This window comes from Eubalaena glacialis, chromosome X (genome assembly GCF_028564815.1).
Source record: "Eubalaena glacialis isolate mEubGla1 chromosome X, mEubGla1.1.hap2.+ XY, whole genome shotgun sequence".
NCBI classification, from domain to species: domain Eukaryota; kingdom Metazoa; phylum Chordata; class Mammalia; order Artiodactyla; family Balaenidae; genus Eubalaena; species Eubalaena glacialis.
The window spans coordinates 102,861,798-103,150,155 of NC_083736.1; the positions used below are offsets into that span (position 1 = coordinate 102,861,798).

The 288,358-nt window shown below is 39.5% G+C and overlaps 3 protein-coding genes and 1 pseudogene across 3 annotated transcripts; 3 read left to right on the plus strand and 1 right to left on the minus strand.

Annotated features, from left to right (window-relative positions):
- Positions 1 to 6,891: 6,891 nt before the first annotated feature.
- On the plus strand, positions 6,892 to 78,922 carry ALG13 (ALG13 UDP-N-acetylglucosaminyltransferase subunit). The gene is given in 29 exon segments (XM_061178556.1): positions 6,892 to 7,000; positions 7,992 to 8,154; positions 9,162 to 9,300; positions 25,937 to 25,970; positions 25,973 to 26,169; positions 26,171 to 26,312; positions 26,892 to 26,975; positions 29,032 to 29,082; positions 29,851 to 29,897; positions 31,302 to 31,374; positions 36,471 to 36,552; positions 36,753 to 36,915; positions 39,071 to 39,146; positions 40,453 to 40,561; positions 41,986 to 42,050; positions 42,368 to 42,468; positions 43,494 to 43,621; positions 44,391 to 44,637; positions 45,210 to 45,323; positions 45,517 to 45,673; positions 46,042 to 46,162; positions 48,660 to 48,692; positions 48,789 to 48,844; positions 52,327 to 52,398; positions 53,674 to 53,842; positions 61,814 to 61,996; positions 65,861 to 65,901; positions 67,678 to 67,861; positions 78,184 to 78,922. Coding segments are annotated over 29 exon segments (3,375 nt in total). The 5' UTR covers positions 6,892 to 6,919; the 3' UTR covers positions 78,447 to 78,922.
- Positions 78,923 to 95,716: 16,794 nt separating this feature from the next.
- TRPC5 (transient receptor potential cation channel subfamily C member 5) lies at positions 95,717 to 225,100 on the minus strand. Its single transcript, XM_061177891.1, has 10 exons — positions 224,723 to 225,100; positions 198,163 to 198,684; positions 146,975 to 147,311; positions 145,472 to 145,611; positions 140,384 to 140,706; positions 129,923 to 130,118; positions 99,262 to 99,465; positions 98,987 to 99,028; positions 98,064 to 98,153; positions 95,717 to 96,409 (listed from the first exon to the last, which is right to left on the minus strand). The coding sequence occupies exons 1-10, from the start codon at positions 225,098 to 225,100 to the stop codon at positions 95,717 to 95,719; spliced, it is 2,925 nt and encodes a 974-aa protein (XP_061033874.1).
- Positions 186,413 to 186,742, plus strand: TRPC5OS (TRPC5 opposite strand). Its single transcript, XM_061177892.1, has one exon. The coding sequence runs from the start codon at positions 186,413 to 186,415 to the stop codon at positions 186,740 to 186,742; it is 330 nt and encodes a 109-aa protein (XP_061033875.1).
- LOC133082643 (ubiquitin-like FUBI-ribosomal protein eS30 fusion protein) lies at positions 201,760 to 211,194 on the plus strand (annotated as a pseudogene).
- Positions 225,101 to 288,358: the final 63,258 nt, after the last annotated feature.

Sequence of the window (288,358 nt, forward strand, 5' to 3'; positions counted from 1 at the left end):
CAAATTGGGAGAAGGTAAATATATGGAGGAACTAATGGATCATAAGAGCTAGTTAGTAAAGTTTGTTATGTAGGTTCCTCTGATGCTGATTCCAGGCTGTAAGGGTCTAGAGCTGTCTCTGGTGGTTAACTTCTGTCCTTCCTGGTACAGAGGGGAGGTGCATACCCTTACAACTACTACTTTTAGGCAAATAAGGGTAGGGCAGAGAGTTTTTCTTGTATCTGCTTCTTCTCAATTGCCTTCAGCTCAAAATAATTCTTATGTCAAAGTGCCATATTTTGCAGTAGCATATTCTGCTATCTCTTTAAAATTAAACAATTTCCTTTATGGTTCTCCAAAAATTGACTCTATTATAGTAAAATTTTGATTTGACCAGTGTAGGCAAGAAATAATTATTTTTGTGTCCCTAACAGTAAGACAATTACCATCAATAATATTTGGAAGGGGGAGGAGGAAAGGGAGAGCCAAGTTCTGGTAACTCTTCAAGAACACAATGGATCCACAAAGCAGAGATTAAAAACAAATGTTTTATAATATGCAACTTCTCAGCTTTGATAAAAGACATTTACTTTAATAATAAAGGATATATAGAAACTTTTGATGAATGATGAAAAATTAAAGAAATAAATCTAAACACAATAGTTAGGCAGCTCAAGGATTCTATAACGTGCTGTGTTTAAAAGATTAAGAAGAAACATTTCTGGTTTATCAGACTTTAAAAGTCATATTGCTGTTATTACTTTATACTATAATATAGATACCAATACTGTAGGCTCATCATTAAAGGATAAGTCAGCATAGTATGCCTTGACAAGCATCTGGAGGGTTGGATTCAACCCTCTGCTATTATTATCTTGGGAAAAAAATCACAATCTATTTGAATCTCTGTTTCCTGTCCATAAAATAAAACCAATGAATTCCATGGTTTCTTAATTCTAAAAGTCCACAGGACTTCCCTCATGGTGCAGTGGTTAAGAATCCGTCTGCCAATGCAGGGGACACGGGTTCGATCCCTGGTCCAGGAAGATCCCACATGTCGCGGAGCAACTAAGCCCATGCGCCACAACTACCGAGCCTGCGCTCTAGAGCCCGCGAGCCACAACTACTGAGCCCGCGTGCCACAACTACTGAAGCCCCCACGCTTAGAGCCCGTGATCCGCAACAAGAGAAGCCACCGCAATGAGAAGCCCGCACACCGCAACGAAGAGTAGCCCCCGCTCGCCGCAACTAGAGAAAGCCCGTGCGCAACAATGAAGACCCAACACAGCCAAAAATAAATAAATAAATAAATAAAATTAATTAAAAAAAATAAAGTCCACAAAACTTTGATCAGCCTATGAACAAAACCATATATTCTTGAGATAGAAAAGGCACTATGTTTTATTTACCTTTGTATTCCCCACAGGGCCTAGCATGGTACCTAATAATGTAACTCTTTTTTAGTTCAATAAACATTTATTTTACGTCCCTAGGTTCCAGGGACAGCACTAAATTCTGGGAATTCAGAGGTGACTTAGACATGGTCTCCACTCTTTCAGGATTTTACCATCCAGAGGAAGAAAAAAGTATATAGGTAATTGAAACATCAAGAATTATGACAGAGGTAGGCAAAGAACAATATTTGCACATAATGCACATACCTTACAAGGGTCAGAGAAGGGCTTCCTGGAGGAACTTGCACCTCTGCTGAATCTTGAAGGATTAGCTAACCATATTGATGGGGAGGGAGAGGAAACAGCAAGAGCAGAAACAAAAAAATATAAAAAGAATATGAATAAATTAATATGGCATACATTCATCACAATTTCATTCTGAATTATTTAAAAAATAAAACAGATCCTCATTTACATAAAACCAATACGAAACCACCCTAATCATAAGGATAACTAGTGCTACTTTATTTTCCATATTTCCTTCAGATTCTCAGCAATAGCTCTGTGCTTATTTTATCTGGGCAAGTATATACGATATTTCTTCTAAAATGCATGTCAGAAAACCTGGGTTTCAAATGTCATGAAAAACTGAAAGATTTTGAAAGGGGGGGAAGGAAAGGATTACTGGGTAGCTTACGGAAGGCTGGGCATTGCCTAGTACATCCTTCCTGGTTATCTGACTCTGTAGTGTTCTGAGCCTTTCATTGGATTAGAAAGAGTCCTGGAAATCTTGCCTCAGTCCACTGGTGCTGTCTGAAAGTTATCTAAGTGATGTCAGCTCAGAAGTCTATTCTTTGAAGTGGCAATCATGTGAAGTACCTGGTACGGTCCTATTCCATGAGGCTCTGAGATTGTTCTTCTTTGTTGAAGATACAAATTCTAGCCTGTAGTAGAATCTTCGGGTAAGCTTTAGAGTAAAACAAGAACATTAAGAGATTTAATGGCTGTGGTTAATTTATTACTATTGCCAATTCTATCATAATAGAGGAGTAAAATTCTGTATTGGAGTCCAGTATGTAACTATTTCATAGGAGTTTTGATGAGGGTTATTCCTGAAGGTAAAACAGTATTATGGAGGGCACATCCGTCATGGAGGGCACTGACAAATTGCTGGGGACTTCCTGTAAAGCATGCAATTTCTGAAATTTTTATACTAATATTTTACCAAACAAACGTAATTTAGGAAAGGCTGAATGTCCCTTCTGATCTGACAACTTTTCCCATGCAACTTTACTATAGTAACAAATTAAACAAACCTAATTATTTCCAGTATCTTTTTTTATAAGGTGGCAGTGCAAATCTTTGTGATTCCAAAGGCCCTCTGAGAAGTCTTAAAGGTTTTATGCATAAAAGTTTTAGTTTTATGTATGTAATATATTCTGAAAATTTTATTTTATGTGTCCTAAATTTAGGAACTGATTTTGGGAAGACAAAATTAAGGGTTCTCAGAGGAGATTTGGTCACTTGATTAGATAGGATCATGAGTGACTGAGAAACAATGCTTCCCTTCCTATTTAATCCAAGTACAAATAATGCATTTAAAAAAAAAATGTAACACTATTGTAAATGAAGAGTCGCATTCTATGGGTATTTTCCCCTTAAATAATCAGGGACACAATAAAGACAACTTAAGCGATAGAAGATTATTCTTGTAAGACACAGAATCTTTGCTATTTAGGCAGATTACATGTAAGGTAAAGAATAATCTTTCAAATCGTAGGTGGAAGCATTAATTACTAAATAAAGGAAACAACCCCATCTAAACTGAGGGAGTACTCTAAACATTTTAACGTATTTCGTAGCTTCTTTTCAGACTCAGGTATTATAAATGAAGGCAAATAAAATTCACTTTCTAAGTTTTGTCATGTTTTTTTTTAATACTCTCATATTCCTTTACAGGATCTGTGAGGTCAAAATAATTTTCATAATAATATTAAGATGTTATGTGATTTTTTTTGACTCTCATCCTCTCAAATTCATGAAATTTGGTGTCAAGAAAGGGGTAGCAGTGTACCATGCCTCACATGAGTATAGAGTGGAGTTTTCCAGAGGTTTTGTGATGTGTGATAATGCAATGGATTAAATGCCAAAGCAGATACAAGCATCCAGCTTTCTTCTGTAAGGCAAGATAGTAAACAGATTTGCAAAAATGTGAAACATGCCATTCTTTTCATGAAAATTTTTGTTTCGTAAAATATAGTTATTTTTCAGAAAAAATAGGTCATTTATGTCAACATGCAACGTGCTAATCATTACTACTTTCCAATGAATCGATATTTTTAAATTTTCTCATATTTTAGTCTCTAATATGGTAAATTTCAATAGTTATAACTAACATTATAATCCACATAAACAAAAGCTCTTTGAGGTTCTCAATAATTTTTAAGCGTATAAAGGGTTCTGGAACCAAAAAAGCTGCTTCAGGAAGAAAAAAACTATTCTTTTTCCTTGAAAAACAAAAGCACATATACTGTTGTAATTCTCTGTCACTGTTACTCCTTGAAGAGCCTCAACCACCCATACTAATTATAACTTTTAACGAAAGTGACTAATTTCTAATTTAAAGAGAAAAGTGCAGGGTGGATATAATTGAGAACTGTCTGGCATATATAAGCATGTTAACAGACTAGCAGAGTTTAAGACTACACATGACAAAACTTTCTATAGCCACACAAATCCTTTTGATAACTTCCTAAAGTGGAAAAAAATGAACAAATTGATTACACAACTCCAAGATAGAGCTTCTCGATAGCATTTCAAATAAGAAACAAAAATATATAAACTTAGAATTAGGCTTAGTTTAAATCAATGTTGCAATATTCTATTTTACTTAAAAAGTATCCAGCTGTGCAACAATTATCCATTAATTAACTCAATTTAATGTCAGCACACACTTTTTTAAAAGGTGCTTAAAGATCTTGGAAATTATCTTCAAGCTGGCATACCAGGAAGCATAGTTACTGTTGAAATAAAGTTTGTCAGAATGCTGATTTAATGTAGTTGAAAAGAAATTTACATTTTTCATAATCATAAACATTTTTAGAAATAATGTTAATTTATTTGATAAGTAAGCCTGTGTAAGTTTAGGAAAAATACACCCAAGTAAAATAAAATGCATACTTAACACTGACAAAATAGAGAAAAGACTTAATTACCAAAATTTTATATTAATTATGTAATCTTGGGTTCTTAAAATGTTTCTGGATCAATTTCTGCAAGAAGATGTTTTATTAAAGTCTAGAACATTTAAAGTATTAATGTAACCAAGCAAAGGCTTGTGTGCCCATGCCACAGAAAGCCAAACTCTGACAGTGGGAGTTTGCAGCAAAGTAAGGGTTTATTTGCAGGTCACCAAGCAAGGGAGTGGGATACAAGTCTCAGATTCACTCCATCTTGGTCTCTGAGTTGGAGATGTTTTGAAGGGGAAGAACAAAGAAACTGGAATTAATCATTGTCTTGTGATATTTCTGTGACATTTCTTAAGCATGATTTCAGGAGTCAAGATGTCTCTGGTTTAGGATTCTCTGGCCATGTGGTCCATGGCTCAGGGGTCTGTGAGCTCATCTTGCCCTGGAGAAACAACCTGAGTTTTTACCGTAATGATGATATCTACAACAACAGCAATTTTAGTCACCTGACTCTGGTTGGTTAGTGGTCAGTTAGCCTAGGATTGAGGTCAGAGGGCACAAGAAAGGGAAAAAAGTTTTGAATAGAGAGATTAATCATTAACTCGGTAAGGAAACTGTTTTAGCGGGGCTCAGTTTCATTAGATATTCAATTTTCTTATTTTCTGGAAATTTAAGACTATTCAATTTCTGTATGTGCTTATTCTCTCTATGAGCTCATCAGAACAGTGCTCCTTTAATTTATATCTTCCAGATATAGGAAAAGATATCAAGGACACAAGATCTTTCTGAATTACAGAATATTTTGGAATATTTTTTGTCTTTATATTCCAATAAATATTCATACTTTATTCCTCTTATTGGGCAGAAAATATGCTTATATTTTATTATTTAGCCATGATCTTTCTACATTTATTGTTATTATGAAACTAGTTTTACTAATTCATGAAATTTGGTATCAAGAAAGGGGTAGAGCATACCACCCCTCAAAAAGACATGTACTCAAGCTACAAGATTTAGAGAAACAGTCTTGTTAGAAATAGACTTAATAGGTTTTTTTAGCCCATGTTCTAGGCTTAATTCACCTCCAATCCTTCTCGTGTTTAAGAGTTTCTTCTCACACCTTCCCTTCTGTATTTAACCAGGCAGAGCAAAACATCCATATTAGTTAAACTGAAATTTTAAGTAGGAAATACAGAAAACATTAGAATGAGATAAAGCAGGCAATGATCTTAGTAATGGTGGTAGGACAAAGAAGAGGAGTCTTGAGAAATCGCCTCTCCCGTACCTGATTGCCTAAGTATAATATATACGTGGTATTTATTCATGCTAATGTATAATTTTACATTTTATTATAATTTAAATTTATGGTAATTCTACGTTTTAAATGGTTCAATGGATGGGTTCAGTGACAGAGATGTAGGCTTCAGGCCTTAAAGCCTCTATTTTACACACAATGCTTGCTAATGGAGATTACTGTTTCTCTGCAGCTTCCAAGACTCTGTAGGGCTCTGGCTTCTTGAGAACCACAGTTGGAAGAAGAGCCCAGGCTAATGAGCGATTTTTTTTTTTAAAGATTGATTGATTGATTGATTGCTATGTTGGGTCTTCGTTTCTGTGCTAGGGCTCCCTCCAGCTGCGGCAAGTGGGGGCCACTCCTCATCGCGGTGCGCGGGCCTCTCACTATCGCGGCCTCTCTTGTTGCGGAGCACAGGCTCCAGACGCGCAGGCTCAGTAGCTGTGGCTCACGGGCCCAGTCGCTCCGCGGCATGTGGGATCTTCCCAGACCAGGGCTCGAACCCGTGTCCCCTGCATTGGCAGACTCAGGCAGACTCTCAACCACTGCGCCACCAGGGAAGCCCTAATGAGCGATTTTTAAAAGGCACTTTTTTTTCAGATGCCCTCAACAGACTTGAAGTAAAACCATCGCTCAAATGTATCTTGGCTAAAGAATCCCAAACTTCTATATCATTAAAAGATCTGTGGTACCCGAGCAAGGATGCAAACAAAAGGGTGTGAGGCTTCATGATTATTTTTTTTAAACCCCACTTTTGAAAAAAATAAATTTGTCAATCCCCACCTCCTTAACTGTGAGGGTCCCATGAGCTTCTACACGCAAAGGGCTTAAAACAGTGGCCCGCACATAGGCCAGGAGCACTCTTTGCTCCCTACCCATCACCGGCGACACAGATCAGGTGGCTGCTGCCCCCTGGCGGCCAAGGCCGACTTCCGCCTCCCGCACCTAGCGCGGTTGCGGCGTCCACGTGGTCTCGGCGGCGTCCACGTGGTCTCGGCGGCGTCCACGTGGTCTCCGCTACGTCACATCCGGCCCTTGATATTCGGGGTTGTGGCTCACGCGCGATGAAGTGCGTGTTTGTTACTGTAGGGACCACCAGCTTTGACGACCTTATTGCGTGTGTATCGGCGCACGACAGTTTGCAAGTGAGTAGGGAAGGCGAGCGGGAGGCGGCTGGACTCCCCGCGCTGAGCTCGCCGCTTGCCGCTCGCCGCCGCCAGCCTGACCGTTAACCTCGGTAACCTTGCCTGACTGTTGCATTCGGGAGGAATCCCCGGCAGCTCAACCTCTGGTGCCGCCGCCCCTCAGCCGGCTCCTCCCCGCGCCTGACTGGGCTCTCCTCCAGCTCCCCCGCTCCTTAGGGTCCTCCGCCTCCTCTTCCCGTTCCCCACAGCCTTGCGGGGCCGTTCCTCCCCGTCCTTTCTCCGGCTTCTCTTTTCTCCCGTATTTTCTCCACGGATTCTCCGCCTCCGCCTCTTCGTCCTCCGGCTTCGCCCCTCCTTCCAGCGGCTCCACCTCTCCGAGCCGGGGCTCCGGCCCGCCTCCTGGGCCCGGGCCTGCGCCTGTGCCCGCCTCGCTGGCCGCTCCTTGGGGCCGCGCGGTCGACGCGCTCCGTCGGGTTCTGCCCGGCCCGACACGGCCGGACCGCTCGGCGCCCTGCCCCGGCCCTGCCCCGGCCCTGCCCCGCCGCGCTCGGGCCGCGGCCTCCGTGCCTTACCTCCGGCTCAGGCACCCTAGCGGCCGGCGTCCCCGCGCGGCGCGGCGTCCCCCGAGCGCGCCCTCTCCTTAGGGCTCGTGGTTCGCGCAGCCCCAGCCGTGTGCTACGACGACGCTGTTCCTTGCCCTCCCTCCCTAGTTTGCGACGCCTTTTTCAGAGTCTTTGCGTTGGTCTCCTAGTTCTTGCTGGGCCATTTCTGTCACGACGGGATGACCTGGGGCGTTTAGATCCCTTAGGGCTAGCGAGGTGCCAAGTCGGGGCCCGGGACGGGGGAAAAAGGAGCCGTTTGAAAATCTAACGGGCTCCATCCAGTTCGACTGTTCGGCAGCTCGTGCTCCGATTGGGTGGTTTGTTGTCGATATTACTGTTTTTACAGTAGCCTGTTTAAAAGGCCCGCTTTTTCTTTTTTCCCGCTTCAGATAATCCGGAGCCTCGGTTACAACCGACTTGTTCTACAAGTAGGTAGAGGAAAGGTGGTACCTGAACCATTCAGTACGGAGTCATTTATTCTGGATGTTTACAGATACAAGGATTCATTGAAAGAAGACCTTCAGAAAGCAGATCTTGTTATTAGTCACGCCGGTAAAGTGCCGTAGAACCGTCCGGTTTGGTTTTTGATAGACAAGAAATAAGAACAGAAACTCGAATCTTTCTGATGTAAAATAAAATCACCAGGGTAACTCACCGGTAGCCCTTTTGAATAAAATACTGATTTCAGTATAGCAGTCGGGAACATTATTGGAGAGAATTTATAATTATGGGTGATAGAAAAATGGGAAATCAATCACTGAAGCCCAACTTTACAGTCAGAAATCCTAAACACAGGCAAAATAATTTATCCAGTGACATGTGTCAAGAGTTGTCAGTTGGAATTAGTATCTGGGCTTAGGTCTGCAGGAATGTTCAGCCAGCTAATTGGTCGGATTGGTCATTGGGAATTTGGCTTTGGAAGACTTTTTACATTTCTATTAAAAGGTTAAGTAATTTGTCCTGTCAGTAAGCGGCAGACAGATAACAGTCTGGTGCTGGCATCGTCTACCCAAAAAGGATTTGTCTGCTCGCTTAGCAGTCTCCTTGCTCCCGTTTAAACTATCTAAATGAGTTTAGAGTTAAAAGTTGAATTGACCCAAATATTGTATATATGCACGTTTGTGGAGATTTATCCTTGACTATTTTGACAAGCAGACTCCTAAGGAGTGGTCAAAGTTTTCCTTTATTGGTACTTGTCACTACTGAAGGCTTGCTTTTTTACTTGTGTTTGAATAGAAGTGCAGTATGGCTTCATGTACAGTATGTTGAACCTGAATCTTATTTGGATTCAAGGCCCATGCCCAGGGCATACTACTAGAGGGCAAGTTGCAAAGCACTGATATTGTTGGCAGTGATAAAGAACGTGTTTTTCAAGTCAGGTTTGTAACAACTAGAGACCACTCATAACTATTTTTTGTCATTTTGGATGTATAATTAAAAGGCTTGATTTGTAGTGTTGTCAACTAAATTTTTCATCTTTTGAGTTCTAGTTATAAGGCCTGGTGAAGCACCGTAACTTTTTTTTAAACTGTGTTAACAAATTTGGTATATTTTCGTAGGTGCAGGAAGCTGTTTGGAGACTCTGGAAAAAAGAAAGCCCCTCATAGTGGTTATAAATGAAAAGTTGATGAACAATCATCAGCTGGAATTGGCAAAGCAGCTACACAAAGACGGGCATCTCTTTTACTGTACCTGCAGGTATACTAGAGACTGATTATTTGATCTCTTGTCTTAATTCCTTCCTAGCTATTCTTACCCACCTGCCTAACCCACCTGTATCTTTGATCTCTTACCTTCTCCCACTTAGCAGACATTTTGATTTTCTCACCTGTAAAATCTGCTCATTTGTCTTCTACTTTGACTGTGATATCTGTGTTGTATTTCTTTCAGTGTTTATGCTTCTTTCATTGCATGTGAATATCTGAATGTGTGTGTGTGCACGTATCTGTGTGTGTTCATCTGGGTGTGCAGGTCTCTGAGAATATAAACTTTTGCGTTCATTATTTTTCATTATTCAAGGAAGGCATTTGCTTATTTTTAATGAAGGTTTTGCCTTCAGTAAATCCACTGGAATCCTTAAATTAAATTTACTCATTCATTCGTTCAACTATACCTAATACATGGCAGGCATTGTTTTTGGTGCTGTGGATAACAGTGGTAAACATGACATAAAGTCCCTGCTTTCATGGTGCTTACGTTCTAGTGGTGGGAGATAGACAGTAAACAGTTCATAAATAAGCAATCGAGACAATTTCGTATGGTGAAATGTGTTATGAAGAAAATAGGGCAGGGTGATGTGATAGCTGGGGTGAAGACTAATTAGAATGGTCAGGGAAGGCATAACTGGGTATATGACATTTGAGCTGAGACCTGAATAACCAGGAAGAGCCAGTCATGTGAAGCTCTAGAGGCAGAAGGAACAGCAGCAATTGCAAAGGCCCTAAGTTGGGAATGAGCTTGGAGTTTGGTGTGTTTGAGGAACAGAGGGTTAGTGTGGCAGGAGTACAGTAAGCAAGGGAGAGAATGTAGTATGAAGATGAAGCTGGGTGGGGATAGTTCACAGAAGAGTTCTGATTTTATTCTATGTTTAATAAGAAACCATGGGAGTATTTTAAGCAGAGGAATTGTTTTATGGTAAGGAGTATTATTTTCTAGAAGTATATTAGAATTCAGCAAGAACTGATCAACATCACAATAGAAGGATGAAGAAAATTGCTGGTTTTCTATTAATTCTTCTTCAGACACTAGAAGCTTGCCAAGGGGTCAGGTCAGTAATTCCCAATTGTTTGACTTTCAAAGCTATCCTAATTTGATGTTTTAAAAAGAAAAGACCTCATAGAAGTATTACAAAATGCATATTTCTTATGTTATAATAAATTGAAATTAATTTGAAAATAAACCTTAGAAAAAACTGATTAGAACATAAGCTTTTCTTTTAATTTTACTGCTTCTGTGTTTTAGGCACTCAGTAAATACTTGTTCATTCATTATTTATTGGGCACATACTGTGTGCCAGGCATTATTCTAGGCACTTGGCATCATCAGTGAACAAAAACAAAGTTTCCTATTCTCATTGAAAGGAGACAGATTCATTGATTGTTCCAGGAGCAATGGTTGGTGTCCTAATCCCTATAATGACGGAGGAGAGGGAATGTCAGGGTGGCTTTGTAATATAGAAGCCATTCTTAAAATATTGTGAGTCAGGGGAGAAGCTAGGTAATCAAAATTATGTGGGCTTCAGATAACGGGCATATCTGTTCTTAGGTAGTTGAGATTGTTAGGGGTTAATACCATTTATGAAGAGGAATCAATGTTCATCTTCCTTGGTTTATGCAAGTCAATTTTTCCAGACACTTTTGATGAGTATTTTCATTCTAAACATTAAATCAGCTTCGATTTTTATGTTAGTACATTAAAAAGGGGAAAGCATTGATTTCATAGACACATCCTGACTCTCAGGCTGAAAAAGGAGCTGTACAAATCTCCAATTTATTAATTATTTTCAGTTTTAGAATTCTTTTTTTCTTGTATTAATTTCAAGAAAGTCGCACACGTGGATGCCATAAGGAGAATCAATAATTGGTTGTATTTTTATTTTAGGTATATCATTTATTTGCCCCAAATGTAGGCTGGATGATTGTCTGTTCTAATTTAAGTGGCTGGTTTAATTAAATTTCTGAAGTAATAGTTTTATGTTGTGGGTCTGAACCTTATTTCCAACGTGCATGGCGACTGTATGTTGCTTAGTTATATATGGATTTATGGTAGTAAATTACTAGCAAAAATTATTTCACAATCTTTATGCATGGTCTAGTAGTCTCCCCAGCTTATTGTTCTTGTCTTGCAGCTGTTACTTTTGGTTTCATTTATTCTGTTTTCATAAATTGAGTTTGCTTCAAGTTATATCTGCCCAGTCCTGAGAAGTGTTCCAAAGCCATGTGACCACATCTTTCATGAAATAACATTTCTGAAATATTTCAGTTGATGTAAAAGATAAAATGTTGAATTGCTATTGACATGTAGTGGTCTTTGTATTATTTTATTATTGTTGTGTATACCTATAATATTAAAATACATTGAAATTCACATATACAGTTTGAGAACCATCACAATATTCTTGGAAGTTAGATTCAGTCATCAAGTGGGCAGCATTGAATTATGGAATTTTCTCCCATATTACCTAATATTTTTCTTCTTTTGTTTTAGCACGCTTCCTGGGCTGTTACAGTCAATGGACTTTTCAACACTGAAATGTTTTCCTCCTGGCCAGCCAGAAAAATTTTCTGCATTTTTGGATAAAGTTGTTGGATTACAAAAATAAACACTAAACTCTCAACGCTTTAAAAACACCCCTCAAATTCAATTTATGGAATGTGGTTAAATCAAATTAAATACAGAGTATATATTTGTAGAATAATATAAATTAATAAGTCTCCTACATCTGTAGAATGTATAGAAAATTTTATGGTGTGAATGTTAGCATTTGGCTCCAAATTCTAATTGCAATTTCACAAATTTATTAGATTTTTCCCTAATCTTCATGTTTTAGTAAAAGAAATATGTAGTGAGCATTCACACGTTTTATTCTAGAATCCCAAATGGATTTGGAATCATGAAAAAAATGAATTAAATATGAAAACTTTGACAAAAACCTCAAATGTAGTTAATTTGATATTAGAGTAAAAAATGAAACAGTAACAAACTTGTAAAAAAAATTTGAGTCAGAATCTTCAGCTTCATAATCCAAGGAACCAAATTAAAAAAAAAAGACCAACAAAAATGATGGATTGTGTTCTGTGAAATAAAAAGCTCAATAATTACCTTAAAAAGATTAACTAGCAAGTCAGTTGATCTATTGTACTTCGAGAAACTACTGTTATCCTGAAGAATAGAGTGGAGTGGATGTGTTCACTGTTTTCCTGTAAAATATGAATAGAAAGTGACAAAAATAATCTTGCCCAATGTCAAAGCTTTACTGGTTTGAGAAGAGTAAATCAAAAAGCACTTGTGCCAATAGGACTTGCTGTTATTTTTTAAGGACCCTCCCACCACAGTGGTATTGAAACATTTACTGTAGCATCATAGAGGAATTTATGCCCTTATAAAATTAGTTTTACAAATGAATAAATGATCTGATGTGTGTAATGGCCTAAATACGTGGTTTTAAAATTCACGTAACTCAAAATAGATACTTTATGAAATTCTGATTATGGTAAGTGGTTTCAAGACCTATAAAATAAACTAGATTATCCATAAGTATTGATAGTTTTCTGGTAGAAAGTTTAGATGTAATTCATCCATAAAAATAGAGCATTCACTATAAAGATTCATTTTTGATTGTATTATCCCAAAATGTTGAATATTCTAAACATTTTACTTGGGATGCATTATATAATGTTTCTGTAGATTTATTTTCCTGATTGTGTTTTACTTAGGCTAATATTAAAATAAATTCTTACTAATGGTAGAAGGTGGTGGCTGAGAAGTACTCTGGGCAGCAGGAGGATACCAACTTGGATTAAATTTTGCTGAGAATAATCTAAAAAGTGAGTAATCTACACAGTTGAGAATTCACAGCACCATAATCATAATTGTATATTAATGTTAACCTAATGCTGTAGGAAAGGCCCTATTCAAATCCATAGAGAGAATTTCACTTTTCTGGCCTCTCTTTTAAATATGTTTCTCTAGTTTGAGAAAAAAATGTGGCTTAAAATTTATGTTGATCACTCAGTCTTTAATTATCTTATGTCATGAAGGATTAACCATAGAGAATCAGAAACAAATGAAAGGGTCTACTCAAACATTAGACAACTAAAGAGCAACATAGGGCCCCAAATCCTCTGCTGCTTTCGCACAAGAGCACATAACCCAGATTCCATTATTTCATTTAGCAGAGGCTTAAGCCAGTGGTGTCAATTGTGTGTAGTGACATCTCTTGACTATACCTTTGTAAAATTTTACATCTGTTGTGGGGTTTAGAAATCAAAGGATATCTTAGAACCATTTTGATTTGGCAGGAATCCTCAAGATCATGTAGTCCAATCCCTTCATTTCACAGATGAGGAAGAAGCCCAGAGGTTACAACTTGTCTAAAACAACAGCCTTTGGCAGAGCTGCCACTAGAAGCAACTTCTTGACTCCCAGTCCTGTGCTCTTTCTACCATACCATAATATATGTTGTAAGCTTTTTGTTTCTTTATATTTGTTTGCCTAGTATTTACTTTAGTTACTTTAATCCCTTCCAAGGGAGATTTTCTTCATTTCCAGAAGTTTAATTATTTTAGTAGGAATTTCACAGTTCACTAAATTGGGTTTTCCTTTGGTGTATTGCAACCTTAGCTGGGACTTAGAAACCGGTGATTCCTGAGTTTTTGGAATCTAGCAAAATGCCACGGTATAGCATTGATACTAGATTGAACAAATAAAGACTTTAAGACAAAGAATTGTAGATTTTTGGAATTGGTAGAGAATTTTAAAAATACCTAGTGCAAACCATTCATTTTACAGATGAGGAAAGAGGCTAGGATAAATTAATTGCCCAATTAGAAGGGTATTTCTAATTGGTCCTTAAGAAAAAATTCATGGTAATCAAAATTCTATTTGAAATATTTACCCAATAAAATTTGTTTAGTTTCATTACCTGACAGGGCTTCAGATTTTTGAAATCAGTGTGTAAGTGCAATGCAGTTTATGTAGCAGTTTTCTGTTGAGAGGTATTTAGATATCCAGGGATGAGGAAGTGAAAGAGAAAGTTTAGTATTTTGAGAAATGCACATCATTGGTAGGTGCAGAGATGGACAGGTAATAGAAAGTTGATGGATGTTGGAGTAGGTGAAAAGTGATGTGAAGTTATAGTATGCTTGGGAAGTAAGGATTTTAGATGACTACGTGCTTATAATTTGGAAGGAAAGAGAGTTAAGGATTTGGTGTTAGGTAAGATAGTACAACTGATGAACTTGATGCAGGGTTCTGTAACATTGAAAAGTAGTCATCTCAAAGTATTATCAAGTGATTCTAGACACCAAGAACCTGTATTAGAGCACTGCTTTGTATGCTTTTAAAGGCAAATCATGTGGACACAAAGGGCAATATAAAAATGTATACCACTTTGATAATTTGAGGAAGTTTTCCAAGACTAAGGATGTCAGGAATGACTAACAGTAATATAGATATTTTTCTTAGTCCTTTATTATAGTATAAGTACTTAATCCCTGTGATTTATTAAAAATAGGAAATTATCAGAGATGACCAAAAATCTTCATGTGGTCTGAGAAATGGGATGTATGGCCAGATTACTTGAAATTGTTTTTTGGGGAAAGATTTGGACGGGGTGGTCCTGATAGCTGTGTGGTAATCAATTTTCTGCTGAACAATTAGTACCATATTTTTATGGGGGAGTGGGGAATGAAAAATAACAGTAACAGTTAACACCTGTTGCCTGCTTAGTATGTATCATGTACTGTTTGAAACATTTTACACAAATGAACTCATTTAATCTTTACAGTATAACTCTATGAAATAGTTACTATTGTTGCATTTTGCAAATGAGGAAACTGAGCTCAGAGCATAATGTGAAAAAGGAGTTATGCTACTTAAGTATCCAAAAGATGGTCTGGGAATTGTAATTGGAACACTGAATTCCAGTATATTTCCATCATTTATGGGGACAGGAGGACTGTATATTTGAAATCAGGGGACTATTCCAAAAAATTTAGATTGTGTGGTAGCCATGGGTATGTAACCTATTTCAGTTTTTACATTGCTATTTAAAAGCATACTGATCACTACTCATAAAATCCATGTGGAGAAACTCCCAGTCGGTTACCTGTTTGCAACTTACTTACCACCTCTTTTGTTCTCTCTGTAAATGTGCTTGGGGCTCCATTTTTGGTCCTCATATATTTTTTCTTGGTACTTTCATCACTCCCAGGGTTTCTACTATTGACTCCCCTATCTGTCCCCCAACTGTGATTTGAGCTTCTGCATGGTATTTCCAGTTGCTTATAGGTCATGTCACTCTGTTAATTCTCTTAAGCACCCTAAACTTGATATGCCCCAAACTAAAATCATATTTCTCCTTTTCATCCTTCTGAGATCCTTATCTCTGTTAATGGTGTCACCATTTAGTCAGTCTTCCAGGCTTTAACTCTTACATCTCCAACCCTTTATATATGATTGGTCACCGGGTACTCTCAGCTTTACTTCCTAAATGTCTCAAGCCCATTTATTTGTTCTCTTAGTTTTTTTTTTTTAAACATAAATGCATGATAAGAATCTACTTTTTGTATCAGCAGGACTCAAGACATGATTGCTGCTCTGGAGGAACTCTTAAGTATAGTTGAGGAGGAACTATATATATTCATGCGTCCTCTGCCTGAAAAACAGTTGGCTATCCGTAAATGATAAATGCACTTCTGTAACTTAGTATTCTTTTCTCATCTTGATTAGGTATTGGGTCTAGGAAACATTGTCATCTTGCACACATTCATTTCCTACTCTCCTTGACTTCAAAATATCTAGTATGTCTCTTGTTCAGGAGAAAGATGTGACCATCACATTATATGGTGAAGTTTGTAGGATCAAGCATTTATAGGAATGGCATCTAAAACATAGTAGTGCTGATCCTGTGTAATGCTCTAATGGTATTTAAGGGTCTGTCAAAGAATGGTACCTGTTGGGGATTTTCGGACAAACATGGTGTTAAAAATCAGAGGTTTATAAACAGCAGTAGCTATAGTGTTTTCCAGTAAAAGATTACATGGAGAAAGGTTTAGGATAACCACCAAATCACACTTAACTCCTTGTTAAATGTTTAATACCTTACATGAATATTGTAGCACAATCTTGTATAGTTCTTTGAATTCTTATGATTTTTGTTGGTGGCTAGATAAAAGGTGAGCAAAACAATCTAGCTTCAAATGGGAAAGTAAAACACATGTTTCTTGACGTTGATATTGATTCTTAAAAAATATTTTGAGGGGTTTTTATACCATCATGTCTCATCTATTTTAGTATTTCACTTCTAGATCCTTATTGTCTTTATGAATTTTTACTGTATCCTGGCTGAAATTATTTATTATGATTGACACTCTGTCATGAATTTTTCTTTTTTTATGTCCTCCCCGTGTGCCCTGCGGTGGAAGCGTGGAGTCTTAACCACTGGACTGCCAGGGAATTCCAATGTCATGATTTTATTTTGATGGCTACAGTCCTGCTTTCTAAGGCAGTAGTTCTTAAGCTTTTTGGGGGCCATGAAACCCTTCAAAATACTTAAAACTATTGCTTCTCTCTCTACTCACACATATACATATTTTGCTATGAATTTCAGGGAATTTACAGGTACCTTGAGGCCGCCCCAGGTTAAGAATCCCTAGACGGAGGCCAACTTCAGTAATTCCTTGGTCATTGTTTATTAATATTTGATGGTAACTATTAGACTCCTTTATAATTAAATCCTCTGATTAAATACACTTAAGTTTAGTAATTTCCAGTTTTTATAATATAACACAAATTATAAATTTTTCTCTTCGTTTAAAACATGCCAAACAACACATTTTGACACCTTAATACTTTAAGTCAGTATCTATAACCCATAATGTCTTGTGTAGTATTGTTTCTAATTGATAAAAGGAACTAAATGAAAATTATTTTTGTTTGTAGTAATTATTTTAGGATATATTACATTGGGCTGTCTGGTAAAGCAATACAGTGTTGTAATTTACTCATTTACTGTTAAGTGTGCTTCTAAAGTATTTGCTGAACTGATAGTCACTGTTAGAATGATGTCTGTGAGAGGCCATATATTGCATCTTTGTTACTGTTCATTTCCCCTTTTGTCCAGAACATAGTGGTTGTTTTTCCACTGCTGTATGAAGTGGGTGGATAATACACTCCCCAAATTTAGGAGTGAAAACCATTCCTAAATTTTCAGCCTAAGAAATTTTCTGGATTTCAGTTTTTCCATTTGTGAATTAGTAAAACTGGCTTTCCTCATAGGTGATTTCTAAGACATAAAAACAATTGTATAGCATGTTTGAAAATAAAAAATGTTGAAATAAGACATTTTCTCTTGGTTAGAGTTTTCGTTTTAAGAAGTAGGAATAGGCTTAGAGATATTTTCCTAGAATTCACAGTATATAGTCTTAAATGATACAGAAAGCAAAATCTTCATTGAATTTCATATTTAAATTCATATTCAGTCTCTAGTTGGGGTTGTAGTTAGAGAATTAAAGTTTACTTAGAGGTTTAAGTGCATGAGTCTTTTCAGTGCATCAAAACAAAGAAAATAATGTTCTGGTCTTTATTTTCCCTTTCTTCAATCCCCTGTCTGTCTGTAGAGTGGACACTGCAAGTAGCTTAAAAAAAACAACAGAAAGCAACCTTCAGTATTTCTGTGTCAATATGATATATTTTTAAAGAGTACTGTTTTCCTTTTTTTCTAATCTGTATTAGAATGCTTCAGGTGGAAGTAGGGAAGAGAGGGAAATGAAAGCAAGTGGCTCTTGGTAATGTTTCTTCTGTTTTGCACATCTGAGCAAGGATAACTGCTCTGGGAAATCAGTTCTTTATTGTCTCCTTCCTAAAACTTGAGGAGGTTGAATAGGGGTGTATTGGCCAAATTTTGTTTTGGAACCATTGTATTTCTTTTCCTCATTAACCTTGCTTTGCTAATTCTGTTTAAATGTTCACCATGAAAGGAAGTGACAGGTTCTAGTTTCAGAGTGCTGTTAAAACATGTTTTAAAAAAGACAGTTTACCATTGTATTTTTCAGTAATGAAAGACCTTAAAAAGGTTCTGTAGAGTTGCAGAGCAATTTCCCCCATTGCCCCCATGTTATTTGGTACTAAAAATAGTTAAATGATTTAGTATTAAGTTTTAAAAAAAATACTAATTGCCTTTTCAGCAGGTTGTTACAAGTCGTTATATACATGTATCTATTAATAATTTTTTCAGCTTTGTTGAGATATAATTGACATATAACATTGTTTAACTTGTGTAACATAATGATTTGATGTATGTATATAGTGGAAAATGGTTACCACAATAAGTTTAGTTAACATCCATCACCACTTATAGTTACAAATTTTGTTACCTTTAAAAACCTAGGTCTGTTTATTTCATTTGATAAGGTAAGATTTATCATTCATTTTTATGTGGGCCATTCAGCCTCACAATTTGCCAGGATGATATGTTAATCCCCCTATAAGCTATTTTTATGGTTAATGTTGATCACAAGTTTGATCATCTAAAGGGAGGGCAAATCTGTTACCCACCATTGAATCACAGAGACTCACAGTTCCTTAGACCTGAAAGAGAGCTTAGAGATCATACAGCCCATCTCCTTTATTTTACAGATAAGGAAACTGATGCAGAGATGAAAGTGGCATAACAAAGTTCATAATATTCTTTTCATGGTACCATATTGTCTCTCAGAAATTAAAATAATAACTCAGAAGCATCATTTTTATACATTTACAATTATACATTTGCAACTATACCATATATGTCACAGACAATGTATGCTTTAAAAAAAAAATTCCCGGCATATACCTCATTTAATTGGTTGAAACATGAAGGAGTGTTATCTTAGAATTAAAACTATCAGTATTTATATGTTGTACTTCAAAGAATTTCCCTACTTCATCAGTGAAAGAAGAAATAGGCAATTCCAGTTAAAACAACAAATCCCATTTTCAAGTTGAATTACAGTATAGAAAGTAGTTGTAAAATTAAAGCACGTCAATTTTATGACAGGTCAAATGATAATTATTTTAAGTTATTTTTATTTTCTTCCATTTGTTTTATTTTAATCTGTACCCACAGTACAGTGCTTAAAAGGTCTTTAAGGAAATTATTTTTCTTCCCATTATTTTCAAGAATTTAGGTGAAATTGTTCTGGTTCTTACCATTTTTTTTTTCTTTTTTTGACCAAAGAATAATTTCTTAGTGAACCACTTTATTTGGCAGGTAGCAGTTAACAGCAGTCAATACTTAAACACTTAAGTGCTACGCACTTGACATGCAGTATCTTATGTAATTATTCCAACAACCTTAGATTTAGATCACAGAAAAATTCTGGAGTAACATTTCTCAAACTTTGAAAATTTGAAAGCAGTAGCTGTAGCGCATTAAAAACCATTAGTAACTTGAATGCTAAAGTTACCTGTTTAACTTTGACTTGGCCTTTTCCTAAACCATTTTTCCTCTTATGGGAAAGACCAGGTCAAAGTTAAGCAGGTAACTTTAGCATTCCTTGACACCTTTAATATTGCTAATGGGCATATGAACCTCAAAGACAGGATAATAGTAGGTGGCCTTGAAACTCTCTTCTTAGGAATACTTAATAACTTGCGGAACACCTTGTTCTAGAGCACTGGTTCCCAAAGTGTGGTCCTGGGCTAGCAGCATCAGCATCGCTTGAGAACTTGTTAGAAATGCAAATTCTTGGGACCCACCCCAGACCTGGCTGAATCAGAATTTCTGGGCATGGGGCAATCTTTTTTCAAGCCCTTCACTTAAGAACCACTGTTCTAGAGGTTTGCAGGATTGGAGTAGTTTGCTGTGGAAAAATAGCCAGTTTGGATTTCAATGCAATAGATATTTCAAAGGACAGTATTAAATACTATGAAATTGCTTTCTATTATATACAGGATGAATTCTAGTATTGTCCCACAGGTCTTTTTTAAATAGTCCTATTGTACTAATTTGGGGAACATGACTTGTACTTAACCATCCCTGAGTCCTTGTTCATATCTTTTCTTCTTTAGTATGCAATTCCTCTTTATAATAATTATGCAAGAATCAGGAGACAATATATAGTTCTAGTCCTAGTACTATTGCCAATTGGATGTGAAAACTTGGGCAAGTCTTATAATTATTTGAAACCCATTTCTTCATCTGTAAAATAAGAGGTCCCTTTTAGCTGTAACATTCTACTTATTTATTTTCCCAGTTTATTATGCCAGTCTGTTTCTTGCTCACTTTATTGAATTTTTAATTTGGTTTATTATTTCTTAATACATGTAAATATATAAAATTTTAACTAGTTCTACAAGGCTTATAACAAGAAACAGCAGTTCTATGTCCCATTCCTCCCCATCTCTAATCCTGCTTCCCGTAGGTAAGCATATTACATTATTTTATATGTTTTATAAGTGATATTTTCAAACGTGTTTTTAAAATTTAAATATCATCTGTAGACTTCCTACTGTGGAAGAGAGGCTTTATCTCCCTCCTCCCTTTCTTCCACAGTGGGAAGTCTATAGGTGATATTTAAATTTAAAAAACAAAAACAAATTTAGTTTATCAGTTATGGTGAGATCTGTTTTCAGTGTTGACATTATTATGATTCTTTGAGTACAGTATTCACATATGAGCCATGTAGTAAGTGTTGATTCATTACATTTCTATAAAACTGTTTACCTCATTTCTGTTTTTTCATTTGCTCAGTTTTCTATAGAACTGTTCCCAAACTCTCCAACAGAGGTGGCCATCTTTCCTAGTATGATTAAATATGCTAAGTTATCTATGACTTTTATTATTATTTATTTTTTAATATGTCTGTGCTGGAGTTCTCTTTTCTTTTACCTGAACTGGTTGTTCTCTATCTAGTCCTGCTTAAAAGTCTGTCCTGGGATTTCCCCTTTATCCTTATCTTAAAAATTCCTTTTGCTTCTCTCTCGTGTTGAATCTTCTGTTTCTAGGATTCTATGTGCCCTACCCCATTTTGTGGTTTAACTTCTTTATTTTGGTTTCAGATATCCTCCACTAGCTTTCTGACAGGCGCATTTTGTTTTAATCTTTCAAGTTTGAAAATGCCGCCTTCTACTCTTGCATCTGATTGATAGCTTGGTATAGAGTTCAAGGTTGGAAATAATTTCCCCTCAAATATTGAACTTCATTGTTTTCTAGCTTCTAGTTCTTCTATTGAGAAGTTTATTGCTATTCATATGTGTGAACTTCTGTATAAGACCTGTTTTTACTCTCAGAAAGCTTTAGAATGTTGTTATATGCATTGCAGATCATCTTTTTTGCTTTCATTGTTCTGGCTACTTCATGGACCTTTTCAATCTAAATATAGACAGTCATATCCTGCAGTGCTAGAATTTTCATTACATCATCATCATCATTATTTCTTCCTCTCTGCTTTCTTCATCTCATTTTGGGACTCCTGTTAGTTAGATATTGGCTTTCCTGAATTGATCCTCTAATTTTCTTGTTTTTTCTCTCCAACCTTGTCTGTTTTGTGAGCTCCTCAACTGTAAATTCTATTCCTTCTACTATTTTTGTTTTATTTATTTTTAAATTTAAATACAGCAAAATTAGCATTTTTCATGTACAGTTCTATAAATTTTAAAAAATGCATAATCATGTAACCACCACTACAATCAAGATACAGAACTCTTCCACCACACCCATAAATCCGCTCCTGTCATCCCTTTGTAGTCAACCCTTTCCTACAATGCTAACTACTGGCAGCAACCAATCTGTTGTTCCTTCCTATAGTTTTGTCTTTTCCAGTATGTCATATAAATGCAGTCATACAGTATGTAGCCTTTTGAATCTCTCCTTTTGCTTAGCACAATGCATCTGCGATTCACACATGTTCTTGTATATATCCATAATTCATTATTTTTTATTGTTGAGGAGTGTTCTGTTGTATGGATGTACCACAGTTTGTCCATTCACCAGTTGAAGGATGTTTGGATTGTTTCCAGTTTGGGAGGAATCATGATTATGAATAAAGCTGCTATAAATATTCATGTACAGGTTTTTGTGTGAACTTAAGTTTTCATTTCTCTTGGATATTTACCCAGAAGTGGGGTTGCTGTGTCATATGGCAACTCTGTTTTATTTTATAAGAATCTGCTAAACTATTTTTCCAGAGTGGCTGTACTATTTTATATTCCTACCAGCAACATACGAGAGTTTCAGTTGCTCTGCATCTTTGTCAACACTTGGTATTGTCATTTTTAAAAAAAATTTATTTTAGTCAGTCTAAGATATATGTAGTAGTATCTCATTAAAGATATACAAGTGGCCAATAGGCACATGAAGAGATGCTCAACATTATTAGCCATCAGGGGAATGCAAAACAAAACCACAACAAGATACCACGTCATACCCACATAGGATGGCTGTAATCTAAGAGATGGACAGTAAGTGTTGATAGGATGTGAATCGGGAACCCTCATACACTACTGATGAGAATGAAAATAGTGCAGCTGCTGTGGAAAGTGGTGACAGTTCCTCAAATGGTTAAACATAGAGTTACCATATGATCCAGCAACTCCATTCCTGGGTATTACCCAAGAGAATAGAAATATCTAAACAAAAACTTGGACATGAATGTTTATAACAGCCTTAGTCGTGATAGTCAAAAAGTGGAAACAACCCAAATGTCTGTCAACTGATGAATGGATAAATAAAATCTGCCTTAACTATACAAAGGATTGAAATACTGATACATAGGTGCTCCTTGAAAACATCATGCTAAGTGAAAGAAGTCAGTTACACAGGACTGTATATTGTATTCCATTTATTTGAAGTGTGCAGAATAGGCAAATATGTAGAGACAGAAAGTAAATTGGTGGTTGCATGGAGTTGGTGGGGATAGGAGGATTGGAGGCTGATGGTTCTGGGATGTGGGGTTTCATTTTGGGGTAATGTAAAATTGTGGTGATGGATGTACAACTGTAAATATACTAAAAAACCATTGAAATGCACCTTTTAAGTGAGTGAATTGTATGGTATGTGAACTATGTTATAAAGCTATTAAAAAATCACCAGTTTTAAGTGTACAGTTCAATAATTCTTAGTGATTATGCAAAGTTGTGCAAACATCACAAGAGTTTTATAACATTTTTATCCATCAAAAAGATCCTTTGTGCCTATTTGCATTTAGTACCTATTCCCATCTCAACCCTAGGCAACCGCTAAGCTGCTTTCTTTCTCTGTAGATTTGTCTTTTTTGTATATTTCATATAGGTGGAATCATATCTTTTGGAATCATGCCCCTTTTGCATCTGGCTGCTTTTACTTAGGATCCAGTTTCTCCACGTCCTTGCTAACACTTGTTATTGTCTGTACTATTTATCATAGCCACCCTAGTAGGTGTGTAGTGATGTCTCGTTGTGGTCTTAATTTGCATTTTCCTAATGACGTTAAACACCTTCTTACGTGCTTATTAGGCGTTCCTATATCTTTGGTGAAATGTGTATTCAGATCTTTGCCCATTTTTAAATTGTATTGTTGTTTTCTTATTGTTGACTTTTGAGTTCTTTTATATATTTTTGATACAAAGTTTTTTTGTCAGATATGTATCTTCCAGTCTGTGGCTTGTGTTTTCACTCTCCTAATAGTGTCATTTGCAAAGCAAAAGTTCTTAATTTTGATAAAGTCCAATTAATCAATTTTTCTTTTATTATATCATATCTAAGTTCTCTTTTCCCAACTCAAGGTCTTGAAGATTTTCTCCGATGCTTTTGTCTAAAAGTTTTGAAGTTTTGTTCTACATTTAGGTCTTTGATCCATTTTGAGTTAATTATTGTAGAAGATGTGAGGTATAGGTTGAGGATCATTGTTCTCATTTTGCATATGGATGTCAAGTGTTCCAGCAGCATTTGATAAGAACACTGTCTTTTCTCTATTGAGCTGCTCTTGCACCTTTGTCAAAAATCAATTGACTGAATTTGTATGGGTCTCTTTCTGTGTGTTTTCTTTGTGTGTTTACTTCCCCTTTCCTCTATCTCTCTTTGTCTTCCTGCCTCTAATTTTTCTTCTCTTTGTTTCCTGCTCTTTCTCCTATTTTCTGATTCTCTCTCCCTCTCCCAGTTTTCCCTTCTTCTATTCCCTTTTTCAAAATGAAGTGTATGGGTTAATATTGATTGAAGCTTTATATACTGTATTTTTAGTATAAATAGCAATAAATATGAAGAATTTACATTTTTCTCTACAAGTGAAAAATGCCGAAAATGAATTAACTTTTTCACTATAATTCAGTTTTTCTCAGTGAATTTATGGTCTTAAAGATGGTGATCCCTCTTCCCAAACCATGTTTCAGAACTTTTGTGCCAGTGTTTTGGTTTCTTTGAAAAAGAAATTAGTCAAGGTAATTTCAAATTGGCATGCTAAAGAAAGTCAAGATTTTATTTTTTCTACCATGCTTTTATTTCATTCCTAAATTGTAAAATTGATTATTGATGCTTTTCCTGTTGGAGGCAGTCATGATTACTACTGGAGCCACAGATACCAGAAAAACAATTCTGAAAGCAGCTTAATTTTGCAGCTTCTCCAAAGCCAGCTTTAGATCTATTTATTTCTTAAAACACTTAGAAAAAGTAAGAACGGAATTGTATTTTGGCATTTAAATAACACTTGACAGTGGAATCAAGTAATACAAGTGACCAGTGCTGTTTTTGAACCTTACAAAAGTACAGTCGTATTTACTTTGGTTTTCTCAGACTTAAGAGCAGTTTTTCCAGAAAAGTGCCCTAAACATTGAAACATGCCTCTCATGTCCAACACCTCTAGTGTGGTGCCACAGCATTTTAAATGTAGCCTATTAGCAAGTTTGTGGGTAAGATATTTCTTCCATTAAGCTTCATTTTAAATTTTCATTGTTTGCATTTTCAGAGAAACACACTTTTTGCAATTTCTCTTTCTGTTAATGTTGTACGGTAGTTTGGAGACATTAGTCAAGAATTGTATCAGTGTTTTCTAGCATAACTAGTGGATTTAATTTCTGTGGTCCTAGCAGAGGGTTATTATTATTTAGAAGAACTAAATGAGATTACTTAAACATCATACCTGAAATATCCAGATAACTGCTTTGGCACTTTACTTTGCTTGAACTGTGACCTCTGCCCCTTTAGATCAAGGGAGTCCCCCTCTCCCCCCCATTTTCTTTGTTTCTTAAGATAGTCTTAACACAAAAGCTTACTTACTTAATTATGTTCAGATTTTTTTTTCCTCTCATCTACATGAAACTATGAAGGGAGCAGGGAACTTGGGCAGAGACTGGTTGAAAATTCGGGCAGAGATCTTAAAGCAATGTAATGTGGGCTGGGCTGCATCATACACACCTGAGCCTTATTGCAGTCCCTTTGCAACCTCGTGCAGCAGTTGCCTTGAGTTAAGCTGCAGACTCGGCTTCCTTTTGGTCCCAAAGCTCAGCTGCTTGTGCATACTTCTCTCAACCTTGGGCTGGTTGGGTTAATCCCACCCTTCCCCAACAAGGTAGCTCTGCAAGTTCCTTCTCGCTCCCACGTCTCCTTCTCAAGTCAAGTTCTCTATTCCTAGGAGCATCGGCTCTTCCTCTTCTTTTCACAGGGTCCCGACTTATCCTGGGCAAGCCAGCCCTTTGATTCTCCTGCTCCTGAGAAGTGCCAAGATTCTGCAGCGCTGACTCCAACTGCCTTCTCATGCCTAGACTTTGGGCTGCTTTCTGGATACCTGCATAAGCAAGCCCTGTCACTGCTACCCATTCCTACCTGCACCCTGCTTTTTCCTTCTTGCCACACCTGTGTTACTTTCTCCCCCTCCCCAACTCCACCCCCTGTGCACAATGCATAAAGGATGGAGAAAGTACTGCGGCCAGAAGTCTCTGAATGAGGCATCAATGGATGAATATTTAGGCAGCTTAGGGCTGTTTCGAAAGCTGACTGCCAAGGATGCCTCTTGCCTCTTTCGGGCTATTTCGGAGCAGGTAAAAGGAAAACAAATATATCTTCTCTATGCTGAGTTTTTGGAGTTTGAGACTTGGCACAGTACTGTAGCTAGAAGACCTGTAGCCCACCAAAACAAAACAAAACAAAACAAAAATTCCCTTTTCCCTATTTAAAACATCAGGGTCTCTCCACTTATTAGCTTGGTGCGTGCCTTTGCTGATTAGTTCAAATATGTTGCTGTGCCTTTGCTATCTTCTCTGTTTTCTAAATGCCACTTTGGAATGTAAGAGATAAAGTAATGGGGTTAAAGAAAACTTTGAAATGTATCTTGATCCTTTATAAGCAGCACCTTCTTCCTCTAAATTTTATGCCTAAGGAAAAATTTATAGGTTGTGCCCATAAGTAGTAGAAAGGGGGGGGGCATGACAGAATCATACCTCTTCCATATCGCTAAAGATGACAAAAACAGATTTTAGTAAGATCAGGACTTAATTTCCCAATTTCCTACATATGTTCTGAATAAGGGGAGGACTTGAGTGTCCAGTTCATAGTCTTAACTTAGAAGCTTCTGTTTCAAATAACTGCTGACAGTGAGCTGGTCTTTCTCTTCTTTTTAGTTGTTTTGCAGCCAGGTCCATCACTTGGAAATCAGGAAGGCTTGTGTCTCATATATGAGAGAAAATCAACAAACTTTTGAGTCTGTAAGTAGAATACATACCCAAGGGAGAGTTGTTCATAGAATATGTAGCAGGTAGGAAATGAATTTTGAGCACCTACGTGTGAATATTATATCCCGCAATCTCCTCTCAATAGCAAATATTTAATTTTCAGTTGGCTTCCTTCCTCCTAGCTAGCATGCTTCTGGATCTCCTCCCAGAATTAGATTGTTTTGTACTCTAATTAAAAATTAAGAAAGTTAATCTTTATCCTTCCCACTATTTATTCCCCCCCACACCCAAAAAGTCACATTGTGACTGTTACCCATATCACAGTTTTCTTAAACAAGTAATCAGTTTACGAGGGGTTTGGCTATGTTAGTATTTTTAAACGTGTATTTTTAAATTTGTATAAATGGGAACCCCTTGTGTTCTTTCTTAATTCTATGCACAGTGATCGTCAGCCAGTCAACTTGAAGAATCTTGTAAAACTTAACTCTAAGGAAACAAATTATTCCTGAACATGTCTTTTCATGTGACAAACTGTGGTAATTGGAGCTCTGCCACTAATGATTGACTTTAAAACAACTTTTAGAAGACATCTTCGTATACGTTGTATTATTTGAATTCTTGTTAACAAAATAAGGTTTTATCAAGGTCTGATTTGAAGTGTGCCCTTTCCTGTGGCTGTTGTTTTTTTGGTTGTTTGTTTGTTTTTTGTTTCTGTTTAAACATTCCTAGCCCTTCCAGTACTGTTTGTTCTCCTGACTATATTATGGGTATTTGCCTGCTGTTCGAGGTTTACTCTTAATTTTCTCAACAGGTTTCTGTGAATTTTAAAACTATATGAAGCCTTCTTGATTTTAAAGCTTATTACCTTGAAGTTAATTAACGGTCACCACACCTGGGGAAAGGATTATTCGTGAAATTACTTCAAATGCAAGACCATGGTGTAAAGCAGTGCATCTCAAGTATTTTTGTGCATACAAATCACCTGGGGATCTTGTTAAAAAAACAAATTCTGATTCACTAGATCAGAGCTGGGGCCCAAGATTTCCACAGTTAACAAATTCCTGAGGGATGCTTGCTGTTGTTCAAGGACCACATTTTGAGTAACAAAGATGTCTGTAAAATTTTAAAACCACATGGATGAATCTCAGATTAATTATGCAGAGTGAAAGAAGCCAGACCTCCCCAAAAAAGTACATACTGTATGATTTCCTTTATATAAAACTCTAGAAAATACAAACCAATCTGTAGTGACAGAAAGCAGATCAGTGGTTGCTTGGGGGTTAGTGAAGTTATAGAGGGGCACAAGGAAACTTCTGGGGGTGATGGATATATTCACTATCACGATTGTCATGGTTTCATGGGTGCATATGTAAGTCAACTTATTTGTGCCATTTAAATATGTGTGGTTATTGTATGTCAGTTATACCTCAAAACTGTTTAAAAAGGGAACTGAGAAAAATTAACATGATTTTTTAAGTCTTAGTGATATACATGCATGGAGCTAGATGTATATTATATTTCCTGAGTTTAATTTTTATTGAGGTATATTTTGCATATCATAAAACTCACCATTTTAAGTTTAGCGTTTTAAGTTTTGGCAATAATATAGTTATGCAACTGCCACTGCAGTCAAGATACAAAATATTTCCATCGCCCAAAAAGTTCCCTTGTTGCCTGTGCTTTTTTTGAAACTAGTGAAATTCCTTTTAAAGTTCCTCAGTTTAACTTTGTAAATGCATGTCTGCTGTCAAATTTGAAATCCTTATAATTATTGTGCTTGCTTGATTTATGAAAATTGTCGTTACTTAAGTTGGCATTTCAAAAGAAACTCGAAAGGCATACCGTTTGATGAAATGCACTGGTATGTGGATAAGCCAGGACCAATTCCTAAAATAGTTTTATAGTCCAGCTTTTCTCCACTCAACTTCTGTGTATGTACAAATGTTCTTGAGGTGCTGTGCAAAGTAGTCATTTAATACCATAATTGTTCAGCTGAACAAAAACTCATTGGAGGATAATATTGCAGAATATAATCAGATTTCAGTAATGCTATGTATTTGGTTAAGTCAAGTTTGTTTTATTTTTGAAGTATGTGGAGGGATCTTTTGAGAAATACCTGGAACGGTTGGGAGATCCCAAGGTAAGATCAAATATGGGGGTTTAATCTTTTCAGAGTATTTGGAATAGTAGTCTGAATATCATTCAGCTGTGTCACTTTAGCTAGGCCCAGTCTATTTTCTTAAGTAGCCAGCTGTGTTGAATCAAATAGTTCTTGCAAAAGTTTAGAGGCTGGGAATTGACCTGTTGTTTTGTGTTGAATATTGAAAATTGTGTGTTAACAATTTTATCATCTATAGACTAGTGAAAGAGTATACACTACTTGGGAACAGGACTAACCCAAGCCTTTTCACTTTAATGGGGGAGGGGGATGGCAATGAATGTTACTAGGAGGTCATTATTTTTTTTTATTAAACAATTCCCCTGATTTGTAGTTATCCTTCTTTTATGTGGGAGTAAGATTCATAAACATATTTAATTAAAAATAATTTTATGTGATTAAATTAATTGCATAGTTCTGGACTTAACGCATTTACTAAATACCCTGCTAACTTCGTATTCTTACACTAATTACATTTTTATTGTGTCTTTTAAATCTCCCACATTCCTGTCCTTGTTACTTAATAGCTAACTAAGAAGATCTTTAGGTCCAATTTTTTCTCAGAATAAGTTTATGTTAATAAGTAACTATCACAGTATCCCAAGCCTCAAAGCAAGTTATAGTGTGTTGTACAAATTCTTCATCTAAAACAGTGCTAAGCATCTAAAAAAACAATTGTTGAACTTGCAAAAACTTTTACCTCCTAGATACAGAATGTTTTTAAAAACTTTATGCATTGTTTATGTTTAGGAAAGTGCTGGCCATCTGGAAATAAGAGCTCTTTCTCTAATTTATAAGTAAGTTGGATCTCTTTTTTTTTTTTTTTTAAGAGAGAAAGCGTGTGTGTGTGTAAGGTTTCTAATAAAGTCCCTTTAGAATTGGGAATATTTGAGATTTGATGTATTGATGTCAAATGAAGTGGTCTAAGCAAAGTTAATGGCGTAATTTTGGGGTGGAGAACTTCTACATTTGTGTCCGTTTGAATGGAAGAATAAAGGGCTTTAAGAACTGCTAGTACTATTCCTGTAGAAAATCAGAATACTTATCTTAGAATTTTTGTGTATTTAACTTTGTGCCTTTTGTGCATGTGTGCTCAATGGAGCAATATCACTTCCAAGAGGGTAGAAATTGTTAACTGAGGACAACAAATATTAGATATTACATTGGTTTATGATCCTTCAAAGGGTCACGGTATGAAAACAGATATACAGTATATCTGTAGTAGTAAAATTTTATAGGGAAATTAAGAAAAGTATTTTTTTAAAAGGCTCTTTAGGGAGGCAGTAATGGTGGAAAAATTTGAAAAACACTGCTCTATTGCTTTGGAAGTTCTGTTTTGGTCTTTAAAACTGCGAAAGTGGCATTTCTGAAAGCTGTAGGTTATGTAATGTGGGTTAGAGGCTAGTGGGAATCTTGTTCATTTAAGGAGTTGGATCTGTATAAGACTCCTTCACAGTTCTTAGGATGGTGAGATGGCATATACCTTGATAGAATCAGAACCCTCTTGTATGGGGACTTGTTCAAGTTAGTGTTTTGCAGTCTGCTCATTCCTCACTAAATCCAGCAAGAAGTAGTACAGAAGAGGCATCGAGCAGGCAGCTAATCAGTTGTTGCTTTTAAATCAGGGACCACCTTTTAAATTGCCTGCTTTTTGTTTTTTTGTATGGCTCTTGGCTAAGAATGCTTTTTAAAAATTTTGAAATGGTTAAAAAAATCAAAATAATATTTCATGGCATATGAAAATTATATAAAATTCAATTTCAGTGTCCATAAAGCTTTATTGGAACATAATCACATACATTTGTTTATGCATTGTCTATGGCTGCTTTCAGGCTACAAAGTCAAAGTTGAGTAAATCATATGGCCTGCAAAAACCATGTTTGTTATCTGATCTTTTACCAAGAAAAATTTGCCAACACCTGCTTTAAATAAATGGGAGCCTCCAAAACTTACATTCATACAATTGGCAATTTATCTTCTTTATTCCTCCTTTCCTCAAATTAAGATACATTTTAAAAATGCATAGGACTTTAGGGACAGTTAGCTGTCTATGTTGAATTAATATTTATCCTCTTAAACTTTTAGGTTATATTAGATGAATAAGGTAGGCAGTTTAAAAGCATAAATATTTGTTCTTATAACTATTTCTTGCATATACTAAGTTATCTCTTCTCATCCATCTTTGTTTTCTACCCATGTAGTCGGGATTTCATTCTTTATCGCTCTCCTGGCAGGCCTCCAGCTCATGTCACAGATAATGGCTATGAAGACAAGGTAAGAAGATAAGTGAATGTTTACTAAAATAAAAAATTGAATGATGCTGCCAGTTTATCATTAAGAAATCATCCTTTTAAACCTAATTAATGAAAAAATAAGCACAGTCTAAAAGCCAAGCTTTTCTACAACTAGCCTTTTCCTCTCCAGTTAGTCAGCCTAAGTATTGTTAGCTATCTTTCTGAACAAACCTGATCTTGTCACTCCTCTGTAATAGGAAAAAAACACCCAAAACCCTAATTGACTAGAAGATAAGGATCAAACTCTGAAGCTAGACATTCAGTAACCTAAAGGGTCCCAAACCTTCTTTCCAGCTTCATTGTCCTTCAACCTTAGTGTATCATGCGTCCAGAGAGTCCGACTTTCATGCTATCTTTTCCTTTGTATCTCAATTCCTTTGAAACTTTACCAACTCCCCTGGAGTTATTTCCTCCCTTTTTGTTCCCCTAGCATCACCCAAGTAAGTATAGTGTTTATCACCTTGTATATGTTTTCATGTCTGTTTCTCTCATTAGTCTGAAAGTTTCTTAAGTGCAGGGACAATGTGCTACTACTGCCTAGTAAGGTGCTTGGAAAATAGTAGGAGGTTGCTTTGTTGGTTGAGAACTCTCAGCAGGTAAACAAATTGTTTTTTAGCATACAGTTTTTCTTCCAAAAAGTTTTTAAGAAAAACCTTCTATCCAGATGATTTGATTAGTGAATATAGATTGCACAGTATTTGAGTTTTGTCTTGTTTCATACCATGGAGCAAAATTCAGGCAGCATTTTGATGGTAAGATAAGACTAAATACTGGTAGAACTGTTAGAATGTTACAGTAATCTAGACAGAAGACCTGAACTAGGCAAGTGGCATTAGGAATAGAAAAGACTGAATAGGATGCAAGAGATAACTTAGAACATAAGTATAAATTGGGGCATGTTAATTATTTTACTGATGGTACTGCCAATTTGTTCAGTAAACATTAAGCCCCTGTAGTGTACCAGGCAGCTTACTGGGCTTTGGGGATACCACAATTAATACAGCAAAATTCTTGCCCTCTAAGGGCTTAAGAGGCTATGAAGACAGACATGTAAATAATTACAGTGAAGTGATATGTTTTATAATAGAACTATCTGCAAAGAGCATATAAGAAAAAGCCCTTCACTGTGCTTTAGGGAGTTTAGAAAGTTTCATGGTGGTTGTGACATTTAAGTGGAGTATTAAAAAAAAATGAGTCTAACAAGTAGAAAGGGCAGTCTCTTCAGAGGAAACACTATATGCAAAGGCATAGAAGCAAGAGACCCTTTGAGACCCAAGTAGCTGGATGGGGGGAAGACAGTGCTGAAAAGATAGGCTAGAGGGATGTAGTAGGTGATGCCAATAATTTGGCTTTTCATTGTACAGAATAGTCAGTTGAAGCTTTTTTCCAATATTTTATTATGAAGGTTTTTCAAACATACAGAAAAGCTAAAAGAATTTTACATTGAGCATCCATAAGCCCACCACTTAGTCCACTGCTAATATTTAATATCCTTGTTTTGTCACATATCTAACCACCCCTCTATCCATTCATCAATCCATCTTAAGTTTTGATGTATTTCAAAGTAAATTCAGACATTAGTATAATTGTCCCTAAACAATTCAGAGTTTTTAAGCAAAGGTGTGACATAATCAGACTTGTTTGAGGAAGAGGCGTTTTAGCTATTGTGTTTTAGCAACTGTACACAGCATTGTCTGAGATGAGATTTAGACAGTTAGATCTTTACCAGGAACCTTTAAACCTGCAGTTAATTTTTTTCTCCAACATTTTATTCTGAAAATTTTCATACAGAGAGAAATTATAAGACTTGTATAGTGAACATCCATATACCTACCACCTAGTTCCTATAATTATACAGCTCTGTTTTCAAATGAGTCTTATACATTTTACAGAGATATTTTTGAGCTAATTAAGGGGAAAACATCACCCATTGGGAACCATAAGAATACAAAAATGTAAGACCTTTTTAGTGTGTGCAGCCATGAGAATATCATGTGTAAGTCTCATCCATACATATATATAGAGCTAATACTTATCAGCAGTTGGGTATTTGCATTGCACAGGATACTGTATATATGTCTGATTTGGGAATGTACAAAGCGAATGTTAGTTTATATTGAAATTTAAGTATGGAAGAGCCAGGTGGCAGCAAGGTACTTTTGTTGTGTGACACCTTGCTTTGCCTAAAACTTAGTTGCTGTATCAGTTCAGGCTCCTAAGATTTATATTTGAATTGTTTGTATTTTCAAAAATGACTTTATTAAAAGCAGTGAACATTATTAATAAGCTTTGCATAAAATATATTTTAGAGCAAATTTTCGAAGAAATAAATACCTAATGTTCACCCTAGTACCTTTCACCTTTTTAGCTGACTTAACTCTGCATTTTACATAGTTATCCAGTGTCAAAGTGAATGCTACTGGAAACTAGCCATTTTCACTCAGCCAATTTGTTCTATCTAGAAAGAGTAGAAAAACACTATATTTAAAACAAAATGAAACCTGTATCTGGAAATGTAGAGTGAAAAGTCAAGTTTCTGTTCATGCTCTTCAATCTCATGTGCTTCAAAGTAACAGCTATTAAGTTTGGGTGGGTATCCCAATTTCATTCTCTTTGTATTTACTCATTTATTATTTTTCATGTAGATGGGCTCATGCTTAACATTCTGTCACTTGTTCTTTTCAGATATTTATCCCCATCAGTAATATAGATCTACCTCATTTTTAACTAGTTTACTGCCATTACATCCCACCTTCCCACCCCCAACAAACACACCACCTACAAGTATGTATGAGAAAACTATTATTTTATGTTGAGATACCACCAGGAACATAAAAGCCATCATGCTTAGTTTTGCCTCTTCCAATCAAAATAGAACTTCTTGCTACTTCAGTAGAGAAATTGTATACTCATCTTTGTTTTCTTTCCTGCTTATTTAGTCATCAGTTCTGGTTAGCTGGGTTCCTTTAACTAATCCTTACTAACTGCCTCTGGTTATTAACCTTTCTTTGTTGGAGTTCCCAGTTCTTCTAGTCCAAAGTACAAAAGGCTTCTCAGCTCAAAATCTGCTCACTGTTCTTTTAGATTAATAAACTCCTCTTAAATGCAAATACCCCTTGGGGGCGGGTGAAACTTTGCAACTTAAACTTTATCGTGGGTTACTTTAGCTTGATACTCCCTCTCAGTGCTTTGAAATGGATTATACTGATAGAGTTGTGATTGCAAAAAAAGACTAGGGAAGAATGATAGACCTGTGGTCAGAGAACTTGTTCATTGGGAGAAGTTAGCCCAGGGTAGTGTAGGAAAGTAGAAAAAAGAGTGCTTAGGATAATTTTCTGCCAAGGAAACTTGGTGGCACTATCCTCTCATAGATCACAGAGAATTGTCTTTGGTACCTCAGGTTGTTTCCAGAGTTGGCTTCAAAATGAAATAGACTTAATCACTAGGGATTACGTCCCTTACACAAGACAGAGGTTTTTGAAGAAAAATTTAAAAAGGTTTTGGACATTTTATATAAACAGATTTCATCACATGGAGCCAGGGAGCATTTTTACTGAAATAATTTGGTTAGTAAGCCTGGCCTTCGAATGTTGTTTGAAAAAACTAGAGATTGAAGGAATCAGCTAAGAAATTAACTCATTTTATAGCCATCTCAGTGCCTCAATTCTTTAAGGAAGTCTCCTATATAGCATATTGATATATTGCTATTCAATATAGTAGATAACATTTTGAATAAATTGAATGAAATTCCTCCCCCCATAGTCTAAGTTTGGGGTATTTGGGTATTTGACCTGTTTTCTCCATTTTTAGAAGTTAAGCTGGGTCGTTTGACTTCTGTTAGGCTTCCTATTCTATTTGCTCAATTTGTAAAAGTTCCCATCTTTTGCAAATTCGTAAATCAGGATTTGTTTGGTATATTATCAGGAATGTGATTGAGGCTCACAGTGTTGCCTTAGCATGATTTTAATCTTGACATTTAAAAGTCACTGTCTTACCTCCCTTAGCATGATAATCTCTAGGTCCATTCATGTTGCTGCAAATGGCATTATTTCATTCTTTTTTATGGCTGAGTAATATTCCATTGTATATATGTACCACATCTTTTTGGAAGTCAACCACATACAAAGATGGTAAGAAGGTTAAAAGACAAAAGTAGTAAAATATCTGTATCCACAATAAGCATTAAGGGATACACAAAAAAGATGTAAAATATGATGTCACAAACAGTAATCGTGAGGGAAGGAGAGTAAAAATGCAGGGTTGATAAAATGCATTTGAAATTAAGAGATCAGCAGTTTAAAATAATCACGTGTAAATATATATATATATATAGAGAGAGAGAGAGAGAGAGAGAGAGATTGCTATGTATAAATCTCATGCTAACCACAAACTAGAAATCTGTAATAGATACACACACATAATAGAGAAAAGAATCCAAATGTAACACTAAAGAAAGTCATCAACTCATAAGGGAAGAGAGCAGAAGAAGAAGAAAGGAACAAAAAAGAACTACAAAAACAACTCCAAACAATTAACAAAAATAAAAAAGGATGGAAAATTGTGTCAAGAACCTGGAGTAACTAAAACTAATATACTGCTAGTATGAATATAAATTGCACAACCACTTTGGAAAACTATCTTTTTTTTTAATTGAAGTGTGGTTGGTTTGCAGTGTTGTGTTAGTTGCAGGTGTGCAGCGGGGTAATTTAGTTGTACATATATTTTTTTTCAGATTCTTTTCACTTATTAAAAAAATTTAAAAAATAAATAAATAAAAGTCACTGTCAAGAAAATCTGTTTATGGCATACAGCTTTCATTTATCTGTATTTGGATTTTAAACTCACTTTTTCCCCAGCCTTATTGAGATTTGATTGACATGTATGCTAAGTGAAATAAGTCAAACAGAGAAAGACAAATACTGTATGATATCACATATGTAGAATCTGAAAGTCACTTTTTTTAAACAAATTCATTTAGTTTATCAATTTCTGATTAGCAACTTAATTTCAAGTATTTCATGGTTGTAAGATGTCTAACATTCACTTAATTGTTCTATGTGTTTTTCTTTTCTTCAGATTCTACTCTGCTATTCAAGTAATGGTCATTACGATTCAGTGTACTCAAAACAATTTCAGTCAAGTGCAGCTGTTTGTCAAGGCATGTGAAGGCTTTATAAATGTTTGGGTGTGCTTTCAGATGATTTGTTGCCGATCTTTAAATTGAGGGGCCCACCATAAATAGCTCTTTTAAAACTTTGTTGGTACCTATTGAATTTGTATACTGGGTTATAGCTATTTTCACATTGTTATAAAAATTCTTATTTTGACAATTGGAGTTTTGGTCATTTTTTCCTTTAGCTGTATTATATGAAATTCTCTATAAAGATGTGTTTGTTGTGGATGAAGAAGAGTTGAAGACTGCAGTTGAGTTGTTTCGAAGTAGTTCGAAGAAGAACAGGAACAATGCTGTGACTAGCAGTGGGGATGTCCATATTGACTACAAGAGTTCAACTCCGGATAGGTAATGAAGGGAAAGGGCATGTCAACTACAAGATCATCATGTTTCTGTGTATCATTTGAACGTGGAAGGGACTTGGCAAGCTTATGACTTAGACAATGTATTTATATACAGTCATCTCTTGACATTTGCGGAGGATTGGTGCCAGGACCCCTGCAAGCACCAAAATGCTTGATGCTCAAGTCCCTCATATAAAACAGTGTAGTATGTGCAGTTGGCCCTCTCCATATCCATGGGTTCTGCGTCCACAGATTCAACCAATTCCATCCGTGGCCAGTTGAATCTGTGGTTGTGGAACCTGCTGAAATGAAGGGGCCAACTGTATATACACACACATGTATGTATATATGTATGCTTGTATGTACAGGGATATACATTTTTTAATGGGGGAAGAGAAGTTTTACCAAAAGATATGTTGCATTGCGAAATGCTCAGACTTCGGGGGTTTGGTCCAAGTCAGAATCAGTTTTTTTTTTTTTCTCCTATTAACCTGTCTTCTGTCAACTTTATTATTAGTCCAGCCACAAGAACTCAAGAGGGGTAGGGGGGAAATTTCCCCCTCCTGACACATATCTCAAGTCTGACTCCAGAATCCGTTTTTTAATTGCTAGGAGAGACTTTGGAACTATAATCCCGTGATTCTCAAACTTATATATGAATTACTTAGGGCGCTTGTTAGAAAGGCAGATTTTGGGGCCTCCCTTCAAAATTGGAGGTCAGAGTAGGGCCAGGGATCTACTTTTTAAACAGGTACACCAAAGTATTCTGATAGAGGTAGGCCATGGACCACACTTTGAGGGAAAAAAACCTGATTCTAAACCAGCACCATCATTTTGTAGATGGTAACTGAGGTTCAAAGTGGTTACTTTACACATACATCCAGCTAGTAGAAGAGAATCTCTGAGGCTAAAGGGGAGTTTTAGGAGCTTTTAGTGTCTGCCTTTGGTACTCACTAGGAGTATACATTGTGACCTCTGAGGAAGCAGCTATTATTGAACAGATTTAGTCAAAAACTTTGAGATAATAAAGTAGGTGTTGTCTTATATTTCTCCCTGATTCTCCTGTCTGGAAATTCAGATAGGCTTGATGCTAGTCAGATATAACCTTGTCTTTTTGTTGTCTTGCAGTTCTATTTCTTGAATGTTTAATGCTTTTTTTTTTTTTTTTGATAAAGAGGGTTTTTTAAAAAAACTTAACAGTCGGCGCTCCCAATCCAGATGCAGAACCTGGGGTGGTGGAAGGCTGACCGTGAGGGACTTGAGAAACTTGAGGACTTTGATATCTGCCAGGGGTCCTGGACCCAATCCCTCATGGATACCAAGGGATGACTGTATTAGGGAATGTGGGGCGGGGGGGGGGGGGATGGCAACTATATATATCAGGGTAGAAGTTGCTTCATTCTTCACTGATTATTTGTCTTAAGAACTTGAGGCTTACAGAAACTAAAGTAGTAGGAAGGCAGGGTGTATTAGTTATCTGTTGCTGCGTAACAATATTTCCACAAACTTGGCAGCTTAAAACAACATTCTTACCTCATAATTTATGTGGGTTAGGAATCTGGGCACAGCTTATCTGGGTCTTCTGCTTAGGATCTCACAAAAATGTAATGAGGGTTTTAGCCAAGATTGAGTTCTCATCTGGAGCTTTGGGAAAGGATCCACATGGTTCTTGGTGTAGTATTCAATTCCTTGCAGCTGTAGGACTGAGAACTTCAGCTTTTTGCTGGCTGTCAGCCAGAATAACCCTCAGCTCCTTGCCGCATGGGGTTGGTGAACATGTCTGCTTGCTTCCTTATGGTCAGCAAGAGAGAGCGATCAGCAAGACAGGCACTACATTCTTATATAGTGTAATGATATACATCCTGTCTATTGGTTAGACGCAAACTTGGAGGGAAATCATACAAGAGTGTGAACACCAGGAGGTGGGGATCATAGTGACCATCTTAAGATTGTGTCCCCACAGGAGGTATGAAATATAGGAGGTATTTGTAGCACGTACTTAAAAAAGGGAAGCATAAATGTAAATGCTGGGATGAAAAAGTATTTGCCTCATATTTAGAACTGAGCTACTTTACCACTAGATGGTGGTATAGTCATTAGACTTAAGACTTAGCTACTGCATTTATATAAAGCTCTTTGTTCTAAATCTTTTCAATTAGGACTGAAGAGTGCGGTGCCCGCTGCAATGTTGAAAATATACCAGAGGGGTACAATCAAGGAACAGAAGAAGCAAAGGTTTGAGATCTTCTAGGGCAAAGAATTTTCATAATCTTGGCTTGCAGTATCATAACTTAAACTAGTTAAGGTCAGATGGTCCATTTTAGTTATGTGGGGTGGGGGAAGAGCTGATGTTTTCCTTCGTGTAAGTCTTGATCTGAAATGTAAAATGTGTGCTTAATGTTCTCTGAATTTTTGTTCCTATGGAATTGTAAATTTTTTTCAAAGCTAACTCTGAACACTTGAGAAATTTCAGAAGCTGCTGTTTTCAAGTTAAAGTAATATTAGAAACCCAATAGATATTTAGTTTGTAATCGATCTTCTGATGCTGAGGTTTCTTTTTGTCATTAAAGAGAGTAAGGTTTATTCCTATTTTACTCAGAAAATAGGTAGTAATCCTAGTTGGAGAAACAGGAGGAATTTTACCACCTGTATAGGTCTAAAATCAAGCAGACCTTCAGTTTGAGACTAGCTAAATAGGGCAAATACTACTAGAACAATCTCTGTGTATGTCCCCAAGTGCTGGTAATTTGGAAACAGTATGGAATACCATGAAATTCTAGGAAAGCAGAAGAAAAAGATAATTCTTTTGGAAATTGTAGCAGATTTTGACCAAAATGAAGTAACCTTTTCAGATTTGTCTAGGTGTCTAGGGTACAGAAACACTTGCACCTCTGTATGCATATCAAGATGAGACTTGTTGAATAGCCCTGACTGAATCTTTAATTCTGGTCTGTGTTGCATTGATATATGTATCTCCTGAGTTATTATTGGCTGCTTTAGACAATATTTCCCTTCTGCCATCTATAACCTTTTAGATTTCTGCATATTGCTTATTTAGACTCCTGATTTTAAAAAAACACAGTAAAATTTATTGCGGCTTTTATTTATTTATTTTTTGTAATGAAGGTTTATTTATTTATTTAGGCTGTGTTGGGTCTTCGTTGCTGTGCGCGGGCTTTCTCTAGTTGTGGTGAGCGGGGCTACTCTTTGTTGCGGTGCGCAGTCTTCTCATTGCTGGGGCTTCTCTTGTTGCGGAGCACGGGCTCCAGGTGTGCAGGCTTCAGTAGTTGTGGCACATGGGCTTAGCTGCTCCGATGCATGTGGGATCTTCCCGGACCAGGGCTCGAACCCATGTCCTCTGCATTGGCAGGTGGATTCTTAACCACTGCGCCACCAGGGAAGTCCTATTTCTTTTAATAAAGAAGGAAAGGCCTATATGTACATAGTTTTAAAAAAGGAAGAAAAGAACCTTATTTCTTCCTTCTTCATAGAAGGAAGACTTAAGGATGGTGAGTTTGTAGCATGATTATTTTTGTTTTAGTCTCCAGAAAATCCACCAAAGATGCTCTTCCCTTATAAGGTGCTCAAAGCCCTGGATCCAGCAATCTATCGTAATGTAGAATTTGATGTTTGGCTGGACAGCAAAAGAGGTAATGAAACATCAACAGGATATTTTTGAATCCTGACAGATCTAGGAGAATAATTTTGCAAATTTTTTTAATAAGAGGTGTTTTCAAACCACTGTTATAAAAAAAACACTTTTATATGTTTATATGGTACTTTTTAGCCTACTCAATACATGATTTACATCCAAAGGAGGAAACAAATAGGTTTACAACTGGGGAGGGATCTTTGAGAGTCTGATGTTCATCACGGACTTCAACTGTGCAAAGACTGTGTGTCTTTAGATAACTTTAAGAGTACCAGAAACTTGTAAGTGGAAATAAGTTCATCTTAAGTTTAATGTGTCAAGACTGCCCTCACTGATAGATGAATAGGTTAGGTGTTGGCAAACTATGGCCTGTGAATCAAATCCAATCTGCCACCTGTTTTTGTATGGTCTGTGAGCTAAGAATGGTTTTTATATTTTTAAGTGGCAGGGAAAAATTAAAAGAACAGTGTATTGTGATACATGAAAACTATATGAAATTCAATTTTAAGTGTCCATAAAGTTTTATGACAGACTTGAATAATTGCAAGAGTCTGTATGGCCCACAAACTTTAAAATATTTACTATATGGCTCTTTACAGAGAAAGTTTGCCAACCCTTGAAATAAGTAATTGTTTCTCTCCCCTTACAAGATAACTAAGTTGATCAAAGTAGGTCTTAAAGTTCTGCCATCAAGGTAGCCTTTAATGTTTCATATTCAACTCCTTGAACCTCGGTGGTGAACCTAGGTATCGTTAATAATCTAGAATGAGGTTAATACCTGTGGAACACAAATTGTGTTAATATCTTGAGGTTAATACCTTGTGGAACACAATAAAAACACAGTTGATCCTTGAACAATGCAGGGGTTAGGGCCGCTGACCTCCTAAGCAGTTGAAAATCCAGATATAATTTGTAGTCGGCCCTCAGTATTCCCAGTTCCTCTGTATCCTCAGTTCTACATCCTCGGATTCAACAACCTCGGTACTTGTAATACTATTGAAAAAAATCCGCATATGAGTGGATACATGCAGTTCAAACCCGTGTTGTTCAAGGGTAAACTGTATTGCTTTGAAGAAGCTACACAGTGGGGGTTTTTTTTCCTTTTTTAAAAAAATTGAAGTGTGTTACTTTCAAACTGTACCTTGTTGGTATATGACCAACTCTAAGATTACAACCTCCCAATTTCCACCTATTTGTGTTTTATAGCACAGAACTATTCTGGCAGGTCTCCTTAAATTGACCACAGAAATAACCCATCAAGAGTGATGGAATGACCCTTTAGGACATTTTCCCTCCAGATTTTAGCTTATAGTGGTAGCATTGTCAAAAACACTGTGGTAAAAATAAATTAGAAAATGAAATGATGTAAAACAGCAAAGGAACCAGTTCGGTTGAGCTTGAATCTTCATTTTCTTTTCATAGAACTTCAAAAATCTGATTATATGGAGTATTCTGGGAGACAGTACTATGTGGGAGACAAATGTCAGGTTAGTTCCTTCTTTAAAGAATCAGTAATTTGTTTTTCTGAGATTGTGGTTTTAGTCATTAATATGTGTTCAACAAAACTAATTTACAAAATGCTAGGAATTTTTTGGTTAAATTTTAATTACAAACTTGTGATTAGATGTAACGCTGTTTCAGCATGTGCTGCCTCCATTGAACTGAACTGGCAGTGTTGATTATCAACTGCTTTAATAAGTAGATACTGAACTCCATTTGGGAGGAGAAGTAGTGTTTTTGTTTGGCAAAAGCCAGATCTGACTTGAGACTAGATTTATTCTTACTGTCTCTTCCCCTCTTTCAGGTTCACTTGGAATCAGGTGGAAGATACTATAATGCTCATATTCAGGAAGTTGGAAATGAAAGAAATTCTGTAACGGTCTTCATTGAAGAATTGGCAGAAAAGTAAGAATATAATAATTTGTTGAATTACTAAAATCTTTGGCTTTTTGATGCCTTTTTGTAATATTGAGAATTACCAGGATGCTAGTAAGAGAACCAGAGTTATATCTGGTACTGGCCTAAGATGACTTATCGTGAGTTGTGAAAGCATATGGTGAAGTGTGAAATTTCAGTATATCTATGCATAAGTTTCAAAATCCTGGGTAATAGCCAACTTATTAGAAATACTAAGTACAACAGAATTCTGATATAAAACTATACTAACTGGAAAGCTAGTTTGCTAACTGAGCCTCTGCCAATATCAAGATAGGCTAGTCCATCTGTTCTCAAACTTTAACATACCCCAGAATTACCTGGAGAGCTTGTTAAAATACAGATTGATGAGCTCCATCCCCAAAGTTTGATTTAGTAAGTTTGTGGTGGGGCCCAAGAATTTGAACTTCTAACAAGTTTCCAGGTGATGCTAATGCTGTTGGTCCACTTTGAGAACCATTAAAGTAGGTTATGCTGCCCTAACAACCAAAGACTCTTGGCAACTTAAAGTTCATTTCTTGCTCATTTAGCATGTTCATAGTAGGTCAGCAAAGGGGACCCAGGTTGACAACGGCTCTATCCAGACGTATGCTACCATGATCACAGGCAGGGAAAAAATGAAAACATGACAAACCGTGTGCTGGTTTTTAAAGCATCTGCTCAAATTTTACTGGCCATAATAGGTTACATAACTAAGCCTAAAGTCAATGGGGTGAGAAAATATAATCCTTCTTCAAGGAGAGGCAACAAATATTTGTAAATTAGTCTACCACAGTCTTTCCTCCTGAGCATGATATGTGCTACAGACAGCTGTGAAATTGTACAAACTGCTCTTAGGTTTTCTAACATAAAAAGAAAACCTCAATGAGGAAGCTAGTGTTAACAGGTTTAAGTAGAAAACACTTGAAAATGAAGCAGGAGGGATCGGGTATATGTATCAAATGAGAATTAAGTCTGTGTTGCAATGGCTTAATGGTGGTATCTTTACCTTTAAGGCATGTTGTTCCACTGGCTAACTTAAAACCAGTTACCCAAGTGACACCTGTTCCTGCCTGGAATGTTACACCCAGTAGGAAAGGAAGAGGTTACCAGAAAATTTCCTGGGACTGTGTCCCAGAAATGGGTTTGTATGCTGAAGGTTTTATTATTTTCCTCTTGTATTTACCTACATTGCACTTTTTAAAAAAAAAAAAAAGCTGGAACGTTAAGTCTTATTCTGGGTTAGAGTTTCTCAACTTCAGCACTACTGACTTTTTAGGATGGATAATACTTCATTGTAGGGAGCTGTCCTGTGCATTGTAGGATGCTTAGCAGCATCCCTGGTCTCTATGTACTAGATGCCAGCAGCATCCTTCTCCAAGTTACGACAACCAAAAATGTCTCCAGACATTGCCAAATGTGCCTCAAGAAGGGGAGGGGCAAAATTGTCCCTGGCTGAGAACTACTGTTTAGGTGACTTTGTTTAAGCTTAAGGTGGAGTGGATTTTAAATTCTAAAACTTGAAGGGAAAAGATTTCTCAAAGAACTAGGAAAGCACCTCATGGAAGCAGCCAGAGAAGCTGGAAGCAGCCATATTAATATGTCTATGAATAGACATAATTTTTTGGATAACAGTAACATAGATGACTGGATGACTGACTCTATGTTTTGATGACCAAAGTTGCCTATACTAAAGGTAGTGCTGAGATGTCCATTGATACAGAAGTTACTTGCTGGTTTTGCCCTTCCACATGAAAGACCTAGTACATCCTTTGAAAATACAGAAGTTCCTTCCCTGTATTCATATGGTTTTCCTAAGTAAAACATCTGAGAGTCTTAGACATTTGTGGGAGACACTGGACCTTTTGCTTTGGTTTTGAAGCTTATTGCTTACTTCTTTGTTTGCTTGAAAGCTATGTCAGAGATGGACATGAAGCAACGGAGGAAGATGTTCAAGAAAATTAGAGGGAAAGAGGTTTATATGACTATGGCTTACAGCAGGGGAGACCCCCTCCTCCCACCCAGGCTTCAGCACAGTATGCGTTATGGGCATGACTCTCCAATGCACTACTCACAGACAGCTGACGGTGTTATGTCTAATGAACATTTTCATCCTCAACATTCATCTCAGGGACAAGGTCAGGGATATGGGATGCCCAGGTAGGTCTTAACTGACTTTGAAGATAATGTACATCTCTGTTTAGACATTGGAAATAATTCCTGGGCAGAATTACAGTAGAATTTAGAAATATCTTAATAGTTTAGATTTCTTTTATAATCTCTACCTGAAGGGAGCGTAGAGGATGGAACTGATGTATACTTAAATTCTTGTCAAATTTATTGAAGATTTGTATTCTCATAGTCTAGGAAAATATGATGGAGCAGTTGAAGAGATCCTAGAAGATAGAATGCCATCAAGCTGAGTGCCATGTATATGGCACTGTGTCTGTCAATAATGAATAGGCCAAACCGTACTGGGAAAGAATATAAAAAAAGAATATATGTATATGTATAACTGAATCACTTTGCTGTACAGCAGAAATTAACACAACATTGTAAAGCAACTATACTGCAATTTTAAAAAAATGAATAGGCCTAATGTCAGTAGTGAGGAAAGCAAAGCTCTTTCTATTTGGTCATTTTTAGAAGGATATGTTAATTTAACTATGAAGACTGACTACTCAAGCACTAGTAAATAAAGAGTTCTGTTTTTTTTCCCCCTGTATTCTTAGGGATTCACCTCGCTTTATAAACAGGCACAACATGGCAGGCCCTAAAGTTGGTTTTTACCCTGGCGCGGGTAAAAGGTGCTGCCAGAGCTATGATAACTTCTCCTATAGATCTCGGTAAGTGAATTTTAAGTGTTGAAAGTTAGAGAAAATGAGTGAGTCTGACTTTGTTGCTGTGCAGTAAATATATGGACTAAATTTTTTTTAAAGTGTCAACATTGAGATGTTTGAACTGTTATTTAGAAATTAGAAACAAGTTACTACCATATTTTATCTTTTTTTCCCCTTCTCATTCTGCAAACTACTTAAGTTCCTTTAGACGTAGTCACCGCCAGATGCATTGTATGAATAAGGAGTGCCAGTTTAGCTTTGTTCCAGAGAATGGACAGATGCCCAGGGGCTTGGAAGAAACCATTACTTTTTATGAAGTTGAAGAAGGGGATGAGACTGCTTATCCAACTTTACCTGTAAGTAGGTCAAAATTTTACTCAAGAAGCTATTTACTTTTTTACTGTACTTTTTTAAGTGAAGGTAATATGGATACATTTTAGCTGTTTTACAAATGACCAAATAAAGCCCCTCCTGGAAAACATGAGTTTTCATCTTAGAGCTTTTAAAAATTGGAGAGAATGTTTTTTTTAAGCTGTTCTTATAGAGGAAGAGTAGAGGTGGACAAATAATCTTGCGTATATAAGTATGGGTTAAAATTTTCTGTTTTCTTGATCGTTATTTCCTCACATATTTTTGATTCTAAAGTAAATTTAAAATATTTATAGCTTTTTCTCTGACTATATAGGGAGAACTGCATGTGTATGTGTGTATCTCTTTGGTACAGAATCATGGAGGGCCCTCTACAATGGTTCCTGATGCTTCGAGATACCATGTTGCAAGGCGAGGACATAGCTCAGGCAGACAGACTTTGAATTCAGAGGAAGGTGATGGCCAGAGTGACAATGGTGAGTCAGTTCCAGTTAAATATTTTTTTAAAAGATGATTCTTGTGGTATTAGCACAACAGGGCTAAAGTTTTGGTTTGCGGGGGGGGGGGGTCTCACTCTGTTCTGGCAACTCATTTTGAAAGAGTTATCAGTTCTTGTATCAGAGCTTGCTAGGTTTTTGAAGATGTCTTGGTATTTTTCAGAAAGATAGACTTCTATTTCTGTAGGCCACTACACTGTTAAAACTTTCAGCTCTCTGCATAGGTCTTCAGTGAGTTTTGATTTGGTGAGATTTCAGTATGGAAAATATCTATTCTTTATTAGTGAGGAACTATTCATGTTGTCCTCACCATTTGTATAACTATTTTAGGCTTTTCATGTGACTCTTATTTTACGAGACTGCTATGAAATAATTTCGTTGCCCAAAGAAATCTACTTGATCTATAAACATTACTATTCATTGAGTTCTAATGGCCATGTACTGTACTAAGCAATTATATTTACAATTTAATATAATACTTTATCGCTCTGAGGAATGTGGTATCTTTATTTTATTTATTATTTTTTTATTAAAATTTTTTAAATAAATTTATTTTATTTTTATTTATTTTTGGCTGCATTGGGTCTTTGTTGCTGCGCGCGAGCTTTCTCTAGTTGCAGTGAGCTGGGGCTACTCTTCGTTATAGTGCATGGGCTTCTCATTGCGGTGGCTTCTCTTGTTGTGGAGCATGGGCTCTAGGTGCGCGGGCTTCAGTAGTTATGGCGCACGGGCTCTAGAGTGCAGGCTCAGTAGTTGCGGCGCATGGGCTTAGTTGCTCCGCGGCATGTGGAATCTTCCCGGACCAGGGCTCGAACCCCTGGCCCCTGCATTGGCAGGTGGATTCTTAACCAATTCTTCCCACCAGGGAAGCCCTTCTTTATTTTTTATATGAGGAAATTGAGGTTCAAAGGGTAAATGACATGGCCAAAGTCATACCTTTGGTAAGTGGCAGAGATTTAATCCTTTTTATAACAGCTTTATTTAGATATAATTTACATACTATACAATTAACCTCACGTGTACAATTCAATGTTTAAAGTGCAATTCAGTGTTTTTTAGTATAGTCACAAAGTTGCATACATCACCACAATCAATTTTAGAAAAAGAAACCCTGTACCCAGTAGCCATCATTCCTCATTATCCCCCCAGCATCCCCTCCCCCTGCCCCTAGTGGTAGGCAGCCATCAATCTGCTTTCTGTCTTAATGGATTTTGCCTATTCTGGACATTTCATATAAAAGGAATCATGCAATATGCAGTCCTTTGTGACTGGCAGAGATCAATTTTGAATTTGGGTTTATCTGACACTAAAGCATGTGTATACATGACCTTTATAGTTGTTAGAGTGCCTCTCATCATTGAGTGTGCTTATTTTTTACCATTTTTCTGTAAAATGAAATATGCCTACTGAAACAATTCTGGAGGAATTGGGTGGATTAAGGAGGTGTGAGGCAGTCTGAATGATTTGACTTACTGGTCAACGTATTTTCTTGTGATATTCTTCTTTCTGCTACTTATGTTGGAGAAAATAGATATTTCTAATAATTTAGTGTGCATGCATGTGCCTGAGTATGCGTACTCTCTGCTCTTTTACTCAGGATGACCCTTTTGCTTTTCCTTTTAGCACAGTGGGTATCTTCAGATGTACTGTTCACCTATAGTGGCATATTCAGAGTAACCAAATATTCGTTCTCACCTTAAATCCTGTTGTCTGGAGGGGTTACCTGCATGTGTGTTGGATAAGTGACATGTTTAAGAATCAATACAGTTTTGACCTTTGGGGTGTTATTTGCTGGAAAACTGTCCAATTGAAGATTGACTTTCTCTGAATTTCAGTGGTGTAGCAGTCTTAGAGCAAAGTACTTCAGTCCTGTAAGCCATCTCCTGAGAACAAACTGATTCTAAATGTATTATTTACCTGAATCAGGCTGAAAAACAGATGAAGCATGCCCTATTCCTTTAACGTTCACCTAAGCAAACTATTGGTTATTATACTCAGATTACTTTATAATCACCGTTTACTATATGCCAAGCATCATGCTGTGTTCTTTTCACCCCACTATGAGCTAGGTACTGTTAACCCTGTTTTACAGTGAAGAAATTAAGACACAAAGATTAAATAACCTGCCTAAAGTGATATAGTTAATTAGGATTCAAATCTAGACCTAACTCCAGAGCCAGTGAAGTTAATCAACATACTCTACCGCCAGAATTGGACACAAGTGGGTTTTTCACGTCTGTCTGAACTCTAAGAACTAAGGGAATTTTCAAAGGAGAAATTTGTACTGTTTACAGCCAGTCTCTGGCTTTAATATCTGTTGAGTAGTATGAAAGCTCAAATCACTTGTTTCAAGGATGTATACATTTTAGTTTTGAACATATATCCATAAAACTTGAGAAAAAGCAAGTGCTGGCCATCTGGCTCTGCTGAGCAAGAAGTCCTACATAAACACACTTTTTCTGTCTTTTTTTTCTAGGAGGATATCATGAAGAATATATTTATCCTTCAGGTCAGTGAGATCTAGGTAAAATCTGGTATTCATTATTTATAAAATTTCAAACTATAAAATAATGCTCATTATTTTTACTTTGGCTATATCCTCTAGAACAAGGCTATGAAACTTCAGGTGTTTATAGCACAACTGAATCTACAGCAAACTTGGTAGGTATTTAATAATAATGACAAACACATATAGCTCCTGTGTACTAGAACACTGTTCTGAGTGCTATACATATGAATGTATTTAAATCAGAACAATCCTATGAGGTATTAGGGTATCATTCCCATTTTGTAGATGAAGAAATTGAGACCCAGAAATTAAGTAACTCATCCAAGATCACACCCCTTTCTAGAAATTATCCTAGAGATGTTCTTAATATGTGTTGATGCAAGAGGAAATTTGAACATTGGCGATGATGATTTTTTTAGAGGATTTTATCATGATCTTTCTAACAGTAAGAATGGGCCATAAATCTCAGGTACTTAATATAACAAAAGTTTACTTCTTGGTTATGCTACATGTGTAGTGGAGGTCTGCAGGAGGGCTCTGCTTAGGGACTTAGGCTGATGGAAGCTCCATCCATGATTGCTAAGGCAGGAAACAAAAGGTAGTGAATGGTGCCCTGGCTCTTACAGCTTCTACCTGGAGATGACACATACCACTTTCTTTTCCATTTCTTTTTCATCGGCCAGAGCATGTTTCTCTTGAAGACTAACTTCTCTGTGCCTAGAAGTCAAAAAGTTGGAAATATTTTAACAGCACTAAGGATTACAACATTCAGTGGAAACTCCCACAGGCAAAATACTTCCTTCCACCTCAAGAGAGGCAACCCCAAAATCCCCTTCAGTGTGATTAAACTCAGAGCCCAAGGTTTCTGGGAAATGTGTAGTACTCTTTGTATTGGGTCCAGATGTGGTTCCTCTTGATCTGGAGGCCTAAACCAAATATACAAAGTTATTTACCCCCTACATACCCAATTTCCAGTGGTAGAGCAGGGACTGAAAAATTGCAGTAGAACTTCCCATTCAGATGCAGGGAAAATGGGAGAAACAGTTACTGGCCCATAGCAATTCTGACATCATGCTGGACAGACATTTTGAGGGCCCCCAACCTAGGCATGGGGACTGTTCTCTGGAGAGGCTCCCTGGTTCATTGTTTTCTGGGGCTCTTGATTACTCCAAGGCCCTTCCTTCCTTGGCCATATTTGAAGTAGGCATTGGAGAATAATCCATCTTGGCAGCTGAGCAGCTTTCTCAGCCTGCTTCTTACTCATAGAAAATTGAGGGCCCAAGGGTGGTTTTATCTCAGTTGGATAGTTTCAGTTCTGCTCATGGTTTCTTTGGCTATGTGAGTAATTTATTGTGCAGCTTCTCTGATTCCTATTAGTTTTATGTGCCAATAGCCATACTGACAATTCTTTTTTATAAATATACTACTTAGATTTGCTATAATTCTTTGCACTCTTATCCCTGTCTCTCTACTTGATTGCAAATACCTTCAGCTTATCAGGCATTGATGAAAGAGCCATACCTTTGAATACTTTTCCATGAGCCATTTTGTCCAAGTGCAAGGATTCATTGGGTGTTATATCCTTAATGGTACTCTTGCTTTGAGATACTTTAGTGCAATCATATTTTAACAATGATTTGAGTCCTCCTTCAAGGCCGAGTTTTAACTTCTCTTTGTTGTTCAAAGCATTTATCAATTTTATCTTTTAGAGTTTTGAGTTGAAGCAGTTGCCTCTCCAAACCCTACAAGTCCTAGTATTCAAGGACTCTATTCCCTTTCATTCCTGCCTACAAACTACTTTTCTGTACACATCTGTCTTAAAATACCTTGCTAAACTCTGCCAGCAGTAATCAAAACACAAAACTAACATTCTGTTTTCCAAACCTCTTCCCTTAAGAGCTACAAATTCATAATCTCCTTCTCAAGTTAGGTTTTTGTTAACAGCAGCACCCTAATTTTAGTTACCAATTACTGTTTTGGTCAAGCTAGGTTATGCTGCAGCAACAGTCCACCAAAATCTCAGCGGCTTAACACAGTTGTTCTTGCTAATGTTATAGGTCCAGTGCAGGTTGGTAGCAGGCCTTTGTTCATCAGAGTCACTCAGGAACCGAGGCTGATGGACATGTACTTTCACAGTCAACCTTGGCAGAGCTGAAGATAGGGAAATTGAACGCTGGCTCTCAATATTTCTCATATTTCATTGTCCAAACAAGTCACGTGCCCATACCTAATTAGATGAGGCCAGGAAGAGCAACCTACCCATGTACCTAGGAGGAGAGCTGGAATATTTGTGAGGAAGTTGAATGACTACCCTCTACTCTCTGTGATTAATCTTAACTTTGATAGCTTCATGTACTGAATTTTTGTTTTTACTGTTTAGGCAATACATCTTAGGAAGGTGATGAAAACTGTGATATATAATTCTCTTCCCATTATTTCTCCTTCCCTTCCTTTGCCCCTGCTAGAGAAATAGTTTTTCCTCTCACTCTGTCATTACTATTCTCATATCACATGCTTTTTACACCATTTCTTGAAATAGCCACCCAAGTTGAAAAAGCAAGTAAAAATCTCGCCTTCAGGGATGACAAGAGTAGACGCTTTCTTTCTGTCCCTTTAATTTCACTTGTCACGTGTTCCTTTTTCTGAACTTACTTTATCATACATCCCCAGTAGGTTTCAATCTCTTCATGACGTGCTCCACTCCCACTCCCCAGTCACCAAGTTTCTAAGTAATTTTTCTAAGTAATTTTTTCACAGCATTCTGAGGGGAGAAGACCAATGCAGGACTTAAAGATTTCCAGGCACAGAACCTTCTAAGAAACCATGAACATTTTTTCTTCTTAATTCCATGCCCAACTCTCACCTAAATCCTTCTCTAGAATTGTTTAGAATTCACACTGGGCCTTCTGAGCCAGGGCTGAAGTTTGCTTTTTGGCCAGTACTTGGGCTGTACTTGAACACAGACTTTCGAAACATGCACTCTTAGGTCCATGTTAAGTTGGGCTTATCTTTGTCCCGATGTGGTTCCTCTTGTTTCCTGTGATTACTTCCCCTGATTTCCTCTGTGTCCTTATTACCAGCTTCTGCTGCTAGTTTTTCTGTCATGACGGTCTGTCATGCATAATTCTGAGCCTTTTAAAATCATTGTTACTTTCACAAAGACAAGGTCTTGAGCCAAAGGGGAATGGTGTTTGGATTATACTACATCCTGCTTAGGTAGGATGCAGCTGACCAACCAGTTATCCACCCTTGTCCCAAGCTGTTCCTTTAGATGGAATGCTTTCTTTTAGCAACACTGTTGCTGGCCCTACTGATTTTGAGGTTTTTAAGGCAAGAGAGGGCACTGAGAAAGTGTTTAAATTACAATTCTCCATTACATTTTAGTATCTACGTTGGGACTAGAGTTGGATATGATCAGGATTTCTGTAGATAGGAAATAGAACAGTCACCTAAGTCAGGCACTAGAGTGATACCTTTTGGAGCATTATCATAGTAGTCACCTCCAAATTTGAATACTTTTAGGACAGATCACTTTCACTTATCTTTAGGAGATGTTGAAACAAAGCAGATCTTTTATTGATGTATTGTTTAATTTCTTGATTTCCCCTTATTTGTACTTCTGTATTCATTAAAGTCTCTTGAGGATAGAAGACGATGTTCTATGTCTCCTCATGACGCAGTTACCTCATACAACTACCCCCAGAAGGTAATCTTTATAGTTTTATTTTGCAGTCAGTTGCAGTGGCCTAAACAGAAGAAAATGAATTTTTTCTTTTTGTTCTCTTTGCCCTTCATCATACTTCAAAGAAGCTGCTTATATTCTTATGTTAAGTGTTATTATACTTCCTGGTGCCTGGCACAATAATTAGTAAATTTATTAACAAATTGATGGAGCATCTACTGTGTTCCAGACACTGTTCTGTGTGCTGGCATTGGACTACTCAGTCTACTCTGAGCCTCTTATATAATGAGTGAGTTAATATAAATTACCTGTCAAGTCTGTGCCATTTCCTGAAACTTAAAATGTAAAGCTTTCTTATAGAATGGGAAGCTGGCATCAGAAAGGTAGCTGAAACCGTAGGAGTAAATAAGGTCATCCTGGAAAAAGGAAGAGATTGAGAAGAGCATCTAGAACAGAGCCTGTGCATCACCATTTAGAAAATGGGTAGAGAAGGAATAGCCAAGGAGGGAGGAAAAGCAGGAGAGTGTATTATTATGGAAGCCCCAGGAAGAGAATGTTTCAAGGAATAGTCAAGTGTCAGTTGCTGCCAAGCTGTCAAGCAACATAAGGACTAACAAGAGTCTACTATGATTTGTTGCCATGGAGACCACTGTGACTTTGAATACAGTTTCTGAGAACCAGCGAGGGTAGCAGCCACATTGCAGTGGGTAATAAGAAAATGGAGACTACAGTGAGGACAGGGTGTTCATGAAGAAGAATCTGTTACCATTTATTGAACATCTTTCTGTGCACAGCCCTGTATTGGGTGCTGTGGCCTAATCAGAAAAACAAATTGCAGTCTCACGAAGTTAAAAAAAAAAAGAGAAAAAGCAAAGAACATTTTCTGTTTTTTTTAAAGTGTGTGTGGGGAAATATATATGCATGTAAAAATAAATATGCACTATAAATTTCTGGATAATATTCAGGAAACCCAGAGGTTACTTGTTTGTGGAGAGAGGAACTAGGCAGATGGAGGACAGGGGTTGGAGGAAACTTTTCATTGTATACAATTTTACTTGGTTTTTGAATCATATTAATGTATTACCTTTCCAGAAAAATATTAAAATAAAAAAGTAAAGCTCTCAAAGTCATCTGGGGTCTTCGAAAAGAAATAACCTTCTATATTAGGTTTACATAAATATTGGCTTCTTGGTGTTTTAGTTATTAGAATACTATTTCTTGAAGTTTAGGATCAGATAAGAAACTAATATTGTTTGTGAAACCAAACTTAGAGTTCTAAACTTTCTTCCACACTTACAGGTGGTGATGGTAAATTCTGCAGCAGTTGCAGCTTCCTGTGCAAATATTGTTCCAGCCCCAGTCTTACCTAACTGTGCAGCAGCTAATCAAGCTAGCAGTACCATTTCAATTTCCTCACAGAATGCTATACAGCCTCTATTTGTATCTCCACCTACACAAGGCAGGCCAGGTAGGTTATTAGTGGTTCCTTACTTTGGAAGCCTCTTTTTCTATTCATGAACATGCCCATACAACAATTCTAGTGATTAGATAAGATTACTTTAACCTCCAGTATTAAATTTCAATTTTTTTTCTTGCAAATTTGGCTTTGATATGATTTCATAGCTATTGTTTTGCCAACCCTTAGAGGACTTGTACTAGTTTCTTAAACTTCAGGTTAAGTTTTATTATACAGAAATTAAGGTAAAGGTATTTCACATTTCACAGAATTAATTCCTGAAAAGTTTGGGTCTAGAATTTAAGAGATCCAGGTTAGAATCTTGGTTTTACAACTTACTAGCTATGTAATTTTGGACAAATTATTGAACCTTTCTTATCTGTGAGCTTGGAGGTACTGATAGTACCAATTACCAATTTATGAAGTGGTTGTGAAATTCCACTGAGTTAATATAATTTAAAATTTTCAGCAGAATTCTGGGAAAGTGGTGGCAACAACAGCATAGCTTTTCAGTCTGCGTCCCCAAATAAAAATGGAAATAGTTGGGGTTTCCCTGGTGGCGCAGTGGTTGAGAATCTGCCTGCCAATACAGGGGACACGGGTTCGAGCCCTGGTCTGGGAAGATCCCACATGCCGCGGAGCAACTGGGCCCGTGAGCCACAGCTGCTGAGCCTGCGCGTCTGGAGCCTGTGCTCCGCAACAAGAGAGGCCACGATAGTGAGAGGCCCGCGCACCGCGATGAAGAGCGGCCCCCACTCGCCGCAACTGGAGAAAGTCCTCACACAGAAACGAAGACCCAACACAGCCAAAAATAAATAAATTAATTAATTAATTAAAAAAAAAAAAGGAAATAGCAAAACCAAAACCCATGGGACAATGTTTAACAACAAAACTAGGTGACAGGGCCTCCCCATGAACCCCAAAATTTAAGCAGGTAGGGACAAACCATCAGTCACAAGACCTGCATGCTGTCAGGGTCAATGTGGGAGCAATAAGACGGAAGCATCGGGGATGTTGTCTGATGGACCTGAGAACAGAAGAACCCCAAAAGAGCTAATAAGAATTCACTGGACAGTGGGGCAGCCAATTTGGAAGGAACAGCTAAGACTGGGAAGGGACTTGACCTCTCCAATACTAGGTGAGTGCTTTGGGTACATGGTAAAGGGACTAAAGAGCTTGGAACAGTTTCGCCCCTAAGAACTCTGAAAACTGACCTGGCAGGGCAACCTTTTAGGATAATATTCCTCACTGCAGGGGAAACTGCTGGGAGTGGAATCAAAATTGATGAGGATAGGGAAAGAGCAGGTCCAGACTAAAGCTGAGAGAACAGAGCCAAGGAATCCTAGAAAGCAGTCATGTTTTTAAACACTACAAAAACAGTAGAGATCCCTAAGAAGTTAGAAAAGCTTTCTTGTATTCCATCTCGTTCTAGAGTTCATGAAAAATAATTTCACATAAAAATGAATGTATATGTGTAGCTGATTCACCTTGTTATAAAGCAGAAACTAACACACCATTGTAAAAGCAATTATAGTCCAATAAAGATGTTAAAAAAAATGAAAGAAAAGCACTAAGGTTGCATACAAAGGTGTTTTAAGAGGAGAACAGAATAATATCCCTGTTAGACAGTAAAAGCATGTCAGAATGTGCACACTAAACAGAACTTAAACTAAACCAACAACTATTTCAAAATGAGGTAAAGACATTAATAACACAAAATGTTAAAAAATATCAAATCAGGATTAGAAAAACTCAGATGAGGTGACAGAACTCAGGAAAGCATTAGAAATGGAAGAAAGTCATTTCGGTAATGAAGACAAAACTATAAAGAACATGACCAAGTATGTATAACAGATAATGCTTTAAGAGAAAGATGTAAGAAAGGGGGGAAATCTAAAATGAAAAAAACGAAGAGAAAGATTCAAAAGTGACATATTGAAGTTAGGCAAAGGATATCCAACACTGATAGAAGTTCCTGAAGAAGAAAACCAAAGTAAGGGAAAAGAATAAATACTAAAAACTATAATTCAGAAAATTTTCCTGAAATTAAAAAACTTTAAAACTACATACTGAAACAGCGCTCTGCAGAATATTGAGCCAGAGCAACCAACACCAGGATATTCTAGTAAAACAACTGGACTTTAAAGAAAAAGAGCCTATGGAGTATAAAGGAAATAAAATGATAATCATCAAACTTTGACAGCAATGCTTCACGCTACAAGAAAATGGAGTAACATTTAAGATAATGAAAGGATATGTGAACCAAAGATTTTATATCCAGCCAAACATTTTCAGGCTTAAAGGGTAATGTATAAGAATTCAGAGAATATTATTTGCATGAGCCCTTCTTGAAGAATCTACTAAAGATACGCTGTCAAGTAAGGTAATTGCTAGCCACGTAAGACACTTTAAATTTTAATTAATTACAATTAAGTAAAATAAGTCTAAAGTTGCTCGGTCACACTAACCACATGCCAGGTGCTCAAAGCCACACGTGGCTAGTGGCTACTGTATTGGACAGCACAGATAACGAATATTTCTGCCATCACAGAAAGTTGTATTGAAGGGACAGAGTGTATTGGAGAATGATTTTGACTTATAGACCACCAAAACAATAAAAGACATCAGCTTTAAGACCTGATTGTAAGTATTAAATATATACTTAACACAAAATGAGGGCTGAGAGGTTGATAACATACTATGTAAAGCCTTATATTTGAACAATATAGGTACAGTATAGCTATTTTTAAAAATGGGAGAATTGAGAGACCATGTGCCAAGCATTTTTTAATGCTTTCAATAAACACATCAGGTTCTTTTATCTAGATACTTAGATTGTTATTCAGAGACTATAATGTCGGCTAAAATGAGTGTGGGATATTCCAGTTTTATCCTGCTGTGTGTGTCCTTGCAAACCGGGATCTTAGTATGGAAGAAAGGTAATAAACATGTACTAAAAGAGGCTAAGGAGAAACTTTTATGGTATCACATTTGAATTGGAAGTATCAATATGAACTTGAGGTATTTTATTTTTAAATTTGTGTATTTCCTAGCTCTGTCCACTGAAAAGGCCTAGAAACAATGAGTATCTTTAGCACTCAGTTTGTGACATTGAAATGCTGCTTCTCACTTAAACAGAAACAAACAGCTTTATGGAGAAATTTCTGGTTCCAGGTCTGGGCAGGAAATGTTCAAGATTAGCCTGGATCATCTTGTCATGCTAGATAGCAAGGAAGCTATCAACGAGTACTGGGGGTCATGTCAAAAGGACTCAGGAGCCATCTTGAAGAGGTTCCCACTGGCCAAAGATGGAACAGTTTGAGCTTCAACAATGATAATTGCAATAGATTGGAACACATCAAATATATTTAAAAGTTCCTGATGATATTTTAAAAATTGGTTCTCTTGGGATTAACAACTATACATATATATAAACAACTATACATAAAATAGATAAAAAAACAAGGATTTACTGTATAGCACAGGGAACTGTAATCAATATCTAATAATAACATATAATGGAAAATAATCTGAAAAGAATACATAACTGAAAAAAGAATTGGTTCTCTTAAGAGGATGTTAGGAAACCAGTTTACGTTCTTGAAAACGGGACAGTAAAGTGAAAGAATCAAGTATTTATCCTGCCTTTCTTATATGAACTATTTTACGGGGTAACCAAATAGTAGATGAGGGGAAATATTTCTATATATTAGTATTCTAATCAGTGAAAAAGAAGTGGCAGAATGTAATCATTTTGCAGTCGTTACTGAACGGATGCATATTAAACAGCGATAGCTGCTAAGATTGCAAAGATAGTGAGACATTACCTATAGACTGCCAAAGGAATCAATCCTGAGTCTGATCTAGTCTTCTGGATCTAGCTGCCTATTTGCAGGAAATACAAGAACATATTGAAATGCACCATGAGTATATAATCAGCAAAATCCAGACTGGGAAACTCAACAGGTCAAGGGGTCTTCAAAAGACAAATTGAAAGGAAATGACAGGGATGGAGAAAGGACCTATAGATTAAAAGAGGTTCAAGATACAGTTTTTAAAAAACTGTCTAGGGATGCACATTTGGGTGACAAAACACTTAAAACTACAAAGAAGTGATTACTATGAAAGTCAGGATAATGGTTGATTATGGTGGGGGTAAGAGGGTGGTGATTGTGATGGAGTGCATGGAGGTTTTCTGAAATGGCTGGCAAAGCTTTCTTTCTTAACCTGGATAGTGTCCAGCTGAAAATTCGTTTGATTTGTTTTCTGTATCTGTTTTATTTATAATGTAAAAGTTAAGTACTTAGCCACTGTGCCTGGAGCAAAACATGCAATATATGTTCATTAATGACCACAGAAATTTTTCATTGGAAATGTTAATGTAGGTACTGGTTTTACTACTTTGTGCTAATTGTAGGGGAACATGTTGGCTATCTGCTTCCAGCAGATGTCTGAGCTTAAAAAAACAAGTGACAGGTGAAATCAAGCATTGTAATACCCCATTTATGTAGAATCATTGAAAGCTTACCCTTTAAATGCCAGATTTATGGTTTTTTGTAGATACTTCTAAAAATGTATACGGCCTTCCTTTTACTTTTTGTTGAGCCACTTGTGGACCTCAACTATAACTCTAATAGGTAATGGCTGCTTTTTAGTTGCTCTTTGTCGTTCTTGTCCTCTAGATAAAACTCAAGTTTCTCATTGTTACTCATGTGTCTGTCTGGCAGCCCCATCCCATCCTCCTTTAAGTCACTTCCTATCTGCCAGGTAACTAGATGCCATGATTGCTTTTATTATGATTGTCTTCATAGGCATTAAATCCTGTTAACTGAGTTTTTTGGTAACTGTTTCCAAGTCTTTTGCCAGGGCCAGAACTAGTGACTTACTTGCTCTGGGTACAAAATTTAAGGGAGTGTCAAAAGAAAAAAACAAACCCACAGTGATCAAGATAAATAATACTTTAATGCACTATTAAAAAAAACAACACTAATGCAAAAAAAGAATCCATGATAAAGTATCAAAGTTTTTTTAAAAGATAGGAACTGTGGGCCAGGCTTAGGGTGAGGTGAGTGAGGCAGGCACTCTTGGGGTCATACAACTGCAAGCTTGAATCCTGTCTTTTAGAATTTTGGTATTTTATTCATCATGAATTTTTTTTTTTTTGATTTAATTTGGTGGCCCTTTAAATTTTGCACCTCACTGCACTTTAGTACTGGCCCTGCCCTTTGGTCTCTAGAGAAGCTGAGTCTTACTATGTATATTCATGTTCTCTTCTGAAATGTCCTGAAGCAGACTGCAGCTGCATGGACAAGGAAATAAGCTTTTTGAATGAATTTCATTGGTTTCCATTCACTTTTAGAAAAGTTTGCTTCCATTGTTCTGGGTCCATCCCTTGAACTATACCTGGTAAGCCTATAGAGCCCTGTTAAGTCTGCGAATTAGATGCTCATGCATCTTTAGAGCAACTGGAAGTTTTAAAAGCTTTTTCTTATGGAACGTATTATAATATGCATTTTAAAAGAAAGTTGAGTTCAATTACTAAATAATGGCTATATTTCCCTGTGCTGTACAATATATCCTTGTTGCTTATTTTATACATAGTAGTTTGTATCTCTTAATCCCCTACCCCTTTTTTGCTCCTCTTCACTCTCCCCACTGGTAACCAACCACTAGTTTGTTCTCTATATCTGAATCTGTTTCTGTTTTTTTATAGTCATTTGTTTTATTTTTTAGATTCCACATAAAAGTGATAATGTAGAGCATTGGTCCCCAACCTTTTTGGCACCGGGGACCGGTTTCATGGAAGACAGGTTTTCCACAGACGGGGGTGAGGGTGGGGGGTGCTTCAGGCAGTAACGCGAGCGATGGGGAGCAGCAGATGAAGCTTCGCTCGCTTGCCCGCCGCGCACCTCCTGCTGTATCCCGGTTCCTAACAGGCCGCGACCGGTTGGGGACCCCTGATGTAGGGTATCTGTCTTTGTCTGACTTATTTCATTTTTCACTTAGTTTAGATCTGTGATTCTCAGCTGGAGGAGAATTTGCCCCTTAGGAAACATTTGACAATGTCTGCAGACATTTTCAATGGTCCTACAACTTGGCAGGGGAGAGCTACTGGCATCTAATAAGTTGAGGCCAGGGATGATGCTAAAACAGCCTCCACAACAAAGAATTATTGCGCCCAATATGTTAATCATGCTAAATGAAACCGGAGGTTTGTCCTAGATACTAATATGTTACCAGTTATATGTATTGTAAATATTTTCTCTCACTTTGTTGATATTTTCATTTTTCCTGTGGTACCTTTTGATGAAGAGAAATTCTTAATTTTAATGTAATTTAAGTTATCAATCAAAAAAAAAAAAGTTCAAAGTAACCTCCAAATTTCTTCCGTCCTTGATTCTCTCAGGCCCAGGAGAACTTACTTAGCTACCTCTATGTCTAGTAGTTGGTTTTTACCTTGTAATCATAATCACATTCTACTATTTTTAGCTAATTGAACTTACTCCAGTTGTTTTTGAAAAAAATGGTGTGATTTGAGTGCTAGTTTAAAAGGAATAAGAGTGTGGCTTTGTTGAAGCCATTATTTTATAGAAAACAAATCCATGAATCTTTAGAGCATTTGGAGATGTTCTAAAAATTAAATCCTCTTCTAAAACTGTAAAAGTGGCGATTTCTACATGCATGACAAAACTCCAAAACTCGAAAGTTATTTGAGCAAATTTTTTAAATTTACTGTTTAATTTAGATACAGTAAAATTTATTTTTTGGTGCCCTGTTCTGTGAGTTTTAACAATGCATAGCATTGTGTAACTACCACCACAATCAAGAGAACAGTTTCATCACCCCAAAAGAGTTGGTTATCAAGTTTTAAATCACCCTAAGATTTAGATTTCCTATTACTATTAGCCTGTAGTTGTATAAAGGGTATAAATAAATGTGTTGTTAGTATTTTTGTTGGTGAATGAAAGCAATGTGGATTACTTCTAATACTTGGCCTTAAATTCCTCTTGCTAAATTACCAGAATAACAAATTCAGCTTGTGTGGACTGTTCTTGTACTAAACTAAGTGTTCTAAACTCCAAATTTAAACCTTTATTGAACAATGAGCCCAAACTTTCTATACTTCGCAGGGGTAAAATTATAATGCAGGCAACACAGTGATAAAATTTAGTACTGGAATTTCTAAGTCAGCTAAAATGTTCAATTAAACTTGAAGGGTTGTATCCAAAAATTTAACAAATTTATCTAACATAGTATGTATATGTGGAGATAATTTATTTTCACTAGGTTGGAACCACATTGCTGCCTTTATCATCATAGAGGAATGTATTGATATTTAAACAATTGTATTTGAATTTCTTATGTCAAAAATTGTGGAACTCCTAAGTGACTGTGGTTTTTAAACTATAGTAACAGTTATAGAAAGTTAAAGGGATAAGATAGTTCATCTAGCCTGTCTGTTTTAGATTCTGTAGGTCCTTAGAAATGGAACTGTTATGATTTAGAGTTCTCTATATTCCTCTGATGCTACCAAGTAGAAACCTTCAAGGATTGCTTAAATCTGTAATCTGTGCAATTTAGTCTCTCGTATTAGCTTCTACATCTTGTGATTTGGCAGATGGCTGAAAACATCCTTAACTTTGTATTAAGCTAAGTAAAAATTTTGCTTTAGTAGTATTTATTTATGTACATGTTAGCTGATGTTCAAAATCTTGGTAGTCAAGCCTCTGTAGTTTCTAGTTTTTTTCCTTTTAATGTCAAGTAATTTCCTTAACTCAAAATAACCTGTAATGAACTCCTACTTTTCAACTAGCATGTCTAAAAGAATATGTGCAATTTACCTTCTAAGTTTTTGTTTTTAAGTCAAACCATAAGACTCAGAGTTGCTTGACTGTATTGGGAACACAAAAGAAATAGAGGATGAGCTACTGCTTGTAAGATGTTACAGCTGTACATTGCTACTTTGTTTTGTTTCTTTTTTAGTGATTGCTTCAGCATCCTATCCATACCTGGCTGCTCCTATTCCTGCTGCTGCTGCCTCTCTACCACCTCCACCTCCTCCACCACCACCTCCTCCTCCTCCTCTTGAGGTGAGAGAGGCTTCAAACTTACCATCACTACCTCCACCTTATTCCTGTGATCCACGTGGCAGTGATCTGCCTCAAGGTAAGTAGATTTTGAGACTTGGGTGAGGGTTATTTAGGTCTGGTTTTTTTTTTGGTTTTTTAATTTTAAATTTTAGAGCATATCTCTCTTTGGTTGACCAATGAGGGTAGGGTGGTGGACCAAATGGAAATTGACTTGAGAGCATAATGCTAGGTAAATGACTAAGGAAAGAAGGAACCGAAAGCTGAGAATATCTTCTGCATAATCAAGAAGCGTATGGTTGAGCTGACTCACGCTGCTTTTCTAAGGTAGCTACATGTCTGCCCTGAAGAAGATTCTCAACTGGATATCTGCTGTCAATTATTTTTCTTGAAAAGCAGGAGTTGATAACAAAATTTTCTCCATTTCTTTTATTTAATGCCTACCACAAGTGCATGAAATTGTTGCATTCTTGATATTTAAGATTCCAACTGAATTTTGAAGAATTGGAAAAGGTTTTGGGGGGAGGAATCGGGGGGGGGGCTCTGATCTGCCTTGGATTTCAGCCATGTGTTGTTTCCTTAATTAAACTAAGGAGTAGCTTTCCATTGGAAGTTTTTTGTTACCCCTCAGTTTGGCAGTGTATCTCAAAAGAGAATTGTAGTTGAAAGTTGTTCGTAGCTCTTCATACTTTTTTTTTTTTTTTTTGCTGTAACATTCCCTTGATTTTTCTAGCTGCTTTTCTATTCTATTTTGGTTTTTTTCAGCCCCTAAGGTAGTCACCAGGATCTTCAACTCCATTCTGTTCTTTTTCTCTTCCTTAAAACTTGATTATCAACTTTATGTAGATGATTTCTAAATCTATCTGGCTTTGGCCTCTACCTACTTGCTAGACATTTTCACTTGGCTTTCTTACTTTTATTTCAGACTCAGTCTGTCTACAATGAAATTCCTCATCTTCATCTCCCTTCTTTCTTCTCTTTAGGCCATGCAAAACATTGACTCTTTTCCTTGGTTTTCTATTTTATTAATAATGTATCATTGAACAATGATCCCTTTACTCCTCTCCCCTCACCTACCTACCCCTGCCCAAGATCTTCTCAGCACATAATGCTGATTTTGCATTTTCCAGCATTTTATTTTGAAAATGTTTAGACATACATGAATTTGAATTTTAAGATGAATATTCATATATCCACCACCTATATTCTATTGTTAACAGTTAACTATACTTGCATTAGCATGCATTTCTCCATCTTTTCCTCCATCCATCTCTCTGTCCATCAATTAATCCATCTTTCTGGTGCATTTCAAAGTAAATTGTAGACATCATTCTTCCCCATTAAAAACTTGAACATACATATCATTAACTAGAGTTTGGTATTTATTTTTTCTTTTGATGTAAAGTTTACATATAATAAAATGAACAAATCTTAAATGTACACTTGCTGAGTTTTGACAGGTGAGTACATGCACCTGTGTAACCCAAATCCCAATCAAGTTATAAAACATTATCATTATCCCACAAAGTTCCTTCATGCCCCTTGCCAGTCTTTCCCTACCCCATCTCTACTTCCCCCCAGAGACAACCACTGTTCTGATATTTTTCTGCCCTAGTTTTACCTGTTTTAGAATTTCATGTGAATATAATACAGTATGTACTCTTTATGGAGGCTTCTTAAACTCAGTGTAATGTTTTTTGAGATTCTTCCATGTTGCTGTGTATTATCAGTAGTGTATTTGCTTTTATTGCTGAGTAGTATTTCATCGTATGGGTATTCTACAGTTTGTCCATTCTCCTGTTGAGGGACACCTGGACTATTCTAGTTTGGATCAGTTATGATAAAGCTGCTATGAACATGCTTGTAAAAGTCTTTGTGAACATGTGTTTTCATTTCCCTTGGGCAAATACCTAGGAGTGGAATTGATGGGCATAGATAGGTGTGTGTTTAGTTTTATAAGAAATTGCTGGTCATTTTTCCAAAACTGTACCTTATCTCCTTCTACTTTTACAAGAACTCTATGCACCTGGTTTTCTACTTCTTAGCCTTTGCTGTCATGGTGATTCTACTCAAATTCTCTCCCCCTCTACTCTTCCATCTAACTTCCTATTTAAATCCTATCATTTTCATGATCCCACCCCCCAGTTGCATTTCAAAGTGATGTTTTTGAGTTCTTATAGTCCTTACCTGCCACTTTTTTTTAACAGCTTGAGATATAATTCATATACCATGCAAGTCATCCATGTAAAGTGTATAATTCAGTGCTTTTTAGTATATTCACAGATTTGTACAACCATCACCACCGTCTAATTCCAAAATATTTTCATCACCCCAAAAAGAAACCCTGTACCCATTAGCAGTTACTCCTCATTCTCTCTGGCCCTGGCAACTACTATTCTGCTTTCTGTCTCTATAGATTTGCCTGTTCTGGACATTTCATGTAGATGGAGTCATACAATATGTGGTCTTTTGTAGGCTGGCTTCTTTCATTTGGCATAATGTTTTCAAGGTTCATCCATGTTGTAACATGTATCAGTATTTCATTCTTTTTTTGGCTGAATAACATTCCATTATATAGATATACCATATTTTATTATCTATTAGTTGATGGACATTTGGGTTGTTTCCACATTTTTGCTATTGAGAATAATACTGCTATGGATTTTTTGTGTGGATGTATGTGAATACCAAGGGGTGGAATCCCATGCCATTTGTGGATTTACTTCCTGCTATTATCTTTTCATATTCTTTAGCTTGAGCATTACGCTTTATACTGTATTCCCACATAATAGTCAAAATACAAACTCATTCTTTCAAAGTGGCAGTAAGTACATTTGTATGTATTGGGAGTCTCCAACTTAAGAAAGAGGGGTTTTCTGAGAGTTTGTTTGTTAGTGGAATCAAGTTACATTATCTTATTTATAAGAATATATTTAATCCCAGGTCAATCAATAAAAATATATTTAGAGGGCTTCCCGGGTGGCGCAGTGGTTGAGAATCTGCCTGCCAATGCAGGGGACACGGGTTCGAGCCCTGGTCTGGGACGATCCCACATGCCGCAGAGCGACTAGGCCCATGAGCCACAATTGCTGAGCCTGCGCGTCTGGAGCCTGTGCTCCGCAACAAGAGAGGCCACGATAGTGAGAGGCCCGCGCACCGCGATGAAGAGTGGCCCCCACTTGCCGCAACTAGGGAAAGCCCTCGCACAGAAACGAAGACCCAATACGGCCATAAATAAATAAATGAATGAATGAATGAATGAATAAATAAATAAAATATATATTTAGAGATATAATTGAAATGCTAAGGCTATTCCCTCTTCTCTCATACATCTACTTTTTGTTCATTTGTAAAATACTTTAAAGTTCTATGTCTGGAGAAATTTTATCACCTTAGGGTATAACTTATTTCGAGTTACCTTTCTCATTGCCTCCTCTTTTTGGAGTCCTAGTGGTGGTATGTTAGTCACGTTAAATAAAAACAAGGTGAATTGTTTCAAACAGTGCTAGTTATCTTAGTAGACATCACTAATCTTGGCATTTGTAGAACATTAGTTTGTACTATGTATTAACTCTGAAGACCAACATGATTGCTTTTGTAGATTTGTATTAAAGTAAAATTTTAGTCTTGAGACAAGCAAGAAAATGCCTTTACTAGAGTCTCTCTAAATATTTGCAGAGTAGTATTCCTGTAACATATGTCTAATATTAAGAATAGAAATAAAATCTGTATTTGTTGATTAAAGCTTCTTGGCTCAGAAAATGACCTTAGCTATAGTGGTAGGTAAATGGTCATTTACTATAAGGTAGAATTGAGGGTAGTGTTGATGTGGGAAGACTACATTTGTTGTATCTACCTTAATACTGAAAGAGAAGAGCTTTTAAGTGGTAAGTTTTAATTGTTTATGTCATCTAGTCACTAAAATTTAAATTTTTAATTTTAGATGCAAATGTTTTGCAGTACTATTTCAATCTGGGATTGCAGGTAAGAGTCCTGTTAAAATTGCTTTGATTAAAAAAAAAAAAACCTCTAACTTAAAAATGTAAGCCGTTTTGATAATCAGACTCTTGAACCTTCAAACCCAAGAACACTGTGAGGGACCTAAAAGATTTATTTCTGTCTTTATATCTCTGAAGATGACACAGGTCAGTTTTCTACTTTAACCTCCCAATGCTTCAGTTTCTCTTATAAAATAGTTGTAAATTGTCATGAGTGGGGGCCCTACGAAGTACAACTTTAGCATATATTGGCCTCCATATTTAACATCATATGCCAACCCTTCACTATGTTTTTCTATCTCGAAATAACAAATGGATTATTTATCCTGTTTACTTAAAACATTTTTGTGGCTATTTCTGCATTTTATGTGAAAAGTAATCCGACTAATTCAAAGACATTTAAAGAGCTGTATTATTTTTAAAGCACTCATGTGTTCATAGATATTTGCCAAACACTGATTTTTACCACTTCCCTGAGTTGTAGAAAGGGAGTACTGACAGATATCTTAATATCACTGAAAGGTGTCTCTGATTTCAGGTAAGAGCTCTTTTACTTTATACTTTCAGGGATCATTTTCCCCCTGAAATACACTTCTGATATAATAAGATGATACATTTTCTGAAAAGGAATGATGCATCTTAAGATTTGGCATATGACATAGTAAACCAGATAGTCTACTGGATAATACATTAGTTCATATTTTCCAAGACACTGATTTCCCTAAAACATTGGACATATCATTTCCAGAAAACTATCTTTACTGACTGGCACACATTTATAATTTAAGAGTAGTAGAGTAGTAGAGTGGGTTTTTGTTCTCTGAGACTATATTTCCTAAATGCAGTTTCAAGAATTGAAAAAAATAAAGTGCTTGGCCCTTCAGTTATGTTTGTTTATTATAGTCACCTGTGGAAACAAGGTGGCGGCAGTTTATTTATTTATTTGTTTATTTTTAGTATTTTTGTTTGTTTTAAATTTAAGTATAGTTGTACGTCATTATATGTTATGGGTGTACAGTATAGTGATTCACAATTTTTAAAGGTTATGCTCCATTTATAGTTATTATAAAATATTGGCTGTATTCCCCGTGTTGTACAATATAGTCTCCTATATTTTACATCATGGGAATACAAGGAAATGTAGAATAGATATTTTAATATTTTCTCATATTAAAAGTAATAGCATTCATTATGGTGCATATGGAAAATACTAATGTGTAAAGAAGACCGAAATCACCTGTATAATCACTGTATACTTTGCTATATTTCCTTACAGCTTATTTATTTATTTTATAAAATATGGACTATGCTATGTAATTTTGTAAACTTTTAAGTTAAACAATATGAACACTTTTTCTTTAAATATTTGACACCATGATTTTTTTATTGCCTGTATTGTATTCCATCATGGATATATCATAATTCATTCATCCAGTTTCTTATTGTTGAATATTTAGGTCGTTAATTTTTTTTTGCCTTTAAAAACAATGCTATAACAGACACCGTTGTATACAGATCATTGTGTAAATCTCTAATTTCCTTAGGGTGCTTTCCTAAAATAATTCCTAGGTCCAAATATGAGATACAGAGGCTGCGAAAGATCTTAAAGTTGTTATAGAGAATAGATTTTCTAAATGTCATATCATTTAGTTCAAAAGTCATTGTTATCCCACCTGGAAATCATGGCCCAACTTTTTTTTGGAAGAATGGTACTAGTTTAAGAAAAGGAATAGTAAAATGTTTTTTCCCTTTCTTGCCCAAGTGCTATCACCACAGCTTGTGGCACTCCATGGTCTGTGTGCCACAGATGCAGCAGCAGCAGCAGCTTCATGTAGAGAATTATCCAGTCTATACTGAGCCGCCACCTCTGGTGAATCAAACCATTCCTCAGTTATACAGTGAGGTGGGGAGACGAGATGGCACACAGGCAGATGTATCAGCACATGGTAAGTATGTAATGAGATTCCCTGCAAGAAAGACAATTGGATTTTATTGTGTGTAATTTAATAATAGCCTTCAGATATTATACTAGACCAGCATTTCTTAAAGCATGGTATGTGAACCTTTTGGAGTCCCTGAGACCCTTTCAAGGGATCCATGAGGCTAAAAGTATTCATCATAATACATGGATTTTGTCCCTTTTGCTGTGTTAGATTTGCATTAAGGGTGCAAAAATCAGTGGTGGGTAGAATAGCTGGCACCTAAGCACAAATCAAGTCAGGGACACCAAACTGTGCTAGTACTTAGTGTCTTCACACTCATGATATAAAAATGCCAGTTTTATTTATTTTGTGTTTGATCAAAGACGTTCTTATTTTACTAAATTTTTATTCTTTGAATAATTGTACTTAGTATTCTGTATGACAAAATAGGAAGTATTCATAAAGCTCTCTGCATACTGACGTATGGTGATTAACTTTAAAGAAAAGGGTTGTAAGCTTGAGTTTCGAGCTAAACTAGCTGACTTTTCATGGAACACTATTTTTACTTGAAAGAGTGATAGACTATGGTTATTCAGACTTGGGGATCCGGCAGACATTTTCTCAAATGAACAGCTAAGCCTTATCACTTCAAGAAAAGCAACGGATAGTATTTTTTGTCAGAGATAAAAATTCCAGCACTCAAATACAGGTTATCCAAAATTCTAATTTTTATCTACCACCATGAGCTTGACAGCTTCCAATACTTCATTAACTCTTCTAATAAAATAGATGGTGGGGGGCTCTTAATGCATGTGGTGCTTTACATTGTATAATGAAATGTGTCAACATTTGGTAGATCTGTATAACTCAGTGAAATAATATTTTCCCAATTACCAATGTATAATCTTACCTGTGCATGATTTAGTAAAAGATCTATCCAAGATGCAAGATAAAACAATGGATTTTAATGTTAACAAAGTATGAAAAGTCCACATTGCTACTGACCTCTAAGAAATTACCACTTACCTAGTTTTGGTATAGCATCAAAGAATATCTACAATTATCTGAAAAGCCTAATTATTAAGACTTCTCTCTTTTCCAGCTACATATCTGTATGAAGCCAGATTTTCTTCATAGATTTCAACTAAATGTATCATAATAGATAAAATACAGAAGCAGATATGAGAATCCAGCTGTCTTCTATTAAGCCATACATTAGAGATTGCACAAGTGTAAAACAATGCCACTGGTCTCACAATTTGTTTTTTTTTTTTTTTTTGGAAAATACAAATTTTTATGGAAAATGAGTTTAACATAATGGGTTTATTTTTACATGAAATAATATTTTTAACTTAGTTTAATTCCTAATGTGGTAAATATTGATAGATATAACCCACATAAACAAAAGCTATTTGGGATCCTCAATTTTTAAGAGTGTAAAGGAATCCTGAGAACAAAAAGTTTGAGACCTCTGTGCCAGACCATAAGGATGGTTGCTTTGTCTGTGAGTTCACAGTATAATAGAGATGGGGAGGCATTTTCAAGGATTTAGAATAGGATCTTTGGACTGCCCTTCTTAGAATCAGCAGGAGGTAGAAGAAGCGATGTGGACTAACCTAACCAAATCTGTTTTCCATTCCAGCAACTGCTACTTGATGGTTGTGATTTTGGCTAAGTTACTTAACCTCCCTAAGCCTGATTTTGTGTAAAGTGGGAAATAATGTATTTTATGACTTTCCAGTGTTATTATAAGAACTATATGAAACCTTATATGTATAAGTATACTGTTCCTGGTGCATGTGAGGAATGTGAATTTTCTTTCTCTCCTCCCTTTTCTTAAAGCGTATTAATAGTTTTAGAATATTAGCACTATAGAATCTTATTCTTCATGTGGTGGTGTGATGTGGCCCATGGTAATAAAAATTAAAGTATCAACCTTTATTACATTTTTGTTCCATGTACCTTTTATACAGTTATTTTTATTGTAGTAAACATGAGACAGTGCCAGTCTTTTTTTTTTTTAAACATCTTTATTGAAGTATAATTGCTTTACAATGGTGTGTTAGTTTCTGCTTTATAACAAAGTGAATCAGTTATACATATACATATGTTCCCATATTTCTTCCCTCTTGCATCTCCCTCCCTCCCACCCTCCCTATCCCACCCCTCTAGGTGGTCACAAAGCACCGAGCTGATCTCCCTGTGCTATGCGGCTGCTTCCCACTAGCTATCTATTTTACATTTGGTAGTGTATATATGTCCATGACACTCTCTCACCCTGTCACATCTCACCCCTCCCCCTCCCCATATCCTCAAGTCCATTCTCTAGTAGGTCTGTGTCTTTATTCCCGTCTTGCCACTAGGTTCTTCATGGCCTTTTTTTTTTTTTTTCCTTAGATTCCATATATATGTGTTAGCATACTGTATTTCTTTTTCTCTTTCTGACTTACTTCACTCTGTATGACAGACTCTAACTCCATCCACCTCATTACAAATACCTCCATTTCATTTCTTTTTATGGCTGAGTAATTTTCCATTGTACATATGTGCCACATCTTCTTTATCCATTCATCCGATGATGGACACTTAGGTTGCTTCCATGTCCTGGCTATTGTAAATAGAGCTGCTATGAACATTTCGGTACATGACTCTTTCTGAATTATGGTTTTCCTGGGTATATGCCCAGTAGTGGGATTGCTGGGTCGTATGGTAGTTCCTATTTTTAGTTTTTTAAGGAACCTCCATACTGTTCTCCATAGTGGCTGTATCAATTTACATTCCCACCAACAGTGCAAGAGTGTTCCCTTTTCTTCACACCCTCTCCAGCATTTATTGTTTCTAGATTTTTTGATGATGGCCATTCTGACCAGTGTGAGATGATACCTCATTGTAGTTTTGATTTGCATTTCTCTAATGATTAATGATGTTGAGCATTCTTCCATGTGTTTGTTGGCAATCTGTATATCTTCTTTGGAGAAATGTCTATATAGGTCTTCTGCCCATTTTTGGATTGGGTTGTTTGTTTTTTTGTTATTGAGCTGCATGAGCTGCTTGTAAATCTTGGAGATTAATCCTTTGTCAGTTGCTTCATTTGCAAATATTTTCTCCCATTCTGAGGGTTGTCTTTTGGTCTTGTTTATGGTTTCCTTTGCTGTGCAAAAGCTTTTAAGTTTCATTAGGTCCCATTTGTTTATTTGTTTTTATTTCCATTTCTCTAGGAGCTGGGTCAAAAAGGATCTTGCTGTGATGTATGTCATAGAGTGTTCTGCCTATGTTTTCCTCTAAGAGTTTGATAGTGTCTGGCCTTACACTTAGGTCTTTAATCCATTTTGAGTTTATTTTTGTGTATGGTGTCAGGGAGTGTTCTAATTTCATACTTTTACATGTACCTGTCCAATTTTCCCAGCACCACTTATTGAAGAGGCTGTCTTTTCTCCACTGTATATGCTTGCCTCCTTTATCAAAGATAAGGTGACCATATGTGCGTGGGTTTATCTCTGGGCTTTCTATCCTGTTCCATTGATCTATATTTCTGTTTTTGTGCCAGTACCAAACTGTCTTGATTACTGTAGCTTTGTAATATAGTCTGAAGTCAGGGAGCCTGATTCCTCCAGCTCCATTTTTCGTTCTCAAGATTGCTTTGGCTATTCGGGGTCTTTTGTGTTTCCATACAAATTGTGAAATTTTTTGTTCTAGTTCTGTGAAAAATGCCAGTGGTAGTTTGATAGGGATTGCATTGAATCTGTAGATTGCTTTGGGTAGTACAGTCATTTTCACAATGTTGATTCTTCCAATCCAAGAACATGGTATATCTCTCCATCTATTTGTATCATCTTTAATTTCTTTCATCAATGTCCTATAATTTTCTGCATACAGGTCTTTTGTCTCCTTAGGTAGGTTTATTCCTAGATATTTTATTCTTTTTGTTGCAGTGGTAAACAGGAGTGTTTTCTTAATTTCACTTTCAGATTTTTCATCATTAGTATATAGGAATGCAAGAGATTTCTGTGCATTAATTTTGTATCCTGCTACTTTACCAAATTCATTGATTAGCTCTAGTAGTTTTCTGGTAGCATCTTTAGGATTCTGTATGTATAGTATCATGTCATCTGCAAACAGTGACAGCTTTACTTCTTCTTTTCCGATTTGGATTCCTTTTATTTCTTTTTCTTCTCTGATTGCTGTGGCTAACACTTCCAAAACTATGTTGAATAATAGTGGTGAGAGTGGGCAATCTTGTCTTGTTCCTGATCTTAGTGGAAATGGTTTCAGTTTTTCACCATTGAGGACAATGTTGGCTGTGGGTTTGTCATATATGGCCTTTATTATGTTGAGGAAAGTTCCCTCTGTGCCTACTTTCTGCAGGGCTTTTATCATAAATGGGTGTTGAATTTTGTCCAAAGCTTTCTCTGCATCTATTGAGATGATCATATGGTTTTTCTCCTTCAATTTGTTAATATGATGTATCACGTTGATAGATTTGCGTATATTGAAGAATCCTTGCATTCCTGGAATAAACCCCACTTGATCATGGTGTATAATCCTTTTAATGTGCTGTTGGATTCTGTTTCCTAGTATTTTGTTGAGGATTTTTGCATCTATGTTCATCAGTGATATTGGCCTGTAGTTTTCTTTCTTTGTGACATCTTTGTCTGGTTTTGGTATCAGGGTGATGGTGGCCTCATAGAATGAGTTTGGGAGTGTTCCTCCCTCTGCAATATTTTGGAAGAGTTTGAGAAGGATAGGTGTTAGCTCTTCTCTAAATGTTTGATAGAATTCGCCTGTGAAGCCATCTGGTCCTGGGCTTTTGTGTGTTGGAAGATTTTTAATCACAGTTTCAATTTCAGTGCTTGTGATTGGTCTGTTCATATTTTCTATTTCTTCCTGGTTCAGTCTCGGCAGGTTGTGCATTTCTAAGAATCTGTCCATTTCTTCCAGGTTGTCCATTTTATTAGCATAGAGTTGCTTGTAGTAATCTCTCATGATCGTTTGTATTTCTGCAGTGTCAGTGGTTACTTCTCCTTTTTCATTTCTAATTCTATTGATTTGAGTCTTTTCCTTTTTTCTCTTGATGAGTCTGGCTAATGGTTTATCAATTTTGTTTATCTTCTCAAAGAACCAGCTTTTAGTTTCATTGATTTTTGCTATTGTTTCCTTCATTTCTTTTTCATTTATTTCTGATCTGATCTTTATGATTTCTTTCCTTCTGCTAGCTTTGGGGTTTTTTTGTTCTTCTTTCTCTAATTGCTTTAGGTGCAAGGTTAGGTTGTTTATTCGAGATGTTTCCTGTTTCTTGATGTAGGCTTGTATTGCTATAAACTTCCTTCTTAGAACTGCTTTTGCTGCATCCCATAGGTTTTGGATCGTCGTGTCTCCATTGTCATTTGTTTCTAGGTATTTTTTGATTTCCCCTTTGATTTCTTCAGTGATCGCTTCGTTATTAAGTAGTGTATTGTGTAGCCTCCATGTGTTTGTATTTTTTACAGATCTTTTCCTGTAATTGATATCTAGTCTCATAGTGTTGTGGTCAGAAAAGATACTTGATATGATTTCAATTTTCTTAAATTTACCAAGGCTTGATTTGTGACCCAAGATATGATCTATCCTGGAGAATGTTCCATGAGCACTTGAGAAGAATGTGTATTCTGTTGTTTTTGGGTGGAATGTCCTATAAATATCAATTAAGCCCATCTTGTTTAATGTATCATTTAAAGCTTGTGTTTCCTTATTTATTTTCATTTTGGATGATCTGTCCATTGGTGAAAGTGGGGTGTTAAAGTCCCCTACTATGATTGTGTTACTGTCGATTTCCCCTTTTATGGCTGTTAGTATTTGCCTTATGTATTGAGGTGCTCCTATGTTGGGTGCATAAATATTTACAATTGTTATACCTTCCTCTTGGATCGATCCCTTGATCATTATATAGTGTCCATCTTTGTCTCTTGTAATTGTCTTTATTTTAAAGTCTATTTTGTCTGATATGAGAATTGCTACTCCAGCTTTCTTTTGATTTCCATTTGCATGGAATATCTTTTTCCATCCCCTCACTTTCAGTCTGTATGTGTCTCTAGGTCTGAAGTGGGTCTCTTGTAGACAGCATATATATGGGTCTTGTTTTTGTATCCATTCAGCCAGTCTGTGTCTTTTGGTGGGAGCATTTAATCCATTTACATTTAAGGTAATTATCGATATGTATGTTCCTATTCCCATTTTCTTAAATGTTTTGGGTTTGTTATTGTAGGTGTTTTCCTTCTCTTGTGTTTCTTGCCTAGAGAAGTTCCTTTAGCATTTGTTGTAGAGCTGGTTTGGTGGTGCTGAACTCTCTCAGCTTTTGCTTGTCTGTAAAGGTTTTAATTTCTCCATCAAATCTGAATGAGATCCTTGCTGGGTAGAGTAACCTTGGTTGTAGGTTTTTCTCCTTCATCACTTTAAGTATATCCTGCCACTCCCTTCTGGCTTGCAGAGTTTCTGCTGAAAGATCAGCTGTTAACCTTATGGGGATTCCCTTGTATGTTATTTGTTGTTTTTCCCTTGCTGCTTTTAATATGTTTTCTTTATACTTAATTTTTGATAGTTTGATTAATATGTGTCTTGGCGTGTTTCTCCTTGGAGTTATCCTGTATGGGACTCTCTGTGCTTCCTGGATTGACTGTTTCCTTTCCCATGTTAGGGAAGTTTTCAACTATAATCTCTTCAGATATTTTCTCAGTTCCTTTCTTTTTCTCTTCTTCTTCTGGGACCCCTATAATTCGAATGTTGGTGCGTTTAATGTTGTCCCAGAGGTCTCTGAGACTGTCCTCAGTTCTTTTCATTCTTTTTTCTTTATTCTGCTCTGCAGTAGTTATTTCCACTATTTTATCTTCCAGGTCACTTATCCGTTCTTCTGCCTCAGTTATTCTGCTATTGATCCCATCTAGAGTATTTTTAATTTCATTTATTGTGCTTTTCATCGTTGCTTGGTTCCTCTTTAGTTCTTCTACGTCCTTGTTAAATGTTTCTTGCATTTTGTCTATTCTATTTCCAAGATTTTGGATCATCTTTACTATCATTATTCTGAATTCTTTTTCAGGTAGACTGCCTATTTCCTCTTCATTTGTTAGGTCTGGTGTGTTTTGACCCTGCTCCTTCACCTGCTGTGTGTTTTTTTGTCTTCTCATTTTGCTTATCTTACTGTGTTTGGGGTCTCCTTTTCACAGGCTGCAGGTTCGTAGTTCCCGTTGTTTTTGGTATTTGTCCCCAGTGGCTAAGGTTGGTTCAGTGGGTTGTGTAGGCTTCCTGGTGGAGGGGCCTAGTGCCTGTGTTCTGGTGGATGAGGTTGGATCTTGTCTTTCTGGTGGGCACGTCCACATCTGGTGGTGTGTTTTGGGGTGTCTGTGGCCTTATTATGATTTTAGGCAGCCTCTCTGTTAATGGATGGGGCTGTGTTCCTGTCTTGCTAGTTGTTTGGCATAGGGTGTCCAGCACTGTAGCTTGCTGGTCGTTGAGTGAAGCTGGGTCTTGATGTTGAGATGGAGATCTCTGAGAGATTTTCACCGTTTGGTATTACGTGGAGCTGGGAGGTCTCTTGTGGACCAGTGTCCTGAAGTTGGCTCTCCCACCTCAGAGGCACAGCCCTGATGCCTGGCTGGAGCACCAAGAGCCTTTCATCCACACGGCTCAGAATAAAAGGGAGAAAAAATAGAAAAAAAGAAAGAAAGAGGATAAAATAAAATAAAATAAAGCTATTATAATAAAAAATAAGAAAATTATTAAGAATAAATTTATTAAGAAAAAATTTTTTTTAATTTTTAAAAATAGATTTATTAATTTTTTATAATAAAAAAAATTAAGAAAAAAATTTTTAATTTTTAAAATATGAAAAAACTTATTAAAAATTTTTTTAAATTTTTTAAAAATAGAAAATAAGGAAAAAATTATTAAGAATACATTTATTAGGAAAAAAAATTTTTTAAGTAAAAAAAAAAAAAAAGCGGACGGACCTAACCCTAGGACTAATGGTGAAAGCAAAGCTATACAGACAAAATCTCACCCAGAAGCATACACATATACACTCACAAAAAAAGGAAAAGGAGAAAAATTAATATATCCTGCTCCCAAAGTCCATCATTTGGGATGATTCGTTGTCTATTCAGGTATTCAACAGATGCAGGCACATCAAGTTGTTTGTGGAGCTTTAATCCGCTGCTTCTGAGGCTGCTGGGAGAGATTTCCCTTTCTCTTCTTTGTTCGTACAGCTCCCGGGGTTCAGCTTTGGATTTGGACCCGCCTCTGCATGTAGGTCGCCTGAGGGCGTCTGTTCCCCGCCCAGACAGAACGGGGTTAAAGGAGCAGCTGACTAGGGGGCTCTGGCTCACTCAGGCCGGGGGGAGGGTGGGGTACGGATGCGGGGCGAGCCTGCGGCGGTAGAGGCCAGCGTGACATTGCAGCAGCCTGAGGCGCGCCGTGTGTTCTCCCGGGGAAGTTGTCCCCGGATCACGGGAGCCTGGCCGTGGCGGGCTGCACCGGCTCCCGGGAGGGGCAGTGTGGAGAGTGACCTGTGCTCGCACACAGGCTTCTTGGTGGCGGCAGCAGCAGCCTTAGCATCTCATGCCCGTCTCTGGGGTCCGCGCTGATAACCGCGGCTCGCGCCCGTCTCTGGAGTTAGTTTAGTTGGCGCTCTGAATCCCCTCTCCTTGCGCGCCGCGAAACAAAGAGGCAAGGAAAAGTCTCTTTGCCTCTTCGGCAGCTGCAGACTTTTTCCCGGACTCCCTCCCGGCTAGCTGTGGCGCGCTAGCCCCTTCAGGCTGTGTTCACGCAGCCAACCCCAGTCCTCTCCCTGGGATCCGACCGAAGCCCGAGCCTCAGCTCCCAGCCCCCACCCGTCCCGGCGGGTGAGCAGACAAGCCTCTCGGGCTGGTGAGTGCTGGTCGGCACCGATCCTCTGTGCGGGAATCTCTCCACTTTGCCCTCCGCACCCCTGTGGCTGCACTCTCCTCCGTGGCTCCGAAGCTTACCCCCTCCGCCACCCGCAGTCTCCGCCCGCGAAGGGGCTTCCTAGTGCGTGGAAACCTTTCCTCCTTCACAGCTCCCTCCCACTGGTGCAGGTCCTGTCCCTATTCTTTTGTCTCTGTTATTTCTTTTTTCTTTTGCCCTACCCAAGTATGTGGGGATTTTCTTGCCTTTTGGGAGGTCTGACGTCTTCTGCCAGCGTTCAGTGGGTGTTCTGTAGGAGCAGTTCCACGTGTAGATGTATTTCTACTGTATCTGTGGGAAGGAAGGTGATCTCCGCGTCTTACTCTTCCGCCATCTTGCCCAGACCCCAGTGCCAGTCTTTACTTCACAAAACGAACTTAAGTTATCCCAAGTAGTGAGGAACTCCTTTTTTAAAATATTTATATAGTTACTATAATAAGGTCAGAACAGCATCTGTTTATTTCCCTTGAAACTGGTGCATGGTAGTGAAAGTGCTGTAAATTTTAAATGATGCTAGCATGTTCATGACATTCAAGAGATGACACTTAAATGTTTGGTCTTTTGGGATGCTCTTCAGAGTTTTGCCTTCAAGTATAGACCAGACTGTAAAAACACCTAATTTTTTTTTTTTTTTTTTTTTTAGAGAATGTTTTGCTTATCTCTTTTAAATTTTATTTATTTATTTATTTATGGCTGTCTTGGGTCTTCGTTTCTATGCGAGGGCCTTCTCCAGTTGTGGCAAGTGGGGGCCACTCCTCATCGCAGTGTGCGGGCCTCTCACCATCGCGGCCTCTCCTGCTGCGGAGCACAGGCTCCAGACGCGCAGGCTCAGCAATTGTGGCTCACGGGCCCAGCTGCTCCGCGGCACGTGGGATCCTCCGTGACCAGGGCCCGAACCCGTGTCCCCTGCATTGGCAGGCGGATTCCCAACCAGTGCACCACCAGGGAAGCCCCCACCTAAGTTTTTAATTGCTAAAATAATACAAAATGGTTATTTGGATGGTGTGTGTTATACTGGAAAACTATTTGATAACTTAATTGTGACGAACTCTTATAAGAACTGAACTGACAAGAATGACTCTAGAGAACGTTTCTTTGTGTAGTCTGTTGATATCCAAGTCATCCCAGGATAGCAGCTGTCTCTAGGTAGAATACATTTGACACATTGTACATACATTTATATATTTAATTTTTTTAATTAGAAAATTTTCATATTATCTTTTAGTAGCCTGTTTTAGTCACTAATGTTCATATCTAAAGTGCTCCTGCTGCAATTGCTATGATCTTTCTTGGAGTTAATGCTAAATTTCATTTTTACCTGTAAGAACATCCATTTATGTTGATGTTAATGAATCTTTGTATATGAAGTGTACTATATGCTTTCTTTGTTTCAGGTACTTTTCCAAATGCTGACCCTGCATCTGTCCCTCATGGAGCATTCTATTATCCAGTGATGTCAGATCCCTATGGGCAGCGACCTTTGCCAGGTTTTGATTCCTGCCTTCCTGTTGTGCCAGATTATCCCTGTGTTGCCCCCTGGCATCCAGTCGGTGCAGCATATGTTGGTTCTCAAATTCGTGGTGCTATGAGTCCTGGGCCACTTGCCTATATTGCTTCACCTCCCTCACCTTCTCATTATGTACCTCAGAATATGTAAGGTTCAGCAGTATGACGTGTTCTTGCACTGCCATTTTTCTTGTTGTTTGGTTTTTAAAAAGTGTTTTATGTTAGTGTTTAAGTGATTTAGGGTGGTTAGAGTGGTTACTATTGTATCTGTCTTTAAGATTATTTTATCTTTTGATTTAAAATAGTACTTTAAAATAAAGAAATATTTCTTTGGGTTGTGAATAAGGACACTGAGATGGATGTAAAACTGGCCCCATATTTGAGCATATATCATTGTATACAGCTGTTTTCCTGTCAGCCAGCTTGTCAACTTTGTATTAGCTGATGGTACCAATTGATAAAAGGACTAAATCTTAGGAACTGTTGCCTTGGTTCAGATGTCACACATCATATTAAACCATGCAAAATTGGAAAAACTTCTACTTTTTCCTAGAAAATGAAACAACAAAACCAAGAGCATTTGCTTCTGGGTAACTAGCTTAATATTAAGTGAGAGTGCTCTTCAGGTTTCTTAAGAATTGTCTGAACTGAGTTGTGTTCTATGATACTAATCAGTTCTGAAGGTACATGGTGCTCTGCTTTAGATTTATCCCATGTGCTGTTGTTTAATATTGGATTTATGTAACCATTTTCCTGCACAGTATTGATGTCCTTTGCACATTTAGCAGTAAATAAAAATTAGCATTTAAAATTGCTAAAATGAGTGAGATTTTCTTTTGCTTTTTCATGGCAGCAAAGAGTACCAGACATTTGATTGTTCCCATATGTTTTCCCCCTAGTATTTTGGTTGCCAGAAAATGTGAATTTATAGCATGAATTGGCAGGGTCAGTTGAAATGTTATTTAATCTCAAGACGTCGCAATGCATACTACCATATCCAGTTCTTTTCCCTTGAGAATGTCCCTTTAAGTTGTGTTTCTGTTTTTTTTAAAAAAAAATCTGTTATGGAACTTTAATCTAGACTTACTTTCTCATTGTCCTATATTTCTAATGGCTGTTGAATCTTTAATTTATTGTTTAGATTAACCTTGTATCTCTCCAGGCCTGCCTTGTCTTCAGCTTTCTGTGAGACACATTTTATCAGCCTTTCTGCCTTCTCCCTTCTCTCCCTTTCGTCTACCCGAAGACTACAAGATTTTCTGTATTCATTCAGTTCTCCTCTGAGGGGTAATTAATTCATCATGAATGCTTTGCTCTGTCTCACCTACAAACAGCTATTTTAAAAGTGTTCTTTGGTTGCTACAAAACCTATTTATATTGCCTCCTTTAAAAGTTATTTATGTTTGTGAATCATTCTGTTCTTTCCCACCTTCAGCTATACCCCAGGCAAAAAGAACCAGTTGAGACTCAGGGCTCAAGGTGCTTGAACAGGTGAAAGAACTAGAGTGGAATCCATTGCAAAGAAGATATCCTATCTTCAGTATACTGTTCTCAAGATGATTGATAACAATGAGTTTCAAATCAGTCAGTGTACTAGTTAAGGCTTCTGCTTCGTAATAGACATGGAACTGGTAGTGTTTTGGTTTTGCATCCTGGATCTTTACAAGTCCTTGCTCTACAAGTTGGCATCTGACAACTTTAATAAAGAAAAGATGGGCAACAGTGCACTGATCTTTCTAACAACCTCTGTATTAATGTTTCAGCTTTTTCTCTGCTAACCTCTTGGGTTCTCAATTTGTGCAGCCTACAGATTGTTTTATGTTTAAAGGTTTATTTTAGTCAAGCTTGAAACATGGAACAACCCCTCTCCAACATTTTTCAAATATGCCAGCATTTCTGAAATGTACATAACTCACAGCAAGTGATTGTCCTATATCTTCAACTGTCAGTGGTTCACTAATTAGCTTCTAAGCAATGTTTTAGAAGGTTGTAGTCTATCTTGAGAATGTGGGTCTGGAAATTGTGTGGTTTTGAGATAAGTACATTTGCCTTAGGCTTCCAGTTGATTTGTTTATTTTTTAAACTTGTAGGTTGCTGCCTTGCCTTGATTTCCATTACTAATTTAATGCAGTTTAATGAGATGCTTGTTATTAACTTAAAAACCCAAGATCAACCTAATTGTTGTTACCAGTGTTGAAATCAGTGGTATGAATGGTCTGCTTAAATCATACAAGTATAGTCCACTTGTTTATGCTTTACAGTCAGACTTCTCTAAGAAATAATCAAGGAGTGAGCCCTGACCCTCCTATTGTTTTGTGAGTTGGGAGGGTGAAGGTAACCTGTACTGCAGCAGAAGTCTGCAGTGGTTTTTTTTTTTTTTTAATAGTTTTTTTGGCTTTGGGTTTTTCTTTTTTCTTTTCTTTTTTTTTTTTTTAACCCCACATTTGTTTATTTATTTATTTTATTTTGGCTGTGTTGGGTCTTCGCTTCTGTGCGAGGGCTTTCTCTAGTTGCGGCAAGTGGGGGCCACTCTTCATCGCAGTGCGCGGGCCTCTCACTATCGCGGCCTCTCTTGTTGCGGAGCACAGGCTCCAGACGCGCAGGCTCAGTAGTTGTGGCTCACGGGCCTAGTTGCTCCGCGGCATGTGGGATCTTCCCAGACCAGGGCTCGAACCCGTGTCCCCTGCATTAGCAGGCAGAGTCTCAACCACTGCGCCACCAGGGAAGCCCTGCAGTGGTTTTTGAAGGCAGCTTCTGGGTTAAAAACAAAGTGGTCTTTCTGGTAATGGAAAAAAAAAAAAAACCTAAGACTCAACATGTTTAATCAACCTATAGTATAAGCATAGTGGTAGACTTTTTACATATAACCTCTATAGTTGCTGTTGATATTACAAAAGACATCCTGTCTTTTCCTCTGTTGTTATACCCAACTTTCAACCATTGAGAATTGTTGGGGGAAGGAGGATATAAAGGCACTGTGGTTTGTTCTGGACCCTTTACTTTCACCGCCTTCCTGAGATAAATCTGGTTTACACCAAAGGTAGAAAGCTGGATCATTTCCATAGTGAGGAAAAACAATTACAATTCATTTTTATGCTGTGTATATTTATTCTCAAAACTAATTGTGGTTTTCTGCCTTGATTAAGAGCAGATGAAAATATTGAATCTGTTTTACTGTTGAAATTCAAGACTTGTGAATTTAAAACATCTTTCATTTCCTTAGAGCCTATAATCAAGGCATAACCTTTTAATTAGCTTTGGAAGTAAAAGTATAAACAAATCATGATTTTTTTTATGCAAACACCATACATTCAGAACTTAATTCAGACATAAATCTCCATGAATAATGAAATAGTCCATTGGAGAAGGGTAGGGCATGAACTTAATCTAGATTTTTCTAAATCTGGGTCAAATTTTGTCCATTTTATGTGAAACCTCTTTGAGACCATTTATATTTCCATTTATAATAAAAAGAATTCAGGAGAACTAATACAGCAAAAGGCAACCTCTTGTTTCCCCCATCTTAGCTAGGATGTTAAATTTCAGTTGGAGCAACTTGATTTAGAACACTTGTCTTCTCTCCTGCCTCAGTCATCAAAGGCAGTTTCAGGGATGTGTGGGGTGCCTGTATGTGGAAAGATGGAGCTTCAGGAAAGGATGGACCTGAGTTTAGGTAACTACCTACTGAGTGACTAAAACTGCTTTAGAATGATAAATCTGGGTATCATCTCAAAATAATCTGGGGGTGGGGTTTATAGATGAAGATAAGCTGCATGTTTGTAACTGTTGAATAATAACTGTTGAAGATTGAGTTCATTGTGCTATTCCCTCTACTTTTGTGTTTGAAATCTTTCATAATAGTTGAAGAAAAACTGCCTTGGTAACTGGCCATCTGGAGAGGTAATGTTTATAAAGTTAGTAAAAGTTCAGGTTTTTAAACATTTTGCCTTGAATCCTGAAAAGAAACAAGATCTTAGAGACACTGTCACATAAGGTTCATAGGTACCCTTGTTAAGATATCTGGGGGTTGGGGGAAGCCTATAGTATAGGCAACTGATTCTTAAAGTCCTATAATTCTCAAGAATATTCACTAGCTACATGTAAAACTAAATTATATTAAACCATGACATTTATTTATAGTTGAAACTAATTGAGGTGAGTGAACCACTTCAGGTTTAACTGCTTCATTGTTTTCTAATAATCACCACCACCACTTTTGAGTTCACTTTTCTCCTTACGGCTGCCAGAGGGGAGCTTGGAAACCAGGAATCCTTTAGTGTTGAAGAGCTTTTTTTTTTTTTTTTTGTCTGGTAGGTGGCTCCTGCCACTGGCTAAACCTTTTATGAGAGGGGTGGAGAGTAATTCTACAATATTGAGATTAAACTGAATCAATTCTTATGAATTCAGGCCAGTCAATGAATAAAATGTTAAGATCTATTTTAGCCAAATATTAATAATAGTTATTGATGTATTGGTGTTATATAGGTGATCAGTCCCTTCACCTAATCAACTAGCAAACCTTTTCTTGCAGATCTTATGGCTTTTTCTAAACTATATAATACAGCTTTTTCAAATCATTTGCAGAATTGTAGAAAAAGAATTCTACCCTAAGTAGGATATTAAAGTTCTTGACTTAAAAAAGCTTTTATTTCCTTGCTGGTGTATTAACCAGATCAGGGTAACAATTTTTATCTTGATAAATTTCAGTTATGCAAGATAAGTTCCAGAGATCTGTTCTACAACTTTGTGCCTGTAGATAACAATATTGTACACTTAAAAATCTCTTGAGGGTAATCTCATGGTAAATATTCTTACCACAATAAAAGAAATAAAAGTTCTACCACATGTATAGTCCCACAGAAAAACAAACTGTTTTATATTCAGTTGCTTTGCTTGCATCAGCAGTTGAACTTTGTTTTAATTTTCTTTCATTCTTTTAGCTCTGCTAAAAGAGCTTCAGCTACTCAAGAAGTTTTCTTCCTCCTAGTTGTTTTGAAGCACGGTATAGATTTGGCTTTTGTTAACCTAGTTCTTTTCTTTTACTCACTGCTTATTTTTTTCCAACATTTTATTATGAAAAATTTTAAACATGAAAATTGAAATAACTGCAGTGTACATCTGTATATCCATTACCTAGATCATATAATTAACGTTTTACTACACTTACCTTTTCACATAACCATCTATAAATCCTATTCTTTGATGATTACAAAGAAAATTGCAGACTTAAATACACTTCACCCCTAAACATCTCAGCAGGGATATTGTTAACTAGAGTTCAGTATTTGTTACAGTTTCTTTTTTAAAGGTTCTTTTCTTTTTGAGGTAAAGTTTACATGTGATGAAATGCACAAATCTTAAGTGTTTGATGCAGTGAATTTTGACAAATCACACATCTGTGAAACCCAGGCCTTTATCAAGATAACATTTTCATCACTCCAGAAAATTCTCTCATGCTTTTCCCAGTCAATCCCTGCTTCCCCGATCCCCATCCCCTAGGCAACCACTTTTTCTTCTGATTTTTCTCCTATCATAGTTTGTTTTTTAAACTGTATATAAATGAATCAGAGTATGTGCTCCTTTGTGTAAGGCTTCTTTAACATAGGTATTTGGGATTCATCCATGTTGTACGTGTCAATAGTTCTTTTTATTGCTGAGCAGCATTTCATTGTACAAAAATGCCGTTCTCCTGTTGATGGATACCTGAGCCATTTCTAGTTTTTAGATATGCATGAAGCTGCTATGAACATTTTTGTACAAGTCTTCTTATGAGCATTTGTTTTCATTCCTCTTGGAATTACTGGGTCATAGGTTAGGTATATGTTTAGTACGGAAATGAAGGCGATTTTTCCAAAGTGATTGTACCATTTTATACTCCCACCAGCAGTATATGAGAATTCCAGTTGTTTTTCATCCCCGTCAACATTTGGTGGTATCAGTCTTTTTGATCGTAGCCATTCTGGTGGGTTTGGTAGTAAGTGGTATCTCATTGTGGTTTTAATTTGCATTTCCCTATGATTATGTTTTAACACCTTTTCACGTGCTTATTTGCTAGTTGTATATATTTGTTTTTGAAATGTGTTCAAATTGTGTTTTTATTATTGAGTTGTTGGAATTTGCTTATACTGGTTGCACATCTTTTCCAGATATATTACTGCTTTTTTAATTGTTTTACCTAACTAATGTATAAATGTTATACACCCAATCACACTTAAAATAATTAGGCCAGGGCTTCCCTGGTGGTGCAGTGGTTAAGAATCCGCCTGCCAGTGCGGGGGACGTGGGTTTGAGCCCTGGTCCGGGAAGATCCCACATGCCGCGGAGCAACTAAGCCTGTGTGCCACAACTAGTGAGCCTGTGCTCTAGAGCCCATGAGCTACAACTACTGAGCCCGTGTGCCACAACTACTGAAGCCTGCGCGCCTAGAGCCTGTGCTCTGCAACAAGAGAAGCCACCGCAATGAGAAGCCCATGCACTGCAACAAAGAGTACCCCTGCTTGCCACAACTAGAGAAAGCCCGCATGCAGCAGCGAAGACCCAACGTGGCCAAAAATAAATAAATTTATTTTTAAAAAAGGCCATATTTTTCACAGAACTAGAACAAAAAATTTCACAATTTGTATGGGAACACAAAAGACCCCGAATAACCAAAGCAATCTTGAGAACGAAAAATGAAGCTGGAGGAATCAGGCTCCCTGACTTAGACTATACTACAAAGCTACAGTCATCAAGACAGTGGTACTGGCACAAAAACAGAAATATAGATCAATGGAACAGGATAGAAAGCCCAGAGATAAACCCACACACATACGGTCACCTTATCTTTGATAAAGGAGGCAAGAATATACAATGGAGAAAAAGCCTCTTCAATAAGTGGTGCTGGGAAAACTGGACAGGTACATGTAGAAGTATGAAATTAGAAAACTCCCTGACACCATACACAAAAATAAACTCAAAATGGATTAAAGACCTACATGTAAGGCCAGACACTATCAAACTCTTAGAGGAAAACACAGGCAGAACACTCTATGACATAAATCACAGCAAGATCCTTTTTGACCCACCTAGAGAAATGGAAATAAAAACAAAAATAAATGGGACCTAATGAAACTTAAAAGCTTTTGCACAGCAAAGGAAACCATAAGACCAAAAGACAACCCTCAGAATGGGAGAAAATATTTGCAAATGAAGCAACTGACAAAGGATTAATCTCCAAGATTTACAAGCAGCTCATGCAGCTCAATAACAAAAAAACAAACAACCCAATCCAAAAATGGGCAGAAGACCTAAATAGACATTTCTCCAAAGAAGATAAACAGATTGCCAACAAACACATGGAAGAATGCTTAACATCATTAATCATTAGAGAAATGCAAATCAAAACTACAATGAGGTATCATCTCACACCGGTCAGAATGGCCATCATCAAAAAATCTAGAAACAATAAATGCTGGAGAGGGTGTGGAGAAAAGGGAACCCTCTTGCACTGTTGTTGGGAATGTAAATTGATACAGCCACTATGGAGAACAGTATGGAGGTTCCTTAAAAAACTAAAAATAGATTTACCATATGACCCAGCAATCCCACTACTGGGCATATACCCATAGAAAACCATAATTCAAAAAGAGTCATGTACCACAATGTTCATTGCAGCTCTATTTACAATAGCCAGGACATGGCAGCAACCTAAGTGTCCATCAACAGATGAATGGATAAAGAAGATGTGGCACATATATACAATGGAATATTACTCAGCCATAAAAAGAAACGAAATTGAGTTATTTGTAGTGATGTGGATGGACCTAGAGACTGTCATACAGAGTGAAGTAAGTCAGAGAAAAACAAATACCGTATGCTAACACATATATGTGGAATCTAAGAAAAAAAAAATGGTCATGAAGAACCTAGGGGCAAGGTGGGAATAAAGACAGAGACCTACTGGAGAATGGACTTGAGGATATGGGGAGGAGGAAGTGTAAGCTGTGACAAAGTGAGAGAGTGTCATGGACATATATACATTACCAAATGTAAAATAGATGGCTAGTGGGAAGCAGCCACATAGCACAGGGAGATCAGCTCGGTGCTTTGTGACCACCTAGAGGGGTGGGATAGGGAGGGTGGGAGGGAGGGAGACGCAAGAGGGAAGAGATATGGGAACATATATATATGTATAACTGACTCACTTTGTTATAAAGCAAAAACTAACACACCCTTGTAAAGCAATTATACTCCAATAAAGATGTAAAAAAAATAAACATGACTTTAAAAATAAAAAAAAATTAAAAAAAATAAGGCCAGGACTTGCAACTGAGTTATTTGGCTGAAAGTGAAGCTGTTCTGGTATGCTAACCAGTGTTCTGGTGGCCTAAAAGTTAATTAGTAAAATAAAAGACAAAACTTCAGGAATGTGAATTAATTAGGGGAAAGTTAATTGCTGAAAAGTCCATGACTACAGAAAAAACTTTGAAATGTCAACTGATAACTTCAGAAAATATTACCCAAATGTACTCAGATTATACTAGCTGAATAATGACCAGCTTAACCTCAATTTATGTCTTCTCACTGACCCACAGATTGAAACTGCTCTGTACGACATGTATCATTCTTTGGATACTCAGAAGTTTTCAGGATAAGGCCAGTAAGGTTTGTCAGTGTCTTACGCCATAGCTTTATAGCTGTATTGGTCCATTCATGTCATCATCTCAAAGTTCTTTATGAATGCTTATTCAATTTTCTAAATATTTAATACAGCTTTGTTTAATGGGAGATATAAAAGAATGATAGTAATACTGTTTATGCTCAGTCATGAACTTTTCAAAATATATTGGACTGTGGAGGTCTCCCTTCAGTGTGTCTACTGGTTAAATGATAGTGTAAAATCCACTGTTGTTCACAAATAGATGGCTATAAATGATTATGTTGGAAAAGGGAGGAACAAACACCTTAAATCTGAGCAGCCATACATTTTGGAGGAAAAAAGTAAATGCTTTATTTTTGTTTATACTGAAGCTAAAAACACACAAAATCATTTTATTGTACAAGATTCTTTTTAACACATTTAAGGATGACAGCAACTTTGCACTTCCTACAGAAAATATTTAAATAAAAGTAATAGTTACTCAAGGAGGCTTTAGCTTTTAAAATAGTAGTCTGCAAAGCCAAATGCCATTTACACAAACACATTTGGAATTTTCCCTTTTCGTGATTAAGCTCGGGAGATACAATTTTAACCTTAAGTTCAATGCATACATTTTCTGTATGGTGATGTGTGATTGGGGCCTCCAACTAGGCTAAGAAAGTGAATTAAACACTGCCTGTGTTTTCTAAAAGTATTCTTTATCTTCTAGGAAATGTTGGCTCCAAACTACATTCATTGTTCTGAATAGGTAGAAATTCTTCATCCTCAATTTCAACCTGTTTTTGAGAAATCTTGAATCCTGTGAAGAGTTTAAATAGTGATACTTTCTTGAATCCTACCACTGGTATGCATTCCTATGTTATAAGAAACAGACAAATTAAAATGCTTTCACTTGAGAAGGATGTTTATCCCTATCTGAACTGAAGTGTCCTTGAGAAGGTCTTTGTCTTTATAGTTGAAATAAGAGAACATATGGGTTTACTTGTACTATGTTAGAAGAGTAATTTGAACAGTTAAAAAATTTTAAGTTAATTTATCAAATTGAATTGCCTTTAACATTAAGAAAACTACAGACTAATGTGTTAACCCTTTGGGTTTAGAGGTTTCCTCATGAGCTCCCACAACATTCATTTTAGTGCCATTGGTTCCAATGAATCCTACTAGACACTCAAGAATTCTGACTGCTGCTCCTGCCCAAGTATACTAAGCACAGTTATCACTGCTTATTGGACTACAGGCTACATTGCTTTGGTTATTTAAACTGATTGCTTAATATATGTTGTAAAAGGAAGTCCTATAAGATGTGACCAAAAATGGATGAATCTGTACTTCAAATAATATGACTGGATCTTATACAGGAACTACCTAGTGTGAACATGTGATTTTCAAATGACCTGAAAATTCAGCTAGCTGTTGCCATCCTCCCATTAGAGTCGCCTCCTAATTCTGTTACCAGAGCTCCTCCTGAATGCAAAACCCTCACCTCAATTTCCTGGGAAGGCCGGGACTTTTCCTTACTGCCCTTTCTTCCTGCTAACAGTCTAGTTGTCAGAGCCTCTGTATTATAAAGTGTGATTTCTTATGGATCAAATAAGCCTTGGGAAGCCAATACTGAGTTTATTTACAACATAAGCCATTGGAAGTTGGAATGTGTTTTACTGTTTAAACACAAATATTTCAAGGGTTAAGTCATTATGGTTGTTCCCAAATCAGTGGAGATTCTATATCTAAATATGGTGTTCTTTAATGTTTCCTCCTTGGGAGGCTATAAACTTATTCCAATAAGACTGCCACTGTTCAAAGCATGTTTGAAACTATAATAGATTCCAGACTTGAAAGAGGAACAAGGCCTCATTTGGGGGTGATGGAAATTTTTGTATCTTGATTTTGGTGATGGTCCTAGGGGTGTATACAACTGTGAAGACTCACTGAATTGTACACTTTAAATGGATGCAGGTAGTTGTACACAAATTATTCCTCAAAGTTGATAAGGAAAAAACTAGATTCCAAAGAGCAGTTTCAGGTCACTTCACAAACCCCACAAGAAACTGTCTTGGTATTTTATAATTGTGCCTATCAAGGTGCCTATTGTGTGATAGCACTTAAAAAATATTTTTTTACCAGAAAAAGTAGAACTCAGCTTGATTGCCCAAATTTTTACCAAATATGGATCTAAAATTAGTTTTGACTGTTTCTAAGAATTTAATCTGACAAGATTATGATTTTCTACCACTGAGGGTATTAAGAGGTAGTATTGTGGATTTTGAACACCCTCCCAAAAGCAGAAGTCCACAATGATTTGAGTAATGTCAGCATTCGAAAATGGGTGCAGCTTAAGGTGACTGCTTTGAAGAACAACATTAATTTGGGCACATTAATTCTGCCATGTTTATGAAAATATCAGTCTCATTTTATAATCTCACTTTATATGTTTATTCTAAATTTTTGAGGCTGAAGTATGATATCAGGTATAGAATCTAGCGTTCTTCCATACTACCCTCTCCCACTTTTACATTTTATTTCTCTTTTCTGTAGAGTTTTGGCAAATTCATTTTATTTCTTAGATAAAATTTGGGGAAATCAGCCCTTCCAGTAATTGGTCATAAGTGCATATTTATAAAAGCCAGTCAGTGATATTGCACAATTTAAAATGTAACCTTACTATGAGTCTGATGTGTTGAATTTAGGAATACAGTGATCCCAAGGTGAGAATGTGCTATGATCTGAAATTCAACCGAAATATAACTCAACCTTTGAAAAATGATTTACAGTTCGTTCAGGCTAGTTTTCATATACTGTTGCACTTCTGGATTTTGTTGAGGGAGAAATGATGATGTTACTGTTTTAATCCAGAAACTACATGTTTTAAAAAAAATCGGAGAACGCCACCTCAATTTGGTTATCTAAAAAGTTTAACAGTATGGTGATTTAGCCCTACATTTTAAAGTGCTTATCCATACTAGTCCTTACTTTGAAAGCTTTTCCGTTTGCCTCTTTACCACACCATCTAAGTACCTCAAGCACTCCCCACAAAAATCCAAAGCCTCTTTTTTGTCTTGTCATCCAAGGCTCAGTTTTAAGGGTTGTATAAGACCAGAGAACTGTCAAGAGGGTTTCTAGGTTGGCAGGCAATCGGTCGCAATGAGTATTGTGGGGTATATTGAACATTGTGGCAAAAGACACAATGGCCAAGCCCAGCTTAACTGTACTTGCAACTGGTTGGCTACCATAGGCCAAAATAAAAGGCACACTGCCACCAAGGGTGATGTCTTAGTATGTGTATGTGCATGTGTTGAAGTGCAGCTCCTGGGATGTTAGGTTGCTCTGGAACCTGCTCATAGATAATGTCAAGGGGCAAAATACTCTGCACGTTGCTGAAAATGGCATTCACACTGCAGGCCATTATTTCTTCATTTAGTCTTCTGTGGTTCTATCAAGTCATTTGGCGTTGTAAAGAAGGCTTTTCTTTTTGAGGGTGAGGGATGAGGTTAGGGCAGATGTGTGCCACAGTCATGGATTTATGAAGGTTGATTACGATGATCAAAAGTTGCAGGCTCTTTTTGTTATTATAGAAATTGCCTTTCATTTGTGTAGTAATGGGAAGTTTCTACAGAGCTGTCACAACTTTCACATCAGATAAGCTTTTGGCATAAGGGCATTCCACTTAATTTTATATTTAAACATTAATAATTCTTAATATGTACATGTCTCTCAAGTACCACAAACACTGATGGTATATCTTTAGGAGAAGACCACAACTCAGATCCAATAAACTAACAAGTAGCATTGACATATATACACTACCAAATGTAAAATAGATAGCTAGTGGGAAGCAGCAGCTTGGTGCTTTGTGACCACCTAGAGGGATGGGATAGGGAGGGTGGGAGGGAGACGCAAGAGGGAGGGGATATGGGGATATATGTATACATATAGCTGATTCACTTTGTTATACAGCAGAAACTAACACAACATTGTAAAGCAATTATACTCCAATGTAGATGTTAAAAAAAAAAGATACAAGTCCACTCTAGAGCTTAAAAATACTACCCTAGCCAGCTGCCTGTATCATTCCAGCAATCAACTCCTTTGTTTCTTAATAAACATTCCATTTCTTAAGGCTCTCAAAACCGCCTACCAGCACCTTCTTCTCTGGACCACCATGCACCATATAGATGAAAATCCTAGGCCACATATCAACATATGAATAGTAATATCTCAAGTATGCAGTAAATCTGAAGTATACAGACTTACTTAATTCACCAAAAATATATATTTTTATTTTTACAGGTAGGTTCTTTCTTCTGACCTACAAGCTTTATTTATTCTTCAAACCAGAAACCCCAAATCCTGAGAGCTCTCAATATTAACACTTGTACTGCAGTGGATGCTGCTTTGGCAGTTCATTTTAGCAATTCCTCATCACATCTCAGGAAGTTTCTTTCCATTGAAGTTCTTCCTGCTCCCTCTCCCTTCAAAATGATTTAGTAATTACCAAAAGGGATGAAAGGCCAAGCCAGAGCAATCAAATGCTATTAAGTTTCATTGCATGTGTGTGTGTGCACAGACAAGGTTCTCACTTTTACAAACATCCCCAAAACAGTGCAAGCCAAAACGCACATCTGTTGGAAAAAGTGATGGAAAGGGTCATTGGAAATACAGTAGAAATAGCATTTCTCTGTACTAAAGTAATGCTCACACTGAATTGGGGTACTCGGTTCCCAATGGCTAGTTCTACACCAACAAAGTGGATATTTGGAACAATTATCTAGATAAAGCAAGCCAAAGAATCTAAAATACGCACAGGTTTGAGGCAAAGCCACAGGGTTCGGGATTGGAGGGAGCTGATACGTAGGTATGAAGAGTTTATTTTAAATGATCCAAACAATTACATCCACTTACATTGGCTATGTCTATACATGCAATCTATTAACACTGTTTTGAAAATGTGATTACCAAAATAATATGATCAGTTTTTCTTGTGTACTTTTAAACAGGAAAGAATGTCTGCCTAACTTCAAGTACTTGTCACCTGATGGTTGAACAAACCAAGGCCTGGGCCACTTAAACTGTTAGTTAAAACACCACTTGAGTCTTACCCACAAGGCAATATGAACGTCAAATGGTTATTTATATTATCTGGCTAAGGTACCGACTCATATTTTTCAGTGAAGTCCCCAATGAAATTTGCATAGGAGGTTTTACACTGCCATAATAACTATAAAGTTCTTATTGAAAAAGTATTTGTTCATTATTTAAGTCATTCAAAACGTAGAGGCTGTAGGGTTTGTGTGTGTGTGTGTGTGTGTGTGTGTGTGTGTGTGTGTCTTTAATCAAATTGCAGACAGATGTTTAGATGTTTTGGACTTAGCTGAAATGCCCTAAATCAGGTCAGAGTGGAATGAAAAATTACTATGAGAGGCAGAAAGAACCAGAAAATTTCCAGTATTCCCATGTAAGTGGACAGAAGTATAACCTGGAGATTTATATGCCTATAAAATTTGGCATCTTCCAAAAATGATGATTTTGAATCATTCCTTTTTCTTTGTACTTCACTGGATTTAAAGCTAGAAGTGGAGGACATACTTCAACAATGGCCATTTCTGAATATAATTCAGACATTTTCTTTGTATTCGATAATATTTTTACCCTTACTAATTATCAGGGAGACTTTAATGTAATTATGATGGAATCAAACAAATAAAATAGGTGTCCAGAAATGATAAGAAATTCACCTGTAATGGAGGTGAACCATGGTATAGATACTTAGACAAAAAGTAAATGATTCTTGTACCATTTATAATTGTATTTGACTTTGGAATACATTTTTAACTTTACATATAAATATGTCAGTCTGAAATTTGTGGAGTTCGTGGCATTTTGGGCAAATGAACAAAAAGGTATCTATAGTGGCCAATCCATTTCCACATCTCCTATGTATAACATATAATATGTGTGCTTAATAATGTCTTGTTTCTATAATCTAGAAGATTTGGGTTTATTGACTGGCTCTGTGACCTTGAGCAAGTCATTATTCCTTCTCTGGACATCTTTTCTTTTTTTTTTTTTTTGTATTTGTAAAATAAGACGTTAGAATTGAGTAGATCCTCACTAAGTTTCTCTTTTAGCTCTTATGTTTATAAATTTACTCTCAAGTTGGCTTATACCTTCTCTGGGGTCAGAGAACATACTTAAACATTTGATTTGAAATATCTTTCTTGATAGTAGCTGATCCAGAGGTTAGAGAGGTGAACACAAATCTCCTTCCCTTCCTACTTTGTACTAGAGTTAGAGTTAATAAAAATGTTGGTGTCACCATCACGGAAGTTAGGACAATAGCTGATTAGCTTTAACAGCTAACTGGCTTCAATCCCCAACATAGCTAGGCCTCAGCACAGCTAGTGAAATCTTAAGCCCAAGTCATAAAGACAGTAACCCTGAGAAGATCTGAAAAGGAATGTACTGCCCATGAAGTATGACACTGGTTTCTTTCAGTAGTAGAGATTGGCTATTATGATTTACACATATTCTCTCTTTAGAACATAACTGAGAGAAGAGTGTATTTTGGACCATGGTTCTATCTCTGGCTACCCTTGTTTTCCAACAAATTGATAAAGTAACTGCCGGAACGATGAAACCTAGGTCATCACAAGTACATGCATTTGTGAGAAAGACATACTTTTTTTTTTTTGATGAAATAGGGCCATGTATTGGTTTCTGGTGCCATCAATATGAGTTAGGAATGTAGCCCAGGTGCTATTTATTATTCGAAGTGAATTTGACAGTTGAGAAAGTTGACTCTGTAACTTTAGAAACCTTCCTTCTGGAAAGTAACCTGTTACTGATGTCAGGGCCACTTATGATAGTCCCACTTAGAGAAGCAGGAGAGAAGTTGGATTTGAGTAAATGATCACTTTGGGTATGATCAAGGAATTATTTTGTGATAATGTCTTACCAAATGGATCTTGATGCAGCTTGTTCTCTTGATCACTTTTTCCTGGATCTGAGCTTTGTTCTTCAACACCTCCTCTTGTTTCCCCATCATCCCCAGTTTGTGTCTTTTTCATGTAGAATATTTTGTTAGTCACCAAAGTTAGGGCTAGAATGGGAATCAATTCAAATAACAAACTACACTGTCAAAAACTATTTTGGAAGCATATTTGCATTGTTTGAGAATGCTTCATTTCACTTAATTTTGCCAGAAAGTATACACATGAATCTAGATGGTTTCCTATTACTGTTGACATTTATTGAATACAAGAACAGGGTGACAACTAATAAAGTTTCTTACTTTTTTGAGCTACCCATTAATTTAATGACCAGGACCCAGACCTCGGGCTATTTCAGGTCATGTGTTATTGTGTAAGTTGGGGATACCTTTGTGCTAACATTGGTAAAAACCGCCCTTGTTTAGCAGGTAATCAGTTGATGGTTACTGGATCTAACATGGTGACCATATGCATTATGGGCTTCATTTTTTAACATTTACCTATGTGTTCTGATGAGGTGCTCCTAGGCTGTGGAAAATAATTTGTTTTGATGTATAATGCAGTTTTCTTTGAAGACAGTAGAATTTGGATCATGTCTATAGTTCCATGAATTCACTAGGGTTGTTATGTTATATATCTAACATGAGTTTACACACGCAATTCCACTGCCCCCACTGAACATTAAAACTGCAACTTGAATCAAGTTATCTAGACCTAAAATTGTTTTTTTTGTTGTTGTTGTTTTATCAGAAAGCAATTAATTAAAATGAAGGTGCTGTTTTCAGATTCTGACACCTCAACAAGATGTCATTTTTCTGTTAAAAAAAATATTTTCAAATCCAGGCTTTTATCTTAGAAATGCTTTTGATAGCAGTGATGATTAAAACTATCAACAGTAGATAGGACCCTATGAATATACCAGCTAATTATTTTTTCTTGCCAATGTATGAGATGTACTGACTGTTGATTAGAGTACAGTAGAAGTTTTTAAAAAACAGTACACATCCTAAATACTAATCTCGATGCTATCAAATTTTAAAATGTAGTAAGCTAACTGAAATACACAAACACAGGAAAGGAATTCACTAACTTATTAGATATGACATATACTATGGGGTAAATATTCATTGGCATACATTAGGAAACTCACAAATCTTTAAGAAACAAAAAATTCAACAGCCCCCATGATAAGGAGAAGTTGTAGTATTTAAAAGCAAAAACAACACGAAGTCCAGTTATACCTAGAAACCACAAGCTGACAATTCTTTGGAGTCTATTCAGTTTCCCTTTGATGCTGTTCATTGAACCAGAATGGGCAGCATGGAGCACTGAAGGGCAACAAAGATAGGCAAGTTAGTTTGCCTTATCTGATAGCTGGTGGGGACTGCTGAGCACAGCCCTCAGCCCTGTGGGGAAATGGTGTGAGATCCTGAGGAAGGTCAGGAATCTGTGCGGCAGCGACAGTAGCAAAGTGGCACCTGGAGCTTCAAGGAAGCAAGGGTAAGAAAAGCAAAGCCAAAGGGTTAAGCACCCGACTGCACCTCTGCTGATTAGGGGCAAACACCCCTTCAGTTGGTTTTGAAATGGACTTAGTGTTTGTAGGTATAAAAAGGCAAATAATAGTAATAATAATAACAAGAACAAAAAATGAATGTGGCTATAAAAGATGGTGAAAACAATAGGAGTTTCACTCTCCTGTCTAGTGGGGGGCAGTGAGGGAATCATATTCTATGTCACCTCTGAGAGCAAAGAAATGAGAAATTTTCTGAGTTCCAGAACAGGTGGTACCGGCTTGACTTAGAGCCGAGTTGTAACTTGTTCTTCCTGTCCGTCACCCCATTTGTGCATGAGCAGGTCACAAGCCTCTCCCCAAGTTTCAAATACATCCTCTGAGGAGTCTAAAAGTTTAGAATTTGAGGAGCAGATGCTGGATGCGCAGTGAAGAGAGCTGGAACAGGCTAGAGGGCATTCACTGCTCTGAGCAGCGCCCCGGGCTTCACCTAATTCTACCTCACTGAGGTTAATTTCACTTTGAGAACAGGACTCTGCTTTCCCTTTCTCCATCTGAGAATATTTGATGTCCTGCCACATATAGTGCGGCTGAACGATTCCATCAGAAATTGTGTACATCGGCTCTGAACTGGGTTCAGGCATATGACCATTAAACTTGGAGAATAGGAGACCCAGTTTCTTGAGAGAGGGACCCATGAAGGAGCGTTTGCTTGATGACTCAGCTTTTGACTTCCCTTGGGCACCACCAACTCTTGGCATGGTCCTGATGAGAGGTGGCCCATGGCAGGCTTTTTTCTTGCAGCCTAAATTGAAAGAGACACTCTTGGATTTGGCCCGAGCCCCGCCACTGCCATCATTGGTATCATCTCTCTGAGAGAGTTCAGTGCTGCTAGTGGAAAAACTTCTCCTTTGGTGCTTCCTATTTCCCAAGAGGTCAAGCACTTCATATCGAAAGCTGGAAATGTCCTGCTTTAATTCCTAGGGCAAGAGAGAAGACACGTTATGTTAAGAAGCTTGGTCTTTAGTTCAAAATAGGCACATTGGGTATCCTTCAGAATGTTCCAGGTTTTGCCTCACTGCAAATCACAAGGTACATGAACTACCAGAAAAATCTCACATTATTCCAGCACAAGAAAAACATATTAACAATGCTGTGGGCAGAGCTGGCCATTGGGAAAAAAATGTGCAATTGGTAAAGTTGATTTCAGAACCTCCCTATCAGGAGCACGCCAACAGACTGAAGTGTTAACCAACAATGAAGGTATTAGAGTAGGGCTCTCATTGGAATCTGCGTAGAAAAGTACTACTGAAGAGGAAAAAGCTTTTAGGACTCTCAGGAATAAAACTAGGGAAGTGGAATGTCAGGAGATGGGACTACTGTTTTGGGCCAGGGGACCTTGTTTATTCAAGTGCCTGTGAAATGTCTTCTATCTCTAACTGGCTGCCTAGATACTAGATCGCGCTTTTAAAAACCATCTTTGAAAAGCTTATATCTGATCATGTCGTTCTCTTAACACTTTTTAGTAACTTGTCGCTGACCTTAGGAAAAAGGAAAAATGCCATACCACAGACTACAAGGTTTTTCAAGGTCTGGTACATGTCGATCTCTCCCATTTCATTCCTTCCTGCTCTTTCCCCAGGCTTTTTACTGTCCACCTGTATGGACATATCCTCTCTTGCCTCTGGGTCTTTGCACGTGCTGTTTTCTCTGTCTGGAACACTCTTCTCCCCAACTCTCCTTTATCTGGCTCCTCCTTCAAACCTCAGCTTAAACATGGCTTCCTCTGGAAAGCCTGCCTCGAATCCCCAAGTCCCAGTTGGATGTTCCCCCGTTTCTATGTCTCTACAGCACCCTGTGTTGATGCTGTTAGAATACTCAGTCATTCGCCTCTATTATTATTGTGTGTGACTCCACGAGAGAGTAGGGGCTGGTTATATCTTGCTCATGACTGTGCCCCAGCACCTAGCAGAGTGCTTGGTGTATAGCAGGCCCTCAATTGATGAGTTATGTCTATGGATTAGGATAACAGCCTTCTTATGTTCCTTAGAAAATATATACGTGTTCTAGGATAGGGTTTCTCAACCAATTGACATGTTGAGTGTGGTAATTCTTTGTCGTAGGGAGCTGTCCTGTGCATTGTAGGATTTTTAGCAACAACCCTGGTCTCTACTCACTAGATGCCAATAACATCCCAATGTGACAGCCAAAAATGTGTAATGGTAGGGTTTCATAAATGTTAGATTTAATAATAGACTTTTTGTCTTTATCTTATATCTTTTAAAGAAGGCCTTTAAATCTCTAGGCATCTTTCCTTCGCTATGTTTCTTCTCATCACACACCCATGCCATATCATTTAAAGCACTCAATTCCCATACTGAGAAAAACCCAGAATATTAAAAGAATGCATATTTTTATTATTCATAAAGCTGATTGTGGTGTGACAGACATTGGTAAAATCTATCCATCTACTGGATGACAGACTATTCTAAGAGAGAGAATAAGAATTGTAGCTGGTTTTGCTGTATTATAGGCTGTTGAAATTCCATCACCAGAAACCTCAAACACTGTGAAGATTAAATGATGCTTAAGAAATGTGAAATGAAGAATTAAACCACTTTATGATCAAATTACCTTAAAATTTTCTTCTGTTAGTCCCTCATTTGTTTTGGAATTTCTTATCATAGCTGCCACATATCTTTTGACTAAATTCCTGATAACTTCCTGGAATTTAAACAAAAACATGAAGAAGCATTCAGTTTCCTTCTTGGACTCTCAGTAAAATAAGAAACATACACAGGAAATAAAATATGCTTAGACTGTCTCTGCATTGGAAAATCCTCACAGGATCCAGGCATTTTCTACAAAACCCCCCAGTTAAGTCCATTGGCTAAATGAAGAATTTATTATGTGTCCAAATTTGGTGGCAGAGTGGGCCAGTGAGATCAAATTTACCTGAAAGGAAAATTTTCCACCCAAGCATAAGGTAAACACGGATACACATTCATGGAATAATGAGAGCAGAATAATCCTTGAATGGTCACAGTCAACATCCTTTCCCTTCAGGCTAGATTAAACTTGAACCTTCCTAGTAAGATGAGAGTTTTTCTTCCTTTTATAAAGTTGAGAAAGTCATTCTTCAGTGTCACAGAGTCTGATGATTTCAATGTCCACTAATTACATAATCAAGATACTTTTTCTTAGAGGCAATCTATACTTCTCCTTTACAGGGATGGCCTCTTTTAACTTAGCTTCTGGGAATGGTATACACATGGTCACCCTGCTTTGTGTTAGTAATGGTGATGATGATAGCTACCACTTAATGCAACATGTCAGGCACTGTGCCAGGACACACACACACACACACACACACACACACACACACACACACAACCATACATACATACTCACCACTCAGTTCTCACAACTACAGTTTAAGTTTTATCATCCTTATTTTACAGACGAGGAAACTGAGGATCAGTGAGGGTAAGTGATTTGTCCAAGTTCACACAACTGACCAAGAACTATTGTGCTTAGTTCCTGTGAAGAAGCTTTACCTGGTAATGTTGATTCTGTATCAGGCTGTCAGCATGGCGTTCCTGTCATTGAAAAGGGACAGAGAGGTTACATCAGCAGTCTCCCAGCAGCCCATCCACTCGAATATATTTCTAAACATTAGGACTGGAACATGACAGAAGCTACTGCCTGACAAACCCCCAAAGCATCTGTAGGTTGGAGTAATTTTAAGATGTTCAAGACAGGGAATGTTACAAAGGAGGGAAAGGAGAAAACAGTTGTGTTTACAAAGAAACATAATTTTTAAAAGCCTTACTGTGAAGCTTCTCAAGTTGTGCCTTCTCCGTCTACCATCAGGGTCTCTTTGGGGGCAGAAGGTGTTGTTGAACCAGTTACCAAGGTATAGAAATGACTTGGGGCTGGGGATGATGTTGAAAGGAGGTGGCAAGGTGCCGCCTTCATCGAAGTAACTCATCCAGAGTTTGGTCCTTGCAAACTTCCACTCAATATCGGCATGATCCTATGAAAGAGAGAAGTTCAGTGATTTGGGATGGGAAAATGCAAAATGCACCCCTGACTCATTCTCAAAGTTCTACTTGCTTCTACAGAGGGCAATCTGTCAGTAGCTATGAAAATTCAAATTACACTTACCTTACGACCCAGTAATCCTACAATTAGAAATTTATCTTATCGATATACTTGCAAAAAGAGGTATGCGCAGGGCTGTTCGCTAGCACTGCAGCTTGTAAGAGCAAAACAACTGGCAACAACCTAAATATCCAACAGTGGGAGACTGCTTAAATAAATGATGTCACATCCACAAAATGGCTTATAATCAAACTATTAAAAATATAGTAGCTCTATCAGCATTTTATATGTAGAAACATATCGTATAATGCATTTGTCCATATATTTATAAAACCTCTAAGTGAAAAAAGCAACATAAAGAGTAGTATATATTGTGTAAAATGATCCCCTTTATCCAACTGAAAACCCCTTTATATTACATGCTTACATGTTCTAGACAGGTACACACTAAATTGTCAATAGTAGTTATTTTTAAGGAGTAGGATTGGTGTGGAGAGACTTTATGTTTTTTTTAAAAATCAACATTATTTAGGTATGATTTACACAGAGTAAAATTCATCTATTTTAAGTGTTCAATGAGTTTTGATGAGTGTATGTACCTGTGTAAGCACTGTCATAATTAAGGCACGCACACACACACACACACACACACACAGACACACACACAGGCATACATTTCTAGGAGTTTTAAGACCTGGAAGGACTAATGTAATCACCACCACAATCAGGATACACAACAGTTCCATCAACCCCCCAAATTCCCTAATGTTGCCCCTTTGTAATCAAACTCTCTCGAACCCCCCTGGCAACCACTGCTCCATTCTCCATTCCTTTAGTTTACTTTTTCCAAAATGTCACATAAATGGAATCATACGGTAGGTAACCTTCTGGGACTGGCTTATTTCACTCAGCATTAATATCTTCGAGATTCATCTGGTTTTGTATGTATCGATAATCTATTCCCTTTTATCGCTGAGTAGTTTTTTGTTGTGTGGATGTACCACAGTTTGCTTATTCATTCACCCATTAAAGAACATTTGGGTTGTTTCCAGTTTTTAATAATTGTGAATAAAGCTACTGTGAACATTCATGTACAGGTCTTTCTGTGAACATAAGTTTAATTCCCCTGGCTTAAATATCTAGGAGTGATATTGCTGGATCATGAAGTAAGTGTACATTTAACTTTATGATAAACTGCCAAACTGTTTTCCAGAGTGGCTATACCATCTTTCATTCTCACCACTTGCTCTGTATCCTTCTTAGCATTTGTCAAGTTTTTTAAAGTTTAACTATTCTAACAGATTAAGTAGTGGTATCTCATTATGGTTTTAATTTGCATTTCCCAAATTGGAATGAAGTTGAGCATCTTTTCATATGCTTATGTGCTATATAGATATCCTCTGTGGTGAGGTGTCTGTTCAGATCCTTTGCCCATTTTTATTGGGTACTTTGCTTGCTTACAGGTGGATTTAGATAGTTTTAAAATATATTCTGGATACTAGCTCTTTGTCAGGAATGTAAATTGCAAATGTGTTCTCTCAGTTTGCGTGTTATCTTTTCATTTACTTAATGGTGTCTTTCATAGAACAAAGTGTTTTAATTTCAGTGAAGTCAAATTTATCAAATTTTTAATGGATTATGCTTTTGGTATTACGTCTAAGAACTCTTTACCTAACCCGAGGTCATGAAGATTTCTCTTATGGTTTCCTCTACAAGTTTTATAGTTGTAAGATTTGCATTTAGCTCTATGATCAACTTTGAGTTCATTTTTGCTTAAGGGGTGAAGTTTACATTGAGGGTTTTTTGTTTGTTTGTTTGTTTGTTTTGCCTGTGGGTATCCATTTGCCATTTGCTGAAAAGGCTATTGTTCTTCCACTGAGTTGCTTTTGCACCTTTGGCAATCAGTTGGGCATGCTGGGACTACTGTCCATCCACATTCAAAAGAATGAAGTTGGACTCCTACCTCATACCACATACAAAATTCAACTCAAAATGAATCATAGAACTAAATTTAATAGATAAAAACTATAAAACTTTAAGAATAAAATTTAGGAGTAAATCCTCATGACCTTGGGTAAAACAATGGTTTCTTAGAGATGACACCAAAAGCCAAGGAACAAAAGGAAAAAAATTGGCAAATTGGACTTAATCAAAGTTAAAAACTTTGTACTTCAAAGGACACCATGAAGAAATTGAAGAGAAAACCCACAGAATAAGAGAAAGTAATTAAATATCATATGTCTGATAAGGGACTTGTGCCTTTATAAAAAACAATTATAATTCAACAATAAAAATACAAATAAACCAATTTAAAAATGGGCAAAGCACTTGAATAGACATTTCCAGAAAGAAGACATACAAATGACCAATAAGCACATGAAAAGATGCCCAACATCATTGGTCATTAGGTATACTCAAATCAAAACCACAATGAGATACCATTTTATACCTCCTAGGATAGATATAATAATTAAAAAAAGACAAATAATAACCAGTGTAGGTGAGGATCTGTAGATCCACACACTGCTGGTGGGAATGTGAAATGGTGCAGCTACTTTGGAAAACAATACGGCAATTCCTCCAATGGTTAAACATAGAGTTACCATACGACCCAGCAATTTCACTCCTTGCTACATATCCAAGAGAAATGAAAACACATTCTACACAAAGACTTGTACACAAATGTTCAGCAGCATTATTCATAATAGCCAAAGAGTAGAAACAACCCAAATATTCATCAACTGATAAAAGGGTAAACAAAATGTGGTACATTATTATTATTATCCAGCCTTAGAAAGGAATGAAGTATTGATACATACCACAACATGGATGAACCTTGAAAACCTTATGCTGAGTGAAAGCATATTTATTCTGCTGAGTCTTCTAATCCATGAACACAGTATGTCATTTCTTTCATCCATGTTTTGTAGTTTTTACTGTGTAAGTCCTATAATGATTTGTTAAGCTTATACCTAAGTATTACATTTTCTTTGCAACAATTTAAAATGGTACTGTCTTTTAAAATTTCTTTCCAATTGTTTATTGTTAGTATATGGTTGATTTTTGTGTATTGACCTTGTAGTCTGTGGCCTTGCTAAATTCATTTTCTTATTCTATAAAGTTTTTAATAGATTCTTTAGGGTTTTCTTTATACAGAATCGTGAGATAGATTTATTCTTCCTTTCCAATCTGTATGGCTTTAATGTTTTTCCTTCCCTTGTTACATTGTCTAGGATCTCCAGTACAATGTGGAATAGAAGTACTGAAAGCGGATATACATTTTTAACTGATCTTAGAAAGTCTTCAATCTTTCAACATTTAGTCAGCTGTAGGTTCTGTGGTTCAGGTTGTGCAAGTTACATTCTATTCCAAGTTTGCCAAGACATTTTTTAAAAAAAATCGTAAATGTATGTTGAAGTTTGTCAAACACTTTTTCTGCATCAATTGATATGATCATAGGGTTTTTCTTGTTTCGACTATTAATATAATGGATTACTTTGCATTCCTGGGATAAATCCCATTTGGTTATGGTGTGTTATACATTGCTGGGTTCAATATGCTAATGCTTTGTTGAGGATTTCCATGTCTATGTTCATAAAAGATATTGGTCTATAGTTTTTAATTTTCTGTACTGTTTTTTCTGGTTTGGGTATCAATATAATATATTATATATGTAATGTATTTATATATAATTAAAATTAATTTTACCAGTTTCTCTTCACTATATTTTAATGTGGCTACTAGAAAATGTAACATATGTGGCACATATTTGTGACTTGCATAAAATTTTTATTGTACAGAACTGCCCTAGACTAAAGGTGTATTTAGTCCTGCCAAACAAAGCTTAAAAGCAAGCCTCAGTGGGATCAAACGATTTCCAGAATAAAGCTCAAGAATATTTAAAACAATACAAAAATAGCCAGCACCCAATAAGGTAAAATTCACAATGTCTGGTATCCAATAAAAATTTATCAAAAATGCCAAGAAACAGGAAAATATGATACATAATGAGGAGAAAAAAAATCTATCAAACAGAACCAGATACAAATCAGTTGTATTCTATATAGCAGCAATAAACAATGAGGAAATATTAATTTAAAAACAGTTTCATTTAAAATATAAAATCCTTAGGAATAAGTATGACAAAAATATACATGTTTTTTAACACTGAAAACTGTGAAAGATTACTGAGATAAATTAAAGAAGACTTAAATAAATATAGAGATACGGCATATTCATGAATTGGAAGACTAAATATAGTTAGGATGGCAATTCTTTCCAAATTGATTTAGAGATTCAATACAATTTCAGTCAAAACTCAGTTGGCATTTTTGAAGAAATTGACAAGCTGCTTCTCAAATTTATATATAAATACAAAAGAGGTAAAATAGTTAATTTTGAAAAACAACAAATTGGCATTGAAGATCAGTGGAACAAAACAAGACAGTCCAGAAATAAATGCATGCATATGCATATATGCAACTGACTTTCAAGAAAGGTGTCAAGGCAATTCAACTTGGAAAGGATAATCTTTTCTTTTCAACAAATTGTCTTGGAATAGTTGGACTTCCACAAGAAGAAAAGAAAAAAGAACCTTGATCCTTACTTCACACAAATACAAAAGTTAACTCAAAATGAGTCATGACTTAAATATGGAGAGCTAAATCTATAAATATTTTACTAATAAACAATTTACTATGTTTTTTCTTTCTTTCTGCTTGCTTTGAATTTAGTTTGCTGTTCTTTTTCTAGTTTCATAAAGGTGGAAATTTAAGTTATTGATTTGAAATCTTATTTCCTTTTTAACATAAGATTTACAATTATAAATGTTTCTGAGGAAACTTGGCATATACTGTACTCTCCCTTTCATTCATCTCAAAGTATTTTCTAACTTCCCTTGTGATTTCTTCTTTGAACTAGTGGTTATTTTGCAGTGTCTTCTCTACTATCCATTTATGTGTGAATTTCTGAAATTTTATTTTGTTTTTGATATCTAATTTAATTTCATTATATTCCCAAGTATGTTTGCAGAACATACTTTTTATTATTTCAATCCTTTAAAAAATTTAGGGGGGCTTATTTTATGAGCTAACATATAATCTATCCTGGAGAATATTCCATGTGCAGTTCAGAAGAACATATATCCTGCTGTTGTTGTATGGCATGTTCTATAGATAGATGTCCATTAGGTCTAGTTGGCTTATAGTGTTGTCCAAGTATTCTATTTCCTTTTTGGTCATTTGTCTAGTTCTGTCCGTTACTGAAAGTGGGGTAATAAATTCTTCAACTGTTATTGTTAAATTTCTATTTCTCCCTTCAGTTCTGTCAGTTTTTGCTTCATGTATTTTTCAGCTCTGTAGATAGGTGGAAATGTGTTAATAATTGTTAAATCTTCATGATAGATTCACCTTTTTATAGTTATAAAATGTCCTCTGTTTTCTCTAGTAACAAATTTTGTCTTAAATTCTATTTTGTCTGATAATTATTATAGCCACTTAGCTCTCTTTTGGTTACTGTTTGCATCATATATCTTTTCCCACTCTTACTTACATTCTATTTGTATCTTTGAATCTAAAATGTGTCTCTTGTAGACAGCATATAGTTAGAACATGTGTGTTTCTTATACAGAGTCTGGCAATCTCTGCCTTTTAACTGGTTTGCTTAATCTAGTTACATTTAAAGTAATTACTGATAAAGTAAGATTTACATCTGCCATTTTGCCATTTTCTATATGTTGCATGTCTTTTTTGTTCCTCTATTCCTCCATTATTGATTTCTTTTGTGTTAAATAGATATTTTCTAATATACCTTTTAATTCTCTTGTTTCATTTACTCTATTAAAAAATTATTTTCTTAGTGCTTGGCCCAGGGATTACAATTAACATCTTAAAATACAATCTACTTTGGATTAATACCAACCTGATTCCAATCATATGTAAAAACTTTGCTACAATATAGCTCCATTCCTTCCCTCCTCCTTTGTGCTATTACTGATATACAAACTGTTCCTTTATATATTATACATTATAAGCCCATCAAAACACTCGTATAATTATTGAATTATGCAGTTATCTTTCAAGTTAGAGAGAAAAAAAAGTTCCCCCCAAATAAGATTTGTGTTGTCTTTTATATTTATCTATGCAATTACCTTTTCTGGTGCTCTTTCTTTCTTTCTTTCTTTCTTTCTTTCTTTCTTCCTACTCTCTAGTGTTCTTTCATTTCAGCCTGAAGAACTCTTTTTAGCATTTCTTGTAGGAAAGGTTTTCTTGCCATTAATTCTCTCAGTCTTTGTGTACTTGAGAATGTCTATTTTTCCCTCATTTAAGGATATTTTTGCTGGATATAGAATTCTTGGTTGTCAGTCTTTTGCTTTAAACATTTTGTATATGTCATCACACTGACTTCTAGTGCCCATTGCTTCTGATGGGAAATCAGTTATCTTTTAATTTTCCTGCTTTCAAGATTTTTTCTTTGTCTTTGACTTTGAGAGGTTGACTAAGAAGTGGATATTTTTGTGTTTATCCTACTAGGAAATATTTGAGCTCTTGGATGTGTAGACTGTTTTTGAGAAGTTTTTACTCATTATTTCTTCAAATATCCTTTGTGTTCTTTTTTTCTCTTTTCTGTGTATGTTGGCCATTTAATGGTGTCTCATTATGTGTATGTTGGCCATTTAATGGTGTCTCACAGGTCTCTTAAGCTCTGTTCATTTTTATTCATCCTGTTTTTCTTTCTGATCCTCAGTCTAGACAATGGTAATTGAATTATCTTCAAGTTTGCTAATCCTTTCTGCCAGCTCAAATCTGCTGTTAGGCCCTTCTAGTGAATTTTTCATTCTGTTACAGCACTTTTCAAATCCAGTAATTCAATTTGATTCTTTTTTTTAATAATTTCTGTCACTTTATTAATATTTTCTATTTGGTGAGACATCGTTCTCATACTTTCCTTTAATTCTTTAGATGTTTTCCTTTAGTTATTTGAAGATATTTAAAATAGCTGGTTCAGTCTTTACCAAAGCCAACATCTGGGCTTCCTCAAGGACTGTTTCTATGATATCTTTTTTCCTGTGTACAGAACATACTTTCTTTGTGTGTGTGTGTGTGTGTGTGTGTGTGTGTGTGTATGTTTTGTAGTTTTTTGCTGAAACTAGACATTTTAAACAATTTAATATGATTACTTTGGAAATCTGATCCCCTTCTTCTAGAGTTTTGTTTTTAGTGTTTGTTTAGTGACTATCCTTGACTGATTCTGTAAAATCTGTATTCTTTGTCACGTGCAGCCATTGAAGTCTCTGTTTAGTTAGCCTCGTAGTCAGATAATGATTGCACAGGGATTTCATTAAATGCCTTGAATCAGTAAGTCTCTCACTCTTTGCTAGGGGCTCTGTGTGTTCATAGTGACACATCTTCAATGTTCTTGCAGTTTATCATCTGTAAATGACACGTTTGAAAAGACAACAAGGGAAATTTAAATATGGACTCCAAATTATACTTATAGTGTATCAATGTTAAATTTCTTGAGTGAGATATGGTACTGTGATAATGTAGTTGAATATATATGACAATATTTGAGTGAAATGTGTGATATTGGTAATTTACTTTCAAATGTTCTAAAAAAAAGTTCTTGGGCCCCATCATATGTATACAGCAGTAAGAGCTTTGTTTCAGAGGCCACATTAACTTGTGACTTATATCCACAAACTTTTAACTTAAAACAATGCCAAATAAGATGGTTAGACAATATAGTCTATACTGTCAAAAGTGCACAGTGTAAGGGAGAAAAAAATATTTCTCTACTAGCACATGAGATCTTAAAAAGGAGAGCTATGCCTTACAGTGTTTGTCTTAGGGTGGTTTTTGAGTGAACATTCAGTCAGTGAAACCTAGAATTTGCTCCTTGGCCTTTCAGATATTCCATGAAGGCTTTCACTTTGCTCTCCAACGTAGCAGTGCTTAGCTATGATATTAAAGGATTAGCAGATCAAGTTCAAAAACAGCACCATGCAGAATAGGGATTTTTAAACCTGGTTCTATGGATGAAGTTAACGGAGTCAATAAATCTATTAAAATTGTATGTGAAATATTGGGTGTTTTGCATTTTTCTGGGCTTTCATCATATTCTCAAAGGAGTCTGCCCTCCCCCAAATGGTTAAGAACCACTGAAGTAGAGGATTCTGTTGATTTCTGAGATGCCCATTGCCTGTATCTGAACAGCCGCTAGCCAGCTCTTAATGGATAAATCAAGGATACCTCTATGTTCTCTAGGAGGGACTAAATGGCTTTGGGTTAAGTGAGCAACAAATTCAAATGGAAAATGAAGCTCTAGGTTGAATTTAAGGTACTTATTAGACTCAATGCTAGATTTTGTTATTTCATAAGTTAATAAAGAAGCACGTATATTACCATTTTTTTTGAGATGTTGAAACATCTTTTATTAAGGAATTGTAAAATTATAAATTCCTCCCAAAGTTACTTGAGAATTGGAAGAGTTGCTGCAATGATTAGAGTAATAAATTTTATATGCACACATAACTATAAGTATATAAAATGAATATATAACAAAGAGCACTAACACTCATCCTCTCTTTTGCGTTCCTGTTAGTTAAATAATTTCAAGTAGTTCAAAGATAAATTGGGCTACATGAAAACAAAATATATGGAATTACCATAGAAAGAAATTATATTACAATACAGTTATCAAAAATATTTTTAAAACATGGTAATATTTATTACAATACAGTTTAAACATGGTAATATTTATTACAATACAGTTATCAAAAATATTTGTGCATTAGATCTCTAGGACTTACTACTAGTTGCAAGTTTGTACCCTTAAACAACATGAATTGTATACTTTTAAAAATGAATTTTATGGTATCTGGATTATATCTCAATAAAGCTGTTACCATAAAATAAAGTCTCAGAAGAATACATAGGAATAATTTTCATGACCTTATGTTAGGCAGTGGTTTCTTAGATATCACAGATAAGAATGTTGCTGTCCTCATCTTTTAAAGCGTACAATTCAGTAGTTTTTAATACATTTACAGAGTTGAGAAACCATCACCTCTATCTATTCTAGAACATTTTCATCACTCCTAAAAAACCCTATATCCATTAGCAGTCAATTCCCAGCACTCCCTCCCCTCCCCAGAGCCCCTATCAACCACTAATCTACTTTTGTTTCTATGGATTTGCCTATTTTGAACATTTCATATAAATGAATTATATAATATTTGTCTTTTGTGTGTGGATTCTTTCTCTTACTTAGCATGTTTTCAAGGTTCATCCATGTTGTAGCATCTGTCAATACTTCATTCTTTCCTATGGCTGAATAATATTATATTTCATTGTATGGATATACTACATCTTTTTAATCTATTCATCAGTTGATGGTCATTTGGGTTGTTTCCACTTTGCTATTATGAATGATGCTGCTATGAATATTTGTGTGCAAGTTTTTGTGTGGATATATGTTTTTAATTCTCTTGGGGACATACCTACGAGTGGAATTGCTCAGATATATACTAACCCTACTTTTAACTTTATGAGGAATTGTCATACTATTTTTTAAAGTGGCTGCACCATTTTACATTCCCACCAGCAATCTATAAGAGTTCCGATTTTTCCACATCCTCACCAAAACTCGTCACAGTTCATGTTTTTTTTTATAGTCATGCTAGTGGGTATGATGTTGTATCTCATTCTGGTTTTGATTTACATTTCCTTAATGCTGAATGACATTGAGCATGTTATCATGTGCTCATCAGCCATTTGTGTATCTTATTTGGAGAAATGTTGATTCATATATTTTGCCCATTTAAGAATTAAGGGTGGGGGCTTCCCTGGTGGTGCAGTGGTTAAAAATCCTCCTGCCAATGCAGGGGACATGGGTTCGATCCCTGGCCCGGGAAGACTCCACATGCCATGGAGCAACTAAGCCCGTGTGCCACAACTACTGAGCCTGCGCTCTAGAGCCCGTGAGCCACAACTACTGAAGCCCACGTGCCTAGAGCCCGTGCTCCACAACAAGAGAAGCCACGACAATGAGAAGCCCGCGCACCGCAACGAAGAGTAGCCCCTGCTCACCGCAACTAGAGAAAGCCTGCGCGCAGCAATGAAGACGCAACACAGCCAAAAATAAAAACAAATAAATAAATAAATTTATTAAAAAAAAACCTAAGGGTGAGGCTTGGCATTAGAAACAGGCTGATGTTGGAGTTTTGAGATAATTTATACTGGGATGGCAGGAATGATGACAGTTTTAACAACCTCACCTCTCCATTCTCCAGCTATTGTCAAAGATAAAAAAAAAAAAAGAAATCACTCAGAGAGAATTCTGTGAAAGCAAAGCAAAAAGATAGCGCTAAAAGAAATACTGAACTCACTTTATTTCATCCAGATGACAAACTCATAAGAAGCCTGCATGCTGTAGCTACCATCTATCATCTATCTATCTATCTATCTATCTATCTATCTATCTATCTATCTATCTATCTACCTATCTTCTATCTTTTAATTTGTCCATCCTAGTGTTAGAATTTACAAGTGAAATGATCATCATAGGAATAAGTATTGATATACTTATTGAATTGAAAAATGAAGTCATCCTTTTTTTAAAAATAAATTTATTTATTTAATTTATTTATTTTGGCTGCATTGAGTCTGTTGCTGTGTGCGGGCTTTCTCTAGTTGCGGCGAGTGGGGGCTACTCTTTGTGGTGGTGCTCGGGCTTCTCATTGTGGTGGCTTCTCTTGTTGTGGAGCACGGGCTCTAGGCACGCGGGCTTCAGTAGTTGTGGCTCACGGGCTCTAGAGCGCAGGCTCAGTAGTTGTGGCACACGGGCTTAGTTGCTCCGTGGCATGTGGGATCTTCCCGGCCCAGGGCCCAAACCCGTGTCCCCTGCATTGACAGGTGGATTCTTAACCACTGCACCACGAGGGAAGCCCAAGTCCTCCTTTTTGAGACAAAAAAAATATGATTTAGCCAGTTGATTTGGAAATGATGACTGGCTTTGCTAGTTAGGCTATATGACAGATATTTTTTATCAATTGCTAAATCTGAAGCTCCAAAATTTTGGTAAAATTATATTTAAAATGTGATAAGAAAAAAGCATTTCATAAAGAATGTTCTATTGGTTAAGCTGTATTAAAATTAATAAAATTTCTATTTTCCATTTCATGAACTTTGTTTAGTATGTTGGGTTAAACAAAGTGCCTCTAGGTAAAACAGTAACTGGTACATTTAATAATTATTTGGCAAGTCTTAGTAGAGCCTTTTTGGTTTTGTCCCCAAATTTAGCACCTTAAAACAACAAATATTTATTATCTTACAGTTTCTGTGGGTCAGGAATCTGGGTGTGGAAAGTTGTGTGCCTCTGGCTCAAGATCTCTTACAATGGTATAATCCAGTTGTTGGCCAGAGGTGGGGTCTCATCAGAAGCGTGAACTGAGGGAGTATTCTGTTCCAAGCTCACTCGCATGGTTGTATGGTTGTTGACAGGATTCAGTTCCTTGTGGGCTGTTGGACTGAGGACCATAGTCCCTTGCTGGCATATTGGCCAGAGACCTCTCTCAGTTCTTTCTGGAGTGGGCCTCTCCATCAGCCAGCTCATAAAATGGCAGCAGGCTTCCCTCCAAGGATGTGAGAGAGAAAAGCCATTGTTATAACCTAATCTCTCAAGTGACATCACTTTTGCCATAATCTATTTGTTAGGAGTCCATAGGTCCAGCCCACACTCAAGGGGAGAAGACTGCATAGGATTCAAATAACAGGAAGTGGGTATCATTGGGGGCCATCTCAGAAGCTTCCTACCACAGTATTACTTTCCAGAAATTGAGAAACTGAATGACTGTAATCTTGGGTAAAAATCCTTTTCTAAGTCATGTGGTTTCTAATTACTTGCCTTCAATAAAGTTTAAAGAGAACCGAAGCAAGTTTTCAGATTGTTAAAAATATTATTATTTTTTTAATTAATTAATTGATTTATTTATTTAGGCTGTGCTGGGTCTTCGTTTCTGTGCGAGGGCTTTCTCTAGTTGCGGCGAGCAGGGGCTACTCTTCGTTGCGGTGCGCAGGCTTCTCATTGCAGTGGCTTCTCTTGTTGTGGAGCACGGGCTCTAGGTGCGCGGGCTTCAGTAGTTGTGGTGCACAGGCTCAGTAGTTGTGGCTCATGGGCTCTAGAGTGCAGGCTCAGTAATTGTGGCGCACAGGCTTAGTTGCTCTGCGGCATGTGGGACCTTCCTGGACCAGGGCTCAAACCCGTGTCCCCTGCATTGGCAGGCGGATTCTTAACCACTGCACCACCAGGGAAGCCCTCACCATTCATTTTTTGATTCTTGTGTTGAACAACTACTATATTCCAGGTACTCTGCTAGATGCTGGGTATAGCAAAATGACTGTCCTCTAATGGTGGTGGGAATACCACACAGAACACAATTCGAATACAGAGGTAGCACCTGAATCCTGAAGACTGGGAAATAACAGACCACCTGGCAGGACTGGTTAAACAGTGTGAGCTGTAAAGTGATGAATAAGATACTTATTCATTCAGACGTTCTTTCACTCAAACAGTATATATTGACTGCCTGCTAGGTGAGAGGTGTTGGGATTTTAGCAGTGCATAATATGGACAATATTATAATTTGGAATGTGGAAATCTGTTTTCTTTTCAACTCTTGATCTACTTTGAATCGTAAGATTATGGATGTGGTTTTTGTAGTCATAGTTGTCTAAAACTTCACTAAATGTATGATGCCCAAGAGATTTTCATTCATCCGTATGGAGCTAGCCTTTCACCTTGTATGATAGACAAATCAGACATTGACTTTTTAAAATTTTCACAGTTTGGTGATGATGCCCTTTCCCACACTTTGCCCTACCCTCTCTACCCAACTATGACCTTTGAACATTCTCCAAGATCATCAGCCCCTGCCTGGGTGCTTTTGCATAAGACGTAACCTACACAATCATAGCCTGTGGTTCTTCCTCTTCCAAGTTTCCAAAATTTTCAGGACTTTCGTGCTGCCATAATGTGACCTTAATGACACATAGCCTTACATATATGTTCTAATCATGTGTGTGTCCTGCATTGCCTTTGATAACGTCAGCTCCTGTAGAGCAGGCGAGAGCTTCTATTTAGCCCCTTTTGCAGTGCCAGTGTAATGTACTGTGACTGTAGATCATACCCTCAAATGTTGTTGACTTGCTCAGATCCTGAACACATGGCCACAGCTAGGTCAAGTGAACATGTCTGTTCAATTTCACATTTCTCAGCAAATCCGAGCTCAAGGTTATTTTTCTTGCAATCAAACTACAAGGCCAATTTCCTACCAGCTTTTGATAAATTCTTATGCACTCTCTCAGATCTCCTGCCAGCAACCATCTTGCTCTAGCAAATTGGAAAGCTTTAAAACATAATGCAAAGGAAGAGTGACAGGCACAGACACAGCAGAGCAGAGCCTTTAAGGAGGAAAGCTACTTCCAGGAGTCTTGGGCCCACTGGCAGGCTGGTTGGAGGTGTATATTGAGGAGGGGGATATTTTGGCATCCTTCCCATTAACTAGTAGCTGCTTAGTTCATCTGGGCATAAGACTAGCTCTGTTTCCCTATGATGGGAAAGCAATACAAATTGCCATGACATACACACTCCATGTTGAGGTGAGACAATACATTTCCCTGGCATCTCAACAGAAGTCTACCTCACTTTAGACTGCTTTCTTCTGATAGAATTCAGGGCATGCTTCTCAAATGTTGGTGTGCATCCGAATCATATGGGGCATTTGTTGAAAATGCAGATTTCTGGACCTCCCTAGACTTACATATTGTATTGTGGTTTTGCCTCAGGGCAATTTAAAAAAGATGTAAGCATTTAAAATATATCATCGTTTTTGTAACTCCATTTTTGTTTTCATTCATTTAAAAATTAGAAAGGAATCTTCAAAATATTGAAGTGGTCCAGATCTCCCACAACCTCTTGGAGGCCCTGCAGTAGAGAAAGTGCCCTCAGCGAGAATTACCATCCCCCGCCATGCTCTCGCCTCCAACTTAGTGCGCATGTGCAGTGGTCTAGCGCCGAGCCAGTTCCCCGTTGCTAAATAGTCAGCAACCTGCCTCTCTTCCCCAAGGTTGCTAGGTGGTTAGAATTTCCTGTTTTAATCATTCTGGGGCCTCCTGGGAATGACTTTGATATTGGTTTATCTAGTTTAGAGCCCTGTGGTAACTTCAATCCAAGCACACAAACTCAGCTGCAAGACATAAAGGTCAAAAAGAGAGCCCTCCCTCCAACTTCAGCTCCCTGCCCATCCATTGCCCCCAACACTTCCTGTACCCTAGTACTGATGGCCCCCAATAGCCCCAGACTGCAAGAGCCCCCTCAGTGGGTGTTACAAACAGGTCCTCCTTCCTACCGAACACTTGCAGTTGTCCTTTGGGCAGCCATTATGACTGCCTCCTGCCCCACCCCGAGGAATAAAACGGCCACTAATCCCTCCCCCAATTATGTTGCTAGGTGGTTGAAACTGCCGCTCTGATCACTCAAGGACTTGGTGTTCCTTTTTTACTGGTTACATAGTTTCCAGCCCCTGTAACAACCTCAGCTCCAGTGCACAAATTCGGGTGCTAAACCTCAGGGCAAAGCTCAGAACCCACACACTAGCTCCACCCAGCTCTCCCATCCGCATGGTCCCAACTCCCCTCACGTTTCATTACTGATACCAAGCAGTCCCCCGTCTCCTTGCTTCATGAGCAATCCCAGCTGTTTGCAGACAGAGACCAGAGAGCAGGGAAGGAGCGACAAGAGAGGTTGTATTTGAGCTGGGCCTGGAGAGGCTGGCAGGATTTCTCCAGGCAGAGATGGAGGGAAAAAAACTTTCCCCAACGAGGCAATAATAAGAAAAGTCAGAAAGAGTAGAGAGGTTGAGCGTAGTCATTGAAGTCGAATGAACTACTCAAGATTTATTTACATTAGCAGTTCTCAAATTTCAGGGGCTATTAGACTGGCCTGGGGTGCTTGCGAAAATGCAGATGCCTGGGTCTCACCTCAGACTTGCAGAAACTGATGCTGTGGGGATGGGGGGGCTCGAGAATCTACACTGTTTCACAAGCTTCTTTGGGTGATTTTGACACAGGTGATTGTCAACCATCCTTTCAGAAACACTAATTCTGGGATTCTGCCTGCTGGTCCAGATGTATTCAGCAGGCCAAAGCAGTAAAACAGCAGGTCTTCCTCATTCCTATCTGTCCCTGTCTTCCCATGGCCACCCCCTAATATCCCTCTGTCATTGGGACAGTGGGTAGAAGGTATAATTTGTGCACCCCCAAAGATAATGTTATTAGGCCGCCCAGCAATTTGAAAAAAACTGGCTTGCTGGGCTACTATGGAGAGGTGACAGGGGAAGGAAGGAGGAACAAAGGCAGAATTAATTAGTAACTGATAGTCTCCCTAGGCTTTCTTAAGGTGTGCACTCTACAGCCAAAGGGATGACCTTTCAACTAGTGAATGGGAAGGGAGGGGTGCTTGGTGGTTACTCAGGCTTGGCACTCTCTGGTCTTTCTTTGTGTGTGTGTGGGGAATGCTGATCATGTTTATTTAACATTCTCTGCAGAATTAATTATTTTCTTTCCGTTTTAGTCAGATGTAATTGACATACAGCACTGTATAAATTTAAGATACCTTGCAGTGCAAACTTTTTAGGATCTACTCTCTTAGCAGTTGTCAAATATACCATAAGGTGGTGTTAACTACAGTTGTCATTTGTACATTACATCCCCAGGACTTATCTTACAACTGGAAGTTTGTATCTTTTGACCACCTTCATCCAATTCCCCCTCCCCCCCACCCCTTGCCTCTGGTCACCACAAATCCCATCTCTTTTTCTATGAGTTTCTTTTTTTTTCTCTTTTAAGATTCCACATATAAGTGAGATCATGCAGTATTTGTCTTTCTCTGACTTATTTCACTCAGTATAATGTCCTCCAGGCCCATCCATGTGGTCTTTAGCAGGCTGTCTCATACTGAGGACAATGAAAGTGGCAGAACAAAAGACAACTGCAAATTGATCCAGTGCATTAGGTCCCTGAGACGCAGAAGGATCTGCTTTCCATCTTCTAAAATGGTCCTGCAAAGTCCTCACAAGCAGTCTGGGTTTTCTTTAGAGACCATTTAGGGTGTGGGACACAAGTGTGCTCATAAAAACAACACAGGTTATAAACAATAGAGCTTAATTACCTTTCCCACTCTGATTCCAAGGGACGTGGCAGGAAAAGTAGGAAACAAATCAGTGAGGGCACTGGATCCCCGGAATTCCCTCCTCCACACTCCACCTCTGACCCACTCCGTTGCCTTCAAATAAATCATCTACTTTCTGAGAGTCAGAATGAAATTTGGGCAGTTTTTAATTCATAATTTCTCATGAAATCAACCAATAGGATCACAGTGCTTCTCCGGTCCCTCACTACGTCATCTGTAGTCATCCGGAAGAGTGTCAGTTTTTCTCCTCTTCTTGTCTTCCCTGTCTTACTACAATGTGGGCTGGGAGTGTGAGGAGAAGAAAAGAAGGCCTCAGGGAGATTGGATGATACAAATTTAAAAATGTGGTTCTCTCCCAGTAGACACCACCACTCTCCATTGTTATGTGAGGAAGGTGGTGCCTCAGTGGAGGCACCTGTGTTCTACAAAGTCCTCACAAGCAGTCTGGGTTTTCTTTAGAGACCATTTAGGGTGTGGGAGCAGGATGCCGTAGCCTATGCAAGGTCAGAAGGAACAGCACTGTAGAAGCTTCTGGGTAACATAAAATAAGTATATCCTAGTTCAGACTTGGAAATAAACCATGTTGCTTTCTGTAGGCCTCCACCCTATCACTGCAAACAAATATTCCTGTGATATCTCAGTGGTTCTCAAAGGAAATAAGCTCTAATTGGACTCCCAGGCCACAGTGAGCTCATGTGGTGAAAGAATTGTCCTCCCTCCCTCCTGACCAGGGGTGCTGGCCGTCATGGGATGGGGACTCTCTAAGTGCTTTCTGGAGCTACTGTCTTCTCTACAGAAGTGCCTTTCTGGCCAGTTTCAAACATAATGGACCAGAAAATGAAATGCCAAATGTTCAACCTCTTAGCTTGCCTCTGGGAATGGGACATCAGACAGCTAGTTCTTTACATTTATCTAGAGCTTTACGCTTTCCCAAGCACTTGAACATACTTTCTCTCATTTGATTCTCACACCCACCTGCGAAGTTGTCAGGACATCGATTATCTAGTGCCGATGTGGCAACTGAGGTCTGGAGGGAGAAATTGCTTCTTGAGGGTCGCACATCTAGTTCGTGGTAAAGCAGCTCTAGAATCCAAATCTTCTGACCCTTGCTTCCACTCAGATCTGCCACTCACTTGGTTCACTTACTATCTATGGGTACAGTGCTCAAACAGGAGCATCCCTCACAGGATTCGGCGGGCTAATGCCTGGAAAGCTCAAGCTCTCTTTGACATCCTGCTACACCCCATCCCCCATCAGGAGCTCTAGGGAGCCTGACCTTCTCGCATCCTCATGCAAATCCCTGTGTCTTTTCCTCACTCTCCTGCCGGCCCTTCTGAGCTTTGGTCTGGGCTCACCAATACCCCGGAACAAAGGCTCCTTGTGCCCTCTCTCACGTCCCCAATTAAATTGCAGCTCAACGCTTTACTCCTCCAAGAGCCTCCCTAGAGTGACGGAAGGCATGAGGGATTGGGGGAGATTTTTTCCCTTTTATGTTTTAATTGCTGTGTTTTTCCTAGATAGGAGAAGAGAGCTGGCTTGTTCTTATCTCTTAGTCCTCAGCTCAAATATCATCTCCTCAAAGAGACCTTCCCTGAGCCACCAATTTAGAGCGGGTGCCTTCGTTACTCTATCTCACGGCGCCCTGTTCTCTTCTCTCATACCAATTGCCACAGATCACCTGAATTGGTTCGCCTATGTTTGCTTGTTCTTAGGCTCCCCACTAGAAGGGGAAGTGCACTGAGTGGGATTTCACAATAAGCAGCGTGTTCTCTCCTACATGGCAGAAACAGAAACGGAGCCTGGCCACGGTTCCGAGATTCTGACAAACAGATCCTTCTACATACACTTGGCCGGGCCTCTGTCTGCCCAGGTTTCTCTCCTGCTTGTTTCCTTCAGTTTCTCTGCTACAGAAGTGACCTTTGCAGGGTTCTTGCTTTCAGCACTGCAGGTCAGACACTGCACAATTCTGGTAGCGCCATTCATAGCAGATGTGGCAGTCCTGAAACCCACTGAACTGCTTGTCACCTTTTCTGGGCGTCTCCAGAAAGGTAAATAGAAGCTTTCAGTCAAGCAGGCACAGATTGTTCTGCCTGCCTGCATCTTGCAGCTGGGGAGTGAGGAAGCTTTTCCTTTGGGAGGACAGAGGCAGTCAGATGGTGGTGAGCATGGGGGTTTGCTGAGCTCACCCAGCAGTTTTCAGAAATAACTGAGACTAAGCCCATCAGGGCTTCCATTTCTCAGCCTGGGAAGAAGTGAGAGGTGTGTCTTATCACCTGGTTGTGGAAAAATCTACAGGTCTGTCCCCATGTGGGATTATTACTGGTCTCACGTACTCAGATTGTCACAGCATGTGCCATCTAACTTCCTGCCTCACTGATCGGGAGCTTCCTTTTAACCTCCCAGGCCATACTTCTATTTTTTAGATTGCTTCTAAATATCACCTCCTGAGGAGTCACTGGGCCTGAGTTCACCCTGACCTAACTCCTTACGCATAGCAGATGCTCAAGTCCTTGTAGAAAGAATGAATTAACGAATGAACAAACTTGCCATGGAACCCTGGGCAAGTCTCAACCTTTGGAAACCCGTTTCCTCATCTGTAACATGCAGATAGTCGTGCTTACACTCACAGAGTTCTTGTGAGGATCAAAGAAGACACTATACGCATGTGTGCTTAGTAAAGTATAAAGCAATGTATTAACTATAATTATGAAATCCATCACCTAGGCAGATTTCCTTTCAGCTAGATAATGCCCCTCCCCATTGCCATACAATTTATTCAACTCCAAACACTAAACACTTGCAAAGGATATAAACTCACATTATGTATTTTTTAAAACATGGTTGACAAACTATAGATCAGAGATTTTCCCAAGCTTCTCCCTATCAATTAGTGAAGAAGCATGTGTTGGGTAGCTACTATGTGTCCCACATTTTACTAGGCATCAGGCGAATATAAAGAAGACCTAAAGCAGAGCCCCTGTCTTCACAGAGCTTCAGTCTACAAAGGTAGAAAAGAGACATATTTTGAAATAACTAGAGTAGAAGTTGGCAAACCATGGTCGGCCTGCCACTTGGTTTTGGATAGCCTGCGTGCTGGGAATGGTTGTTACATTTTTAAATGGTTGAATAAAAATCAAAAGTTAGAATAATATTCTTTGAGACAGGGACTTCCCTGGTGGCGCAGTGGATAAGAATCCGCCTGACAATGCAGGGGACATGGGTTTGATCCCTGGTCCAGGAAGATCCCACATGCCGTGGAGCAACGAAGCCCGTGCGCCACAACTACTGAGCCTGCGCTCTAGAGCCTGCACCACAACTACTGAGCCCTTGTGCCGCAACTACTGAAGCCCACGCCCTAGAGACCGTGCTCCTCAACAAGAGAAGCCACCGCAATGAGAAGCCCACGCACCGCAACAAAGACTAGCCCCCGCTCGCCGCAACTAGAGAAAGCCCGTGCGCGCAGCAACGAAGACCCAATGCAGCCAAAACTAAAATTAAATCTTTAAAAAAAATATCCTTTGAGACAAAAATTATATGAATTTCCAATTTCAGGGCCCATAAATAAAGTTTTATTGGCACAGAGCCATGCCCACTTTTTAATGTATTTTCTATGGCTTCTTCTGCATTATAAGAACAGCATTGGATAGTGGTGACAGAGGTCTTACAGTTCACAAAGCCTAAAATATTCACTATCTGCCCCTTTAGAGAAAAAAACGTCAACTCCTAAACTAGAGGACAATAAGCTTAGGTTTGGTCAGCTTGTCAATTGCTCTGTTTTCACACTTTAAAATGTTCTGGGAAGTCATATGCATTAAAGATTCATTAATTTTGGGAATTCCCTGGTGGTCCAGTGGTTAGGACTCTGCACTTCCACTGCCGGGGGCCCGGGTTTGATCCCTGGTTGGGGAACTAAGATCCCACAAGCCATGTGGCGTGGCCAAAAAAAAAAAAAAGAATTAGAAAAAAATCATTACTTTGTTCATTTATTCAATAGATATTAAGTGAGAGCCTACTATGTGTCAGACCATGTATCCTGGTTAAGACTGGAGGGACTTCAGTATAAAGTATCTCTGCATAAGTATCAAGAGAAAAACACTGTGGCATGACCTCCTAGAAGATTCATCGGGTGATGGAAACTTCTCTGTGCTTCCAGAAGTCTTGAGGGCTAGGCCAATGGGAACTCTGATGGAGTCAGTGAGAGGATTCTAATTCCAGTCATTCAAGACTTCTTTAATAATTGGTGCTGATTTTCTAATGAATGAGAAGGCCTATCATACTTTTCTTTCACTCTGGGTGATTCCCAATATGCCACATTTATTAAGAGCAGCTTTGAGATAAATATATTTCTCATCAAGACTTTGTGATTAGTTCAGTTTTATAGGCCCAGGTACTTCTAAAAGTTCAAACAGGGGAAATTGGGAAAGAGAACAGAGGAAAAAGCAAGATAATCCTATGATGGAAGAAAGGAGAATAAGAAAGAGAAATATAATTACCTCCCCCCACCCCATTTCTACTCTTAGATCGCTTCTATTTTCCTCTTTTAAACAAAGGCAGATTTACCTTGACAGCTGACATAATGTAATTTTGCTGTCAGATCTCAAGTAAAAAGCAGAGTATTGCAGTAGGTCGTAACCTCCGAGGCTCCTCTGGGGTATTTTGGCTTCTGTGTTGTAGCTAAAGGCCACCTCCTGGCCCAGGCTGTCTCTCACGCTGAACCGGGCTACAACACAGGGCTCTGGTGACCACAGCAAGAGAGAGACCTAATTAATATTAATCACTCAGATCTCATGTTTAGTTTCTAAACCTCAAGCTGCTCAGAAATTAAAGAACATTTGTATCAGATAGCTCTCCAGTCAATTGATTCTTGATACCCAGAACAAGAATCAAGGCAGAAGCCAAGAAGGACACATTCCTCAACCATGGCCTTTGGGCCATGGACATTTGACTTTTCCACCAATATTATTTGTAGCCTATGAAGTGAACATTCAGAGGCCAATCCATAGGAAGGCCAGGTCTTCTCAGCTTGTTTCCAGGTTGTCCATCCATAGTTGTTATTTTATGCAGTGGTTGAAGGCACCTTTGGCTTGGGGACTGTTGCACAGACCTGATCCTTTGCAAAATTGTGATGATGGTGACATTTTCCTCCAGTGCCTCCAATCTCTTTCTCTTATTGGTGTCCTATCTCCAGTCTTCTTCAGGTACATTTTCCTCACTCTCTTGGCTCCCCATGAAAACCTGATCTCAGTGAGGGATTGAACTCACACTGAGTCATGAGTCACCTACTAACAACTTAAAACCTATTTGCATTATAACTGGGGACAAGGTCCTACGGTGAGGGATTTCAGCAGGACAGTGGGAGGATGTCTATGAATCCTCTGAGATTTATGCTAAATTGTGTGCATGTTTGCTTCATCAGATTATCAAAGCAATCCATGACCTGAAAAAGTAAAGTGCAGTCTTAAAGTAAAGAAATGAAATGCAAATAGTGAAACTTGAAACTGTAGTTCCATGACTGTCAACCCCATGAGAACAGGGACCACATCTTTCTTGCTCCCCTATTACCTACTGTATCCCCAGTGCCAAGAACGTAGTAGAGTACATGGTAGTCTCTCAATAATCATTTGTTAAATTCATTCATTTATCCATCCAAGACATAGTTACTGTTAAGTGAATGGATGAAAGAGTAAAGGAGTCAGCTGGCAGAAGAGCAGAGGTATTCTTTGGGCATTAGGCCCTTCCCGTCACTTACATAGTTGGTCCTGTTTCTGTTTGAGTTACCCAAGATAGAGTCTCCATGACAACTACTGATGTTCCTGATGAACATCCAGGACAGGTGAGTCTGGGATGCAGAGAAGCAGCCCAGGCATCTGCCCTGTTTGGTTGTCCTTTAGCACAGGGAAAGAAAACCCACTTCCCTTCACTTGTCCTCTTCCCATTTCCACTTGCATCTTTGTCGGTCACCAAAATCATTACCAGGCAGCAGCAGGCATCAAAGGCTCAGCAGAGACCTGCCAAAGTATAACCCTCAGCATTTTGAGGCAGAGTGCTCTCATCCCCAGCAGATGCGGGCTCTCAGACAGCTTGCTGACAAAACCACGAGTGGGTGTTGATGCAGAATCAACAGGAGTCCATTTCTGTGTTAGACCACCAGGGGGAGGGCCAGGCCCAGGCAGGGCTGGAAGTCTGAAAAGTCAGCCTTTGGTGCCCCCTGCAGCGTTTGCAGAGAGACTGCTCCTCTCTCCTCCCCTGAAGCTGGAGGGTGGATAGTCAGCCCATTTGCTGGTGTGGATATAATTTCAAGTGAGGCTTTCAAGCGTCCAAGAGCTGTCTGGGAAGGAACAGGGCTGAGAGGGCCCAAGGCAGGATGTGTAAGTTGAACGAGGAGTTCTTGTCATGCCAATAAGCTTCATAGCTCTGAACTTTTTACCCTCTGTGGGTGTGATGATTTCAGGTGGGTTGTCTGATTGTTCATTTGGGGAGGCTGGGAGTATTAGGGACAGAACTAAGAAGAAACCAGAAGTTTGAAGTCTGGTGGGCAAAAAAAAAAAAAAAAAAGGAAAGAAAAGGAGAGCTAGTGTGTGTGTGTGTGTGTGTGTCTGTGTTGGGGGCTGGGGGGCAGGAAATCTCAGCTGAGGAAAACAGAATAAGTCACTTAGTCTCCAGAAACAAGGAGAAGGCTCCTTAGAGGATCCCTCTGGTTAGAAGCCAGGGGAGAGTCCGTGAGTCAGTGAACCAAGTAGAAGGGTGAAGCTGGGGGGAGTCTGAGGTTGTGTGGAAGGCTTGCACCAGGGCCTGGGGGGTTGAGATGCAGGCAGGAAAGGAGGAGGTATGGTTTCATTATTACTTTGGATCAGACAGACCTGCTGGGGCCCTTATGAAGAGTGTGCCCTTGGGCCAGTCACTTTGACCTCTGTGCCTCAGTTTCCTCACCTATAAAATTGAATTGTTAATAGTACCTACCTCAGGTAGTTGTAAGGATTTAATGAGAAAATATACATGAAAAGTGCTTTGTATAGTGTCTGGCACATTATAAGTGCTCAATAAGTGGTAGTTAGTATTATTTTTTTAACATCTTTATTGGAGTATAATTGCTTTACAATGGTGTGTTAGTTTCTGCTTTATAACAAAGTGAATCAGCTATACATATACATATATCCCCATATCCCCTCCCTCTTGCATCTCCCTCCCACCCTCCCTATCCCACCCCTCTAGGTGGTCACAAAGCACCGAGCTGATCTCCCTGTGCTATGTGGCTGCTTCCCACTAGCTATCTGTTTTACATTTGGTAGTGTATATATGTCCATGCCACTCTCTCACTTCCGCCCAGCTTAACCTTCCCCCTCCCCATGCCCTCAAGTCCATTCTCTATGTCTGCATCTTTATTCCTGTGCTGCCTCTAGGTTCTTCAGAACCATTTTTTTTTTTTGATAGTAGTTATAATGATATGAGATAGAAAGTGCCTGGGATTTAATAAAGGCTTGTATCTATGCCAGATATTCACTGTATTCTTATTACTGATTTCTCTAAGCCTTAGGAAACTGAGAAAGACCTCAGCTTGGGACTAGAGGTGGAGGCAAGGGGCTTGTCCAGGTAAGGTCTGGGTAAGGTAAGGCAATCAACCCGGGGTGCTGTGCTAAGCCAGGTAGACAGCAGCATGAGAGCTCAGCATGGGGATGTGGGAAGCCACAAAAGCAGATCCCATCTTTAAAAATTATTTTTCTAAAGGCAGGCTCTAAACTTCATCATCCAGCTCCTAGAGATGTGACTCTGCTTCATGCTTCTCCTCCTTGCTGGGACATGTTTCCTGTTGGCACAGGAAGGACTTCCTTCCCATCTGAAGATATTTTCATGCGGAATCAAAGAATGGGAGGTAGAAAAGAGTGAGGCCAGCTCCTACACTCTTACTGCCCCCCATAAACACCAGGCCAATCCTTGCTGGTGTGCAAGCTATTTCCCTGCCAGAAATGAGATCTGAAAGCCATCCTCACTTTTCTGTCTTTCCAGATTTGACCTCAAGGCCCAGCTCAATGTGTAATTTCTAAATCAACCTCACAACAACGCAATCAGATAGGTACTGGTTGGGGGCTAGCCAGAAAAACAGAGATCACTTTAAGCCTTTCAAACATGGAGATTTAATACAGAGGGTAGTCACAGGTGATGGAAGAGCTGAGAAACCAAACAGAGGGCAGTGAGGCAACTCAGAGATAGCAGCAACAGGAAGCCCCTCTTATCCCTGGAGTTGGAGGGACGACTGGAAGACGTGGTGAGTGGTGTTTCCAGAGCTTGTAGACTGGGGCTATCTGGTGGCAGCTCGAGCCAAGATGGGGCTGCCCTGCAGAAGCTGGGGCCAAGGAGGGGTGGGACCCCTGGTGGTAGTTGGAGGTGAGCCACGTAGGAAACCCAGCTGCTGCTGGAGTTGCCACAAAAAGTGAGGTTGGGGATGGGGAAGAAATATCCTAGCTTCTCTCTTCTTCCTACCTTCTGCTTGGTCAAACCCACACAGAAACAAATGGCAAGGGACTGTGGGGAATGTAGTTCCCTGATACAGAACAGAGCAGGAAATGAACAGGGAATGGATCTGAGAGTAAGCAGCAGATGAAAAGCCTAATCATCCATCCCCATTTTACAGAGGAGTCAAATGAGGCAGGAAGAGGTTAAGCTGCCCCAAACTACACTACGTGGCAGTCCAGGTTTCAAATCCAGGCAGTCTGACTACTCCTGAGCCCATGCTGTGTGTAATCACTACTATTATATACTCACGGTAATAGCACTATTGTTCTTTTACTCAAGGCAGACTTTCCCCTCTAGATTTAAAGCTCCCTAAAGGCATCTACTGTGTCTTTACCTTTATATCATTTATAGCACCTAGCCTTTGTGGATTTTTCTGAACCTACCAGAAAATGTAGATTTTTGACTGAAATGGGATTATCAGCAGGTTTTCATAGGTTCCCCATCACCTGGGGTGAGTGGAGGGGACTATGAAAATGTCGTCTGCCATTCTGAATGTTTGTTTTCTTGTTAGTGAAATGTAGCAATTTCTGATCAGATTCCAGACAATGGTTTGGCAACAGGGAAAAGTCGAAGTGGCAATGAGAAAAATCGGTATCTAGATTGCTTGAGGGCATCCCAAAGGGAAGAGACAGTTATTAAAATTTGAAACGGCTTGGCTCCAATGTCATAAAGTTTCTACAATTTGAATTGAGCAGCTCCTTCACTTGGGAAGAGGATATACTATCCCTTAGATGATTTAGCTGGCAGGGTTTATGTTTTATTAAGAAACAGGTCTTGGGTACTAGGAGTACACAGTTGTGTTGGATGAAGTGTCAGTGATTCCTATCTAAATGAAATCTATAGACACTGGAACTGGTATGACAAGGTGATCGGACAGTTCAGAATGGTGGTATAACTGGGGCAGGAAAGAAGACGTTAGGGACCTTGTAGTGAAAGTGCATTTCCCGTGCTTCTTGGCCTCAAGGTAAGTGTCAATGTGATAGGATAGTGGTTCTGTGCATGGGCCTTGGGGTTAGACTACCTCAGTTCAAATCTAGGCTCTACCACTCTCCAGCTTATGGCTTTACCAGTATACTGGGAAATCATACATATTGTAATATAGTCCACTACTCTGGTTTTTCTCCTACCTCTCTGGTTGTTCTTTCTCAGTTTCTTTGCGTGATCAATTCTGTCTTTCCAACCTCTAAACGTTGGAGTACCCTGGGCCTCATTTTTGGATCTCTTTTCTATGCACAGTCACTCCCGTTGTGATCTCTCCAAGTCCCATGGTTTTAAATACTGTGGACATACTGCGACTCCCAAATCTCTGTCTCCAGCCTCTCCGCTGGACCTGTAAACCACTGCCTACCCAACATCTCCACTCAGATGTCTAATAGGCATTTCTCACTCTACATGTCTAAAACCCAACTCTGGATCTCTGCCCCCTCCCAAGCCTGTTCCTTTCCCACTCTTCCCCAACTCAGTAAGGGATGAATCCACCCTTCCAGTTACTCAAGGCCCAAAATCATGGTGTCATCCTTGACTCCTCTCTTTTGTTCACACCCCGCATCTCCATCAGCAAACTGGATCTATTTCTGAAATATATCTAGAACCTGACCATTTCTCATTGTGTCCATCATGACCACCCTCGTCTAAGCCACCAACAGCTCTTGTCTGGGTCAATGCAATGGTCTCATAATTTGTCTCTGTCCCGGTACCATTCCAACTTTTTTCAATCAGCCACAGCAATCTTATTAAAATGCCAGTTAGATCATGTACCTCCTCTGTTTAAAACCCACAGCTCCCCATTTCACTCAGAGAAGAAGCCAAAGTCTTCACAAAGGTCTATCAGGCCCTACATGATCTGTCCCTCACCCCCATTACCTCTGTGACCTCATCTCTTACTTCTCTCCCCTTTGTGTACTCCACTTCAGTCACATTGGCCTGCCCAAGACTGAAATCAAGGTGTCAGCATAGCTCAGCTGTTATCTAGAGACTCTGTTAGACTCTAGAGAAGAATCTGTTTCAAGTTCATTTATGTTGTTGGCAGAATTCATTTCCTTGTGGTACTAGAACTGAGGTCCCCACTTCCATGCAGGCTGTCAGCTGGGGGCCATTCTCAACTCCTAGAGGCTGCCCATATTTTTTTACCACATGACTCCCTCCATCTTCAAGCCAGCAATGACACATCAAATCCTCCATGTGCTTCAAATCTCTGACATTCTCTTCTGCTACCAGCTGGAGAAAACTCTGCTTTTAAAAGACTCATGTGATTAGATTAGGCCCACCTGGATAATTTCCCTGAGTAGTAACCTTAATTATATCTGCAAAACCCCTTTTGCCATGTAATGCAACGTAATCACAAGTGTGCTATCTCATCATATTCACAATCCTAATGATTAGGATGGGAAATCTTGGGGGAGCATTTTAGCACTGTACCCGCCACAATAATAGACTGAGAAACTGACCAATCAGAACGTACGCCAGCAATAGCACTGGAGCAGGGGCGTGGATAATACCTGCTGCTCCAGGTGTTACCCTTTACTTGCTGGATTGTGGGGTGACCTGGAGGTGTCCCAGAGGCAACAGCCGGAGGGGCAGCTATTTACCAACTGGTATGAAAATATTTTAATATTTTAACAACCGGGGACTGTAATAGTGCATAGCAGTTGTTTATTATCTGCTTGATTAGTTACAAATCATGGTGTAGCGTGTGAAGTGCTGCCTTCTCTGAGCTTTGAGAGTCTGAGGTTGGTCCCGGATGACTAGGGGAAGGCGGGGAGACCACCTGCCCTCCTTGGCACTTCCATGGTGTGCAGTGGCCCCTTCCAGCCTTGCCCGCTGTTTTTGCGGCGCCAGGTATTTGTCTGAAGAATGTCTTCATTTGCATGGCTGTCTTACGCAGTGGGAGAGTCCATCCATCATCTGAGCCTCCAAATGCTGCCACCCCAAGGGAGACAACCAGTCCTACATACATGGCCTCTCCCCAAGCCATCCAGCAGATGTGGCTTAGTGAGGCAAGCGCTGTTTACTTGCTCTCAGCATTAGCGTGAACACTTCACAGCAGCCAAAGAAACCGAGGGTTCTTATTAACTTGCTGAGTGAAGCTTGGTCACAGATCATCATGAGCCTCGTGTTTTCTGAGGACCGATCTCAGGCAACAGAGATGCCCTTTGTGGGTGAGTTGGGGTAGGAAGAGGGCCTGAGTTAAATGACTTTTCTGGGACTGGTCTGTTTCTCCCACCTAATATTTATATATGGGTGAATTTGATTAAAATGGTATCAAGGGCAGCTTCACTTGATGGAACGGGGAGCATACACATCAGGAACGGCAGAGACAAGGTGGATGTGTTGAAAGAAGCGTCACAGAGGGAAACAAGCAGCTCGAGGGAGATGTAAGGACAAAGGGAGGAGAGTAAATCACTGCTAATTGCAACAACACTAATAATAATATACAATATGGCCAGCTTCACCTGCTGATGTTGGCTGGGACCACAGAGCACAGGTGAACAGATTCACAGTGAAGCCTGTCAATAACTGAGTCTCTACTTAGACTGAGTCAGCCTATGGTACCTTTTGAAGTAGGAGAGATTTTTGTCTTCAGTGGCTTCCCTTCCTGTAACCTTTCCCCCATATCTGGGCCTTTCTAAAAACTGCATTAATACTGAAGTGGAGATGTTGCAAGTGGAATCATATCTACTTGCTGGTCTTTACCATGTAAGCAGAGCCAGATATTTTTGGAATCAGGTTGCCCAATATCAGGATCCCACTGGATCCGATTCCAAATGGTAAAGACACATTAACAGAGGATCCCAAAGCAGCGGGTAGTATTCATGATGGTTGGCCATGACTCTAGATGTGTGAGATGATATAGACCCTATTAAGGCCATCTCTCTGCAAACCCCACCCCCCAGCTCTCTCTCAAGCTGAGGTGTTTTCTTCAGGTACAACAGTAGGTAGCATGAAAACACAACTTACTACCAGCAAGTGAGAGAGCTGGAGTTGAAGATTTCTACCCTTCCTAGCAAAATGTCACTGAGCTCAGTAGGAGACGCTACAGCCCTATCTCCCTTTTCCTCTGCCATTAGGAAACATCAGCTGCAAGACAACCAGGGAGAAAATGACAAATGCCTCAGCATGAATATTGCCATCTTCGGTAGGAGTAGGGGGTTTGGCAGATAGGCATAGTGGTGGAAAAATAAGCCCCTGAAATTCTATGCCTTTCCCCCTTATAAAGACAGGCTAGGAGTGAGCATAGAGTGTTTCAGAGTTGTTGGCCTAGTTGGGTTTGAAGGAGAGAGAGAGAGAAATTGAACTATATTCCATTTCAAAAGCAACAGATAGATAGAATTTCAACCTAGAAGGGACCTTGAGAGCCTACCCTATTCATCTGTAGACACTCAGACTCACAGGATATCAGAGCTGGCAAAGATATTAAAGACCATCGAGTCAGACATACAAATGACCAACAGGTACATGTAAATCAAAATCACAATGAGATATCACCTCATACCTGTTAGAATGCCTATTATAAAAAAGATAAAAGATAAGTTGTGGTGAGGGTATGGAGAAAAGGGAACCCTGGTGCACTGTTGGTGGGAATGAAAACTGGTGCAGCCACTATGGAAAACAGCATGGATGTTCCTTAAAAAATTAAAAGTAGAGCTACCATATGGCCCAGAAATCGCACTTCTGGGTATTTATCTGAAGGAAATGAAATCACTGTCTTGAACAGATATCTGCACCCCCATATTCACTGCAGTATTATTCACAATAGACAAGACATGCAAACAACCTAAGTATCCATTGATGGATGGATAAAGAAAGTATGGGTAAAGAAAATATGGTATATATATACACATACACAACTAAAGATACAAATTCACTGATACTCAAGTAAGCAGGACCTCAGATAGCCAGAACTCCTTTGCTAATACTCCGTTTCTAGAAATGATAGTTAAATCATAAGAAAATAAGCTAAGTTTAGATATTTATTTTGACATCAAAAACCAGGACAGGGCTTGGACTGGTCCCATATCCTATACCTTCGCCATTTCTAGTTTAGAGTAATAAGCGCTACTGATCTAAATGATAACATGATGGTCAAAGATTCAGCGATAGACTCTACTTAAGAGCATGCCACAGTGGACTGCAGTTACTCATACATTGTTAATAAAAAAAAAAATAGCCACCCTCTGAGAAGGTTGTCCTTGGCAATGGACTGCTCAGTTTTGGGTTTTGGGAGGGAGATGTCTGCAGTGAAGATGGAGATAGAGCCCTCCCGCCTAGAGAACTGGATCAGCTCAATGAACCCTGGAGATTAGTGAGGGGATATGTTGTAGCCAAACTGCTCATACCTCCTGAGCTCTTCTTACTAAGGCAAGAAAATGGATTCAGAGATTTAAACATAATTTTAACAGGTAACCAAAAAGTCTTATTAACTAGAACATCTTCTAGACTACTGAGATACAATGGACTAAGGGTCCAAACTGAGTTACCTTGGAAAGAAATAATTCAATCTAATAGCTGGAAAAGCTAATGTAAAATAACTAAGGCAGACAGACTATATCATTGAGTTTCCAATGGGCTCCAGGCCACTGTGACCACTCCTGAAACCAAGGTAACCGCCCTTATAGAGCAAAGCTACTCACGGCAATAAGCTGGTAGGAGTTGTTCATCATGGCGATCAGCATGTTCAGCAGCACTACCAGGGAGATGACATTGTACGTCCCAAACATGGTCGCTCCCACAAACTCTGTGAACTCGTGTCTGGCTTTTACATTGGTAACGTAGAGATTTAAAAGGCCGAATACAGACCAGAAGAGTGACTGAAGGGTTTCAAAGAGCCTAAAAGAGATCAAAGAATAGGCTAGTTAATTCTCTAGGAGGAGCAAGAAAAGAGCAAAAACATGAGGTGATTTGCTTAATTAATAAGGAGGCTGCCTGATTTGCATCCCAACAGGTAGACTCATGATCTCACATATTTTGGTCTCTTCCCCAACACGAACCAGCCAGGTGAGTTTGTTTGTTCCCACTTCTATGTCTTATGCTTTGCCTTTCCACCTGGAATACCATCTCCCTCTTCTCAATCTATGCAGAGCCTATAATTTTCCAAGATTTATTTCAAGGGCTACTTCCTACACCAAACTTTCTCCTTCATCTTCAGACCATGTGGTTTACCACCTTTCTAATTACATAGAGGCAGTAAGAGCAGTGGCTAAGAATATGGTGCTTGGATTAGATTGCCCTAGGTTAAAAACTCAGCTCTGACACTTGCCAGCTGAGTGAACATGAGCAACTTACACCATGTCTGATACTTCTTTTGTGGTTCCCACAGGGCCCAGAATGGAGCTAAGCTCAGTGGAGGAGCTTAAGGATTCTTGAATGAACATTTATATGAATTATATGAATTATTTTTAATGATATATTAACTAACAATTATTGAGGACTTAATTATTATTGAGGACTTACTTACTTATAAGCATACTAGGCACTTTACATACATTAACATTATGATCCTTATAAAAACTTTATTGTTACTGCTGAGGAAACAGAGGTTCAGAGATTGAATAACTTGCCCAAGGTCACCCATTTATATGATTTATATGTGCTGAGCCAGAATTCAAATCCAGGTTCTTCTGACCTCCCCAAACCACTGCATTATTCTCCATTAGGTGGCTTCACAAATTATGGTTTCCTCTCATAGTCTCCACATCCAAATATGTAACTTTTGCAATGATATGTTTTGGGGGTCCAGGGTTTCTTTTGTATCATATTCAGAAATCTGTGCATACAGCAATACAGTGCAGCCAGCTCCTGGGTGGCACAAACCAACCTTTTCCCAAGCACACGGAAGAGGCATAGAAGTTAAGAAATGCTACTTTAAGAATAGATGTAACTTTTCAATTGCTCAAAATGTGTTGTTTTTATAGCCCAATATATTTTGAGAGGCTGAGGGATTGGTTCTTGGGTTCATTTCGGGGGTATGTATGGGCAATGTTTTTAAAGATTTCCTCTGTCTGGGAGTGGTCTTACCCCTGATCTCTGCATGGCTGTCTCCTTATCATCATTGAGGTCTCAGTTCAAATGTCACTTCCTCAGACAGGGTCCCCAGGGTCACTCTACCTAAAGTATCTTCACCGGTTATTCTCTATCCTGTTGTCTTGTTTCAGTTTTTTGGTAGCACTTAAAACTCTAAAATTATATTAGTTAGTAAATTTTTGTTTAAATGTTGATTTTCTGTTCATCCCCACTAGAATGTAAGCTCTATGAGGAAAGAGACAGACATACAGCTACTATGTACCTGGCACGTAATAGGCACTCAATAAAATTTGTTGAATAAATGAATGAAGACATATCACTATTACAGTTATCACTAGATTAAGGTCTAGAAGATTCCAAACCCATTGACAGTTGCACATTCAGTAGGCTGCACAGTTAGTGTTAGTTCATTTTGATGAAGGTTGTGCTCTGCAGTGGCCTGATTCTCAGGGGGCCTCCTTCGGGGCTGCCTGGGCAACAGGCACATAGCCCTTTTCAACCTGTTCAATGGCTCTTCTCTAATCATTGTGGATAGCTTCCACTATCATTTCAGCATCACATTACTTGAGAGCTAGCCAAGAAGGAAGAAATCTGTTTTTTGTTTGATGAAAGTAAGTGCCAGATGGTGAAACATTTGAGAATCGACAGTAAGATAAGAGTCTGGACTTCAAGGGCCAGGGAACAAGAACCAGGCTATGGCAAGTCAGACCTATCACAGGATCTGAATTTCCAGGAGATTCTACAAGTCAGGGCCAGGCAATACAATGCATCACAGAGCCAGGCAGAGTTTCAAAAATGGGACAGATATAGGGTTTAAGAGTCTGGTTCTGCTAGGAAGGCCTATCTAGGACCTGGCCGTGTCCATCTGAAGTCAGGGCAGGCAGGAGGCCAGCAACGGCACAAGAAGCTAGCCCAGCAGCTGGATAAACAAAAGCCAGGGAATATATAGTTCAGAAAAACAGAAAGCAGCTGCAGCAAGTAGGAATGACACTGAAGAACCAGAGTCGCTGGAAGTTGAGTGTCCTTGAATATAGAAAGCACTCATTATGTGTTTGTTGATTGCATGACAGACAACAAGGCCACAAGCCAGGGCAAGTATGTCATCAATATGTTGGCAGGGTCTTACTTCATCAGTTGCTTCTCCAGAATGGATGATGTTACACTCCTTCACCCCCAGCCCCGTAACAATGAAAATTGTAATGGTTAATGCTTGAGCGTAGAGTTTAATACTAGCCATTCCAATGACTGATACAAAGTTTCCTAAAAGTGAAAGTCCGGGCATTTAAAATCTGCCCTAAACTGTGGTGATATTCTAGTTAGGGAGACCCTATAGGTATAACTGTACAAGAGATAAGAAAAGGGGTAAAGATTGTTCCTCAGTTTTGGCGGTTGATAGTGAGAATGCCCTTGACATGAGGCACAAAATGTCACAACATGGTCTGGCCATTAGGAGAATCTGGTTTATTGAAAGGCATGCCCGGATAAAATGAGTGACTGACATTTGGGGTAGATAAGCGCATCTGATGAGACATCTATAGGAAGCTCTGTTTTCTAGGCTTCTAGACTCAGTCGAATTCACAGAGAAAGGGCCATTACCTAGGGGTACTTGGTGGTCAGGTCCATAATACAATTATCACAGGGATAGAAAGACTTGTTGACCAAACTGCAGATCCTAATGCCAAAGGAATATTATTTTGATTTTAAAGGAGATGACCTGAGAGAAAACAATCAGTCCATTTTTATTTAGCGGAGAGTCAGCAAACATATGGAACTTGCTAGCTCAACAAGGGGCACAAAGTGAAGATACAAAGATTCAAGAAGACTTGATATTAACTGTTGGGAAAACAAATCCATACCATCTGGTTAAGGGGGATTTGTGCATGTTGGGAGCCATCCATAAATAGATCACAAAGCTAAGAGCTGCTCAGTAGAATAGAGATGGGAACTGTAGTTCTCATGACCCTTGCTGAAAGTCTTGTCTTTGAGATGAGGACTTAATCTTTCAAAAGGTAGCAGGAGGGACTTCCCTGGTGGTGCAGTGGTTAAGAATCCACCTGCCAATGCAGGGAACGCGGGTCCGAGCCCTGGTCTGGGAAGATCCCACAAGCTGCAAACCAACTAAGCCCGTGCGCCACAACTACTGAGCCTGCACTCTAGAGCCCTCGAGCCACAACCACTGAGCCCACGTGCCACAACTACTGAAGCCAGCATGCCTAGAGCCCGTGCTCCGCAACAAGAGAAGCCACTGCAATGAGAAGGCCGCGCACCACAACGAAAAGTAGCCCCCGCTCACTGCAACTAGAGAAAGCCGGTGCACAACAACGAAGACCCAACACAGCCATAAGTAAATAAATAAATAAATATTAAAAAAAGAAAAAAGGTAGCAGGAGTATAGAGAAGATTTACCCCTCTGGACTTCATTCTGACCAGTGAAGAACTGGAGGATGTACCGGAAGAGAAAGGCTCCTTGGGAGAAAGCAGTGCCATCATCCTTTCACAAGTTGTGCTGATAACACACATGGAGCAAAGGCATGGTCATCTCTTTGGTTATCCCTACCCATTTTGCGGTTCCCCAGACTTGCAATTTCTCATTTCATCCTGCCTTTGACAAGCTTCTAACTCTGGTTGGAGTGCTCCCACCCTACTCCCAACTTCTAGTCTCTACTTCTGTCCTGTCTCCTTCTCTGCCCAACTCTTGTTTGACCTGCCAGGCTCAGCTGAAGCCCCGCCTCCTCTAGAAGTTTCCCCTGACTCCTTTCCTACAAGGTGGGGTTAGATGATCCTCTTTTATTCTCCCATAGCAGCCCAGCCTTAGTCCATAAAGGCACATGTCATGCTGTAGAGGCAAGAGAGGCGAGTGGCTAAGAGCAAACTTTAGACACCTTTACTTATTAACCATATGACTTTGGGAAAGTGGCACAGCCTCTTTAAACTTCAAGTTTCCTCATCTCTAAAATGGTCATTTGTAGGATAAATACTAACTGCTATCATTTATTGTGCTCTTACTATGTGCCAGGCACGCATTGTAATATTTGATTCTCAAAATAACCCTATGAAGTAGCTACTATTCTTTTTTATTTTCCAGATGAGAAACTGAGGCACAGAGTGGTCACACAGGCAGAAAATGGCAGAGGTAGGATTTATAGCCAGCTCTTCTGACTCTGAAGTCCAAACACTTAACCACCTTTTCTTCTTTTTTTTTTTTAATCACATAAAGTACTGCGTGTAACACACTTGGCACAGTGCTCAGCATATAGTAAGCATTAAAAATGCAGCTATTCTAATCGTTCACTTGTGTTCTCCATTAGACTATGAACTTCTTGAGGATAAGGATGCCATTTACTCAGTATCCTCATTGCCTGGCACATAGGAGTTGCTGAATAAATGTTGAATAAATCTATAAAAGATTATAGAAGCACATAAGTAAGGAAAGTATGAATGAGTGGCACCCTTCCCGTGATAACAACAGCAGGAAGGCTATGAACTGAAATAGGAGAAAAAGCTGAAGATACTCAATAAGGACCTTTAAAACCTGGTCAGAACAAAAAGAAGATCCTTTGATGGGGACCGAGTTTGTATCCACATAAATAAGATGGGAAAATATGGGCTGAATGTTGGGTAGAGAAATCACCATTGGTTAAGTAGGAATAGCCACAGATGAATGATGATGGTCTACAAGGAGGTCCCAAGTGACCTGCTAGGTCATGGCTCTGTCCTCTTTAGCTTTACAGGTATTCATGATTATTGCAACTTCACACAACTAATTTTGCATACCTTTACAAAATCAGTCTCACACTTGCACCCCTGGATACAAGCAAAGACTGAAACTTGTATGCCTGGATTGAAATCCTGACTCTGTCACTATCACCTTTGTGACTGGGAGCAGTCTGCTTAACTGCTTTGTACCCTAATTTCTCAATCTGTAAAATGGGCAATAATAATAGTGCCTACCTCAGAGCATGATTGTGAGGATTAAATGAATTAATTCATGTCAGGCTCATTTTTTTAATAGTACCTGGACCTAGCACTCAGCAAATATGCTATTTTTATGACTTTTATTAACCTCCCACCTAAATCCAACCTTGTTGTTTCACGTTTCTTTATTGTCTTTATAGATGGTCATTCATTTGCATATCTAGTTGCAGCTATGTTAGTTGCAATCATAGTGTGTACAATTTTTGTGTTTTTAACACATTATGGACCGGGGGATTTTTGCAGAAACTAACACCTGGGGCCGTAATACGTCTCCCGTCAAAAATGTGTTAAAAATCACACATTTCATAAATGTAATTTTAATAGCCACCCAATATTCCACCCAGCGAATACCAAGCCTGAATGACAGTTTTATCAATGCTTTGGATGAGAATAGGTGGCAAGCTTTTTAGATCTTCAGACAATACAAGACTGAGAGAGACAGCTAATAGAGTGGATGACAGAATCAAGATTCAGCAAGATTTCAACAGCTTGGAGCAAGGGGCTGGAACTAACAAGATGAAGTTCAGTAGGGATCAATGTAGAGCTTTATTCTCTGGCCAAGTGCCCACGTACAGGATGAGGGAGGTAGGAGAAAGGCCAAGGGTTTTCGCTGACAGCAAGTTCAAAGTGGATCAGTAGAGTGACAGAGCTGGCTAGATACTTCAGCCATGTGAGGGGGGCAGAAGCAGAAGTGAATCTTCTAGAATTAAAGATAAGATTGCTACTAGAGTTCATCCTTTCATTCAGTTGTTCAATGGGCATGTTGAACCCCTTTATGTCTATGGTAGGAGCAAGGCCTCTAAAATGGGGGTCTCAGTCTGGTGGGTAAGAGAGACAACAAATGACTAAAATATGTTATCTATTACATTATTATTATTACTAGTACCTTTATTATTATAGGTTATCTATTATAATGGAGATGGACTTAGAATGCCATGGGAAACACAGAAGGAGCCTGTATCCGAGAGTGGGGTCGGAGTGGGTAAGAAAAGGCTTAAAAGAGCAGGCGAGGCTTTGGCAGATGCTTGAAGGATGGATGAGAGTTGTCCAGGCTGGCCAGGTGGGGATGGGCATTCCAGGCAGAGGGAGTGGCGTGTCATGTACAAAGGCCTGTAGGGCCGAGATGCTCTCCTGAAGTTGGGAAGAGCAAGATGTTGACTATGGAGGAGAGGAGTGAGAGGTGGGACAGGCGGGGTCCAGATTCCCAGGCCCTGTGAGCTATAGGAAAGAGGAGAATTTTCTGCTGGAGAAGATACAGATCCCAGGCAGGCATGAGACCAGGGGGCAACAAGATAAGACTAGTATTTAGAAACTTCTGTGTGGTGGGTGGGAAATTGTTTGTGGGGGAGACAAGACTGGAGGCAGGGAGACCACTTAAGACTGGAGGCAGGGAGACCACTTAAGACCACTTAAGACCCAGCAGTTTTGGGGAGAGATGTTTAGGCCTGAACCAAGACAGTGGGGTGTGTGTGTGTACAGAGGATGGATTTAAGAGATATTTAGGAAGTAGAACTGACAGGGCTGAGTGTGAGACAGGATGTGTTGCTTGGGGGAGAGGGGGAGAGTCCCAGATGACTCCTAGGAGTCTGCCTGGTGTCATTGAATGAGATGAGGAATTAAGAGGGAAGTGGGTTTGGGGTGGGGATATAGAGATGAGGAATTTAGTTGTGGACGTTGTGTTTGAGAGGCCTGCGGCGCAGCCAGGTGTGTTCAGGAGGCATCTGGAGTTGAGGGTCAGGACTTCAGAAGGAGAAGCAGGACCACCAAGTTAGCTTTTTGCCACTTCCGCCCTGTTTCTTCCCAAGCCCCGTGCCCGCAGAAGGATGCCTTCCCAATTGCTCTCAACAGTGGATGAAGGCCAGGTACTGCCAGTATTGAATACTGAACTCAAACCACCAACAGTACTGTCATGTGGTTGTCAGCAAGGATAACAAGGTCCCCCTGAATTGTGTGCCCAGGAAAATTTTTCTTTTTTAAGCTGAAGAATAGCAATGACATCTCTGGAGAATCAGAAGGAAAAGGGTGACAGCAAGCAGATGCCATAGTTTACGTCAGATCTGTTAACAAGCTCCCTTTTCCCCTTCTCTAAAAACAGAGTCTTTCTGACGCTCTAAGCAGCATGTATTTTAGCAGGTATTATAAATGCCTGAGTTGAGGCATTTAAAAGAAAACATAAATCTGAGTCAGACTTCTGTGGAGGAAAAAAGAAATCAACACCTAGAAGGGAAGTTAAGGTAACATTACTGCTGATTTGCCCCTAGCATGACAATGCTTCTTCATACCTGACACCCCAAGATATAATTTCATGTACGACAGGTGTCCATTCTTGTCAGTTGTCCCTGCTGGGCAAGTGATGAGAGCAAATGTCAGTTGGCAACAGGGGTGTTAATAATCACTACAGACTTACAAGGAGGCATTTCATAAACTTCCTCAGCAGAGTTCACATGAGAGGGTAATTGGCAGGGACCTGGCCTCCCGGAAGGCACCTTGCATTCAGGTGTTCAATTCTGTCGAATGCTTTGATGGGAACAGATACAGTCTCCTGGTGCTCAAGCCACTACAAAATTGCTCTTTGTATTGAAAACAGGTTGATGTGAGTTCTGTCTCTAGACTAATGCAGGAGAGGAAGCGGTTCCTAGTCAAGAGGCACTAGCGAGGTGACCAGTTGCCTTTGTCCGCTCCTGGTTGGCTTCACCAAAATGGCAGTATCTCTTTGTCATCCCATTTTGACCTCTTTTCCCCTTTCACATAAGTCTGGTTTCCCCATCCAAGATTTTGCCCTGAGTTCTGGGAGGAGAGGGAGGGAGTGTGGCCTAGTGGAGGGAGTGGGTGCTATAAAATGGGCAATGGGGCGAGTCAACATTTTCCAGACTTTATTCATGGGAATAGCATCTTGGTCAGTACATTTGGGAAAACCTCCCCCTTTACTGTAGATTCACAATGGAAAGTCTCTGAGAAGCCCTGCAGTGGAGAAACCTTCTTAAGTTTGTCCTAGCATTTCCAAAACTCACTTGATCAGAGATATTGTTTTCAAGTCTATTCTTATCCCTGTGAACTGTGGTTATTTGTCATCCATTTTAGGAAATGCTGCTAGAGGCAAATAATAAGGGTAGGCTACATTGCATTGCTTTTCCCCCTCTCTGTTGGTGCAACTTGGGGTCAGGCAGAAACCCTTTTTTTCCCCCTGGCCTTTGTTATTTAACACATTTTGAGAATGTCTGAGTCCATTGATCTGCCCTAGTTTATAGAGTTAAGGGGGAAAATTGTATCTCAATTTAATGACTAAGCATCTCTCACGACCTTGGGGTAATTGCTGTGATTACCAGATGACTGGCACTCTCCAGAACAGGGGCTGGAGATGGACAAGGTGTAGGACACTGAGTCTGGGGTAAGCTCAGGACTGCTTCTGGAACCTAACACGTTTCCTGACATGTGCTTATTTTCTTTCTCTTGTCTGCCTCTCCTAACAGTGATTTGTGAGAAAATAAAAGCCATTCTGGAAGCTTAAAGGTCCTAGAGAAGTAGGTGTTGGGTTTACAAAGAAAAGGCAAAGGGGTTCCATAGGTCCAGAGGCAGTGGACTCATGGATGGAGAGTCATGCGCTGTCTCCTGTGTCCCAAGTGGGAAAAGGAGACATTTCCAGTCACTGCTTGGTGCCTTTTGGCCCACCTGAAACCTTAATTTAACCCCAGAAGTTGAGCTGACTCTCATCTTACTTTTAGCCTGTCTCTTCTGCATCTAGGAATCAAAGATTCGTCATCCCCCTGCCCTTTTATTTATTTTTCTCTTCCCAAACCACATGTTTCCGTGAGCCAGGGCTGTTCTAGCAAATCCCACTTCATTGACACCACCTAAGCGGTCTTAACTCAATTCCAGCCTGTGGGTATGGGGAGATATTTTCCCCCCATACTACCAATTCTCCGACACCAGTTGGGTGTCCTACAAGTCAGCTCAATTCTGACACTCCTGGGAGATAACGTCAGATTCCATGGATTAAGAGCTCAGTCCCACAAGACTGCTCCCCTTTCCCCCATTCCCAGATGCTAATTACAAGTCCAGGTTGTCCCCTGTGCTTCTGACCAGCTGGCTATAGATCGGAGCTTCCCACAGCCCTCTCCTTGGCTTTGAGTACCTCACAAAACTCAGAGAAACATTTAAATGACTAGATGACTGGTTTATTATAAAAGGATACAACTCAGGAACAGCCAGATAGAACATGCATACGGCAAGGTATGTGCGGGGTTGCAGAGCTTCCCTGCCCTCTCTGATCACCCACTCTCCCCAAATCTCCACGTGCTCACCAGCCTGGAAGTTCTCCGAACCCTGTCCTTTTGGGTTTTTATGGAGGGCTCATTACATAGTCACGGTTGATTAAATCATTGGCCATTGGTGATTGAACTCAATTTCCAGTCCCTCTCCCCTCCCTTGAAGGTGGAGGGGTGAGACTGAAAGTTCCAACCCTCTAATCACATGGGGGTAACCGGCCCCCATCCTTAGGCGAGGTCCAAAAGTCACTTTGTTAACACAGCCAAAGACACCTCTGTTGTTCTCATCACTTAGGAAATTCCAAGGCTTTTAGGAGCTCTGTGCCAGAAATGGGGACAAAGAGCAAATACATATTTCTTATTATTAATCACAGTATCACAAGGTGCATTCAGATAATGTTGCACTCTCCCTTTTTCTTTGTTCTTGATTCAGAACAGTTACATTCACCTTGGCAATCACTTGTTGAGAGGTATAGCCTTGCCGTTTCATTTCCTTGGTTAGTGATGCTTTTTTGAGCGAGGAATTATTTACCCCTTCCCACGAATTCCTTTAAAAATATGGGATGTGACCAAAATAGTTCAGAACTAACCCTTTAGATGAGTTCCTGGGAGCCCGTGTGTGTTTGTCTCTTTCCTCCCTCACCTAACTCTACTTCCTGTCCTGGTCCCCTGGAGGGAGGGAAGAACCTTCCTCCACTTCAGACCCTTCGGGTTGATCCATAAGTGAGCTCTGCATGCACTGTCAAGGGGCAGTGATGAAGCTGTGGATGGAAAATAGGGCAAAGAAGGAGAAAGCAGACAAAAGGCAGAAGAGGAAAGGGGGGATCTTACGTGGAGAAGGCATTGTTCTGTTTCTCGCATCGGATCCCCTTGCAGTTGTTGGGCTCATCGATTGCTCTGGTCTCATAATAAAAGTAAAGCTGGTTCAATCCATTGGCAAAAGCCAGCAGTACCAGGCAGTAGATAAAGAGGAATTTGAGGATATCAAGCAGCATGCGCCCCAAAGAGATCTGCAGAGGCCCTAAGTGGGAGTTGGCTGTGAAGAGGGATATGAGACGCAACGAACTTAAAATGTTGGATATCGCAAAGAGAGCTTCTGCAATCAGAGTCGGGTGCCACATTTCCCATTCTTCCCTTGGACGAGAACCATTATACTGGAAGAAACAACAAGTGCACAAGATGAGAGGTAGAGCGAGCATTTAGAAAACTTTCCCCTCTTTCCTCCCTTCTGCACCCAAATAAAGCCACGAAAGTAAGCATCAAGCATTCATTGATACAACAGCTGCCCCCGTGGTTGGCACTATTTGTCTTTTTTTCCCACCCAATCAATACATGATGCTATTAACGCTCTTCCTCCCACTCTCATCGAAATATATACCCAGCACACAGATGTAGAAAAATGAATTTCAGAGCAATTATCTGGAGTAACCACCTGTAGTTTATCAACAGACATTTTTGAAGTGTGAGTTGACCAGATTGTTGGGAAGTGTCCCTGGAACAGAGCCACAGGTATGCCCAAATTACTCTGCTTCCTAATGAGATTTCACATCAACTTTCCTACCCAATCCCCCATTTTGTTCTGAGCACCGCAGACGACTTGTAGTTACTGAGGGACAAGCGACAGCTTCAGTGTCCTCAGTGTGCAGTGTTCATCTTGACTTCCCTGCTGACTGCAGTTTGGGGCTGATAGAGCATCCTTAGATGGTCACTACTCAGAGTTTTCTGCCAATACTCTTTTCTCCCATACTATTACAAACGGCACGTCAACCTTCCAGGTAGTAAATTTAGTACTGCCCGCACAGTGGTGTATGGATGTATTTTATTGTTCCTCTGACAGTCTTACAAGTTGCAATGTCCCTCTAGCACAAATGAAGAACCAGGGGGTTGAAGGAGGGGAAGAGCCAGGGTTTCTGGGGTTGGCTGCCCATTTTTCAGTCTTGCCTGAGCTTTCAGCTCCTGGAACATTAGAGGTCGCCTTGTGGAAAGATGGCTTCGACGTGAGACCTGAGCTCCAATTTGGGCTTTGTCGCTTAAAACTGCCTCTCTCTCTCTCTCTCAATTTCACCAGAGAATGAGGATAATATCTACTCCTACCCACTGCACATGTCTGTGATTATGTATCCATATGTGAACGTCTGTGTACTCCATAAGGGGAGGTGTTATGGAAATATAAGAAATTGCTTTTTACCTTCCCCAAGACAGAAGTAGATTTTGCCTGGAATTCAATCTGAAGCATATTGCCTTGAGCACTCATCTAAATATCACAATTTCTCAGGACTAAATGTAAACAACTTTCCTGAGAAAATGTTGCATCGAGGGCCAAATTATATTGTTAGCATTTCTAAAATGTTCTTCGCTTCCAACAACTGAGGAAACTGGTGTTGTTAAAATCATTGTGTGTATCCAATATTCTTCACTGTCAGAGGAGTTTGGAGAAAACTTGCTTCTGTTTCAAATAGACTTGGGGTGGCCAATTGGTTTTACACACTCTTGGCCAAATCTTGTATCTCTCTGTTTTTCTTTCTAAAGAAAACATTTGCTGCATCGTTGTGAGGGGTGGACATTGTTATGCCTGTTTTACGAGTGGAGGAGCTGAAATCCAGAGAGGCAGAGTGAGTTGCTTAAGGTCACGCAGCAAGTTGGTGGCAGAGCCAGGACCAAAACTCAGGTCTCTGCACACTCAGTCTAGCACTATTTCCGCTAAATATTACATATATGATAGTTGATATCACAGCACATATGTTAGATAGGCCTTTACAGGTTTGGTGGTCTATGTGAAAGATGCAGATTCTTTGCTGATAACAAAACAGACCTATATTGTAAAACTAGGTACTCTCAACTGGAACATGCATAGCTCATAATTTAGGGTTTTCTCTCTCCACAGGCACACCTGTAACCACAGGGAAGTCTTCTGCCCATGGGCTGGTGAGTTTGGATTTGCAGGCCAGTCAAAAGTGTGAAAGGTGATTCTCGTGGCAAATCTATGCTTTGCATGTATATTTTTGGAGAAAGATATAGAATATGATAGCAGGGAATAAACTTGGAGCTCGTTTAGCCTACGTAGAGGTCAGCAGACTTTTTCTGACAAGGGCCAGATAGTACATAGTTTTGGCTTTGTGGACTATATGGTCCCTGTGGCAACTACTCAACTCTTTCCTTCTAGAACTAACAGGCAATACATAAACAGATGCGGCACTGGCCCCAATTTGGCCTGCAGATCATAGTTTGCTGACCCCTGATCAAACGCAAATGGTTTTCAAATTGCGTTCCTTCAGGCCTGAGGGTTCAGTGGAAGCACCTGGTGGCTACTGTGGAAACCAAAGAGGTGGCCTGCAAGATTCATTCCTCGATTCAAATTCATTCCTTTGAGCTCCTTAATATATTGAAGTTCTGCATAAGTTTTAATTTCAAGATGTGGTTCCATGGAAAACAATTCAAAGCTTGAAATCCATTGATCTAGTCCAGTTTTATTTTTCAGAGGCAGTGTCTGAGGCTCAGAGAGGTAGAAGGATGGCCTGTGGTAATCCAGCTAATCGAGCTCATAAATATCAGAGCAGGGATTACATTTACGTTTCCTGACTCTTGAGTTAGTGATATTGGGAGGCAGGTGATTTTTCTTATATTCTTTGTGGTGGAATGCAGCTTGAAAATTGGCCTCTACGCTTTTCAAAGGGGGGTGAACTCAAAAGCAAAATAATGTGAGGTGGAGTATATATACTGTTGACTAGTTTTTCACTCTAATGAAGGATCTTCTTAAGGCCAGTTTATGCCATGGTGCTTCTGTACTGCCTCAGTACAATGGTGATCTGAAATTTTTTAAAGGGCCTGGGGACCAGCCCTGTGTCTTTACCTCATAGAGGTTGGCTCAGCCTACTTGGAGAAGTTCATTTCAGACTGGTGTGCCTCTGTGCAAGAGTGGACCAGACTGCCCATTGATAATTTCTCAATGAAAATCCAGTCTGCATGTGGAATGTCTTGCTTTGTAAATTCTCCTTTCTTGAGAAGGACTCCAACTTCTTGGCAAATGTCTTTTTTTGGGTTAAATGTCAGTTGAGGGGCATTTACTCAGCTTAGTAGAGCTGATTTATCCTTACAGTCTATGGTGGGGAAGTATCTGGTCCTTGGAAAGCTTGCCAGTGAAATTGGACAGGTTATGTGATTAACTAATGTTGGGCATCTGTTGACACATTTTCACATCCCCAAGGGTTAATCCTTTTGATCATTTATTCTAAACGTTCCTGTTTAAGCAGAACCCACCAATTTCTAGATTGATAATTTATTGTCCCTCCAGGATATAAATACCCCTGCCAAAGGAAGAAATTTTTTTTTTTAGGCAAACAGTGTTACTTAGTCAGCAGAGTGCCAGAATGACATGGATTTCATCCAGGCACATTAACCAGAGATTCAAACATTTTCCTTACCAGCTTTTTCTTGTAACGAAGTTGTAAGTATGTGTTAAACGATCACCACAAGTGAAAGCATACTCTTAGGCTTTCAAAAATGTTTCAGGACTGCATTCAATATTCACGCTCCATGTAACTAACTCCAAAGGTCTTAAAATTTATGCAATATGCATATTAGGGATATAAAAATAAACTAAGTTGGCGATTTGGGGGACAGCCATATTCCCATTCTAAAACTCCTTCATGTGGGATTTAGTGCCAAAAAGCATGACTGACTAGACAATCTTGGAGATGGAATTGTCAGCCTTTCTCACGCTGGAGCAGTTCAATTCAGGGTATAGGGAGCACAGCCATTCCATTATCTAATGAGCACCAAACTCGAACTCAGAGCCTGTGACCACCCAGCATAAGGTGTTGGACATGAAGCTATTTTTCAGGATAATTCAGGCTGTACCTTGTGCAGGGACAACATCAAGGTGGGATGTGTGTGTGTGTGCGTGTGCGTGTGTGTTATCTAGATTCGTAGAGAGACATAGATTGGGTGATACTCGAAAGGCAGGATTCATAACAGCTTGAATGATCATCCTGGTGGTGGAAGTGATGTGATTCTAGGGCTCTGCTCCCTATCCTATGAAGAACACTTGAGGGAAGTGTGAATATTTAGCTCTGAGAAGAGACAACTCAGCGGGTTAGGGAGAGATGACTTCATATTGGAAGCAATTTATGGAGAAGGAACAGCCTTGTTCTGTTTGACCCTACAGGGAGGAAGGATTACTAATGGATGTGTCACAGGGAGAATACTATTAGAAAAATACAAAGTAGCGCTTTTTAATGAAGTGACAAGTATTGAGAGAGGCTTCTGGAAATTCAGTGACTTTCCTAGTCTCTGCCCTGTGCAAGCATCAGTGGGCCATCTTCTTGGCGAGGACATTGTAGAGAGGACGTAAACGCTAACTGAGATGGGTGACTGTCAGAGTTGAAGAAGCTAAGAATTCATTTGCAAATTGCTCCATTCTCCACTTTCTTTGGTTAGGTGGACACTGCTTACAAAGCACTGAAAGAATGTCTGTTTTATGGTACTTTTCCGCATGGACTGAACTGTCATCAGCACTTTCCTTCTAAACTTTTTTTTTTTTTAATAAATTTATTTATTTATTTATTTATTTTTGGCTGTGTTGGGTTTTCATTTCTGTGCGTGGGCTTTCTCTAGTTATGGTGAGCGGGGGCTACTCTTCATCGCGGTGCGCGGGCTTCTCATTGTCGTGGCTTCTCTTGTTGCAGAGCATGGGCTCTAGACGCGCAGGCTCAGTAGTTGTGCCTCACGGGCTTAGTTGCTCCGCGGCATGTGGGATCTTCCCAGACCAGGGCTCGAACCCGTGTCCCCTGCATTGGCAGGCAGATTCTTAACCACTGCGCCACCAGGGAAGCCCCCTCCTAAACTTTTTATGCTCCCACAGCTAAAGCTTAATGTAACCAAAATCATTGTTTAAGAAAAATGGCGAACATTCCAAGTTACCTTGACATAGGCCACGATCTTCAAGGAAATAGTTGCCAGGTAGAGTGAGTTCATTGCAAAATCCATCAGGTTCCACCAATCATGGATGTATTCAGTAAATCCACCATCCCACATTTCCTTAATCTCCCCCCAAATGAAACCTGAAGAATGGAGGCAAAAGGTTTATTTCTTCACAGCGTCAGACTAGACATCATAGCAGGATTCCCCCAAATGAAGAAAGAGGAAATCAATGAATGAATTGGAGGTCAGTAGAGCCCCTAGAAATAGTAATAACTTTCTTCTTTCTTTACTACCTCACCTCCCTCTCTTGAACTTGCCAAGGATAGGCTTTACCTAAAGATGCCTATATGTTATAATTTTCTGGATACTACTCACTTTTACATTGTTATCACAGTTACTGGAATGCTGTTGCAATTCAGGGCGTCTGATTCTACCCTCTTCCCATTTTAGAGTAGGGGTAATTTCATCAATGAATTATTTAGGTCAATATTATCCCATAGTCCTTAGTTTCCACTATGTGCTAGAGGGAAAGCTTCTCAATGAGTTTTGAGGTGAGCAAGCTGGCCATGGTCCAAAGTACTGGATGTTGGGACTGAAGCTAGGCTATGGGGCCCAGAATAATTTAGAATCCTCTCTTCTCCTCTCTCCTCTCATTGCGTGTGGGTTTCATGGAATTCTGCCTGATGGCATAGATGTTTCTTTAGCCTTGGAATGTGGAAAGCAGTAAAAGGTATGGCTGTGGTTTAAAGCAGTGAGTCTCAGACTTTAAAGTACGTGTGAATCGAGCGGGGATCATGCAGATTCTGATTCCACAGACCCAGGGTGAGACTTGAGATTCTGCATGTCTCACAGGTTCCCAGATGATGCTGACATTGCTGGTTTGGGGACCACAGTTCGAGCAGCAAGGACTTGGAGGATGGCAATGCATTGGAGGGTCCAATGCAATGGAATTATGCCTGGAGGCTTCTGGTAAGGCTGCTTTAACCATGAATTGTATGAATTTCCCAAGGTTTCCCTCCTGGTTGTGAAATCAGTATCCAAATAGGATGTGGACCCTGAATAAGTACTGGGATTGTGTGGAGTAGTCGCAAGAAAGCAGTAGATCCAAGTGCCACCCCTCCCCCCCAACCTCAGTTATGGGAAAGAAGGCATTGAATAGACTGATCCGCACTTGCCCTGCCTAGCTTACCTGAGCCTGTCCTGACTTAACACTTGGCTTTCCCTCTAAGTCAACTGACGGACAACTTCCTTGTCCTTGATGACGTTACGTTAGCTGAAACAAGCCTTGGGGACACTGTCAATCTCACGGTGAACCCTGTGGTGCTGAGCGGCCAGGGCCTGGGGAAGAAGGAACCACATTTCTGACACTCCCAACAAAGGACTACCCCACTGCACAGAGGGAAGGTGCCCTAGTTCAGGGCCAGCCCAACTGCCTATTCCAGTAGTTTCTTTAGACAGGACCAGCAGGCAGTCTGGCCATAGCTCCTGGTCTCTTTGACTCACCGAGAACCCAAGGCAATATCATCCATTCCACTACAGTCGGGGGAGGCCCCTGCACATGGAGGTCCGTCCTGATGATGTGCTGAGAAGCCAGGAGAAGCATGAAGAGGAAGGTCAGATATGATGCTGTGTGGCAGATAAACTTGATAAAGGGTTTCTTGATGAACAGCCCAAGGTTGCTCCTGGGTGAGATCAGATAAGCAATAGACAGCATGGGAAACAGGAACCCAATGGTCATGCACGTCAGGAGCTTGACTACCCAGTGTTTCCGCCGCCATCCAGGGAAGCCATCGTACCACAGAGTGGCAAGCAACTGTTGGCAGTTGGGCTGGGCCACAAACTGGGAAAAGAAGAGAACAAGTCAGGCATCTGGGATGTCCAGGTGGAAGTCTACATTCATAATAGCTCTCCTAGTTTACAGCCAGCTGCACGGCCAATCCCCAGAGGAGGCCTGATCTCCAGGCTCCCATGCATGGGTCTAACCTCAGAGACAGCTCTACATGTCAAGCTAGGAGACTAGATCTTCCTTAGGGTTGATTATTTGTTTCATACATTAAACAAAATCAATCACTCTGGTTTGTGCTTTGGCATGGCCCCCTATTCCCCCTCCCACTGTGTTAGAGAGATGCTTCCCCGAACCTGGCTCTGCATCAGAATCATCCAGGGAACATGAAAAGAAATCCCAATTCCCAAGTCACACCACAGGCTGACTAAATGAGCCTCCCTGGGGAGTAGAGCCTGGGCAGCTGTTTTACAAAGTTCTCCTGGGAATGTATATGCCTCTTAGCAGAGAATCATGGGGATGTTTCATTTCAAATGGATTCACTTTTACTCATTCCCCTAGCTTACATGAGGTCATCAACAAATGTGTACTTTGGGCAAACACAAACTGGCAGCAAATAAGCTCATGCCTGTGGCTGTGGTTTGGAATGGAAATGAGTTCCCTTTTTGATGTTTTCTTTTTTCCCTTTTGGTTCTGAGCACCTCTTGGTTGGCTAGCAAAGAATCAGGTTGCTACTTTGCCATTTATTTAACACGCTCTCTAGTCTAGACATGCAAAGGAGGCAAAGCTATTTGGGGGCCAATATTATAAGACAGTATCTAACTCAGCTGGGATTTTACTTAAAGGCAATCTACAAAGTGTCAGTGATTAATAGTTAAGAGATCATCAGCATTGCAAGTCACCCTCCGGCTGCTACTTCCTGGTAAGCAACTCAATAGGGAGCTTAACTGTCAGCAATGATTTTAAATATTGCCTCTATCTGATTACTCCAGCTTCCCATGGGAAAGGTTAAACAGCACTGCACCATACAGCTTACTAGTACAAAGGAAATAAAATTCTTCCATCATTTACCTAACACCCAAGGTAAACTAGCCCAATTTTACTGTCAGTATATCTGTGAAGGTCACTAGCTTCCCACCAAAACCATTCTTCTCTTCCTTGAGCACAGGCTGGACTACATCTCCCAGGATCCCTTGCAGTGAGGCGCAGCCACATGACCAAGTTCTCAATAATGGAATGTGAGGAGAAATGATGAGTGGCACCTCTAGGCCTGGACTATATATGTCCCCCATGTGTGCTCCTCCATGTTCTCTCCCCCTTCTTGCTGAGTGGGGTGTGGTAACTTAGGGTGGCCTAGGGGCTTCTGTCAGGCCGTGTCCTTCAGTGACCATGTGGAGGAGAACTATCTCGTTGACCAAGAATATGTGTCTTGGACAGTTACATGACTGAGATAATTCTATTGTGTTTGAGCCATTATCCATTTTAGGGACTAGCCTACCCTAAAGCAGTTTACTATTACTAGGTGACAAAAAAAAAAAAAAAAAGCTCTAACGTCTTTTTATCATGTGATCTCATTTTCTCCAAAGATGTTCACGATCCCCCTTATGTCCTCACATCTCCTTTTCACACATTTACACACAAAAAGACAAAATCCTACACAGTCCCTTTCTACTCTTCTTGGCGTTATAGCTTATGCCAAAGGCTGGGACGAAAAGGTCCTAGAAAAAAAAAGTATAGAAAAGTAGAAGGGTAAAGCGAAATATTTGGATGCAATGGGAGAAGCACTGGGAACACACAGTCTAGTGAGGGAGACACATATATAAAAAGGCAGTTATGAAATAGCCTGGTAAGGGCATAGAAATGGATAGGAAAACAAGGCATAATGGGAGCACAAAGGAAGGGCAAATTTGGACTGCTCTGCAAAGGCTTCCTGGAGCAGGTGAGACCTGAGTGGAGCATTAGAGGATGTGTAGAAGCTGGCTAGGTGGAGTGAAGGAGACGGGAAGAGAGTAAACAGCCAAAGTAGCGGGGATAACATGACTAAAGGCATGGAGGTGAAAAAGAGCAGGACTGGTATGGGGAGGTACAGCAGTCTGGGGAGACGGCTGCTTGAGCTGCAAGGCTGTGGATGGCAAGAGGTGAGGCTGGAGAGGTAGGCAGGGGTCACAGAAGATCAAAATGATAGTCTCTGGCACAGTTGTGGCAGTCAGTCTTTGGAAAGTAACTTGTAAAGCATTTACCATATCCTGAATTTGCACTCTTTGCAGACTTGTGCACATATACTCCGCTTTCAGAATAGTTTTGCAAATTGTACACAAACAAACAAAAAGGGTGGAAGCTTTTTAATAAAGAAATTGCATTTATAAATGATCTGTATTAGAATATAAAAATCTCCAATTAGAGTCAATTACTACCCGTGTTGTACAACAGATACCTTCTATTTTAGTCGCTAATAAAGGGCTACACAACTCAAAAAAAAAAAAATGATAGTCTTTGGCCATTATAAATAGTATGACTCATTTTAAGAGCAATGAGAAGCCATAAATGATAGGTTTGTGTGTGTGTGTGTGTGTGTGTGTGTGTGTGTGTGTGTGTGTGTGTGTGTAGAGCAGTATAGTAGAGTAGTTAAGACTATAGACACTTGAGCTAGATTGCACTGGTTCTCTCTGTTCTTCAAGGTCTTCATCTAAAGAATGGAGTTAATAACAGCATCTGCCATATAGGATTCATGTGAGGATTAAGATCAGTTACTATACATGAAGCACTTAGAACTATGTCTAGCACATAGTAAGGGATCATTAAATCTTAGCTGCATATATCATTATGCATGTGCCAGAATCAGATTTAGACATTAGAAAGATCCGTATGGTTACTGAGTAGAAAACGGATTGGGGGCAGAGGGTGGGCAAAACTAGGGGCAGGAAGACCAGTTAGAAAGCTGTTGTCAATGTTGTACAAAATGATCGTGACTCAGACTAAAGTAATGGCAGTGGAAATGAAGAGATGTGCTCAGATTCAAAATATAGTGAGGAGGTAGAATTGGCAGCATGTGGTGATGGGTGGGAAGTGAAGTAATATATAGGGTGAGAGGGTAAAAGGGAGGGAGGCTTCTCTTTTGGGTGAATTGGTGGACAGTAGTGCCATTAATCGAGAGTGGGAACACTGAAGCTGGAACAAGTTTATGGAGATGCATGCATTTTTATACCTGCTGAGTTAGATTTGTCTGTGGGACACCTAAATGGAGATATCCAGACTGTAGTACTGGTGTTACACAGCAGGAGTCAGCAAACTTTTTCTGTAAAGGGCCAGATTGTAAATATTCGGGACTTTGCAGACCATATTGTCCCTTTTGCAAAGACTCAACTCAGCTGTTTCAGCACAAACTCAGCGATACATAATATGTAAATGAATGGGTGTAGTTGTGTGCCAATAAAACTTTATTCACAAAACAGGCAGCAATTTGCAGTTTGCTGTTCTACAGTATTGTCCCCCAGCTGCTGCCAGAACCAGATATTTGGACCACTTTGCCATGGTCTTTATGGTCTCCTAGGACTTCTTTTCCTTGTGTATCCCCAATAACTCTGACCCAAGAAATCACTCTCCCCTAAAGCAAAAATGCAGATGTGAAACTTCTTTTAATAGTGGATATGACCATGCAACCTTTATTTTCAATGCCTCTGCTCTGATTTTCAATTTGGCTGAACATAATAATTTTAAAGTTGAACAGGTTTTTATTTTCTATTTTTATATCTGACAAGAGTAGTATAGGGTGGTATGGACTCTGGCAGAACAAACTGCAATTAGAATATTGTAAAACAAACTTGTCTTAAGCCACCATGTAGTATCTAATCCAAACACATCTGTGAGCTTTGAAAGCACAATCCTAATTCCTGCTTGCATATTGAAGTTCCAATTTGAGTTTATTTAACCAATCTCTAGTTGATTTCGAGAATGCCTCACAAAGAGGGACTGCAGGAAAAACAGCAGTGCCTATGTGTTGTATGCTTGATTGCACTGTAAAGGCCAAACTGTACAGAGCCTAGAGCAATAGTTTTTAGTTTTGATGAAGTCCATTTTATGTTTTCTTTTGTTGCTTGTGCTGTTGCAGCCACATATAAGAAACCATCACTCAATCCAAGGTCACAAAGATTTACACCTATGTGTTTGTCTCTGAGTCTGATAGCTTTACCTCTTATACTTAGGTCTTTGATCCATTTTAAATTAAGTTTTGCGTATTGTATGAGGAAGGGGTCCAACTTCATTTATTTGCCTGTGGATATTCACTTGTCCTGAGGCAGGAGATAGATGGGCCCCAGGCTGAGCAGCTAGAGTCTGTCCCCTGTGGACAGATACTCCAAGACAAAGATAATAGCAGGAGCAAGGAGGAGCTAAGCCCTGCCCAGATAACAGATAAAGAGACCACATATTTCTCAATCTCTAGGTCAAGGAGACCTTCCCAACTACACGTGCGCAGAAAGGCTCCTTGGGGGGTCAAAAAGGGAGGAGGCGCCACCCCATAGTAAGTGATGTCAACCTACCCATAGGCCTCTTCGCTAGAATCCATCTTGGTTAAGAGGTGTGCTCGCACACAGGGGAGAACCCTGAGATAAACCAAATACAGACTCAGAGCCAGGCAAAGTGAGGTGATTGGCCACAGGAAACCCGGAAGAAATGCCCCACATAAGTGATTCAAATTACCACGCGGTGTAACTCTGTCTCTGAGCCTGCCCGTGTGAGTCTATTCACACGTACTCTTTTTCCTCCTGATAAACACTTGTTTCACCACTTTCCGTCTCTTTGTGGAAATTCATTTCTGCAAAGCCGACAGGCCAGGGCCTTGTCACTGGCTACTGTCCCTGATGGTCTAATGATTGGATTCAGTGTTCTCACTGCTGAGGCCTGACTTCAATCTCTGGCTGGGGAATCGAAATCCTGCTTCAAGCCAGTGCAGGCCGAGGCCACCCAAGATCAGTCCCAGCACCATTTTTTGAAAAGACTACTATTTCCCCATTAAATCGTTTCGGTACCCTGGCTGAAAATCAACTAACCATAAATGTAAGGGTTTATTTTTGGATTCTTAATTCTATTGCACTTATCAATAAGTGTATCCTTATGCCAGTACCCCACTGTCTTGATTACAGTAGCTCCGTAGTAACTTTTGAAATCGAGAAGCACGAATCTTCTAAATTCTTCGCTCTTTTTCAAAATTGTTTTGGCTATTCTGCCTCCATTGCATTTCATGTGAATTTTATGATCTTCTTGTCAATTTATGCAAAAAAGGAACCTGGGTTTTTAATAGCGATTGCCTTGAACCTGTAGAACAATTTGGGAAGTTTTGCCTTCAGTATATGTAGGGGGTGAAGTCTGATAGGTAAGTCAAGTCCCTTAGGAGTTGCAACTAGGAGCTATTCTTTTTTTTTTTTTAAACATCTTTATTGGAGTATAATTGCTTTACAATGGTGTGTTAGTTTCTGCTTTATAACCAAGTGAATCAGTTATACATATACATATGTTCCCATATTCTTAACATAGTCAGATGATTAACTACCATACAATGAGCTCTTACAGTGTGCCAGACACTGTACCAGATTTTCACACAGATCATCTCACAGCAACCCTAAAGGCAGATATCAGTATCATACTCATTTTATAGACGATGAGACTGAACCCAAGCTCACATTCTTGGTAAGTAGTGGAGCCAGGACGGGAGCCCTAGCTTGGCTGACCATAGACTAAGCTCTTAAACACTGTACTCTATCAATCTCTGGATGGTATGAGCTGAGGCCCGCAGAAAGCTGAATTTTCCAGTATCTTCCCCATTGGCCTTGCCACAGTGATTGAAATGCCCACATCATTTGTTGCTTTGGGTTAAGGCCTTGAAGTTATATTCATGTTTGTAGGAAGTGGTAATATGTAAAACTACTAACTACCCTTAACAATTTAAAGTGAGTACCTCATATCAGCCAGTTATCTAGCTATAAGGGACCTACCTGCCAGCTGTCTAAATAATCACCTGACTTTAGTGCCTGATTCCCATGCTGAACCCAAGGCAGAACAGAATCTGACTTGCTCATAGCCAAGGGGATGCAAGGTCCACGTGATTCAGTTCAGGCATTTTAACAAGTAGCTCTGTACACGTGCTGTGCCCGGTTCTGTGTGGCGCACAAGGGGAGAGGGTCCCAACAAGAGAGAGTGACAGTGATTCTGCCTGCAGGATCCCACTGAGAGGCCAGCCAAACTCACGTGAAAGAAGTAATGGGACGATAAGGTTTGTGTTCAGACTCCTGCACAAGCGCTACAGATGGTAAAGGTGTCAGGTTCCCAGATGGCTGGCTCTCAACAGACCAGTGAAGGCCACTCCCCTCCAAATCCAGAGATTATTTTGCCAAGTAAGGACATGAAAAAAAAAAAAACAACAAAACCTATGCCCCTTTGATCTTCTGTTACCACCATTTTATAAAAAGAAAAGTCAGAATAAAGTCTAGTCATTCAAATTAGATCCATTTAGCGTTAGGAAAAGCTCATGACTTTGTTATGAGGCACCACAACGTAGGCACTCAGGGCATTCAGAGACAGGACAAATCAGCAGGCACTTAGAGTCATAAGGAAAGGCTACAGAAAATTATTAAATCAGAGAACATCACTTCCTTTTGGAAGCCTTCCCTGATTGCCCCAGCCAGAGGCAATCCCTCCTTCTTGAGCCCAGACCACCTTGCTTCTTCCTTGTGGTATCACTTAGAGCTTACCTCATGTTACATTTATACCTAGAACCCTTGACTTGGCCTTCTTACAACGGTAAGCTTCTGAAGGGGAGGAACAATCGTGTATGTTATGTAACATTTCACATCCCAGAGGCTTTACAGGCATTTACTATATTCGTTAAAGTGAGAAAATTTCCTCTCTGCCTCCCTGCTAAACTTCAGACCTAAATGTTCAACTGCCCAGTGGGCATTTCAAATGCATAACCCAAACAGAACTCTTTTCCCCCAAAGTACCCCCAACACACACACACACGTTTCTCTTTTCACCTCACATTCTGTGTGCTCTCAAGGCATTAGTAGTAGTCATAACAGTCACAGATTAGATGTATACAGAACTTCCTTTGTTTTGGATACTTTTAAAAGCATTTTCTACATATTGACTAAGCCCAGGAGGTTGGTACTATATTTACACCCATTTTACAGATGAGAAAATTGAGGCTCAGAGAGGTTAAATAGTAACAACAACAACAATTAACATCTGAGTGCCTACTATGTGTCAAGCACTGTAGTTAGAGCTCGTTTAAGAGTAGTGGGCTAGAGACAGACTTCCCTGGTTATTGATTGAGTCCCCACTCTGAGGAGGTAATGGAAAATGAGGGAAAGTCCCCTGCTAGGAGCAGAGGATGTGGGGTGGGGGGTGGGCTCTTGAGAAGTAAGCCAGGCTATGAGGCAGAGAAAAAAGCCAGTAGCAGTGAACCTTTAGTGGTTCCATTAGGAACAGGCAATGGTCAGAGGAGAAAAGTCTTTCTTAACTCCCACCATCTACCGTGTCGCCTGCCATGGAGGCTGTCAGCAAGAAAAAAATTAGATCAGGATCAAAGAAGTCAGTCCCACGTTGTGTCACCTAACTGGTTATTGTCAGATGATTTTAAATTGTTGGGTGTGTACGAAAGTGCAATAGGTGAGGCTGGAAGGAAGGTCACCTTGACATATGTTTCACATTCAGGGGTTTGGAAGGCAGTCTGGGCCTGTTGTTCTCTGAAGTAATTGGCAGTGAGTTATCTTTGTGTTTCCTAAAAGGGATCAGCTGACTTCAAGCCGGGGGATCCACAGCTGCAAACACTTCTTCCTTTAGTTCATTTCGAGGAAAAGAAAATCTAAAAGGTGAGAATGAGTGGCTCCCCCCGCCCCAGGGGAGACGATTAGGCTTGGGAAGAAAAATCAAGTTCCTGGCTATGGCAGGATCTGAGAAAAAGGGCCTTCCTCGGTGGTTTGAAAAAGTCTACTGATCTTCAAGAATCTTCCGCTCCCTCAGCAAATGGCTGCACATTGGAATAGGCCCAACTTTCATTGCCTCAGATGTCAGTTCTTCAGAAAATAGTCTAGTTGTGTATAAAAGTGTATTTAAAAAGCCAGCAGAAATGACCCGAGATAGAACGACTTTTGTTGGTTTGTTTTGTAGTTGCCAATCAAGCTGGGCTCCGTTGAGGAGAAAAAATGCTCAAAAAGGAAATCGGTAGCAATGCAAGATTTCCCAAAGAGGGAGAAACGTTCAAAACACCTTCCTTCCCTCACCATTGCAGGAGCTTGCTGAGCTATCCTTTCATTAAGTGGTTCTGCTTTTTTACCACTGCAGCAGAAATTTGAGACGAAGAATGAGGTTTTGGCAAGTAGTTTAGTCCCAGATTATGATGCGAAGTAGCCCCTACATTTTACATGTAGTCTCTGTCTAACACAATTTGCTATTTATCTGTTCAGATCACTAATCCATGGTGATATTTTTTTTCTGAAAGAAAGGAGATGTGTGCTTACCCAGGGGTTACGGAGACATTTGGGACTCAGCTGGCTGTCGTTGCACTTAGCTAGTCAACTTGGTTCCCGAGCTGGGCTGCCAATAGCAATGGCAACACAGGTGCAGACGCACAAAATAAGTCAACTGGCAGTCATACCTCTAATTTCAAACTACAGCTAAACTTCACTAATTTGAACTAAATGGAGGAAAGTGAGCTAGATGCTGAAAACTCTGTTTTAGAACACATTTTAAAAATATATAATTTTCCATTTGCAAGTATACACAGCAGTCAGAATTAGCTAAATGGGATTTCCTGGCAGCTGTTATAATTCTCCTGTGTTGGAGGTAAGGGGCTCTGAAAGCATCTAGTGCTCTGGAATTAAGTCCAATGCAATGGCTTGTTCTAGCCATGAGATGGCAGCAGAGGGTGATGGGTGCTCCTTCCTACTCCAAAGAGGGAAGTTCTAGAAGGGGAGCCTGCATGGGAAAACGGCTCACCTGGGAGGGAGCAAGTGACCTAGTGTGTCAGGGCAGTTGATGAAGAGAGCCTGGAAACCCACTAAAAACCAAATACGAAGTCAGACAGTACTGCATAGTGCAGGGAACTCTACTCAATAATCTGTAATGACCTATATGGGAAAAGAATCTAAAAAAGAGTAGATATGTGTATATGTATAACTGATTCACTTTGCTGTACACCTGAAACTAACACAACATTGTAAATCAACTATACTCCAAAAAAAAAAAATCAGACAGGATGTGGTTGGGGGTCAGCTGGGAGTTGCGATCCTACTGGTTTAAATCAAGAGGCTGGAAGGGGAAATACCTCAAGGAATAAAAATATCAAAGCATAGAGCACTAAACCATTGTGAGAATTAGATGAGGAAACATTCAATAATGTTAGCTATTTTCAACATTATGGCTATTGTTATTATCATGAGGTGCAGAACTGTTGCTTCTTGGATGGATAGTCTTGAAGTGACTATATATGTGACCTGACACAGTCTTTGCCTAGACAGTTGGCACACATCAGCACTGCTTCCATGATCAGCTCCTCTGAATGTTCTGAGGGTGTGTTCTGTTATGCCAGTTACTGACTTGGAATTCTGGAAAGGAGACTGATGGTGGCGGTAGCAGGGTTAGGGATGGGGAGGTGGGGAGGAAGAGTGCATTGGAGAAGTACATCCAGCTGGAGTCAGTACCGTCCTCATTGTATAGTCAGATCCTATAAATACCTCTAACAAATTCCAGAATGAAAACTGGATTGTTATGCAAGGCATCTTAGAGGACGAGAGACAGCTTGGTAGGTAAAGGAGAGAATTTTTCATTGAGAAAGACTGGCAAGTCAGGATCGCAGGAAGGATGGCTTTTTCGGGGCTGGCTAACAAGCTAAGGTATCTCAGGAGGTTCTTTAAAGCCACGATGGAAGATTCCAAGAGTATGGTTTTGGCTCAAAGCAAAAAAAACTTGCTCCGAGTGGCTTTCACTGGGTGATTATTCAGGAGCAAGGCTTAGAGAGACCAACGGAGCTTGGCTCCTGTGTGCTTAATGTAACCCCCCCATACTCCTACACCTCCCCTCCCCCCCTTTCTCTCTCCCTCTCTCTCTCACACACACACACACACACACACACACACACACACACACGCAGGCGCGCTCACATGGGCAAAGAAAACATGAGTCCTCAATGCTTTGAGGGCTTTTAGGAAGTCACTTTCCTTCTGCTTCCAGGAAGTACCACTCCAAAACCAGTTCAATCAAGCCAGCAACATTTTCTGAGCACCTACTCTGTGCCAGACATGACTCCAGTGACCAGAATCTCATTCCTGAAGGAAACACCTAGCAAATAATGACAAAATCATATTCCTGCCCTCCCTTGAAACCACGAGACTCTCACTAATGACTAAAATAGGAATGTAAACTCAAAAAAGAACAAGGTTTGTGTAGCTGATGGGAGCATAGAATTAGCTGGCATTCTGAGGGAGTAATTATTGCTGCCGACTATCAAGACTATTGGAGCCTGGTGGCTTAATTTTAAAGAGAGCGGTACCTATCCTAACCCATTTCCTTTCTCCTTCCTTCTAGGGGCCAGCCTTATGGTGGGCTTTTAATCATGACTTAATGCGCACTCTACTATGTGCCAGGTACTTTGTATTTTTGTTCATTCCTTTAATCCTTATTCCTCATGATGACTGTATGAAGGAGGTATTATTACTGTTCTACAGATGAAGAATCTGAGCCACAGAGAGACTGAAGAACAAGTCTTGAGCCCAGGTCTGTGTACACCACTGATGCTTTAACCCAGGGGCCATCAAACTGGGGGCCAAATGGAGCCTGTTTCCTGCTTGCGTAAATAAAGTTTTATTGCAATACAGCCACGCTTATTTTTTACATTGGCAGAGTTGAGTAATTACAACAGAGACCTATGACCTATGCTGCCTAAAATATTTGCTATCTGGCCCTTTACAGAAAAAGTTTGCTAACCTGCGGCTCTAACCATCATACAACACAGTCTCCGGTATGTAGACTTTGGAGTTAGAGCTGAGGTCAGACTCTGGCTTGGCCATGTATTCACAGTGTGCCCTTGGACAAGTCCTTTTAATTCTCAGTTTCCTTATCTGTAAATGGGAATAATAATATTGCCTGTCTCCTAGGATTGTTGTGAGGATTAAATGAGATACTCCACATGAAAAGTCATTAACACAGTGTCTGGATGCCTTGCACATAGTCAATTCTTTAAAAAGTGGTAGCTGGATTATTTGGAGTATTAATGACAACAGATAGACAAAAGTTAGCTCTGTGCTAGGCACAGAGTGAGTGTTCACTTAAATACCAAATAGTCGTACTTGTCTTATTCTTGCTGATTTGCTAGGGCTTTGGAATGCTGAAAAAAGACTGAAGTTTAGAGCTGGAGGTAGAGGTGTGGGAATCAGCAGGGCAGTGAACATAGTGGTTTTGGCCTAGAGGGGAGTTGACAGCAGAGGATTTACTCTGGAACAAGCTGTTTAATGCTTTAAGCCTAAATAAGCTTGAACCGTATTATATGACAGAAGCAAGGTGTGTGTGTGTGTGTGTGTGTGTAGTGTGTATGTGAGTGTGTGAGAGAGAGAGAGAGAGACAGAAAGCAAATCCCAACTCTGTGAATTTTTTTTCTCGTACCTTCAAAACCTCTCTCCCTGTGTTACACCTGAATGAACTCTAATTCCATTCTTTGAAAAATTTAAAGTTTTCTCTTTTTTTGCACTTTAAAAATCAACTTTATTGAGATATAATTTACAATAAAAAAGCAGCTGTTTTAAGCGTACAGATCAATGACTGCAGTTTGAGTTCATCTTCATCACCCTAAAATTGTTCCCTCATGCTTCTTTATTTTTTTTGAAGTTTTCTTAAAGATTCCAGTGTTATTTCTCCAAGTTACTATAGCAACTATAGAAAAAAATGACTATGCAATCTACTTCCTTGCTGTTAATCGTGCTTGTTGGTCTCCCTGATTAGACTCTAAACGCCTGTAGGGCAGAGACCTTGGCTTATATCCCCCCGGTTGAGAAGTTGTGTTGCTGCTATTAAATGATGAAGGAATATATATTTGTTCATGATGTATGCGTGTGTGTTCCTGACTAGGGAGGTCCCTGATGGAGAAGGGAGAATGAATTTCAGAAGCAAGGTCTTTGGGAGATGAATGAAATGTGTTAATGTTTCAATGCCCCATTAAGTGACAGAAAAACTAGAAAAACAAACGGGGCCAAAAAAAAAAGAAAAAACAAAAAACGAAAGGTGGGACCCTAGCTGGGGGGAGCCTTCTTCTTCTGATGGGCGGCTACATCTCTTACTTACCTAGATGGACGAGGAAGTTACCTACAATGCGATGGAAATTCCTATATTAGGGAGGTAAACCATTGGGTTATGGTACTGTTTTTTCTCATAGCCATCTTTTTCTAATGCCTTTGTGAAGGTCAGCTTTTCACTCCCAAGGTGAGTTCCTTTGTAAACAATTTACCACCTGCAAGTGTCTGAGAGGAGACAGAGGACAGTTTTGTTTTGCTGAGGGAGGGAGGAAGGGAGGGAGGGAGGGACGAGCTCTCTTTCCCCTCTAGGGAGAACATTTGGCTTTTTCTTTATCTGGCAGTTTTCACTTCTCATAATCTAAATTTGGTTCCCCCCCCATCATTATTCAAATGGGATACATATTTCCTGACACTGATGTAAACGTCACTCAAGCAAATTCTCCTTTTTCTCGTCAGGCTGGATGGAAAGCCTATAGCTCTTGTATGGGGGGTGATTTGAAAGTCAGGCCACAGACAAGTTAAGACTTAGCCTAAGGGAGCAAGTGTATCCTCTCACAGACTATCTATCTTGGTTTCTGCATAACGTAACTTCCAGTTGATTCTATGTCAGATGAATATCAAGGCCATAACTGGTCTATACTATCCGGAGTTCCCTGGCAGTACTTAACTTACCTTAACTGTAACCGACAGACTCAAAATTCTTGGCTTCTCAAGACTATGGTGGTTGGTTTTGTTTTGTTTTGCTTTTCCCTTTCACTTACAGCTCATATTATTACTCGGTGCATTTTAGTCAGTCATGGCAACATTTCTAAGGTATTACACTGTGTAGTCGTCATGCTTGAATACCCCAGAGCCTAGGTTTAATACTGTTTTTGGGGTTCAGTCTGTAAGACTTCCATGTTGATGAGATGATTACGTATGCACGATCAGATTTGTGTTTCAGAATGATCCACCTTGGCTGTACGGAAGGTGAATTGGCAAAGGGGATGGGAGGGAGGGGACTGAGTAGGAGTCCTTTGTAACTTTCCAGGTGAGAGGCAATAAGGGCCTGAATTACAGCAGTGGGAGTTGAAAGGAGGCGATGGTGACAGAGATATTTTGGAGATAGCATTGACAATATTTGGTAATAAATTGTGTGTTGGGGTGGAAGGTAATGAGGAGTTGAGGATACTCTGCTATTAAACGGTATATGGGAATCAGGAGATCAGGGCGAGAACTGGATTTGGGATACATGTGATGAATTCATTTCAGACACGTCCTGGTTGGTCTGCTGTTGAGGGAATTCTCAGGATGTGGGAATTTCAGTGCTAACACTGGGAAAGTCCTGGGCAAACCAGAACTAGTTGGTTACTCTAAATTTAGGATATGCTGGATTTGAAGAGTCTGCGGACAGTGGCCAGGAGGTGGTTGGGTATGGAGGAGTGGTGTGTAGAAAGGACATCAGAGTCAGAGGTGTAGTTTGGAGAGCTGCTGATGTAGAGATGATGGGTGAAACCATAGGAATGGGTATGAGAATTAAGGGAAAATACATAGCATGATATTATAACTACCTCAAATCCCTTGTGGAATTATATCTATATCCTTGTGGATATAAATGAATGAATAAAATAATTAACTAAGAGAAAACAGTGAGTGAGAAAAAGACAGCAGACTGGAGTTTGAGGCCCACCTACCTGTTGAGGTTAGCTATAGAAAGAAAGAGGCTGAGCCCCAAGAGATCTAAAGGGAACAAGATGATGATTTCATAAAAGCCAAGGAGGAAGAGAATTTCACAAAGGTGGGAGTCAAGGAAGATAAATATTGAGGATAGGTGATTGGGTCTGGTGATTAACATGTCACTGGTCACCTACAAGAGAACATTTTCTGTGGAGTCCTCCAGTCTGTGGAGTCCTGAAATCAGACTACAAGATGCTAATTAAATGGAGAACGGGAAGAAAGGAAGTATGGGTAGTGAGCATAGACTCATCTTTCTCCTAACAACGAGAGTAATTTTCTCCATTGAACACCAACTCAAGATTCAACTCTTCTTGCATTTTCCTGAATGATCGCCATGCCTCCTGCTCTTCTCCTCCTGAAAATTCCTATAGCACCTGGGGGCTAGACCATACTATGTAGGAAAGAAAAAATAGCTATGTGATATACTTCTTTATTTTCTGGTAGCTTCAGTGTGCTTGGTTAGTCTCCGTATTCAAGTCTAAGCTTCCTTAGGGCAGAGACCATGTCTTATATCTCCCACAGTGCCAAGAAAGGCTTTCAAGAATATTTGCTAGTTATTAGGATAGGAAGGATAGAAAGATTTTCTAGTGTAGATTTTCTCACTCTCGACACTATTTACATTTTGGGTTGGGTAGGTCTTTGTTCTGGGAGACTATCCTGTGCATTGTAGGATGTTTAGCAGTATCCCTGGCTTACACCTACGAAGTGCCAGTGGCACCTCCCTTCTGGCCTCCAATAGTTGTGACAACCAAAAGTATTTCCAGATAGTGACAAATGTCCCCTGGGGTTGGGGGAACTGACTCAGTTGAAACCCATTGCTCTAGGTGAGCTGGGCCTAGCTTATTTATTTCCCTTGTACTTCAGCAGGGGCAATCCAAAGCTGTCTCCCATTGAGAAACATTGGTGTCCAGTTCACAGCCTCCAGAAAGGGACGGATAATCTTCCTTGGTTACTTGCTTTCAGTTCTGAGACCCTTACACTCATTCTTTTCTCTGTCTCTTCCCTGGAGTGAATGAATGGCTCAGTACTTGCACTGAAACACAAAGTACTGAAACGGTGTCAACATACTTCCCCTAGGATCCAGACTATCAAAGCAAAGCTGGAGAGAGATTTAATTACAGCAGGGGTTTGTAACGTTTCTGCAACTGTAAGGGAAGCATTAATTAATTTGTTTGCAAAGTCCAACTAGTAGTTAATAATATTCAATATTTTCCTTTTCAAAGTATCTTTCAAGTATATTGTCTGTAGCCTCCTCAGAGATTGGCCAGAGGTTGGAGAAATCAGAGAAAGAGGGAATGTATAAAATAAAGGTACAGAAGGTTTCAGTGCCCCAGCAGAGCAAAGAACCCAGGAGTCCTTGGCTCTCATTCTTTAGGCTAAACGTGAAGTGTCTCCCTGACACTTTTAGTTATCCCAGTGGGGCCTATGGTTCCAGGAAAACACTTCTTTGTTGTAGTTCAAAGCAATGACTAGATGTGGGTTGAGCTCAACTTGGGGGGTGGGGTGAGGATAAAGAAAAACTCTAATATCTCGTCCTGTTCTATCACCCTGTTCCAGGCTTCTGAGGTTCCTTGGTAGTGCCCTATGAATCTCCATACTGCCCTATGGGCAAGTCCGATACACCAGTCAGTACATTTTAATCAAGTGCCTGATAAATACTCTTAAGACACCCAAAAGTGATGCAAATAAAAGGAAGTGAGGTTGCACAAGGGTCATGTTTATTTATTGAACTAAGCATCTTCCAAGTAGTCTTGGATTTTGGCCCCATAGCAGCCCGTGAAATAGGTATTATTAGTATCCACCCTCTTTTTACAGAGAAGGAAATGTGAAGCTCAGCGAGGTTAAATGACATGCCAAGGGCTTATAGCGACAAGGTGACAGAGCTGTGATTCAGACCCTGATCTGTATAACTCCACACCCTGTGCTCTTACCCACTATGCTGATATGATTCATTTATCTAGTCCACTTTCCCCCCATTTTTTTCGAGTGGGTAATTTACTGCATTTTGTAGAAAGAAGAACTGAGGACCAGAAAGTATAAGTGACTTGCTTAGGATGGCGTGGTGGTGGTAGTGGTGACGGTAGGCGTAAGGAGCGGTAGGAGAAGACAGAAAACACATTTTCTTCCTTATACTGCGTGTTTCTTCTACCTACCACATTCTTTCTAGTTCAGAAGAGAAGACACTTCTCATTCTGGGAAATAATTAAAGAACTAGAAAAAGCAGTCTGTCATTAATTGTGTGATATTGAATTTCTGAATTCTGTGGTACAGACAAATCAAACGATAGAGCCATTTTCTTTCCCAATGGACATTGAAGACCATTAGTCATACTTAGCCTGCCAGCAGGCTTTGAGTGGGGAGTACATTGCATCCCTGTGGGATCTTCCAGGGAGATGGAGGAGACCAAAGTATATATACACTTTGACCAGGGAACTGGGCTAGAGAATCCAGCTGCCATAAAAAAGAAGCTTGCTGTAGCATTACTAAGTTGCTTCTGAGACACTTTGAGGAGGGGTATGAGAAGAGATGCAGAACTAACTGGTATTTTCCAAGACTTAACTGAGTGATGGTGGCAGTACTGAACAACCTTGGGAGTTCCTTGGCCTTGAAGCAGATTTTGGCTTCCTATTCTCAGCTGGACTTCCCCTAGATACCATTGTGCAATGAACTCCCTCCCATCATTGGATCAAGGTGACTAATCAGAGGGATGGGGCTAGTCTCTTGCTTCCAAGAAACTAAATTTTACTTTTGCCTGATATAGACGGTGTATTTACATGCAAGAATTTGCTGTTTTGTTGGCAGAATATGGACTATTAAGCATTAGCATTCCTTACAACCCCAGGGATTACTATAAATCCTCAGAGAATTTTGTTACATTGGATAAGTCATAAACCTCCCGGTTATTTTCACCCCCTCTCAATAATTTACTGTAAAACAATCCTCATGAAGTAGTCTTTTTTGTTTGTTTTCCCACAAAAGTGGTCATAGCCCAGAGGTTTTATACAGTTGTAACCATCTCTTTCTTTTCAGCCATTGCCCACACCACACTCCTGGAGGCCTGTCACCAGATTTTCATGCCTCCCTCCCCATCAAAACCATATGCCTGCTCCATTGGTTTTTAATTTTTTTTGCTGATTTTTAAAAAAAAAATTTGATTGGAGTATAGTTGATTTATGCCTACCCCAGTGTTGAGAAGCAGGCAGAACTGAGGAATAAGGACTGAGCTGATGAGGAGTGGTTTAGTAAGCATTTAAGGATGCTTAAAGCTCTTTGCTCATTTCCTGAGATTTTTAGGGCCAGAAATCAGTCCTGTAGTGTGATGGCTCTGGAAAGCATGGGGGTTCTGGAGTCAATTAGTTCTAGGTTGATATCCTATCTCTGTCACTTACTAGCCAGGTGATCTTCAGCAACTCTGTTTTCATACTTATAAAGTGAGGATAACAACTCATTTGTTGCAGCTGTCTATTTTTCTGACCTCATGGCCATTCACCTAGGTCTTTCCTCCTACTTGCTAAGCTATTCTGTCATTGTTGAGCTTTGCCCATTATGTTTGACTTTGCCCTGTGATATCCATAGGGTATAGATTGTTGTAATCTAGGCTTCAATTCATGACTGTGCAGACCCTCTCTTGGTTTTGTTTGTGGAATGAAAACTCCATGAGGGCAAGGGCTGTGATTATTTGTGCTTACTATCATATTTCCAGTACCTAGGACCATATCTAGCACATAGCAGGTGATAAATAAAATTTGTGGGATGAGTAAATGAATGCATAAACTCCCTGGTCCCGGTGCCCAGATCAGCCCCATTGCCATAAGGCTGCACACAGCCTGATGTAAGGAGTGGTTTCATCCTACAGGAACAGGTCCTGTTCAGGCACTATCCAGTGAGCAGGGCTACTTACTCGCTTTGCCCTGGATAGTACCTACAAATTTCATTTGGTTCATTCAGGGCTGATACTGAGTCACCCTGTACTGAAGGGGTTAATAGGACTATACAGGCCTATTTAAGTTTAACTTAGAACCTGATAAGGATGACAAAAATGATTAGTTGGCCGAAGTGACCTCCCAATGAGGAAAGAATCAAAAGTATTTTACTAAAAATTGAATTATACAAATACATACTCCCAAACCAAATAATATAGCAGGGTTTTGGAACCAATTACCAGTCTCTTGTCGCTAGGGTATTGATGAAACCATTAGACAGGAATTCATGGTTCATGCTCTGAGCTGCATTCATCATCCTGTTCTTAAGTCATCAACTGAGGACTTTAGTATCCTTTAATAGTCCAAGCCAGTATACACCAAACTGGCTACTTCTTCACATTAGGCCTGATAAGCTAACTGTGGAGAGTTCCCAGGGTCTACACATGCTCAGAGTTCAGCCTTGTGAAGCTTACACTCCCTTTACTGCAATTGTAGTGTGTCAGCTCTCTCTTTTCTTAACTGCCAATTGCACATTATAGGCAAAAGCTGTGGGTACAGCTCCTGTACTTGGGAACACTCATCTCTAGCTATTAAAAACTGGTTACAAAATGTAGGTGTCCTGGAAGGAGTTATATAAACCATCTTGACTGGGTGAAAAGGAAATGTACTTCCAGGTGGAGTGTTACCTAAAAAAGTATCCCCCGGTTTCTTGGGGGGAGTGTGAATTCAGTGGTTGCTTCCTGTGTTACATTATAAATACATCTGGCTGCAACGAAGCTAGAAGTAGTCTATTTCCTGTTGCAGTGAGGATACAGTGGGGTCATGTCTGTTTCCTTTTTACGACTCAGAGGGCAGCCTGAAACTACAGGAAAAGTGAGGTAATGGCAGATGCAAACTAAGCGAGCTAAAGGCTGAAAGGAATATATGATTGAGGTTACTCTTAGTAAAGAGTAACTGAGATTTAGCCAAGGCCTAAACAATAATTAAGGCAAAGACAGAGTCTATCCAGGACATCAGGCTAGATAAGGCCTAGCTGGGGCTTAAGCTCAGTTAACTTATAGCCATGGCCTTGTCCTAGTTACACCTAACCAGGGTGTAGCCAGGTTCAAAGCCCAGTTAAGGCTAAACTAGGGCTAAGCCTAGTTAAGGGCTAGTAAGCCCAGTTAAGAGGCAGCCAGGGCCAGAGCTTGCTTATGGCCTAGTTCCACAGTTAAACTCTAGATAACCCAGATAAGGCCTAGCCTAAACATAGTTAAGGTCTAGTCAGAGTTTAGTTAAGGTGTAGTCAGGGCCTAAGTGTAGTTAAGTACTAGCAAGGATATAGTTAGGCCTGCCCAGAGCCTAAGCACAGTTAGACTTGTCAGAACCTTATGAAGGTGGAGCCAAGACCTAAGCCTAGTTAAAAGCTGGTTATCTTGGTTAGGGCCTCATCAGGGTATTGTTAAAGCGTAAAGAGTGCCATAGCCTAGCTTAGGTCAAGTCAGAGCCCACTAAAGGTCTACATAGGGCCAAAGCCTACATAAGTCACAGTCATAGTCTAGTGAAGTCCTAATAGGAGGATAAAAAAAGTTTAGTCCTAGTCAGAGCTTACTTAAGACTTAGGCAGGGCCTAAACCTAGTTAAAATGTAATTGAAGCCTAGTTTAAGGTCAAGTCAGAAACTCAGCCTAGTTAAGTGTTAGAACTCCGTTACATCTAGCCATGGCGTAAGCCTAGCTTATGTTTAGTCAGAGCCCAGTTAGGGCCTAAATTAACTTAACTTCTAGTCAGAAATCAGCTGAGGTAGATTCCAGAGCCTAAGCTTATTAAAACCTATTCAAAGCAGAGTGAAGGTTTAGCCAGAGTCTTATTAGGGTAGAGCCAGGCTCTAAACCCAGTTACCTAACCAAAATGCATAAAATCTCCTCAGAGTATGTTAAGGAATAGCCATGGCCCTAGCCTAGCTTTTGTTTATTCAGAAGCCAGGTAGGGGCTAAATCCACTTCAGATTTAGTCAGAACCTGGGTGAGGTGGAATCCAGGGCCTAAGCATTTTAAAGCCTAGTTATTCAGAAGCCAGGTAGGCGCTAAATCCACTTCAGATTTAGTCAGAAACTGGCTGGGGTAGAATCCAGGGCCTAAGCATTTGAAAGCCTAGTTATTCAAAAGCCAGGTAGGGGCTAAATCCACTTCAGTTTTAGTCACAAACTGGCTGGGGTAGAATCCAGGGCCTAAGCATTTGAAAGCCTAGTTATTCAGAAGCCAGGTAGGGGCTAAATCCACTTCAGATTTAGTCAGAAACTGGCTGGGGTAGAATCCAGGGCCTAAGCATTTTAAAGCCGAGTTATTCGGAAGCCAGGTAGGGGCTAAATCTACTTCAGTTTTAGTCAGAAACTGGCTGAGGTAGAATCCAGGCCCTAAGCATTTTAAAGCCTAGTTATTCAGAAGTCAGGTAGGCGCTAAATCCACTTCAGATTTAGTCAGAAACTGGCTGTGTTAGAATCCAGGGCCTAAGCATTTTAAAGCCTACTTATTCAGAAGCCAGGTAGGGGCTAAATCCACTTCAGATTTAGTCAGAAACTGGCTGAGGCAGAATCCAGGGCCTCAGCATTTGAAAGCCTAGTTATTCAGAAGCCAGGTAGGGGCTAAATCCACTTCAGATTTAGTCAGAACCTGGGTGAGGTGGAATCCAGGGCCTAAGTATTTTAAAGCCTAGTTATTCAGAAGCCAGGTAGGCGCTAAATCCACTTCAGATTTAGTCAGAAACTGGGTGAGGTAGAATCCAGGGCCTCAGCATTTTAAAGCCTACTTATTCAGAAGCCAGGTAGGGGCTAAATCCACTTCAGATTTAGTCAGAAACTGGCTGGGGTAGAATCCAGGGCCTCAGCATTTTAAAGCCTAGTTATTCAGAAGCCAGGTAGGGGCTAAATCCACTTCAGATTTAGTCAGAACCTGGGTGAGGTGGAATCCAGGGCCTAAGTATTTTAAAGCCTAGTTATTCAGAAGCCAGGTAGGCGCTAAATCCACTTCAGATTTAGTCAGAAACTGGGTGAGGTAGAATCCAGGGCCTCAGCATTTTAAAGCCTACTTATTCAGAAGCCAGGTAGGGGCTAAATCCACTTCAGATTTAGTCAGAAACTGGCTGAGGTAGAATCCAGGGCCTAAGCATTTGAAAGCCTAGTTATTCAGAAGCCAGGTAGGGGCTAAATCCACTTTCGTTTTAGTCAGAAACTGGCTGGGGTAGAATCCAGGGCCGAAGCATTCGAAAGCCTAGTTATTCAGAAGCCAGGTAGGGGCTAAATCCACTTCAGATTTAGTCAGAAACTGGCTGAAGTAGAATCCAGGGCCTAAGCATTTTAAAGCCTAGTTATTCAGAAGACAGGTAGGGGCTAAATCCACTTCAGATTTAGTCAGAAACTGGCTGAGGTAGAATCCAGGGCCTAAGCATTTTAAAGCCTACTTATTCAGAAGCCAGGTAGGGGCTAAATCCACTTCAGATTTAGTCAGAAACTGGCTGAGGTAGAATCCAGGGCCTAAGCATTTTAAAGCCTAGTTATTCCGAAGCCAGGTAGGGCTTAAATCCCCTTCAGATTTAGTCAGAAACTGGCTGAGGTAGAATCCAGGGCCTAAGCATTTTAAAGCCTAGTTATTCAAAAGCCAGGTAGGGCTTAAATCCACTTCAGATTTAGTCAGAAACTGGCTGGGGTAGAATCCAGGGCCTAAGCATTTTAAAGCCTAGTTATTCAGAAGCCAGGAAGGACTTAAATCCACTTCAGATTTACTCAGGAACTGGCTGAGGTAGAATCCAGGTCCTAAGCATTTGAAAGCCTAGTTATTCAGAAACCAGGTAGGGCTTAAATCCACTTCAGATTTACTCAGGAACTGGCTGAGGTAGAATCCAGGACCTAAGCATTTGAAAGCCTAGTTATTCAGAAGCCAGGGAGGGGCTAAATCCACTTCAGATTTAGTCAGAAACTGGGTGAGGTAGAATCCAGGGCCTCAGCATTTTAAAACCTAGTTATTCAGAAGCCAGGTAGGGGCTACATCCACTTTCGTTTTAATCAGAAACTGGCTGGGGTAGAATCCAGGGCCTAAGCATTTGAAAGCCTAGATATTCAGAAGCCAGGTAGGGGCTAAATCCACTTCAGATTTAGTCAGAAACTGGTTGGGGTAGAATCCAGGGACTAAGCATTTTAAAGCCTAGTTATTCAGAAGCCAGGTAGGCGCTAAATCCACATCAGATTTAGTCAGAAACTGGCTGAGGTAGAATCCAGGGCCTCAGCATTTTAAAACCTAGTTATTCAGAAGCCAGGTAGGTGCTAAATCCACTTCAGATTTAGTCAGAAACTGGCTGAGGTAGAATCCAGGGCCTAAGCATTTTAAAGCCTAGTTATTCAGAAGCCAGGTAGGGGCTAAATCCACTTCAGATTTAGTCAGAAACTGGCTGAGGTAGAATCCAGGGCCTAAGCATTTGAAAGCCTAGTTATTCAGAAGCCAGGTAGGGGCTAAATCCACTTCAGATTTAGTGAGAAACTGGCTGGGGTAGAATCCAGGGCCTAAGCATTTGAAAGCCTAGTTATTCCGAAGCCAGTTAGGGCTTAAATCCCCTTCAGATTTAGTCAGAAACTGGCTGGGGTAGAATCCAGGGCCTAAGCATTTGAAAGCCTAGTTATTCAGAAGCCAGGTAGGGGCTAAATCCACTTCAGATTTAGTCAGAAACTGGCTGAGGTAGAATCCAGGGCCTCAGCATTTTAAAGGCTAGTTATTCACAAGCCAGGTAGGGGCTAAATCCACTTCAGATTTATTCGGAAACTGGCTGGGGTAGAATCCAGGGCCTAAGCATTTGAAAGCCTAGTTATTCAGAAGCCAGGTAGGGGCTAAATCCACTTCAGATTTAGTCAGAAACTGGCTGGGGTAGAATCCAGGGCCTAAGCATTTGAAAGCCTAGTTATTCAGAAGCCAGGTAGGGGCTAAATGCACTTCAGTTTTAGTCAGAAACTGGCTGAGGTAGAATCCAGGGCCTAAGCATTTTAAAGCCTAGTTATTCAGAAGCCAGGTAGGGGCTACATCCACTTCAGATTTAGTCAGAAACTGGCTGAGGCAGAATCCAGGGCCTCAGCATCTTAAAGCCTAGTTATTCAGAAGCCAGGTAGGGGCTAAATCCACTTCAGATTTAGTCAGAAACTGGCTGAGGTAGAATCCAGGGCCTCAGCATTTTAAAGCCTAGTTATTCCGAAGCCAGGTAGGGCTTAAATCCACTTCAGATTTAGTCAGAAACTGGCTGAGGTAGAATCCAGGGCCTAAGCATTTGAAAGCCTAGTTATTCAGAAGCCAGGTAGGGGCTAAATCCACTTCAGATTTAGTCAGAAACTGGCTGGGGTAGAATCCAGGGCCTAAGCATTTGAAAGCCTAGTTATTCAGAAGCCAGGTAGGGGCTAAATCCACTTCAGATTTAGTCAGAAACTGGCTGAGGTAGAATCCAGGGCCTCAGCATTTTAAAGGCTAGTTATTCACAAGCCAGGTAGGGGCTAAATCCACTTCAGATTTATTCGGAAACTGGCTGGGGTAGAATCCAGGGCCTAAGCATTTGAAAGCCTAGTTATTCAGAAGCCAGGTAGGGGCTAAATCCACTTCAGATTTAGTGAGAAACTGGCTGGGGTAGAATCCAGGGCCTAAGCATTTGAAAGCCTAGTTATTCAGAAGCCAGGTAGGGGCTAAATGCACTTCAGTTTTAGTCAGAAACTGGCTGAGGTAGAATCCAGGGCCTAAGCATTTTAAAGCCTAGTTATTCAGAAGCCAGGTAGGGGCTACATCCACTTCCGATTTAGTCAGAAACTGGCTGAGGCAGAATGCAGGGCCTCAGCATTTTAAAACCTAGTTATTCAGAAGCCAGGTAGGGGCTAAATCCACTTCAGATTTAGTCAGAAACTGGGTGAGGTAGAATCCAGGGCCTCAGCATTTTAAAGCCTAGTTATTCACAAGCCAGGTAGGGGCTAAATCCACTTCAGATTTTTTCAGCAACTGACTGAGGTAAAATCCAGGGCCTCAGCATTTTAAAGCCTAGTTATTCACAAGCCAGGTAGGGGCTAAATCCACTTCAGATTTAGTCAGAAACCGGCTGGGGTAGAATCCAGGTCCTAAGCATTTGAAAGCCTAGTTATTCAGAAGCCAGGTAGGGGCTAAATCCACTTCAGATTTAGTGAGAAACTGGCTGGGGTAGAAATCACGTCTATGGCTTTTAGCACCTAGTCAGAGCCAAGTTAAGTTTTAGCCAGAGTTTTGTTAAGTTATAGCCAGGGCCTAAACCCAGTTAAAAGTTAGCCAACATGGTTAAAATCTCTTCAGAGTGTGTTTAGGACTAGCCATGGCCTAAGCCAACTTATGTTTAGTCAGAGCCGTTAAGGCCTAAATCTACCTAAGTTTTAGTCAGAAACAGCTGAGGTAGAATCCAGAGCCTAAGCATTTTAAAGCCTAGTGAGAGCCGAGTTAAGGCTTAGCCAGAGTCTTATTAAAGTACAGCCAGGCCCTAAACCCAGTTAAGCTAACCAACATGGTGAAGGTGGCTTCAGAGTATGTTAAGGACTAGCCATAGCCCAAACCTAGTTTACGTGTTGCCAGAGCCCAGTTAGGGCCTAAATCTACCTAAATTTTAGTCAGAAACTAGTCAGGGGTAGAATCCAGGGCCTAAGCTTAGTAGAGCCTAGTCAGAGCCGAGTTAAGGTTTAGCCAGAGTCTTGTTAAGCTATAGCCAAGGCCTAAGCTTACTTAAGGCTTATTCATCCTAGTTAAAGTTTAGCCAGTCTAGTTAAGGTCTAATCAGGCATAAGCTTAGTTAAGTCCTAGTCACAGCCTATTTAGCCTAGTCAGGGACTAAGCCTAGTTTATACCTATTCAGAGACTATTTAAGGCCTAGCTGGGACCTAAGTCTAGAGAAGGCATAATCAGAGTCTCATTTAAGGTGTAGCAAGGGCCTGAGCCTTTTTAAAGCCTATTTAGCCCAGTTAAGTCCTATAAGGGGCTAAACTTAGTTATGTCCTAGTTAGAGTGTAATTACAGCTTAGCCAGGGCTTAAGCCTAGTTAATGCCTAGTCAGAGTATAGCTGAGGCTAAGCCAGGGCCTAAGTCTAGTTAAGGCCTAGTCTTCCCAGTTAAGGCCTATTCAGGCCTTTGACTTTGTTAAGGGCTAATTGAGACTAGGGTAACCAACTCTTTCCAATTTGCCCAAGATTTTCCATATTTAGTGCTGAAAGTGCTAGGCCCTGGAAAATCCTTTGGTCCCTGGCAAACCAGATTTGTTGGTCACTCTAGTCAAGACTTTTTAAAGAAAACTTTTCTTTGCCTTGGAGTTTATAGTTTATAAAGCATTATTTCAACAGCATTTGATTATTGCAGCATCCATTTGAGATAGGTGTCATCATCATCCCCATTATACAGACGAATAAACTCAGGTTTAGAGAGAATAAGTGCCTTCCTCAATGGCATATAGTGAATAAGTATCAGAGGTAGAGTTTATATCTATGTTTGAATTCAAAAGCCATGCTCTTATTTTTTAAACTAAACAGGCATCTCCCCATAATTAAACATTGTCTAAATCAGAAAAGTAATACTTGCTTAAGAAATTATCATCATCCTATTTTCAGATCAGGAAAGTGAGTCACAGTGAGTCACAGTGAGCTTTAAGCGACCTGCCCAAGGTAAGAAAACTTTTAAACTTGAACCCAGTTACTCTGCCTCCAAATCTCATATTTTTCCCCTTAAAAATAACCTCTTTTCTTCATCCTTCCTACTTCCCCAGTGTCAAATACTTCAGTACATGCCTGTGTGGCTGAGGTTGTTGTATGTTTTCATGTTTCAGTGATGCTTGTGTCCATTTATTATCGAAGTCCATCAGGCATTTGGTAAACTATGCTTGAGTGGATGCTTCTGTTTTCAGTCTGAGGTTTCTGTATTGATGGTTGCTGTTTCATTAGGGGATGTTTGTTGAGCCTGGAAGCAAAGCCAACTTGGTAGTAGGGTCAAGCCTCAACCTCTTGACTTGCTATGATCAAAGGAAAAGGGCACTGAAGACAAACTTGATCTACTTAGTAATTCTTGGGAGGGTTATGGGATACATACATCCCTGTCATAATGACATTCTGGGGACCAGGGAAAGAGACCAGGCCTCCCTCGCTGGTACTGTGTATTCACCTGCCAGAAGGCACTGAGGACTTGGCTTGCCTTTTCCTGGCTGTGCCATTTCTGTTGCCTCCTGTGAGCTTACCAGGGGTGACAGGCATCTCTGTTAAAAAGCCTGTATGTAAATATAGCTGTATCTTCCACTATGTTATCCTGAGGACAAAATAGTTGCCACCCCTGCAGAATGTAGCAGCTTCTGGATTGGATGCCAATGGTAGCAGTATGCCAAGCATGAAGTATCCTGTTTCTCTCCTGCCAAGTAAACACCAGCTTCCTCTTCGGTGGTACATTTAAAGGGACAGTCTGCACTCTTCTTGTGTGGCAACGGCAGTGGGGGAGAGCTTTCGCCATGGGCAGTCAGCGGCTTAGATGGTGGCACAGTGGAAGAGGCCACCAGGATGCACCTTCTGTGGCAGATGCCGTCTTAGACTGTAATTTCCCCCTTTGTGCGGTTAAGTTGCTTTGGAGAACTATTTGGTTTAATGTGGAATGCAAGAGGAAGGCAGAGCTGGTTAGGAAGAAACAAATGATTTATTCCACTGAGCAGCTGGTATAGTCAAATGTTGCTTTCTTTCTTGGAGAGAGCACCATTTGGGAATGGAATCATTTTCTCTGACATTCACATGGCTATTCCCCACATAAACTCAGGTCTTTAGATAACTTCACGTGTTTGTATTCCCATGAGCAGGTGCAACACATTCAGCTTCAAGGCACTGGGTTAATGGCAGAAGCAAGGCGTGTCTCTGTCCTAACAAAAAATCTGGAAGGCCTTTCCTCAAGGACTGCGGGCTTTGCAGTAGAATGTTGGCAGCTCTGGGAAGAATGCACAGAACTAGGTTCCAGGTTCTACCACATTCCAGCTGTGTGATTTTGGGTAGATCTTTTTGCCTTTCTAGATGTTAATTTTCCTAAATGTAGAATGGAGGTAATAAACTCTGGGTTGCCCTACCCATGTTATGTGGTAATTGTGAAGATCAGATGAGATACAATGTGAAAACACTAAAGTATAAAACACTATAAAAAATGTAAGGAGTTATTAGTCCTGTTATTCATTCAACAAATATTTATTGAGCACCTACTACATGCCAGACACTCCTCTTACACTTGAACAAAATAGAGATCCCTGCTTTCATGGAGCTTACCTTCTAGAGAGGGGAGCCATAAAATAAATAATAATCATAATGAACAAGTAAACCATATAATATGTACAGAAGGTGATAAGTTCCAAGAAAATTGAAAAAGTAGAGCAGAATAAGGAAAACTAGGAGTGCCAGGTTGGGAGGGGGAGGTTCAATTTTTGAAGCTGTGCTAAGTGTAGCTCTCATTGAAAAGGTGAGATGTAAGAAAGGGTTTGAAGTTGGTGAGGGATTTAGCCATCCAGATACCTGAGTAAAGAACATTCCAGGCAGAAGGAATTGCCAGTGCAAAGCGCCTAAAGAGGAAATGTGCCTGGTGAGTTTGGGGAATGACAGAGGCCAGGGTGGCTGGAATGGACGGAGGGAGAGAGAAGTAGAAGATGAAGTTGCAGATTATATCACGGGGTGCCATGTAGGCCGTTATAAGGATCTAGGTTTTACTCTGAAGGAAATGCAGAGACAGTACAGGAGGAGTGACATGATCTGACTCACAGTCTAAAGGGATCACTCTGGCTGTTGTATTGAGAAGAGACTGGAGTGAGGCAAAGAGAATCCTGTTAGGAGGCTGTTGAAATAATCAAAGTGACAGGTGGATGATGGTGGCTCACAATGACAAGTTGTTAGATTTTGGATATATTCTGAAGGCAAAGCCAACAGGGTATCCTGGTGGATTGGATGTGGATTGTGGGAAAAAGAAAAGGGTCAAAGATAAACTCAAGCTCGTTTAGCCCGAGTAGTTAGAAGGACAGAGTTGCTATCGACTTCAGATGGAGAAGGCTATAGGTGGAGTAGGATTTGGAGGGAAGACCAAGGACCCAGTTTTGGAAATATTGAGTTTTAGACATCAGAAATCATTGTGAAGGCACTTAGATACACAAGTATGAGATTCTGGAGAAAGGTCTGAGCTAGCTAAATAAATTTGGGATTCATTGGTAGATAGGTGTTATTTACAGCCTGTATGAAATCATCAAGGAAGCGACTATAGACCAAAAAGAAGAGGACTTGGAGAGTGGTCATGTCAGATGCTGCCTATAGGACAAGCAAGATGAGAACCGGGAATTAACCACTGAATTTAGTAGTGTGGAAGTCACTGGCGACTTTGACAAGGGTGGTTAGGTGGAGTGGCCATTATATTTAATTAAACGTATGTTTTAGGGCAGCAATATTTAACCTGGTAATATCAGTCACAAGAGATGAGAGAGAGATTTTGTTCTTGTTGAGCAAAACTGCCTTGAGAATCCCCTGCCTCTAGGTAATACTAAAAAGGAAATCGTGTAAGGAATCCTATCAGGACAACTCCATCCAGTGCTTTGCTTGAGCAGCATGCTGGTCTGGTATTGGGAGGGCTCTCGCCAGAGGACAGGGCTGTGGCCCTGGTGTGCTTTCCTGAGTGTTAAGCACATAGGGGATGGGTTTTGCTCTTTACCCATGCTTAAAATGCTAACTGTTGGCCTCTTTCTAAACCTTGAGAGGTAAAAGAATGAGGTCTTCAGAGGGAGAGGAAAGAATAAATTCATGCCCAAGGGCAAAGCATTTTTCTTTTTGGGATATTAGGAAAGATTTTTTTCTACCTCACTTCCTCCAATTTATTCTGATTATGTTTATCTCAGAGGTCAAAAATGGAGAAATTTGAAAACAGGAGACCAAGTACTCTTGTCTTATTTTTAATTTTCATAGATCAGCATATGGTCTTAAGGTGATTTGAATGTTCGTTTAGGTTTTTGGTATCTTTTCTTTTTACTGGAACGTTCTAACTGTAGGTGCACTCTGAGAACAATAGTATTTAGGGATGAAGACAATGAAATGGTCATCCTCAAGGGGGCCTGTGGCCTACAATCCACTTGGTAAGCCACCCACCACAGCTGTCTTGTGTTCTTGTTGACATCTTAACGCTGCTTCATATTCTGCTGGTGATTTGGAGCTCCCCAGAGCATCACTAGGCAGACCACAGTGTAAGGGAGAGCACAGAGGGCTGAGAGACTGAAGAATCAGATTCCTACTCTTGCTCTGCTACTAACCAGGTATGTAATCTTGGCACATCTCTTACCCTCTTTGGTTCTTCACTTCCTCAGCTGTAAAATAGGGATAATCCTTGCTGTGCGGGATTGCTATGGGATTAAATAAGTTAATGTATGTGAAGGTGCTTGAGGATATAATTAGCAGAAGGAGGAAACTATGAAACACTGGAATGAGCTACCAAGGGAGGTTATGGAATCTTATTTTGAGACCATTAAAAACAGAAGCAGTTTTCTTTTGGTGGATAAGCAGTAAGTACATTTGCAGGCAGAAGGAAGAAATGTATGACTTCTGATCTTCTTTCCAGGTGGTAAAATAAATGAACTGGGTCTCTCCTGGCAAGCTGGCATTTGCCACGGAAACCGAGAGGAGGCCACTACTGGTGCTTTGTCTTGCTCTTGTCAAATTTCTGAGAGGTATTCTTGAAGCTCAGTACTAAATCTGGGCTAGGATGGTTAGGGATACAAAGTATACAATGGTATTTGTATGATGCTTCCTTTCTTACCCAAATGATTCACATAGGAAGATCTGAGAATCTGGGCTGGTTCAGGTGAAGCCTTTCTAGACACGGGGTCATGGCCTTCATTATCTTGCCAATTACTTTCCAGGTACGGTTGATCCTTGAACAGTCCACTTATATGCGGATTTTTTCAATAGTATTATAAACACTACAGAACTACATGGGCTGTGGTTGGTTGAATCGGCATATGTGGAGGAACCACGGATGTGGAGGGCCACCTGTAAGTTATAGGTGGATTAACCCCCATGTTGTTCAAGGGTCAACGGGGGATGTTTCCAAGGAACAGCTAGTTAATGCTTTGAAAGATTCATTGCCATAATACCAAGTGGAGGGCCTTCTCCACACAGCTTGCCATGTGTGGGAGGAATAACCAATGGGCAGCCTGAAGTGTAGTCAGTTTTCACCTGCCGGAGCTCAGAGCCAGAGTGAGCAAGGGCTGCAAAGGGGAGAGTGAAGTAGGCCAGGAAGATCCACTAATCCTCAAGGAGTCCCTACGTGACTGGTCTTACGTCTTCCGAAAGGGTTACGTGTGAATTAGAGCCACAAGACAGCTCCCTCACATCTTTATCCAAGTGTATAGTCATGTTGGTTCTAACTATGAGATGACTTATATCTCTGGTACTTCCTACCAGTTTCTGTAATGCCTGCAGTTGTCTCACCCCGACTGCCCCCTCCACCTTCCAGGGATCACTAGTCAGTACCCAGGATGCACCACACACTGTTTCCTGGATCCCAGAATTTTCTCCAGAACAATTATATTAGCTACCATTTATTAAGAACTTATTATATACCAGGCACCATTCTAAACTCATTGCATGTGTTAACTCACGTAATTCTCACAACTTTTATTATCTTCATTTTATAGATGAGGAAACTGAGGCAGAGTAGTTTAGCAAACTTCTAGTTAGTAAGTGAAAAATTTATAATTCAAATATAGGTCTGTTTGACACAGATCCTACTATTACAACCACTAGCATCATTTTACCGTGTCTCCCAAAGAAAATATACAAACAAACAAAAACAATTTTCCTTTTTCCCTCTCAGAAAGCTGAGGGAAGACTCGGGAATAAAATCCCTTTTCCTTTTACCTCTAAGTTTTGTTTTTATTTCCCTTATATTAGACCTCGCCTTCTGCACTGGTAATATTTAAAAGCCAAGAATCTTTCTAGAAGCATTACAGTTCTTTTCAGGCTCTCTGGGAGCCTGTGGGTTTCTCATAACAGCCGAGATTCAGGGACAAGCCCGTGCAGAGTCCCACCAAGTCAAGATGGGGTTGCTGTCCTCATGTTTGAAGACTGAGGAAACTATTTGTCTGTCTAGGAAAATAACCAAGAGATATATTTTCAAAAGTGGCTGTTTTTCTCCAGTGACGAAGTTGTTTTTCTGAAGGGCAAGCAAGAATCTGTGATTCTCTCTGCAGCAGTGAGCAACTTTGGAGGAGGAAGAAAGTAATTCAGTAGAATCTGGTCTAAATTGACCATAAGGACATTTCCTACCCTCCATTTTTTCAGTTTCTGTTTTGAATTTTTCATATATTTTCAAGAAGGGGCCATGTTTAGCTCTTCAGCCACACAATTCTTTCCTTTCTTTCTTGATAAATTAAATATGGTTCATGGGGATTTTAAATGTCAGATCCTATAACAGGCAAATGCCTTATTGCACACAGTTTTTTATTATTATTTTTTTTAACGCAAAGGTTTGTAGCTTTTATTTTTCTTTAAAAAAAAAGAGTTTAAAGGGCAGATCCTGTTGCTTTGTTCATTGTAGCCCCTCAGAGAGCTCCTGCTATGTCAAAATTATAAAATTTGCCCTTTGGGAACAAGGACCTCTTGATGTTTCCTCAGGGGTGGGGAGGGCAATGAGAAGTAGCGTCTGGGGGTGTTTTTATTTTATTTATTTATTTAATATCTTTATTGTAGTATAATTACTTTACAATATTGCTGGGGGTGTTTTTAAAAAATCTGTGTTGAATGCATGTATCCAAATGGTACTGCAGCATTAGAAATGGGAGCATTGTTAAAAAATTTACTGTTTGTAAATAGGAAGCTGGCACCTATACTCACCAAAGGCACATTTTAATCTCTCCCACATAACTGCCTCTCTTCCCGTTGGATATGAACTAATTTACCTTGCCTGATGCAGAGAAACTTATCGACTATAAACATAGACCCAGAGGATTTGGATTCCTTTGCTCCTTTTCCACCCTACTGTTAGACACTTATTGCCAGTTTGCCAGCTACGAGCATCACCAAATAGCAGGGTAGGACTATCTGCTAAAAGAAAAATGGTGGCTTTTGATTAGTTGTGCCAACAAAAATGTTATAAGAGTGAGATTAATAAAAGTCTATGGGGTTAAAGATTCTAGTTATCAGATGGACAGCATGGCCTCTGCCCCAGCCGTCTTTCTGAGCTACTTATAAGATGTGGCTTATCTCATCTTCTGTCCATTTACAACTCCATCCAGCTACAAGGGTCTCTTGCTTTACTTAGCTCTGCCATGAAGTAGGCCAAGGACCCTTCTCTGTACCTTCAGACTTCATTCCATTTCCATTCTGTGATGACCAGCTTGCTGAACCCTGACAAGACTCTCATCACTGTCTTGCTGTCCTTACTGGTTTTATAGGAAGGAAACCCAAAATTAAAAAAAGAACAATTTTTTGAGATATAGCATACATAAGGTGAAGTACATCAATTTTAAGGGTACAACTGAATGCTTTAAAAAAAAACCATACGTAATTATATTGACAGAATATTTCCAGCATCCCAGAAGGCTTCATCACATTTCTTCCCAGTCAATAACCACCCGCCCCCCACAAGAGGTAACTACTACATTCACCTTTGTTCTACAGATACATTTGCCTGATCTTAAATTTCATATAAATGGAATTATATGGTATGTACTTTTAGGCATCTGGTTTCTTTCAACATTCTCGTACATGTATTTTTGTGGACATTTGTAATCTTTTATTTTATATACTTAGGAGTAGAATGACAAGGCCATTCAATAGAGGTATGTTTAGTTTTAGTAGACACTGCCCAACAGTCCCAAGGAAGTTGTACCTGTTAACACTTTCACCAATAATGTATGAAAGTTCCAGTTGCTCCATGTTCTTCTCAGTGCTTGGTATTGTCAGGTTTTTTTCTGTTTTTTCAATTTTAGCTACTCTGGTGGGGTTTTGTGTGTCTCATTGTCATTTTAATTTGCATTTTCCTCATGAGCAATAATGATGAAAATCTATTCATATGTTTGTAGGCCACTTGAAAGTTCTCATCTGTGAAGTGCTATTCGATTCTTTGTTCTATTTTTAAAAATTGGACTGTCTATCTTTTTCTTATTGATTTGAAGGAGTTTAAAATATATGTACATATTAGATACAAGTCCTTTGTTAAATATATGTATTGTGAATATTTTCTCCCAATCTGTAGTTGGCCTTTTCACCCTCTTAAGGTGCCTTTTGATAAATTGAAGTTCTTAATTTTAATGAAATCCAATTTATCAATCTTTTTTCATAGTTAATGCTTTTGTGTTGAATAAGAAATCTTTAACTACTGAAGGTCACGAAGATATTTGCCAACGGTTTGATTTAGAAGATTTACTGTTTTACCTTTCATGTCTAGGTCTATGGTCCATTTTAAATTATCATTATTATTATTATTATTATTATTATTATTATTATTATTATTATATCCAGTGTGAGGTAAGGGTCATAGTTCCACTGATTTATTTGTTTGTTCTTGTGTCAGTACCATGCTGTCGTATAACTGTAGCTGCATAGCTAGCCTTGATATCTGGTAGTATATGTCCTCCAATTTTGTTCTTCCTTAAGATGTTTTGGCTATACTAAGCCCTTTATATATCCTTATACATTTTAGAATCACTTTGCCTAAAATGCCCTTTGGGGATGGTTTTGAGCTTATTAACTCATTGGCCTCCCCATGTCCTCTCAACTTCAAAATCGTTTGAGGGAGAGACCAGTAGCGTATTTGTGGCAGTCTCCCTCCCTCTAGTGAGAATTTGTCTCCAAAGTACCGCGAGGCTTGGGAGACTTCACTCAGACTTTTCCACGCATGTGCTAGGCTAGACCTCAGCTAACTTCAGGTGAGGAAAATTAGCCCTGCATTTCAGGCTTCTCAAATTTCCAATCCATTATGCTAGCCTCAAACTTTATGCAGATTTCTCATTTTCCTCAGTAGACTCCCTCTGCCTTGGTGCCAAACCTCATCTTCAACTTGTGCCCAGAATTAGCAAATGTCTCAGTGAAGAAAAAAAGTCTGTGATTATCAGCATTCTTACGAAAGACTCTTCACTCTCTGAAATTTTAGTTCATCTTGTCCTTGTTTCCACAGATCGCAGATATCTTTAAAACCTATTAATTTTGTAGTTTATCATTTTGTTGTTGTTTTTTAGTTGTGACAGGAGCGTTCACATCCCATTTGAAAGCGAAAGTCCAGTAAACGTTTGATAGGCATAACCTTGACCCTCTCATCCATCTTGGCTCTATCACAGGTGAGTAGTTTATGAGTGGGCCAATTCAGTAGGTCAGGGGAAGGGCAGGTAAAATGGACACAACATTCCTGTCACAGATGATGGAGATTGCTGAGGGGACTGAGCTGGGTCTCTCCATCCCTCTGCTTTGGGACTCATGTCAACTTGGAATTCAGCCAGTTTCCAGGGATGGGAAATGAGATTAACATTTTGAGTTCTATTCCTGCTTAGAATGCGATGTCAGCTCTGGCCTGAATAAGGCAAATTTTCCTCCTATAGGCACCTGAATTTGTGCCCTCTGGCACAGGACTTTAGGAATCATACCTGGGCTGACTTCCAATTCTGTGTCTTCATTTACCATGTGGCGGTGGGCAATTTACTTAATTTCTCTGTTCCTCAATTTTTTCATCTGTAATGTCACAGGGTTATCAAGTGGATTAAATGTACTAATATTAAAAAAGAAAGTACCCGAAGTGTAATAGGTCTTCAATAAATGTGAACATTTATTAGAATACTTATGGCCATGTCATCTCATCTGATATATAGTTTTTGAGTCTGGGGATCATGCTTGGTCACTTTTTGGGGGTGAGTAAAATTTACATACAGCGGGATGCACAAATATTAAGAGTACCATTCAGTGAGTTTTGAAAAATGCGTAATCTTGTATAACCCATCACCTCAGAAAGTTCTCTAAGCCTCTTCCAGTCAGTTTCCACTCCCCTAGATGCAATTGCTATTTTGATTTTTCCACCGTAGATCATTTTGCATTTTCTAGAATTGCATATGAATAGAATCATACAATATATATTCTTTTGTGTCTGGCTTCTTTCATTAAGTACAATGTTTTTGATATCCATTCATGTTGTTATCCCTATCAGTAGTGGATTTCTTTTTATTGCTGATTAGTATCATATTGTATGAATATATCACAGTTTGTTTATCTATTCTCCTTTTGATTGACATCTGGGCTCTTTCCACATTTTTTGGCTATTATGCATGAAGCTGCTATAACCATTCTTATAAAAATCTTTCTGTGAACTTTCATTTCTCTTGGGTAAATGCCTCAGAGTAGAATTGCCAGGACTGGATAGGTGCTTGCCTGGTTTTATAAGAAACTGCCAGACGTTTTCAAAGAGGTTGTGTCATTTTATACTCCCATAAGCATGTGTGAGAATTCTGGTTCCTCTACATCTTTGTCAACATTTGATGTTGTCAGTCTTTAATTTTAACCAGTCTAGTGAGTGTATTGTGGTATCTCATTGTGATGTTAATTTGCATTTCCCTGATGACTAATGATATTGAATATGTTTTCATGTGCTTATTAGCTATTTATTTTTCTTCCTTTGTGAAGTTTGTTTGTTCAACTCTTTTGCCCATTTTTAATTGGTTTGTTTGTCTTTTTATTACTGAGTTGTAGGAGCGCTTTATATATTCTTGTTACAAGTTCTTTGTCAGATATATTTTTTGTGAATATTTTCTCTGTCTGTGCATTGCCCGCTCATTTTATTAACCATGTGTTTTGATGAATTGTTTTATCTTTGTACCCCCTGCTATCCATGAATATTTGACACTTGATAATATTTACTGAATGAAAGAGTTAAAAGTTGTTCCTCCCTCCCTTCTTCCCTTCCTTTCTTTCTTTAACAATACTTACCGGTTACCTACTATGCGGCAGCCTCTCTTCTATGCCTTGGGTATACAGCAGAAAACAAAACAGACAAGCTTCCTAATCTCATGGAACTTCATTTTAGTCTATATGTATGTGGGGTGGGGTGACAGACAGAAAAACAAATGAATAAACAAGAAAATATGAGGTGATTATAGGTGCTATAATATAAAAATGCACTGTATGCAAAATGAGAAAGGGATGATTAAGAGGCTTTTTCAGGTTGGAGGGTCTGAAATTTGAGGAGATGATATTTGAGCTGAGACCAGAATGACAAGAAGCCATTTTTTCTTTTTCTGGGGGAAAGGGATTCTAGGCAGAAGGAACAGCTAATAAAAGGGTCCTTAAGGTGAGTTGGGGCTAGGTGCAAACTATCCAAAATACACCTTTAGGCAAACACCTTAGGGTCAGGGTTTGGTTGCTTTGGAAATTATCATAACTGGAATAAGCTGATGCTATACACTTACTATTTCCTAGCACTGCAGTACTTGCTAATTTCTCAACACCCTCCCTGCCCTCGCCCCATCCCCAGCTCCTAGGTTCCAAGATGCTTTGAAGATAGGAATTGTGGATTAGCTAACACAGTGGTCAACAGGGTTAAGGCTAGGTCAGGAATGTTTTTTTCCCATCAAAGGTGACCAAGAGATAGAAAAAATAAACCAAGGGTTGCATAAATAACAGATAACTACATTTGTCTTTATAAGATAGCAACATATGAAGTGTTCTACCTCTCTGCTTTTTACATTTAGATTGTGTTATGTAAAACTCTGTAAATACATCTATTTGATTAATGGACTATAATTTGTTTCTAAATTTTGGCCAGCTTAGGGAGAGATGGAAGAAAAGATGATGGGAAGGGGTAGTGGAAGATGGAGATACAGAGAGAATGAAATAGAATGAAACACATAGGTGAATAAATGGAGGTGTATCAACAAAGAAGATTAATAACAGAGTCCTAGAGGGAGGTAGAGAAGCTGAGAAAAGAAACTGGGTGAAAGGGAAGCCAGAAGTTAAATAGGTTTTGTGTGAGTATGTTCCTATTACCCTCTTGTGCCCTTGGGCTATGGGCACTATAGTAGTTTATCTCATCCTTTGAAAAGTTTGATGGTGCTCTCTTCTACTATTTAACACACACCTTACTCTGTGTCTTTCTTCTGATGAGCTGATTCGTGCTCTACATTAATGCCAAATTCCTCTCATGATTTTTTACCATTATTTCCTTCCACTAGATTGCTTTTTCTCTAATCAAAAAGCAGAGATCCTGTGAGTTAATAAACTGCCATGCATCTAGTACCGATTCTCCCATATTTCAGATGGAAGTTGCCTCCAACCAAAATCATGCCTTCTGGTTATTACGGTTAGGACCCTTATCATCAGGGCAAACCCCATGTCTACTGTCAGGATTTTGGGCAAAAAAAAAAATGTGAGGTTCTGATAGGACTTATGCTAGGTGAAGATATTATATAACTGAGTGGGTCAAACCACACCCTGTGGAAACTAGCAAGCTCCATGTGAAAATCACAGACCATCTGGCGGGTGATTTGCTCTACTCCAATAAAGGCCTAAGGAGTACAAGTAGCTGGGGTAAAGCCTGTGGCTTGCTGGGCCCCACTCTGGTCAGAACTGCTGGAAACAGGGCAAAGATAGATTTGGCAGTATCCTAAAAGAGGGAGGTGGATGGTTGCTTCCTAATACTCTCCACTGGGAAAACTTGACTGAGGCTGGAGAGAGGAAACCAGCTCAATTTGCAGGACTGGTAGTTAGAAATTTAATGTGTATATATGCCCAAGAAAACAACTGGCCGAAAGAACATAGCTACACTAATCAGCTGTGGACTGGAGATATATGTTCTAATAAATAGAAAATTACAGACTGTCCTACTGCAGGAAAAACAATCTGGTGAAGGGAGATATGAAAAGAAATCAATGAAAGGAATTTAGCAATTCATGTAGGACATGTACCAGCTCATCAGAATGGAAAGACAGAATAATCTATTTAGAATAAGAGAGGAGACAATCTGACCCCCGCCAAAACTAATACAGACTCTGCAGTCTTGGGAACTCCAAGTCTCAACTCAGGTCCCTTGTCAGTTCAATTTAAGGTTGCAGATTGGGCATGTGAAAGCTCAGGGCATGTGGACATGAATATTCTAGGTAAGCAGAGGAGAAAGAGTGGACAAAAAAACCTATGAATCAAAGAAACGAGTAAGCAATATGAGCTATGTTGAATTACTAAAAACTTGAAGCCTCAACAAACTCATTTTTAAGGGGAGTGGGGGATGGTAAACCAGACACATGTGATAGGTAGATTATATTGGGCCATTCTCTAGATTTTTAAACAAGGAATGTTACCTTAAAGAGGTATAAACTTAGGAATAGGGCTTGTAGAGCACACAGACATACAGATGAGAATAGTATGACCATGGCTTTAGCCAAATTTGGGAGAAATAGCTGCTAGATATGGAATATTGGCAGTGATAGGAAATGACCAAAGAACTAATTTTATAACAGAAGTTATACAAAATTTGGGAAAAGACAGAGAATGTGGGACTTTCATTTACCATAAATTCCCCAGACTGCAGGGGCAATCGGAAACTTTAATGAATGAATTATTAAAAACACAGAAAGAACTTAGCAGCACCAGATATAAATGGCAATGAGGCAAAGGTACTAATAAAACAGGATTAATTGAAAGGCTCTGAGTGTATGTCTCCTCCTCAATAGAGATGTTCAAGAAAGATAAACCACCTATGCTCACTTTGTTCTCAAATCCCATAAGAAGAGGTAAAGACCATGAGAAGTGTAAAGGGGACTATGAGTAGTAGAGCCTCATAAGGCCATCAAAATACGAGGAGCACTAGCTAGGGGTACATTTTCAACATTATCCTATAGCCAGAAACTGTATGATGGAGAAAGGCTCAAGGATACTAACTTTATATTTCTCTTTTCTATTACTAGATCTGCTTTTCTGTTTTCTCTTGGCTGTGGCAATCTGTCTGATGGTCATTATAATAGCAGTTCACTACCAACACAAACAAGAGAACCACATGTAAATTTTGTGGGAGGTTCACCAAATTTATCAAAAAGTACTGTAGGGCTGCTGGCCTCATTCTGTACTTGATCATCATCATCATCATATCAGCAGCCTCATTTCTCAACCAAACCAACCACAGAACCATTGCCAGCCCCATAGGATCCATTGTCACCAAGAGCCCATTTACTACAGCTTTTAGTAATATTTTATCTACTGAGGAAAGCACAGAGGCATGGAGTCTGTGTCAATCCCTGTACTAGTTGGTAGACTTGTTGATTGTATAGCCCAGTTAATTGGAATAGCTGAAGAGCTTCTACAGTTGATTTCACAAGAACCAGTTCCTTGTGAAGAGCAAGATGACAGAGCAGAACAGATAGAAACAGATGTACCTCTTTCCGAAGAAGCTTCACTACCAGACCTTCCTGATCTCTCAGACTTAGAATCAATACTTACACGAAGAGAAGACGAAGACTTAACCTTGGATACAGATCAAGCTATGTTAGACATAGATGAATTATATGAAGAAGTACTCTTTAATATTAACCGTGACTTAAGTAGATAAAACCTCATTTGCCTCCACCAGCATGTGAAAAGTGATCATTTCTCTGTGTCAAATATATTCTAATTTTTCTGAATGTTAGCAATAACAGTTTTTCTCCTAGTTCTGCACAGTTTCATTACTAATCTATTATAGAACAAGCACTATTTGATTTGCTTCTGGCAGAGGCTGGTCTCTTCTCTTCTTTGTATTTATTTATACAAAAAGCTCTGACTTTAGCAATAGGGTTCTATCTTTACCTGTACTTGTTCTCCTGTTAGGATTTCTGATAATAGGAGCAAACACTAGCAAAGAAAAGAAACTCCTTACCTAACAATAGAGTGAAGACCTGATGAACTCTATCACATCTTGGGACCCAGTTTCACCGTTCTACAATGAGTGGAAACTAAAAGGGGAATATCCTCCAGGATGGCAGTATAGTGAATACATTCACATTAATAGGACAATATTGGGGCACTTTTACTTGAAAAGATAGAACTACTTACTAGGCCTTTCGGACAGAATGTGTCAGCCAAAGGATGCTATAGCAGACTAGGGGAAATAATTCTAAAAAGCAGCCATCTACCAGATAATAAAAGTGCAGAAAGCTTTACAGATAACTCTTGCCAGGGAGAAACCTTTGAAAAAGCTGAGGCCAAGAAGTTCCAATGCAGGACTGTTCTCTCAAATGCTGACCCATATCACAACTACTCTGCAACATTGTTGCTCAAATGGAAATGGCAAGTTATACCAAATAACAACAGGAGAGAAGTACTAGTACTAGAAGGGCTAGACAAAGCCCTAACAAGGACAATTCGCCTATGGAAAAGTCAAACACTTATGGCATAGGCTTAGACATGATGGTCCACAAGTAGAAGCAGATAAAGTACACCTTCTTGGGTATAACTACATTTATAAAGAATAGCTGATAGGCTTATTATAAGGGAAACTGCTTCAACCTTGACAGAAATCTTTATTACTGAGAAATGGGAGCAATAATGAATTTAAACAAAATGTGGACTGGTTATAGCCTCAGTAATTCTAAAGCTACCAGAGGGGGGAAATGCAATAGTTGGAAGACCCCCATATCAAAACAGAGAGGGACCAAATACACGTTCAGGAAATTCACTGATCATACTAATTGCATGCCATAGGGTACCCTTACTTCCATTTGGAAGAATAGCTACCTTTCATACAAGCCTGTGGACACTACGGTCCTTCTTCCTAGAGAATGGCCTTTGCATCTTACAATATGGGCAACAACTAGGTAAAGACATAAAAGTATACCATTAGACAAAGTGGTATATGAAAATTGTGAAGAAATGACATGTAGAAGTCAATCCACACTCGTGGGAAACCAGACTATACCAATTCACATAGAGTCCTAAAGCATATTATAGTCAAAGGGATTAAAAAGACTTTTAATACAGATGGCTTCAGAGCTAACCAACATGACAGATGCTGCGTCTAATACTAAGTGAGCTCTGCATACACAGATTATTAGCTACCTTTAAAGGTAAATGGGGAAAATTATAGACTATATAACCAGGTCTTATTTGGATGAGCAGTAGCAGGAGAAACATAAGTCAGTTTTGCCACTGAATTTCAGGATAAGTTTATTTAACAAATTTAAGAAAGAGATAGCTAATAGCCAAGGCATGGAAGCAACCTAAATGTCCCTCGACAGATGAATGAATAAAGAAGATGTGGTATATATATATATATATATATATATATATATATATATATATATATATATATATATACAATGAAATACTACTCAGCCATAAAAAAGAATGAAATAATGCCATTTGCAGCAAAATGGACGGACCTAGAGATTATCACACTAAGTGAAGTAAGCCAGAGAAAGACCAATATCATATGATATCGCTTATATGTGGAATCTAAAAAAAAATGATACAAATGAACTTATTTACAAAACAGAAAACAGACTCACAGACATAGGAAACAAATTTATGGTTACCAAAGGGGAAAGAGGGTGGGGGAGGGATAAATTAGGAGTTTGGGATTAGCAGATACAAACTACTATATGTAAAATTGATAATCAACAAGGTCCTACTGTATAGCACAGAGAAGTATATTCAATATCTTGTAATGACCTGTAATGAAAAAGAATATATATGTATTACTGAATCAGTTTGCTGTACACCAAAACTAACACAACATTGTAAAGCAACTATACTTCAATAAAAGTTTAAAAAAAAAGAGATTGCTGTATCAAGAAAAGCTACACAGACTTTTTTTTTTACACAGACTCTTAAAATTTTTTTTTAAATTGAAATATAGTTGCTGTACAATATTATATAAGTTACAGGTATACAATATAGTGATTCCCAATTTTTAAAGGTTATACTCCATTTATAGATATTATAAAATATTGGCTATATTCCCTGTGCTGTATAGTATATCCTTGTAGCTTATTTTACACCTAATGGTTTGTACCTCTTACTCTTCCACCCCTATCTTGCCCCTTCCCTCTCCCATCTCCCTACTGGTAACCACTCTATATCTGTGAGTCTGCTTCTGTTTTTTTATATTCACTAGTTTGTTGTATTTTTAGAGACCATTTTGAAAATCAGAAGAACTTATGGAGCTACTGAAAAATATTAGTATGAGAAAGTTTCACAGTAGACTGCTACGTGGGAAGATTGATAGAGTAGGTGAGGATCCAGGAGACTTAGAGGGGTGAACAAAGACACAAAGAGGAGAAATAAAAGTTATATTACAAGCAACTACTGTGGATAATTACAAGCCATACCAGACAGCAGATTGAGGGACTTTACTGCTGCAATAACTGGACAAACTGAGCCTTACTTGCCCAGGGTAGGCCACTCTATACACTATGTCCAAAGTGGTAAATAATAGATGCAGTGCAAAGGAACTATGCCAATTAACCTAAATAGAGCAGTGGGAAAGCAAGAAGTAACCATTTATCCCACCATTCCAATAGGAGCAGTTTTATAAGGAAAAATAGTGATTAGAGTTAAATAAGGAAATCTATATATGTAGCAACCAAGAAGAAGAATAACAGAGTAACTGGATAAAAGTTAAAAGATAGAATCTATGCTTTAATTAAAGGTTTAGAAACAGTCAGGGAAGATATACACTCTCCACTAGAAATTTGGACTTCAGGAAATTGGGCTATAACTTTGTGTCAAAATGAAACTCAAGGCATAAATACTTGTGCAAGAGCAGGAAACATATCCAAGGAGAGAACATCAATCTGCTATGAATTCTATTTGATGAGCAATTTAACTGTAAATGGAAAGATCTGGTACACCTCAAATAAGATGGATACTGAAGGGTAGCTATTCTTCCAAGTAGAACTCTGGAATATGGACTTCATAACAATTCCACAACAGAGTAGTGTGAGCTTGTTAAAATTGTTAGTAGTAATGAGAGAACACAATCAACGATACTTACTCAAGCAAGTCATCAAAATACATCAAAAGAAATCTGTGAGACTACTCCAGACATTGAAACAAGATAAAGCTTGAACCAGCCTATAAAACACATAATAGTCAACATGGTCCTTAGGTGTCAAACGGGAAGATGCTACAACAGTGTAATATGTGGAACTATCTGGCCTCTTGGCTAGATGGGTTCACCTGGAAAGATTATACTATAATGGCACCTCAGGATTAGATAAAATATATTGCAATGTTTGCTTTGATTGTGTGATTATATATGTTTATGAATTGTTAAGATGTTACCTTGCTCCAAGCAATGGATTGTTGTATTAAGTATGTTTGCTCTTACAGAACAGAATTAAAAGTAAAGTTAATAGTGATAAGAAATAAGTGTAGGAAGTAAGAACATATTTAGGAATAAGAGCTAGTAGGGAAGGTATTTTTAGGAGAGAGAAGAAAAGTAACAAGTTGTCAACAGTTATGCAGCCATTTATGGTGGAAAACCATGGTATAGAGTTAGTTCCTAATCGCATTTATGAACCAAGCCTTGTTTTCGTCATATGCAAATTAGCCAACCCTAAGTTGTCAATATTGATAGAAATAATTGGTTGGCAATTGACACAGGTCATGCACTTAAAAGCCAAGTTAGAGGAAGATGGATTAACTAACTTGGCAGTCCACTGATTGGATACCTCTGATTGGAATCCTGCGTCTCCCCTCCGGTCCTTTATCCAAACTTTTCTGGATCTTCCTGAGAACAACACCAAAGTCAATTCTTGTATGGCATGGAGGGATAGAGAGGGGGATAGGCTCACCATTCTAAGACAAATTTAAGGTGTGAAAACTAAGGGAGATAGGCTGGTAGATTGCAATGAATTAGGAAGCATCTAATTCTTCATCCCTGTGTGCTTTGGCTAAATGTGTGGGAAGTTGTAACTACATAAGTTGCATTCTTTTTTTATTTTTTATTATTTTTTAGTTACATTCTTATGTATGATGATTACTGCTAGTTATTAGATTATAATTGAATATAGTCCTTATTAGCTATTGGTCCATACCATTTTATTGTAATGTGTTTTAACAAATTTTAACTAATAAACTTTCATTCACAAATCAAAGAACTTGTGGTCATCTTAAATTACCTGGTGGTGAATTTGGAGGCTACCAAACCAGCATAAAAGAACCCCTCTCAACAGAAGGTGGAATATACTCAGAGAAAGTATTATACCAGGAATCTGAAGTTCTTCTGGCTTTGTCAGATAGATAGTCCTAACACATCTCTGAAATATAGTTCTTTCCTGTTTGTCAAATGATAGTTATAACTTTTTTGCCGACCTTCAATGGTAATAAGGAACACACAAAATGATATAGTTTTCAAAGACTTTGGTTGATATATCTGACAATGGGAAAGAAGACATGAAATCAGAAGTTTTTAGGAATAGCTGAAAAATGTCTATATGAAAATACCTGAAAGTCTATGTGACATGTAAAGATTATCCAGTAGTTCTCTACCTGTTTTCTAAGAGATTAGAGCTTCCTTATTTTACTCAATGTCAAACTTATAGTTGGAATCAGTTTTTGTTTCATTCTTTTGAGCTTTATTTTCCCCACCAAGTTAAATTCTTCTTGGGAGTCTACTCAGTTCTTCTAGGAATAGTAATGAGGAAAAAACAACAATGAAAAAGCCACCTTTCAAGAAATAGTGAATTATATTCCATTTAAGGCTAAGATTTTGTTCCTGAGGAAGTTATGAAACTCTGCACATTATTAACCCACGATTATCCAACTAGATTTATTTTTTACATCAAAGCTGACTATTGTGTTCTTGTATTGACAGCCATATCTTAATAGACTAGTGGTATTTAGCCATTTCATCTAGGGTATACATCTTATTTTTTTCAAGGACCCTACCCCTCATTTAAAACTTGTTTTTCTTCTGACTATGTAATCCTTAGCTCACAAACCAACCAACCAACCAACCAACCAAAAAACCCTAAAAAAAAAGAAAAAATAACCTTTAGTTCCTGAAGTTATTTGGGAGCTATTTGTATTGACAGATACAGCTATCCATCGGTCTCAAGTGTCACATCTCTTCAGGGTAATAAAGAGTCTTTGAAGGTGATCTCCATTTATACCTCTGAAGAATGAAACTGCATTTTAGCAAGGTAAGGAAAACCACTGAACTCTTTACCCCTTGTCACAATTTCATCTTAAAGACCCTAGTAAAATGCTGAAAGCATCTCAAGAGGTATTTTTTAGTTTAACACAAGTATTCATGTAAAGTAGACTAGGGAGTCACAGGTAGGAAACACAACTTCAGTGTTTCAGATTCCTTTAAACAAAGACGCCATTAACAAAATCTGTTGTTGAAAACACATAAATACACATGCCTCTAGATGATAACAAATTCTGGCAATACTGATCATTTTTAAATAGTTTTATTCTTACTTAAACTTGGGGAAACATTGGCTTTTCTTGAAACCATTATCTTCTAAATTTTTAATATTGGCAGCTCCTAACTTCCAGTTTTGGAAAATCAGTTGTGTTGCAGCTCATTTTATAGAGAAAAATATTTTGTTTTTTTGTTTTTTTGAATAAAGCTTTGTAGCTCAAGGTTTAAGAGACATAGAGACATATTGTCTGTTTGCAACTTTTGATGTGAGCAGGCTTATCTTTGGGTACTTTCACCTGATGAAGGAGCCTCTAATGTTCCTCCCTTATAATACCTCCACCTGTTGAGAAAATTTCGATTTGTACTGGGAATTTCTGCCCTGTTGGAATCACAGCAAGCTTTGAAAGAAGACTGAACAGGGTGTCAGCAGGCATGACACTAGAAAGTGGAGAAGTGGTGTATCTGCTTTTTCCTGCTCTGAGTATAGACACTGAGAAGAAACCTATCTATTCTTGAAGATAGACCACCATGGTCCAACTGGAATCAAGCATGTAATCAAGTATGAAAAAGAAGACAAAATTTCTGTTTTAGCTTAGTTGTCCCATTCCCATCTACAGGTTGTTTCTCCTTTGAATAATTCTGGTCCTGGGAGATAATTCTTGTCTAGCCTTCTTAAGAGCCTGAAGGTCATCTAGAAAAGGTCATCTAGACACCTTTAAGAAAGTGTCTCCAATTTTTTAGGGGCTCGTAACATGCAACCCTCAAATTGAATGTGTTCCACCAGACCCTGGAGTGTGACTCACTTAAGATGTGAATATATTTTTCTTCTTGATGAGTAAGCACACATAAAGTATATGCCTTCAAGGAATCTGAGGAATTTTATCTAACATAGCAAAGCTGAGTTCATTTGCTATAGATATAATAGAAGGATAAATTTAGTTTTCATTTGTTTATTTGTGTCCGTCACATTCTACAAAAGGAGTTTGTATGATGAGAACTGATGATCAAGTGTATTATACAATGATCGTGACCTTTTTTATGCTTGTGGCCTTAAGCACTGTGTGTATGTTTCACTTTTTTAATGGCTAGATTATGGATATTTATTGAAAAAACTTATCAGTCTGCTTCCTTAGATCAAGAGCTCTGAGAATGAAGTGCTCAGAGATACCTGAATTATTAGAACCTCAGTAACTCACAGGACTCTGCTTCTTATTCAAACACACTAAACTTGAAATGACAAAAACACCCCTAAAATAAGGACATTGCTGATTTGTTCAAGGTGAGAGTATTCAGTCTTAAACTTGGCATGTGGATTTGAATAGAGAAAATTAGAGACTATACTCATTTGAGACTCAATGGAATCACAGATTTTAAAAATCTATAATTCACAGGTTGGGAAGGATTACAGAGTTCTTTAGAGGAAATGAAGTTACAATTCAGAAGAGAAACTAAACTAAAATTTATCTGTGGTCATTGTTAAGATAACTTGTCTAGGTCCATCCACCTCACTACAAATAACTCAATTTCTTTTCTTTTCATGGCTGAGTAATATTCCATTGTATATATGTACCACATCTTCTTTATCCATTCATCTGTTGATGGACACTTAGGTTGCTTCCATATCCTGGCTATTGTAAATAGAGCTAATGAACATTGTGGTACATGACTCTTTTTGAATTATGGTTTTCTCAGGGTATATGCCCAGTAGTGGGATTGCTGGGTCGTATGGTAGTTCTATTTTTAGTTTCTTAAGGAACCTCCATACTGTTCCTAGAGACTGTCATACAGAGTGAAGTAAGTCAGAAAGACAAAAATAAATACCGTATGCTAACACATATATATGGAATCTTAAAAAAAAAAAAGGTTCTGAAGAACCTACGGGCAGGACAGGAATAAAGATGCAGACATAGAGAATGGACTTGAGGACACGGGGAGGGGGAAGGGTAAGCTGGGACGAAGTTAGAGTGGCATGGACTTATATATACTACCAAATGTAAAACAGATAGCTAGTGGGAAGCAGCCGCATAGCACAGGGAGATCAGCTCGGTGCTTTGTGACCACCTAGAGGGTTGGGTTAAGGAGGGTGGGAGGGAGACGCAAGAGGGAGGAGATTTGGAGATATAGGTATATGTATAGCTGATTCACTTTGTTATAAAGCAGAAACTAACACACCATTGTAAGGCAATTATACTCCAATAAAGATGTTAAAAAAATAATAAAGTATATTAATAATTACCACCACCAACAAAAACAAAAAACAACAACAAAAAGAGATAACTTGTCTTAGGAAATGTGGAGCTAAATATATAAATTCTAAAATAATTCTGAAGTCTCTGGCCATGGGACTAAACTTTGGGCCATATTTGAGTTTATGTGAGTCTATGAGGGTATATTATTTTTCATGAAATCATTGACATTGAAGTTGACAGTCACTCATTATCCTTGCTGCATTTGCTGCAAACCTGGAGTTGAAGGTTGATGTGGTCTGACTGAAACAGTTCAGTCTATCAAATTCCAAAGTTCTCATTGATTTGATTCACAATGATGAGTGAGTACCACCAGACCTAAAATTGTTGATCTCTGCATAAATACAGTGCTTTTTGGATTACCTTTGTATTACCGCTCAATATCCATAATTTTAATAGCTAAAAGATGCTACTTTGCCAGTGTTATGGATTGAAAATAATGTGGTCTGCAAAATATGAAACTCTAATTGTATGGGCTCTAATTTTAAAAATGGTTAAAATGGTAAATTTTGTGTTATGTATAGTTTACCACAATAAAACAAATGATCCTTTCCACTTTAATGTACACAGCAAATAGACTCTGAGACCAACTTTGGAATCTCTGATGTTTAATTGAGAGAGCAAAAGGAAATATAAACCTTTGCCACATTCAGGTTGGTCTAATGATAGATAAGAAATATATCATATGAACGTATAGAAACATGGAGATATTCTGTAATAACAGTAATAAGAGAAATTATGAAATAAGGGACATGGAGGACAAAGTTTTAGAAAAGTAAAAGGGCTAAAACATGAGGGAAAAAATGATGAGAAGCTTAATGAGGGCTGGAGGGCAGTGAATGTCGAACCCAAGGATGACTCCATGGTCATATGCTAAGCAGATCCCCAGGAGAGTGAGGAAGTCATCACAATGGTTTCCAAATGGAGCAGAAACTGAAACTGGCAAATGATGATTATAGGAGCAGAAGGGATCAAGTGATAAAGTAACTGGGAGATGATCTACCAATACAAAATTGATGAAATTTTGTAATAAAACTGTTTGAAAATAAATACTTTGTCAGTTTTCAGGGGAATGAGGGCCTACAATTATGGAGTTTATCTGCTATCTAGTGAGGTAAGGAATGCAAACTTTAGTTATATTCTGCAATATCCGTTTTTAACACTTCTATTCCCATTAACCATTTTGTCATCTGGAAGCAATTCGTACTCTAAACATACTTGTGATTTTTTTTCTTACAGTATTATAACAATTTATGTAAAGTGAAAACCACACTGAAATCATAATGTACATCATTAATGGAAATATACACATATATAAAACTGAAGAAAAGTCAATTAGACCTTATAGCAGACAACTTAACACAACTGCTACTACATATCAACAGTAGGGTGGCAAGAGAGAGGAAGGGGTAAGGGAGGGGATGGCCATTGCTGTATCTACTACCTACAATTTTAGTACACAGAATCAGATCATATACCCTGGGTCCCCCGTGTGTAACAATAAAAATGAATAATAATAGCAGGTAATATTTATTGAATGCCTAATATATGTTGAATCTTGTGCTATGCATGAGCATATTACCTGTTTTGTTTAAACTTTATATTTCTCTAGGGAGGTAAGTACTCCTATTATCCGTATCTTTCAGAAGAGAAAAGTGAGGTTGAGTAACTTCAGGCTTAATGAAATTACTTAAAGCAAGTAGTTGCAAAAACAGGATAAGGAGACTCAGGGGTGGGCCTATCCATTTACTATCTCCCCCATGGAGCCGTTAAATCTCCATGTTGCTCTTCTGTCATATTTTATCCCCTTCGAGGTTGCCCCAGTACTCATTTCTGCCTCATTTCAGAGGGATAGTATTTTTTTTCTTGTCTGAGAGAAAGGGACCAGGTGAGCACACATGTGATTTGCCTCAGAGCCTGGACCCATGAAGGGATGGCGCTGCTCGTTGCCCTTCAGACAGCAAGCACTTCTCGGTTCAACCCATTTGAATCTGACTCCAGGTAGCATTGGAAGAGAGATGGAAATGGACATTAAAGTACATTTATTTTCATAATAGTTCTATGAAATGGAGGAACTATTGTCATCTCCATTTTATGAGAAGACTAATGTCCTGAAATTTGAGGGACTTTCTTCAGGTCGTACAGCTGAAGGCTATTCCATCCTCAGTTGCTCTGGCTCCAAAGTCCCTGCTCTTTCTACCATGCTTCCTCTTTAAAGAGCTAAATGAGGCCTGCTAGAAGGCTCCCCCAAATTGTTTGATAGGATGGCATAGAACAGGGCTTCCCTGGTGGCGCAGTGGTTGAGAATCTGCCTGCCAATGCAGGGGACACGGGTTCGAGCCCTGGTCTGGGAAGATCTCACATGCCGCGGAGCAACTAGGCCCGTGAGCCACAACTACTGAGCCTGCGCATCTGGAGCCTGTGCTCCACAACAAGAGAGGCCGCGACAGTGAGAGGCCCGCGCACCGCGATGAAGAGTGGCCGCCGCTTGCCGCAACTAGAGAAAGCCCTCACACAGAAACGAAGACCCAACACAGCCAAAAATAAATAAATAAATTAAAAAAAAAAAAAGGGCTACAGGAAGTCAGTCTCCTGTCGAGTGAGACCTGCCTGCTTCTTTATAAAAAAAAAAAAAAAAAAAGATGGCATAGAACAGCACTGGCTAGATTGTAACCGTGGCCAAGCTGGAAAGCAAAGCCTCTCCTGCTGTGATCTGCTTGACCTGACCTCCCTCAAAGAGGTGAACCCTAACAGGTTGGAAGTCACACCATCGCAGATGGCGCTCAGCCTTCTGCAGAACCACACACCCTCTGTGTGACTCCATCTTTCAAATGTATGTCTCAGCTTTCTTGCTGAGGGGCTACCAAGGACTTAGTTCTGTCAACAACTACCAACATCCAGACAGCAAGCCCTTTGTGATCACTATTGCCATGGCCCCAGTATATAGGGTAGGATGCTTTTTATGTGTTCTCAGAAGTTCTTCCTCAGAGCCCTTATGTTTGTTAGTTTGTAATTATATATTCACTAATGTGATCATTTACTTACTGTCCACCACTAGCTAGTAAGCTCCGTGAAGGCAGGGTTGTACTTGTTTTCTGTATCCCAAACCCCTAAAACAGTGCTAAATAAGCATTCGTTCAATGAATGAGTGCTTTCCCATCATAGAATCAGATTTTTCCCTACTTCTCTGGCCATAAAGAAAATACGCAGAGGTTGTATGTGCCTTAGATAAATATGGGCCTCACTGTTTTTGAAGCCTGTCTAACCATTTGTTTGGTGGAGAGCTAAGTGGTAGGAAAATGCTGACTCTTGGTCCCCTGCTCTGGACCCTGGAGGGATTAAGCTTCCCCCAAAGCAGAGAAGAGCTCAGCTTACCTCTTTCTGATGGTATTTGATGGCCACCTTCAGCTTGGCTAGGTCATGGTACTTTTGAGGGTCAAGCTCTTCACTGTGGTCATCTCGATGGTTGAGGATGATCTCCAGTTCCCGGGAGCTCCGAGCCTGGTCCAGCAGGTCTTTGGCAAAGAGCTTGCACTGCTGGGAGAGCTCCTCATACTCAGCCTTGAACTCATTCTCCATCTTGCTGAGCTCCTTGAGCTCCCAGCCCAGGCGGAAGGCAGTTAGGATGGGGTCCTCGCTGGATAAGGCGATGAGTGAGGGGCTTGCCAGCGCTTTATAGATGTTCAACCGGGAGCGGGAGTGGCGTAGGCTGTCTACCTCTGAACTGGACACACACTCCACACAGTTGCAGCGGATCTGGTGGGGCCGGGGGATAGTGACCCGTTTTTGGACGAGCAATTTGATGATTTCGTAGTTGTTGGTGTGGGCAGCAAGCATGATGGGAGTAATGTCCGGTGTGAACTCAGAGAACTGGGTGTCCATCATCAGAGTGGGGACCTAAGTACAAGAAAATGAAAAAAACATAAAAGGGCAGGATTAAGGCTTGGAGCATAGAGCCCATCAAATGTTAATGATTCAGGAACTGGGGTCACCAGTTTTTTGGTCAATTCTTCTCCTTATCAGAATAGCTAGTTGTGAAATGCTTACTTTACACCAGGCATACAGCACTTTACATATATTTACTCATTTAATCCCCACAACAACCTCGTGAGGCAAATATTCTCCCCAAATGAAGAAGCTGAGGCACACAGAGTTTAAAGAACATACCTAAGGTTACTCAGCTTTAGGTGCAGAGCCAAGATTCAAACTCAGACAATATGACTCTGGAGCTTGGCCCTTAAATTATGCCAATTCTGTCTGAGGCACAATGTGGGGTGGTACAGAGAAGTAAAGGGCATTTTTCCTGGAATCTGGTTGGGTATATCAGACTTCTATAAATTGGTAAGTAGGAGTATGTGTTCAGTTCCAAATGAGCAGTAGAGACTGCAGAAATATTTGTTTGAAAGGCTAAAGACAACCAGTAATCTTAAAGCCCATGCCACTAAATCAAGCCCTCGGGGCTGAAGAGAAGACATCCCCAAATTGTGACACTGTAACTTCAGGGGACCAAAGACCAAAGCCAGACAGTGTTCCTCCAACTTCCTGTAGATCCCAGCAAGGTAGAGAGAATCTGTTATTGTCAGGAAGAATTACTCTGTAAATGAGGACCTCCAGGCTTGAGGTTACCAATAGCAAAAAGACCTCTGATAAAATTGGTATGTTCAAGTTTCTATTTCTAAACTTTGTTCCAAGATAAATATTATGCAAATAAAGACTGGCTCACTTTCAGCTGTGGAGTTTGAACTCTGTAACAAATACACAAATAAGCAATTGACTCTTGACACTCAAAAAAAAAAAAAATTGGTATGTCCATGATGTGATGCTTCGTGTAAATAGCAGCTATAGGTGAAAGGTATGGGGTTCTTTGGGTGTTCAGGAGCATACACTTCAGGTTGAGTGTGCAGACTCTGATCAATGAATTAAAAAAAAAATCTTTTGACTTTAAAATGTGTCTTTTGGGACATACTACGCCCAACAGAAGAATCTCAGTGTGATAGAATCTGGAGCTAGACAATGAGGAGAACTGGAATAGTCCGAAGAGTCTTCATGGAGGGGTGGAGCTGAGGATTCAAAGCATGGATAAAATTCCAGGAGATTATGAAATATTGATCTTAATACATTTTTTTAAAAAGCTCCAAATACTCAGTTTAACTGGGGAGAACAGAACGTGGATGATGGAGATTCTCATGGAATAGACAAATACTGTTTTAATCGCTAGTTTCTTTTTACTCTTAAAAAAAATTATTTTGGGAACCCACAGTTGCTGGCGAATTGACAGAAGGATGAGCTATGGTTTTCATCATCTTTGCCTCCTTCCCACCTTGGATGAGGGATTCCCAAGCAGGGAAGTGGCCAGAAAACAGGGAGTGGGAAAAAGGTGGAGGAGAAGAAAGTGGAGAAGTTTGCAAGAAATGTTTCCTTCACGGGGTGGTTACATCAGCCTCTGAATAGTTGAGAGTTCGCTACACACCGGTCATCAATTGCTTGGGTGGAGCAGCGAGCAAACATTGTTAAACATTTAGAGGAAGCGGCTACAAACAAGCAGCAGGAAGTGAGCAACCGGCTCATAAAGTAAATCGGACACAGGAAAGAATCATCTCAGAAATTAACATAAACCTGCAGGCTAAGGAAGAAGTAGGTCTGAGTGGGCCTGGTAATGAACATAAACACAACAACCGGCATAAAGCCTAGAGGTGGGAGAGATGGCAAGTGAGCAATGTACCATAGTCTGCCTGGGAAGAAAGGAGCTCAGATCCAGAATCTGCCCCTCCTCGGTGGGCAGGGGCATTTCTTAATCTCTGTCATGATCTAGAGGCGGAGGTGGGGGGTGGAGGGAAGATGGCTTATGGCACAGGATTCCCTGGGTTACACTGGAGGTGCATGTCTGCTGCCTACCATGATGCTCTTCCTGTCCGCTCTCTCTACCCACTTCCTTGATCTTTCTTTTCCTACTCTTTCTTTCTTCCCCTCTATGTCAATGCTGACAGACCTGTCCAAGACACACAATGGTACTGGTGAATAATGCTCAGCCCCGTTTGTGTCATGGAGCTGAAAGGTTGCTGTCTATGCCTAGAGTATGACATGCTTTCCAGAGTCATCTGATTCTGTTGTCTTTGACTTGGTGCTCAACAAGGAGCCTCTGATTCTCCATTTGTCTTTCTGGATACATGACACCAGAGAGTAAATCTTTTCCAAAGAAACTGGTCGGCAGTGACCAACCGTGTCCTCCTACCAACACCGCCTTTTCTCCTCCAGTCAGCCTTATCATTCACAGATTGCCACACCCACCTCATTCACTGCTCTCTGTATGTATATCCTTGTGGCATATCCTGTGTGGATCCCCACTTCTCTGCCACTGAAGGGCCACTGTAAGCCCTGACTTCTTCCGTAGATCTCCCCTTAACTTGATCCCACCCCTTACTGACCACCCAGATGTTGTGGACACTAGGTTATATCCAAGATGTCACTCTTCCGATGCAGGCTTATATTAGTTTCTAATTATTTCGTATATGTATTTCTTGCTTCTTCAATCAGGCTGTGAGCTCTCTGAAGGCAGAGTTGTCTTAGTCCGCTCTTGTTTTCCCCATAGCATCTAGCACAGTGCTAGACACACAGCAGGCACTCAGCTAAAAGGAATTGGCTTTTATTCTCAAATTAAGACGCTGGCTCTTGTTTAGAAGCCTGGATCCACACAACTGGAGTCCGTGTGAGCTAGTGTCCTTGGGTCTTTCCTTTCCATGTCTAGCTGAGAAGGTAGACATTCGAAGACTCTCAGGAAGGTTAGCAAATGGTCTCTATAGGGAATACCTTGAGGTCACAAAAACCCAGGACAGTCCCTGCTTGTCATGTCCACAATGCTATTGCTCCAAGATGGAGACTCTGACCCAAAGACTACATATTTCTACTCCTCTTCCCGCCTCTGCTTCTTCCCCTCATCCTGCTGTTCCTGCCTTCCTAGACTGTGCCGGGACCATGGGCTATCATCAGGAGAGCCACGGTAAAGAGTCTATAATTAGTGTCAGAGCTTTCTGATAATAGTCAGGACTTTGTAACATGGTCTACAACAGGGGCCAAACAGATAACAGGTAACAGAAGTAAAAGCTAAATGTGGGTACATATGCATAATTTGGATGAGTAAATGGTAGGAGTTGGTGAGCTGCGGAGCACATACCCTCTCAAAGGGGGCATCTGCTGCTCAGCTCCTTGCTGCGATCAAATTGCTGTTATATGCATGAATGAGGACCCAGTGTTGTAATTTTTCAAGAAAAGTCAGAAATATGGATTTGAAGGTAGAATTTCCTAAAGTCTTCAATGTTGGCTCAAAAAAGTTAAAGATAGTGTGCATGCCAAACAAAGTACATATATGAGGCAATTGAGGCTTGAGTGAGCCACTGTGTGACTTTTGAACTAGCGCAGAAGTTGCTAGGAGGAATGGGAGAGGAAGCTGGACATTTAGGCAGGGGCCAGATAATAAAAGGCCTCATATGCCGTGAGAAGGAACTTAATGTGATCTGTTGGCCATAGGGAGCCACTGAAGAATTTTAATCAGGAGAGTAGTGTGGTTGAACAAGTGTTTTACAAAGATCAGTTTGGCCGAAGTGTGGGGAATTGGCAGTGGTATATGTGCTGACAAATGTTTAACAAGCAGCTTTCCATAACAAAACAAAACAAAAACAAAAACCTTGATTTGTAGTGTTTGCCAATTTCTGTGGTGTAAATACTCCCACTGTGGCCAATTTCAAGCTACCAATATGACATCCTGGAACACAGAGTTGGGAAGAGATGCACACAGCCAGTTCTCACCAGCTGGTGTAAGCCAGCTCCAGCACACCACTGGATGAGTTTCAGAAAGATAAAACTACTTAAAAGATATCAATAGTCCAGGTGAAAAGATGGCAAGATCTTAAACTAGACAATGATTCTAGAGATAGAAAGGAACAGATTTAAGACATTCATTGGATGTGTCAGGTGGTACTGCAGGGAGAAGAAATCAAGGATGTCAGGTTTCTGCATTGCATGCCTGATTGAATGGTGGTGTCACCGTTGGAGATAGTGAATACAGGAGGAAGAGCAGGTTTAGGGTTTAAAGGAAGTTCAATTTTAGACATGTTGAGTTTGAAGTACCTATTGGGAGAGTAGCAGGAAATTGTATAACTCTAGCATGAATGTTGAAGGAAAAAGGTCAGGGCTGAAAATGTATCAATAGATGTGACAGTCTTCAGCCTATAACAGTAGGTTGAGACCAAGAGAGTGTACGGGGTCAGCCTCTGCCCACCTTGGCTCCCGCACGGTCTACCCCAAGGACTCAGCCCTGCCCCAGTTTCCAGAGCAACCAAGGCTTGAGGTAGGAAGTACCCAAATGACCAGCCTCAGCCTCCTCCATTCCAAATTCCAATCTTTAAGGCTCTGCATTAGGGTACTTTCCCCTTTTGAATAGTTTCTGAATTCCAGCTTCTTCCCTACCTGTGCCCTAGTTCATAAAACAAGATTTCTCCCTGGATCCCTAGTCTTGAGTTTCTGTTCACACAACTGGCTTAACAGCCCAGGTCTATTATATTTTCTGAATTATCCATGCCTTTGATTATCTTTGAGTTGTTTTACAACTCTGCAAATTGTAATGAAAATATTTCTTGCCTGGCAAAATGCGATTGACTTGTGCATCTATATGCAAATTTCTTTGCATCTATTTGTAAATTTCTTTCAGCATTCCTGATGGCCTATATCAGGGGTTAGCAAACTTTTTCAGTAAAAGGCTGGATGGTAAATATGTTAGGCTTTGTGGACCTTACAACGCTGCCACTGTAGCAAGAAAGCAGTCAAAGGCAATATGAAAAGGAATGGGTGTGGCTGTACTCCATAAAATTTATTCACAAAAACAGGTGACAGGCTGGATTTGGTTTGCAGGTCATAGTTTGCAGACTTCTGGCCTCCTGGTTTCCTCACTAATTAATGAGTGAAATAAAATCTTAGACATGTGTCCACTTGTGTTAACTTTAAATTTGCATGAGGATCAGGATTTAACTTTTTTTATTTTTAAATTATCCTTCAACAGCCATTTTGTGTTCAGATCGAGCACAGGTGGAAAACTGAATTTTATTCTTTTCTTATCAAGTTTTGCCTTCGCTTTGAACTCCAAAATTATACTGAACGATCTTGAGCTTCCCATTAAAAATCATGTTTTTTTAAAAGGTAAAAAAGGGTGGGGGTAGGGGGAGAAAAGGGAAGGAAATCAACACAACAAGAAATTAGATTTGGTTCATATTATCTACAACTGTACTTCTAAACAAACCTGGTACATGAACCGACTTGATTGAATTTTTAAATTTGCAATGATGTGGGCTTAGGGCATGGCCACTAAAGAAGTTACATTGCCTGCCTCTTCCTGGGGCTTTGCATTCAGGCCCTAATGAGTTTGCTCCTGGATCTGCCCTAGGTCTCCCTGTTGAAAAGCTGGCATTATATGCTAGGATCCTTCTGGATTAATGAACATGAGACAGAGTCACTCGGCTCAGAGCTCATCGCATAAAACACCTGCAGTACAGTGAACACTGAGCGAAAGCCCGCTTCTTCATATTTTCAGCTAAATTCCACTGCCAGAGGACACAACAGAGGAACAGATGATGCTCTACTTCCACTCCCAGGACTGGCTAGGGCTTTTGCAAGGTTACTGTTCTCAAGGGGTCCGAATGATACATTCATTTCCATTAACCTCATCACTGCACACAATCTGCTAATTGGAATTCTCCTGAACCCTATTGTTACCAGCTTTAGACAGGCGCACTTGCTGGAGTTTATCACAGGCTTCTGAAATTAAGCCCCCCATTTGTAATTAATGAGCAGACCCTTATCAGGAGCCACCTCATTCATACCCACAATGCCGTCTGGTCATAGGCTGAACCTCTCCGAGTGGTACTTCCTCACACAGCTAGCCTGATAGCATCATGTTGGAAATGAATCTCCCATCTTGTGCCAAGATTTAGTGAAATTGCAATACCTCTTTTCCACCTACTGGGTCTCCTCTTCCCCACCCTAACATGCCAGATAAAAATCAATGTTCAATCTTTTTCAGCAGTCCAAGGGACTGTTGGAAATGAATTTCATTTCTCTGTATTACTCAGAAATGAAGAACACTAGCATCTAATCACGTCACATGACCAGCTGCCCACTCTGCTGTACCTACAAGGTCAGTTAGCTAGTAGTGGTGACGCATGAGATACTTTGGAGCAGCCATTGGTGTCAGATGGGAAATAATTTGTTTCCCAGACTATGGTAAAAAGAGAACCGTTATAATCAGAATTCCCTGGATCATCTCAGCTGATTTCAAGGTCAAAGTGTATATAATTTAGATTGGAAGACTAAAATGGACAAAACTTATTTGCGGGCAATGTCACAGAATGCACCTGATGTTTTAAAAAAGTCAATATTTACATGTAAAAATAAATAATGTATGTAACAATGGCCAGCATTAGCCTGATTGGCAGTGGTGAATATAATACAAATGGCTACTGGTTATTGAGCACTTTCCATATGCTAGGCACCATGCTGGAGTATCTCATTTAGTCCTCACTGTGGCTCTGTGCTATAGGCATAATAATTATCCTCACTTTACACCTGAGGAAACTCAGCCATAGAGAAGCTTAGTGCCTTGTCCAAGGTCACATGGCTAGGAAGTAGGGTGACCAGAACTTGAACCCAGGCAGTTTGGCTCCAAAGCCTGTCCTGTTAACCACTATACTACTTCACCCCCAACCAACAAAAGACCAACCATTTGATTTATTACATCAACAAACAAATCTACAATCCCAACATTGAATATTCAGACATATTAAATCACAGGTTATATTGGATATTAATTAACCTCATCAGGTAATGTTCTACCTTAAACCCAGATAAACATTATATAGTATTGCTCAAGGTTTGGGAGCCCACAAAACCATTCTTGATTTCTCATCAGATGGGGGCTCTTAATTTTTCAAAAGACAGCAGCTAAATCTATGAAAAAATAATACATAGCTAACTCCATAGGTTGTGAGAGTTTATAATTTCAGAGTTCTAGTTGTAGGAAACCTGGAAAGCCATCTTTCTCAAATCTAGATTGTCACAAAGAATTAAATGAACCATTCCATACATTTTCTTTTGCAAAATACTGGTTATAATGAATGGTGAGGCCATCAACTCCAAAAGTAAGGTGAGTGTTTGGATGGTTATTAGAAATAACGGAAGAGGTAAAAGAAACCAAGGTAGGAAGGAGATACGTTACGGGTAGCTTTTAGGGAGCCAACCCTCTCTGAAGGATTCCTTTGTACTGTTAAGATATGCCATTTCCCAGGAAATTGTGAAAATGATGCAATGAGTTGAAAAACAATAAATCAGAGGATATAGGTTATTACGGAGATGGGAAAAATGTCAAAAGTAAAGGTCTGGCCGTTGTGTCTCTAGGGCTGCACAGAGGAATGGAGCCCCACTGTGCCAATGTGAGTGTAGTTAGCTTTGCAGGTAGCCCTCTGGTGGAGCTTGAAACATATAGCTGTTTAGGAAAGCCATTGTTCTTGATTCATTTTTTTATAGGTCATCATGTAATTTTTAAATTAAATTTCTCTTGTAGATTGCTTTACTGGAAAGAGGATGCTGCCAAGCTGATTTAGAGTTTTCCATGTCATTGCTTATCACCTGACCAGTGGGAGTTTGATAAAGATTTCTGGAAAGCACTGAGAACCCAGGTGCAGAAACCTTGGTGATCCAACCAGGGCACAGGACCATGTGAGGTCTAGGGTAACCAGATTGACATCAGATATATCGCAGGATTTAATACAAATAAAAGTCTATTATTGTATACTTTTTCCAGTGGGTAACGATCTTGATAGGAGCACATTTGCCAGCAACACAAAATCAGAATGAACAAAAAGAGGGTCTTTCATGCAAAAAGAGGAGTCAGGAACCTCTCTTTTGTTTTAAGTAGTTCATAGCCATAGAATTGAAAAGTATGTTCATTGCCATAAATTGAAAATTGGTAGGTATCACCAGGAGACCCGGTTTAGGCCTAGAAGAGCTTGAGTGATACAAATTAAGCTCAATTGGTTCTCAGAGTGTAAAGGATTATAAAAGGGTAATTTTCACCACTATTCTCAAAAGCTGTGTGGGATAAACTTGAATAAAGAAAATGACCTGAAGTCAGCTAGTGGTAGGTAAGAGACCTTTTAGAAAGGTATAAAGAAAACCAGACCAGAAATCTAGAAGCAGAATTCATGTTAAATAATGTCAAGAGTATTCCCTTTGCCAATCATGATTTTCATCTCATGCTCCATACACATGCCAAATGATGTTTTGTTTTAAAGTTGCTCAGTTTATATGCAGGCATCGGACTGAAGCATTATATGATTGGAGGACGAGCTTGAGAGAGGACACCGTGTCACATTCATGAAGCAATTATTGAGCCCCACCTTCCTGCTTCTCTCAGTTATCCACACCCGAGGCAAGCCAGGCAACTGGCACCAACCTCCAGAAGTAGAATACTACCTCTCAACAGCTATTTATTTATTTATTTATTTATTTTATTCTTTAAACACAATTAAAAATTGTTAGACTTTTTTTCTCATTAGTTATCTATTTTATACATATTAGTTAGTGTATATATGTCAATCCCAATCTCCCAATTCATCCCCCCCCTTTCCCCCCTTGGTGTCCATATGTTTGTTCTCTACATCTGTGTCTCTATTTCTGCCTTGCAAACCGGTTCATCTGTACCATTTTTCTAGGTTCCACATATATGTGTTAATATACGATATTTGTTTTTTTCTTTCTGACTTACTTCACTCTGTATAACAGTCTCTAGGTCCATCCACATCTCTACAAATGACCCAATTTCATTCCTTTTTATGGCTGAGTAATATTCCATTGTATACATGTACCACATCTTCTTTATCCATTCATCTGTCGATGGGCATTTAGGTTGCTTCCATGACCTGGCTATTGTAAATAGTGTTGCAATGAACAATGGGGTGCATGTGTCTTTTTGAGTTATGGTCTTCTCTGTGTATATGACCAGTAGTGGGATTGTCAACGGCTATTTAAAATGTGGGCATAGTCCCTGAGGAGGGAGGAAGTTAATTTTTCCTTACATGATTATCCTTGATCTTTTCAGCAAAGGAAACATTATAAGGTCATCAACTATCTTCCATTTTCCAAGTCTCCAAATAGAGGTAAAGCATCTATCTGCAGGGTTGAATTTTGCATATGTGGCCTTGCTGGTTGCCAAAAACATCTCTAGACATTGCCAAACGGTCCTCCTGGGTTGCAAAATTGCCCACACTTTAGAACCATTAAAGTAGAATGTAAAGCAGAGGCTTGGTTACATGGCAGCAAGGCAAGGGCTCAGGCATAGCTACCAAAAATACAAGATTCAGAGGGGACCAGCAGCTTGGCTGACTGGATATTGAAGTGCTGAGCTGCTGGCCTCCAGTTCTGAGAGTCTCTGTGACTAGGAACAGGATTAGTCCCAGAGCCTGTACTAGAAGAGTCACCCATGGGAATGAAGGGTCTTCATCTGGGGGTGGTGGTACTGAAGGGCTACAGTGGCAGGAAACTGGGCAGGTCATTATGGAGATGACCTTTCCATAGCATGGTGCTATGATTCTATTATCTTCAGCACCACTGAAAAGGGGTCAAGGCACATGCATCTCATGGAAGTAGCATAGTTAGCTGCCTTGGTTATCGTCAGAATGGAAACTCCATGAGTTATGGATGTTTTGGAAAAACATGAGACAAACCGACAATGGACACTCATGGCAGGAAACTTGTTTTATTGGTTGGTACTGCTGGAGGCACCTTGGGGGAATTTTGTATTTAGGTTCTTTCTTCTTGAACTCTCTACCCGCAATTTCTGAGTGGCTTCTCTCAGAAACACCCATGCAACAAGGAGCCCCTTGCTCTGCAGCAGGGCTTGGCTAGAGCTGGGAAGCCTTTGAGAAGAGAAGTTTGAGCTTGGACAATGCCAAGAAGCTTAAGCTGAGCTAGCACAGACGTCTCAGTAGGACTCTTTCTTCTTTAGCAGAAAAGCAGGCACCATGACAGCACACATCATAATGAGAAGTTGACTTTTTGGTATTCGACGGCCAGGATTAAATTCCTGGCTCATAGTAATAAATGGGGGCATATTTAAAAAAGAATATGTAACTTTTGATTGACAGGAAAAGTAGCTTAAATCATTTTGTGATTGAAACTGTATCATGTGGACATCATCAACTGCAAGCAAGGTTTTTTCCAAACACAGTCTTTGACAAAGTTTACTAATATCCATGTACTGTAGTGCATTTACTCATATATTTTCCCTCTATTACATTCCGAGAGGAAAAACTTAAGAAAAATCCCCCCCCCCCGATAATTTCTCCCTCTTTCACACTTTACTTTTAATTGTATTGCTTTGTACTGGCAGCTGTGTTGTCAATCGTGCCTTCTCAAGCGGATTGCCTTTTGTTCTTGTCAGAACAGATCAAGTGTTAAAGGAAAGGAGCAGGAGCTTGGTTGCCTCTGGCTGGAGACGGGAGAAGGGAGAGCTACTCTGGGTTTCTAATCCTACCGCTACTGCCTCTTGCCTCTTTTTCTCCCAGTACGCTTGCATGCTAAGAGTGTGGGCTGCTAGCTTCCCTTGAGAACAGTAAGCTATGTGCTGCTCACTGCTGAATTAGGAAAACATCAGCTGTCTTGTCCTTATTTCCCTGAAGTCAAACATGCCCCAAATCTGAAACTTGGAAAGGCAAAGGTATTTTCAACGTAAAAATGACCTTTCAACCACTTGCAAAACATTTCCCTCTCTTTGAAAGACACATGTAACCAGATACCTTAGTGCTGCAAGGAAGTCTTTTCCTCTGTAGCACCTTTTCAGGAATGCAGGCCAGGGCTAATGGAAAGGAGGCCTTGGAAGGGACAGAGTTCCAAACTAAATTCACTACTGCTTAATTTTCTCCTTCATATTCAGTCAATAGGGGTTAAGAATCTCAAAGAGTGATGAAAAGTTGCAAGAGTGGTAGTGATCGAGGCTCCCAGATGCTTGGTTATTCTACCCCCGATTTCTAGTTGGGGAGGAAACAGCACCCAGCTCTTAGAGGGCTCCATAGACACAGGGGATTGTTTGTCTCTTGTCAGAAAAGAGCAGCAAAGTTGATCAGGTATGCAAGGAGGAGACTTAGCTTCCAGCAAACTCTCCTTCATCTGTGGTCTCATGATACTGTTCGTTCATAAACTCGAGACTCTCTGGAGGCCCCAGACACACATTTGAGAATTTGGGGCAACTGACACTTGCACAGAATTGTGTTGGGACTTCTTTCATACCTTGCCAAGTTTCTGTTCCATCAAATTAACATGGGGGTGTTGAACTCTTTCAGAGGCTAGAGATTACTATACCTTGGATTGGTTTCAGTGACAGAAGAATGACTAGATTGCCACTGTTTCAATTAATCCTGATGATTCTATGATTAAGTGGACCACAGCCAAACAGATATCCACCAGAACTCCAGAGGTTTTATTCTAGAAATGCATCAATGGCATCACTCCCTGTGGAGTTATTAGTGAACTCCCCTGTGGTTTCTATATATACTGGGGCTCTGTATTCTTGCCTCTCTACTAAACCAATTATGTGTCAGGCACAGTACCTATTTAATGTGGGTTTATAAAGTAGTTTTAAAACAATTTCAAAACAGTTTTCATTTCTCTCCACTGCTGAAATCATGGTTTTGAAATTGGGTGGCCACATTTCCTTCTTCCCCATCAAACACTCCTCAGCACCTTTGGGCTGCTCTCTCTAGTATGGAATTCTTTATTGAGAATGCTTTCCTAGGTAGTGATGTGGCACACAGCAGGCTAAGAGGATTTACTCCTTCCTATTTCTTGACTCCGTCTTTGTGGCAGCAGCAGTGGTGGCTGCAGTGGATTCAGTAGCCAACATACAGTTCTTTGTTCGTGTCCAGGAGCTACACACCCTATAGCTGACTAGCCAGGAGACAGTTACTCAGATCAAGGCTCTTGGAGGCTCACTGAAGGGCATCACCCTGGAAAATCAAATGGTGCTCCTGGCAGGCATGCCTATGGAAGCTACCCTTGGCCAGCGTGGGGTGGAGACCTTGACCACCCCTGGAAGTAGCTAGCCACATGCTTGGAGGTAAAGTCCATTGTACCCTGGCCTGTGCTGGGAAAGTGAGAAGCAAGACTCTCAAAGTGGCCAAAAAGTATGAAAAGGAGGGGTGGTGAGAGGAGGAGGAGACGCTGATGGGCTGGGTCAAGTGGCAGATGTAGTACAACTGTCGCTTCATCAATGTTGCACCCACTTTTGGCAAGAAGAAGGGTGTGCCAATGCTAACTCTTAAATCCTTTGTGATACCGTTTTTTTCTAACAAAGCCACTTGGTGTGGTTAAAAAAATACTTTCCTATCTTACAGTTCATTCCCTCTAGGTGCAAGGTGGGTCCTTGCTCCTCTGACCAACTTACGGATGCTCAAGGGTCTTTCAGGAAATATTTCAATCTGGTTCTAAAGAAGCAGCTCAGGATTGAGAGTGCTAGCTCAGTGTTCTCGTTAGACCATAGTCTTCGGTCTGGTTGCTAGATTGAGTTCTCCAATCCTGAAGACCAAGGGGCATGGAAATGATACTACCACCTGAACTGTTTAGTTGAATCTATTAATTCAGGCTTCCTCCTAGGTAGTTTAAATGAAAAAGTAGTGGGAATGACCAAAGAACGATCTCCAGTTAAAGATAGCTTAGCTCATTCGAGTAGCTCCCCCCAAATAAGACCCATGGCATTTTCTCCCAAGTAAGCTCCAGGATCCAGAGAACACTTTCCATTCTAATCGGACAAGCTATTACCCAGAAAAGCTTAGCAATGACGGCAGAATATGCAAGCCCACCTTGTTGGGCTTCCTGGTTTACAAGTGGGAACCAGCTAATTTAGAAATCAGCAGTCTCTTATTAAAATGATGGAGACTTTAACACTGGAAGAAAGAAATCAGGTTCCCAATAGGGAAGGTAGAAAACTAATGACAGCAAGGCCAAGTCAGGGCTCACCACTGTGTACCCCCTCAGTAGTCCAAGGGAAGGCTATTTGGCTAGCAAAAGCTGTGAATTATGACCACATAATAACAGCCAGGGGCTGTTGGTTACAAACTAAATAGGTTTGGTTTTTAGACACAAATGTGTCTACACATTGGCAAACTCTAGCTAAAACAGCCATATAGACTTTCTTTCCTTCGAACGCAGATACTTAAGCACTAAACTGGAAACTTAAAGATAAAAGAATGACGAAGCATGAATACTCTTTCACCCAAGCTCTCTTACATCAGAGAGAGACACTAAGACATTTAAAGCATCACTTAAAACAGCCCTGTATTTTTATGCAGAAAAGTTAAAAGATTTAGAATACAAGTGAACTTTGCTCTTTGCTCCAGACTTGCTGTAAAACTCAGGGTAAATCATTGTTTTTTTTAATACATCAGGGTGAACCTTTTAAAAGAATGAACAAAGTGCTAATGACCTTAATATACAAAGAGCTTAGACAAACAGTAAGAAAAAGATGAAGATTCTAGTAGAAGAATGGGTTAAAAAATTAACAGTAGACACAGTGGAGAAAAGACAGCCTCTTCAATAAGTGGTGCTGGGAAAACTGGACAGCTACATGTAAAAGAATGAAATTAGAACACTCCCTAACACCATACACAAAAATAAACTCAAAACGGATTAAAGACCTAAATGTAAGACCGGACACTATAAAACTCTTAGAGGAACACATAGGCAGAACACTCTATGACAGAAATCACAGCAAGATCCTTTTCGACACACCTCCTAGAGAAATGGAAATAAAAACAAAAATAAACAAATGGGACCTAATGAAACTTCAAAGCTTTTGCACAGCAAAGGAAAACATAAACAAGACGAAAAAACAGCCCTCAGAATGGGAGAAAATATTTGCAAATGAAGCAACTGACAAAGGATTAATCTCCAAAATTTACAAGCAGCTCATGCAGCTCAATATCAAAAAAACAAATAACCCAATCCAAAAATGGGCAGAAGACTTAAATAGACCTTTCTCCAAAGAAGATATACAGATTGCCAACAAACACATGAAAGGATGCTCAACATCACTAATCATTAGAGAAATGCAAATCCAAACTGCAGTGAGGTATCACCTCACACCAGTCAGAATGGCCATCATCAAAAAATCTACAAACAATAAATGCTGGAGAGGGTGTGGAGAAAAGGGAACCCTCTTGCACTGTTGGTGGGAATGTAAATTGATACAGCCACTATGGAGAACAATATGGAGGTTTCCTTAACAAACTAAAAATAGAACTACCATACGATCCAGCAATCCCACTACTGGGCATATACCCTGAGAAAACCATAATTCAAAAAGATGCATGCACCCCAATGTTCATTGCAGCACTATTTACAATAGCCAGGATATGGAAGCAACCTAAATGTCCATCAACAGCAGAATGGATAAAGAAGATGTGGTACATATGTACAATGGAACATTACTCAGCCATAAAAAGGAACAAAATTGTGCCATTTGCAGAGACGTGGATGGACCTAGAGGCTGTCATACATAGTGAAGTAAGCCAGAAAGAGGAAAACAAATATCGTATAATATTGCTTATATGTGGAATCTAGAAAAATGATACAGATGAACTTATTTGCAAAGCAGAAGTAGAGACACAGACGTAGAGAACAAATGTATGGATACTAAGGGGGGAAGTGAGTGGTGGGATGAATTGGGAGATTGGGATTGACATATATACACCACTATGTATACAGTAGATAACTAATGAGAACCTACTGTATAGCACAGGGAACTCTACTCAATGCTCTGTGGTGACCTAAATAGGAAGGATATCCAAAAAAGAGGGGATACATGTATACGTATAGCTGATTCACTTTGCTATACACCAGAAACTAACAGAACATTGTAAAGCAACTATACTCCAATAAAAATTAATTAAAAAATTAACAGTTGATTCACAGAAAAATAAAACAAATTACTTATCATATGAAAAGATGTGAAATACCACTTATAATAAAAGAAATTCAAATGTAAAACAATAATGAGATAGTATTTTTTACCTGTCAGATTGACAAAGGTGTTTTAAAATTGATTTTTTTTGCAGTCTGTGATTGCAAGGATGTGAGAAACAGGCACTTTCACATACTGTTGGTAGGAGAGCAGTTTGGCAATATATATCAAAATTAAATAATGCACATACTCTGTGATTCCATAATCTTATTACTAGGAATTTACAGATAATAATCACGCAAGTGTTCAAAGACATATATACAAGGATATTCATCACAGCATTGTTTAGAAGAACAAAAACCAAAACCTAAATATCCTTGAAACAATTTAAATGTTCATTAATAGAGGACGGGTTAAATAAATAAGGCACATTTATATGATATAATACGGTATTGTCATTAAAAAGAATACAATAAAGATAAATATCCTCACAGGGAACGATGTCCACAGTGTATTGCTAAGGAAAATAAAACAAGTTGCAGAACATTTGTGAAGAGATGTCTGTGTGTGTGTTTGTGTATATTTGTTTGTGCTTGAATATGCAGAGAAAATACCTAGGAGAACATACCTATGTCATTAATAGTGATGACTTGTGAGAGTGGAAATGGGATGTTTTTCTTCACATGCTTTTATACTCTTTTAATTCTTATAGTATTACTTTTCTAGAAAAAACTCCAAAATAAACAAATGGATGTGGAGAAGGGTGGTGGTGACCTTGGACCCTGATACTTGAATAATTTCATACCTCAGCTTAAGAGTTAAGAAATAAGGGAGGGGAGAAAGTAAATATGACAAATATTCATTTTGGTTGGGTAGACAAAGCCCAAACTGTCTTAAACTCCAGGTGTCTCAGTGGGGATAGAAGCCTTCCCTCTGCAGGCCCACTAGAAGGTGGGGAGACAACTATCTGCCTATTTGATGACAACAGTACGGATTGGAGGATTTCTAGAGGTCATTTTTAGCCCCAAAGTTCTATCCGCTATTCTGATACAGATAATGGAGTTGATGATGCCACAAACATCAAATCACTCCAGGTTGCCCTTGAAGAGCAGAGGGGTATTTGGAAATTACACTCTCCAGCTTCAGAGGTATTTGTTATGGGTCATCACCCCCCTTTTCTTGGCGAGGAGGCAAAGGTGGTAGACTCACGAGAGATTTGTCATGGGGCCGGCTTCTTTTCCTTCTCTGATTTGGATTTCTTTGGAAGGTTCTTTCAATGCCTTTTTAATATCTGGCTCGCAGCCCTCCTTTACTAATGGACAAGCAATAGCAATCCACTTGATAGCAAGGTGAACCAGGAAAATTTCCCTCATTCAAGCCCCTGGTAGTCATGTGCTGATTACCTTCCCTCTACCGAGGACTTCAGAGGGCTGACATACTTCTTAGAATAGAGACTAGCTGCTGGATTGGGGTCACTTAATCCTGCCAGAGGTAACAAAGTGTGCATTTATCGGTAGGTCCCTGAATCTGGGATGGCCCTCACTAAGGTGGCTTTCCTTCTGACTCCAGAGACTTTCTGCAGATACAAAAAAACACTTCCTTCATCCTGTCTTGTCTGGTGGCTTCACTATCCTTCCAAGCCCAGGCTCGATTATCAGTGACAATTCAGCATGGTTTGAGGGGTCATTAACCAACCCTCTTTCCTCAAACTATCAACGCTGTGCCTGTATTTTGAACTCTATTCTACAGGAAATAAGGAGCAACTGTGGTCGTGTGAGTGACGTGATCAGATACCTATGCTCCCACATATACAGCACTTTCTTATCTCTCACAGCATTACACTTCGACTCATTGTATGTTTGCATCCTCACTTCAATTAAGTTATTCAAAGGGACTTGGTATCCAACTGGGTGTGGGTGGCTGAAGGAGAGAGTGAAGATGAAGACATCTGCAAGGTTTCAAATCTAGATAATTGAAAGGATAAATGGAAGGGTAAAGGTGCCATCACCTGAGAAAGGATACACCGGATGAGGAAGAGGATTTGGAGGGCAAAATGAGGCTGGGATGAGGATTAACAACACAGACTCTGCTGCCAGACTGCCTAGGTTTGAATCCCAGTTTGTCCACTTACTAGCTGTATGAGCTTGGGAAAGTCATTTAACCTCTTTGTGCCTTGATGTCCCCATTTGTAAGAATGGATAATAGTATTGGGTTGGCCAAAAATTTCGTTCAAGTTTGTCCATAAGATGGTACAGAAAAACCCGAACGAACTGTTTGGCCAATGTAATATCCTGCATCACAGGATGGTTGTGAATACTGAATAAATTAATGTAGGTTTATATACTTAGAGTGGTGCCTGGCACATAGTAAGTGCTAAATTAGTGTTTGTTAGTGTTTGACACAGGGAATTTCAATGTTTGAGGTACATTTAAAATGTATTCTGAAATTTTGAAAATAAATTATGGATCTTCTGATGGATAGTGGGCTAGAAAAGGAAAAGTCACAGAACTCTGGACAGCATCGATATTGAAGCAAGAGAAAAGATAAGGATTTTGTAAAAGAAACTAAGAGGTAGTGGTCAGAGAGGGAGGAGGAATCAGGTAGGCTTGATATCCTGGAAACCAAGAGAGTTGTCACCCAATGAGATTAAAATGGGACACAGGCATTGTACCTGTGAGTACAGGGAGGGGTTGGAAGAGAGGAGGGAGAGAGTGCCATTTGGGGAAGAAGATAGATACAAGGAGAGAGAGTCAAAGATCAATATGGTCAGCTCCTCACAAATATTTTTTGAGGGGCAGACCTGTCCAAAAGGCCCCTGGGTGATCAGTGGGTCCAGCTTCTTTCTTTCATCCCACATCAGTCCTCTCTGCCCCAACTGCCAATCAGAGGACCAGTAGCAACCAGCTGGGATAGTGGAGGGTGTTCACCAAGGTCCCACCTAAGGAGCTGCTCAGCCAGTGGCCATACGCTCATTTTCCTTTACTACAGCTGGGATCAGAGGATAAAGAGGGAGGGCAGATGAGCACAGGAGCCCAAGAACTACTGTTTCTGATAAGACTCAGGGCCCACCTGACCCAGTGTCCTGACTCTGAGTGAGGTATCTGGGGCCTTCCTCCATGAGGTTAATCTCATGAGGGTAACAAGAGTCCCAGGCATTGCTTTCATCACCAGCCCTTCACTCCAGCACCTACTGTGAACAGGCCACCATCATTCCCAGTACCCACATCATTGCTCATTCACTTCCATCTGACAAATGTCCCGTCCCCTTCTTTCTTCCTTTCCAGCTCAAAGTTTATTTCTTTTCTCAAATGTTCCTCCCCTGAAAGCTCTTTGTCTACTTGTAACCAGAGTGGCCTTCTATATTGTCCACATCACACGTTTTGGATAATGTGACACATATTTCCTTGCACCTTTCTATTTCTGTCCCACGTTTGTTGTTGGCATATGGAAAGGAATCAGTACAAGGCAACATTCGGTGCTCTGGGATAGGACAGCGGGAAGGAGAGATGGGAGGAGAGTGCTGAGTTTTGCACTGAGATTTCACACTTGAACGGAGTTTGCAACAAGAACCATAAGTTGAAAAAAACCAATATGATGAGGAGCCTGGGGTGAAAAGGAGACAGAAGATGGCTGTCCTCTAGATAACTGCGCATGCGAGGTGAAGGAGGAGGGGGGCTGTTATACACAGCTGAGATCCACCTACCCAGAGGAGAGGAGAACAGGAAACTCCCCAATTGGACATGTGTATGTGGGTCAGGGCCATATACAACCATAAGCGTGAGGCTACAGAAAGGAAGCCCTGTGCTGGTGGGAACTCTGAAGGGGGAGGGGTGGTCAGTCATGGCTAAAAAACCTCATGTGTTTTTATTTAGTGACTTGCTTTTGAGATTATTTCATAGTCTCTTCCTTGTGAAGTATTATGCAGCTAGCTCCCTTGGTCTACTTGGGACCAAGTTTAAATAATTATATTTTTCTTTCTGAAAGGTAAGCATCACTAGCTTAGGCCTTTTGTGTCCCTTGGAACACAGGAGGCCAGGCCCACTGAGAGGAGTGGACTGGCTAGACAGCCTGTGCGTGTCTTTTCTCCCCATGAGACTATAAATGTCTTGAGCGCACTCACTGTATCTTTCATTTTTATCATGAGGCATATGATTAGTACTCACACATACTTAGAAAATTGAAGAGAACTAAACAGAATGAATCATTCGCTGGAACTTTGTTATGAATGAGTTTAGATAGACACTACTTGTAGCTGCTTTGTTGATTTTCAGCTTTGTTGTAAGCGTTACTGCTTCTGATGACTCCTCAGAGGCAGCGTGGGGTGGTAGAAATGGTGGCTCGGGAGACAGGAAGCATTTGTGCCAGTTCGAGCTCAGCTGAGCGACCCTGGACATGTCATTTCAGACCAAATGATCTCTAAACCCTATGATTCTGCTCTGTGAGTGAAGTAGGCTGTGTCTACAAAAAGTCAGCCCAGATACAGGAGAGGAGAGAATTCACTTTATCAGTTTGGCCAATATGATGCCGTGCAGTCATTCTGACATTTTCTTCCAATGAAGTGGCTGATTTATTTTCTTGACTTGATTGACACAACCCATGTTTTTGGCCTAGAACTTTGACTTTGGAATGAAACTCATAGAATCAAAGCTGTGACTCAGATTATTATAGCGATAAATACCTATTGTTATATTGGGCAATTCAGGTAACAAAGACTTAATAATATTTTGTATTATTTCTAATGATATGAGTATCATTATTGAATGCTATGTGCCACAAATTATGCCAAATGTTAAAAAATAATTCTCATTTAAACCTCGCAACCACTTATGATGTAGGTAATATTAACCCCATTATACAGATAAGGAAACTGATGCTCAATCAGGGCAAACAACTTTCCTAAGGTCATGCAGTCTGAACTCTTAGCCACTATGTGCTAGTGGGTGCTTAATATATATTTAAAAATGAATAAATGAGATTAGCCAGCAGGAGTTATCAGCATGGCTTCAGCTAGTAGGAAGAGGAACAGTACTGCCTCCCATGTATTGAGTATTCACTATGTCAGGCACCGTTCTAAGTAATATACATGGATTATTTCATTTAATTTTCACTAGAACTCTATGAGGTAGGCTCCATTATTGTTGACATTTACAGATGAAGAAACTGAGGTTTGGAGAGATTAAGTGACTTGTGCAAGGAAGCACATCTACTAAAACTGCTAAGACTCCAAAGTCTCTGTTCTTTCTACTACTCCAGGCTGCCTGTAAATAGAGTAACTTTTACAGTTCTGTTCTTTACTTTCTGCTCTCCTGTTGAGTACTTGAGATTTATAGGCTAGACGCTGTCGGCCCCTTTTTTTGCACCAGTCACCTTTTCCTAGGCCCTCAGTGTCCCCTCTACACTGTGCCATCTCTCCCTGGGACCAAGGATCAGATAGGGGAAGGGGTAAGTGGAGGGCTTTGTTGCTGATTTTCTACAATCTCAACACAAACACTTATTGGTGTTGTTGAGACTTAATCTCGCTAGCTCATCTGTGAGATCAATTTTAATTTGGAGCCATCTGCCACAGACAAATGAGTAATTATGGCAGAGCCCAGAGGGGCGGGCCATGGGGAGAAGGTTGGCTTAGCCTCTTGCCACCTGCCTGCATTGACGCAAGTGACCAAGAAAGAAAATTCCTTGGGTGGGCTGTTGATGCAGAGGCCAGCAGCTCTACCTCCCTGTTGCTCAAATCCTTAGACTCCAGTGAACAAGGAGGGATGAATGGGAGGTCATGGCAGCAGGAGAGGCTCTCCCTCTCACCGTACTGGCGGTGCCTTGTGGTGAGCACCACTTGCCAGCTGGTCTCTCCACACAATACGACAGGCTAAGTCAAACTGATGGAGTGAAGCTGAAAATAATAGTCATTGAACTCTGTCTAGCATTAACCTTTGTTTCAGAAGACTTTAATATATCTTTATCTTATTTCTTCCTCACAACAGCCCTCTATATTAGGTAGGGGTGGGCATTGTGAGCTTCATTTTATAGATGCGGAAATTGAGTTGTAGGGTGATTCTATAACTGGACACTTGTAAAAGACCTTATGACTTGCCCAAGGTCACCCTGTTAGCTACAAGCTGGCTAGCACCTCAAACTCCAAATTAGAGTCTGTCATTCTGTCTTCTAGACCAGTGGTTTTCCAGTTATGTTTGCTCCTCAGGGCCAAGGAGTTATGGGAGTGTGTGTGTGTGTGTGTGTGTGTGTGTGTGTGTGTGTGTGTGTGTGTGTGTGAAGAAGTGGGGCTTTTGGCCCTGACCTGCACTTAAACTAGGGCAGCTCTGCTTGGGTCTGTTTGTTTTACGTCTCTGTAGGATTTCATTTAATGAAAGACTCCGCTACTGAAAATGTTTGAAAACTACTTGTCTAGGCTAGTATTTTGAGAGTGTAGTGGGTTGAACTGTATCCCCTCAAAAGATATGTTCAAGTCTTAACACCTGGTACCTGTGAATGTGACCTTATATGGGAAAAGGGTCTTTGCAGATGTAATCAAGTTGAAATGAGGTAGTCCTGGATTAGGGTGGGCCCTAAATCAAATGGCTGGTGGCTTTATAAGAGATAGGAGAGGGAGATTTGGACACAAGCACACAGACGAAAGGCACAGAGGAGAACCCCGTATAATGACGGAGGCAGAGAATGCAGTGACGCAGCTACAAGCCAAGGCATGGAACAGATTCTTAGAGCCTCCAGAAGGAACCAGGCCTGTCAACACCTGCATTTCGGACTTCTGGCCTCTTGAACTGTGAGAGAATACATTTCTTTTAAGCCACCTAGTTCGCCGTACTTTGCTATGGCAGCCCTAGGACATGAATACAGAGAGTCACATAGACCTCTTACCTAGAAACGGGTTGGGGGTGGGCTTATTAACATGCTGATTCCAGGCCCAAACCCCAAGATTCTAATTCTGTAGGTATGCAATGGGGCCCAGGAATCTGCATTTTGACAAGTTCTCCATATGCACAAAGCTTCATCTTTGAGCTGGTTTTGACCATAGACAGACACAAGACTCCTCTCTGGATTGGAGCTGGATTTGCGCCCCCTGCTGATGATGCTCCTCTAGTGGTTCCAAGGGTCAGTGGACCAAAGGCGGTAGGTTTCATAGACAAGAAATAGGCTGGTATTAAACCTTCTGTAGTCCAAAATTTTTTGAGAGACTACAGAGAATAATGAGAACTATTTAAGAGTGTTTTCCCCAAGGAATCACCAATCCCACAGGTGGCCAAAATCTAACCCTAAGGAAATAGGCTGTAGTGGTTAGGGAGTGGATGCTTCCAAGACGGTCGGTTTTCTGGAGTAGCAAGAAGACCACAGAATAACACACATGCGCACACACGCACGGAGTCTTCTACTTGTTGTCTGGTGCAGGAAATTCTATCTGATAGAGCATCACCCTTTTTACTTTAAGATTTGGTACCTATTAAAAATGCAGGTGTCCATGTGAGTGATGATACTTGAAGCCAGGGACGGCCATGTACGCCCAGCCTCCAGTCTTTATCTGAGAGCAGTTTTGATAGGCTAGAAGAGGAAGAAGAGCATGATGGGCTGGGGTAAGGGTGCAGCAGAAGGGGTCTTGCTGCCAACCTGAAGCCAAACTCCTTGCTCAATAAAGCCAAAGAGGGGACTAGTTTATCCACCCAAGATTGATGGAGGTCAGCTGTGCCCGATCCTTTGGCGAGCTGGGGGAGGGCCCCCATGAAAAGGGACAGGTGTTTGGATTCTATGTGTGCGAAGAGTGGCTTCCTGAGAGTAGCCTGCCCAGCTGGATCCAAGGTCCTTCAGGAGTCCTGTGTTTGCTCACATCCCTGACTGCTCCCAGGTAAACAAATCTTGTTTCTATCTCCCAGAGATGCAGGGCTCCAGCACTGTGGCAGCCTGTTGTTATAGTTACTGATATATGACTTACCACAGCAATTGTCAGAGCAATGGAAGAAAATGCAATTTAGTAGCGGCCAGTGGTGGGGTTTAGGAGAGAGAGGAGAAAGGGAGGAGAAGGCTGCTGAAGAGACTTGGGGAAGGAGCTGATAGCTCTGTGGGTTTGTATATACAGTATGATGTACGGTGGACAAAGGAGGTCTTATATTGGCAGTGAGTCTGAAAGGCCCTTGGTGAAAAACAGCCTGTCCCCAATAGCTTCACCCAGGTTTCATATGCCTGACATTCTACCAGTGGTGCTTCATTCCTGTGAGTTAAGCACTGCTTCTATCCAGGGGAGGTCATGCCTTAGATTGTACTTTCGAGTGACTTTACCTGGCGCCTTTCTTCCTCAGGGTTTGCCAGAGCAATGGGGAAAGATGGGAGAAAGGGTTGGCCATCAAATAAGGACTTGGCCTACTTTCAAAACTCAGATAGGGCTGCCATTGCTAGTCCCCTCTTTGGAAATTTCCTCTGTGCTCTCCCCTCTTTCAAAACAGTTATGAAGCTAAATGGGATTGAATGTGAAAGTCCAGGATGTCTTGTTCAAGCAGCTAGCTATGTGCTTTTCTGGGAGATACACTTGACTCCTTCTTGTTCATCAGCAAGAATTTATCACCCATTATATACTAGGCACTGGGTCAGGTGCTGATGGGGGATGCATGGAAACAGTTGGGCATTAGAGTATGCTTCACATTTAAGAAACAATCTAGTTACAGAGACTAGACATTTATACAAGGAAGGCTGACCAGTAGTACGCATTAGTGTGTGATTGGTGTCAAGTGAAGGGTAGAGCCAATGGCTACGTAATCTCAGAGGTGGACAAGATCATAGAGCAGAGTAGCTGGGTAAGCCTTAGTTCAGATTAGCACATTAAATCACTCAGACACTTAGCAGGGCTCTAGGGAAAAGGGGCCCAGAACAAATCAGCTGTGATGGGGATGGGGACGTGGACTGGGTAGGGACCATGCTTACACCTCTCTGCTTAGCTGTATATCCATACCCTATAGGCCTGTCCTTTCCAGAGAGGTCATCCATCCTCCACTCATCTATCCTGTCTCAGAACTCCTGTGCTGGGAGTTCTCAGACTTAACTCAGACTGTCAGGAGGGCAGGATAGCCTAGTGGTTAAGCGGGTGGGGTTAGGAGCTAGGCTGCCTGGGTTTGAATTCTGGCTCTGACATTTATTGTGACCTTGAATAACTGACTTAACCATCCATTGGCTCAATTTGTCTCATCGGTATCATGGGGACAGTAATAGTAGTGCCTGCCTAACAGAGTAGCTGAGAGGATTAAATCGTGTAAAATGCTTAGCACAGCGCGGATGCATACTACTCATTCATAAAATAAATATTTACTGAGTGCCTTTGATATTGCAGGCACTTTCCCGGTGCTGGGATACAGCAGTGAAGAAGAGAGATAAGGTCTCTTCTCTCTTGGCACTGTGTTAAATGTTGATTCAGGCCCTTTACCCAAGGAACTTTTAATCTAGTACCTTGCTTTCTGCTCTATCAATTCCAATTCCTAGTCTGCGAGTTATCAGTTAGCTTATTTTCATTCCTTTTTGTTTAACTAGGCAAGTATTAAAGCTATGAATTCCCTTTAAACCCAGCTTTGGTCATGTCCCATAAGATTTGATGTTGAGTGTTTTCATTATCAGTATTTTTTAAGCACTTTGCAATTTTGGTTTTGGTTTGTACTATTTCTACTTTTTAATGTATTGTGGTATTCCATGTTCGATGACTGTATTTTCTTTGTTCCTACTACCTGCGCCTACTATGCTCCAAAGGAAGAGAGACAGTGGAGACCTGTCTAACTTGAGGGGTTTAGAAGGGACTAAGGGGGAGACAGGACTAGAAAAGACCATTAATGAAGGGTATTGAGTGCTAGGCTTCATGGGCTGGTTTCTCTTCTAATGAAGAGACATTGGAGTCACTGAAGGGATGGACAGAAATGACAGGGTTGTTATGCAATTTGGGAAAGAATAAGCCAGTATCATTGTTCAGGATGGCTTGAGGGAAAGAAAGAGGCTAGAGGCAGGGAGTCCAGAGAGAAGTTTTCACGTTAGTCTAGGACAGGGATTCTCAAACCCGAGTGGGCATCCCAGTTCCCTGGAGGGCTTGCTAAGACACAGCTTGCCGGGCCCCACCCCCAGAGTGTCTGATTCAGCCAGTGTGTGGTGGGGCCGGAGACTTTTGCATTTTCTAACAAGTTCCCCTGGTGATGCTAATGCTGCTGGTCTAAGAACCACACTTTGAGAATCACTCATCTAGGAGAGAGATGATGAGAAGCAGAGGTGCAGTGGTGGGAGCTGGGCTAGAGAGGAAAGAAAGTATGTATCAATGCAAGATATTGGGAAGGAAGAACTCACAGGGCTTGGGGATGGAGCATGGAGACAGGGGAGAGGAAGGACTCGAAGATGACTCCAGAGTGTTAAACGCAGGTGCCTCAGAGGACAGGAGAATCACAGAGGCAAACCCCTGAACATCTAGGGGTGGAATGCATTCACATGAGCGGAACTGGAGAGGTGTGTAAGCCCCTGTATCCATTTGCATCTGTGCCGTGGCACTCAAGTTGAAAGGCCTCCTGTCCTTCTTCAGGAGAGAGCGGGTGAGAAGGGGAAAGCTCAGGTCTGTGTTTGGCTTCTCCTTGTCCCCCCTTTCAGTGAGGAAGGAAATGAAGATATGGAGCAGGGGGTAGGGAGGGTAGAAGGAGCTTGACTGTTCTGGAAACAGAGAAGACGCTTTTAGGTCAAGTGTTGAAGGTATATGGGCAAGTACCAATAAGGAAAAAGCAAACGAGTAAAACTCAGTGTGGGCCATGCGGGGTAGCTCTAAGATCCCACCTGAGATCACTGATGCTATTCCTGAGAGCAGAGCGCTGCCATGATAGGGCTTCTCAACTGCAGCCCGCCTATAACCTTCCTTAGTTTCAAGGCTTCTGACCCTGCGGCGCTCTGTTGTCCCTGGCTACCTCCCCGGCTGTAGGGGCTTCTTACCTGCTTCTCTCCACTGGGCCGCCTGTAGCTGAGCAGAAGCTCCACAGCGCCCACCACTTCCTTGCGGATGGCGTAGAGCAGTGCGTCACCGACGTACACGCTGTGGTTCAGCAGTAGCTCCATGATCTCCAGATTCTCATTCTCAATGGCAATGAGCAGGGCGCTGCGGCCCAGTGGGTCCATGCAGTTGATGTTGACATTGTAGTAGATCTCGGCCTCCTGGAGGGCCTGCTTCACAGTGGCGTAGTCACCCTTCTCCACGGCACTGAGGAAGGCCTTCTCCTCTGCAGAGAGCTCCGTCTCAGCCCTCACAATTTGCAGGGGGATTCGGTCTCTGTAGGGTGAGTAGTTGACCCTTTTGTAGTACAGCTGGGCCATGGTTCATAGCAATTTAGAAACCTGAATGAGGAGAGAGAGGGAGACCAAAGATATTCTTAGATAGCTGCAGGTCTCAAGTGGCCAGTTATGGAGGCAGCCTTGCTAATGACTTGGAAAATCCTCACCTGTTTTAAAGCCACAATCTTTCTCCTCTTGCAAAGGAGCATAGCAGAAAAAGCCCTGGTTTCTGGGTCAGAAAGACATGGGTTCAAATCCTGGCTTTACCAGGTCTGCGACCTTAGGTAAGTTACTCAAGCTCACGGTGCTTCAGTTTATTATTATTAAGCTTATCGATATGAATAACATTGATTGTGCCAGGCTCCACACTAAACACTAATTCCCACCTCATAAGGCTACTGTGGGAGTTAAATGAGACAATGGCTGATTAAAGCAACTGGCCCAGAGGAAACCTCCTGACATGGCACAAGTTAGTTTCTTCCTTCCCTTCTGCTGTCTGGAAATACTCGTGATAATACTTCTGACTGGTGATGCAAAGTTGGACCTCATCTTTGGCCAATTTCCTTTGGACCCTGGGCCTGTGGGCCTGTGCTAGTTTGTAGGATTACATTTGCAGCTGCCCCAGATGCAGATCCTGGATTGAAACACTGCTGTAGTGCTAACTGAAACATTCTTCTTCTTGCTGCTTACTGGGGAAGGGGCATTGACTCCAACAGATTAAGCCACTACCCCCTCTGCCCACTCATGATTTCTCTCCTGCATGATTCTAAACCAAGCAGCTGACAGATATGAGAATCTGTCTGATTCAATTCTGAGAAGTGAACGGCCTGTTTTACATGTACCACATCTAAAGCCAGATTTTAACAGAAGTGATTTCAAAGCAAAACCTATTATTGAGTTCCTACAATATGTTTAACTTTCTCTGGGAGACCAAGAATAAAAGACAGACTTTGCCATTAATTGCATAGAATGAATCACAGTATAGAGCTCTTGCCTTGTAGTTTGCAGATTAAATTCATGCACATTCCTCATTGACTCCTTGTACTAGCCCTATAAGATGGGAATGATTATCCTCCCCATGGGAGAAGATGAGGCTCAGACCCATTAGGTGATTGACTCCCCTTTCCCTACCATCCCTGGGACCTCCAGAACCCTCTGGAGGCTGAGTCTGGATGAACCCATTTAAGTGTCTTTCATTACCGAACTGTTTTGCCAGCAAAAAGAAACGGAAATGTGATAAAGGGCCTCTTGTCTCATCTCCTGGATGTAGGAGAAGATGAAGACATGCAGCTTCCACAAACATTTGCCTTACTCTTCCAGGGAATTATATCTCTGCTTTGGCAGAGTGAGAGGCATATATTATACCAAGTGGCATTTGCAATTCATGTGCTTGTGATCTTCTGGGAAGTTGGTATTTGAAGGTTAGTGTTGCCTCTTGCCCTGAACAGGCCCAAATGACAAATTTCTCTCTACATCCAACTCTCAGGAGAGAAGAGTGCTGCTTGGCTGTCTTGAGAAGCACTGATATTTTCTTGTGCTACTTTGAAGTAACTCAGCAATGACTAAAGGAAAGTGGCATTTAGAGGAAGCATTTGTCACTAAACAGCAAATTACTTTAATAATACTAATTGTAGAATGCCTCCTTGTCTCTGTTATAAAGAAAAAAGGGAGGAGAAAGAAGGGACAGTGTGACCTCCTGAAAAGAGACTCAACAACCCAATTCAGTTTATATTTATTTAATTAATCAATATGAACACAGTGGAAGCCTTCCATGTGCCTAGCACTGAGCTAGTCACTTTTGGAACAGAAGAAAGAAAAGGTCCCTGCCTTCGTCATCTCTCACCTGGACCATTCCACCTCCTTATACTTAGTTATCCTGACTCCATTCTCTACCCCTCCGGATCGTCTTCCACACCACCCCCAAGTTATCCTGTGAACCACAAATCTGATCCCATTTCACTCTCCTTGGTGAGTAGCCCGCTGCTCTTGTGATGAAATCAACACTCCTTTCTGAGATCTACTAGGTCTTGGCTTGTGTTTACCTCTCCAATGTCATCTTAAGCCACTCTTTCACTCTTATCCACTATTCTTTAGCCCTGTGGAGCTTCTTTTGATTCTTCCAACATGCCAAGCTTTCTCCCACCTCAAGACCTTGGATCACCTCCTGGAATACTCTTCTCCAGCTGTTTTCATCATTCAAGCCTCAACAAAATGCCACCTCTTCAGAGAAGCCCTAATTAACTACCCTGTATTATAAAGTGGTTCCTTCATATTCTTCTCTCCATTGTAGCCTTTTCTCTTCCTTCTTGATGCTAATCAGAATTTCTAGTTACATAGACATATTTCTTTGTCTTCCTGGGTAATCGTCTGTTCAGTCCAATTTGCTTTAAAGCTCAAGTGCAGTTGCATCTGTCCTGTTTTTCACACCCTGGATGCTTGATACATATTTGATGAATGAATGAATAAACCTTCCATGATATTCTCTCATCTCTCTCCATCTCTCCCCAAGTTCTAGCCATACTGAGTCATGTTCTCTGAGTTGCCCTTTCATGACCGTGCGTTTGCATGTGGCTTCATCCCACCTTCTCCACTTGACTAACTTCTCTCTACTTCAGCACCTTGCTCATAGGTCCCCTTCTCTGTGAGGCCTTCCCCCAAGACCCTCAGAAAGTTAGCCAATCTCCCTCTGAGTTCCCCACTGGCACTCAGATCACATTTCTCCAATGTCACTCAACTGCGTGTTTGTCTTCCTGCCATTCGGGTAGGAGTACCTTGATTCCTGCCTTCCTAGCACTTACACAGGCTCTGGAACATGATGGGTGCTCAACAGATGGATGTTTAATGAGCAAATACAATCTAGCTGAGGAGGTTGGTGCAGCCACAGAACGAAGGGCTAAATTGTGTGCTACTGATTTGATGCTTTGGGATTTCAGAAAGGGCTCTGTGAGGCTGGAAGTCTCAGAGAAGGTTTCACGGAGAAGGTAGTTGTTACCCAGTCCTTGGAGGACGAATTTAGTGTAAAAATATGAGGGTAGTTCAGGTACCACACGAACAAAGGTGGTGAGATTGATCATAGCCTAGTTGGGAGATAGTGGTGGGGGCATATTTTTAAGGCTATAATAGGATACAGGGACTAGAGGTAAACTAAAATTACAAGGCAATAGCTCAAAACCTCACTTTCCCCATATAAAAAAAAATGATCTTAGACACTTGTTGCCCATTTGCCACTTAAGGGGCTAACATGGAAGAGAAGGCTAGATGTCTTCTCATATGGTGTCACTTGTGGTGCTGGGCTAAGCATTATTGCTACAGGAAGGTCTGTGCCCACTTTAGCAAGGTGCAGCTTGGGGGGAAACTGAAGACAAATGTATCCCAGGGAAAGGTGAGAACTAACTCAATCGGTGCCCTATTGTGTGCCAGGCACTATGCCAGGAGCCAGTGCAATAAAATAATTATTACAGTTGAATAATTAATATGTCCCGGGCACTGTGCCAGGTACTGGGGCAGCACTAATACTTCTACTGCTTCTAATAGTAATAATAATGAAAGCAACAAAAAGTACCATTAATTGAACTCTCACTCTATGCCAGATGTGTGGGTTACAGTAGCAAAGAGAGAGGACAGTAAAATCATGGTAAATTTGTGACTTAAAGTGAGTATGATTGGATGATATATAGTCCATTCAGAGTCTAGTGTTACTTTTCACCTCTTGCATTTGAAATTAATCTGGTCTATTGCGTTTCCAGTGGACTGTGTTATGAGAAGCCTCGTGGTATTCCTCTGTAGAGAAAAAAAATCTTTCCTCCAGAAGTTTGCCTGAGATGTACTATTAGAGGGTCACTCCTTTGCTTTAAGGCACTACATCTCTAAAACTACCCCTGGAAGGAATAATAAATCATGTGGCCAATAGCTAATAACACCTTAATGTGGATTCCTTGATTAGGAAATTTGCTGTGGCCTTGGGAGTAAAGAGATGTATGTTTAGAAGGACATGAAAGATGTGATGGAGGGGAAAGGAGAGGCCTGGAAATCTCTTTTATGGTTTCATGCCCACCTCTACACTACACGCTGAGAGTGATGTAAAAATGGGTTCCCTATATTGTTTGTCTACATGCAGGCTTCTTTAGATGTCTAATGACTTTGCCTAGTTTCCTGCCCTCTGCCGATCCCCAAAGCTGGCGCCATTTGACCCTCACTTACAGCTTTAGCCTCAGCCTTGCTCCAAGCTCTGAGGCTAATTCTTTCTCCATAGGCTTGCTGTTAGTCCTACTCTGTCATCATTCCGGGAATAAGTAACTAATGATGGAATTTCTGGCATCTCTTGAAGATGGATTATAGGGGAGGTTCCTTTCCATCACCCTTTACCTTTATACTTGGCAGACTGCACTCATCTGCCATTAACCTAAGCCAGGAGGTGAGGCTGGCTTTCCCATCATTATGCACTGGCCTTGAGGTGTATCCTTAACTGAATGAAATGAAACCAGCCAGCACTTCATGCCATTCTACGAGTGAACCCTACTCCCAGTGTAGTCCCCCAAGCATGAAAGATTAGGAATGGTCAATCAGGCTGCCTCAGGGGGCTTATCATGTTCCTTCTTTTCTGTGCTGCTAGCCAGAGGAGTTTGTCTAATGGGATCTGTGACATTTGTGGGTTTAAATGATGCGATTTAAAGAGCTACATCAATGGGCCGGGCAGAAGGCCAGGATGCAAAGTATTCTCACCAAATCCCAGCCCAGATCGTTGCCCAGCTCAGGACTTTGTCTGTGAGGAGGAAAGCCTGGCTTTCCATCTAACTAAAAAAATGGTGCCTTTGGAAGGACATGGGATCTGTGTGTGGCTTGCCCCCTGTGCCATGAGGATTGAGTTTGAATGGTGAAACCCTTGTGACGTCTTGCTCTTATCCAAGCTTATCTGCCTGCTTGTCCATCTCTTCAGAGTCCTTTAAGGAAAGTCAGTTTAATTTGATAAACTTGTACAATCTCAAGTGGATAATAAACATTCAATGAATATGTACCAGGCACTGTGATAGAAGATGATGATAACAGCTAAGTCGCTTAAAGCCATACCTCATCTAGTAAAAAGTTACATTTGAACAAGAACCTTGAATGCCCAATCCAATGAGTGACTAAAGTGGAAACTTCATGCACATAGCCACAGGGGTGGGCTGGTCAGAGGAAGCTTGTGTGTATGTACCTTTGTGTGTGTGTGTGTGTTGATTTCGAGAGCATTTTGACTCCTTTAAGAATACCACTTTTAGAACTTCCTAATTTTAATGTAGTAACACTAATCTTTCCCAGAAAGGTCCAGATCTTGAGCCTCCTGCAAGGGACCTCAAAGTCATCTAGAATAATCCCCTGTCCAGTGAAAAAATCCCCTTGACAATATCCTTGTAAAGTGATTGTTCACTTAATGAGCACCTCCACTGATGAGAAACTCACCACTTTCTCACCTTCATGGTGAGTGCTGACATTCAGCAAATGCTTGTTGATGTCCTGCTGAAATCACCTGCCTACAGCTTCTATTCCATGGCCCTAGTTCTGCTCTCTAGAGCAGTATCGAACAAAGCTCTCCTTTCTTCTACATAACAATCCTTCACGTGTTTGATTTCAGCTCTCAGGTTTCTCTCTGCCCCCAGGAGGCTCCCCTTCTCTAGAATTACGAGCATCCTGGTGGTCTGATTCTAGTTATACTATACTTTGTTTTTCTTAAAGTATGCTGCTCAGAAATGAGCACAGTTCTCTAGAATGGTCAGGCCAAGACAGGTTACACTGTGGCTGTTTTTTTCTTCATTTCTCCTTCAGCAAGATCAAGACACCATAATATCTTGTTTCAAAAGACACTTTAGACCATCCTGCGTAGTAGTGTGTTTGTAGTATTATGCTTTTCATTTGTATAAATCTTATCAATCCAATAATTTCATTAATTTATAAATAATAAATTAACATGAAGCACTTATCATGTGCCAGATACTGTGTGTGCTAAATGCTTCACATACATTATTTAAATTATTCCTCACTTTCAGACAGTTACCATTATTATCTCCCACCTCACAGATAAGGAACCTGAGGCACAGAGAGGTTAAGTAATTTGCTTAAGTTCACGTAGTTAGTAAGTGGTGGGAAGGGGATAAGAGCCAAGCTTCTGACTCTAGAGTCTACATTCTGAACTACTTCAATGAAGGTAGATTCTTTTGTATTCTCCATAATGCCTATAATAGTGCCAGGAATAGTAGATATTCGATGTTTCAGTTTAATACTTACTATGCAACTAGTATTTGTCATGCCCAGAATACTTGGCGGTAGGGAATACAAATATACATATATAAATGACATAGCCCTTGTCTTCAAACATTTCCAAGTCCAGAGGGAGGGATAAAAATGAAAATAAGTTAAATGTACTATGGTCTGATACGGAGTCTAATATATAGTAGGGACACTATATAGTAGGAGGAAGTGTTCAACTCTACCTGGGGAGAAAATTGAAGAGAAATATTTGAGCTATGTCTTAAAGGGTTGGTAAGAGTTTGCTAGACAGCAACGTAAGGATGGTCATTCTAGATGACGGACACAGCAGGTGCTCAGGTGTGGGTATATAAAACACAATGGTATTTTTTTTTATTGGAGTATAATTGCTTTACAATGGTGTGTTAGTTTCTGCTGTATAACAAAGTGAATCAGCTATATATAAACATATATCCCCATATCTCCTCCCTCTTGCGTCTACCTCCCACCCTCCCTATCCCACCCCTCTAGGTGGACACAAAGCACCGAGTTGATCTCCCTGTGCTATGTGGCTGCTTCCCACTAGCTATCTGTTTTACATTTGGTAGTGTATATAAGTCCATGCCACTCTCTCACTTCGTCCCAGCTTACCCTCCCCCCCCGACCGTGTCCTCAAGTCCGTTCTCTACGTCTGCGTCTTTATTCCTGTCCTGCCCCTAGGTTCTTCAGAACCATTTTTTTTTTTAAGATTCCATATATATGTGTTGGCATACGGTATTTGTTTTTCTCTTTCTGACTTACTTCACTCTGTATGACAGTCTCTAGGTCCATCCACCTCATTTTAAGAGAACATTGGCTGTCTTTCTATTCTTCAAAACTCTCAAGCATGTGATCACCTTGGGACCTTAGTGCATGTGGTTCACTGCCTATAATCCTCTTCTACTAGACCTTCAGTTTCCTTCTTATCATGTAGATTTCAGATCAAATGTCATCTTTTCAGTAAGCCTCCCAAGAACACATTTCTAATGGAGCAAGTCCCTTCATGTCACCCTCTTCTCATTATACAGACTTGATTTTCTTGAAGAACTTATTACTATTTGAAATACTCACATTTTTGTTTATTGTTTTAACATCTAGCTCCCCCAAACAAAATGTAAACCCCGTAGTAGCAAGAACCTTATCTGTCATGTTTACTACTCTATATACAAAACCTGGCACATAGTAGGCTCTCAATAGATACGTATTAAATTACTACATGAAATAGTGGTAAGGATAGAGATGGGGGAATGCTCTGTCAGTAGAGCTCTGCTTTTTCTTTTCTGTTTTTTTTTTTTTTTTTTTTGCCACACCGCACGGCATGTGGGATCTTAGTTCCCTGGCCAGGGACTGAACCCGTACCCCCTGCGTTGGAAGCATGAAGTCTTAACCACTGGACCGCCAGAGAAGTCCCAAGCTCTACTTTTTCTTGTATGTTTAACCTCCTCCCCTCCATGCAGCCAAGTGCTTAGGCAAGAAGCCACCCTTTCACCTCAAGGAAAGAGTCTTAATTAGTCTAAGACTAAGTCAATATTGGTAATTCCATTTCTTTGGGCAGTGATTGACCTAGATTTGAGCAGTTGGTACAATTCTGCCCAATGAGATGTACTAGAGGGCTTCTGGGAAAAGTTACTTTGTTCTTAAAAAGAGATGTAAAAAAAAGAAATATTTCCCCTTTTTGCCTCTGAATGTTGTCATTTGCATGTGACACCAAAGACTTTGGTAGCCATCTTGAGACTATGAAGAGAGCCAACCTAAAAGATGCAGCCTCCACATTGAGAATGGCATAAATTGGGTCCTTTGTGATGTCTTTGAGCCATTGAATTAACCAATCCAGGAGCTGCTCAACCTCTAGACTTCTAGTTGTGTGAGATGAAAACTCCCTTTTTGTTAACCCACTTTTAGGCATGCTTTTCTGTTACAAGAAGCTGAACACAACCTAAGTGATAGCATTTTCTGGAAAATTACCAAAATTAAACCACAAACAAATAGAAAACCAGAGCATATTAATAATCATAGAGGATATTAAAATAGTTTAAAATATCTACCAATTAAAAATCATTCACCTCAAGAGACACCAAGGAAAGCACAGCAGAGGGAAGGAAATAAACGGGTCCTTGATGACATATTGTATTGTAGGATCAAGCTTCACCTGAAGTCAGTCAGCCTGTGGACTTCTCATTCATGCATACTTTGGAGATATTGTGGGTTTGGTTCCAGGCTTCCACAGTAAAGCAAATATTGCAATAAAAGATACTGAAGAGATGAGACCTTAAGCCTTGAGAAGAGTGAGCAAATGTAGGACATGTGGACTAATGACTGGAGATTGGTTCAAGATGGCAGAGTAGAAGGACATGCTCTCACTCCCTCTTTCGAGAACCCAGAATCACAACTAACTGCTGAACAATCATCGACAGGAAGACACTGGAACTCACCAAAAAAGATACCCCACATGCAAAGACAAAGGAGAGGCTGCAATGAGACGGTAGGAGGGGTGCAATCACAATAAAATCAAATCCCATAACTGCTGGGGGGTGACTCAGAAACTGGAGAACACTTATACCACAGAAGTCTACCCACTGGAGTGAAGGTTCTGAGCCCCACGTCAGGCTTCCGAGCCTGCGGGTCTGGCTATGGGAGGAGAAATTCCTAGAGAATCAGACTTTGAAGGCTAGTGGGATTTGATTGCAGGACTTCGACAGGACTGGGGGAAACAGAGACTCCACTCTTGGAGGGCACACACAAAGTAGTGTGTGCATTGGGACCCAGGGGAAGGAGCAGTGACCCCATAGGAGGCTGAACCAGACCTACCTGCTAGTGTTGGAGGGTCTCCTGCAGAGGCGGAGGGTGGCTGTGCCTCGCCGTGAGGACAAGGACACTGGCAGCAGAAGTTCTGGGAAGTACTCCTTGGCGTGAGCCCTCCCAGAGTCCGCCATTAGCTCCAACAAAGAGCCGGGTAGGCTCCAGTGTTGGGTTGCCTCAGGCCAAACAACCAACAGGGAGGGAACCCAGCCCCACCCATCAACAGACAAGCAGATCAAAGTTTTACTGAGCTCTGCCCACCAGAGCAACAGCTAGCTCTACCCACCACCAGTCCCTCCCATCAGGAAACTTCCACAAGCCTCTTAGATAGCATCATCCACCAGAGGGCAGACAGCAGAAGCAAGAAGAACTACAATCCTGCAGCCTGTGGAACAAAAACCACATTCACAGAAAGATAGACAAGATGAAAAGGCAGAGGGCTATGTACCAGATGAAGGAACAAGATAAAACCCCAGAAAAACAACTAAATGAAACAGAGATAGGCAATCTTCCAGAAAGAGAATTCAGAATAATGAGAGTGAAGATGATCCAGGACCTGGGAAAAAGAATGGAGGCAAAGATTGAGAAGATGCAAGAAATGTTTAACAAAGATCTAGAAGAATTAAAGAACAAACAAACAGAGATGAACAATACAATAACTGAAATGAAAACTACACTAGAATCAATAGCAGAATAACTGAGGCAGAAGAACGGATAAGTGATCTGGAAGACAGAATGGTGGAATTCACTGCTGCACAACAGAATAAAGAAAAAAGAATGAAAAGAAATGAAGACAGCCTAAGAGACCTCTGGGACAACATTAAACGCAACAACATTTGCATTATAGGGGTCCCAGAAGGAGAAGAGAGAGAGAAAGGACCAGAGAAAATATTTGAAGAGATTATAGTCGAAAACTTCCCTAACATGGGAAAGGAAATAGACACCCAAGTCCAGGAAGCGCAGAGAGTCCCATACAGGATAAACCCAAGGAGAAACATGCCGAGACACACAGTAATCAAATTGGCAAAAAATAAGGCAAAGGAAAATTATTGAAAGCAGCAAGGGAAAAACAACAAATAACATACAAGGGAACTCCCATAAGGTTAACAGCTGATTTCTCAGCAGAAACTCTACAAGCCAGAAGGGAGTGGCATGATATACTTAAAGTGATGAAAGGGAAGAACCTACAACCAAGATTACTCTACCCAGCAAGGATCTCATTCAGATTCGATGGAGAAACCAAAAGCTTTACAAACAAGCAAAAGCTAAGAGAATTCAGCACTACCAAACCAGCTCTACAACAAATGCTAAAGGAACTTCTCTAAGTGGGAAACACAAGAGAAGAAAAAGACCTACAAAAACAAACCCAAAACAATTAAGAAAATGGTCATAGGAACATACATATCGATAATTACCTTAAATGTGAATGGATTAAATGTTCCAACCAAAAGACACAGGCTTGCTGAATGGATACAAAAACAAGGCCCATATATATGCTGTCTACAAAACACCCACTTCAGACCTAGGGACACATACAGACTGAAAGTGAGGGGATGGAAAAAGATATTCCATGCAAATGGAAATCAAAAGAAAGCTGGAGTAGCTATACTCATATCAGATAAAATAGACTTTAAAATAAAGAATGTTACAAGAGACAAGGAAGGACACTACATAATGATCAAGGGATCAATCCAAGAAGAAGATATAACAATTATAAATATATATGCACCCAACATAGGAGCAGCTCAATACATAAGGCAACTGCTAACAGCTATAAAAGAAGAATTTGACAGTAACACAATAAGAGTGGGGAATTTTAACACCTCACTTACACCAATGGACAGATCATCCAAACAGAAAATTAATAAGGAAACACAAGCTTTAAATGACACAATAGACCAGATAGATTTAATTGATATTTATGGGACATTCCTTCCAAAAACATCAGATTACAATTTCTTCTCAAGTGTGCATGGAACTTTCAACAGGATAGATCATATCTTGGGTCACAAATCAAGCCTCAGTAATTTTAAGAAAATTGAAATCATATCAAGCATCCTTTCTGACCACAATGCTATGAGATTAGAAATGAATTACAGGGAAAAAGAACGTAAAAAACACAAACACATGGAGGCTAAACAATACGTTACTAAATAACCAAGAGACCACTGAGGAAATCAAAGAGGAAATCAAAAAATACCTAGAGACAAATGACAGTGAAAACACCACGACCCAAAACCTATGGGATGCAGCAAAAGCAGTTCTAAGAGGGAAGGTTATAGCCATACAAGCCTACCTCAAGAAACAGGAAAAATCTCAAGTAAACAATCTAACATTACACCTAAAGGAACTAGAGAAAGAAGAACAAACAAAACCCAAAGTTAGTAGAAGGAAAGAAATCATCAAGATCTGAGCAGAAATAAATGAAATAGAAACAAAGAAAACAATAGCAAAGATCAATAAAACTAAAAGCTGGTTCTTTGAGAAGATAAACAAAATTGATAACCCATTAGCCAGACTCATCAAGAAAAAGAGGGAGAGGACTCAAATCAATAAAATTAGAAATGAAAAAGGAGAAGTTACCACAGACACTGCAGAAATACAAAGCATCCTAAGAGACTACTACAAGCAACTCTATGCCAATAAAATGGACAACCTGGAAGAAATGAACAAATTCTTAGAAAGATATAACCTTCCAAGACTGAACCAGGAAGAAATAGAAAATATGAACAGACAAATCACAAGTAATGAAATTGAAACTGTGATTAAAAATCTTCCAACAAACAAAAGTCCAGGACCAGATGGCTTCACAGGTGAATTCTATCAAACATTTAGAGAAGAGCTAACACCCATCCTTCTCAAACTCTTCCAAAAAATTGCAGAGGAAGGAACACTCCCAAACTCATTCTATGAGGCCATCATCACCCTGATACCAAAACCAGACAAAGAAACTACAGAAAAAGAATATTACAGACCAATATCACTGATGAATATAGATGCAAAAATCCTCAACAAAATACTAGCAAAGAGAATCCAACAACACATTAAAAGGATCATACACCATGATCAAGTGGGATTTATCCCAGGGATGCAAGGATTCTTCAATATATGCAAATCAATCAATGTGATGCACCATATTAACAAATTGAAGAATCAAAACCACATGATCATCTCAATAGATGCAGAAAAAGCTTTTGACAAAATTCAACACCCATTTATGATAAAAACTCTCCAGATAGTGGGCATAGAGGGAACCTACCTCAACATAATAAAGGCCATATATGAGAAACCCACAGCAAACATCATTCTCAATGGTGAAAAACTGAAAGTATTTCCTCTAAGATCAGGAACAAGACAAGGATGTCCACTCTCACCACTATTATTCAACATAGTTTTGGAAGTCCTAGCCACGGCAATCAGAGAAGAAAAAGAAATAAAAGGAATACAAATTGGAAAAGAAGAAGTAAAACTGTCACTGTTTGCAGATGACATGATACTATACGTAGAGAATCCTAAAGATGCCAACAGAAAACTACTAGAGCTAATCAATGAATTTGGTAAGGTTGCAGGATACAAAATTAATGCACAGAAATCTCTTGCATTTCTATACACTAATAAAGAAAAATCTGAAAGAGAAATTAAGGAAACACTCCCATTTACCATTGCAACAAAAAGAATAAAATACCTAGGAATAAACCTACATAGGGAGACAAAAGACCTGTATGCAGAAAACTATAAGACACTGATGAAAGAAATTAAAGATGATACCAACAGATGGAGAGATATACCATGTTCTTGGATTGGAGGAATCAATATTGTGAAAATGACTATACTACCCAAAGCACTCTACAGATTCAATGCAATCCCTATCAAATTACCAATGGCATTTTTTACAGAACTAGAACAAAAAATCTTACAATGTGTATGGAGACACAAAAGACCTCGAATAGCCAAAGCAGTCTTGAGGGAAAAAAATGGAGCTGGAGGAATCAGACTCCCTGACTTCAGACTGTACTACAAAGCTACAGTAATCAAGACAATATGGTACTGACACAAAAACAGAAATATAGATCAATGGAACAGGATAGAAAGCCCAGAGATAAACCCATGCACCTATGGTCAACTAATCTATGACAAAGGAGGCAAGGATATACAATGGAGAAAAGACAGTCTCTTCAATAAGTGGTGCTGAGAAAACTGGAGAGCTACATGTAAAAGAATGAAATTAGAACACTCCCTAACACCATACACAAAAATAAACTCAAAATGGGTTAGAGACCTAAATGTAAGACTGGGCACTTTAAAACTCTTAGAGGAAAACATAGGAAGAACACTCTTTGACATAAGTCACAGCAAGATCTTTTTTGATCCACCTCCTAGAGTAATGGAAATAAAAACAAAAATAAACAAATGGGACCTAATGAAACTTCAAAGCTTTTGTACAGCAAAGGAAGCCATAAACAAGAGGAAAAGACAACCCTCAGAATGGGAGAAAATATTTGCAAATGAATCAATGGACAAATGATTAATCTCCAAAATATATAAACAGCTCATACAGCTCAATATTAAAGAAACAAACAACCCAATCCAAAAATGGGCAGAAGACCTAAATAGACATTTCTCCAAAGAAGACATACAGATGGCCAAGAAGCACATGAAAAGCTGCTCAAGATCACTAATCATTAGAGAAATGCAAATCAAAACTGCAATGAGGTATCACCTCACACCAGTTAGAATGGGTATCATCAGAAAATCTACAAACAACAAATGCTGGAGAGGGTGTGGAGAAAAGGGAACCCTCTTGCACTGTTGGTGGGAATGTAAATTGATACAGCCACTATGGAGAACAGTATCGAGGTTCTGTAAAAAAAAGAGAATTACCATATGACCCAGCAATCCCACTACTGGGTATATACCCAGAGAAAACCATAATTCAAAAAGATACATGCACCCCAATGTTCATTGCAGCACTATTTACAATAGCCAGGTTATGGAAGGAACTTATACCCATCGACAGACGAATGGATAAAGAAGTTGTGGTACATATATACAATGGAATATTACTCAGCCATAAAAAGGAACAAAATTGGGTCATTTGTAGAGACGTGGATGGATCTAGAGTCTGTCATACAGAGTGAAGTAAGTCAGAAAGAGAAAAACAAATATCGTATATTAACACATATATGTGGAACCTAGAAAATGGTACAGATGAACCGGGTTGCAGAGCAGAAACTGAGACACAGAAGTAGAGAAAAAACTTATGGACACCAAGGGGGGAAAGCGGCGGCGGTGGGGGGTGGTTGTGTGATGAATTGGGAGATTGGGATTGACATGTATACACTGATGTGTATATAATGGATGACTAATAAGAACCTGCTGTATAAAAAAATAAATTAAATTAAAAAATTACTTAAAAGTCATTGACCTCAAGTGGTTTCACAATTGTATATAGAACTTAAAAAATGTAGATGGTTACCTTGATATTAAAACTATTTTCAGATTATAGAAAAAGGAATAACACTCCTCAATTAATTCTACAGAGCTAGCATAATCTTAATGCCAAAACGTGATAATGATACTCCAAAATGAAAACTATAGACCAATTTCAACCATGAAAATAATTCTAAAAATTCTAAATAAAATATTAGCAGAAAAGAACTGAGGACAGTCTCAGAGACCTCTGGGACAACATTAAACGCACCAACATTCGAATTATAGGGGTCCCAGAAGAAGAAGAGAAAAAGAAAGGGACTGAGAAAATATTTGAAGAGATTATAGTTGAAAACTTCCCTAATATGGGAAAGGAAATAGTTAATCAAGTCCTGGAAGCACAGAGAGTCCCATACAGGATAAATCCAAGGAGAAACACACCAAGACACATATTAATCAAACTATCAAAAATTAAATATAAAGAAAACATATTAAAAGCAGCAAGGGAAAAACAACAGATAACACACAAGGGCATCCCCATAAGGTTAACAGCTGATCTTTCAGCAGAAACGCTGCAAGCCAGAAGGGAGTGGCAGGATATACTTAAAGTGATGAAGGAGAAAAACCTACAACCAAGATTACTCTACCCAGCAAGGATCGCATTCAGATTTGATGGAGAAATTAAAACCTTTACAGACAAGCAAAAGCTGAGAGAGTTCAGCATCACCAAACCAGCTTTACAACAAATGCTAAAGGAACTTCTCTAGGCAAGAAACACAAGAGAAGGAAAACACCTACAATAACAAACCCAAAACATTTAAGAAAATGGGAATAGGAACATACATATCGATAATTACCTTAAATGTAAATGGATTAAATGCTCCCACCAAAAGACACAGACTGGCTGAATGGATACAAACACAAGACCCATATATATGCTGTCTACAAGAGACCCACTTCAGACCTAGAGACACATACAGACTGAAAGTTAGGGGATGGAAAAAGATATTCCATGCAAATGGAAATCAAAAGAAAGCTGGAGTAGCAATTCTCATATCAGACAAAATAGACTTTAAAATAAAGACAATTACAAGAGACAAAGAAGGACACTATATAATGATCAAGGGATCGATCCAAGAGGAAGGTATAACAATTGTAAATATTTATGCACCCAACATAGGAGCACCTCAATACATAAGGCAAATACTAACAGCCATAAAAGGGGAAATCGACAGTAACACAATCATAGTAGGGGACTTTAACACCCCACTTTCACCAATGGACAGATCATCCAAAATGAAAATAAATAAGGAAACACAAGCTTTAAATGATACATTAAACAAGATGGACTTAATTGATATTTATAGGACATTCCACCCAAAAACAACAGAATACACATTTTTCTCAAGTGCTCATGGAACATTCTCCAGGATAGATCATATCTTGGGTCACAAATCAAGCCTCGGTAAATTTAAAAAAATTGAAATCGTATCAAGTATCTTTTCCGACCACAACGCTATGAGACTAGATATCAATTACAGGAAAAGATCTGTAAAAAATACAAACACATGGAGGCTACACAATACACTACTTAATAACGAAGTGATCACTGAAGAAATCAAAGGGGAAATCAAAAAATACCTAGAAACAAATGACAATGGAGACACGACGATCCAAAACCTATGGGATGCAGCAAAAGCAGTTCTAAGAGGGAAGTTTATAGCAATACAAGCCTACATCAAGAAACAGGAAACATCTCGAATAAACAACCTAACCTTGCACCTAAAGCAATTAGAGAAAGAAGAACAAAAAAACCCCAAAGCTAGCAGAAGGAAAGAAATCATAAAGATCAGATCAGAAATAAATGAAAAAGAAATGAAGGAAACAATAGCAAAAATCAATGAAACTAAAAGCTGGTTCTTTGAGAAGATAAACAAAATTGATAAACCATTAGCCAGACTCATCAAGAGAAAAAAGGAGAAGACTCAAATTAATAGAATTAGAAATGAAAAAGGAGAAGTAACCACTGACACTGCAGAAATACAAACGATCATAAGAGATTACTACAAGCAACTCTATGCTAATAAAATGGACAACCTGGAAGAAATGGACAGATTCTTAGAAATGCACAACCTGCCGAGACTGAACCAGGAAGAAATAGAAAATATGAACAGACCAATCACAAGCACTGAAATTGAAACTGTGATTAAAAATCTTCCAACACACAAAAGCCCAGGACCAGATGGCTTCACAGGCGAATTCTATCAAACATTTAGAGAAGAGCTAACACCTATCCTTCTCAAACTCTTCCAAAATATTGCAGAGGGAGGAACACTCCCCAACTCATTCTACGAGGCCACCATCACTCTGATACCAAAACCAGGCAAAGATGTCACAAAGAAAGAAAACTACAGGCCAATATCACTGATGAACATAGATGCAAAAATCCTCAACAAAATACTAGCAAACAGAATCCAACAGCACATTAAAAGGATCATACACCATGATCAAGTGGGGTTTATTCCAGGAATGCAAGGATTCTTCAATATACGCAAATCAATCAACGTGATACATCATATTAACAAATTGAAGGAGAAAAACCATATGATCATCTCAATAGATGCAGAGAAAGCTTTCGACAAAATTCAACACCCATTTATGATAAAAGTCTTGCAGAAAGTAGGCATAGAGGGAACTTTCCTCAACATAATAAAGGCCGTATATGACAAACCCACAGCCAACATTGTCCTCAATGGTGAAAAACTGAAACCATTTCCACTAAGATCAGGAACAAGACAAGGTTGCCCACTCTCACCACTATTATTCAACATAGTTTTGGAAGTGTTAGCCACAGCAATCAGAGACGAAAAAGAAATAAAAGGAATCCAAATCGGAAAAGAAGAAGTAAAGCTGTCACTGTTTGCAGATGACATGATACTATACATAGAGAATCCAAAAGATGCTACCAGAAAACTACTAGAGCTAATCAATGAATTTGGTAAAGTAGCAGGATACAAAATTAATGCACAGAAATCTCTTGCATTCCTGTATACTAATGATGAAAAATCTGAAAGTGAAATTAAGAAAACACTCCCGTTTACCATTGCAACAAAAAGAATAAAATACCTAGGAATAAACCTACCTAAGGAGACAAAAGACCTGTATGCAGAAAATTATAGGACACTGATGAAAGAAATTAAAGATGATACAAACAGATGGAGAGATATACCATGTTCTTGGATTGGAAGAATAAACATTGTGAAAATGACTCTGCTACCCAAAGCAATCTACAGATTCAATGCAATCCCTATCAAACTACCACTGGCATTTTTCACAGAACTAGAACAAAAAATTTCACAATTTGTATGGAAACACAAAAGACCCCGAATAGCCAAAGCAATCTTGAGAACGAAAAATGGAGCTGGAGGAATCAGGCTCCCTGACTTCAGACTATATTACAAAGCTACAGTAATCAAGACAGTTTGGTACTGGCACAAAAACAGAAATATAGATCAATGGAACAGGATAGAAAGCCCAGAGATAAGCCCACGCACATATGGTCACCTTATCTTTGATAAAGGAGGCAAGCATATACAGTGGAGAAAAGACAGCCTCTTCAATAAGTGGTGCTGGGAAAATTGGACAGGTACATGTAAAAGTATGAAATTAGAACACTCCCTAACACCATACACAAAAATAAACTCAAAATGGATTAAAGACCTAAGTGTAAGGCCAGACACTATCAAACTCTTAGAGGAAAACATAGGCAGAACACTGTATGACATAAGTCACAGCAAGATCCTTTTTGACCCAGGTCCTAGAGAAATGGAAATAAAAACACAAATAAACAAATGGGACCTAATGAAACTTAAAAGCTTTTGCACAGCAAAGGAAACCATAAACAAGACCAAAAGACAACCCTCAGAATGGGAGAAAATATTTGCAAATGAAGCAACTGACAAAGGATTAATCTCCAAGATTTACAAGCAGCTCATGCAGCTCAATAACAAAAAAACAAACAACCCAATCCAAAAATGGGCAGAAGACCTAAATAGACATTTCTCCAAAGAAGAGATACAGATTGCCAACAGACACATGAAAGAATGCTCAACATCATTAATCATTAGAGAAATGCAAATCAAAACTACAATGAGGTATCATCTCACACCGGTCAGAATGGCCATCATCAAAAAATCTAGAAACAATAAATGCTGGAGAGGGTGTGGAGAAAAGAGAACACTCTTGCACTGTTGGTGGGAATGTAAATTGATACAGCCACTATGGAGAACAGTATGGAGGTTCCTTAAAAAACTAAAAATAGAACTACCATATGACCCAGCAATCCCACTACTGGGCATATACCCTGAGAAAACCATAATTCAGAAAGAGTCATGTACCAAAATATTCATTGCAGCTCTGTTTACAATAGCCAGGACATGGAAGCAACCTAGGTGTCCATCATCGGATGAATGGATAAAGAAGATGTGGCACATATATACAATGGAATATTACTCAGCCATAAAAAGAAATGAAATGGAGGTGTTTGTAATGAGGTGGATGGAGTTAGAGTCTGTCATACAGAGTGAAGTAAGTCAGAAAGAGAAAAACAAATACAGTATGCTAACACATATATATGGAATCTAAGGGAAAAAAAAAAAAGAAAAAAGAGGTCATGAAGAACCTAGTGGCAAGATGGGAATAAAGACACAGACCTACTAGAGAATGGACTTGAGGATATGGGGAGGGGGAGGGGTGAGATGTGACAGGGTGAGAGAGTGTCATGGACATATATACACTACCAAATGTAAAATAGATAACTAGTGGGAAGCAGCCGCATAGCACAGGGAGATCAGCTCGGTGCTTTGTGACCACCTAGAGGGGTGGGATAGGGAGGGTGGGAGGGAGGGAGATGCAAGAGGGAAGAGATATGGCAACATATGTATATGTGTAACTGATTCACTTTGTTGTAAAGTAGAAGCTAGCACACCATTGTAAAGCAATTATACTTCAATAAAGATGTTTAAAAAAAAAAATATTAGCAAATGAAAAGCAGAAGTGAATTGAAGAATAATACATTATGACCAAGTGGAACTTATCTTAATAGTGCAAGCAGGGTTCAGTATGAGAAAATTTTCAATAGTTAGTAAATAAGTCAACCACTTAAAGGAAAGAAAACGTAATTATATCAGTAGATGAAAAAAATTGATATAATTCAGCACCTATTTATTTAAAAAACTAAGCAAAATTGGAACAGAAGTAAACTACCTATATACAAAAGACTATTTACCTCAAATCAATAATAAATATCATAATAAATTGTGAAATACTGGACCCACTGCCATTAAAATCAAGAATGCCATTATCAGCTCTATTATTCAGTTTTAAGGTTATGACTAATGTAATAAGAGAAGGACGTGAAAATATTATAAATATTTAACACAGGAGACAAAATTACCTTTATATGCAGATAATATAATTGTATAATAGAACACCCAAGAAAGTTTACAAAAACCTGTTAAAACTAAGAAGAGACTTTGGTAAGGTGACATAATGCAAGAAAAAAATACAAATATCAATAGCTTTAAAATTTTATATCAGTAATAATCATCATCACTCAGAAATTAAAAAGGAAAGTTTCAGTGCAGAATAGTGACAACATCTTAAGACATCCAGGAATAAATTTACTTAGAAAGGAACAGGATTCACATAAAAGAAGTTAATGAAGGAGAGAATAGGGAAGCATACTATGTTGCTGAATAGAAGGACTCAACCTAATAAAAGTATAACTTCTTCCCAAATTAAGAGATAAATTACAAAAACTATCCCATTTGGGTTTTATATGCACTTGGGAAAAAATTAAAGTTAAATGAAAGGATAAATGTATAAAAAATTCTACAAAAATTTTGATTAAGAAAAAAAGGACATTATAAAAATTGGCAGAGTAGGGAACTTCAAAAACCCATCTCTCCACTAATGCAATGATTAACCTAGCAAAACCCATCAGTTCAAATCAACCTTTTCTGAACTCTGGAATCTAATAAAAACTTATAATGAGTAGTGCTTAATGAAGAAAGAAGCTACTAAATTTTGGTTAGAGAGTTTTGTGACATTTTTACTGAACTGCTTACCATCCCCCACTCCTTAGCGTGGAGATAGCCATGGGGGCAGTGGCTCATATTCCTAGTGTGGCTTGCTGGTGCTGGGAGGGGGAAAATATGGATTTTGTTCTCAAAGAATTGTGATTGTATGTTTTGACTGGTCAGTACATAGGTATTGAATTTCTTCGTGGAAAAAGAGGAATCAGCTCAGAGGATTGCCTTTTTTTTTACACCTCTTGGAATTTGTTCAGAGTTGGAGTAGCCTCCCCAGCAGTGTTAGCCAAATGCAGAACAGCAGATTTGAGAAAGTAGAAGAAAGAATTAATGAAACTGAAGATATACACATTGAAATTTTCTAGTCTGAGGATCAGAAAATAAAAAAGAATGAAGAGAAATGAATAGGACATCATAAGTATGTGAGACACTATCAAGTATACCAACAGATGCATAATGGGAGTCCTAGAAGGAGAGGAGAAAGAGAAAGTGGCAGAAAGTATATTTGAGGAAATAATGGCCAAATACTTCCAAAGTTTGAGGAAATACATGAATCTACATCTCAAAGAAGGTGAACAAATTCCAAGAAGGTTAAACTCAAAGAGATTACACACCAAGACACATAATCAAACTGTCAAATGACAAAGATAAAGAGGGAATCAGGAAAGCAGAGAGAGAAGCAACTGGTCACAGACAAGGGATCCTAATAAAAATTAACAGCCAATTTCTCTTCAGAAACCATGGAGGCCAGGAGGCAGTGGGTTGATACATTTAAAGTGTTGAAAGAAAAAAAGAAAAACCTCTCCACCAAAATTTGATATCCTGCAAAACTACCCTTTAAAAATTAAGGTGAACTTAAGACATTCCCAGATAAACAAAAGCTGAGGAAGTTCATTGCCAGTAAACCTGCCTTATAAGCAATCCTAAATGGAGTCCTTCAGGCTAGATAGTAATTCAAAGTCATATGAAGAAATAAAGAACACGGGTAGAGGTAACTACATAGCTAAGTATAAAAGCCACTATTATTGTATTTTTGGTTTGGAAGTTTTCTTTTTTTTCTTTATGGTTTAGAATACAAATGCATAGAATAAAAATTATAATTCCATGTTAATGGGCACATAATATATAGAGATGTAAGTTGTGACAATAACAACATAGGGGAGGAGGGATGGACCTGCATAGGAAAAGAATTTTTTATATTATTGAAGCTAAGTTATTATTAATTCAACCTAGCTTGCTATAAACTGAAGATGTTAATTGCAATCCCCGGGGTAACCACTAAGAAAATAACTAAAAACATATATAGAATAAGAAATGAGAAGTGAATCAAAATGATATACTACAAAAAATCAGACACAAAAGAAGGCCATAATGAATTGAGGAACAAAAACTATATATAAGACGTATGGAAAACAAATAGCAAAATGGCAGAAATAAGTCCAGTAATTATAGTTTGAAGGATTTGGCTGAGGACAATGGACATAATGATGTCCTATTTTGGTATGTTGGTGTTTGAGGTGTTTTTTTATTTTTCTGGACATCAGGAAGGACAGATCCAGTCAGCATGTGGAGCACAGCATTGGGATCTGGTGATATAGAATTGGGAGTCATCAGCATATTGATCAAAGGTTCTCCACACTGGCTGCACGTTAGAATCACTTGAGGAGCTTTTAAAAACCACTCATGCTTGGGTCACAATACCCCCCACCTCTCCCCACAGGCACACTGACATTTAAAACAGATCCCCAGGTGAATGCAACATGCAGCCAAGATTGAGTACCATCATTGTAAGTGGTAACTGGAGCTGTTAGGAGTGGATGTGATTATCAGGGAAAGTGCAGAAAGATGAGGGGAACTACTTAGAGTGATAAAGGGTCTAGATCTCCACTGTCCAGTACAGTAGTCACTAGCTACATGTGGCTCTTTAAATTTAGATGAATTAAAATGAAATAAAATAAAAATTCAGTTCTGTAGTTGCATCAGGTACATTTCGATCACTTAATAATCAGAGGTGACTCATGGCTACCATATTGGACAGCACAGATATAGAACATTTTCATCATTACAGGAAGTTCTATTGGACTGCGCTGGATGACCCAAATGTCTCTTCCACCTCTAAAATGTCTGTAATACAGAGAATTCTTCCAAATTCTGGGTAGAAATATACAGTATCTATGTTAAAATATGGGTACTTTCATTTGCATAATGCATTTTGATGGCTATGGACACATGGTGTTTTTATTTTTGTAAGGTCTTCGACTCTTTTTCACTTCTCTTCGAAGTCCAGGCAAGTTATGTAGATCCGCTGGCAGCTGGATTAAATCAATGCTTTTCATTTTCTCTAGAGTGAAGACACAAGCGAAAAATATATATTTGTCTCCCTCAAGTCACTCAGCTGCATGGGGGAGTTTAAATCTGTTGCTCAACACTCTATCACATTGTCTGCATGATGTTCCTTGAAGTAGTCAAGGGAAAGGCAGAATAGGATGACACTGATTACAGCAAATAATATGCAGTGTAATTGGTTAAAAGTCTTGCATCTGATTATTAGTCTTGGGGTTGGCTTTCATCCCAGATCCCATAGGCTATGAGAAATGAGTATTTGTCCCCTTTCTGTTACCCCTGCACTTTGGAATCTAAAGTGGCAATGTTCACATAGGAGCTTATTGACCAAATCCTCTTAAAATGGGGCAGAGGGACTTCTTTACAAGTTTTTTGTGCTAACAATTAGGGAATATAGGTGAAGAGTACACAGGAGTTCATTGTACTGTTCATACAACTTTTCTATGTGTCTGAAATTATTTTAAAATAAAAATTCCAAAAAATTTACTTAAACCAGCAAATCATGAATTCTCATAAAAAATCAAACAATGTGGCTTAAGATAAGGAAAAATTTCCAGTCTTCCCCCCTCATGCATTTTAAATGAGTTCATCTTTTATGTACCTTTTCTATCCAGTTTTCTTCAGTTAATATTTTGTAAGAATTTCCCACACATCATTATCTGTAATAACACTTTTTAAAACTCCTGCCCTTCCCACCACCAATTTCCCTCGTGGGGAACTGGCTCTGCTAGGTGACACTGACACAGTATGTTTCATGCCATCATATGTTAAAATATCATGTTAAATGGCTGCATAATATTTCACTGGGTCAGATCAGGTATACCATAGTCTCCAGTTGGGGATACTCAGGCTTTCTTCCATTTATCTCTACTGTTATAAATAAAGTAGTGATAGATACTTTTGTACATAAAGATTTTTATATATATATTCAAGGTTATTTGCTCAACTTCTCAGAAGTCAAATTACTGGGTCAAAAGCCAGGAGCATTTTTAAAGATACATACTGCTGAACTTCTTTCTAAAATTGTTTTAGTAATTTATCATCAGTGGGTTTCTAAGGGGAAAGAAAACATCAGAAAGCACAAGAAATAGAAATGGACCTCAGATTTCTCATGTATAATGTATAATTGATGATCCAAAGTCTCTTACCTCTCACATATTCTAAAATTCTCACATAGTGTAACAAATGGGTAATGTGGCATGAATGAAGTGCAGTTTGGATGTTCCAATAGATGTTACTTTCATCTCGGGAGGAAGAAAGTTTAGGGAACCCTTCAACTGATGGTTTGGCATTCTGCATAGTAACAGACATCAAAGGCTATATGAACATTTGTCCATCTCTCTGTTTCAGAGCAGGACTTTATTAAATGGGTCCAAATTTTACCTGTTAGTTTTTTTTCATTTCTAAAGAAGCGAGGAGATCAGTGCCTTGAGTATAGCTGGTACTAATTAAAATTGTAAAGATCAAGATTAGCTGGAATTATTGTGAGGTGGTTAGGAAAGATATGCAGAAGAGGTAGAACCTGAGCTGAATCTTAAAGGCTGGGTGGGATTTAGACAGGCAGATGTGGGAGTTGGGAGAATACCTCTGTTATATATCGGGTGGGGATAGAAGCCAAGGGTGGGAATTGGCACTGTCTTGGGTATGGCAGTATTTGGGAGGAGAAAGAAGTACGTAGGAGTAGGTAAACTGGACTCGTTTGTTGGCGGATATGAACATATGGTTGAGAAGCTAGGACTTGATCTTATGGGCACTGGGGAGTCAGTCTAGGTTCTTAAACAGAATGTGATCAAGAAAGCTGTATGTTATAAGGTGACTCCTATGGCTGTACAAATGGTAAATTAGAGTAGGAGAGAATGGGACTATTTCCATAAGATAATGGAGTCCCATGTATCAATAGATTGCTGGCAGTCAAATGGAGAAGAAGAGAAGAATTTTAGAGTTATTTCAAAGGAAGGAAAAACAGGACTTGGTAATGGATAGACTTTAGGAGGTGAGGTATAGAAAGAACCTCAAGATGATATCCAAGTTTAAGCCCTAGTGACTAGAAAAGCGGCAGTGCTGCTATCCATGTGATTGAGGAAGGCTCTTCACTAGGCTGGTTACTAGGGCCATGATATTTTCATGGTAAACTGAGTTTCTGTCAAACATATCCTATTTCTTCATGACTTCCATTTTACTTCAGAGATGCTTATTTTGCCTTCTTCTTTGTCTTCATCTGGCACTGGCTCTTATTTTAACTTTGTTTCTCTGTCCCAGAAGGTTTTGCCAAGTAATGATCTTAAGTGCGTAAATGCACTGAAGAAGTTCTGCTGAGTATCCCCTTATAATGCAATCTCCTTCAGTGTGACTGTTTTGTAACTTTCTCCTTTTGCATATTGGGATCTATAAAACCAGGTCTCCCTTGTTGTTACTGAGAGGGTTTTACTTTTGTACAAGGATCTATTTCCTGAAAAGTTGATTAGTTGTCCACCTCCCTGCTTGTCCCAGCATACAAGATTAGGACTTGAAATGTTACAAGAGTACAATTTCAAAACAAAAGATAAAAATTGTCAGGGGACTTACCTGGAAATAATGGTACATACCTCTATGTGTAAAATGGTGCCGTTTAAAGAGTAGTGTCCTGGGAATTAGGAGACCTGGATTCTAATCTCAGCTCTTCTACTAATTTGAAGTATGAACTTGAACAAATCACATTTCCTCTTCTTTGTGTCTGTTTCCTTTTCTGTGAAATGAGGAAGACAAAAAGAGTGATTGCTAAGATCCATGCCAGCCCTAAAATCAACTATGTATTAAAACAATAAATGTTTACATAGTATTAGCCACATTTATGATACGTAGAGACCACTGGGTTAGATACAGCATCAAGTGAGGGGCACATTTATCAGTTAGCCATGTGTTTACTCCATAAAGATAGGACAAGAGGATGATTCAGGCTAAAAGAAAGGAAGTTTGAGAAAATTACTGGTTTGGGCTGTCTTTATAGATGAAATAAACTAGATAATCCAGATTGAATCACCTCTTCCTTTGACATTTGGGTCAGCCCAATACTATATGTCTGTATGCCTAAGGTAGAATAGAATAGGACCCAAAGATGGGGTTCCTCTGATTTTCTGAGGTCTGTGCCCACAGCCTCTTGAGGGCTGATTCCCAGAAATAACAGTTATACTGCTGAGAGCCATCTTAATGAGCCCTCGTGGTTTCCATCATAAGGGGAACCAGCCCAAGACCTTTCTTCTAATAGAGATTCCAAAGACTGTGTTGTTAGAAGAGGGTTTTCCTCCATTGTGCCCCTTCCAAGAATTAAGACTATTGCCAGAGTATCTCTATTGCCTATTAATGATCCCCTATGGCTTTGTCATTTACAACTTAACCTTAGTGCTCCTCAGATCTGGATAGCAGATCACCTGGAAATCAGGATGCTCTCTGTGAACCCTATAAAATATTGCCATAAATTTAATGTAACTTCTTTAAGAATTTGCATCCATTACCTCAAGATGCTCTGAGCACCATGTAAATAGAGGAACATGCTAACACATTCAAAAGCTCTGCTCAGCAAATCTTTCATCTCTTTACTCAGCTCAAGCCCTGTTCTCTCGTGCTGTCTGTTCTCCCAGCTACCCATTCTATCCACACCTTGCTCTCTGGATTAAATGCTAACGTGACCTGTGTTCTTTTTGGCTGCCAACTTCTTTTCAGAATTTTCTGCCTCCAAGACTGCCTCAGGTTGCAATTGCCCTGTCTTGCATCTCCTGCCCTTTCCCCCACCTATTTCCCTAGTGGGAAAGTGGCTTTTACAGGTGGGATTGAGACAGTGTGCTTCATACCATCATATGACTACAGGGAATTTTTGCCAGCAGTTTAAAGTGCAGACCTAAGTATATGAGCACAAATGGATAAAAGCAAGCCGTTGATGACACCTGATATGCTTTTCCTAGGTGTTCTTTTGCTACAGGTTAATTTGTTATGCTATCTGCCGGCAGTCACTAAAGGATTAAGAGGAATTTGTCACTGAAAAACCTGAAATGGAGAAAATTCTCCCCATGGATTAAATTGTTTCTGCAAATCAATAAATGACTGCCACAGATTGATGTTTGTAGCATAACACCTTGGTGCAACCTAAAGAACATCAGTGATTTGTGGAAACATAGTGTGATGAATATCAGTTGATCAGAACACTTTTTTAGTGTTATTTGTGTAACTAGTCATCTTATACTACTTCTTATACTAAGCAGTCTGTAAGTTATATTTTCAACTTACTGTGCAGTGTGGGAATTTTATTTATCCTCAAATTTCCTCTAATACTAGTATCCTGATTAAAAAGGTCCCTCTTGGCCATTATCTCTCTGAGATGAAATGTGTCTCTGAGTCAGGAGGCTTTTAAGCTCTCCCTTTAGTTTAATGGTCCCTGACATCTATCTAAGGTTTTATGATTACAAAGTTCTGTAACATACATTATCTCATTCAATTCTTTCACTTACCCTTGCCTATTTCACAGAGCTGTTACCTTTTTAACTAGATGAATATTTTCCAACACCACAGAAATTAATAATTTGCTCTAAAACCCAAGGATTAGTAAATGGCAGAGTCAGGATTATAACCCAAGTCCTCTGATTCCATGTTCCGTGCTTTTCCCACTTCTTGGTCCATTCAGTGTGAAATGGAGAAATGAAGGAATACTCTATAAAATACATTGATTAAAGCAAGACCCTTCATGTGAATTTTACCTCTGCACCCATCCCAGGGCTGTACTTCACATTGTTTTTGAGAACAGAGCCACCATGTTTCAGTTGAGCTTCAGAGAGGATTCTGCCCTTGGGCCCTTTATCAAGTTGGACCATGTTTATAATCCTTTTTAGTGGCAGAAACCTTCCTCTTTGCTATGGACTGAATTATGTTCCCCCAAATTCATATATTGAAGCCCTAACCCCCAAGGTGACTGTATTTGGAGTAAGGAAGTAGTTCAGGTTAAATGAGGTCATGAGGGTGGGACCATGATAGGATTGGTGCCCTTATAAGAAGAGACATCAGGGAGTTCTCTTGCTCTCTCCACTGTCAGGACACAGTGAGAAGGCACCACCTGCAAGCCAAAAAGAAAGCTTTTGCCAGACACCCAACTGGCCAGCCCCTTGATCTTGGACTTCTCAGCCTCCAAAGCTGTGAGAAATAAATTTCTGTTGTTTAAGTCACCCAGTCTGTGGTATTTTGTTATGGCTGCCCGAGCTGACTAAGACGTCCACTTTGGTTTCCTCTTAACTTGGAAAAAATTTAAAAATCTGAAAAAGATATTCACATTCCAATAGCTGTGCAGATGGGGATAGGTAGATCCTACGTATTTCTTTCTGGAGTCATACATCTAATACTAGACTCCACTCATGGTAGGCATTGACAAGTTGCCCTGGGTATGGGGTTAGGAGGAAATGAGGAGGCTTTATTGGGCGACTTGGGGGAGTGATACTTTATTTTTTTTATTGTGGGAGGGAGTCAGTACTGTCTGTCTCTTGAAACTCCATGTAGTTGACTGGGAATTTGCAAGGCCTGCTTGGTGGATGGGCCTAATAGCTTTGATTTATAGTGAGAGGGGCTTGATCTTGCTTTCAGAACTTTTTAAAAAAAATTAAAGTATAGTTGAGTTACAATATTATATTAGTTTCAGGTATATAGCGTAGTGATTCAGTATTTTTATAGATTATATTCCATTAAAAGTTATTATAACAAAATAATGGCTATAATTCCCTGTGCTGTACAATATATCCTTGTTGCTTATCTATCTTATACATAGTAGCATATCTCTTAATCCCATACCCCTATCTTGCCCCTTTCCCTTTCCCTCTCCCTGATGGTAACCTCTAGTTTGTTTTCTATACCTGTGAGTCTGTTTCTGTTTCCTATATACATTTGTTTGTTTTATTTTTTAGATTCCACATATAAGTGATATCATACAGTATTTGTCTTTCTCTGTCTGACTTATTTAACTGAGCATAATATTCTCTAAGTCCATCCATGTTGCTGCAAATGGTAGAATGTCATTATTTTTTATGGCTGAGTAATATTCCATTGTATATATATAGCACATCTTCTTTATCCATTCATCTGTTGATGGGCACTTGGGTTGCTTCCATGTCTTGGCTATTGTAAATAGTGCTGCTATGAACATTGGGGTATATACCTCTTTTCGAATTAATGTTTTTGTTTTCTTTGGATATATACCCAGGAGTGGAATTTCTGGATCATATGGTAGTTCTATTTTTAGTTTTTTTAGGAACTCCATACTGTTTTCCACATTGGCTGCACCACTTTACATTCCTATCAACAGTGTACAAGGGTTTTGTTTTTTCCACATCCTCACTGACATTTGTTATTTGTGGTCTTTTTGATGATAGCCATTCTGATAGGTGTGGGGTGGTATCTCATTGTGATTTTAATTTGCATTTCTCTGATTAATAGCAATGTTGAACATCTTTTCATGTACATGTTGGCCATATGTATGTGTTCTTTTGAAAAATGTCTGTTCAGGTTTTCTGCCCATTTTTAAATTGGGTTGTTTTGTTTCCTTGATGTTGAATTGTGTGAGCTGTTTATGTATTTTTTTTTAACATCTTTATTGGAGTATAACTGCTTTATAATGGTGTGTTAGTTTCTGCTTTATAACAAAATGAGTCAGCTATACATATATCCCCATATTTCCTCCCTCTTGCGTCTCCCTTGTTTATGTATTTTGGATATTAACCCCTTTTTGGTCATATCATTTGCAAATATTTTCTTCCATTCCCTAGGTCATCTTTTCATTTTGTCGATGGTCTTCTTTCCTGTGCAAAAGCTTTTAAGTTTAATTCAGCCCCATTTGTTTATTTTTGCTTTTATTTCTTTTGCCTTAGGAGACAGATTCAAAAAATATTGCTACGATTTATGTCAAAGAGTGTTCTGCCTATGTTCTCCTCTAGGAGTTTCAGGGTTTCAGGTCTGGTTTTGGTATCATATTTTACGTCTTCATGTTTATTCCTTCACTCTTTATTGTAGTTATAGATGCTTTACAATTTTTCCTTTAGTCTTCGTACTACCATATTTAAGCAGTTGATCCTCAGCCTTTATATTTGTCTTTATGAGTGGGATTTTTCCTTTTCTATAGTCTCTTACTTCTTTTTTTTTAAAATTTATTTATTTTATTTATTTATTTTTGGCTGCGTTGGGTCTTCGTTGCTGCGCACCGGCTTTCTCTAGTCGCGGCGAGCAGGGGTTACTCTTCATTGTGGTTCGCAGGCTTCTCATTGCAGTGGCTTCTCTTGTTGTGGAGCAGGGGCTCTAGGCGTGTGGGCTCAGTAGTTGTGGCACATGGGCTTCAGTAGTTGTGGCTCGTGGGCTCTAGAGTGCAGGCTCAGTAGTTGTGGCACACGGGCTTAGTTGCTCCGCGGCATGTGGGATCTTCCCGGACCAGGGCTCGAACCTGTGTCCCCTGCATTGGCAGGCGGATTCTTAACCACTGCGCCACCAGGGAAGCCCCTATAGTCTCTTACTTCTTGTCATAGCCTTTTCTTTTCCATGTAGTGAAGACTCTAACATTTCTTTTGAGTAGGTTAATATTAACTTAGTTTTTGTTTCTCTGAGAAGTTCTTTATCTCTCTTTCAATTCTAAATTATAATCATGCTGGGTAGAGATTCCCAAGTTGCAGGTTTTTCCCTTTCAACACTTTAAATATATCATGCCACTCCCTTCCATCCTGCAAAGCTTCTGCAGAAAAATCAGCTGATAACTTTATGGGAGTTCCCTTGTATATGACTGTGTTTCTCTTGCTGCCTTTAGAATCCTTTCTTTATCTTTAACGTTGCCATTTTAATTATGATATGTCTTGGTGTGGGTCTGTTTGGGTTCATCTTGTTTGGGACTCTCTGTGATTCCTGTACCTGGATATCTGTTTTCCTTCTTCAGGTTTGGGGAGTCTTCACACATAATTTCCTCAAATACATTTTAATCCCGTTCTCTCTCTCTTCTCCTTTGGGACTCCTATAAGGTGAATGTTGGTATGCTCAATTTTTCCCAGAGATTTCTTAAACTGTTTTCATTTTTAAGATTTGTTTTTCTTTTTGCTGTTCTGATTGGGTGATTTCCATCATTCTGTCTTCCAGATCACTTATGCATTCTGCTGTATCACTTAGTGTGCTATTCATTCCTTCTAATGTGTTTTTTTTTTTCAGTTATTGAATTCTTCATTTCTGATTGGCTCTTTTTTATGTTTCCTAGTTTCTTGTTAAAATTCTCACTGTGTTCATCTATTCTTTTTCCTAATTCAGTTAACATTCATATTACCAATGCTTTGAATTCTTTATCAGGTAAATTGTTTGTTTCTGTTTCATTATTTATATTTTCAGGGAGTTTTTCTCTTGCTCTTTCATTTAAGAGCAGTTCTTCTGTCTTTTCATTTTGCTTAAGTTTCTCTGCCTCTATGAATTTAGGTAAAACAGTTACCTATTGTGGTCCTATGTGGGATCATCCCTATACACATTGCATGTGCCCAGTGCCTTTGGTGGGAGAGTTGTGTCTGATGGGGGCGCAAGTCATATTTTTCCTCAGGGTGTGCTGGAAGTTATCACCCTGTTAGGTGGTGGGGCTGGAGATGGAGGGGCTAGAGCTCGAGCGGGGTGTGAGGCAGGACTTCCTCCCTGTTCAGTGGTTGTTACTGCCCTATTGGGGTGGGGGCAGGATCTGATACCAAGTTGCTGGAACAGAACCCCTGAGGGTCAGGCCTGAGCTATCTCTGTTCCCTTTAAGTGTGTGTTTTCCCCTCTTCTAGCACTGGCACCCTTGCCCTAGAAGGGAGGAATGCTGAAGCATGCAGTGCCTGTGTGGGCTCTTGGCTCGTGTTTGCTGCAGACAGAGATCCGAGCTGTCTCTGATGCACTGCCTGGGCAGGCACCCCCCACCTTCTTCCCTTGTTCTGCTCAGATGCAGCCTCGGGTGCAAGTCCTCTTTGTTCCTCATAGCTGATCAGTGCCCTCAGCCTTTGCTGCCCCTGTCCTGTTGTGGAGCCACACTGGAGGGCAGGTGGGGCCTGCATAGACTCTCGGTGATTATCAGGGTGTGAGCTGTGGTGGAGGGCAGCCATCAGAATTCTGTGACCTGGAGTAAGTGGAGCGGTAGTGTTTGCTTGGCTCAGGCTGGGGTGTGCGCTGAGGTGGCTGTGGGAAACCTAGCAGCCACTAGAGCAGTCCCCTCTCCACCCTCTCTGCTTTGCCTCAGGGGCAAGCCAGCACATGCAGTCCTCATGAGCAGAATCCAGGCTTCCTACAGCCCTCCTATTAGTCCCCACGGTCCTCCAACCAGTCAAGGGGGCTTGTCTCCCCTGTGTAGGACCCCAGGACTGGGGGACCCAATCTGTGGCTTTCACTGCTCTCTTCCCAGGGTGGATCTCTTCCATGAATTCTCCCTTTTCCTCTGAGTCCTCTCCCAGGGCACAGGTCCTAATCTTATCGCTCTTCTTTCCTTCCTACCTGATTACATGTGCATTGTTTCTTACAGCTTTGGTTGTACAGGAGTGTTTTTGCCAGTTTCCAGTTAGTTTTCAGTGAGAATTGTTCCACACGTGGATATATTTTTTATATGTTCAGGGGTGGGAGGTGAGCTCCATATCCTCTTACTCTGCCATCTTGATTGATCCTCTGCTCTTAGTACTCTTCCTCCTCAAAGGTGTTAAAAAGATTGCATATATTCTACATGTTTATTAGTGTGCTATTGTACATCAATAATTTATAATTTTGTTTTATAATCCTGAGCAAAAATATTATTTTGAACCGAAATAAAAAATGATAATTTCATGACAAACCTGGTTTTTGATAGCAAATTCTTCTTCCTCATTTTTCTCTGGCTTCTCATTACAGTATTTCTTTTCTTCACTTACATGAACCACTGGACATTCCTAGCTTTGATATATTATGGCATGGCTACTATTGTAAGGGTATTTCATTTTATTTTGTAAAGGTATTTTAAACCTTTGAAGTTTATGGATGGTTTTGTTGTCATTTTCTTCTTTCATTTGTTTTCCCTAATATAAGAATGTTCTTTAGGGGATGGGCAATACAGACTGGTCAGCAGCTCATATAGTGTTCTCTGCTAGTATTGTAGGTAGTCAGTCCAAGATAGGAGAAGTTACTGGCTAGTCTTTTATGCAGTCCCACATGCAGATATATTGGAGCTGACCTTCTGAAAGACTGAAAAAGGCAGTTTGGGTGGGGTATTTGTACTTTCCCTTTTTTATTTCTCTCCCAAATCTAACCCCACTACCTGTGCTAAGCACAGAGCCTATGGGCCAATGTCACAGAGCCTTTTTCTCACTTAGCTGCCTGACATCCATAAAGGTGTTAGCTGATTAAAAGGCTTAATGTATTACCACTCACAGGAAATACCTTGCCATTTTAAAAAGGGATTCTTAGAAATTGAAAAGACTTCAAGACCCCTACTAATGAATTTTTAATGATGTAATTTTGAGGATAGCTATTTTCGTTCTTGAGAGGAAAAGGGTTGCTTTATGTACAATATTTGTTAGGGTGGCCTAACACCCTTGGTGAGCAGGAGCTTGCATACCTGTCCCTAGGTAGATGAATTCTGCTCCTTGCACACTGCTTTATAGTGATGCTTTCATAGTGATTCTAATCTGTCTCTTTCATAGTGATAGAGGCAGTAGTGTACTGCAGATGGCTCATACTATCTCACTAGAACTGACTGTTAAATTATCAGGAATTTTTAAAGCTGGTTTTTAAATATAGCTATTATTAAAAGTTAAATTATATCAACTTACAATTAAATAAATTATTTTTAAAACAAAGTATTACTTAAAACTCATCACTTCTTAGTTACTTTACTATATTTTAGTGTAATCTATACTCTTGAGGATATTTATATCTATTTTATCTCAATGGTGGAACTATTACACATTAGTAGCTTAAAATTGGCCATAGTGAGAGTATTTACACCACCACACAAATTGGCAAAATGCTAAAAATCAGGGCTAGATTTATTGTTTTGTTGATGGTCTAAACTTAAATGATAACTAATTATACTTCAAAAAACTGGAAAAAAAAAATGATGGAGAAAATGTTAATAATGCAGATTAAACTTAAAAGTATGTCATGCAGGGACATCTACTTCTGGCCAAAATGGAATAACAGGGGCTGAATTTGACCTTGCACTTGAAGCAACCAAAAGATGAGATGAAACATATGACACAAGGGTTTTCAGGTCTCTGGGCATCAGCAATGAAGGACAGTTATTTCTGAAGATAAGAAACAAGTGAGGAGAATTCTATGATTGTCCAAGATTACTGCCTTCAGAGAGTTTCCAGGCCATAGTATAGGGAGAGGAAACTGAGGCAGAGCCTGGTAGACTCCCTGTGATGAGATAGAGCTGAGAGTACAGGGAAAGCAAGGCAGCTAGAGATCACAGGATAGAGTACTGGTCAAGAGAGACAGAGTTCCGGAAAAAGAGAACTCCAAATATATGCATAGGGTCCTCCATAGGTATTAAGGATAACACTGATCAGTACATGTATATAAGAAGACAATTCAAGGCTGGAGAAAGAACCACCGGAAAGGTTGATGGAACATTACCTGGTGTTCACACAGAAAGGGGAACAGATCCTATTGCTACTAGCCAGACTGGAAACTTTCATATATTATGGGGCACTGGGGAGAAAGGTCTTACCTTGGTAATGAGAAATAATTAGCCCTAGACTGAACAAGTCTCTGGTACCATATAACAAATTTCAAAAGTAGGACTGGAAAGGATCATTCTGTTTCGGTGTATACTACCTATGTCCCTAACAAAGCTGAAGAATATTTATAGGAGTATGATAATACCTAGCATGGGAGAAGCACTTCTGGCATGATGGTGTAAGAACCTCTGAAAATATGATCCTCCATAAAATCAATGAGAACACTGGCAAAAAAAAAAATGTTAAAAGTGACATTCTCAGAGCTCTGGAAATTAATCAAAGGCTTGCAACAATTTGAGGAGCATTTATTCCAGAAAAACAGCTAAATCTCGATAAGAACAGAGAGCATTTTGCTTGCTCTAGTCCCATTGCCCATTCTCCACATTTACAGTAGCCCTGAAAACCTGCAACCACAGAACTGCAGTAACTGAAAAAGTCAGCAGCATAGTAGTCATTACAGATGACAGAAGGGGATTGGAGCTCAACAAATGCCCATCCCCAGAGAACAGTCACTATTTGATCTGCCTGGCAAATCTCTGGAAAAGCTCCATTCTCAGGGTTTGTCTTTATCTGACCTTACTTTAGGGCTTTCTCAGTGAGGAAAGCCCTATCCCCAGGCTGTCAAAAAAAAAATCAGCTGAGATTGTTTAACACTATATTTCCCTGAGTTAGTTCGGGCAAACAAAAGATGGATCAAAAACTCAAACGTAAAATATGGGGAATCAGATGTCCATCGGGGTCTTTGAAGATCTCTGAAAATTTTCTCGGAACCTAAAAGGTGATACACATTCAGTGCTGTGTGTATGCCCAGAAAAGACCTGAGAAAAGCCTACCCTCTCACATAAGACTGACCTTGAGGCCCTGCACAACTAAAGTAAAGGTTAAGGCATAATTGTTAACTGCCTCCCATGGCATTGAAGGCTTGCCCCAACACACACAGAGCCCTATGGCAAAAGCTGGGAGAATTAGTAGTTCAAAGCATTTAAGGAAACCACTGTCTAATTATTAACTGACCACTAAGCTAACTGAGCATAGACTTCAGTGGACACATACAACATAGAATACAAACTTTACAGAATTAGTCCAGGAAATTCACTAAATAAACAAACAGCAGCAACAAAAAAACAACAAAAAACAACAGCATCAGACACTGGATAGGGGAGTAATATAATTTTCACAGCTGCCGAAAAATATTATTTGAAATGTCCTGTTTTCAACAAAAATTTCTAGACACACACAGGAACAGGACAGTATGGCCCATATATAGGAAAAAATAACTAGTCAATAGAAAATGTCCAAAAGGAAGCCCCATAATTGGACTCCTAGACACAGACTTAAGTTGGCTATTATAAACATGTTAAATAAACTAAAGAAAACCATATCTAAAAATTAAAGAAAAGTATGATAACACTGTCTTACCAAACAATGAATATCAATAATGAGATAGAAATTTAAAAAAAAACCCAGAAAATTTGAAGCTGAAAAGTATAGTAACTGAAATGAAAAGTCCACTAGAGGGGCTTAACAGCAGATTTTGAGCTGACCAAAGAAGAATCAGTGAACTTGAAGGATAGGTCAATTGAAATTATCCAGTATGGAGAACAGAAAGAAAATAAAACATGTGGAAAAATGAACAGAGCCTCAGAGACTTGTGGGACACCATCAAGTGCACCAATTTACACATAATGATAGTCTCAGAAAGAGAAGAGAGAGAAAGGGGCAGAAGAAATATTTTTAAATAATGACCAAAAATTTCAGAAATTTTATGGGAAAACATCACCTACATATCCAAGAAGCCCAACAAAATTCACATAGAATAAACTGAAAGAACCTAGACACACCACAGTCAGAGATCAAAAAACAAAGAGAGAATCTTGAAAGCTGCAAGAGAGAAGCAATCCATTACATAAAGTTTTCTCAATAGGATTAACAACTGAAGTTTCATCAGAAAGAGTTGAGGGACTTCCCTGGTGGCGCAGTGGTTAAGAGTCTGCCTGCCAATGCAGGGGACACGGGTTCAATCCCTGGTCCAGGAAGATCCCACATGCTGTGGAGCAACTAAGCCTGTGTGCCACAACTACTGAGCCTGCGCTCTAGAGCCGGCAAGCCACAACTACTGAGCCTGCATGCCACAGCTACTGAAACCTGTGTGCCCTAGAACCCACGTGCTGCAACAAGAGAAGCCACCTCAATGAGAAGCCCACGCACCGCAACAAAGAGTAGCCTGCACACAGCAATAAAGACCCAACGCAGCCAAAAAAAAAAAAGAGTTGAGGTCAGAAGGTAGTGGGAGATATATTCAAGGTGCTGAAAGAAAAAGACTGTCAACAAAGAATGCTATATACAGCAAAACTATCCTTCAAAAATGAAGGAGATATGAAGACATTCCCAGATGAACAAAGACTGACTAGACTTGCCCTAGAAGAAGTAATAAAGGGATTCCATCAGGCTGAAATAAAAGGATACTACACAATAACTTGAATGCTTATGAAAAAAATAAAGACCACTAGTAAAGGAACTATATAGGTAAATTAAAAAGATACTACAAATGTATGTTGGTTGTAATTCTTTTCTTCTCCTTTTTGATTTATAACATAAGTTCATAAATCAATAATTTAAAAATGTGTCCATGGGCTAATAACATATACATATGTAATTTGTTTGACAATAATAGCCAAAAGGAGAGTGGAGGGAACAGAAGTATGTTGGAAGAAAGTTTGTATTACTGTTGAAATTAAGTTGCTACTAATCCATGTTAATTTTTTAAAGTTAAGATGTAAATCCCTTATAGCAGCCACCAATAAAATAACTCAAAAATATAGTAAAAGAAACAAAAGAGAATTAAAGTGGTAGACTAGAAAATATCTATTTAACACAGAAAGGGCAATACTGGAGGAATAGAGGAACAAAAAAGGTATGACATGTAGAAAACAAATAGAAAAATGACAGACATAAACTCTACTTTATCAGTAAATACATTAAATGTAAATGCATTAAACATTTCAAATAAAAGGCAGTGATTGGAAGAATGGAAAAAATCCAACTATATGCTGTCTATAAGAGACATTTTAGATTCAAAGACACAAATAGATGGAAAATAAAGGGTTAAAAAAGATATACCATTGCAAATAATTATAAAAACAAGCTGAAATGGTTTTACTAATATTAGATAAAATAGGCTTTAAAACAAAACATGTTACTAGAGAGAAAGAGGGACATTTTATAATGAAAGGGTCATAAAGATATAGCAATTATAAACATATATGTGCCTAATAACAGAGCACCAAAATATGTGAAAGAACAACTGACAGAAATGAAGAGAGAAATATAAAATTCAACAATCATAGAGTTATTAATACTATACCCCACCTTTAATAATGAATAGGTCAAGGAGGAAGAATATCAACAGAGAAATAGAACATTTGAATAAGACTAAAAACAAACTAGACCTAACATAACAACAACAGCAGAATGCACATTTTCTCAAATGCATATGGAGCATTATCCAGGACAGACCATATACTTGGTCATAAAACAAGACTCAATAGATTTAAAAGGATTGAAATCATAAAAACTATGTTCTCCAAGCACAACGGAATTCAATTAGACATCAATAGAAAAGGAAATTTGGGAAATTCACAAATATGTTGATACTTAACAACACATTCCTAAGTAACCTATGGGTCAAAGAATAAATCATAAGGGAAATGAAGTATCTTGAAATGAATGAAAATGAAAATACAACATGCTGAGATAAATGGGATTCAGCTAATGTAATACTCAAAGGAAACTTATTGCTATAAGCAACAATATTATAAAAGAAGAAAGATCTCAAATCAATAACCTAAACTTCTACCATAAGGAACTAGAAAAATAAGAGGAAATAAACACAAAGGAAGCAGAAGGAAGAGAATAATAAATATTAGAGTGGATATAAATAGACAATGGAAAATCCATTGAGAAAACAAACAAAACCAAAAGTTGATTCTGTGAAAACTTTAACAAAATTGACAAACCAAACATTTTAAGAATAATTAACACCAATTCATCACAAAAATAGAAGAGGAGGGAACACTTCACAACTCATTTTATGAGGTCAGTATTAACCTGATACCAACACCAGACAAAGACATCACAAGAAAGGACACTACATAATAATATCCCTTAGGAATATAAAATACTAAGAAAGTGAATTCAGCAACATAGAAAAAGGATTATATACCATAACCAAATGGGATTTATCCCAGGAATGTAAGGTTAGTTTAACATATAAAAATCAATAAATGTAGTACACCATATTAATAAAATGAAGATCAAAACCACATGAACATCTCATTAGTTGCAGAAAAAGCATTTGACAAAATCCAACACACTCTTATGATAACAACACTCAACAAACTATGAGTAGAATAGAATGTACTCAGCTTGGATTGGGTGTCTACAAAAACAAACCAACCAACTATGGCTAACACCACATTTAATGATGAAACGCTGAATGCTTTCTCCCTAAGGTCAGAAAAAAGACAAGATTCTCTTTCACGTCTATTCCACATCATACTGGAGGTTCCAGCCAGGGCAATTAATTAAGCAAGAAAAAGAAAAAATAGATTGTAAAGGAAAATGTAAAACTATCTATATTCATAGATGACATGATCTTGTATAAAAAAAACTTATAAGGAATCCTCACACACACAAAATTATTAGAACTAATAAGCAAAACCTGCAAGTCTGCAGGATATAAGATCAATACACAAAATCAATTGTATTTCTATACATTAGCAATGAACATTTTGAAAAATGAAATTAAGAACACAATTTCATTTATAATAACATCAAAAAGAATAAAATACTTAGGAATAAATTTAACAAAACCTCAAGAAGTGTACACTAAAAAACACCTCTGAAATAAATTAAAGATCTACATGAAAGGAAATATATCCCATGTTCATAGACAAGAAAACTTTATATTAAGATGCCAATGCTTCCCAAAATGATCAACAGATTCAATGCAATGCCTATCCAATCCCAGTTGGCTCTTTGTAGAAACTGATGAACTCATCCTGAAGTTTATGTGGAATTGCAAGGGACGTAGAATACCCAAAAACATCTTGAAAAAGAAGAACAAAGTTTGAGGACTCACTCTTCTTTATTTCAAACCTTACTACCAGGCAACGATAATTAGAATTATTGTTACCATAATTGTGGTACCAGCAAAAGGATGGACATATAAATCAAGGGAATAGAGTTGTAAGTCCAGAAATAAACCATGTGTCTCTGGTAAATTAATTTTTGACAGAGATATCAAGATCATTCAATATGGATAGAATAGTCTTTTATAAAATGACTCTGGGACAACTGGAAATTAAAAAAAAAAAAACAACTCAAAATGAACCAAAGACCTAAATGTAAGTGCTAAAAGCATAAAATTCACAGAACATAAAATAGGGGTAAATCTACATAGCCTCAAATTTGGCAAAGGATTGCAGAACAAGCAACAGCAGGAAAAATGGATAAGTTAGACTTTGTCAAAGTTGAAAATTTCTATGCTTCAAAGGCTGCTACCAAGAAAGTGAAAAGATAACCCACAGAATGGGAGAAAATATTTGCAAATCATATATCTGGTAAGGGATTTGTATCTAAAATATATAGACCACAAAACTCACTAATAAAAAGACAAATAACCTATTTAAAAAATGGGCAAAAGACTTAAATAGACATTTCTCCAAAGAGGATATGCAAATGGCCAATAAGCACATGAATAGATGCTCAACATCATTAGTCATCAGGAAATGCAAATCAAAACAACAATGAGATACCACTTCCCATCCACTATGATGGCTATACTCAAAAAGTAAGATAATAAGAAGTGTTGATGAGGATGTGGAAAAATCAGAATCTTCATACACTGCTGTTGGGAATGTAAAATGGAGCAGCCACTTTGGAAAACAGTCTGACAGTTCCTCAAATGGTTAAAAATAGAGTTACCATATGATCTAGCAATTTTACTCCCAGGTATATACTCAAGAAAAATGAAAACATATGTTCACACAAAAACTTGTACACGAACATTCATAGCCGCATTGCTCATCATAGCTGAAATGTGGAAACCACCTACATGTCCATCAACTAATGAGTGGATAAACAAAATATGGTTATAGCTGTACTATAAAATATTATTCGGCCATAAAATGAATGAAGTACTGATACATGCAACAACATGGATGAACCTTGAAACATTATGCCAAGCGAAAGAACCCAGTCAAAAAATACCACATAATATATGATTCCATTTTGATGAAATGTTCTGAAGAGGCAAATCTGTAGAGCCAGAAAGTAGATTAATGGTTGCTTAGGGCTGAGAGAGATGGGGACTTGGCGGATGATAGCTAAAGTGTATGTGGTTGCTTTTTGAAGTGAAGAAAATGTTCTAAAATTTACTGTAGTGATGGTTGTACATATTTGTGAATATATTAAAAAACAGTGAATGGAATACTTTAAATGAGCAATTTGTATGCACACCATATACGAATTATATCTCAGTAAAGCTATTTTAAGATATGTTAAGTATAGATATTGAAGATATAAAAAAGAAACAAATTGAACTTCTAGCAATGAGAAGTACAGTGTCTCAGGTGAGTACTACACTGAATGAGATAAATGGTGAAGAAGAAGGGATTAGATTATGAAGAAGAAAACATTAGTTAACTTGAATACACAGCAATAAAACTATCCAAACTAAGACTGTCATCAATGAGCCTGGACAGCCAACTGTTGAGAAATTCATCTGCCCCTCACCTAAGACGTGGCTTCTGGTTCCAGTTGCGCAAAAACATACATTGGGCCAATCCTGTAACTTCTCTGACTCTCAGTTCTCTCTGTATAAAGAAGACTTGTAAATGTCCATCAAGAGGGAATTAGATAAAGAACATGAGGTACTTTCACACAGTGGAATATTGAACTGCAGTTAAGAGGAATGATGTAGCTCTCAAAACAATGCTGAATGAAGAAAGTCAGATGCATACTGTATGATACTTTTTAAACAAGTTAAAACACACAAAAATAATACTACATGTTTTTATGTATGTAGAAGTATCAAAAATGGTCTGAAAGGAAAATCCGTAAACTAGTAATAGTTCATTCCTTTGAGGGGAAAGGGAGGGCACAAGGAGGTGTCCCAGATTGGGAGGAGGTCATCAGTTTTATCTGTAATGTTCTGCTCTAAATTAAAAAAAATTTTAATTACTAATTTTTTATATTTGCTAAATAATTTCCTGAAATAAAAATATTCTTTTTTTTTTTAAATGGAGAGGGTTAGACTAGGTAGTCCCTAAGGTCCATTTAAGCTCTAAATTCTGTGGCTGTAAGATAAAAGGAGGAATTCAGTAGTGGAAGGTCACAACACTCTCAAAATTCTCATGGGATGGGGCTTCACACTTTTCTCTGGGATAAATGGTTTATATTTAAATGGCCCTGAGACAGGGAGATAAACAAGATGACCTCCAGGACCTCACTTTAACTAAAATTTCCCCTGGGAGATCAGAGCAGACCACCTTTAAGATTTATTCCAACACTGAGTATCTATGAAAACAAGTGAAGATGGACTCAGCTCTCTTAAATGATTCATTGCTTTCTGGACTCCTGCATAAACTATGTCCTGCCTTTAATGTAGGAGTTGAGGATCAGAAGTGCTTGACTACCAGATGTCCTGCTACAGAGAGGTCAAATTGTCTTGGATATTTCCCCACCATGGAATACTTCTATCTTTTGAAAGGAAAATCAAGGGAAAATATTTTCCCTGCACAATTTCCTTCCTTTGCTTACTTTTTCTTTTACACTAACTGTTGCTGCTAATAGAAACTGTTCTAAGCTGAATTTCTTTATCTTTGATGAGTAGACAAGGGCTTGTCTGAAATTAGAAGACCCAGACATCTGATTGCCACTTATTGTGGTAAAAAGACAGAAGAACTAATTGGCAACTACTCTCTCACCCCCATCAGTTGTCTGTCTCTTTCCTCTTTCCTTTCTTGTGTCTCTATCTCTTCTAGGTCAGAAATGCAGGGCCGTTAGATACCTTCAACCCTGAACACTGGGGATGCTCTCTTTTCCTGTATACCCACTGAATTTGCTACACTCATTCCTGCCTCTAACCCAGTAGTCATCCCAGAGACTAGATGCATTTGGAATACTTCTTCCTTCTCTGGGCCCATGCCCAGTTACTCCTTCAAAAAGCCTTTTCTGACCACCTCAGTGCACAGTGACCTCTCTTTCCTGTACTCCTATGGCATATCAGCTGTACCATTTAGATTAATCCTTATGTTACACTGTTTCGAATTATCTCACCACTTAAACAATATTTATTAATCTTCTTTGCTCATCATCCCATTTCATCAATAGGGCTGGGAATTGGATGGATGGGTGATAGTGAACAAAGGCAGTGGTCTATTAGGGTCCAGACGTTCACATAATCCTCCAACACTCCCAGTATTTTCTCCCCATTTAGAGTGAAAATGTTAGGTTAACGTATGGGTGGAGGACACACATGAGCAAATGAGCAAAGCTGATAGATAAATCGAGTTGATAAAGAAAACCCCTTTAGGGCTACTATGCATCATTTTCTAAGAACTTGGTGGCAATCTACCACTGCTAGATTCATTCATCAAATAAATAGGTAGGGTAGGTTTTATTAAAAAAGTGAATTTAGCTGCTGACTGGCTCTGCTACCTTTGTCATAGCCTGGGAATGTCTCTACTGGGTAAATTAGAGATTTTTCAAAAGCTTATAAATGCCAAACTTATTTTTCCTAATACACAGAAGCCCAAAATGATACCTAGGGTTTCGGTCTATCTGATGAATAACGTGCATCTTTTGGGTCTAAAAAAGAAGAAATCAATCAATACAGCTGATTTCTTAGATTAGCTTTCTAACTCAGAGAATTTATCATCACTGTTCTTAGTTTAGTTAGCCTGGATGTCAGCCTGAAGTTGAAGCTGAGCATTGAGAATCCCAAGTCACAAGTCAGCAAATTGTGACACTAATCAAATGAACCTAGTATATTAGGGACAGAGACAGTATGATCATTGGGCAAGGACAGCCTTTCCTAAGTTACTGCCTTGAACATTCAAAAAATAATTTGTGCTTGGGGATGGGGTAGAGAGCAGATAGGAGTTGGGATGAAGGCTTACAAAGGGCATGGAAACTTTAGGGGGTGATGGATATGTTCATTATCTTCAGAGTGGTGATGGTTTCACATGTGCATACATATGTCAAAACTAATCAAGTTGTACACTTTAAATATGTGGTATTTACTGTATTTCAATTATGCTTCAATAAAGCTGTTAGAAATAATTTGATGATAATAAATTTTAAAAAATTACTCACTCAATGAGACAAATTCTCATAGGGCACAATTTCCACTTTAACCCCTATGGTTAACAAAATTGGCTTTGGAGTTGGAGAGACCTGTGGCTTTGTCATTTATTAGCTGAGTGACTTTGGGGAGTTTTTCTAAACCTCTCTGAGTCTCAGTTTCCCATCTGAAAAATACAGGTTGTAATGAGAGCACTTAATTCATACTTTAAGGATTAAATGAGATAATGCATGGAAAACATTTAGTACAGTATTGAGCACTAATTAAGCCTTAAAGAAATGACAATGGTTAGTTTACCTGTAAATGTGATATTAATCTGGTCTTGGGTGAAAGCATACAAAATCACCAACAGATTCCCAAAGCAGTTTATTGATGGCAGTCGATCAGCTACTTTTATTAGATCCTCACTTGTGGGCAGATCCTCATAACTGAAACTGCTGGGAAGTGAAAAGGTAATCAAATCAGACCCCCTGAGCTCAGTGAGCTGATACAATGAATGGGAGAGATGGGATACGTGCTTGAATGAGATTGTACCAAAGATTAGATGAGGTAATGCATTTTTACAATATAGTAAGCATTTAACAAAAATTTGAGCACGTTCTATCATTATATCTCCAAATCTCAGGGTTCTTTTTTGCTTTGGTTCCCACACATTTCTTTCTACCATATTGATGGGAGATTTCCATAGAAGAATCCTAGGGCAATTTCACTAACCAAAACGCTCCTGATTTGCCTGGCAGTGTGTCAGGTTCTCAGCAGTCCTGATGATTTCTGCCCTTTTGAACTCCGCTTAACCATTCTAGTGGGTAATTAGAGCTAACACTTACATGGTGCTATAACACAATACTTTGTGTCAAACAATACAGGACATTTTAGAGAGTACTCACTGCCCCAAATCTTGCTGTGCCTGGGTGTATTAGCTTGGGCTGCCATAACAAAATACCATAGACTGGGTGGCTTAAACAATAGACATTTATTCTCTCAAATTTCTGGAGGCTGGAAGTCCAAGATCAATATGCTGGCTGATTCACTTCCTGGTGATGACTTTCTCCCTGATTTTCTAGGCAGCCACCTTCTCACTAGGTCCTCACATGATGGAGAGAGGAAGCAAGCTCTCCAGTATCTTCTCTTATAAGGACACTAGTCCTGTCATGAGGGCTCCCCCTTCATGACCTCATCTAAACTTAATCACCTCCTAAATGCCTCATCTCCAAATATCATCACAGTGGGGGTTAGGGCTTCAATATATGAATTTGGGGGGGGGGGCACAGTTCCATCCATAGCACCAGGCTACCAATTAATGTTCAGTATCAAGTAAATGGAAAGAGCAATCTTGCAGGTTTTCTGGCCCAAATCTTTGAGTCATCTAGCAGTTAGGATTCCTGCTTTGCATGCATGTGGTCCAGCTTTGACTCTTGGTGTTGGAATACTGGCCTGGTAGAGAGGCTGTGGAGTGGAGTGGTTTGAACTCAGACTCTTGAGCAGAACTTCCTGAGTTTGAAATATAGCTTTGCTACTTATCAGCTGTGAGACTTCAAAGAACTTAATTATCCTCTCTGTTTCCTCATCTGCAGAATGGAGATAATACCATACAAATATACCTTATTGGGTTGTGGTGAGGAATCAATGAGTTCAGAAAGTGAACAACTTAGAACATAGGAAGTGCTTCATAAATGTTAGCTATTCTTATCCATTAGAAGGCAACCTCGAGAGCAACAGCCAGCTCTACCCACCACCAGTCCCTCCCATCAGGAAACTTGCACAAGCCTTTTAGATAGCATCATCCACCAGAGGGCAGACAGCAGAAGCAAGAAGAACTACAGTCCTGCAGCCTGTGGAAAAAAAAACCACATTCACAGAGAGATAGACAAGATGAAGGCAGAGGGCTATGTACCAGATGAAGGAACAAGATAAAACCCCAGAAAAACAACTAAATGAAATGGAGATAGGCAACCTTCCAGAAAAAGAATTCAGAATAATGATAGTGAAGATGATCCAGGACCTCGGAAAAAATATGGAGTCAAAGATTGAGAAGATGCAAGAAATGTTTAACAAAGGCCTAGAAGAATTAAAAAACAAACAAACAGAGATGAATAATACAATAACTGAAATGAAAACTACACTAGAAGGAATCAATAGCAGAATAACTGAGGCAGAAGAACGGATAAGTGACCTGGAAGACAGAATGGTGGAATTCACTGCCGTGGAACAGAATAAAGGAAGAAGAATGAAAGGAAATGAAGACAGCCTAAGAGACCTCTGGGACAACATTAAACGCAACAACATTCGCATCATAGGGGTCCCAGAAGAAGAAGAAGAGAGAGAAAGGACCCGAGAAAATATTTGAAGAGATTATAGACGAAAACTTCCCTAACGTGGGAAAGGAAATAGCCACTCAAGTGCAGGAAGTGCAGAGAGTCCCAGGCAGCATAAACCTGAGGAGAAACATGCTGAGACACATAGTAATCAAATTGGTAAAAATTAAAGACAAAGAAAAATTATTGAAAGCAGCAAGGGAAAAATGACAAATAACATACAAGGGAACTCCCATGAGGTTAACAGCTGATTTCTCAGCAGAAACTCTACAAGCCAGAAGGGAGTGGCATGATATACTTAAAGTGATGAAAGAGAAGAACCTACAACCAAGATTACTCTACCCAGCAAGGATCTCATTCAGATTCGATGGAGAAAACAAAAGCTTTACAGACAAGCAAAAGTTAAGAGGATTCAGCACCACCAAACCAGCTCTACAACAAATACTAAAGGAACTTCTCTAAGTGGGAAACAGAAGAGAAGAAAAGGACCTACAAAAACAAACCCAAAACAATTAAGAAAATGGTCATAGGAACATACATATCGATAATTACCTTAAACGTAAATGGATTAAATACTCCAAACAAAAGACACAGGCTTTCTGAATGGATACAAAAACAAGGCCCATATATATGCTGTCTACAAGAGACCCACTTCAGACCTAGGGACACATACAGACCGAAAGTGAGGGGATGGAAAAAGATATTCCATACAAATGGAAATCAAAAGAAAGCTGGAGTAGCAATACTCATATCAGATAAAATAGACTTTAAGATAAAGAATTTTACAAGAGACAAGGAAGGACAATACATAATGATCAAGGGATCAAACCAAGAAGAAGATATAACAATTATAAATATATATGCACCCAACATAGGAGCACCTCGATACATAAGGCAACTGCTAACAGCTCTAAAAGAGGAAATCGACAGTAACACAATAATAGTGGGGGACTTTAACAACTCACTAACACCAATGGACAGATCATCCAAACAGAAAATTAAAAAGGAAACACAAGCTTTAAATGACACAATACACCGGATAGATTTAATTGATATCTATAGGACATTCCAACCAAAAACAGCAGATTACACTTTCTTCTCAAGTGCGCACAGAACATTCTCCAGCATAGATCACATCATGGGTCACAAATCAAGCCTCAGTAGATTTAAGAAAACTGAAATCATATCAAGCATCTTTTCTGACCACAACGCTATGAGATTAGAAATGAATTACAGGGAAAAAAACGTAAAAAACACAAACACATGGAGGCTAAACAATACGTTACTAAATAACCAAGAAATCACTGAGGAAATCAAAGAGAAAATCAAAAAATACCTAGAGAAAAATAACAATGAAAACACGACGGTCCAAAACCTATGGGATGCAGCAAAAGCAGTTCTAAGAGGGAAGTTTATAGCTATACAAGCTTACCTCAAGAAACAAGAAAAATCTCAAATAAACAATCTAACCTTACACCTAAAGGAACTAGAGAAGGAAGAACAAATGCAACCCGAAGTTAGCAGAAGGAAAGAAATCATAAAGATCAGAGCAGAAATAAATGAAATAGAAACAAAGAAAACAATAGCAAAGATCAATAAAACTAAAAGCTGGTTCTTTGAGAAGATAAACAAAATTGATAAACCATTAGCCAGACTGATCAAGAAAAAGAGGGAGAGGACTCAAATCAATAAAATCAGAAATGAAAAAGGAGAAGTTACCACAGACACTGCAGAAATACAAAGCATCCTAAGAGACTACTACAAGCAACTCCATGCCAATAAAATGGACAACCTGGAAGAAATGGACAAATTCTTAGAAAGGTATAGCCTTCCAAGACTGAACCAGGAAGAAATAGAAAATATGAACAGACAAATCACAAATAATGAAATTGAAACTGTGATTAAAAATCTTCCAACAAACAAAAGTCCAGGACCAGATGGCTTCACAGGTGAATTCTATCAAACATTTAGAGAAGAGCTAACACCCATCCTTCTCAAACTCTTCCAAAAAATTGCAGAGGAAGGAACACTTCCAAACTCATTCTATGAGGCCACCATCACCCTGATATCAAAACCAGACAAAAATACGACAAAAAAAGGAAAATTACAGACCAATATCACTGATGAATATAGATGCAAAAATCCTCAACAAAATACTAGCAAAGAGAATCCAACAACACATTAAAAGGATCATACACCATGATCAAGTGGGATTTATCCCAGGGATGCAAGGATTCTTCAATATATGCAAATCAATCAATGTGATACACCATATTAACAAACTGAAGAATAAAAACCACATGATCATCTCAATAGATGCAGAAAAAGCTTTTGACAAAATTCAACACCCATTTATGATAAAAACTCTCCAGAAAGTGGGCATAGAGGGAACCTACCTCAACATAATAAAGGCCATATATGAGAAACCCACAGCAAACATCATTCTCAATGGTGAAAAACTGAAAGTATTTCCTCTACGATCAGGAACAAGACAAGGATGTCCACTCTCACCACTATTATTCAACATAGTTTTGGAAGTCCTAGCCATGGCAATCAGAGAAGAAAAAGAAATGAAAGGAATACAAATCGGAAACGAAGAAGTAAAACTGTCACTGTTTGCAGATGACATGATACTATACACAGAGAATCATAAAGATGCCACCAGAAAACTACTAGAGCTAATCAATGAATTTGGTAAAGTAGCAGGATACAAAATTAATGCACAGAAGTCTCTTGCATTCCTATATACTAATGATGAAAAATCTGAAAGAGAAACTAAGGAAACACTCCCATTTACCATTGCAACAAAAAGAATAAAATACCTAGGAATAAACCTACCTAGGGAGACAAAAGACCTGTATGCAGAAAACTATAAGACACTGATGAAAGAAATTAAAGATGATACCAACAGATGGGGAGCTATACCATGTTCTTGGATTGGAGGAATAAATATTGTGAAAATGACTATACTACCCAAAGCAATCTACAGATTCAATGCAATCCCTATCAAATTACCAATAGCATTTTTTACAGAACTAGAACAAAAAATCTTAAAATTTTTATGGAGACACAAAAGACCCTGAAGAGCCAAAGCAGTCTTGAGGGAAAAAAGCAGAGCTGGAGGAATCAGACTCCCTGACTTCAGACTGTACTACAAAGCTACAGTAATCAAGACAATATGGTTCTGGCAGAAAAACAGAAATATAGATCAATGGAACAAGATAGAAAGCACAGAGAATAACCCACGCACCTATGGTCAACTAATCTATGACAAAGGAGGCAAGGATATACAATGGAGAAAAGACAGTCTCTTCAATAAGTGGTGCTGAGGAAACTGGACAGCTACATGTAAAAGAATGAAATTAGAACACTTCCTAACACCATACACAAAAATAAACTCAAAATGGATTAGAGACTTAAATGTAAGACTGAACACCATAAAACTCTTAGAGGAAAACATAGGAAGAACACTCTTTGACATAAATCACAGCAATATCTTTTTTGATCCACCTCCTAGAGTAATGGAAATAAAACCAAAAATAAACAAATGGGAACTAATGAAACTTCCAAGCTTTTGCACAGCAAAGGAATGTATAAACAAGATGAAAAGACAACCCTCAGAATGGGAGAAAATATTTGCAAACGAATCAACGGACAAAGGATTAATCTCCAAAATATATAAACAGTTCATGCAGCTCAATATTAAAAAAACAAACAACCCAATCCAAAAATGGGCAGAAGACCTAAATAGACATTTCTCCAAAGAAGACATACAGATGGCCAAGAAGCACATGAAAAGCTGCTCAAGATCACTAATTATTAGAGAAATGCAAATCAAAACTACAATGAGGTATCACCTCACACCAATCAGAACGGCCATCATCAAAAAATGTACAAACAATGCTGGAGAGGGTGTGGAGAAAAGGGAACCCTCTTGCACTGTTGGTGGGAATGTAAATTGATACAGCCACTCTGGAGAACAGTATAGAGGGTCCTTAAAAAACTAAAAATATAATTACCATATGACCCAGCAATCCCACTACTGGGCATATACCCAGAGAAAACCATAATTCAAAAATATACATGCACCACAATGTTCATTGCAGCACTATTTACAATAGCCAGGTCATGGAAGCAACCTAAATGCCCATCGACAGATGAATGGATAAAGAAGATGTGGTACATGTATACAATGGAATATAACTCAGCCAAAAAAAGGAACAAAATTGGGTCATTTGTAGAGACGTGGATGGATCTAGAGACTGTCATACAGAGTGAAGTAAGTCAGAAAGAGAAAAACAAATATCGTATGTTAACGCATATATGTGGAACCTAGAAAAATGGTATAGATGAAATGGTTTGCAAGACGGAAATTGAGACACAGATGTAGAGGACAAACGTATGGACACCAAAGGGGGAGGGCGGCAGGGGGTGGGGTTGGTGGTGTGATGAATTGGGCGATTGGGATTGACATGTATACACTGATGTGTATAAAATGGATGACTAATAAGAACCTGGCGTATAAAAAAATAAATAAAATAAAATTCAAATATTCAAAAAAAAAAAAAAGAAAGAAGGCAACCTCCATGTAGGCAGGGATTTTGTTTTGCTTTGCTCACTGCTCTGTCTCAAGCACACAGAACAGCACCTGGTACATAGAAGGTGCTCCATAAATATTTGTTGAATAAATGAATAAATCTTTACTTCCTTTCTTTCTTTCACACCTCATATTCAATCTATCAGTTCTACTTTCAAAATATAGCTACAGTTTGACCGTTTTCACTGCCTTCTCTGCTACCATCTGGTTAATATCCTCCATCTCCTTTCACTTGAATGATCACAGCAGCATTCTAACTGGAATTCTAACAGCATTCTAATTCACTATTTTTTTCCTTTACCCACCAAAACCTGCCTCCTTGCTCCCTGCCCAGAATCTTGTCTTCAAACAGCACTCAAAGTGATCCTTTTTAAACATATGTAAGATCATGCTGCTCCTCTGCTCAGAACCCTCCCGTGACTCCCAGTTCATTCACAGCAAAGGGCAAAATTTTTACCTGGTCTGCTCTTACCTACCTCTCTGATCTCATCTTCTACTGCTTTCCCTTTTGCTTGTTGTATTCCAGCCACATTGCAATAGAATAGAATTTCTGTAACACACCAGGCACATGCTCTTGCCTCAGCATCCTCGTGCTTGCTGTTTCTCCTGCCAGGAATGCTCTTCTCCAAGATATGCCCTTAGTTTTGTACCTCACTTCCTTCAGCTCTCTGCTTAAATATTGCCACTAGAGAGGCCATTTCTGATCATTCTATATAAAACAGCATCCCAATCCCTAGCATGCCCTAACTACCTTACTCTGATTTAGTTTTCTCCATAGCATTTATCATCACCTGACATATTTAGTATGTGTCGATTAGTTATTGTCTGTCTCACCTCATCAAAATGTCATCTCTAACATGGAAGGTACGTGGACAGTTTTGTTCACTGCTACATCACCAGTGCCTGGACAGTGCTTGGAATATTTTGATTCTTCAATAATTATTTGTTGAATGAATGGATAAATGGTCTTTAAAAAGTAATGCCCCTCACTGGAGTCTTCTTACTCTAAGGAACAGTTTATATCAATATCAAAAAAACAACCCAATCCAAAAATGGGCAGAAGACCTAAATAGACATTTCTCCAAAGAAGATATACAGATTGCCAACAAACACATGAAAGAATGCTCAACATCGTTAATCACTAGAGAAATGCAAATCAAAACTACAATGAGATATCATCTCACACCGGTCAGAATGGCCATCATCAAAAAATCTACAAACAATAAATGCTGGAGAGGGTGTGGAGAAAAGGGAACCTTCTTGCACTGTTGGTGGGAATGTAAATTGATACAGCCACTATGGAGAACAGTATGGAGGTTCCTTAAAAAACTAAAAATAGAACTACCATATGACCCAGCAATCCCACTACTGGGCATATACCCTGAGGAAACCATAATTCAAAAAGACTCATGTACCACAGTGTTCATTGCAGCTCTATTTACAATAGCCAGGACATGGAAGCAACCTAAGTGTCCATCAACAGGTGAATGGATAAAGAAGATGTGGCACATATATACAATGGAATATTACTCAGCCATAAAAAGAAACGAAATTGAGTTATTTGTAGTGAGGTGGATGGACCTAGAGACTGTCATACAGAGTGAAGTAAGTCAGAAAGAGAAAAACAAATACCATATGCTAACACATATATATGGAATCTAAGAAAAAAAAAAGAGGTCATAAAGAACCTAGGGGCAAGATGGGAATAAAGACAGAGACCTACTAGAGAATGGACTTGAGGATATGGGGAGGGGGAATGGTAAGCTGGGACAAAGTGAGAGAGTGGCATGGACATATATACACTACCAAACGTAAAATAGATAGCTAGTGGGAAGCAGCCGCATAGCACAGGGAGATCAGCTCCGTGCTTTGTGACCACCTAGAGGGGTGGGATAGGGAGGGTGGGAGGGAGGGAGACGCAAGAGGGAAGAGATATGGCAACATATGTATATGTATAACTGATTCACTTTGTTACAAAGCAGAAACTAACACACCATTGTAAAGCAATTATACTCCAATAAAGATGTTAAAAAAAAAAAAAGGAACAGTTTATATTCTATATAACCTCATTCCAGGGCCAGCTATATTTGGCTTTGATTACTGGAGAGTGGGAAAAATAAATTTTTTCTTGATAAAATCAGTCTGGTAGGCAAAATATAGGAAAACATGGGGTTCATGGGGGGGAGGAAATATTAACAAAAGGCCTTGGGGATGAAAATTTGGAGGGGCAGTGATCCTATTGTGGCATCACTCTTCCGAACTATGAGCCTAGTTAAAACCTTGCCGGCATGAGGCCAGGAGTACTGAGGGTCAGCCCCCTTCGGCTGCATTTAAAAATCATTCTGAAGAGTCTGTTCCATTATTTTTATAAAATAACATCTTTCAAAAGACTCAAACTGTTAACGGTGTTTTCTGGGAAAATGTATTTTTTTGGCAGAGGAGAATGGGTGCAAGGGAAGGGACAAGCAGGCATTTATATAACTCCGTATAATTAATTACACAGAGCAACAATTAGCTTTTTAAGCAAGAATGCCTTCTCTATTCTGACTTTTTTTCCCTTGGGGGTGAAACCTTGGAAAATAACAATTGATGACAACTCTTTCTATTGTATTTTAAAAAATTGATGGCATTCTAAGTTAAAAAAATTCTTTATAGTGGGCAAGTGGCAGGAAAATTTTAAACCTAAAAGCTATTGGCAAGGTTATTGAAGCTTTGGATTATTTAAGTTTGTTGCAGCTTCACATAAAATGTTTGATTCATAGATCTTTGCTTGGGGCTGTGAATTTATGCTCTGGAGAGTAGGGGACTTAAAAATTAGGAAGTCTCTGGCCTTCCCATCTATGTTAAATCCATATAATCAGATGAGTCACAATGAGCTGTGGGGAGAAGGGGGAAGCTCTTTGCTTTTACAAAGCACAAGTCCACCAGAACTCTCTGAGCCTCTTCTTGGGGTTTTGCACACAGTGGCTAACAGTCAGGGAGCAGCGCTAAGCTGCCAGACTGAACAATTCAGGGCAGAGCCTTCAGCTTCTTTGCTTTTGACCCAAATTGTAACTACTGAGGAGGAGAGGCAAGGCGGCTGCCCAGAACTCAGGCTTGGGGGTGAGGATGGGGAAAGCAAATAGGGCCAACTGTTTTCTATACCTGACCTCACCTGAATGCTACTTCCTAGATGTCCAGGAAATGTCCTTGAGTAGTAGACATCCCATAACGCAGATACAGCTTCCCCTGCATCCGGCAAGACTGTCAGTGTGCCTTGTGTCACCATTTTCTCCACTGATTGGCACCACTGTTCCTTAGGCCCAGTGCCTATAAAGTGTGTTTCTGCTCTTCTCAGCAGCTCCTTTCCCATTGTACACCCAAATATACCTCCTGCTCTTTCTTTCCGATTGCCTAGACCATGGAATTAAAAAGACAAACAAACCAACCCAAACCACTTAGATTTGAAGCCACCTGTTGCTTTGATTTTCAACACAGAGCTCACTAGAGAGTTGAGGTGTACGTGGCTCCACTACTTGTAGTACCATGTTTCAAGACTCTTAGACTCTTGTCAGGGTGTTTTTCAAATTTTCCCAAAATTGGACAGGTACACGGCATGTCTTGAAAACATCAAAAAGTGAGTAGACAACATGCTTTAAACACTCCTTCATTTGTTTTAATATAATTAGGTTTGGGAGCCAGCAGTCAATCAGAGTGTCTATGTGTAGCATTTTGGAAGCAGGAAGAAATTGGAAATAGAACCATTGTGACTCCATTCTAATCAGCTTGAATGCAAACAGAATAATTCCTCTACCTCAAAGAGTTCAGTGGGAGTCAGTTGTTCTAACACCCCTACAAACAGAGGATGTTGATAGCTGCTCCGTCTCCCTTAGGACATGAGTAAGACTAGGGACTAATTATGTGGGCATTCATTTCAGAGAGAGTGTATGGGTGCCTACTACTAGTCAAGCAAGCACTGGGCAAGGTGCTGGTATATAATGGTGAGCAAAAACAGATGTGAGGCCTGCTTTCTTGGAGCTTCTGATCTCACGGGTGAGATAGACATTAATTACATAATTACATAAATGAGTATATAATTATAAACTGAGATAAATATTCTGAAGGCTAGAAACACAGTTCTAAGGAAATGTACACTCTAGCAGGGAGTTAATGAAGGCCTCCTTGAAGAAATAGCGCTTAAACTGAGATTTGAAGGGTCAGTCGGCATGAATGAGACAGAAAAAAATTGTATTCCAATAGAAAGAATACCAGGCTCAAGGTGCTGTAGAGGACTAGAAACGAGGTCAGGGTGGCTGCAGTCCAGACTGCAAGGGAGAGGTAGGAGATGAAGCTGGAGAGTTTGATGGGGGTATTTCTCAATGGAGGTGCCATTGGCTTTGGGGCAGGACAATTCTACATGGGGGTGGGAGGTGCTAGTTGGCATATGCAAGGTTGCAGGAAGTTTAGCCTCCCTGGTCCCTGCCTACTAAATGCCAAACTGTCCCCTTGGTATTTATGACAACCCCAAATTCCCTAAACTTCCAAACACCTCCTAGTTAAGAACTGCTGAATGAAGGGCCTTCTTGATCATTTAAGGATTTAGGGTTTTGTCCTGCAAGCAAGGGGAAAACAATGGGAAACAGTTTAAGCAGAGGAAGAAATGAAAGTGATTCAATTTATATTCTGAAAAGATCATTCTGTAAATACATATTACTAAGTGAAAGAAGCCAATCTGAAAAGGCTACCTCCGGTATAATTCCAGCTATATGGCATTCTGGAAAAGACAGAACTGTGGAGATAGTAAAAAGATCAGTGATTGCCAGAGGTTAGTGGGGAGTGTTTCAACGGAACACAAGATTTTTTGTATGATAATATAATGGTAGATACACGTTATTATACATTTGTCCAAATCTATAGAACGTACAACACCGAGAGTGAACCCTAATGTAAACTATGGACTTGGGTGGTTATAATGTGTCAATGTAGGGTCATCAATTGGGGGATGTTGGTTATAGGGGAGGCTGTACATGAGTCAGGGGCATATGGGAAATCTTCGTACCTTCCACTCAATTTTGATGTGAACCTAAAACTGCTTTAAAAAATAAAGTCTATTTTTTTTTTAAAAAAAGCAAAGGAAGCCCAGAAAGATCACTGTAATAATACTGAAGGTAGGACATGAAGACTTGATTCAGATATACACTTGGAATTAAAAAGGAGAAAGTCAGTCCCTTTAAAAACAAAAGATTATTCTGGCTGAAGTGCAAAAAATGGAGGGTTTCCCCAGAGACCCTCTCTGACAAGGTTGTTGTTAGAATGCAAAGGCTGCCTGGGGTGGGTGGTAGAGGGGATAATTGGGCAAGATCTCACCAGATATTAATAGTAAAGTTTGAATGCATTTGTAATAGCAACTATTTATTGAGCACTTAATATATGCCAGGTTTATGATTTACATACATTATTTTATTTCATTCTTTGTGATAACCCTGCAAAGTGTTATGAGATTCGTATATTACAGATGAGAAAATGCAGCATCAGAGTTTAGTGACTGAACAGCATGCAAATTATGATGATCTACAACCAGAGGAGGGTAGTTGAAGTGTACATAAGAGGGAGGAAGAAGAACACGGCAGATCACTGTGAGATACCTGAAATCCAGTCAGCAATATGGCTGAGTAGACTGGAACAAAGGCATGGTGACTTTTAGAACCACTCAGCTCTGTAATAATTACAACAAACAATATTAGTAGCTAGTATTGATTGAGAGCTTTAGGCCAGGCACTGTGCTTAGAGACTTGTTTCTATTATGTCATTTAGTTCTTACACCAACCTTATGAGACAGGCACTGTTGGTATTCCCTCTTTACAGATGAGGAAACTGAGGTTCAGAGAGGTTAAGACATTTGCCCAAAGTCATACAGCCAGTAAGTATAGAATCAGGACCCTAAGCCAGGTCTGTCTGACTCCAAAATGTGAGCTGTTAACCATTCTGCTACAGTGAGTTAATGGTAAAACCATCCCCATTTCTGGAATGGGTGGAATTTGTATGGGATGTATGGAAGCTTAGACAGAGGCCAGATAACAGAAGGCCAGGCTGAGGAGTTTGAGTCTGATTCTAGAGACACTGGAGAGCCATTAGAGATATTAAGGCATTATTATTGATATTAGCAAAAACTCTCTGGCAATAAATATTCTGTGTAAGATGCGTCTGGATGGGGAGAGACAGACAGGACTGGCTACTTAATTTGCAGGCCCACTGCAAAATGAAAGCGCACAGGTAGCGTGCTCACGAGGCCAGCCCTGGAGACGGAAAGATAGTCCAGAAGGTAGTGCATAGCAGAGGGGGCGGGGTACGGATAAAGTCAGGGACTGGGGTGGTGGTAGAGGGGATAGAAAGAAAAGAATGAGTGCAAGCCTCATTAGGAAGGAGAAGCAACACAATTTCCTGAATGGTCGTCTCTCTCTCACCCCCCATATTCAGTGACAACTCTGACATCAAGTCTGGATGACTGAATGGAAGGATCAGGAAGAGGAGCTGATTTGAGACAGAAATGGATAAACTTGCTTTGGAAACCTACGCAGTTCCACCTATATGCTTGGTGTTTAGGTGAGTATGAATGTTCTTAATTCACGCTAGATGTTGTCCTCTAAGGGACTTGGTGTCTCGCTGAGTCATGAAGCTATGTTTTGCTTCCCTCCTGAGAGAGAGTTATTTAAAGTTTGTTCCTGGGGGCTAGAGGTGGGCAAAGTAAACTCTCCTCCAATCTGCTTTCTTGGGGCTAGAAAGGGAGTTCCTACATGGATTAGAGTCAGAGGGTACACAGCAGAACTTCTCCCTCCTTCCATGCCTAAGAGTCTGTGTGGATCCTGAAGGTCATTCCAAGTACAAGGGGATGAGGCAGTGTAAGATTTGTGACCTTGAAGCACAGCATCCCCTATGTTCTCAGCATTTACTTGGCCCTGTTTCCCCTACTCTGCCCCTTAGGACACAGAGGCACTCTAGGTGATCCTTGTCCCAAATGAAAGCCTTTGAATGGTTCCATAGCAGGTAGCCTTGCTCTCCAACCAAGTCACTCTGACCAAGGGACAGTCTGGATCCACAGAAATGAGAGAGGTCTCAGTCTCAGTGTAGCCTGGCAGGTTTACTTGTTGACCAGTGCTCGGGCAGCTCCACATTAAAGAACCAGAATGGAGGAGTCCACTTAACATGGTCTAACCATCTGGGTGGTAGGGAGGCCTAAGGGGAGAGGAGTTTCAACAAATAGCCACTCTATGTCCTACTGTTCATTCCCTGCCTGTCTCCTGTTCATGAAGTGTCTGGCAAATGGCACCCTACAAAGAAAGTAGGCCCTCCACTCCATCCAAGGTGAAACCCACCAAACACATGCTCATGTATGAGTTTATCCTGGTGAGGAGGGCCTGGGTTGGACATAAGTGAGGAGATGGGTGCCTTGGTGATGATGTGAGTGGCAGTGGCCCACCTCCTCCGTGATCCCCAACCTGCTAGGTCCTTGGCCCGCCAAGTAACTCAGAATCCTTTATACCTACTTCCAAATGAGAGATAAAAGATTGATGGGGACATGCAAAAGTCACCTCCTTTTGCATGGACCCCATTGTATTTTAGATACAGAGAAGATAGCTTTGGGGACAAACAGAAAGTCCCCCATTTGCCACTTAGTGGCTATGTGACCTTTAAGCAGTTACTTAACTTCTCAGAGTCTCAGTTTTCTTCATAATAATAACTACATAATAAAGTCACTATGAAGATTAAATGAGTTAATACATGTAAAACACCTATAACAGTGTCTGGTACAAATCAGATGTTTGATAAAGGGGAGATTCATCTTAATGTTAATGATAGAAGCTGAGTGGTTAGGGTGTGTGCGTTGTACAGCCACCACAAGCTGAGAGTCTGGGTTGTAAGCCTTCCCAGGGGACCTGCCTGTCACTGCCACAGTCAATAACCTTGGCTCATTCAGACCTTTAAAGGGCTTTCTTGTGCCTTCCGATCTGGATGCTTTGCTGTCACCTTGTTCTCTCAAGTGATGCCGCAAGGTGGGTGAGCTGGACACAGACTTCACTGACTGGTGTCAGAGCCACGATGGGGGCAACTTTGAGTCTGGACACCCACTCACCAGGGGCCTCACTCATTAATGGGGGAGCCTCTGCTCTGGCAGAAGAGGACCTTGCTGCTGCCCATCAGCTTTGACTTGGGGTTAAAGAAGTCAGATTGGGGGCCAAACCAGGGAGGAGGTAACGACTATCTTCAGTGCAGTCCTGTTTGTTCTTGTGGGGCCTTGCCACCCCCAGGTAGCCAGTATTTTCACATGAAATCCCTGGCTACTTAGGGATCCTCCTCATGGTCATTCTCAGGCCTGTCTCTCCTGGGCGACTCTGGCAGCCATAGACATTCCCTAAACGCCCTTCCTTATCTTCACAACTTGCCTGTTTAGGGAGCCAAAGTCTCAGGACTCTGCTTTGACTATGATAACGTGCTTTGGGCCTGGGTGTTCATGACCAATGGTGACTATATTACCCCTGCCAAGTTTTATTCACAACTCAGGAAGGGCTTTGGATGCCTCAGAAGAGGGATCAGGGTATGAACTCTGACTCAGCAGGGCAAGGGGAGACATTTTAGAGCAGATGTCTTTAGTGCCCCCCAATTCAAGCCTTACTGCAAGTGGCTGTACCTCTAAGTAAGACCTCTGACCTTCCCTCTGCCCCAATTGACCCCTTAGAAAGGTGTTACTTCCAGAGGCATGATATTCTAGTAGTTCAGGGAGTAGGCTGTGGAGCCAGACTGCCTGGTCGAATCTCAGCTCTCCCACTTACCAGCTCTGTGACCTTGGGTGGGTTACATCATCTTTCTGTGCCTCAGGTTCCTCATCTGTAAAATGGGTTTAATAACTCTACAGATTGCACAGGGTTGTTATGAGAATAATAGATGAGTTACTATGTGCATAGCGCCTAGAACAGCGCCTGCCACATGGTGAGTGTTACATAAATGTTTGTGAAATAAATGTGGAACCAGAGAAGCCTGGAAGCCAAACTTCCTACCTGGGAGAGGGCCAGCCAGCCAGCCACTTCCCTCAGGGGAGAGCATGAAGAGTATCCAGGCTGGAAACAGAGTGGCCTTACTCCTCTACAGCAGGGATGTGCCACCGTCCCCAATTTGACGAGGGTAAAAGACAGGCTCCGTCTAAGGAGGCAGTGGGGGGAAAACGATGAGTCTGGTTCTAACATCAGCTGAGATGCGGCTGCCTTTGGGAAACCTCCACCTGGGAAAGTGCCTCCAATTTCTCCTTTGATTCAGCGGCCCTTAATCCCCTTGGCTTCCGGGACCACCTAAACTACCGGTGTCTGAACAAGTCAGAATGTATCTAATCTGGTGGGTGTAAAACCCAGCAGCCACTCAAGGAAGGTGGAAGTGGTAGGGCTCTGTGGGATATGCATACATTTTTATAATGAAAGGGTTGCAGGCGTCATGATGACTGCGAGGACTTGGAAAGAGTTATCTGCTGCTGCTGCCTCTTCTCGGCAGAGATCAGCTCTATGAAACAGCCCGTTGCCGTCGGTTGGAGGCTCGTGGAATCTCAAGGAGCATTCTGTTCCACACGTCGGCCTCCCTTTGGCTGTGCTGAGCTCCTGACTGGAGCAGGGGAGCTCCTCAACCCAGCCTTCAGCATGCCAGGCTCCTCCAGTGAGGGTTGAGTGTGCCACTGGCCTCCTATCCATGAGCTGGCTGGAAGGAAGGGAGCAGGGCCAGGTGGGTGGTATTTTGAAAAAAGGGAAGGTAGTATTTTGAAAAAGCAACTCAGAAAGTATGGGGATCTCAGTAGGTCACTCAGCCAGAAAAAGCTCATTTTACTTTATATTCAATTTAGCACTTGCTTAAACATTGGGGGATTGCTATTGTTTTCCTGTGCAAATCAGTCATTTCTCCACAGTATCAGACCTTCCATGAAATGAGGCACAGGCTCGCATATTAGGTTGAATCATATAACTTTGGTGGGTTTATTGGTTAAATGGTCAAATGTTGCAATTTTGTATGATTCCGCCTGCCATTTCTTGGCTATGCCCCACAGTACCTGGTACAGAGCTCCGTATGTAGCAGGTACTTGTCAAACCCATTATTTTGTTTGATTAAGTTGCAGGCTGCCAGGATCTCACAAGTCCCTTGAATTTCACATGCAAAGGTAAATCAGGACAATAATATCCCCTCTCATTGACTGAGCACTTAAGATTGTGTTGGGTTCGGAACTGGGTGCTTTACATGGTCCATTGTCCTATTTTTAAAAAACTTTTAATTTTATATTGCATTGTCATATTTAGTGAGGAGAACCACCTTATGAAGCCGGTGTTATGGTCTCCCTTTCACACATGAGTCCGTGGCTCAGAGATGTTACATGGCCTAAGTTCACACAGCTACTGTGGAGCAGGGATTCGCATCCCCGGCCAGCCTCTTCCCACTGCCCTAGCTGTTTTCACTATTTTCCTTCCTTCCTGATGATGTTTTCCTTGAACCTTTGTCATATTTTTCACCTTCTAATGTTTAAGGGCCATTGAGGGGTTCACCCAGCCCTGCAAGCCTAATGAGCTCAGCGGCTTCCCCAGTCATCTGCGCATATCTCCCAGCTACTCCAAGCAGCTTCCTGCCACAAAGAGAGACCGCTGTGTACTACTCAGACAATGGAAAGCGATAAGTGGGTTGGGGTAATGTTTAATCGGGTGGTTGCTTGCCCCATATTAATGAGTAAACCACCTCCTATAGTAGCAGTGGTAGTGTTAGTAGAAGTAGTCATTTACTGGGTACTGGAAATTGATCAGCATATAGAGGCTACAGAATTCTGTATTCTGAGGCTACAGAAGAGTTTGTGTTTGTATGGCTGTATCTTTACAGAAACTGTCTGGGTCACTAAACTCTCTCAATATCGAAGTGCAGATCTTTAAACAAAATATTTTAGATGTCAACAGAGCCCTTGGAGAGCTTGTAATCAGAATCCCTCTCCTCCATTTTATAGCTGAGAAATCCGAGGCTAAAGTGGGAAGTGCTTTGCTCCAGGTCAAGAGGCTAGTTTAAAGGCAGAGCCAGGACCCAAACTCAGATACGTCTGACTTCACAGTACCCTGCCTCCTTCAGCACTATTACCCTTGGTTTACAGGTACCCAGATAAATATTTACTGAGCACCTGCTGTGTGCCAGATTTTGAGTCAGAGATGTTAGTTGATTTCCGTGGGGTCACACTGCAAGCACATGTCAGGGTTTAGAGGCCCAATCTCCAGTGTATCCTCCCAGCCACAATGCCAGCTCTCATCGCAGCCCTGTACCTCAGCATTTTCCAGCGCAGTTCTGAGAAGGGGGTGATCGAGGGCTAGATAGGCAGGCTCCTTGGTGAATACTTATTGATGTGAAAAAAAGGAAAAGTCGACTCTTCCTTTGAGATCAGTTGAACGATCTCACTAGAGCTGTGCTTCTCAAACTTGAGCATGCACCAGGGTTACCTGGAGAGCTTGTTAAAACACAGATTGCAGGGCCCCACCCCTAGAGTTTCTCATTTACTAGGACTAGAATTACATTTCTAATAAGTTTTAGGGACCACAGCTCGAGAACCACTGTTCTAGTCTATAAAATGGGTATGATAATGCTTGACTTCGTGCCTCTCTAAGGGTCATCTCAAAGTTTTAGTTGAGAATGGTTTTGGACATCAGACCTCAGTTTTCTCCATCATTTTGAACGTGCAGGAACAACTTCCAAATCATATCTGCCCTTATCCTTTTTCAGAGCATTGTAGAAGAAGTTTGGAAGAAATATGAGGTCATTTAGTCTAGCCTTCTGCATCTAAGCCTAACCTAATCCAAATATATGCCTGGAGCCTCCTACTTCTTTTGTTCATTTATTCCTTGAATGATTATGATCAGCACCTCTCTGTCTGGTCCTGTGAACTAATCATCTCTTTATCTTAATTCCTCCCCTTGGATGTTTGCCGGTGGTTGCTTCCAGGAAATTTACCTGCTCAGGGCTGTGTGAGCCTAATGCCTATTGTAGTGCTTGATGCATAACAGCACTCAGTGTGCATTAGCTTCCTTGCCTACAAACTGGTAATACGTCCCCATTACACAGAGCCAACCTGGCTCCAAACCAGGGCATTGACCAGGAGATAACTGAAAAGGGAAAGTCCTCCAGATGACAGTCTACCATATATTTCTGTAAATGGTGGTTCTCAGCCCTGGTTGCACATTAGAATCATCTGGATAACTTTTAAAACATTATGTTGCCTGGGCCCTACATCAGCCCATCTGAGTTCAAACCTCTGCAGCCAGGGCCCAGCCATCAGTACTTTTAGAGCTCTCCAGATGATTCTAATGTGCATCCAAGGCTGAGAACCTCTGTTAAAACCAAAGCCACTTTTCCCTTTACT

Coding starts and splice junctions, on each gene's coding strand:
- TRPC5OS (XM_061177892.1), top strand. CDS start 186,413: ATGGAGTCTGTGTCAATCCCTGTACTAGTTGGTAGACTTGTTGATTGT.
- TRPC5 (XM_061177891.1), bottom strand. CDS start 225,100: ATGGCCCAGCTGTACTACAAAAGGGTCAACTACTCACCCTACAGAGAC. Junction 140,707..145,471: donor AGATCGTGGCCTATGTCAAG/GTAACTTGGAAT, acceptor TGTTTCTTCCAG/TATAATGGTTCTCGTCCAAG. Junction 130,119..140,383: donor CAGAACAATGCCTTCTCCAC/GTAAGATCCCCC, acceptor GATCTCTTTTAG/GCTCTTTGAAACCCTTCAGT.